At 41.4% G+C, this 288,358-nt stretch overlaps 1 long non-coding RNA gene across 1 annotated transcript in view; it reads left to right on the forward strand.

Moving 5' to 3' along the window:
• Positions 1–21,295, forward strand: part of LOC121829141 (uncharacterized) — a 23,312-nt gene extending 2,017 nt beyond the window's left edge. The window contains exons 2-3 of the long non-coding RNA XR_006071935.2: positions 17,697–17,826; positions 20,815–21,295. This is a non-coding gene — a long non-coding RNA (uncharacterized LOC121829141). The remainder of the gene's footprint in view (positions 1–17,696; positions 17,827–20,814) is intronic.
• The last annotated feature ends 267,063 nt before the right edge of the window (positions 21,296–288,358 follow it).

The raw sequence follows: 288,358 nt of genomic DNA on the forward strand, positions 1-288,358 counted from the left end.
CGCCTGCCTCTGCCTCCCAAGTGCTGGGATTAAAAGTGTGTGCCACCACACCGAACCCTCATTGTCGTGTATCTTTACTTAACTTTTACCCTCATTTTGGTGTATTCCAGAAGCTCCACAGCGTAGGTGAAATGTCTTCTCTTCCACAAAGTCTTCTCTGATTGACCAAGACAAAAGGGATGTTCTACCTGGAAGTCTTTTTCCTACCACCCCTGCCCTCTGAGTTGCTTCTTTATCCTTTCATTATGGTAGACAGCATTTTCTAATTTATATTGCAATTAGAATTGGAATTAGACATATTTTCATTTCAACTTACAGTCATCAGCTTTCTGTCGCTGTGACAACATGTCTGAGATAATCAATTTATAATGAGTGTATAGTCAAGATTCTCTGAAGTAACAGAACTGATAGAATGACTATATATTAAAAGGATATTTATTAGATTGGCTTATAGGATGCTGCCTGGGTTGTCCAACAATGGCTGTCTCACACTGGAGAGGCCTAGAATCTAACAGTTGCTCAGTTCTCAGGGATGGATATCTCAGCAGTCTGAACCTAGAACTAAAAGCCTGAAGGATTCCTGGGAAACTGCTGATCTTCAGTCTAGGTTGTAATCCTAAAAAGTTGATTTTAATATTGATGAAGGAATCCCCCAAAAACAGGATAGATAAACTTGCCAGAAAGAGTGAGGCAGTCAGGCCAAAAGTAAAGTTCCCCTCCTTCAAGTCCTTTTAGCTGGAACCGCCACTACCAGATGACACCCTACGTTCTCCTTTTTCAGATAATCTGATACAGAAAATTCCTCACAGTTTGTGTTTTTGTTGATTCCAGTTGTAATCAAGTTGACAACCCAGATTAGCCACGAAAATCAAGAAATCTTTGTTTTGGTTCATGACTTAAGATGTTTCCATCTATGATTGATTAGCTCTGTTGCTTTCAGGCCAATGGTTGTATCAGGAGCTACTCACCTCATGGCATCTAGGAAGTAAAGAGTAAGAGGAATGGTCCAGGATCCCAATATTCCATCAAGGGCATGACATGACCCTCACTGACAACTTCCTTCCACTAAACTCCATCTTTAAACACTCTACCACTTCCCAATAGTGCTTCAGGCCAGGATCAAGCCTTTGGGGGACTCTTATGCAAGTCCTAGCAAATGAAGCCATAAGAATCATATCAGAAGAAGCCAGGGCTATATTTGACAGCATCTAAGCAGATATAGGCTTGGATATTTGCTCTGGCTTGCATGGTGGGGTCCTAGAAACCTGACTGGAAGCAATGTAAGATTAAGAAAGGCAGACACAAGTAACATAAAGCTGGGATCTGATGGGCCATGAGCTCAGATGGAGATGCACTAGCATCAGCAGCATTTATTATAGACTGGGAAAACAAGGGAATGGCCAGCTAATCACAGAGGGGAATCTCAGCAAGAGGGCTTCTTGGCTGTGTGGTCTTTGGGAGCAAGGAAACTGCAGTAAGAGCCTTTTGTAGGTCATGCTTGCCTGCTCAAGGCCAGAGGTTACACAGACATCTTGTTTGAGCAAGCATCCCATTCTCAACCATGGGGGAGGCCCTGCCTGGAGATTTCTTGGACATGGCTTTGCTCAGGTCCAAGAATGCAGTCACATGGGCACATTCACTCTCTGCAAGTATTGCTTCTGCAACACCTAGTACACTTGGATATCACACAAAGTATCTCATTTCTCTTTTTATTAGACATTAATATGATTATTGAATTCATATAGTTGTAACTAATCTATTAGTTAACTACTGAACCTACTTCCTCCTTTTCCAGCTAGACATGATTCCACAGCCTGTGTTTGTGTGTGTGTGTGTGTGTGTGTGTGTGTGTGTGTGTGTGTGTGTGTGTTAGAGATGGTCACAATGCAAAATCCCAGTTAAAGAGTGTGAACTGGTGTGATACTTGCTGCTTTGGGGGCCTGATTTGTATGAACTGCCCTAATCCTCTACACTCTTCCATTTCTGCAGCAGCCATGGGTGCCCTGTTGTGAGGATGTGGCTTGACTTCCCAATTATAAGAAAAGCCTTGGTGACCCTCCTGTCACTGTCATCCTGGATAATCCTTATGTGTGTGTGTATAACTGTCATGTTTTATTTCTGCTTTTTATTGTGCATTTGTTTATGGTATTTCAGCAGATTCCACATTATTTAATCATATGTTTATAATGCAGCCATGTCTAAAGTTCTAAGGCACATTTTTGGGGGTGCAGGTAGTGGATGGAAGCAGGAGAATGCCTAGGCTCTAAACAGCAGGAAAGCACATGTGTTTTCACAGTGGCTGTGGGAGAAGGAGGAATAAGAGGAGGAAGCTGAGATAGGAGAGAAGCGATCTGGGAAGCAGAGGATGTGAACGCACACATGTGCACGTGTGTGAATATCTTTGTGTATATGTGCCATTGAGTGTGAGCACAGACAGAGTACATGTTACTGTTTTCTCTGAGCACTGAGGACAGGGGCAGGCAGAAAGTGGGAAAGCAATAGGAAAAGGCATCCAAGAGCCAGCAAGGTTCATCCTCACTGCTTGTGGAATGGAGCCAGAGAAGTTTGAAAAGGAAGAAAGCAGTAGAGGATGCGTGGACGAAAGCCCTTCCCAACACAGGGGAAGAATATGATAAATCTGAATTGTGAGTTCTTTTCCAGAAGACAAATAGATCAGGAGAAGCTGAACGTGTTGGATCAGACACTAGAGGTTGACCAGCATGAGACTCAGGCAGGCCAGACAGGCAAAGCCCCTCCAAAATTGTCTTCTTTCACAACAAAAGCCCATATGCTGCTGCTTCTGATGTTCATCCTGAGCCATTGCTATTCTGCCTAGCACACAGGCTAGGGGTACAAGAATCAATTTGTTGACAATGGTGACTAAAGAACTTTCAGGTATCATTTCAGTGTAATCTATACCCTGGTAAAAATCACAAACAGATTTCTTTAGTTCCCAAATGATAGTCCACATGGCACAGAAAAGGAGAATTCAAATCGAATATCCTCTCATTCCATGACAGGAAGACCAGCAACATGCCAGTTTATGAAAACCAGATACGGTGAAATCAAACACCCATGTGTCCAGCCTTTCTCTCCCTCAGTTAGGGCTCTGGAATTTTTTCCAGAGCTAGATGATATATAAAATGTAGTTAATGAATATAATTTTTCAAATATTGGTTTTCTTCCTTCTAAACTGCAGTTCGGTTTGTCATTAGCACTAAGATCTCAGCACATCTCCTTCCAGCTGCAAATGAGATGCAGCTTTGCGGTGTGATCCAAGCTTCCTTCCTCCCTCGTCTGTTTCCTACCTCAATCTACTTTTTGCTGAGGGAGAGAGAGGAGGGTAGGTGCATGGTCCAGTCTTATAAAATATTTTCATAGGAACTATAGTTTAGAATCAAGGAGATGGTATTTAATTTTCTTTGTATCATTTTACCACCTATAAGCCTAATCTAAACATTACTGGCAGAACAGGTGCAGAGACACCTATGTAGTATATAGTGGATAAAAAGCATGAATAATAGTAAGAAAAAGCTGAAGCCAGGCATATAGATCATATAGATGTGCTTTATTTAAATGCTCTTCCCTAGCTAGAAAATGCCAATGACTTTTAAAACTTATTTATTTTGCTATTTTTTTGGTGTGTGTGTGTGTGTGTGTGTGTGTGTGTGTGTGTGTGTGTGTGTGTGTGTTTAGACATTTGTGCAGTACCTTCAGAAGCCAGAAGAGGGCAGTGGAACCACTGGAGCTGGGGTTGCAGGCAGTTGTGTGTTGCCCAATGTGGAATGAAGGAACTGAACTCAGATCTTCTCCAAGAGCATCAAGTGTTCTTAAGTGCTGAGTTACCTCTTCGAACTTCGGATCAAATTATTTGGAGTCACTTTGGAATGCAGGTGGAATTTGGCTCATGGTGACCTAACTGATGACTTCATGATGCTTTGAAAGCACATGAGTTGAGCATGAGCTGTCTCAATGCCCACCTCTGGGCACAAGTGCCAGCCTCTATTTCATTGTTGGGCAGCAATATCCACCCACAGCTCCCAGCCAGCCTTGTGACCATGTGATTACCATGTATAAACAAAACATGTGTCAGAGGATGTTTTCCAACACACAAGTCTTCTAAGCAAGTCTAAGGCAAGTCTGGGCCAAGCTAAGGTGTTTGATAAATTAGGAATGTTAAATGCCTTGCTGATTTATGATATTTTCAACTGACCATGGGCATAACTTCAGTAGATGATGAGGCACACCAGTGCTGTTCAACACTCTGGACTTACCCAGTGGAGCTCATCATCCTGGAGTCTTAGAGTTCCCTCTGTCTCTCTACCTTCTATGAACCTGGCTCAGATTCTCACCTCTCAGCTAATTAGGTTCACCTGTTTGTAGACTCTCTCCTCCCATTTCACGTAGCCATGGGCACTGCCTGCTGGAGCAGTCATTACTGCGGTTCCTTGAGGTCTACAAACAGAATGCAACTTCTAAGTAGCTGGCTAGATTTCTCCAGATATCCTTAACCTCTTAAATTGATTTAATCGTTATTTCCTGAGGGACTTTAGTGTTCTGATGCCTCAGGCCTTTATTTGTCCAATTCCTGAGTCTGGAAAAGTCCTCTCTTCCCCATCTCCTTCCTTTCTCCACTGTCCAAGACCTCCTGTTTGTCAAGAGCTGGTTGCTGCTTCCTGTGCGGGAAGTCTTCCCTGGGTTTGTGAGTGGAGGAGGCCACTTGTGTCCCCACTGCCCCCCTACTTCTCATGTGCATTGCTTTGTAGTGTGTCCTATACAGCTCCTGGTTGCTGTCTTCCCCGGCTAGGTGATATTTTGGCTCTCAGTTCCATTCCTGGCTCAGGGAAGATAGAGAATGAATCTGAGATGGAGAATGTCATTTAAAATTTTTTTTCACTCCATCTCTGGTTCCCTCCTTGTAGGCATGTCCACCTGTTAGTAAAGGGGAGGAAGTAAAGTGGTCTTCCACCTCCAGAGGGGGCCGGGAACACCGAAGGTCCAGGGCCTCAAGATTGTCAACACAAGCTTGGGTTTATGTCTCCCTAGGTCCCTTCTTTGCTGCTGCCCAGGAATCCTGACTGGGGATCCCTGCTCTCCAAGGGGGGCCCCCGCAGATGTCTAATTAGACTTGTGCACATCTCACTTTTTGGAATTGCCATGCCCACCTGATATGAGGAAGGTCTGGGTCTTATGTTACTTTGCTCCACGCCTGAGCAAACCTCCCTTGTTATAGATCCGAGTGTGTCTTGGTTTTCTTATAGTTACAGGCAAATTGTATTGTGACTCTGTAATCAAAATCATATGAAGAACTAGACAATTTTTAGTTTGCCATAAAGACATTAGTAGGTTTAAACTATATTTCAAGAATTGTCTCTTTGAACAGTTTTTACTGAAAAAATTTTATTTTATTTATTCAGTGTGTGTGTGTGTGTGTGTGTGTGTGTGTGTGTGTGTGTGTGTGTGTGTGTGTGTGTGTACACCATGGCATGTGAGTGGAGATCATAAGACAACTCAAGGGAGTCAGTTCTTCCCTTCTGCCATGTATGGGAATCATATACAGGCCATCAGGCTTGCATTCCACATACCAACCACAGATCTCTCCCTCATTCCTCCTCCCACTCTCCCCTCCCCAGCTTTCCCCCGTAGCCCACGCTATCCCCTCCTCCAAAAAGGTAGGGCCTCCCATGGGGAGTCAGCAAAGCCAGGCACATTCAGCTTAGGCAGGTCCGAGACCCTCCCCCTGCATCAAGGCTGTGCAAGGTGTTCCACTATAGGCAATGGGCTCCAAAGCCAGTTCATGCACCAGAAATAGTTCTTATTCCCATTGTCAGGGGCCCCTCAAACAGATCAAGCTACATAATTGTCTGCCCATGAGAGGGCCTAGTCCAGTCCCATGCAGGATCCACAGCTGTCTGTCCAAAGTTCATGAGTTACCACTAGTTTGGTTCAGTTGTAGCTATAAGTTTCCCCATTATGGTCCTGATGCCCCTTGCTCATAGAATTCCTCTTTCCTCTCTTCAACTGGACTTCTGGAGCTTGGCCTGGTGCTTGGCTGTGGCTTTCTGCATCTGCTTCCATCAGTTACTGGATGAAGGTTCTATGATGACAGGGCCTTCACCAATCTGATTACCAGGATAGGCCAGTTCAGGCACTCCCTCCACCATTGCTTAGTAGTGGGGTCCTTCTTGTGGATTCCTGGGAACTTCTCTCTTATCAGGTTTCTCCCTATCCCCAGGATGTCTCCCTCTATCAAGATATCTCCCTCATTGCTCTCCCACTCCATCCTTATTCCAGCTCAACCATCCCATTCCCTTATGCTCCCATCCCCCATCCCCTACCCTCCATTCCCCCCCCACCCCCAGTTTACTCAGGAGATCTCAACTATTTCCCCTTCCCAGGGCATTCCATGCATCCCTCTTAGCATCCTCCTTGTTACCCAGGAAGCTCCATATTCTTACAAGCCAGCTTTTGATAGCTCTGTGTGGATTATGCTAAAGTCAATCTCAGATGTCTTTCATTTTATGCCATGTCTTGACATGTTCCTCTAATGGATGAGAAAAAATAATAACCACAGTGTCTTTTGTTACTTAAATAAATTAATAGATTCTTTCTTTTCTGATGGTGATTGCTAGACAAATTATCACTGAGCTACATCCTCAGCCCCATAAACTTGTTATGTGGTAAGTTCTGGAATGGTGGCACCCTCACAGCCAGTGAACAGGTAGGTATTGAAGTCTTACCCATATAAGTCTCTCAGTTTCCAATTGATCAATTGATTAATCAAATATATGAAGATTATGGTCATTGGCTTTGTGGTTATTATGGACACATGTGGAAGGTGGCCTACTCTCATGCTGAGTTCTAATTCTTAGCTAACTTTGAGCAGATAATTTTATTTATAATAGGTGAGTTTTAAAGGCCAGGACTCTATAATTCTTAGATATTCTTCTAACACAAATGGCTGCTAAGTGAACCAATGTGGCAGCCAATTGACAAGGGTCCTTAACTATCACACAATACCATTTCCAGCGTTTTGGACTTAGCCAAGTTGTTCAGTCTCTAAGACCAATGTTCTTATTGGATAGATGAAGTTTATAACAGTACTTTTTTCTTAGGGTTTTGTTGGCATGTAGTGGGTATTCAATAAGTGTTATCTATACTCAATTTCCATGTCTCTGGAATTTAAATTTTCTCTTTCCCCTGCCACGTCCTTGCAAATTTCCTGGGGATTGGACCCAAGTGAATAAAGAAAACACACACATACACAGAGAAGCTGTAATTGGGTGAGTTAAGCTCTCTGATAGAGAAACTGCAGCACCCTGGAAGCTCAGCATGTTTATTATACAGAGTTGAACAGAGAAGTGGGGTTATTGAACACAACTGCACAAAGTGTCTGGACTATTGCATACAGATAAACAAGGAGGCAGGGTTTATTGTATACAGTTGGATCAAGGAGAGAGGTTTAGCTAGTCTAGGTAGGAGCAGTCTCCAGGGGAACAGTCTTCAGGCTGTAAACATCTGGAGACAGAAAGCTATGGTGGGCATTTGGGCATATATTGTCAACATTTGCACTCAGACTACCAAGAAAGGCTTTGCCAACCCCCTAAATCTCACCCTATTAGCAGTGGGTGGATGGACAGGTGGGGGAGTCTTTGCCATTGTCCCATGAGTCTGAGGCTAGGCCCATTTCAAATGGATACACATATACTCAGGACTTTACTCACTTAGGGCTTCCTCTGTTCTCCACACCCTCCCCTTTTAAAATGGTGGAAGAAGACTGAAAATGGGAGCTAGCATCTCACTTTAGAAAAGTGAGGAGACATTCATATCTTAAATCAGCACTATATAGATATTTGTGTTAGCCAATAATATTGCATACCTTCCAAGTATTTCACAGAAGCAACAGGGCTCCCACTGAAGTTTGATCTTGTCAAATCCCCCAAGTCCCAAAGATGATCTTTTCAAGTCTCCTTTCTCTACTTCCCCAAGCCATGATCTGCCTGTTGTGTTGTGGTTCAGTGGTGAGCATAGCTGCATTTTACAAAACTACATGCAAGAAAAAACCCTTCACCAGGGCACTGAATTCTGTCTCAAAGAAACAGCACATCAAGGTGTCTGTCCATGTGACACACATCCCAAAGCTCCACCGGTGTTCCTGTTCTGCTAAGGAGGCATTTCTGGCATGTGGAGAGGACAGCTCTTCAGAAACCTCAGCACAGTGTAAGAGGCAGGAGGCATCAGGCCCATTTCCAGGATTCTCTCTGACTGTGACTGTTAAGGTTTACATTCAGCCCTTGGGATAGTTCATCCAGAAGTTGCTAAGATGACTTGGGTGTCATACAAGGTTGTAAAATGCAATATAAGCCTGACATCTTTATTTCCCATAAAGCCTTGTAGGGGAAGTGAAGCTGAAGGACCACATGTCAGCATCACATCCACCAAGTCCAGGCAATGGCCAAGGACAATCTTCCCATCCATTTAATTATGAATTGCTTGAACTGTCAATGGCCCATCAGTAAAATCTTGACAAGAAGATATGGGGGAAAATCTCTCCTTAAATCCTGGCAGTGATTTTGTGAACTTCTTTTGATAGTCATTGGTAGTGATCATGAGGGAGGTTATGGAGCTGGGGACCCAATAAGAGCCACTCTGAAGAGACCAGGCAGAGTCACAAAGCAATTCTGAGATCAGCCAGAGTTTCAAAGACAGATATCAGCTATCAGCTATCCATGCAATAAACATTACAACACATTAGTGAAGTAAAGCCATGATTATTGATCATTTTGCTCCATCATGGGGCGGCAGGTCAGCAAGAGTGTCTTGGAGTCGGACTACCCATAGTCTCAGGTTTCTTTCATCTGTCTCCCATCCAGGAACAAGGGATGACCCAGGGCATGGTCTTCTCATGCTTGTTGCAGATGTGTGAGGAGGCTGAGCAGAAACATATGTTGCTGCCAAGGACCTCGGCTCTGAGTTGGCCTGTTGTCACTTCTGCCCACATTTTACTGGCCAGCACATTTCCTATAGAGGAGCTCAACACTCCTCAATTGGGTGGGAAAGTATAATTCATTCACAGTAATCCAAGGCAAATGTGGAAAGAAAACATTCACTCTCCACACAGGAGGGAGACGTTATAGCTTGCCTTCTTAGCATCTGGGCTGGCCTCATACATCCCAGCTCAGTGACCCATGACTAAGCTTACTCATTAGAAGTTCCCATTTGAATGGCCTTAAGTTCTTTCTTTCTTTTGTTTTTTAAAGGGAAAACTTGCTTTATTTATTTTTTTTTCAATTTAAAAAGTTAAAATACGATATCATTTTTTCCCCCCTCTCCTCCCCTCGGTTTCTCCCATGTCCCTTTTCCCCCACTCCTTCTCAAATCCATGGCCTTTTTCTTTAACTATTATTGTTGCATATATACATACATGCAGAAATACAACCTACTCAGTGTACTTGGTGTTGCTTGTGTGTGTATGATTTCAGGGTTGACTACTTTGTATTGGATAACGAATTAGGGGCTCATCTTTGGGGGAGATTAATTCTTCCTCTGTCAGAATTCCTTAGTAGCCTGTAGCTTTTGGTCCGGGGTGGGCTCCATGAGATTTTTCCTCCTTCATGTAAGTGTGTTCGTTGGTGTTGCCATTGTTCAAGCCTTGTTTAAGCAGCCATATTGTTGAGGTAGCAGGGGGGTAGTAGCTTCCCTGCCATTTCTAGGCAATACAATCTTGAAGAAGACTTAGTTTTTAAGTCCTCAAGAAATTAATTGCTCTGTATACCTCTCCATGTCCCGAGGTATAAAGAATAAGCTAGCCAAGTGTCTTTTCTACATGTAGATCTGTTATATTTTGTTGGCTACATGTGGTACATTGAGCCAGAGTGAGAATTTGGGCTTTGCAACGTACCTGGACATTAGAGCTTAATAGTGAAAGGAAGTTATTGTTGGATTGTTTAGAGCAGTGGTTCTCAACATTCCTAATACTGCGACCCTTTGATATAGTTCTTTATGTTGTGGTGATTCTCAACTGCAAAATTATTTTCATTGCTACTTCATAACTGTAATTTTGCCACTGTCAGGAATCATAATGTAAACATCTGATTTACAAGATATCTGATATGTGATCCCTGTGAAAGGGTTGTTCAATCCATAAAGGGGTTGAGACCCACAGGTTGATAACCACTGGTTTAGAGCTTCAGGGCAATCATGATTTGCATTTGAATAGCACATGAGAATTGAAACTTTTTTTTTCCGAGACAGGGTTTCTCTGTGTAGTTTTGGTGCCTATCCTGGATCTCACTCTGTAGACCAAGCTGGCCTTGAACTCACAGAGATCCGCCTGGCTCTGCCTCTCGAGTGCTGAGATTAAAGGCATGTGCCACCACTGCCTGGCTGAGAATTGAAACTTTCTAGGTGCCCAAGGTACACCCAGCAAGATTCCAAATGTCAGGGCCTAGAAGATGGCTTGTGTATGTGTGTGTGTGTGTGTGTGTATGTTGTAGAGACCAGAGAAAAATGTTGAATGTCTTTCCTCAGGCATGCTGTTTACCTTCTTTGTTTAATTAATTAATTTTTGAGCTGTCTCTTCTTGGCCTGGACCTTGCTGATAATGCTTGACTGGCTGGCTGTTGAGCACCAGGTATGCACATATCTCCATCTCCCTAGGACTGGAATTAAGAGCACACTATCATTCCCCTCCCTTTAAAATAAAACATTATTTAATGTGTTTGGGATTGAACTCTTCACACTTGCATGACAAATCTTTTACCAATGAAGCCATCTTCCCAGTCATAAGTAATGTGTGAGGTGACATAGACCTGTAATCTAAGCATCCAAGAAGCAGAGGCAGGAGGTTTTTGATATCCTGAGGTTTAGACTAGCCTCAGCTACAAAATGGGACCCTGCCAGAGGGAGAGAAAGAAAGGGAGTATTGTACCAGGCTTTTTCTTTTGGGCCACCAACTAGCTCCTAAATTATTATACAGAGACTTATTAATAGTTTTGAATACCCGGCCTTAGTTTAGCTCTTTTCTGGCTAGCTCTTTTAACTTAAATTAACCTGCTTCTCTTTATCTATCTTTGGCTTGGGGCTTTTTACCTTTTCTTACTTTTTTGCTGTCTCTATGTCTGGCTGGCTGATGGCTGCCTTGCTTCTGGCCCTGGGTGTCTTCCTTGTTCTCTCCTCTCTTCTCTTGTCCTTCTTTCTTCTCTGTCCTAGATTTTTCCTCCGATTTATTCTCTCTGCCTGCCAGCCCCACCTATCCTTTCTTCTGTCTAGCTATTGGCTGTTCAGCTTTTTATTAGACCAATCAGGTGCCTTAGGCAGGCGAAGTGAAACAAATACAACATATCTTCACATAATTAAACAAATGCAGCATAAACAAATGAAATACATCTTTGCCCATTTAAAATAATATTCCACAATAGAGTGTAGGAAGTATTAAATATGAGTCTTTTCTATCAAATGCCATCAAACTTGTCTTTAGGGCAAGAAATTCAAATCTTATCTTCCTCACCTTGTAAGACCTTGTAAATATTTTAATTCCTCCACTCAGTAAAGCATTTGTTTGCACAAAAGGCCCCCTGTTGCATTCCAGGGATTTGATGGTCTGGAGCAGTGACCCTTTCACCCTTCCTTCTTCCTTTCATTATGTGCCAGTTCTTTACAGACTAACCAACTGAATGAGACTGTGAGGTCTGACCCCAGCCAATAAGGAAAAGATACCACCCGAGTTGGAATGAAAACCAAGGGCATTTCCTGTCTCTGTGTTTGTGCTTTGATCTGAAAGTTACTTCTAAAGGGTGCGGGGAGGGGGGAGAAAGAGGAAGAGAGAGAGAGAGAGAGAGAGAGAGAGAGAGAGAGAGAGAGAGAGAGAGAGAGAGATGTGGTGATATTTTATTTGTACTGAAATGTGATTTTAATTTTATGTTAATAAATAAAGTTGCCCTGGGGTCAGAGCTATTAGAGTCATAGCAAGAGCGTGGTGGTTAGAAGAGCTAGGTAGATTTCTGTGTGTTCAGGGATACAGCCAGTATTGGAGACATACGCCTTTAAGACCTGGAGGGCGGTACTTACAGGCAGTGATGAGGCAGTCATGTGGTTGGGTTTACAACCAATGAGAAGGCAGAACAGAAAGATTATTTAAACAGAGACACAGGAAGTACCTCCCTCTCTCGGGGAAGCTAGGAGCACTGCAGGAGGTAAGATTTTATCTCTGAGCTCTGACCTCTCGGCTTTCTCTTTTACATTGGCTCTGTGTTTCTTATTTTAAAAAGACGATTGGTTACATCTACAGAGAGAGAGAGAGATTATTTCTTTTTTTCTTGTCTCTTTGGAAACAACATTCCAATATATTGTAATACTTAGGGTATAGATATTAATGACATTGGTTTTGATAATAAATGCATTGCCTTTTTAATCTGTTGAACTACAAATCATTTAGCAATTTCTTTCTGTAATACTTTGATAAAGAAAAACACTGGGGAATATTATTTTTAAGGTGTGTTACTCTTGTTTATGTTGCATTAGTTTAACTCTGTGAAAGCTGTGATACTTGGTCTATCTTAAACACTTTATGGTCTAATAAAGAACTGAACGGCCAATAGCAAGGCAGGAGAAAGGATAGATGGGGCTAGCAGGCAGAGAGAATATATAGAAGGAGAAATCTGAGAAGAAGTATCCAGAGAAGGAGGAGGGACCTAGGGGCCAGCCACCCAGCTACACAGCAAGCCACAGAGTAAGAGACAAAGAAAGGTATACAGAAATAGAAAAAGGTAAAAGCCCAGAGGCAAAAGGTATATGGGATAATTTAAAGTTAAGAAATGCTGACTAGAAACAAGCCAAGCTAAGGCCAGGCATTTATAATTAAGAATAAGCCTCCATATGTGATTTATTTGGGAGCTGGGTGGTGGGCCCTCCAAAAGAGTTAAAAATACCAACAACAGAACTGGGTTGTACTTAGTCACTAATCTTTGTTGTCAGCCACCAATCAACTGTTGCTATGCCTATGCAGCTCTGAACGCAATTCATGTCCTCAAGACTTGAGAATGGGATAGTACTATTGTGATTATGAGGTGTTGTTAGTACCACTGGATGAGAACAAGACCACTACTACAAATTTTGAGCCAAATTTGAATTTGAGGCAAGCTTTATTAAATATTGGCCAGGATTGGACAGGTCCATATCCGGGATTTCCAGAGTATGGTGCTAAATTACATTAGTCAGGGACTTATAAAGGTAAAAACCCACAAGGCTCATACTTCCCACCTTCAACCAATCAGGGGCAAGCATACACCCTGACTTACTTCCTGCCTATGTACCTCCTGCCTATACATGATCAAACACACATCTTGCACAGTTGGTGCAACCAAGCTTGTTTAGAGAGGCAAAAACATGTGGTGTGCTATCTTACATGACAAACCCCCACCATTCCAGGAAGTTATCTGTCCTTGGGTATGTTTTACGCTTTAGAGGCATTTTTGTTTTATAGATCTCTTAAGAACAGTAACTTAAATTTAAAACATAAGTTTAACCATCACAATATGTTTATCAGCTTTCTAACACTGTTACCAAATACTGAAGATAAATTAATAAGGGCAGAGGTTCATGGCTCATGGTTTCAAAGGTCACTGTTCATTTGGGCCTGTGGAGCAGAGGACACCATGACAGGAGCATGTGGTGAATTAAGTCGCTCCTATTGTGACAACTGAAAAATAGGGTGGGGGTGGGGGGATGAAGAGAGACCCATCTTGATGTTTTCTTCAAGGGCCCACCCCCAGTCACCTTACTTCCTCCCACTGGGCTCCACCTCCTAAAAGTTCTGCCACTTGTTAATAGAGCCTGAGGCTGGAGATCAAGCCTTTAACAAGAGCACTTCAAATCCAAACAACAGCACTATTGTATTGTATTACTTTTTTTTTAATCTGGGGAAATGGCTCAGCAGGTAAAGATACTTACTGCTAAAGCCTGGTGACCAGCTCACATTGTGGTAGGAGAGAACCAATTCTCACAAGTGACCATGTATGTGTGCAAAGAATAGAGAAGAAAATGTTAATGCTGAGAATTTTGTTTTGTTTTGTTTTGTTTTAACTTAAGGGAAAAACGAATTTTGCACTCAGTTTGAAGATACAGTCCACCATGGCAGGGAAAGTATGACTACAGGAGTGTGAAACATCTGGTTCCATCGCATCTGTAGTCTGGAAGCAAGAGACCAATGTTGCTACTTAGTTCATGTTCTCTTTTTATTCACGTGTGTACCCCAACCCACAGAATCATGCCACTCATACTAAGGGTAAGGCTTTCCATTTCAGTTAACCCAATCTAAAAACTCCCCTTTGGAGGTTTATGTCCTGGGTAATTCTAGATCTTGTCCCAGCCATAGATCATCCATAGGGCTGTCATGGTGGCAAGCCACTCTCCCAGCTTCTCAGAAGAGATGCCAGTAAACCCAAGCATATATTTTGAACACTTACTCAGCCAGACACTGAAAACAGAAAAGCACAGGTTCTATCCTTGTAAAGCTTGGGTCTATTCACAGTTCCTGAATCATTTCTTTATGTCTAACCCAGGATATAAAGAAATAACTGTAAAATAAAGTGAAAGGATATCTGTAGGCATTTCTTAAAAAAAAAACATGCTGTCGTTGATTGGTTTTTCCAGACAACTTTTACATAGGTTATGGCTAAGATCTAAGCTTGTCTCCCCAGGTTTGCAATGGGAATTTAGTCCCCATTGTGATGTTGTTAAGTGGAGTAATACTTAAAAACCAGGCTTAGTACAGGAATATGCAGGTTGGGGGGTACCCTCAGAAGAGAATATGGGCCCCAGACTCCTCTCTGCTTTTATCTAGAAGCTCTCCTATACTCACAGATGTCTCTTGCATGGGGCCTTTCCCCATTAGCTCCTCACAGAAGTTAGAGCCTGAACAACCAGAGTGGGCCTCTTGGCCCTGGCCCATTAGCCTCTAGAACTGTGGATTAATAAGTCTCTTTTCTTCAAACACAACCTGCCTTGGCTATTTCATTTAAATCATCCCAAGGTGACTAAAATGGTGGCATCCCATTTTACAGATGAGAAGACCAAGACATTTCTGTACTAGCAACTTATTCAGAAGCTCAGAGAAATCTGACAAATGAGTTGGGTTCCAATTCAGACCAAGTGAACAGGTCATATTTTTTTTCCATCTCACAACTTAAGGGTAATTGAGGGGTTGTCTTAGGGGAAGGTGGTGTCTCCAAAAATTTGTCCTTAACAGTATCCTCTCACCTAACACCTTTCAAATTTCATGTGTTCTTTGATGAAATTGTGTCTTAGAGGAATTTTAATTCTCTGAGGCAGTTGGCAAGGCACTGGATGACTGTAGATATTAAGACCAGCAAGAGCAACAGTTTACTAGTGAAGACAGGAAAAAGGTTGCCATGGCAACAGAAGGCACATAGCACATGGCAAAGCCCAGCACAGCTGTCTGGATGTGACCTGCTGCTTTGGCTTTGGAAGGCCTCTGGATGACCCTTGCTGTTCTTTCTCTTCTGAAACAGTGACTTTCAACGGATGGCCACTCAAATGAGAACATTAGTGTCAGGATCATATCAGGGGACAGGCAAGTATCTAGTCAGATATTCACTGATTACAAGACCCACACTTGGTTCCCCTCCTCCCCCATGCACACCCTGTTTAAGGGTGTCATTGACCTTGTCTGAAGTTCCAGCTTCCACTTAACAGCAGGCCTGAGCTCCCAACTTTCTCTTGAGCTCTTTGAAGTCATATGCACACCACATACAGGAGGAAGCCATTAGCCAGGGGAACTCCCAGCCTATATGGACAACCATAAATTAGAAGGCTGGGGATGCCTGTCCAGCCACTGCAAACCCACTCAAGATGACTGCTGCCTGTGCCTCCCCTTGATGACAGGTCACTAAAGAATTCTCTCCAGGCAGTTCATTTCTGTTGGCAGCAACATTACTATTTGAACTTCGGAAGTGACTCTGGCAGTGTACAAGGCTGCCAGAGACAGGCATTCTGGAATTGGAGTCTCTGTGAAATATTCTAGGTTGTTGAGTCTCTATTGAGTGGGGGATGGGCAAGTGTATTCTAGCCCTTCTGTGTCTTTGTTTCTTTCTTTTTTCTTTCTTCTTTCTTTCCTTCCTTCCTTCCTCCCTCCCTCCCTTCCTTCCTTCTTTCTTTCTTTCTCTCCCCTTCCTTCCTTCCTTCCTTCCTTCCTTCTTTTTTCTCTTTCTTTACTTTTGTGTGTATTTATGGCATAATGACCATATGTGCACATGCGTGTTTATGGATGTGTGAGCCTGTGTGTGTGTCTGACTGACAGCCAGAGGTGGACTTAGGGTGTCTTTGACTATAGCTTTTTCCCTTTCCCCCTTAAGACAGGATCTTTCTCTAACTGGATGTTTGATTCAGATTTGCAGGCTGAATCTCCAGTGAGCTCTTGGGATCTGCCCGACTCTACTCACCAATTCTGGGGTCACTGGCATCTGTAGCCATGCCTGGTTTTTTATGTGGGTGCTGGGGATTCAAACTTAGTTCTTCATGCTTGCACAGGAAGTGGGCTTACCCACTGAACCAGCTCCTTAGCTTCACATATTTTTTTCTTGAGTCAGAGGGTGCTGTGAAGAATGGCTTTCATTGTTTGCCTTTGGGACACTCACTTCACTCCAGCCAGAGAAATGTCCCCATGAGAATCCATACTCAAGAAACTATTTTTAATTACCTACTGCATGGCAGATAACATTCTCCATACTGATAATACAGCAGTGAATAAAACATAAAGATGCACATTTGTGTCTCAATTTAAGGTGTGGTAACATCACAATAAACCCTTCACATGCTGAAAGTATTTTAAGTTGTAAACTGATTGACTACATCAAGCCTCCCAAACACTGCTTTAGTGACAGAACACACTGTAGAGTCAGCTGATCCCTCTGGTGACACCGAAGTCACTCTTGGGACTGACTACTCTTACTGAAAATCAAAGTAGAACATCCCACGGCTATTGCAATCCTGGGAGAAGACAACAGGAAGATTTTATGTATAACTTCTATTGACTGTGTATCATGTCTCTTCATCTGGGTGTTGCAAAGTCAACCATTCAGGTCAGGGACTGCATATTTGTTAGAAGGAGACATGAATCCTCATGAAAAGGGAAAGAGAGGTGAATGCGGGGACAGCACAGGAAAGGTCATAGCCATGGACTGAGGGTCAGTGTGTGACCACTTAGAGAGGTGACATTTGAATAAAGACACAAGGGAGGGAAAGAGGCAAAGCACCCTAAAAGAGGGGCAGGTAGGGCCTGATCCTGAGGTGCAGGTGTCTTTGGACACGCAGGAGCTAGCTGTGTGGTGATTGGACACCCTAAGGATTCTGCAATTCTCCTAGGGGCATGAATGCCCACTAGCAGGGTCATGAGAAGAGTAGAGTACTCTCATTAAAAAAGAAAAAAGAAAGAGAAAAACCTTAAAAATGTACTTTTAGAATTGAAAAACATCATATTTATATTTATGGGGGCTTATGGCAATGTTTAATCTATATTTAAATTGCGGAACCATTAAATCAAGATAACTATCACAGTTATTACCTTGCTTACTTAGCATTATTTTTGTGGTGAAAATGTTTAAAAGTGACTATGTTAACAATTTGTTCACAGGACACAAGTTTTCAAAGACTCCCTCTGATTTTTCTCTGTTGCACAGAGGCTGGGACCCTCGTTGGGAACTGTCTGCAGCTGTCTGGCCATAAGATGATGGTACTTGGTGGGGGTGATAAGACTAGGAGAAATCATTGTGGTCTGGAAAGAAACAGGTGTTTGCTGACAGACTGAATGTGAGTATGGGGAAAGGGGCCCCAGGAGGTCTCCAAGCCTTTTCACTGAGAAATATGCCAGACTGTGCAGCTTTTGGTTAATGGGAGAGGCTGAAGTAAAGCAGGTATTTGAGGGTGCTGACAGGGACTTCATTCTGTAGAGACATAGGTGGGCTCTGTTAGACCTCCAAATGGAGACAGGAAGCAAGCCAGTGGGGGGCAGGAATTCAGAGAGAGAGGCTTGGGATCAAATACAGACATGGCTGTATCAATCAGACCTTGGAGCTGATGTGATTGGATCCAGGTGAGTGAACATGGGTAAGAGAAGGACAGCAAAGAGAGAGTGCAAAGCAATTCCTTCTGAGTTAAAGGAAAAGAGGCTGTGCTAGCCCACGTGTGCATCTTTTTGATGAAATACCGGACAGAAACAAATTGAGGGCAGAGGGATTTATTTTGGCTCACAGTTTTAGAGGGTTCAGCAACACTTTGCTGCACACATTGGGCAGAACATCATAGCTGTAGGAAAGTGTGATGGAAGCTGTTTACCTCTTGGTGGGCAGGGAGCAGAGAGTGAGAGGGGCCAAGGATAATGTATCAGTAAGGGTTGGTCCTCAGTGATGTATTTCTGAAAGTTCCCACAGCCTCCCTAAATAGTACTTGTAGCTGGGGAATCTATATATAAGCTGCAGGGGACCTTTCATATCAAACCATAACAGGAGAGGAGGTGAGAGGACCAGGGAGGAGAAGAGAGGTGAGGAGAGGAGAGGGGGAGAGGAGGGGATGTGAAGAGGGGAATGGGGAGAGAAGAAAGGAGGAGCCACAGGTTGCAGGAAGGCCAGTAGAGGGCAGTGTTCTGGAAACCAAGGGAAAGAAGGGAGAGGCTTATGATGTCCAATGCTGCTGGGTTGTAGAATGGACAAGAGCTTGGTTATTGGACTGGTCCATATAGTAGCTCTTCAAGGCATAGTTCTGACACAGTGAGAGGAGACCTAAAAAGGAATTAGAGCAAGTGAAACCTCTTGCTATGGACCCTGACTCAGCCAGAAGTCATTTTCAGAGAGTCTCAGCTAAAAACCCTCCAGGAAGAACTGACCTACAGATTCTCGGTTGGACCAGATTGGCTAGAGACACCCAGAAAAGGAAGATGGCTCCTCTGTGGGCTCTTGCAGAGAACTGGGAGGCCTATGGAGAGAGAGACCTAGATTTGAGGAGGTGGTCTGGCGTTTGTGCAGGTGAGGATCCACATATAGAAGTTCCTCAGCCTGTGGCCCATCTTCTATTACATAATTCTGCTCTGAGGACCTACAGCAAAGCTTTGGGCCATAATTATGACTTACAAAGCACTATGAGGACACTTTCAGGAGCAGTGAAGATCAGTGTTTAGAAACATGCACACACATATACATCACACACAAACACAGACACACAGATATGTACACATACACACACACACACACACAGTTCAGATCTCAACTCTGTCATATTTGAGCTGTGCAACATGTGGAGAATACTTAACCTATCTGAACTTTGATTTCTTTGTCTGAAAATTGTGGTATTGCTAACACTCACCTCCTGAGTTCTGAACATGAACTATATTCATAGAGATGGCTCTGGATAGAATGATCTGATGTAGCACTTTTGTATTTATTTATTATTTATTTACACTTCATAGTGGTGAATAAGCAAGACACATGAGTGGAGACTGCATTCTGAAAGTAAATTCCAATATGTTTCCCAGCTGTCAAAATGCAGCTCTGGTTCTTTCCTCTGGCTGGGATGTACAGTGAGCCATGGTGCCCCATCAGGCCACCATTGCAGGCACACAATTTCACTTGGGCTGTTCTGTTGCCTGCAGTTTTGGGTACCAGTAATTCTGTAAGTTATATGTGACGTTCAAAACCTTGTTATAAAATTGGCCCATGTAAATATACTTGGCATGCTCAAGGCAGGTAAGGCCAAGAAATGATGTTCTGTGGGTTGGAGATTGTTGTAGCTCACTTTCTGTTGCTGTGGTAAAACAGCACAATCAAAAGCAATTTGAGGAGGAAACGGTTTATTGGGATTACAGGTTCAGCCCATCATTAGGGACACCAAATCAGAAACTCAAGGCAGGAACTTGGTGGCAGGAGCCGAAGCAGAGATGATGAAGGAATGCTATTTACTGGCTTGTTCCTCATGGCTTTATCAGCCTACGTTCTTATACAACCAGGACCACCTGCCCTGGGCTGGAATCTTCCACATTGATTATTGATCAAGACCATACCCCAGAAGTGTGCCTATAGGCCAATCAGGTTGGGTCATTTTCTCAATTGCATGATTGGTAGGATGTGGGCTGAAATTCCTAGCATCTTGTAAAATAGTGAAGTGAGGCTACTAACATTGTCAGATTGTCCATAAAAGTAAATAAACCAGACATATGCCTAGAATCCCAGCATTTGAGATATGGAGAACTAAATGGCAAACAATGATCCTAGGATCTAGACAATAGATCAGTTGGTAAAGTGCTTGCCTTGTAAGCACAAGGACCTGAGTTTGAAACCCAGAACCCTTAAAACCAACCTCAGGGCAAAAATGAACAGGTTTCAGTGATAGATGGCAAACATTTCCATCTGGTAACAGAGCTTGTCACTCATCCTCCTTGCCTGGAGACTCAGCAGGGTCATCCAGCAGCTCAGGAGAAGATGCACATCCCAACTCTACCTTGACATTTGTCCCCTCATCAAATTTCCTTTGATCAAAGAAAGGAGAGTTGAGGGACCCAAGCCATATCTAATTACATCTTCAGTGTGATTTCCTGGTCTGCGCTGCTTTTCTGGGTTCCACCCATTGCTCCATTAGTCAGAATGGTAACCCTTACAGCAGTGCAGAACATAAACCCAGCTTGGCATCCAACCAAGGTCAGCCAAGCTTTCACCAGCTCACAGTCCTCTGTGTGTGTGTGTGTGTGTTAGAAGTTTTTGTTCTTGTCACAAGTGAAAATCCAGGACTTCTTGTTATGTGTCATTGCAGCAGAGACTGGCTCCTTCCTGGAGATGAGAATAAAGTGGTGAAAGTAAGTTCAGAAGAAGGCTGGAGATTGTGACAGCATGAGGTGAGCTTCTAAGAGTAAGATCCATCTTGAAGACTCTGTGACACCACTGCCAATGGGTGGAATAGTATGCACAGGTCTCTGTGAGTGACCTGTAGAAGCAGTGACTTCAATCATGAGAAATTTTTCCTGTGATCCTGAAGCCCACATGATGCCTTTGGGCATTCATTAAAAGTATGAGTAGAAACTGGGATGGATGGGGGGAGGTATGTATATACACGTGTGTACATATATGTGTATGTTCTATGGGGAGTTAACTTACCTGGGACTAAAGATTTTATTCCCTGATATTTCAGGACAGTCTGCCAAGAACTTATGTAGCATGAATCTTAAAAGTTCTTATTAATAAAATCAAACCCGAGGCCAGTTATTGGGGTCAATGCTGGTAGATCAGAGAGACAGAACAAGCCACAACTACCTCACCTCGTCGGATCCTCAGCTGGTCTTGTTTCCTCAAACTGGAGGCCTCTGAGTCCTCATCCCTGGATATTTCATATTTCTTTACAGATAAGTGAAATTTGATTATGTAGATGACACATTCCATTATCTATTCATCTGTTGATGGACATCTTGGCTGACTCCATGTCCTAGTTGTTGTGAATAATGTAGCAAGAAACATGGATGTCCAAGTTTCTTTCAAACACATTTTCACAGAGACATCTAGACTGATGTTTGACTAAGCAACTGGGTACCCTAGCTCAGCCTAACAAGATCAGTCACCATTGGGTCAGTCAGTCCTTTAAAAACACCCAGCTTTGTATCAGGACTTCAGCATTTTGCTTCTCGGTGGAGAGGATGGCAGAAAATTAAGGTTCTCACATACCTGCTCCAGTATGCATATCATTGACATCCCTGTAAGCCCAGCTGGTATCTATTTACCATCAGGTTGTTGAGGGCACAGAGCTAGGTGTTTTTCTGGCATGCAGACCCATTGGCTACCAGAAGGTGCATCTACAGTGTGGTATTTGTTTGGCTTCCTGGTTCCATATGACTGCATCATCTTTCTGTGTTACTAGAAGGTGAATGTGTCAAGCTGGTACACAAGTGCGTGCATGTGTGTGCCTGGCAGCCATAGATGTGTCATGTCTTGTATTTCAAAAATATCAAGGAAGCAGATGTGTATGTGGTCACACAATCATGTGGTCACATGCTGACTACATTGCCCCTTAAAACATGAGCAGCTACACTTTTATCCTTTGGCTTTATTGAGGATCCTCTGGGTGAATCAAGCCATAAGGGTAAGTATGGGAGAACAGTGAGATGGGGTATAAATACTGTCATCATCATTTTGACAGTACCACAGAATGAAGGGGAGGAAAGGATATTTTGTTGGTGATTCAGAGTCTCGGCTTGGGGCTCTGTGTGCTGCAAGGCTGCCACTATGCCTGGTTCCTCACAGGTGCTCCTTCCACACTCTTTCCACACTAGTCCCAGCTTCAGGACATTTCGCAGCTTTCTATTAGCACCTGGAACCAGTAAGGACATATTGGTGAAGACTACTTCAGAAAGAAGAGTTCCTAAGAGCTCAAGAGGGGGTGTTAGGCAAAAGAGAAGCCCTGTGTTTTGATAGGGAGCTGTAAGGGAGGTGTCTCGACAGGTTCCCCATTTAGTTACCTCTGCATAAGACAGGGATGTGATATAGGACATTTCTGCTGGCTGTGTGCTTGTTTCAAAGCTATCTTCAGAAATGATGGCTATACTGAAGACTGCTCTAATACCGTCTTAAAATGAAGGCTGCTCCAATACCATCTTAAAACTGTGTCTGAGAGGCTTCTAGGATACATGAAAGTGAAAACTACATGTTGCAAACAGCGGTCTGTAGGCAGCCTAGAAGTATGGTCTCTATAGCACGGCCCAGGCTGTGCTAGAGTTTTCTACATCCTTGGTATGGGGCTCTGGCTTAAGGGTGTTTACTGGCATGTTTCCAGAGAATAGCCAGAGCCTGGGCTCTGCTTTCTCAAGCTATTTCTATGGGTTCCTGTCTCATGGTTTGAATGACTGTTCCCAATCTGATGACACTCTTTTGGGAGGCTATGGAACCTACAGGAGATAGGGCTTGGCAGGTAGAAGTAGGTGACTAGGGGCAGGCCTCTGAAGGTTATACCTGACCCCTGGTTCCTGTCACTCTCCCTCTTTTCTGGAACCACCTCCATGTGAACAGCTTGTGCCATATGCTCCCATAGCCATGGATGAGCAACTTACCACGTCTTACCACCCACCAAGCACTGGACTCCTCTCAAACCATGATTCCAAATAAATCCACCATCCTTCAAGTTGTCTCTATCAGGAATTTTAGGTACAATACAAACTTAACTAATGCTCTAACATAAAGCAAGGTTTAGGCAATGCCCTGGGAGGAAGGGTTCTGAGTTTTAGAATAATTATCAGTCATTATTTTCTCCCAAGTAACCAAATGGAATCCTATCTGAAAATCCCCACTCTGTTAATATCAACCCACTCCAAACTGGACCATCACCAAACAGCCACACAATTAGATCCCTGTGGGAGACCCAGCTCCTACTTTTTCCCCAAGGTACTCTTGAGGAGAGAGGGAAAAGAGACTGAGGTAGAAATCTAGCAGTAGAAAGATAGAGGGGAGAGAAACAGGTAGAAACACAGGATAGCCTCGGGAGGGCCTGGATCATTATCCCCTGGCTCCTTTTGTCTCTTCTAAAAGGCTATTTATAGGAGTGCCAAGGAGTGGAGCAAAGACCTCCCCCTAGCTCAGCCAAGTGTAGACCCTTCCAATCACCTAATAACCATGCACATGGTCAAGCAATCCTCTAATGCAGCCCTGCTGGGTAAAGCAAGCTCAGATCTCATTAGGAAAACTTTGTGGGCCTCCACAGATCCCCCACTTGTGTTAGCCACTAGAGAGCTATGTGTACTGGCCTGTATTTTGACCTGTATTTGTTGGGGACAGAGTGTACTGTTGTGCTCTGTGTTCCTGTCTTTGGGTAAAAACAATATGTGCTGTTTTCACAGAATTCTTTTATGGGATACTTCAAGAGAAAAATCCTTGTAGGAATCTCTGGCAGAAAAGAATGTTTTTCTTCTGAGCTGTTAGGTTTCTTTTTTCTTGTTATAAAATTAATTTTGTGGCCACCAGGATTCTAGTTAATACCATCAATCTGTCTATAAAGCTTGTCCCCAGGTTTGTCATGCTCCCAACTAGGCATTTATGCAAAACTTTGGTGAATAGGGGTTGAAGAGAGAGCCTAATCAGTAAAATGCTGGCTACACAAGCATGAGGACCTGAGGGTGGATCTCCAGTATCCGTATAAAAAACTCAGTGTCAGTGCTCGTCAACAACACCAGCGCTGGGGTGGGGTGGTGGTAACAGGTAGACTTCTAAGCTCATTTGCCAGACTATCTCGCTGTAATTGGTGGGATTCAAGTTCAGTGACTGACCTATACGATGGAGAGCAAGTGTAGATATCTGATATCAACCTCTGGCTTCCATGTGCATGTGTACACAGGTGAAAACACACACACACACACACACACACACACACACACACACACACACACACACACACACACACACTGCAAACCAATTTTCTGTCCAGAAGGAAATGTTACCCTGGGATCCTGGGATTTCATTGAACTAGTTTCTCTCTCTCTCTCTCTCTCTCTCTCTCTCTCTCTCTCTCGTTTCTTTCAAGACAAAGTTTCTCTATGTAGTCCACTTTATTCAGCAAGTCCATTGAGTTATTTATGCAAACCATGCCTTATCATTTAAAAAAAATTAAGGGTTGTTTTGGAATGTAGTGAACTCTGACAATTAGAGCCTTTTAAACCTTGCAGATGAAGATTTGGAGCAGGATTTGAATGCAATGCTTTATTTGGGAAGTGGTTCCTGGGTTCACAGGCAGAAGGACAGGGAGGAGAGGAAGCTAAGGCAATTATAACAGCTGGTAAACCCACTGTGGGCAGGTGAGAATCCATCTTGTCAGGGAACTCTGGGAGAGCTGCAGGGATTTGGGGATATTCATCTCCCACCTCTGTTGTTCAGTGGTAGAAGTCTGTTTGTATATACATTAATTGTATAGGACTTCTGGCAAACTTTGCATGTGGACATGCATGCTGCTGTGGTCAAAGAATGCTTTCAGGTCAGTGGTTGCATGTGTTTAAATAGAAAGTAGCAATCCACACGGAAAGGTGTAGGTCAGAGCCATATGAATGAAATGAAAGTACCAATAGTGCTGATTGCTGCCAATTAGTTTTCATTATCAATCTGATACAACTTAGATTCATCTGGGAAGAGAGAAACCTCAATTGAAGCCTTGTCTTGATCAGACTGGCCTATGGACATGTCTGGGAGGTAGTTCCTTGATTGATGATTAATGTGTGAGGGTCCAGCCTGTAGGGCAGAACCATCTGTAGGCAGGTGGGCCTGGGCTATATAGGTAAGCAAGCCAGAGGGTAAGGCAGTACACTGTCTTCCTCTGTGGTATCTGCTCTAAGTTCTTGCCCTGACAGTCAATGATTGACCAAGACCTGGAAGTGCATGCTTTTGGACATGATATTTGTCACAGCAACAGGAAGGCAGACTAGAACAAATGGCTTTTCTGGAAGAATGGAGAGATAAATACTGGTGCTCACACAGTGCTTTTAGTATAACTTCTCAGAATAGAGTGTTTGGAATAAGAAGATTACAAACATTTGGGGACTTCAGGCAAGAAGTGTCTGCTTTGCTTCATTGACAGTACCTGTACACCAAAGCTCTCTTCACCAGACTAGCTCTCACTATCCCAGGTCAGCAGGAGGGCCAGGCATTCCCCTTAGCTTACAACTTTTTAACACAGCTCTCTGTGTCCATGCGGTACCTCTGAGGCCTCTTGCCCCCTTCAATCTGTTGTCTAGCTGGCAACCAGAGTGCATAAAAGTACAGACAGAGCCATGTCACTGTACAAAATCTATCAATGACTGCTTGTTCCTTTCAAGAAAAGCCAAATGTGTCATCTTTAAACAATATTTTATTTTTCTCTGTGATATTTACATAATATATATATACATACACACACATATGTTAGGTACATTGATTGCACTTCAGTTCCTGCACATGTTGATTAGTGATTGCCTTAGCATATGTGACCTATCTATTGATAATTTCTTTATGGTAGATATTAATAATTTCTTCAAGATCCTGTTCTTCTGGTTATTGGCCTACATAATGTATTACTGTCAGTTACAATCACCCTGCTGTGTCATAGAATACTATGACCTATTTCTTCTGTCGGGCTATGATATTGTACCAATGGACTGACCTCTTCCCTGTCCCCTACCCCTTAATCCTTTTTCTGTTTTGAGTTAAGGTCTTGCTAGACTCGAATCCTGCTTTGTCTTTGTATGGTTCGACTATTACACACTAGCCTGGTGGGAGTGGGGGAAGGATCCTGAGCCGTGGGAAAGAACACCCCAAAGACTGTGTCAGAGGACAGCTCATTTGTTAGGAGGAAGCAGGGGACAGTTAAACCCTAGGAAGAATGGCCTGTTGGATCCATGTGGTGGTATGTCATTGGTTGGGGCAAGAACATCAAGGGTGCTTAATTTGCATACCCAGGAGCTGCAGGGCTCAGAGGAAGGAAACATAAGGTCATAGAGAAAAGAATGGAAGTCTAGCCTGGGATAGTTCAGCAGTCAGATAAACAGCAACCAGTCCTTGTAGCCATGAGCTTATCAGTTGCTACATGCACCGGAGCATGTCCATGCCGGCAAGCCTATCTGTGGTGGTCTGTCTGTGTCTGAGTAAGGCAGGGGAACAGCCAAACTCCTGCTGCTCTCAGGATGAGAAAATCCTGGGTTTTAGGCATACTTTGACCCCATCTTAGCTCCAGGCCAGCCCCCAAGGTCTCACTCACTCTATAGTCCAAGCTGGTTTCAAACTCACCATCCTCCTGCTTCAAAGGGTGCTGGGATTACAGGTATGTGCTTGCTAATATACTCAGCAGAAAGTCAACTTTTTTTTTTTTATGATTCTGTGTCTGAGTGAGATTATCTGATGTTTTTCTTGCTTGACTTGTTTCACATAGTGACATCCTGTTCCTTCTACATAGTTGCAAATGATGGTGTTTGAAGTTTTTAAAATCACATCTGGAGCCTGGGGGAGTGGTTCTTGCTCACCCTTCCTGCCTCATCTCATTCCCACTCCTGCTGCTGTTGGTGTCCTCACTCAAGTGCGCTGTACTTCTCACGTATGCGGATCTCACCAAACCCGGCATGTGTGCCACCCTGGGTTGATGCTGTTCCGCTGCTTGGCTGGGTCCACCTCATTCTTCATGCCTTGGCTTGATTGTCAACACCTTTGAATGACTCACTTCCTTTAACACCCCTTCCAAAGTGACCTCCCAGCTTATTTCTATCAGTATTCTATGGTGAGTTCCTCCTGACTCTCAGCACTGGACACACTCTGGTTATATATTTAGCATGAGTCCACCTGCTCTATAGGGTGGGGCACATGCCTATCTGTTCACTGGTGCTCCCTTTACCTTGGAGTACAGCACATAATAGATACTCCTCAGTGCCTGTTAAACAAATCACTTTTGTATAAAATGTTATTGTACAAGAGTCTGTATAGCAAAAACTATTGGGAACCCATATGTAGGAGGAACATTGTCATATATATATTAATTTGACTTTCCCTTTTCCTGTTCCACAAATGAAGCCAGACTTTTTCTCACCCCTTGGGTCACAAGATGCATGTATTTTTGAGCATCAAGCTTGTGGATGAAGATTTATACCCACTACCCATGCCTCATCCTGACAGGTGGCTAAGTTAAATCAAATGTAATTCTGCTTACTAAAAACCATTGTAGAGTTTCAGCCGAGTCTCAAAGCAGCTCTGCAGATTTATGAGCACTGTTTTAATTTATTCTGTGCTATTTTAACCACTACAAAGATAACTGTGCTCTGTATTCACTTAGGAAAATAAGTTGGCTTCAGCATACTTAAAAAGTTTTAATTTCTCTGAGCTATGCCACAAAACCAGCCACTGTTAGCTAATTCATTTCATATTTGTTGGGAAGTACAAGAGATGTTTCCTGAGTCATCACTGAAGTCAGAAATAGATGGCCAGCGATGTGCAGGTGGGGTAGGAGATGATTATTCATTAGCCACTGTCTTCAGGGAGGAAATCATTCCTAAGAATGAAGGTAGGATTTTATGGCAGTAATGCCAAATCTTCACATAATAGGAAACTATTACACAAGTTTATAATTCATGTGTGACATAATTTACATGATTTGGAAATTATTAAGTGGCTCCCTAGAGCACAAGTATTTACTCAACATGCATGGTTTTATCTTACCCCCTCCCTTTATGTTTAATAATCATACTTTTGCATTTAGGAGGGCCTAGTCTCTTTTCTCCATAGAATACAAAGGACTCAGTTCTAGCATTTGTGCACCTTGACATAGTTTATAGAAGCATGCATCAGAGTCCAGAGCTCTCATTCTGTAGTGGCCCAGGTTTCAGAAGCAGTCAATGTGGGATTTAAATCCTATATCCTAAGTTAACTTAGTAATTCCTCCAGTTCAAGGTGAGATTAGAGGAAGATCTACTAAGGGGAAAAGGAGGAAGATGGAGGAGAGGGAGGGAAGGAGGGAGGAAGGGAGAGAGAGAGAGAGAGAGAGAGAGAGAGAGAGAGAGAGAGAGAAAGTCAGAGAAAGAGACAGAGACAGAGATAGAGACAGAAACAGAGGCAATGAGATGGATTACAGAGAAGACATTACTACCAGAAAACAAGTCAGAGGCCCTTGTCTTTAACACCTGATGATTTTGCCTATATGGAGTTATGTTGGTCTTGAAAATGAGAAACTTCTGGAAATTTCTAGTAAACAGTGAGTTAGGTCTTACTGTACATTTCTACGCTGTTGTAAAATTACTATGGTGGTTTGAGAATGGCTCCTATAGGCTCATGTGTTTGAATACTTGGTTCCCAGCTGGTGGAACTGTTTGGGAAGGATTAGGAGGTGTGGCCTTGCTGGAGGAAGTGTGTCACTGGGGGTGGGCTTTGAAGTTTCAAAAGCCCACATCACTCCTAGTTATCTCTCTTGTGACTTATGACTGTGGCTCTCAGCTACTGTTCTTGCATCATGCATGTGTGCATGTGACCATGCTCTCTGCCATGATAGTTATGGACCCTGACCCTATGGAACTGTGAGCACCAAATTAAATGCTGTCTTTTGAATGTTGCCTTGGTCCTGGTACTTTGTCACACACTTTGAAAAGTAACTAAGACACCTATAAAAACATGAATTTCCTTATCATATGATAAAATGCTTTAGAGAGAACAGCTTTATATAATTTTTCTGTTAATTCATAATATTAACCCATTAACCTATATTTTACTTTGAGGAAATATTTATTATATGCTGTACTAACGTCGAGTGACACCATGCTGACAGTTTGAAATCAGCCACAGTATAGCATTTCCAGCACAGGAATGGGTCAATGCTACCAAACAGTCCCTTTCCACCTCATCCAGTAAACAAACACAGTAAAGGGCTACAAAAATGGATGAATTGGTTTTTTGGTCTGTGCTTATTAGTTCGAATTTTTCAAAGAATAATTTCCCCCCATTAACCCTGTAATTACTTTGAATTACACAGAAAGGATAGCTTAATTCTTTCTTATTCTTACTCATTTTCTGATGAATGAGTTGTCCTGGCAGCTACTGTACATAATCCTGTAATAATCTGTCTACTTAAAAAAAATAGTGTTTGTTTTCAATTTACGTACCCATTGATTTGCATGTGTTTAGTGAGATTCTAATTAGTATATTCATTATTTCTTTTGGTGTCCATGTATTCTATCATAAGATACCACAGTCTCTTAAAGTTTTCTTCTTGGTGTTTTGGATACAGGTAATAAAGAGTCTATGTTTGAGTGTATTTTCAAATACTTGGAGAGAGAGAGAGAGAGAGAGAGAGAGAGAGAGAGAGAGAGAGAGAGAGAGAGAGTGTGCCACACATTTGTGTGGAGGCTAGAGGTTAACTGTGGGTGTCATTATTCAGTTGTGGTCCACCTTGCTTTTGGAAACAAAGTCTCTCAATGGATTAGGGCTGGCTGGTTAAGCTTAATGACCAATAGGCCCCAGGAATCCGTTTACTCTACCCCCCCCCCACACCCAGTGTTGGGATTACTAGCGTGTAGCATTGTACTCTGCATTTCCCATGGGCTCTGAGGACAGAACTCACACCCTCACTTTGGTATGGCAAGTACTGCAGACCTTGCTATCTCCACAGCCCTCAAATACTCAATTCTTTTGAAAACAAATTTACTTATTTTTATTTTTAACCAGTTTATAGGGAATCAAGTTTCATTTTTTAGACAAAAATTGTTTTTGCTGTTTCTTTCCCCTCCTCTTCTGTAATTCCGTATCCTGTGTGCTCTCTCAGGCCTCCAGCCTCCTTTCCACTTTCCTGTCACTTGTGACCTTTGTCTTCCTCCCTCTTCTGTCAGCACCTCTTATTCCCCTCCTCTGTGTCAAGATACACATTATTATGAATACATGGACATTTATTCAACAGCGCTCTTCTTTCCTATGACTTGCTATTTTGAACAACGGTGCAATTTCTAGACAAGTAGTCTACTACTGTATTATTTCCAAACCATTTAAAATTCTTAAGATAAGATCTCACTAAGTTACTCAGGATAGCCTTGAAATTACTCTGTAGCCCAGGAAGGTCTTGAACTTGTGATCCTTCTGCCTCAGCCTCCCCAGTCACCAGGATTGCAGGCCTGTTGCCACCAGGTCCAGCCTCCCTGTGTGTGTGTGTGTGTGTGTGTGTGTGTGTGTGTGTGTGCTCGTGTGTGGTTTTTGAGGACTCATTCCCAGAGTTAACCTTTTAGAATCACAACTAAATGACCATCCAGGAGTCTTCACCTGCTTGTGAATTCTGCCCACATTCAGTGGGACTATACATCATCTGAATTTTCTTTGGAACTATATATATGTACTTTTCTATTGATGTATGGGAAATGCTACCCTCCTGCCACTTTGATTTGATGGATTCCCTTTGTCATTATCAAGATGATGACAACAAAGTGAAGGGAGAGCAGAAAGACTGTTGGTAAGAAAACAAGAATTATTCTTTTAATTTTAAAAAGGCAGGGTAGATTTGTGTGAAGTAATACTTTAGTGTATTTAGTAATTTTTCAGTATATACACAATTCTGTGAATTTTGACAAATGAATGATTATGTAACCAGCACTATGAGGACTGTATAGAACCATCTCCTCTCTAAATTCTCTCAGTTTCCTTTGGAGACAATCCCTCCCCACAACCCTCTCCTTGGAAACCATGGATGTGCTGCCTATTTCTTTGACAAATTTGAAAGGGACACGTAAACGTGTAGAATGTAGTTATGTACCACATGACAATGCTTTGGTTAGTAACAGCCCGCATGTGCCCCAGTGGTCCCAGCAGATTAAATGGAATTGAAAATTTCCTATCATCTGGTCCTTTTTTTCTCATTGTTTGCTTGTTTGAGGCAGGGTCTCAACTCTTGATCTTGCTGAGGTTTCCTGAGTGCTGATATTACAGTTGTGAACAACTACATCTAGCTTGTGTGGTATGTTTATTATAATTTCCCCATGTTTAGATAAGTTTAGATTCACAAATACTCACTATTGTGATATAGTTCAAAAGAGCCCACATGTTAAAGGTTGACTGCTTAGAAGAAACCAGCTATTTCATAGACCTTAGGTGTGTAGCAGGTTAGACCATGTAGATTCATCTACTCATACTTTGTGGAGTTCTCATGACAATAAAATTACCTCAGCATACCTACATGTCCCTGCTTTTAGGTGACACATTTCTTTTTTTTTCTTTCTTTTTTTTTTTTTCTTTCTTTTTTTTTTTTTTTTTTTTTTTTTTCGAGACAGGGTTTCTCTGTGTAGCTTTGCTCCTTTCCTGGAACTCGCTTTGGAGACCAAGCTGGCCTCGAACTCACAGAGATCCGCCTGCCTCTGCCTCCCGAGTGCTGGGATTAAAGGCATGTGCCACCACCACCCAGCCTAGGTGACACATTTCTGTAGTTGGTCCTTTCCATCTGACTTTCCCTTAGTACAGGTCACTCAGTGTTGGTCATGGGGCTGTACATAAAGGCAACTCACTTCTGTTCACCGGTGAGCATCACAACTCCTTTTTGTACAGGTCAACTGAGGACATGCCGATTATTTGCAATTTTTGATGATTATGAGTAAAGTTGCTATCAATATTTATAGATTTCTGTGTGTATATATCATCATCTCACTAAATCAAGTGCTCTGGAGTGAGCTGTGTGGTGAGCCTGTGTCTAACTTTAAAGGATGATCATATTTTCAAAGCACTGCCTTAAATTTCTGCTTCCTGTGATCTTTGGATCATACCGTGAGCATTACAGAGTTCTTGGGGGGATTTTCAAAGCTGTAGGGGAATGATGGAGGTGTATCAAGGTAGGGTTGGGCACATAGGGAGATGAGTGGATTGGAGAGAGAATCAACCAAAATCAAGTATGTGTGAAAATGCCATAAGAAAACTGGTTACTTTGTATGCTAATTTTAAAATAAACTAAGATAAGCAAAACAAACAAACAAACAACAAAATAAAACCAGACAAAAGGTGAAAATTCCTTTGGCTATGTTGATGCCACAAATGTACCACTTAAAAAGCCACCAGGAAAGTGTAGAGGTCCACTACAGATCTTGACTTTTCCAAAATTGCCATGCTTGGCTTGCTTTTAAGGGGACCAGTCCAGGATTGAGTGGACATCCAACAAGTTTTAGTCAGAACCAAATAGAGCGGAGAGCTGGGTGAAGTGCCATGAGAGAAACAGGCAACGGCTTGAGGAGTGAGCAGTGTTCCATGCCATATTCTGTTATAGTTCCCTTGGACCAGTGGGGGTGCTGTCTCCATTCACATTGCTAAGTGGATTGTTTGCCTTCCAACAGAGTCTTCTTCTGTCTAAAGCAAGCAGGACTGTGGGCACCCATAGATTCTTGGGGAGGGATGTGTGTTTTAATTCATCTGGGTATCTAAGGACTATCAGGTACCAACAACAGACAAGAATATTGGGTTTATCTAGTGAAAAGAAACTCCTGTGTTCTTCTAAAGGAACAGCTTTGGTTTAATATATCTCAAAAATCTTCATGTGGGGAACCACCCTTCTATCTGGATGGAGAACAGTAATGCAAGTTCCGTTCAGTCAAGCTGGCCTCTGTTGTGACTTCTCTATCTCTTCTAATGGTTTCAGGGAAGGATGGGGAAAGACTGACCCAGGCAGACTTGGTCAAAGTACTGCAAGAAGTCCTGATTCCTTTCATGGGGGTTACTATAGGTGACAGCCACAAACTGCATTTTGGGAAAGTTATGTACATTTAGAAAGTACATTAGAAGTTTTCACCAAAAGAAAGGATGAATGCTGGAGAAGACAAGTATGTTGAATCTGACTCCAAATTGCACAGTATGTATGTGTGTTAAAACATACTGAGGCATCCCATCACCCCTCCTTACTCCCTCCTTCCCTCCTTCCCCCTCCTTCCCACCTCCCACCCTCTCTGACAGTGTTACACTATGTAACCTAGGTTGCACTCTAGCTTGCAATTCTTCTGCCCCAGCCTGGTACAAGCTGGGATTATGGGGATGTGCCACCCTGCCTCTCTCTATTTTTGTGTTTTGATGTATCGGTTAAGAAATAAATTTAATCTAAACAATGTGTGGTGCCACATGCCTGTAATTCCATAGACAAGGAAGCTGAGGGCGGGTCTCGAATTTGAGGCCAGCCTGGACTACATCATGAATTCAAGGCCAGGTGGTCTGCATAGTGAGACTTTGTTTCAAAACCCTAGAAAACAAACAACTAAAAGGAACTATTTAAATGGAAAACAAATGGCTTAATTTCTAAGAACGTCAGAATCTTATACACATTTGCCACAATCAATATGCACATTAAACTTGTGTCAGATTTTCTTGGATAACAGTGTATAGTAAAATAAAAAATGTTATTATAATTGCTAACTAGCCCAGTCCAAGCCAGAGCATTCCATGAAGACTTCCTATTTATGAACTGGTCCTCAGTTGCCTTTGAATAAACCCTCAAGAAAGCCTAAGGACTGCCATGAAATATTTTCCTTTATCTTTTTTTGAATATTTTATTGTTGCTATTATCTTTTGAGTAACCAGAAAATTTGTGAAGTTTAATATTTAGCAGTGGTAGAGAAAGGACACAGAGGCAATCCAGATCTAGTTGGTTTCTAGTTTTGGGTCACTGTCTGAAGCTGTCCGTGTGCTGAGATGGGATGGATGCTCTGTATTGGGGCCCCGGGTTCAGAAATAGAAGCTCTGTGATTGTGTGTCAAGTGATGGGGCTGTGGGAGCAGTGAGGAGGGATCAGTCAGTCTTGTCTGGGCTTGAATGGCCTCCCCAGCAGCGTCTTTTAATGCCTTCTCAAGTTACTAACACACACTTGCTTTCTAGGGGTGAGGAAAGTGATACACAGCTTATTTGAGAAATTTGTCATTTAAGATGAGTCCTCTGGGTGGGATTCAGCAGACCCAGGAGAAGCTCTTTGATAATTTCCAGCCTCATCAGAACACACATGATTGTGCACCCAGGCATTTCTGCCAGCCTGTAGAAACTGTCTGGAGCAGCTAGCTTCTCAGAAATATGGGTTTCCAGGGTCACCTGACACAGCAAGGAGCTCTTCATGGCTGGGCAGGGAATACACAGGCTCAGGTTTCTCCCTTTAGAAAGCAATCAAGAAGATGGTTTTGGAAGTAAACATATTTTTGGTGGGCATGGTGCCACATGCTTGTATATAGCATTTGGAAGTTAGACACAGGAGGATCTCAAGTTCCAGGTCAGCCTGGGCTACCTAGTTCAAAGCCAGACTGAACCTCATAGTGAGACTATGTCTCAAAAACAAATAAACACAAACAAACAACAGGAGCAACAAAAACAAGCTTTTCCACCCCTTTATTTGACACTATAGATTCATATTGTGCTTGAGCTACCTATTAGGGTCCAGGAACTTACCTTTTTTCCTTGGGGATTCAGAAAACAGCAGTGCAGAGGACAGTTCAGTAGCAAGGGATAACCTGCTAAACAAGGCGTCTGTTTCTTTAATTTTTTTAGATGTTTCTGAGTTAAATGAGACTACATTATTTATCATCTCTTTTTTAAATACACACACACACACACACACATGCATACACACTCAGGCATGTACGCATGCACACACATTGTATCCTGACCATGTTTGTATAGGAGAGGTGGCAAATCTTTCCAGCTGAGGCATAGCATCACAGTGTGGTCCCTGTCACATCAGCATATGCATCTCGGGGGAGCTCCATAGACAAGCAAATGCCAGAGCTCACCAGATCCATCCCATCTGAAACTGGGCCAGCCATGGGATTTCACCCTCTAGAAGACTCCAGTATACTCAAGGGTGAGAACAGCTTCCCTTGTTCCTGTAACTTCACAAAGAAGCATACTGAGCTTGAGTATTTTGGGAATTGTAGAAGGCCACTTGGTCACAGTTCTGGACAGGATGGTACCTTGGAAGTGGAAGTGTTGTTGAGCACTCAGTCCATAAATTCACGTTCCGTGTATTTGAAAAGAAATTGGAAAAGAAAATACCTTGACTTACAGTTTTGTTAAACCAGGGGTGGGGTGGAATAAGGAAGAAACTGAGTCTCTGCCACCTCCATCCATAGCTGCTTTACTATCTTAAAATTTGTAGGTGGTCCAAACAGAGTCTAGAACATTTGGATAGAATAGTCAGGACATTGCTAATTGGGAGCTATGTTCTCATTTTCTTGATAATTTTTATTAAAAAAGTAAGGTATTATAGAAATTTACTTATTTATTAATGAAAAGAGACCTAGGGTAGTCACATGGCCAGCCTGGTAGCTGGTACCCACAGTGTCAGGGAGGGGCTCCTTTACACAGATACCCTCCATCCCACCCCCACCCCGGTTTGTTCCGTACACAGCATCTTGACACTGTACTGACCTCAGGATGTTGTTTCCAGTCCTTGGTCTGAGATGGCTGCTGGTGTAACCATCATCTCATCTGTGTTCAGCCAAAAGGAAGGAGAAGGAACCCAGAACTCTACCCCTCCTATTTAAGTTTAGAAAACCGTGTTACATAAACTACGGATTAATGCTGTGAATGAATGGCCATCACCATTTTTGAATTTGTGGTTTAATAGCATGAAGTACAGTGATTGTGCAACAAATCCACAGAGCTTCTCTGTTACTTCTTTTCACAGTGTTTACAAAATGATTACGAAAAAGATGTTCTGAGGTCCAGTCTTAATGGCTGCATGTTCCAGTGACATTGTGGGGACAGGACCTGTATGTTTACAGAAAAAGTTCTTCAACCTTGGAGCTTCTTTTTCACAACTATTTGGTTCTGAATAAATTATGCAGATGAAGTGATTGGGTCATTATTGGTGTAAGTGGGAGCCACTCTCTCAGAGAATCTGGTCTTCTAAATACCCCAGGTTCCTCCTAAATGAAAATTAAGGAATTATTTGGCACTGGGCTCTTTTTCCTGAGAACAATGACATCAATGATGTTTAACTTCAGTATTAGAAATGCTTTTTTGACAAACTTGACATAAAAGTGTCTAATTTATTAAATGTTATCAAGACAGTCCTAAGATTAAAGGCAGCTGCATAAAGGACACCATGTTCGTTAGCTCCCCTTTTAAGGGAGCACCTTAGAGACTGTAAAGTGGGCTAAATTTCCATCTTATGAAAATATCCCCACTTCTGAGGCCCTTTAAATACTTGTAGGACATCATTTAAGAGGAGTTGATCTTAAGCAATCTAATTATTCCCCATTTTGTGGTGATATATTATGTACCCTAATAAAATTTGCCTGCAGATCAGACAACAGAACAAGCCACTAGATTAAACATAGAGGCCAGGCAGGGGTAGCACACACCTTTAATCCCAGCACTTGGGAGACAGAGATCTGGCTGGATCTCTGTGAGTTCAAAGCCTCTGTGGACTACATGAGATTGACTCAAGTCTAGGAGAGAAACAGAGCCGGGCAGTGGTGGCACACACTTTTAATCTCAATACTTGGTAATCACATGCCTTTAATCCTAGCACTTGAGATCTCATGTCTTTACTTGGGAAGCACACACGCCTTTAATCCAGGAAGTGATGGCGAGGCAGAGAAAGGTATATAAGGCGCGAGGAGACAGGACCTAAGGGCTTTTCAGGCTGAGGAGTCCTAGAGGTAAGACATAGCAGTGGTTTATTCCTTTGTCTCTCTGATCTTTCAGCATCCACTCCAATATTAGGCCTGCTTTTTTTTTTTTTATTTAAAGACCATTTAACATTCATGTTACACCATTTTACCCATGTCTTGACTTAGTTTTAAGTGCTGATGAATATCTAAGGGTTCTGTCCAAATAAAGCAGCTGGTTGGTGTGCTAAGGGGGATGGGCCCTCCCAGGACTGGTTTTGTTCCCATGTAGAATGATTCTTCAAGCCCTACCCTGCTCTGGGTCTACTTAAGTCTGGGTACGATGGTGTTTGTATGAGGGAGATTTTGGGGAAAGGTTGGCCAAAAGGAAGCCTTTGCCTAAGTCTGATCTTGTTCCCCTTTCCTGGACAGACAGGTACCTTGGTGAGTTCCTGTTTGGCACAGCACTCCCCATGGACTCTCTTCACATCATTGTCCATCAATGTGTCCCCTTACTTAGTTGTCTTTTGAGAGCCAGTGGGGAGTGATATGATACCTTGCCTAACTAAATGTTGTCTGTACCTCCTCAGAGAAGAACTCGAGCTGTGCCTTCATTTCAGGCAATCCCACATGTTTTATTAACGTTATTTTCTTCACTACAATGGATTCTATGCATTTCCGTCCTAGAAGGCATTATGAACCATTTTGCTCAAAATCCCAAGGTCTCTATCATGCTGAGCTTCATTTCATTCTGGAATCTATAAGATTAAAAAAAAAAACCAAACTTCTAATTGAAATGTACATTGACGATGGGCTGTGGTGACACGTGCCTTTAATCCCAGCACTCAGGAGGCAGAGACCAGCCTGGCGTACAAAGCAAGTTCTAGTACAAAGCCAGGGTACACAGAGAACCTTGTCTCAAAAAAAAAAAAAAAAAAAAAAAAAGAAAGAAAGAAAAGAAAAAGAAATGTACACTGACAATTTAAGAAGTCTCCAATAGGAAACTAGAAACCACGCTAATACTAGGGCCAATCAAATAAAGATTTCAATCAACTGCAGCCATTTTGAGAATACTCTGTGCACCCGCATTGTTGCTATATCCATTTCATTTTGCATCCGAGGAAATTAGTGCCTGTAGTTTCCTGTGGGAGACCAGGCAGATTAGCTATACCGAATTCACTGAGCCACCAAGGCAGGGTCGGGGCCAACACACACTCCGCTGAGCTGAGGCACTCTCCCAGAAGCTGCAGGCAGGATGGGAATGGACTTGGTCCCTGGGGTCTCCCTGCATCAATCACCTTCTGGATGAGAGGGCTTTGGACTATCTACATGTGTTTTTCCTGCTTGTCAGGAAACGCAAGGCAATTGTTAGCGGTGGTTATGTTTAGAGAAAATATTTATTCTATTTAAAAGCATTTCCACCGCCCATCATGGTTGGCTTCTTCCTCATCGTGTGTGGGACTTAACATTCTTTTCCTTGTCAACAAGGATTATGTGGAGGCTGAGATTATGAAGGCTCTTGGCTTTCTTTCCCCTATGGTTTTGTTTCAGAAACATAATAATGATTTTTTAAAAAAAAAATTGTAGGAAATTTTCATCAGTAAAAGGGATCCACACTCTTTTGGGAGCAGTTGAGGTGACTCTGGGTTGGCTACTGAACTGGAGAACAGATTATAAAGCAAAGACAGAGGTCACACTTGGGTCTCCATCATCTGCCTTGTGACGAGTGATGACAGAAACTACAAGATGCCTTTTCCTTTCTTCTTTGGAGTTAAAACCACATTTTTTTCCTCATTTTTAAAAAATTGAAAATTTCAAGTCAAGTCACAAATAAAAAATTTGGGGGTGGGGGTGGGGAACGATAAGGGTTGTCTTAGCCTGAGTCTCTCCGCTTTGCACGCCAATGCAGATGTCCTATGCAGGGCACTGAGACAGGAACTTATTTCTTAGGCAACCTCATCTTCTTGGTCCAGGGCCATCTCGGACTCTCCTACCAACTCGCTAATGGACTTAGAGGTCCCGGAAAAAGAGCTGGGCTCCTTCATGGGAACTGCCAGTTGTGAATGTGAACACACACGGCAATGGGTTATCTCTCTGGGGGTTAAGTTACCTCATTCAGTGTCAGCTTGTGCAGACAATGGGGGGAGGCCAGGGGGCCCCTGCATAATCCTTTTACCTGCCCCGTCTGAAGTGACACTGGAATGAAGGGACACTTTGGGAAGGTATCAATTTCCTAAGCAGGTTCTGCAAACAAGCCCACAGATCCTCTGCCTAGTCACCTCGCCTCCACTGCAGGCAGAAGGGAGCCAACCCCACTCCTCACCCTGCAAACAGATGACTTGCCCTGAGTCCTGTGGAATGCCTTTGTCCCACTGTTTACCCAGGGTCCTGACAGCTCCACAGAATCATGGGCTGGGAAGGGACACTTTTTCGACTTTTTACGCCAGTTACCACATCCCGGAAGCATCAATGGTGTCTAAAATGCGTTATATAAAGTCCCAGAAAAGTAGACAAACGCATTCAGCTCCTGCATGCCAGTACCTTGCAGTGACCCAATACTCTATCTGTCCAGCTATTTTTTCCCTTTCAATGAAGCCCCACCCTCCATTTCTCACCCAAAGAAGCTGTGGTGACAGACACATAAGAATTTTATTTTCGTTTGAAAGAAACTTAGATAACAGCAGGGTTTCCATGAGAAATTTGACACAATGGGAGGGTTGGAACATTTTTTTCCAGTCAGCCCTAATGTAAGGTTGTAGAACTGAATTGGAGCCCAAGGCAGTCCTGGGGGTAAGCTGTGGCCATGTCCCTCTGCTCCAGGGATGTTTCTGCTGCCGTTTGGACTGATTCCTCCCTTTCATCCATGTTTTCAATGGAGTAGAAACTTAGAAGAATTTACACTGAACCAACATGTGTTTACCTGCCACTTAGGCTGGCTTTCAGACGTCTTGGGAACAAATGGAGAGACATGTCCATTTGTCTAGTTCTACAGTCCACACTGACACTCTGTTTTTCTCAGGATGAATGAATCTGATAATGCTGCCTTCTTCTCCTAGGCCGTTAGGAGTAACATAGAATGCAAACCATGGCAGGACTGTGATCCTCCCCTTTCCCCAGAACCTGCTTGAATCCCACCTTTATTTTGCTCTTTCCTTCATAGTGTGCCACCCTGTTTCCTGCTTCAGAAAATCGCTCCCCACTGAGTGCAGAGTACTATCAGTGGCGGTGTTTGTTTGTGGGTTTCTGTCCCTCACAGCTTCAGGGAAGCATTCTTGCTCATCTCCAGTTCCTGGCAATGGACTTGACAATCAACCTGTGTTTACTGAAGTCAAGCATGAAAGATTTTTAGTGCTTCTCATGCCAGGAATTGAGAAAAGAGAGCAAGGTAAAATATACCCCATGGTAGGCATCTCAAGACACAAAGAGGCCTTTTGTTGGCATCCTGGGTCTTTGCAAGAACTACCCAGGATTGTCCACACCTGTGGTACATGCTATTGGCCAACAGACCCAAGGAGACTCCTTTGAAAACTGTCTTAGTTTAATCAATCTCCCCTTCTCTCTACTTTTCCTTCCTCCTTTCCTTCTTCCCCCTCCCTTTCTCTATTCTTTAATTACCCCCTCTCCTTTTCCTCTTCTCTTCCCCTTCTGCTTTCTTTCCCTCCCTACTATTTTCCCTTCACTTCCTCTTCCCTCCCTCCCTCCCTCCCTCCCATTCTCCCTCCCTCCCATTCTCCCTCCCTCCCATTCTCCCTCCCTCCATCCCTCCCTCCCTCCCTCCCATTCTCCCTCCCTCCCTCTCTCTCTTTCTTTCTCTCTCCCTTCCTTCCTTCCTTCCTTCCTTCCTTCCTTCCTTCCTTCCTTCCTTCCTTCCTTCCTTCCTTTCTTTCTTTCTTTCTTTCTTTCTTTCTTTCTTTCTCCCCTTCCTCCTTCCCTCCTTCCCTCCATTCCTTTCAATTCTGATTGTTTCTGGCTTAATGTATTAAGCCGCTTACACAATAGCTATACATTTAAATGTGCAAGAGACCAAGTGTAAGACAAGATGAAGCAGAAGAGGAGGATGTATCCTCAACACCACTACAAATACATGGTCATAGTTTGTCAGGAATCCATTTTGTCAGGATTCTAAGCACATGCACATAAGCAGACACACAAAGCTGCTCTGTTCATGCACTTGTTCATTCTCAAGACATTTACATTTTTACAACGCTCTCAGGTCCCACTTGGGTCTTGGAGATTTGGATTCAGGTCCTCATGGGTATGTGGCAAGCAAGCATTTTACCAAGTGTAATCTCTCCCCAGCCCTTGATAGTTTTATATTAATAGAAAAGTCACAAATTTTATAGACAATTCCGGTATATGCGTGACACCTTCTGCTATTCAATTAAGGTATATTTGCTGAAACCAGTAAATTCATATAAACTAATCCACACAATTACTAAATTCTATGGTGAATGCAACGATACAAACAGATTCCATAACTGCTACATTCCAGGCTTTATCTGCATCACACTCTCTTTTTCTTCACTGTCCCAGGATAATTCACATAGCATGGTTGTTAGTTATTCTGTCCGTAGGCTCCTAGGGGCCACAGCAGTTTCTCAGAGTTCTTGAGCCTTGAGAGAGCTTGAGAGGGGATCCAAACTATAGCACTGGCTCCAATATGTGAGTAACTGTACATAAGGATTTAACACACATGATCTGACCAGGGTTGTGTGGTTCAATTTATGCAAAATAAACCTGACTTTCCCATGGACCTAATTTTTCACATATTTCTCTTATACCCCAATAATAATAAATTTTACTTATTGATAATTAGAATTACTATTTACATATTTAATGAAACAATACAACATTAAAAAGTTATACTTGATTAGGGGCTGTTCTCTAGGAGCTGGTTTAAAGGTGGCTTTGTGTATGCTGAGGGAGGACTTTGAAAGTGACTTCAGGTTCTACTTGGTGAGAGTGGTGACTTGATCAGCTTGGACATTGTTAAAAGGAAAAATGATGAGCTGAGTTTTTACTCTCATCATATGACATCGAGGGCACATGATGTCATTAGGCTTTGTCACTGATGATGCTGGCCTGGACCACTTTGATGAGATAGCATTAGCCAGGGTTTCTCCCTTTTCCACACAGTTGCCAAGAATGGAATAAAAAACATTTGAGCTACAAATTGGCGTCAAAATGAATAGGAAAATTCTAGTAACCTTGGGGAGGCTGCAGAGCACCTTCTGGCACTATGAAGCTTAACTGGACATTTCTATAGAGTACATGTATTCAAACTTCTGATTTTTCAATTATATTTCTCAGTAAGCTTATGAAATAGATTTCTGTATGGTTATCATATATCCCCAGTTTTAGCTCTTCTTTTCTTCACTATACTCACACCCTCTCCTAGTTTAGAACTTTACACTCCCAGTGTGCCCCTTCACTTTCCTGTCCAATGTATTCTAATAGCCTACCCTCTCTACAGGCCTCCCCCTCCCCCATTCCTCTAATGGCTTCTATCTTTCTGACCTTTACTGGCACGCAAAGTTAAACATATTATTCCTATGATACTGTGTGCAGTGTTCAGGAGAGACTAAGAGGTGAGGTTCAGAAGATGTTTTTTCTTGTTTAGATTTTTGTTCAAGGCTCCAGGCCCTCTCTTCAGACCTCCACTGCAAGTTGAGTTCTGCATCAGCTACAGTCGCTGTCCAGCAGTAAACTCACTGTGAAGCAGTGTCGACTGACTTTACATACGTAGAAAGAGGTGGAAGCAGAGAAAACATTGTAGGGAGTGAGGCATGGGAGTTTTGGTTAAAATTAGGATAAAGAGGGAAGGGTAAAAACATGAGACCATATGATGTAGGGTAGCATCCTCTCTCAGGAGGTTGAGTCACAGACACTTTATAAACCAGGGCAGCCTTGTTCTTGGGGAGAGGTAAAAAAATGATGACAGAGTGGGCAGCCAAGAGAAAAATTAAGAGTGGGGGTCAGGTGTGTGTGTGTGACATAGACATGGAAGAGCGATGGAGGGGGGTTGCTTTGTGGAGACTGGTATGAAGTCCCATTTTCTGTGGACTCTCTGACCTCATAGGTCAACCTGGGAACTGATATCTAGCTACACTCTCAAATGGCAACCAGGAGCTGGACCTGAAGAATGCAAGTGTTCTTCAAATGTTGAGCTGGTGTTGGGACCAAAATATGGGGTGGGATATCCAACCTGGAAGGATAAATCAATATTGAAACTAAGTACAAGGATGCTCCTTGCCTCAGTATCCAGGAGGTGGGGCCAAAGTTTGGGGGCACTGCTACAAGAAATGTGAGTCAAAGCTGGGACTGAAGTATGGGCAGAATCTCCACTTCAAATCATGAACTAGAGCTGTGAAGTTGGCTCTTTTCTTATGGTAATGTAGTCAGAAGTTTTCCTGTGTCCCACCCGGTCCTGCAGCGACTCAGACAAGTAAACACACAGAGGCTTACTTACAAACTGTATGGCATAATGGCTCAGTCTTCTCATTAGCTAGTTCCTGTAACTTAACCCATTTATATTAATCTTTAAGTTGCCACATGGCTGTGGCTTACCAGTACCTTTCACATCTTGCATCTCCTGGCAGCAGCTGGCATCTCCTCCACCTCTCCTTTCCTCTTCCTCTCTCTCCATTTGGAATGTACCATCTAACCTTATTCTGCCTTACCGTTGGCCAAACAGCTTTATTTATCAACCAATCAGAGCAACACATATTTACAGCATACAGAAAGATATCCCACATCATAGTAAGTTTAATTAGATTGCTACTTGGCTTTGTTAGATATCTTCCTCATTCAGTCAGTCCTGGATGCCACTAGAATTGATCTTACTTACAGAATCATACTATCTCTGTCATCGTTGCATTGCCAACTATCAAGTATCTCTGATACTGATACCTGATAGGAAACTGATGAATGTGGCTGCTCTGACATGCTTCTACTCTGTGAAGTATGCTTTTCCTTAACTCATTTGCTGGTTGCCCCATAAACCTTTCCTTTAATGTCACCTTCAAACTCATAGAAACCTCTTTCTTAGTCTGCATTTCCCATGAAACAGAGAGTGCACATCATTTATTCAGGAAGCGATCCCAGGATGCAGAGTGAGGTTAAGTGAGACAGGAAGGAGGGGACACAGCATGAGGCTTTAATGAGCAAGAGATCCTGGAGATTGTTGTGGCTCCATGCACAAGCCTGTGCAGAGCACACTTCAGAAGTATCACCAACTGAGGGGCAGGAAAGGTAGGAATCATTTACCCCCAAATCCCATTTCTTGGGGGTTCTTAGTGTGCATTGAGTTACTGAAATATCCAGTCTACCCCAGAAGTCCGATGGCCAGAGAAAGTGCTCGGGTAGAGGGTCATAGAAGCTCTCAGAGATATTCAAGTGGCATATTCAGGATTGGCAGGTGCCCAGAGGATGTGGCAGGCCACCCAAGCATTTGCTGGAGCTGTTCTCACTGGTGTCCCCAGGAACAGAAAGTTCCAGAGAAAGAACAGACTGTCTCAATCACATCAAAGTAAGTTCATGTAGAGAGAAGCCTTTTCAAGAAAGTTGTAGATGAGATGGCACCCATCACCTTCATTACAGGCCAGTGAGAACATCAGCGGAAACCAGCAGTGCTCATTCACTGTGACACTCTCTCCTCTGCTGTCTGAAAAGAGCAGAGTTTCAAAGCATCACATGAGGTGCTCAGAACTGTATGTGTTTCCTTTGAATAAGGATGCCCAGCCACAGTGGTTGCTAAGTGACAAGCAGAGCTGCCTGCCTGGTGTTCCAGCATCCAAACTGGGTGATACAGGTCTCTTTCCACTCACTTGGTGTTACAACTGCAGTGTGATGTTTTCCCCTCATTTCATTGTCATGGAGACGAGCCAGGAGGCAGAGAGCTGCCAATTCTGAGATTAAGTCCAGTTTTTAAATTTCTGGATAGTTTTGAGAAGTCATGTAGAGAGTGAGAAAATGGAATATTGCACGTTTCAGAACAGCCAGGAAAACTCTCTTGCTGATTCAGTTTTGTGTTTCCAAAATGTTAAAACCAAGTCAGAAAGTAGTGCACATTTTAGCTTAAAAGTTGGTAGAATTACAAATTTGGAGGTACCAAAATTAAGATTAATAATATAAAAGACAAGAAATGTGGACAATGTAGGGTTTTTATCCTAAAATATCTCTTACAGATTTTTTATTTATTTAAAAAATGAACCATAAATTGGTAATAGAAAAAAGAAAGAATAGCTTGCATGTTGTCACATTGTGATGGCCAACACGTTGAGTCTATGCACGGCTTTTTATCAGAAATGGAAGGAAACTTGTGGGAGCATAGGCAGAGAAGTTGGCTGGACTCTAGTGAAGGCTGAGGTGTGGAATGGGGATGTTGACAGTCATACTGAGCATGGATCAGGTTAGTTCACCTGCTGTGTATAATCTTGGTCCCCACATTGTGTCTCCAAAATTCAGTTTTTTTCCCCCTAGCAAATCCCTGCATGTGCTTAACATGTGTTAAGCCTGGCTTTGATTCCCAGCATGATCACCACCACCAAAGTACATAAATAAATAAATAAATAAATAAATAAATAAATAAATAAATAAATAAATAAATAAAGTCACTCACAAGAATTCTGACTGTTTAGAGACCTGGGGAAGGGAGCAAGGATTACTCTGGGGCTCCCCAGAGGGTGTCGCTTTAGCATGAAAGGAATCTTCAGTACTAACTGAGCACCAGGGAGATAAATCACCAGGTGGCAGAGGAAGCATGAGTCTAAGCAGCACTGCCTTCTTCCATGGAGGCAGTCACTTGGAAACTGTCAATTACATCTGTGCAAAAGGAACATCACCAGCATACTCTCAGGGTTCTTTCCATGCATCTGTATTTAGTGAAATAGATCCTAAGAAATTAGAACCACTTCCCTGCATGAACACTGTTGCGGCCAGCAGACTAGCCCATCATGAAGAGCTCCCACAACTCTATGTTAGAAGCTGTTGGATTTGAGACCTGGTTATATGCCTCTCTCTTCCTTTTTATTTTTCTGACACGTGACATCAAACACCTCACCTCACTCAGCGGTAGCGTTCTGCCCGGTTAAGCATGGGTAATGGGAGCTTCCTGATCATTGCCACAGGTTGCAGTGATTGTTGACATAGAAATGAATGCATGCATGGCCACGTTGTACTCTGAGAAGTGCTCTCCAAGCCTAAGGGGTTAACTGGGAGCAGCTTGTCCTGAAGGGGAGGTGGGGGATGCCTCCAACCACCCCCTGCCTGGAGTCTTGCCATATGGTGCCTCACCTTGCTCCCTTTCAAGATGAACTCTCATTCCCTAGAAAAAATTTTCAGCCTTAAAGTCACAACTTCAAAAATGTAGCAGGGACCACATTTAAAAGGTCTGGCAAATTTTTGGCTGATTTAATTTTTTTTTAACTGCACTTTTAAGACAAACCCAAATATAGAGATGAAAGACAAGAATTAAAATATACATGCAAAATAGAAAACATTAATATTTTCAAGGACAGTGAAGTGAGGAATAATCATAAGGAAACAATAAAACATGAAGTGACTGAGTCCAGATGATCAGCGCCTGGCTCCATGAAGCCAGAGCATGTGGCTCTGCAGAAGGCCAAGGCTCTCCTCCCACTTCTCCACAGCGGGTGGCTGCACCAGGTAATCATACAAGGTGCAACTCAGGTGGTAGAGAGGAGACTGAAGGGGCCACTGGGGAGGGAGTGTCACCCAAATCACATTGTTTCCGTGCCCACAACTCTTTGTTTTTTCAGTCCGATTGTTAATCTGTTCTAACATGTCTTACACATGGTGTCTCTTACTGTGTAAAAAAAAAACCAAACAGCTGAGGAGCTGAGGTCTCAAGTACCTGTGAGGTTTCATAAGGACACATGGACTGGTTCTATGTGTCACCCTCACTCTTCTTCATGAGTCCAAGATTCTCTCTTCCTACCCTCAATCTTGTTGCTCCCTATGTTACTCATAGAGAAAGAGTCTGCACCAGAAAGAATTTATGAAGAAGCCAGACGCGTGGGCACCAGCTTAGAAGGTGTGGGGATGCTTCTGTCTTGACATGCTACTACAGCCCACATCACTGGACATGATCATCAGAGAGACCACTCCAAGGTGGAGGCCTGAGGGGCCTGGACTTGAGGCTCAGAGGGTTGGGCGGTCATTCTTGGGCTGAGTGCAGGGATGCTGAGGGTCATTCTGGGGCCAAGTGCAGGGATGCTAAGGGAAGTAACTGGGTCGGTTCTCACAGCTGGTGAGAGGAGCATTTGGAAGGAAGTTTTTTTTCTCCACATCTACTGGCACTTAGGTGAGAGCTCCCTAGAAGAAGTGATTTTTTTTTCCTTTATAAAATGAAAATTTGGAACTCCTTGCTCATGAATTTTTAGAGGCAGACTATGTCCGCAGGAAGCAGCAGCGTTTACTTCTTGCTAGCCTCTGCTGAATGCCTTGTTAATAGCAAGACAGTGCCTCATCTGACACAAGAGTTTGAGGGAATATGCTGCAGGGGAGGAGGGTGGTGGGGCTGGGAAGGGAAGGCAGCCGACATGGCATATCTGGCTGTGTCACCCCTCTGTGGGTGACTGGAGCTGTATCTGGGTTAAGCTTTGGAGAACAGTGGCAGTTATCCTCTCAGAAGGAACAATGGAGTCAGGATATCTGTCTGGTAAAAGCAGATGCCCAAATGGAAAGGATGGAGCCTAAGGAGGGCCACTAACAATGTCAGCTGTGGAGACAAACCTGCCTGCCTTCTAGGGAGAGGCGCTGTGGAGGCTTCTAGGTAAGCAGGGGAGCACTGCTGGCATCCATCCCATGCAAGTCTTAAGTGAAATCCTCTCTCTTTCTCCATTTCTTTGCTTTTTTGTACCCTCCCTCTTTCCCTTCCTCCCCTGATCATCTGCCTTCCTTCCTTTCTCCTCTCTCTTTCTCTCCTCCCTCCCTCCTTTTAATTAATTAATTAATTAATTAATTTCCTCTTTATTTTGCTCCCCCTCTCTCCCTCTCCTTTCTTTCTTCTATCCCTCCTTCCTTTCCACAATGTGGAAATTGAACCCAGGGTCTTGCCCATACTACACAAATGCTCTATGACCACCAACTCCCCTTTAGACAGGGTTTTACTATGAAGCCATTGGCTGGCCTAAAACTCGTTATGAGACTAGTTAGGCCTTGAACTCACAGAGTTCAACCTGCTTTTGCCTCCTGAGTGCTGGAATTAAAGGTGTGTGCCACCTTGCCCCATCAAAATATGGTCCTTCTTTTTATTTTTGTTTCAATTGTACCTATTTGAGGGTAATCATGTGGTATTTTGATATGTCTATCTAGCATACATTGATTCAGTTAGGGTGGTTAACATTCTTTTTCTTTAAATATTAAGAAATATCTTTGGCTGGGCAGTAGGGATGCATGCCTTTAATCCCAGCTCTTGGGAGTCAGAGGCAGGGGGATCTCTGAGTTCGAAGCTAGCCTGATCTACATTGCAAGTTCCAGGATAGCCAGGGTTACACAGAGAAACCCTGTCTTCAAATCAAAACAAAACAAAACAAAACTAAACTAAACTAAACTAAACAAAAACCAACATTCTTGGATGAACATAGTAGCCATACATGTTTGTGGGGGGACAGGGTGGTATTCCAGACAAGAACACAGTAGGAGCTGGTCAAATGGAAGCAAGTCATGTTTCCATCCCCTTACCATTTGGAGTCTTGAGTGCCACATTGTTTTTTGGGTCTTCATAAAATGTAGTTTACCCCACTGTAGTCACCCGACTCTGAGGAATACTAGACCTACTCCTCATGTTTGAGGACTCAAACTGCAGCTTCTCCCTCCCCCGATGTCCACTTTATTCATAGTCAAGAAATCACTACTGTACATTCCAGCTGACTTTTTAAAATGACCACATGTATGAGGGTGAACATGCAACATGTGTCTGACTAGTTTTACTGAACGCCCCCAGCTCCAGTCATTCTGCTTCACATGATAAGAGCGGTCTTCTTCTTTAAAAATGTCTTAGTAATATCTTATTTTGTTCTTTTATCTATTATTAAAAATAGATTTTTTGTATAATATATTCTGATTACAATTTCCCTCTCTCAACTCCTCTAAGATTTTCCCTACCTCCTCTCCCATCGGAATCCACATCCTTGCTAATGTCTTTGGTTAGTCACTTACAGAATAATAATAAAATAAGATAAAACAAAACCAAATGAATGGGACAAAACAAATAAACAAACAGGAGAAAAAGAGCCGAAGGAAAAGCATGAGAAACATATAGACACAGAGACTCTTACTTTGTTCTTTTTTGTTAGCAAGCAGCTCCCAGGTGGACAGGGGTTGTTCCCTGTGCCTGCTCCCTCTGAGTCGGGTCCACCAGGCAGGACTATAGCTTAGCCTTCCGCTACTGTGAGTCACACACTGATGCTATTTGCAGATATGGACTGCAGGTGAGAGTGCTGTTCTCTCTCCAAAAGCAACCAACTGATCCAAACTGACAAGAGGAAGCTGGTGTTTCTGTGCTTGAGGCAGATGCTGTACTTGGGAGAGCACATGTCAGAATGCAAGCAGATCATGTCTGTGCCGTCACGCTGCATGGGACAGGGCAAACATGGAAGGCATCAGCCAGGCACCTTCCTTTAAAGAGGAGGAGACTGAAGATGAAAAGCACGGTGGGCTGGTGTGGTAATTCAGGACCGCTTGGGAGAATTTAGTTTTAAATTTTGTTTCTCTTTCATAGTGGTCCCACCGTAGAAAGACCATGTAAAACTCTGATTCATGAGAAGGATGAGGATGCCTTTGACCAAGGAATGGATGACACCTCCAAACCATACTGTGGAAATGTGGGGAGAGAGAATTCTAGTTGGTGACATATAACCTGGCATTGGCAGGAGGCAGGATTGGGCATGGCTTTGAGATTTACTAACTTGTCAAATTTTTGACTGCTGTCTTAGTCATTGTTCTATTGCTATAAGAGACACCATGATCAAGGCAATTCTTATAAAACAAAGCATTTGATTGGGGGCTTGTTTACAGTTTCAGAGGCTTAGTCCATTATCATCATGGCAGGGAGCCTGGCAGCATACATGGTGCAAGAGAAGTAGCTGAGGGATAAATCTTGATCCTCAGGGAGTGGGGAGGTGGGGACTAGGCCTGGCATGGGCTTTGAGACCTCAAAGCCCACCCATAGTGACACACTTCCTCCAACAAGGCCACACCTCCTAATCCTTCCAAAGAGTTTGACTGCAAAATCAAGATGGAGACACTACATAGCAATTACAAAAATACTAACAAGTATTTACAAAAGCATGGATGTGACGAAGGACAGGACTGGTTGAAAGAAATCAAATATGAATGAGACTGTATCCTATAAAGACCTCTATAGAAAGATCTGGAACAGGGAACTGAAGAGATGGCTCAGCAGGTAAAAGCATGTGCTCTTTTTTGTAGAACAACTGAGTTCTGGTCCCAGCACCTATGTCGGGCTGTTCACAATTTCCATAACTCCAGTTGCAAGGGATCCACTACCCTCCTCCGGACCCAGCAGGCACCTGTATTCATGTTTATCTACCCACCCCAAGACATATATATGCACATAGTTAAAAAGAAAAATAAATCTTAAAAAAGAACATTCTACCATAGGCAAAGTAGAACTGGTAGGTTGTTTCATGGCTAGGAAAGGCCATGTGGCACCCTTCCTAAGTTCTGACAATGTATGGAGCTGCACAGGTGTATATTTGAGATCTGGTATTTGATGCTCTTCAAAGAAAATAGGGAGATCAAAGCCATGCACCTAACAGATGATGACACTATAAAGGGAATGGGAGCAGAATAAATAATCTCTCTCATTCGCTCATTTCTTCTTTGAGCACATGCCTAGTAGGGCTGCTGGCTGCTCCATACTCCCTCAGGGTCATCCTTCTGAGATCAGCCACATGATGCTCTTTCTTGGTTCTGGCAGAGCAGTCTGGATATGTCTAAGAGTTGTGCCTTATGGGAAGAGTATGACCAAGTACCCTTCTCAATACTTGGATGACTCAGGCATTTCTGTAGTGGCTACTAGGAGGACTGAGACCCAAGTGTCCCCAGACATAACCTGCTCTTCATCACCTTGGATCAGTTACCTTTTCTCTTTGTCTGTCTTCCTTCCTTTACCCTGTGGCTTCTGTGGCCACCTCTCAAAAAATTCTTCACATTCATGTTCTTGTTTCAAGCTCTGCTTTGGGATAACCTCAGCTGATTTGCTCCTGATATTATGAAGAGTGTGAAACAAAGCCAGAACACCTTACGACATACTGGAATAAAGACACCATTTAGCCAATAATAAAAATGAAGTTGCACTATCGTTAAGTCAGGTAGCACAGCCTGGGAGAGCCCAGAGCTGGTGGAGGACACCCTCATTTCATCTTGCAAGCAGCATGGGCAATGATGGGACTCCCTTCTGTCCTTTCCAAACTTGTACCCTCCTAGAGTTGTTTCCCTCTGTGTAACCAGAAATGAGGGGAAACATCCATTTACTTAGGACGTTTCCTCATGTTCCTATAAATATCAAGGAGAATTGTATTGAATTTACCACCCATGTTGGTTTATTGTGCCTCCTAATTTTATTTCACAGAACCAGGACTTTAGCCTTTGGAATTGGCTCCGGATGTTTGGAAGCCATTTTCAATATTTTCAAGATTGCTTTCCCATCTGCATGACATATATTTCCTAGGAAAACCCGGCACATATTTCTTAGACCATGGGGGGAGATGCCTTTCAGGGATACTCAGAACTACTGGCCCATCAGCAGCTGGCAGAAACATGTAGGAAGTGCTATCATCTGGAAACGGGCAGCAGACTCACGTTGTCGGAGCTGTCATCCCCACCCTAGCAGCCTTTCCGGGTGAAAAATTCTTCAAAGCACATGCGTTCGAGGCCAGGGCATTTCTCTTCTGGTTTTGTTTTTTATATTCCTCACCCAAATGGATGATCGAAGGCATTTTCTAGTCCAGGATCCAGTAGAGCATCAGAGGGAATGCAGGCTGGGGCTTGGGCAGCCCTTTCAGACAGCCCATGGAGTTAAGTGTTAGACACCACACGTTTACAGTTTAGAATGAGTGTGCAGGATGCAGGAGGGTCCCACAGAGTCAGAAGAGCCAGTATTAGGGGCTGGGCAATTTAAGGAACTTCTTACTTTAGACGGTTTTAGGTAATTTTGTAAGAATGTTACCTTTCACTTTGTATTACAAGCCCAGTAAATGATGTGAAATGACAGGGTTTCTTCTTTTGTTTATACATCACTTTGGTTAATTCTTGTCTCCTCTAAAGACCACGGGACTGGACTATGCCGAAAGGAATGCTCATGGTGAGGTCTGTAGGTGGGGCAGCACCCACAGGGGACTGAATCATTTTCCTTCTTCCAGTTTATCTGTACAAACAGCACAGAGGACAGCAATACCAAGCACACGGTAGCCCAGGCATCCCACCAACTCTTCTCATACTGGTTGAGGCAGAGACCTCTACTATGATCTTAATGGGTGCCTGGATATATTGGGAGCCTGAACCTTGGCCTTTGTTCAGCTGAGTTTGAGGCCCTTGGAAATTTGGGCAGGAGTTCACGTCCTAAGTTTGGAGTGCTGGTTGCTGTTGATGGAGGATATGACTTGGCACACTTGGAGATCTGAACTTCATCTCCTTTGGCTTGTTCAGGTCTTGAAGACTTTGGCATGCATAATTTTGGCCTGAATCTTCCTCAGGCTCTTCTTGTGGTGTCCCCCCCCCAAAAAAAAATGCATGCTTGAAGTCAGGCATGATAGTGCATGCCTTTAGTTATCAGCATGTGGGAGGCAGAGGCAGGTAGATTTCTTTGCATTCAAGGCCAACCTGGTCTGGAAAGCAAGTTCCTGGCCAGCTAGGGTTATCTAGTGAAAGTCTGCCTAAAAAAATGGGGATGAAGGCATTTTCCATTATGAAGAACAACTGAACACAGACAGTAATGGAAGATAAGAGGAGCCTCCAAGTTGTGAGGCATATAGAAACCATTGTTACATCATGATAGTGATTAATGCCTCATTGTTATTAGTTACTGTAAATTGAAGTGTTTAAATGCAAATGGAAGCTGTCCAGTAAAATTAGAGTTTGGTAGAATGGCTGAAACCCATGATTCAACTTCATGCTACCCTCAAGAGTCTTGCTTTAAGATCTAAAGATAAGCAGAGAATACAAGGGGATGGAGACTTTTCCATGAGAAAAGTGTGAAGATTTAACAGTAGTAAACACTGGGGATCTAATCAATAGGTCATAAAAGATAGGCAGCTTCTCAGCGGTGGGTGTCTTGGCTATGTTCATGCAAGCAACTCCACCTAAACCTGTAGGGGCAGTCACACAGGCATGCACAGAGGTATTCACACACACACACACACACACACACACACACACACACACACACACACACACACGGGGGGGGGGGGGGGCGCGGCAGGTATTTGTTGAAAGAGGAAGGGAATCAAAAGGAATGGGAAGGGGAAAGAGAGGTGATGAAATGTTGTAATGAATCCATTAGTATGTATAACATTGCATGTGTTAAAATGAGATAACAAGATAAGAAGTAAAATTAACAAAAATTAAAAGGATAAATATTCAGTAAAAATTTGAGAATTTAATACTCAATAATAGAACAATCAAACAGCAGTCAACAGGGAAAGGGAGAACAGGAGCTACAGAATACTTCAATGGGATCTGAGACAGACAGACAGGCAGGCAGGTAGACAGACTGACAGTTTCTCTCTTTCCTATGCTGCAACAGTGGAAAAGACTTTCTTTCCCAGTGTATGGAAATGTTTCCAGGGAGGTTCACATGTCAGGCCATTAATTAAGCCCAACAGATATAAAAAGAGCAGTCAGAAAGCAGGTCTCCAGCCACAAGAAGATGTTATAAATCAACAAAAGGAAAACCAGGACATTCACAGCTTAGTGAGAGCAAGCAGCACACTCCCAGACATTCAGTGCAGAAAGAAGATGTCACAGCTGCATTAGAACATGGGTAGAGACATCCAGTGCAGAAGGAAGATGTCACAGCTGCATTAGAACAGGGATAGAAACAAATGAAAACAAACCTCCAACACACTTGTCATGGAAATAGTGCTCAGGGTGGGAAACACATAGGAAATGTTTCTACAGTTAAAGGAGTGAGAGAAAGAACAAATTTAACTCAAAGGCAGAAGAATGAAAGAAATAAAGGGTTAGAGCAGAGAATAGAAAACAGACAACAGAAGTGACCAACAAAAACTAAATCCCAAATATTTGTCAACAAAAAATTAATAAGATAATTCCATTAATAATAGCATCAAATAAATAAAACAGTTAAGAATTGTATGATGGAAAGTCCAAAGTACTGTAGAAAGAAATGAAAGAATATAAAAAAATAAAGGTATTCCATGCTCTTAGGTTGGAAAAATTAATATTGTTGAGATTTCAATACTACCCAAAGTACCCAATGGAGTTTATGTAATCACTATCAAAGTAAAATGATTATTTTTTTCAGATAGAGAAAAATATATTTTGCAGAGACCACAACAGTCATGAAAAAGAAAAAAACCCAAAAAGTTCACACCTGGACTTCAAAACCTACTACAAAAGCTACAGCAATCAAAGCAGTGTGGTACTGACCAAAAAAACAAAAACAAAACAAAACAAACAAACAAACAAACAAAAAACAACAAACAAACAAACAAACAAAAACCAAGGACTAGTGGAAAATAATGGCAACATTTGTTTTTGTTTCTTTGTATTTTCTGAAGTGGAAGATCAAACTGGGTTCCTTCAGTTAGAAAAATCAGACACCTAAAATAAAGTAAGTTCCTGGCTTTTCTGTCCTGCATTTCCTATAGCTGAGTTGACATTATCTCTGTGATCTTTGATGTGAGAACATCTCTGTGGCTATTGTTATAATTACCACTATTGGTGGGTGCCAATACTAGCAAATCTTCTAGAGGATTTTACTGAACAATCCACAGTTCAAATTGCATTTTATCTAAGTGATATTTTTCACAACTTCCTTGCCATTTCCTTTGTCTTTTGGTAGCCCTTTCCAGGAGGTATGACTTGCAAGAAGACATGTCTGGTGTAGCAGGAGCTGCAGTCAGACTTGACAGCCATTCACAAGCAAGTTGAATTTCTGGTGCATTTACATTAATTTGCAATGAAGAGCATGACTTAAAGCATTTTTCATGTCTACTGCTATGTATCCACTCTGACTTGAAGTAGAAATTATATTTGGTTGTTTTACCATGGAAAGCATTTTCATTTTGGTATTCCACGTTGGGAGAAAATGTGCTCAGTGAGTGTCAGTTTACATAGCTCTTTTCAAATGGTGCTTTGGCTGTTCATTATGAACAGGAGTGAGAGAGTAGAGTAGAAGCCATATGAAAAGGCTTGCAGATTCAACAAATGGTGAAAACCACAGACTTGAGAACAATCAGTATTCAGAATGATTAAATATTATTACGTGGGTATTAAGTGGAAGAGCCCAGTACAGTATTACAAAGCAGAGTTCTACAGAAGGAAAGAGCACGCATCGTAATTCCCCGAGAGTGAAATTAAAGAACCATTTAAAGACAAAACTGCTCTGCTTCAATGGGCAGCAGGATAATGGAGAAGGGCTTGGCTGGACCCCAGGAATGGAAAATGTCCTGTGTCCAACCTTGGTTATAGATATGTGTAAAGCCTCAGTGAACTGGGCATCTCAGATACATCTCCTTGCTGCCTATTCATTATGTCTTCTTAAAACAAAATATATAGCAACACCTAGCAACACTTCCCTGTGATTTGTTATGTCCTTTCCAAGCTCTATTAGACCCTCCCCTCATTCCTCATTATGGCTAACCAGAGCAGATTTTCAACAATCTTTTGACTTTTATGAAGGCCAGATTCATTTGGGACCCCATGGAAGGTTCTTGAACAAAGCTTTTCAGAAAAAGATGGCAGAGTGAAATCTATCCGGCTGCTACTTTTCACCATGTCTATTTATTTAGCTGAGTGTCTGTTCTTATTTCTAGCTCGAAAAGGAGGAATCACAGGGTGTGGTTAGTGTAGTGTCCCATCCCTGTGAAAGAAATGCGATTTTGCTTTTTAAAGCTCAGTTACATTTCTAATAGATCCAGGAACATCTGAATTTATTATAAAATTAGAGGCAGGTTTGCAACACTCTAATGTTCAGTTGAGCATTGCTAAAGAGATTGGATATGAACTTGGTAAGTAAATTCAAGATTCCTTCCCCTTTTTGCTGTTTTTGTCTTTCAAACTGACAGATGCTTCAGTGTACTGCTGCAGGTAGGGGGAGCACAGGGCAGAATCTGGAGGTAGCCTGAAGACTTCTGGCTTTGTTTTTAAGAGCCTCAGAAGGGGCTGGAGAGATGGCTCAGCAGTTAAGAGCACTGGCTACTCTTCCAGGGGTCCTGAGTTCAATTCTCAGCAACCACATGGTGGCTCACAACCATCTGTAATGAGATCTGGTTCCCTCTTCTGGCCTGCAAGGACACATGCAGGCAGAACACTGTATACATAATAAATAAATAAATCTTTTTTTTTTTTTTTTTAAAGAACCTCAGAAGAGATATTGACTGGAGAAAGGCGTTCTTTTTGATTCAAATGTGATCTTGAGTGAAGGGGTGGGGAGAGTGTCTATGCATCTCCAAGAAGGCATTTCTTGTTAGGAGAAATTCCCCAGGGGAGCAGAGTGATCAGCCCTGATGCCGCTGATCCAGACACTAGATTTTGTACAGTGAGGAGCCACAGGCACAGGGTCAATGGGCCCTTAAGCCATATGCTGTGTGGGAAGAAGAGCAAAGACAGGTCCCATCTAATCCTCTCATTTCCCAAAACCTTTTGTAGGTCTTTGAAGCCTGAAGACCACTTTAGATCATTTTGTCCGTCAGATGGGATGGAGACTCATGGTCAGAAGTTAGAGTGAACAGAAATAAATACACCAAGGAAAGATGTCTCTGGCACACCTGAGTTGTGGGTGGAGATTGATACCTGCCATGCCATGGAAAAATGATGCCTCTGGAAACTCTATCATTACAATTTGAATCTCCTAGAACAACATGGTCTTGGACTCCAAGGAAAAGATCTAACCTTGAGTATGACTTTTGAGAATGGTAAGTTGGAGCTGTGGAAAGAGCTTTTGAATTAGACTTGAGTGTGGCTGGCACAGCTTGGGTCTTGAAGTGATGGACATGGGAGAAGCTGTGCAGTTAAGGGCTGTCAGCTTGGAGAGAGTGACCAACAGAGTCTAGGGCTGGACACTCCAAGAAGTAGCTTCAGAGAGCCAGGCAAATCTTAGAGCCTTGTGATCTCTGGGCTTCTGTTGGTTGAGGCACAAAGGCCAGGGTCAGGAAATCACTCAGAAGAAAAAAATAAGTCCATGGTTAAGTTCCACAAATCTTGGTATGAATAGACAGGGAAGGGGAGTTACAGAAAGAAGCCAGGAAGACCAGAAAAACAAATGTAACCAAGCTAAACGGAAGATTATCCAGACAGTCCTTTCTATTCCAGTTTGTGGAGGGAGATGGGGAGAGGACTGAGAGTAGGGAAACTCTGGGCTGCAGGTGCATGCTTGACAGGGGATACATCTGGGCTTAATGCAGAGGCTCCCAGCTGGGCTAACATCCTGGTGGAACCAAGCAGGAGAGCTGAGATCACAGGGAGGCTTTGTAAAGGGTGCAGAAACCCATACCTCAGCCAGGAAACAGAGGGGACTGAGTTAGGGGATCAAGGCAGAGACGTCTATGTATTATTCTCAGTCACAGGACAGTCGCAATAACACAGTTTAGGAAGCAGTTGGAATAGGATCTGTAAGAATAAGAGATGTTGTGATCTTGGTCTTTCTTTCTCTCTGTCTCTGTCTGTCTCTATCTCCGTCTCTGTCTCTGTCTCTGTCTCTGTCTCTCTCTCTCTCTGTGTGTGTGTGTGTGTGTGTGTGTGTGTGTGTGTGTGTGTGTGTGTGTGTGTGTAGTGATGACCATAACTGGTGAGCTAGGCTGGGAAAAGCCAGGCTACAAATCCTTGACTTTACCCACTCACATTCAGGTACTTTGAAAAAGAATGCTGTTTAGTTAGGAGGGAAAAGAACAATGAAACTAGGAATTATTCTTCTTCTTCTTCTTCTTCTTCTTCTTCTTCTTCTTCTTCTTCTTCTTCTTCTTCTTCTTCTTCTTCTTCTTCTTCTTCTTCTTCTTCTTCCTCTTCCCCTTCTCCTTCCCCTTCCTCCTCCTCCTCCTCTTCTTCTTCTTCTCTCCTCCTCCTCCTCTTCCTCCTCCTCTCCCTCCTCCTTTGTCTCCTCCGCTTCTGCCTCCTCCTCCTTTCTTTCTTTTTTCTCCTCCTCCTTCCCCTCCTTCTTCTTCTAACAGGGTCTCTCCCTTTTTCAGTAGCGGAGGCTGGCTTGACCCTCCTGGCACTATTGGTTCATGCCAGCACACCTGGCTGAGACCAGTGTTAATGAGCTGCAGTTCAGCAGAGAGCTGAGAGACCCTTAAAAGTTGAGCCATCAGTGAAGCTGGTGCAGAGAATGATCTGGTCATGGCTCTTCCACTTCCCTACATGTTGACATGTCCTGTCACTGAAGTCAATCGCATTTGATACTAAAGAGCTCATCTCGTGTGCATAAGTGTACACAAGTGCACGCAGGTGGACCTCTCAACACACAGAATTAAGAGAACCCCCTGCATTTACAAATTTTCTTTGTAAGTGAAGTTTTTTTATAGTCTCCACAGCTCCAAAATTCTGTGATTTCCACATTTTACAAGCTATAAAATAGCAACATCAACAGTATGTGTTTGCTGTCCTTGAAGGTCCCACTGGGAAAGGTACACAGAACATTATAGATGTTCTCTAAAAAATGCACAAATGGAGAAGGAACAGAATCAAGCAAAAGAATGGTTTGAATAACAACATATTGATAACAGATAGTATGGACTTGATTAGAATCCAGAAGACTGAACAGAAATGCATTGTTTGGAATGTGTATGCTTTGGTCTCAACGAAAATATCCGGTTGCAGAGACATTTCATGTGGTTTGAACTAACAGGCAAAAAATTAAAAATTCATTGGTCTCTGCTAATTCATGTAATTGTATATTTTGGAGGTAAACACAATGGCATACGTTTGCTGTAATGGAACTGATTGGAAAATGATCTGCAGGAAATTTATTGCTGGTCATAAGATTTCTTTGGTTTAGAAAACTGCTGGGTTTGGTAAAATCTGCAGCACCAAATGAAAGTCTACTTTAATAAAAAATGTGGATCCGAGAATTGTGGTTTTTTCGAAGAGGCCATTTGATCCATTAAAATTGCATTGGTTTATTCTCCATGCTGGCTTTTCCTAAAATCCCTCAGTTTGTTGTGTGTAGTCAGCACTTGACAGGTATTGCTCTAGTAATGCAAAAAGACCTGTCCTAATCCTTAACATGAATCTTACTTGTTCCTACCTAAAGTTCTCCTAACGGAAAAGCCAGCAGCTTCTTTTGCTTTTGTAGAGGCAGAAAAGTAGTCATCTCACTGTTACAGGATCTACTTGGCATCACTGAGCTCTCAGGGTTGGAAAAACAGCTACAGAATTAGATCATGCAGCCTGCTTGGCCTGAGTCTTCCCTTCAGAACTCCACCGTGCTCTGTCTGGGCCAAGTTGAACTGTATTCTCGGTGGGGACTCTGCAACTGTCCCTGGAACAGGATGCCATGGTCTAATTGGCCTTATTGTTAGGAAATTGTTCATAAAATTAGGGAACTCAGAGTCAACAGAGAGCCCTGGCGGAGCTCCTCTTGCACAGGGCATCGTCCATGTGGAACCAGTTACTGAGAAAAGTGACTGAGGTGAAGGCACAGATGCATTCAAGAGACTCCAGGTTCATTTCTGACATGGCAAAAAGAAGGAGGCCAGCAGGAAAGTAGGGTTGTAGTGCATTTGGGGAGGACAGACATGCAAATCATTTTGCCTAGTCAGGCCTTTTTTTTTTTTCCTTTCAATTTTGTCGAGTGTTTCCAATGAACAAACATTTTGCCACTTATCCTTATCTATTTGGGGCCAACCATCACAGCAGGGCCTAAGATCCTAACACTCTCTCTGGGGCACAGAGGCTGAGGGAGGGGGTTATTTTCTGAATCCAAAGAGGAGAAACCAGAGTAGGAGACACTGAGTCAGACTCTAGCACTCCCAGCATGTGTCACTCACTCATCACAAAGACATAGGACTCCAATGCCCTGAGTTTGCTAACTGTGTTTCCAGCTTGCTTTAAATTTGGGTAGGGCATTGAGGACCAGGTTTGCCACAGGCTGGCTTCACCTTTCTTCTTTGTTGCTCCAGTGTTGACAAGTGATAATTTGAGTTATAAATTTGCTTGGACTGCAATGACAAAATACCGCAGATGAGGTGGCTTACAGGAAATCAATTGATAGTTCTCAGACCAGAAGTCCGTGACCAAGGTGACAGGATTGGTTTCTGCAAGAATTTTCTTTTACTTGTTATCTCTTTTTGTCTGCACACAGTATCGCTTTGTCTCTCTTGTGTTTTTAACCAAGAAAAATTTAAGCCAGGCGTGGTGACAAAAGCCTGTAATTCCAGCACCTGGGAGGTGGAAGGGGAGGCAAGTGGATCAGGAGTTCAAGGTCAATCTCAGCCTTATAGTAATTTCAAAACTATCTTGGGATACATGAAACCATAAAACCAAACCAAACCAAACCAAATTAAAAAAAATGAGTGTTTTTGAGAAAAGCTCTAACTATGTAGCCCAGGCTAGCCTTGAAGATAGGATCCTCCAGTCTCAACCTCTTGGGTGCTAGAGTTTCAGTTGAGAACCATTAGCTATTATTTCAGGCTTCTCTCTCTCTCTCTCTCTCTCTCTCTCTCTCTCTCTCTCTCTCTCTCTCTCTCTCTCTCTCTCTGTCTCTCTCTCTCTACTTGTCTGTCTCTCTGTTGTATTTTTTTAAAATCACAATGATATTACTCACATTGGATTTTGCTCAACACATTAGACCTCATTTGACTTTAAAATTAATTTAAAAAAATCCTCATTTCCAAATCCAGTTATATTATGAGGTTCTGGTCTTAGGACTTCAACAGGAATTTGGGGACCAAAATGCAGCCACAACTCAGTGGTTGAGTATGTAAAAGGAAAATTAGAAAGGACTTGCTGCAGTGCCAAGGGAGCAAACAAAAAGCTGTTGGGGTCTAGTCAGGGGCTTTGAAAGAAGGTGGAGCTCCAGGCTCTCATTACACAGTGCCTACAGGTCTGAGAAACCAACTAATAAATCTTAAAGTGGGTCTCTTGGAAGCTGAAGACCCCTTTCCCTGCCTGGGCATCACAGGCTCAGAAAGAAGGAAGGAATGCAGCAAGGGAGAACATTAAATGGTGAGAAAGCTGCCTTGGCTGGGATCTTGAACACCAACTGTTTTAAGTAGGAAACTGTAGGAGCCAGATGCTGCAGTGGACATTAGAGGAGGGAGCCAGGAACTCCGCAGCACTGGCTAATCCTGCAGGACCCAGGATTTATTAGTATAGAAAATGGCTCTAGACATGGGGACCTTTTCACCTCTGACCACTGGGAGGTTCTGGGCACCGTCTTGCTCTGATGACGGTCCACCCCTATACTGGAAGCCAGAAAGTGAAACTCAAATACAAGCTGTGTCTCTGGCCTCTTGCCATGCTGAGGATTCCTGACATGGCTGTCTGTCTCTATTTCACTGATGTCTGCTGTTTGGGGTTTTTCTTCTTAAGCTTACACATTTGTTCAAGCAGGAGTTAAAAGAGAAGTTCAAGGGCAGGTAAGATGGGGGATAGGAGTGCTCTAGACATATGAGGGAAGGTAGGATCTGTGATGTCTGTGTTTTCAGTGGATTGTTGCTTAGTCTCCTCATATTCTTTGGGTCCCTAAAGTGAAATCATTTGTAGGATGAGATGTGGTGGCATCCCCACAAATGGAGTCTGGTCCTAAGATATTGGCCTGTGGGCTTGGGTGGCCTCCAGTAGACTGCTCATCAGGTTGTGCCTTACTCCTGCCAGCCATTAGGCCTATTAGTCCTTGAAGCTATTCAACCAAGGCTGATCTGAACTCATCCAGGAGGTATTTCCATTTTCAGCAGGTTCCATATCCATCCTATGAAAAGTTCAGCTTGGGAACACAGGACTTCAATAGGGCCCTCCAGTTACCTCTAGCTATCTGTGCCCACGTGAGGCTTTTCATGGGTACTTGCCCCCTCAAAATGAGCAAATTCTGTTAGTTGGTAGCATGAGAGATAACAGGAAAAAAAACAAAGAAGCTGGTTAGTTAAAAACTGAAGTTTAGTGGTAGCAGCCAGCTTTGAAGTACATGTACCATCTTACAAGTCAGGTGCAACTTTAACCAGTCTTAGCTATTCTTCCATTTCTTAGAACAGGGTCTGTCTTCACAATCCCATGAAACAGTAGCATTTCATATTGTCAAGTGGATTTTGTGCAGACTTATGGGAGCAGCTTGGGGGCTGGCCTGCAGTAAGTGCTCATGCCTACCTTTTGATTACTATTGGTATCACAGCTGTTATCATTGCTGCTGTACATTAAAATGCTTTCAGGGTTGAGATTTTCCCTCCAGAAAGTAGAGTCTTTGCAAGAAACCCAGAAAGTCAAGGAAGCTCTTCATGTGAGTTTTTCAGCATGAGGGATTCTGAGAAGGGGCAGAAAGGAAGAGACTCTGAGGCTAAGAGGGTGAGACTCTCATTTTTTCATCTGGTGAAATCAGGAAGTAGCCAGAACCCCACAGATTCCTGGTCCCTTGAGATTTTGCTGCCTGTTTTATCAACCACAGTTGAACATAAATTAATCTTGGGAACATACAGATGTTTATTTGTGTCTTGCAGCCATCTTATAGCCTAAATATCTTCTAGAAATGGCTGTGTTGCTGACTTCCACTTTTCTTGGACTCTTGCAGGATCTCTGGTTTCTGAAAGGGACAGAAGGCCTGTCTTAAAACAGTAATCACCCAGAAGAGAACTTTATGGAAGATGAGCTGCAGTTCCTTAGCTTTGAAGGTGTCCCCAATGTGTTTTTATTTATAGCACTGCAGTCAAATACTTGGCAGGTTGGCTCAAAAGAAAATTGCACTGGGACAAGGGAACAGTAAAGATGGTTTGTGAACTCAGTGTGTCTGTCCTCTACCAAATGCATCTTTATGGGTTTGGATCCAGTGTGCCTTCCTTAACATCTCAATGTCTTAATGTTCACCCTAGCACACAAATGTGACTGTGACGTTAACAAATGAGGAAGACAGAAAATAACCCAGGGCAATGTCCATGCTTTGAGGAAACCCGAAGCAGCAGCCGGTTGAGCAGAGTATGGGTGTGTTGCTGCATCCAAGCAGTCCAGAATGATTTATTCACATGCTTTAACTGCTCAATGTCTGTCGTATGGTAAGTACTGGCCATGGGCCTATGCTCTTACGAGAATCCTCTGGTTTGAAGGAACAGAACACCAGTTTTGAACATGCTCATGCATCAGGCTTTGTTTTTGAAGGGGCACAAAGACAGCACAAGGAAAAGAGAGCAGCTGAGGCAGATGGGGAAATCAATCCTAGGAACAGGGAAACCACCAGAAGCTTAATGGCTGTCCTTGCTGTCTGCTTTGCCTTCTTTGAGTGACTTTTAGCTTTCTGCCTCTTTCTAAAGCCACATGGCATATCTTTTCTCCCTATGCCTGTTCTGGCCCTGCTTCCTTCTGTAGAACCTCTATCTGAGCCTATTCTTGCTGCTATAACAGAAAGCAGGCCAAGTACTTTAAAAACAACAGGATCTATTTATCACAGTTATAAAGGCATGCAAGTTAGAGATCAAGGGACCAAGCAAGGTGCACATCTGGAGAGTGTTTGCCTGCATCTTTGCTTGGTGGAAGGGATGGAAAGGCAAAGAGAAAGGCATGAACACAATGTCCTCAAATGGTGGAAAAGCAAAAAGTATTAACCTTTCACCCCTTCAAACTCATTCATAAAGTCTTTAATCCATCAGTGTGGGCTCTGCCCTCATGACTTAATTCCTTTTCCCAAAGGCTCCACCTCATAATACCATCACACATGAGATTAAATTCAACATATATTTTTGGGGGTTGCACATTCAAGTCACAGTATACACCTTCTCTGTGCCCACTAGAGGCTAAACTGACTACCTCAGTCATGCGGTATCTTTCCACTTGGGAGATGGCAATCTTGGCTATGGTCTTGGATATTTCAAGATTTGGCCTCAAGGGTGAGCTACATGTTACTAGGTATTTGGTAATTAGTCCAAAACTTGCCATCTTCTCCTAGGAGCCAATCATGCTCCATTTGAGGAAGTAGGAAGCAAGGCATGTGATACAAATAGAGCTCCTGAGACATGTGTTGCCTGAAGCCACTGAGACTGAAGTTATAGTGTGTTAGGCAATCCTTATGCCTTCTAAATGGCCGTGAGATTCTTGCTATTGTTTGGCACTTAGGTCCTTCCCATGAATCCCATTGCTGAAATAATTTTGAGATCATCTTGGGCCTGAGGACCTAATCAAAAAAGTGGAGTTAAGTGCCCTATAAGTCAGGCAATTTGAGAACTTGTCATACATAGATAGGCTAGGTGAGGAGGCTGAGGGAGGAAGATCTCAAGGTCAAGGCTTGAGTGAGTTGAAGATCAACTTAGGGGACTTTATGAAACTTTGTCTCAAAATAGCAAGTAAGGAGTGCTGGGAATGCTGCTCAGTGGCAGAGTGCTTGCCTAGAATATGCATGCATGGGGCTTTGGTTTTGGTTCACCTTACTGCAAAAAACTAAGCAGAACAACAATAACTTATCATTTTCATTCAAATACACTCTGGTTATCCTCATTTCTGCATAAGGAAACTAAAGTGTGAGGAGGCTGAAAAGAATCACCAAGGGTCTAACGTGAGTGTAGAGCTGTGACCCAAACCATTGCAGCCAGCCTGCAGAGCTCCCCTCCAGCCACTTCATACCCTACTCATGATGGTGTGAGTAGAGATGAGCTGACTTATAACCAGCAATCTCATCTGGCCTTATTCTTTGAGTCCTTGCTCCCTGAGTTCCACAGTGTCTCCACACTTCCCTGAGATACATGGTAAATGGGCAATGAGGATCTGCCTGGACAGAGGTGGGGTCTACATGAGAGGGTTGTCTAGGAGCATTCTGCTCTTTAGATGCAGGGTGTGGTAAAGGCTAGGCAAAGGGCCAGATTGCAAAGGGGATAAGAATTGGAGACAGGGTCAAGGAAACAGCTAGTAAGTAACTCTGAGTGACATAGATTAAGGAGGAGCTATTTTTTCTCCAATGTTGAGAAAGAAAGTCTGACCACATACTCAGCCTAGTGCATCAAATTCTAGTCTTCTTGATCAAGGCCAGGTACCAGTGGTGCCTACCTCCTCCTGTTTCTCCTCCTTTCATTTCTCCCCCTCCCTTCTCCTCCTCCTTCCCACTCCTTTTCCTCCTATTTCACATGCTTCTTGTTCTTCACCATTCTAGGAATCAAACCCAAGACCTGAGAGGTACATTTCTACCAAGCACTGAAGTGGTGGAACTCACATGGTCTGGAGGTGGGCCTGAGTTTCATTCAGCATGAGTGTCCCTGTTCTGTCTTGAATCCACACAGGCACTTTCGCTGGGACTGGGATGCCATAGGCTTCTGAGGAAACTTTTACAGTATGTGCTTGGAAGTTTTCCCAATAAGTTTTTTTTTCTTATTTGATCTTATAGAAGAGATTGTCCTGGAACCTTGTAAAGATACTAATGAACTGGCCAAGAACAAGATCTTAACTCACTTTAGTAGTACCACTGCCACAACCTGTAGAATTTAGTTTAGTGATGACTTTCAGGGTTGTTCTGTCACGATGACATGCAAAATGAGATAAGGAAAAAACAAGCAAATGCATATATGCTCAGGGTTTGATTCACAGCAAGTATGTGTACTCCATATGCCTCTACAACAAATCATAGGAAATCTGATGCTCTTTAAATTCTCAGAGCTCAAATTTACTTGGTTACAGTGCATCTCCAGTGGCCTCTGATCCCTCTTTTGGATGCTCACTCAAATGAGTCTTAGTAGATTGTTTTCCACACTCAGTTAATAATCCTAATGTTCAAGATTACAGAATGTAGAACAGCTTTTGGTTTATACACTGTAATGAGTACAAAGGAATAAAAGCTCCAAGCCCTTGCAGCAGGCAGTTCCCATGGTACTCTGAAAATATCTCTGTACTTATTCTGCATTCCCAGAATGCTGTACATCATTTGGAAGTATCAGACAATGACTGAAACATTCCTTTCAGCAGACCTAGTTCAGTCTAGATGTAATTTTCTTTTTGTAGTCTTATCTAATTATGCCATCAACTTGTAGCTATGAGAGAAAATGTCTTTTCCAGTAGGTATGCAAGTTTAAAGCACTTACTATAGCCACCTTTTCTCTTTGGTGGCATCTGTGTGTTCTAACTCTGCATTAGTGTGGGTGTTAAAGAGAATTATCACAATTGGCTACTTTATACATCATTTATATCCATGAAGAAGACTTTCTCAGTGGTTTGTAAAGGTAAACCTAAATTTTAGAGGAAGAAGGAACTAACCAAATTTCTCATTTTGAGGTGAGGATACTGAGGTCACTCCACTCAGTGACTTGACCAAGTTCACAAAGGTCTGTCTGAACAAAGACCAGGTGAAGAATTCTCTGAAGTAATGGGAGATTTTATAGGATCTGCAAGCTTCTGGCTCTTCATTGCCCTTACTACACCTCTACCCACCCCTACCTGCCAATCCAGCCCTTTTTGGTTTAATTCTTTACTTCATTAATTCATTTTCCCTGGGAATCTTATGAGCTTACCTTATTGTACCCCTTTCTTATATTCATAATTACTCTGGATGAAATGAAATTTTCCTGCAAGTTTCTAATGACTTCATCATATAATTTTTTTAATAGCCAAGAAAAGAAATATTGTCTAGTAAGTATCAAGTTCCAGGGCCAATGGGAAAAAAACTAATTTTGAAAAGGACCTGAACCAGGCAGGGTAGGTCACATTTTGTAACAGTATTTTGGATGCTGACATAGAAAAACTGTTTTCAGTGTGAAGTCAGCCTATGCTTCATAATGAGTTCTAGATTAGAGTGATCTACAGTATGACTCTCTCTCTCTCTTTGCTTATTTTTATCACCAAAATGGAAATACTTGAACAATACTTATTAAGAATAATAAGCTGTGGTTAATACTTATTAAGAATAATCATATAAAATCTCCCACAAGGTTGTTATGGAGCCAAAGTGAGTTAATTCACATGAGGCCTTCACGTTAAGACCAAGCCTGTGCTAAGGGCTTGGCGTTGCTGATTACAACGGTGTCATCCACATCCGTGATTTACACACTCAAATGTGTTTGTATCTTTGTTTATAAAGGGATTTCCCAAACCTTCTCTTGTAGCTGTTTTGAAGAATATGATGACTAGTTCTTAAATGTGGCTGCCATACTGTGCTGTAGAACATTCAACTGATTTTATTTGGTTAAAAATTTTAAGCTGACCACCAACCTTCCTATTCCTATTTTCCTCTCTCTTTCTCACACATCCTGGCCCCTGGTACCTTTGTATTATTCTCTGCTTCCATTTGTCAAGGTTTCAACTTCCACGGAAGAAGTAGCCCATGTGGCATTTGTCTTTCTGTTAATTAATTTAACATAATACTCTCCAAATTCATCTGTGTTGCCTCAAGTGACAGGGCTTCATTCTTTCTTATTTCTGACTATATTTGACTGGGTATGAATGTACAACATTGTTCTTATTCAGTTGTCCATCTTTGGATACCCACGTTGCCTCCATATTGGCTATCATGGCAGTGCTGAGATAAACACAGAGTAGGTGTCTTTTAGACATACTGATTTAATTTCCTTTGGGGTTTTAGCCAGTAGCAGGATTAGATTGGTCTATTTTAAGTATTTCGAGGAGCCTCCCTGCTGTATTTCATAATTGGTGAACAAACTTACATATTCAATAGTGTGTGAGAGTTTCCTTGTTTCCACATCAGAGTCAGCACTCACTATTATTATTTTCTTTTTCATGTAAGGAATCACTAGGCTTTGCTCCCCAGGCTTTAACCCTAGGGCTTGTTGTGAGAATCAGAGACAAGGGAAAACTGCAGCTACAAAGATAGAATAAGAGAAAAAAGGGAGCAGAAGCAAGGAATGGACAGAGGGATAAAGAAGCGATGGGAAGCAGATGGGAGGCAACCATTGCTGCTGGTAATGTTTTCAAATGGAATCGAGCAGCCTCTGCTGGAGCTTCCAGCACCTTCTGCATTATTCTGTGCACTGTGGTTTTTATTTGAAAGATAAATTATGACATTCATTTGTGCAAATTTATCTGGAAAGAGCTACAGACAGTGTTGCACACTTTTTGTTTCCGGCATGAGAAGTTCTCCAGAGTGGGTCACTAATCTCTCCTCTGCTCCCCAGCTCTGTCTTGGACGTTTGGATTTCCGATTAACCAGCAGATGTAGGGGAAGAATGGCTGGCCCGGCCAGAGAGGTCCCGCATGACCACACATGTGCAAATACTGAGGCTCACAAATCATCTTTGTGAACTCAGCTGTGGTTCATGTGAATCCCACTTCTGCTGCCTGCATCAGATGTCTAAGAGAATTTGCAAGCAAGATGGAACTCGGTCAGGAAGGCAAGGGAAGCGCCAGCAGAGTTGACTAGAGGGAAGAATTTGACCGTTTTCCTGCACTGAGCTTCTCCATAAACGTGATAGTCTTGGGGACTGACTGCAGATGGGAGGTGCTGACTGGAAAAGTAGAATAGAAAACACAGCCCTAAGTGGATTAGCGGCAGCTGAATGAATACCAAATGCATGAATCCTCAGACCTAGTAGAAATCTATTTGGCAACAAGGTGGTTTGTCTAGACATAAACATGTCTCTTCCCTTCTTGTGCTATATTCTTTTAAAGTTTCAAGGGAGCAAATAAAAGGTTCATGAGTTTCTCAGACATCAAATAACTCTCAAATATGCCAACAACATTAGAATGAAACATAAGATCACAGCCCAGATTTAGAACCTGTACTGAAGGAAATATAAAGAAGAGAAGGATATGCATGTATGAGGTTTAAACAGGTTGACCCCACATATGAAAAACAGCATGGTTCTGGAGAGAATGCTGGGCTAGGGCAATTGACTTGAATTAGGCAACAGAAATACCCTCCTTTGTCTTCAGTAACACTGAGGTGGAAAACAGGCTTCAGTCACTGTCTTCAGTTGTCCACGCAGGGAAGGGGGCTAGTCCTTAATCTCAGCCTACAGGATGGAGGCGAGGCTGCCTTGGTACAGAGCTCTTACATCTAAGCAGACTGGTTTTCAAAGTCCAGTGGATGTCTGGGATTCTTTGTGGAGGTGTTGTGTTAACATTTCTGGAGAGATGGGAGCAAACATTTATTCACCCTAGATCGGTCACCAATGACACACGAAGTGTGATTTCAACAAATCCAACTTGGTAAACTAAGGACTTACTTATAGAACAGAGGTGAGGGGTTAATTACAGGAGTGCGGTTGACCCCCAAAGTAAATACAGCACTGCAAAGTCCCACACGACCATGGGTGGTGACCTGGTAGAAGCACTATCATAAAGTTGTCCTTTCAGGTACTCTTCCACATTCTATATACTGTAGTATCTCCTGATACCACAAGTAGTGGAGCTGGGACAGAATTTCATGGAGTCTGCATGGGGTGCAGGAGGAAGTGCCTGAATTCAAGTGAAAGAATCTAATGTCCTTCCTCATCTCTTCCTTCTACCAGGGGACATCAACAGACCTGATCTTGAGGGTCCCTTGAGACTAGTAACAACGGCTCTGAGGAAAATGGAAATGGCTTTTATTCTTGGAAGACAACATTGCATGGTAAGGATTGTTGGCCACCTCTGAATCTCAATTTTTACATACTTAATGTGGGGAAATCAACCCTCTTCCACTATGTTTGTGTGGTAATTAGGTGGGAAGGTATATGAGAAATGCCTATAGGTAGTGGCTATCTAGACTAACACTATCCTGAGGAACTCTCTACATTGATCAAAGTGTCAGATGCTCTTATTAGATACACACAGCTACCAAACACTTGAAGTGTAATTAGTGCTTATTAAGGAAACTAAATTTCAATTTTATTTGATTTATGTTAAAAAGGTCCACATGTAACTAGCGGCTGCCATCATGGAAGCACAAGTCTGTTCAATATGACTAGTGCTTGTTTTGATGAGGATCATACTGGTTCTGCTTTCTCAAGTTGAAGTAAAAGGTTATGCTCAGGATGGATGTATCTGCAACTCATACTTCTTGGATGGGATAAGAGAGCAAGCCATTGTATTGGCCAGTCATGTTACCTACCCAGGTATGATTTGAGTTTGGATCTCTTTTGACTCTGGCTTCTCCCAACTAATTAAGAGGGGTAACTAGGGATAAATGGCAGCCTAGACAGAAACACTAAACACCTTGCCTCTCTGTCAGACCAGTTTCTGTGCTCTGTGACTAATGTTTCCACTTGGAATGTTTGTAGGATGACCTAGAATTGGTGGTGATTGAGATGAACCTTCAGAATGGTGTTGAAAGAACCAGAATATACCAGAGAAGAGCACAAATGATAAACAAGAAAGTACCATGTTGAGGTTAAAAGAAAACCAGAATATCCTGGAGAGTGAAAGTTTCTGGGGAAGGCAGTCACTGTACAGTATTCCAAGCTATGTCCAAGTCTTTGCTTGAAGGCTCTCAGGCAAATGCTACATTAGCAGATGAGGCTCTCTGGACTGACTAAGCACTGTTAATGTGGTACACTAATGTCATCCAGGCTGACCTTTAATAATTTTTCTATTTGAATGCATGCATATCTGGAGTTTCCCTCATATATTGGTCAAGGCAACAACCAAATGGGTTGTTGTTCTTGTCTACTCATACAGATTAGTCTTTTAGTACACTCTTCAATAAGTTGTATTACCACATTAGCATCTAACAGATTGGCCAGAATTGCAAAGTTTACACCCACAAGACTCATCTCTTCATTCTTTATCCAGCACCTCTGTTTCATGCAGTCTCGACTCTGCAAATTGCTTCAGAATCCTGCTTCTAGCCTCTTAAGGAAATAAAGAAGAGAAGACCCCTGATTACTGACATTATAGTCCAAGGTCACAGGACACAATGCAATTGGCTATTTAATTAATTAAATGATAGAAATATTCTTGCTGGTAACATTGATATGACAATTAAACCACTTTGGGTGAAAATTACCATTTTGCAAAAGGAGAAAGAAACATGGAGGAGAAGAAAGAAAAAGAAAGATGAGCAATAAATGGCAGCAGGAGTAGAGGCAGTAGTAAGCAACATGTGGGACCCCAGCTTTCCTCAGCCAACAAAGAGGAGCTTCTCAAGGAGAAATGAGCAACAGTCACATGAGAAACAATATTGCTTTCTTTTGGCATGGTCGAAAAAAAATCAAGAAGGGAAGTGAAGAGATTTCTACAGAGCCTTGTAGGGCATGGGTAAGTGGCTAAGGATGGGGATGCCTCTCTTGGGTCCCCTGCATTATACCACAATCGTTTGATTATAGAGAATACTCCCTACCCCTACATACATTTTGTTGTTGTTGAGACAAAGACTTTCTACAAAACCCAGACTTGACTAGAATTTGCTTTATAACCCAGGCTGCTCTGTAACTCAAGAACCTACCTTAGTTCCCTACATGCAGGGATTATAGTCATGTGCCAACATGCTTTACTCCTCAATTAATATTTACATCTATTATGACTTCTTGGGATTGTTTTAATTTGTACAGGCAGAGCTTTTGTCATCTAGTATTCTCCATCTACAAAAATTATTTAATTATTTTATCTCTTATTGGAGATGTTGGTAAATTCTTATAAACTGTCTCCTGCTTTAAAAGTGCAAATCATGAATTTACTCTTTTAATGTATAGAGAGCGGGTCTATAAATTCAGTATGAAAATAAAGGCTAGCTGTATTTAATAGTCTTTGCTTCTGAAATCGGGCCGTTTTATAATATTTTTAAAAGATATCCATGAAAGTTTAACGAGTTAGACTTGAGCTTTAGGAATCATTCAAGTTTACAGGGCATCTAGTTCCCAAGGGTCTATGAAACAGAGAAGCTGTTGAACATGCAAACATTGCATTCTGCTGTGTACATCCCTTCTCTGGAAGTCTAAGAGTGAGAATGGTACTGTCTTAACGTGGGAAGTTTTAATGTAGATGGTTTATCCAAATAAGAATGAAAATCCAGAAATGAGTCTGGTAGAATGAACATCTCTAAGAGAACATATGCATTTTACCTTATTGAATCTTCTATTAGTCCCCCTGGTCTGGTAGTTGTAGTGAGAGTTTTCCTTCCTGGCCCACAGTCAGGACAAATCTTTGTCACCCACCAGTCCCATAGCCTCTCAGACCCAACCAAGTAAACACAGAGACTTATATTGCTTACAAACTGTATGGTCGTGGCAGGCTTCTTGCTAACTGTTCTTATAGCTTAAATTAATCCATTTCCATAAATCTATACCTTGCCATGTGGCTCGTGGCTTACTGGCATCTTCACATGCAACTTGTCATGGTGGCGGCTGGTAGTGACTCCTTCTGCCTTCCTGTTCTTTCTTTTCTCCTCTCTGTTAGTCCCGCCTATACTTCCTGCCTAGCCATGGGACAATCAGTGTTTTATTTATTGACCAGTCAGAGCAACACATTTGCCATACAGAACATCCCACAGCAGGTAGTCTTTGATTTTTTTTTTTTTTTGGCTAGGCAATTGGTGATGTTCTTGGGCTTGTCTGCCTGCTACTCTGAGGACCCCTTCAAGGCCACTATGAAGACATAGCAATTTTCATGTGTGTTGACAAAATGGCACCTGAGTACTACACACTGAGTGTCCTAAACAGCAGAGTTTTTTTCCTGCTTGTGCTGGAGGATGGAAGTCTGAGATAGAATGCCCTTAAGGTGACTGCTTCTGAGGTTTGTCCCCTTGGCCTTCATGTGCTCTTTCCTCTCTGTGTCCTTATCTCTTCCCACAAGACTCTGGTCAAAGTGGATTAGAGCCCAACCATACAGCCTCACTGAACTTAATTATCCCTTTTAAAGATCTACCTGAAGACACAATCACATTCTGAGGTACTGGGAGTTAAGTCTATAGCATATAAATTTGGGGCAAGGAAACATCTATACATTTTTATAGCTTCTTTATTTTTATTTTATGTGTATGGGTGCTTCTTATGCCTCATATTTTTCCATGAAACATGTGTATGCAATACCTGAAGGGACTAGAAGAGGACGTTTGATACTCTGGAACTGAAGTTACAGATGGTTGTGAACTTCAGTTCTGTAAGAGCAACATGTGTTCTTAACCACTGAACCATCTCTCTAGCTAGCCCCCTGCCCCACCACCTCTTTCCCCTCCCAGGTAACTTGTTCCCAGCCTTTAACTTGTTTTGTTTCCTGTATATGTGATCATGGCCATTAGAAGCATACTCCGAGTCTTCACAAGCATTATTGTTTCCACGGCAACAGATCACTGGTTCTCAGTACTTCAGTGCATCTGTCTCCATGATCTCCATATTCAAGCTGTCGTGGCTGAGTAATGTTAATGCTGCTGGTGCCATGAACATTTATATTTCATTTATATCCATGTGGCTCCATTCCAGAATGCCATTTTAATGTCATCCCTAGAAGCACCCTTATACCAAAAGTCCTGACAGGAAACATACATCATACTCAATCTGGGCAACATTTGGAAGGTGCAAGAAAACAACAAAATGGAATGAAGAACCCAATAATGGAAACTATGATCAGCAGTGTGTCTGATCAGGTAAGGGGAGAAAATGGTTAGTGTAATTCAGCATATGTAGTCAAAAAGCTGGGGAGGAAAAATTGCAGGTACCATTGGACTAGGACACATCTGGGCCATGGTGAGCTCTTGGGAAGGGAGGTGGAGCCAAGGAGACTTTATTCTCTTTCCACCCTTGAGACCACTGGCCTCCTAATCAGAAGCAGAGCAAAGAGGCCACAGATGCAGTGCATAAGAGCTAGAGAATCCTGGAGTTCAGAGCATAGGAAAGCTGGGCAGTGAATTATGAGGAGCAGATGAGTGTATCTAGAACATCTCCATGGACCTGAACTAGAAGCTTCAGATGCTGAAAGGGGTGGGGGGCTCAGGAGTGGAATGACAGAGAAGTAGGAATGTCTGTACATTCTGTAAGGATTCGCCATGATCTGAAGCTATGGAAGGACTGTCTCACAAGTAAAGACACAGTATAAGACAAGGGAGGGTATTTGTATTTAGTCTCTACAAGTACAAACGGACACACACACACACAGACACACACACACAGCAAGTAGTTGAGGCAAAGAAGATAGCATCATTTTATAGACAAGAGTGCAAAGTTATAGCTGGCTCAAGGCACTGGCTATTCGAGTTGGCTTGACCCTGGCAATGTCATTTATGTGCCTTCAGTCTTAACCATGAGCCTCCTTGTCTGCTCTCATTTCCTTGCTGATCTCTGGTGAGACTTGAAGTTTATCTTTCTTAAACATCTGCTGTCATCTGGGAGGACTCCTAGGACTCAGAATATCACAAACCCTCCAGTTTTGTGGTCTTGGGAACCCATAAACCCTTCCATGACTCCCATAGGTTCATGGAAGAACTTACCCCTCAAGGGCTCCTCTATGCTGGTTCATGTGACCCAGAACCTAAACTTGTGTCTTATGATGTGAAACTCAACACGTTTTCCCTTTATGAAGGAATCAATGAAAAAGAAAAATGTCTAGAATGCACAGACTGTATAAAATGTCAGTGCCATAAAAATAATGTTTTCAGATCATGTGTATCATGACAAATTACATAAAGACTCAATAGAAGATGTTATTAATCTCTAGTGTTCCTTTTGAGGCATTACAATGGTTCATGCTTCCCAAATGCATATCACAGCTACACGTTCTCAATGGGAGACATCACCAAGTATTTATTTAGCTGTTGTACTTTTGGGTGGAAGGAGGACTTGCTGCTTTTGCAAAAAGCAGTGATTGGAGGCTTTTCTGGCCTTGGTTGGACTTCTTCCCACATCCATGGGGAGTGAACTGACCTTGGCCAGGGTGGCTATTAGATGCCATACTCCTGTTCTTATCTTGGAGTCAAATAGCTGAACCCTGCAAGGTTCTTCCTGTAGCAATGGTAGAAGTTATGCATCCAAGTACATTTCAATCCTGTTACGTGGTGCTTGCTAGTGACTGATTGGATGAAGCAAGTCACATGGCCACACGTCTCTACATTCTGTCATCCTATTTAGGTGTGATTTATTTACTAATTTGTTTAACCAGTTTTTGAGCCCTTTTGTCGAGGGGATGATTGACATGTGACAAGTCAGATTCATTTATTTATCATGTCCAGTTTGATGAGTTTTGAGACACATAAACTTTACCTGTGAGACCATCATCAAAATGATGATACAAATACTCTACTACCTCCCAAAGGGTAGCACTACCTCCTTTAATGTCATTGCATCATTGTTGTTTGTGTGGGGCTTCTTCTCACTTATGAGCACATTTCAATTAGCAAATTCAACCCTGCAATATGGCATTATTTGCTATAGGTACTATTACATATAGTAGGTTTCTAGAATCTACCTTGCAGAAGCAAAAATTTGTGTCCTTTGGCTAGTGTCTCCCCACTACTCCCTCTCCATCCTGACATTGACCATTCTACTCTACACTTCCCTAAGTCTGATTTCTTTGGCTTCACATGTAAATAAAATCAGGTGAAATTTACCTTTATATGTCTGGCTTACCTCATTTAGCATGCTTTCTAGATTTATCCATGTTGGGTCTGAATAATGTTCCATCCACTTCCTTTGTCCACTCACCTGTTGATGGACATTTAAGTTGTTTCCATATCTCAGCTGTTGTGAATGATCCTGCAGTGAACAAGGGGTTGGAGACTTTGATTTCATTTCCTTTAGAGAAAAACCCAGTAGTGGAAAACTGGATCATACATTACTTCTACTTTTAGTTTTTTTTTTTTGGACTCCCCCCCCCGCCACACACATCCCAATAGTGTTTTCTGTAATGGCTGTACTAATTTGTGTTCCTGCCCACAGTGGGCAGATGTTTTATTTTCCCCACCAGTATTTGGTTTCTATTTTTTAAAAATGATAGTTAAACCACTTACATGTGGTTTAAATCTTCCCAATAATAGATCATGCAATTCCTTCTTTGCTGAGTGAAGAAAATTAAATATCAGAAAAAAAATACAATTTGGCTGCACTGGAGTGACTTGTTCTGTAGGTAATTTTCAGACAGTGCAGATTATGTGTCATTCTTCACACCTTGGCATTTCAGGCCTGACGTGAGAGAGTGGAGCATCCTTTGAAAAAGGACATACAACTAAGATGTTCTGTTAAAGTGAGTCACTTGTACTCACAGAAAGAGTATTATCAGAAACAAGATGACAACGTTTAGACATCCTGTTCCTCAGTTACACTCTTCTTTGGACAAGAAGTCCACTTCAGTGTTGATCCAAGAGCCATGAGTTTTCATGTACCCGAGTTTGTTTTTGCTAACACAAAACGGCCATCAGAAAACAGCTTGCTGGTGTGGACAGCCTCCTCTCTGACACCATGTGAATGCTGTAGGCTGGCTGATGTGCTGGGACTGACACCCAAGTTATACCCAGGTGAGCCAGTGACAGGCCCTGCGCTGTAACCAAAAGCCCATTTGTCTTGGTAAAATAGCTATTTTAATTAAATAATTTTTTTTGTTCTCTCTCTCTCTCTCTCTCTCTCTCTCTCTCTCTCTCTCTCTCTCTCTCTCTCTTAGTTTTAGTGGTTGGTTGATTTACTCACACCTTACATATTATCAGAAAGTCATTCAAGGTGATTCATTTCTATTCTTCTCCAACTAACTTAAAAATAACCGTGATGAAAACACTTAGTTCTGGAATTATTTTGTGTCCCAAGGGCAGGCTCTGCTTGTGTTGCCCCATCCGTGGGCATGTATCCCACACTGCTGCTCTGCCTGAGGGTTTTTGTTGGTCAGGAGAGTGTGCATAGTCCCTATGTACAAAGGACTCCTGGGATTTGCTCTTAGCCTGTGACAGAGGGGAAGTCATAGCTGAATAATTGGGCATCTTTGTCCACCAGGGGAGCTGTGCCCCACAGTCTCTCTGTTGTGTCCACAGAGATGGGACCTCACTAGATAATGTGCCTTCTTTGTGACACTTTCACATTTAACTGCCCTTGTGTCCTGGGGTCTCCACTCACAATGAACCATGAAGATGAAACTCATATCTGAGAGTGGTATCCAAGGGAAACTAAACCTACGGAATCCACCTGATTACTTACATTAGAAAGAAGATGCTAAGAAAGCAGAGCTTTGTCATTCAGGGTTTTCTTCTGCTTACATGTGTGAGATTTTGGCTTTTTGTTGTTGTTGTTATTTTTGTTTTTTCAAGACAGAATTTCTCTGTGTAACACCCCTGGCTTTCCTGGAACTTGCTCTGTAGACCAGGCTGTGCTTGATCCCACAGAGATCCATCTGCTTCTGCCTCTGCCTCCTGAGTGCTGGGATTAAAGGCATGTGCCACCACTACATGGCTCAGGTTTTAGCATTCTTAGTATATGGAGTATTTTTAAAATTCAAAAATAACTATTGTCACAAAATTAATCTGTATTCATTGTAGAAATTAAAAATACAAATGAAGTTGATAAAGAAGATGTAAAATGTCTTATGATGCTAAAACTAGAAATGAACACCCTAAAATATCTGTGTTTATTTTTCCATTATTTTTCTTTCAAACAATTCATTCCATTTCGCAGAAATTTCTTTATTGTGACTTTGACACTCCTCTCACTGGGAGATGAGGTCTGATCCCTGAGCAAAATGCTGAGTCTCCTGGAAAAAAAATGGTATAGTGAAGTGGTGTGTGAATTTTCAGATGAAGACATTATGGTGTCACACACTTGTACCTTGTTTTCCTAGATGTTCATTCAGGAAGCCCAGTGGCCATGCCGTGAAGATATTCATGTTAGTGGGCCTAGCCAGACCACAGACTCGGGGGCTTGGGTGGCAGCTCCCAGTAAGGAGAAGCTGTTGACATATCTCCATGATATTCTTGCTCCCAACCCTAGATGCATTCCAGCTTTTGAGTCTTTCTATCAAATCTACTAGATACTGATGAACATTGGGAAATGATTTCTGTGTCTTGATGTAGCAAACATGGGACTCATAGAGTCTATGAACATAATACAGTGATTGTTTTTACAGTGCATTGCCATAAACCAACAGTCACTGAATACTTTTTCATGTTAATTTTTCTCTAGTCTTTGTACTGTTACTTGATTGGCTAATATAATTGCAGTTCACTCTACTGATGGAGCCCTTTAAGCTAAGACAACTCAAATCTTTGTCAGCCTAAGCACAGTTTTAAGAAGCTTTGCCCTATAAAAGAATACTACACATACACGTGTGTGTGTGTATGTGTGTGTGTGTGTGTAAATAAAAAATAAACACATTTTCAAAATATAATAAATCAAGAAATACAGTACATATACGTAGTAACTGGTGTTCTAAATTATATTATGTCACTCAAAGTACATTTTATAGCTCCCATCACAGTATTAAAAACACAATAAGCCTTTCTTATATGGTTGATTTTTTTCTCCCCACTTTTTCAGGAAACTTGAAACTACTTTGAATAACTAATATAACATATGTAGCTATATTTTACCCCTTGTTAATAGGTTATGAGTTTTAAAACATGTGTTGGATTAAAAATGTTTAGTATATGCTGTAGTTTAGATCTTAAGTGTCCCCCAAAGGCCCATGTGTTGAAGGTTTGGTACCCAAGGTGATACTTTTAGGAGATGAGACCTCATGGGAAGTGTTCAGGATGGGGTTTATCTCAAAAGGGATTGTGGGAGCCCAGTCTCTTCCTCTCAGTTCCTTCCAGCCGTGAGGGGAGGAATTTTCCCACCACACACTCCTACAGTAATGTGCTGCTTCCCATAGGACCAGAAGCAACAGGACCCACTGATTGCACTGAAACTAATCCTGGTTTTTATTAATGGATCATCTAAGTGAGTTGTTATAGGCCTAGGAGGCCCAGTATGGTAGTAAGGACATGTTACATTAGAAGAAAATGAGAAAATTACACAGACAATGGAGAGACTTCCCTTTTATCTTCATATTTTTCACAATTTTTACCTTGAAAAAAATTATCACTTAAATTCCTTTAAAGAAACAGTATACCATGAAAGAGCACATGGTCACCTTTGCTTCTTAATCGCTGTCCACGGTGGGACCCCACAGTTTCCTGCTCTCAGAGCCCTGTCCTGCTGGGATAGCCCATCCTCTCACCGAGACTGGGCACAGGCTATGCCAGTTCTGCTGTGGCAGCTAGTCCCATCGAGTGCCCAGATTTGGGAGGGCACCCAGCTCTCCAACCACAGTTAAGAAGAGGCAGTGGTGGGAGGGAGTTAACAGCTTTCTGGCCCTGACGGGGTGGTTTGTGTGGTGACTCAGGCAGGAGACGGACAGAAAGAATCTGCTGTTTTCGTCCAAGTCAAGCTGGACACCGATCCACAACACAAACTGACCACACAATCCAAAAACATTGGCAGACATGGGGGTGAGGGGAGGGGAAGACTCCCAGGAGGGACCTCCAAGCCAGAAATGAGGTGGCCAAGACAGCGGTGTGCAAAAACACTTCTCCCATATGATCCCGGTACACACTGTCACTCCTTGTCTTGTTTTTATGAGTAAAGTGTTTGCAAAAGTGAAACTGCCTGAGACCAGGGCTACATCTCACGCTGCCAGGTAGGACCTGCTCATTAATCTCCAGCTAGCCCCGTGGCTTAGCTAGCAGGTCAGAGCCCATTTAAAACTAACCAGCCTCCCTTCCTTCTCAAAAGTGATGCATTAATTTTCATTACCGACTCTGTGCTTCAAAACTCTCTGGGGGCTGGATAATGCAGTAGGTAAGTGTCAGGACCTAGAAAGTTGTTAAATTCAACTATAAATAAAAGGCTTAGGAGGTTCTTAAAAATTTTAACCACGGCAATCATCTCCAATAGTAAAAATGAACCTTGTTTCCTCTCCTGAGTTAGTAAATTTGGGAAAACTCAAGTCCTTTTGTTGGATATCACACCTACTCATGTTTCTATAGGCTGCTAGCTCCTCAAGTTGGGACTCTGTTTTTGCCATAACTAATCTCTTAAGCCTAATTTGGATAACAGAATCACTTTAGGGCTACTTTAGTAGCACTGTTCCTGAGAGGAAAGATAGCAACCACTTACATATTAGCAAGAATTTCAATCAGCATCCATTTAGCCAAACAAATGCCTATTGAACATTTACTATGTGTTAGACCCAACTTTGGGTATGTTGGCTCTCCTGGCCTCTAACCTCAGACTAGAGAGGAGAGACAACAGTTAATAAACAAGGTGAAAAGAGAGAGAGTTAGGGAAGTATGAATAAAAAGGGGCACTAAGGCTAGACTTCCAGAAAGGAGAAGACTTCTACATGTGTGAGTGAGTGATATAGGTAACAGTCACTTTCTGCAGGAAAACAGTATATATAAGTTAAAGTCTGAGAGTGTGGGAACTTGAGTGATATAGGCAAAGCAGACAGGCTCTTTTGGTAAGACAATAGGATTGGAAAGAAATTTGGGCCACATCGTGGAAACTTCAAATACCATGATAAAAAAGAATATAGGCACCAGGGAGCCACTGCAGGCTTGGGGCAGTAGGCAGACATGGAGACCTCACTGCTTAAAGGTATAGTGTTGGCATTCTGGCTATGAGATAGGAAGAGACTCCAGATAATCGCAGCAGTTGGGATATAAGCTAAGCAGGGAACAGAAAGTTAAAATGAGAACAAACTTTCATTTGCCACTTAGGCTCCCTCTAAACACTCACAGAGGGGAAAGGGCAACAGAGGGAGGTGGAGCTGAGGACCTACAGAGCATACCAAAGTTTTTATGTAGATGCTTTTATTTGCGAGACAATGAAACTAACATGCGATTGAAGAAATTCCACACATCAGGAGACAGTGGGATAGAAAACAGAATTTACCAGGGGTAAAGCCCTAAAAGAAAATTAACTTAGTTTAACAACCCCCTTGGTTTCATCTGATGTTAAGCTGCTAGTTCTTAGTTGTCCTCCAATAGTTAATGAAAAAGTACAGAATCAAATGACAGTGTTTTCTTATGTCTAGCACCATCTCCCAGGCCTCAGAGCAAGCCATTTCTTACTGAGTGAAAGGCAAGCTCATTGCACACTTTCCATCTTAAGATGATTCTTCAGTGTTCTTAGGGAAAGAAGAGTTGCCATCCCTGTGTCTGCTGAGTATCCTGTATTAACTCCGGGGCTGCAGATGTGGGACAGGGAGCTGGCACTTGGACTAGGCTGCCAGGAAAGGGAAGACAGCCGCCACTGGCAACTGAGGCCCAGAAAAAAGCACATACTCAACCTAATTTTTCAAAAGCTTCAGACATTGGTGGGAAAAAAAAAGTAAGTTAGAGGGTTTCAATGATGAGAGGAAATCAGACTGTAATCCTCTTTACTGTAAAACAGACCTCACCAATGCAGCCAGTCACAAGTTAGGTCATTTAGTTTAACTGGGATCTGTGAGGCACTTTGTCACCCAGGGGAGGTACTGGCTATGATGGAAGGCCAGCAGCTTTGGAAAATGTAGAGGTTGGATTTGCACCTGAGCATGACCACTGATTGCTTGGATGACCTTGGATGGGGCAGGCTTCTCTGAACCTGTCTCTTCATCAGTAACATCAGTAAATTCTGGCTGGCATGGGTCATCCTCAAGGCTCACTGTGTGGAGTAGCCAGGCTGACGTGAAGTGGTCAACATCCTGGAACTCAGTCTACCACAGGCAGATATGAGCCAAGCTGGCCTGCTGCTAGGCACTTGTGAGACACACAGTCTTCTTCTCATAGCCTGTGACAAAGGACACTAAAGTGAGAAGCAATCACTGAGTTCCTATAGCAAGACTGGTGACTTGAAAAAAAAATGGCCCCCAAAGGGAATGGCATTATTAGAAGGTGTAGCCTTAGGAGGGGTAGGTGTAGTTTCATTTGAGCAAGGGTGTCACTGTGGAGGTGGTCTGAGACCACTTCTTGCTGCCTTCACAAGATATAGAACTCTTAGCTACCTCTCCAGCACCATATCTACCAGCACGCTACCATGTCCCACTATGATGATAATGGGCTAAACGGCTGAAACTGTAAGCCATTCCATTAAATGTTTTCTTTTATTGTGGTGCTATTTTGTTTGTATTCTAACAAATAAAGCTTGCCTGGAGATCAGAGTACAGAGCTAGCCACTAGAGGCCAGGCAGTGGTGGCACACACCTTTAATCCCAGTACTTGGGATCTCATGCCTTTGATCTCAGTACTTGGGAAGCACAAGCCTTTAATTCCAGCACAGAAAGGAGAAAACAGGAGAAAACTGGGCGCAGAGAGGAAGTGATAAGGCCAGGTGGAGACAGGAGCTCAGCCCTTTCAGTCTGATGATTCCTAGAGGTAAGAAGTCTTTCTAGTGGCTGGCTGCTCTGCCTCTCTGATCTTTTAACTTTCACCCTTATATCCAACTCTGGGTTTTATTATTAAGACCAATTAGAATTCGTGCTATATTTTATGAAAGTTGCTGTGATCATGATGTCTCTTCACAGCAATTGAAACCCTAACTAAGACAAAAGTTGGTACCAGGGGTTGGGGTATTGCTGTGATAGGCCTGACCATGCTTCTGTTTGAAGGAATATGGACCTTGGATTAGAAAAGCAGTTGAACACTTTAAGTGCTGCTTAGTGGGCCATCCCAATAGGAACATAGAAGACTGAGTGTGCTTTCAACTGTGGGGGCCTGAATCAAGAGGGTTCAGAGGAGAGGATTGTTAGTATGTGGTCAAGAGACTGGTTTTGCAATATTTTGGCGAAGAACCTGCTGGATTTTTTTTTTTTTGTCCTAAAAGTCTGCCTGAGGCTAAAGTGAAGAGTTTTAGACTAATTCCATTGGCAAAGGAAATCTCAAAATAGTCAAGTATAGTCTCTGTTGTGTGGTTATTAGTGGTAGCTCTAATGAAGATATATAACGAAAAGGTGCCAGCTGAGCAAATAAAAATACAAAATGTACAGATCGAGAAAAGGGGCACCAGGAAGTGGACTAGAGCTAAATCCTATGTTCAAGGAGATAAATGGATTAAGAAATAGAATAAAGGGAGTGGTGACCTCAGGGCAAGATCCTAACTGAGCTAACTTTCCAATTTGTGAAAAGGAATTAAAGAAAAGCTTACAGCTGGGTGTGGTGGTGCATGCCTTTAATCCCAACACTCAGAAGGTAGAGGCTGGCAGATATCTGAGTTTGAGATCAGCTGGTCTACAGAGCAAGTTCCATAACAGCCAAAAGCTTAGGCAGTGAAGGTAACAGTCAAAAACAGAAAGCTGGTGAAGATGTAATTGAAAGATCTCTGAGTTCAAGGCCAGCTTGGTCTACAGATCCAGTTTCAGGATAGTCAAGCTTAGGCAGTGAAGGAAGCCATCAAAAAAAGAAAGTTGGTGAAGATGTAATTGAATAAGGGGGCCATGTTCCAGGCCCAGTAAGTAGCAGAACTTGGCAGCTTTGCCCACATGGTTCTAGAGTTAAAGATAGAAGAAAGGGGCTACTTTCTTCTTGACTTGCCTTCATGACTAAGGAAAGCTGCTAAAGCCAAGCATGTATCATAGGTGTCCCTGAATGGAGACCTAGAGAGGCCATTGCATGAATCTGTGAAGGTGAAGCTTGGATTGCCTCAGAGACCACAAGATGTTGGAAATGCCAGAGCCGTGGGATACCTGCTGAGGAAAACTGCTAACAAGGAATGAAACCAGGCCAAGAGAGATGTGTGTTACAGTCAACAAAGCTGAAAGCATTGGAGATCTAAGTGTTTTGACATCAGACATGGAAAAGCAGTTTGGAGTTTGCTCAGGTGGATTTAGGTTTTTGCTTTGGTCCAGTATTTCCTCACTATGCTCTCTTTCCTATCTTTTGGAATGGTAATGTATACCCTGTGTCATTATATATGCTGGAAGTATGTGATCTGTCTTTTGATTTTGATTACAATAGGTGATACAACTAGATTGCAACAGTATCAGAAGAGACTTTGAATTTTTTGGACTTTCAAACATTGTTGGGACTGTGATATACTTTGGGAACTTTTAAAGCTGGACTGAGTGCCTTTTTGCATTATAATATGACTATAAGCCTTTTGGGGTCAGAGAGTGCAATGTGGTGGTTTGAAAGAAAATGCCCCCAAAGGGAGTGGCACTGTTAGGAGGTGTAGCCTTGTTGGAGTAGGTGTGGTCTCACTGGAGCAAGTGTGTCACTGTGGATACAGGCTTTGAGGTCTCATATATGCTCAAGGTACCATTCAGTGTCTCAGACTGCCTGCACAAGATGTAGAACTCTTGGCTACCTCTCCAGACCGTGTCTACCTGCATGCCACCATGTTTCTACCATGATGGTAACAGACTAAACCTCTGAAACTGTAAGCCACCCTGTTGGTTTTAACACAGTGCTGCAATGTTATTCATTAAGTGGTGTTGTTACCATGTGAGAAAGGCCACAGGGTAGGACAAAACCCACTATAAGAGTTTTATTAGAAGAGAGGGACAGAAGAGAACGTGACCAGGCTTGTGGAAGACGTGTGTGTGGGGGGTTGGGGGTTGGGGGTTAAACATAAGGCCTCTTGCTTGGCTACTGAACTGTGCATGTGTGGTCATGAAGCTGGGGGTAGTGGCCAGGAATTCCAACACACCCTATTAAATATTTTCCTTTATGAAAGTTGCTATGGTCCTGATATCTCTTCACAGCAACTGAAACCTTAACAAGACAAAGAACCTTCCTGCTGTTAGCACTGGGGCAAGAAACCATGTCCCTAGTTCCTTCTTTGCTGTCTGTCATGCAGGAGTGGAGTGACTCTCTTCCACCATATGCACTGATCTTTTAGCTACCAGGTATGGATTCAAAAGCAATGGAAGAACACAGCCACAGACTAAAACCTCTGAAATGCTGAACTGTAGCAGGAACCTTAAAAGTTCTTATTAATAAAATCAAACCTGAGGCCAGTTATTGGAGTGAATACTGGAGGATCAGAGAGACAGAACAAGCCACAGCTAACCTTACCTGGCCAGCTTCTCAGATGATCTTGTTTTCCTCAGACTGGAAGCCTCTGAGTCCTCATATCCGAATGGCTCTCAGGTGAACTGTGCTGCTCAAAACCCAAAAGCTTAACCAGCCAAATGCTTAACCAGCCAAATGCTTCTAGTTTCTGGTCCTCATGCCTTATATACCTTTCTGCTTTCTACCACCACTCCCTGGGATTAAAGGCTCGCTTTCTGGGATTAAAGGCATGGGTCACCATGTTTGGCTGTATCCTTGAATACATGGATTTCTGCCTAGCTCTGCCTCCCAAGTGTTGGGATTAAAGGCATGTGCTACCACTGCCTATCCTCTATGTTTAATATGGTGGCTATTCTGTCTCTGACCCCAGGTAAGTTTATTAGGGTGCACAATATTTTGGGGAACACAATACCACCACACTGAACCAAAAGAACTCTTACTCTTGAAGACGGTCTGTCTCACGTATTTTTTTTTTTTTTTTTACAGCAATGAAAAGTGACTAACACAGCCACTATAGTTGTCTTTCAGCTGAACACTCTCTCCTCGGGGCAAGGACTCTATGAGCACATGCCACAGCTGCTCACAACTATGATTCTTTTCTAACCTATGCACTAAGAGGAGAACAGGCTGGGCTTGCCCTGACCTCTTCTGTATTATGTGGAATGGCAACTTTCAGCTCTGCCTAGACCCAAGTCATTCCATTTTATAAAGCAATAGCCTTGTTCTGAGTCGTTCCATTTTGAGTGTAAATGCCAAGAAAGACTGATTCTACATCATGCTTACACTAGTAAATCAGCACCCCAGGACCCACACTGATCATCTGTGCACACGTAGACTTATTGGAGGAGTGCCCTGATTAACTTTCTGCTTCTGATAAATAATAGCACAGTCGTGTAAGTTATAAAGAAATGAAATTTATTTTGGCTTGTTGCTCTGATCCAAGGCTACATATTATGAAGAAATTCTTCTTTAAGGGATTCCTGGAGCAGCAAGGGCATCCACGGTGAGTGACAGCAAGTGCGAAAACAGGGAGCCAAGTTAGGTTATCTCAAGATATCTATCAACCTATCAGAGCTCTAAAGCAGCCCTAAAAATATTACCTCTTAACATCTCAAACTGTAGATGAAATCTTAAATGTTGATTTTTGGATGGGTCAGACCATTTTTAGACCTTTGCACTGGCCTCCATCCACACAGGGCAATTGCTAGGCAGAGTATTTCTCAGTAGGTGTCTTTGGCTAATGTGGTTATTTTGAATCAAATCACGTCAATTTCTGCCCCCCCAACTTTGCACAGGTGCATATCTTACCCAGAGCCTACTATTTCCCCCCCCATATGCTTTCTCTGTCCCATTTCCCAAGTCAGAAATCATTTCTCTGCCAATCCTTTTATGTTGGAGTACCCTTTTCTGTGTCTGCTGGTGTGGTCATCACCCTTTGGGGGACTTAACAGTGAATCCCAGCAGAAAACATTTTCTACAGAGTCTGAGACTCAAGAAAATGCATCATTTGAGAAAAGGACTGGATGTTCAGGTTACAGAGCTTCCCAAAGGAAGAAGGGGACAGTGAGCTCTCCAGGAAACTCTCTGCAAGGAGTCCAGGAATGTGCAACAGAAAAACTCCAGTTCCCAACTCTTATGCCAGAACTCACTCACATGTACACCGTGGGCTGTGAAGGATAATGGGAAATGTAGTTTTTATCTAATGTGCTCATTTGGCTTGCTAGACCCTGTGGGAGTTGTATGGAAAAAGAACAAATTTGGTGCCCAAGTTTCCAAGGGGCTAGGATTTCACTATTTAACTATAAAGCCATGAAACAGAAAACAAAGGATTTTAAATGGTAACAACATAATATAGTGAATGATATACCAAGAGATATGGATTATATATTATTCCATATGAATAAATTGATAGTTTTAAAATTAATTTAAACATAATTAGTGTGTGTGTGCTTGTGTGTGCGTGCATGTGGTTGCACATATACCACTGCATATGTGTGGTAGTCAGAGGACACCTTTCTAGAGTTGGTTTCTCTTTTCCTACCTTGTGGGTCCCAGGGATATAAATCAAATTGGCTTTGTGGCAGTCACTTTAATTCACTGAGCCATCTTGCTAGTCTTATAATTTGTAAAATTCAGAAAATAATAATAGTCAGGTGTTAGGCCTGGAGCACAAGCTTCTTTGAATAGAAGTAGAAAGAATACAACAGAAACAGACTGAAAGCATAGGCCACCTTAACCCATCCCTGCTTACTACAGACTAGAGGGTATGGGAGTTAAGTTACTCAAAGGTGCTTAGTGCTCTTTAAATTATTGCTTTTCCAGATATGAGATATTAACACTTATCTAATGAGTAAAAAGTTCTTGTTATTTATTAGGGAGCCAGAGGAGTCAGGCCCATATGTTTGATGGCAGACTGAGGTCTGTTAAGAGTCCACGCCTATGAATACACTGTGCTTTGCCAGAAAGTGGACAGTCCGCTTTCTATCCAAACACAGCACATCAAGGTGGTAAGATGTATGAACTGCCTCTCAACCTGTTGGTATGCAAACTTCCCAAAGTTCCCAAATTTGAGGGCAGGCTAGACATTTTTCTAGCTGAGTTCCTGGACCCAATGTTATTTTTCAAAAGGCTGGTCTGTAAAATTTATGATGTAAGAATACAATCTGCCTTTTTCTTGAGATCCATCCCTTTCACAAGTGTCCATTTAGCTAGTTGGCTAAGGCTGGTGGTAAGGGCTTCTGGGAATTGTCCGGTAATTTGATGAAGTCTTTGCATAATTTATGTAGAGAGTATGCAACCTAATCCTCCTTAGTGGGATGAGAGAGAAGCACTCTTTCATAGGTGCACTGTCCTTACTAACAGGATAGGGTAAAAATAAGATTGTGGGGGCTGAAGAAATGGCTCATTGGTAAAGACTGCTTGCTATTCAATTATAAGAATGAGTTTGATTTCCAGCACCCAGGTTCAGTACTCACAACAAGGAAGCCAGAGAGGGGTCTAGGGTCCCCGGCACTGGAGTTACACGTGGTTATGAGCTTTCTGACGTGAGTGCTAGGAATTGAACTCAGCTCCAGGGAATCTAACACCTTTGGCCTTGGCAGGCACCTGGACTCATGTGAACACACCTACATACACAGGCATACATAATTAAAAAACTGTAACATAAATCTTTAAAAATAAGATTATTAATGAAGAAATCATTTTGAATTTAGTCATTGACTAATCTTCAGAGTGAATTAGTATATTAGATAGCTAACCCCTAATTTTATGAACAGAGACTCTGAATCCTAGAATGAGTGAATTCATCCAAGATAATCCAAATGTGTGCTATTTCCCCAGGCATTCATGTGTAGGGTGACTAAACTTACTGTCCTTTTTTAAATTTATAAAAAGGACAGCACAACACTTTTGCAGTTTGTCTCGTGGAAAGAAACTAACATCTTTAAAAACAAATTTTATGTGTTTGGGTGTTTTGGCTGCATGTATGTCTGTGTACCATGTGTCTGCATTACCCATGAAGGCCAGAAGAGGGCATCAGACACTCTGGACCTGGAGGAACAGATGGTTGTTAGCTGCCATGTGGATGCTGGGAATTGAATCTGTGTCCTTTGTAAGAACAATAGATCCTTCCTTCCTTCCTTCCTTCCTTCCTTCCTTCCTTCCTTCCTTCCTTCCTTCCTTCCTTCCTTCCTTCCTTCCTTCCTTCCTTCCTTCCTTCCTTCCTTCCTTCCTTCCTTCCTTCCTCCCTCCCTCCCTCCCTCCCTCCCTCCCTCCCTCCCTCTCTCTCTCTCTCTTTCTTTCTTTCTTTCTTTCTTTCTTTCTCTCTTTCTCTCTCTCTCTCCCTCTCTCCCTCCCTCCCTTCCTTCCTTCCTTTCTTTCATTCTTCTTTCACACATCATATCCTGACTGCAGTTTTCCCACCCCACCCTCCTCTCAGCCTCCCCCTACATCTCCCCTCTCCCCTAGTTCAACTCCAGCTCCTCCTGTTTCCCTTAAAAAAAAAAAAAAAAAAAGAACAGTCCTCATCCCAGGGATAAACACCGAACATGGCCTAACAAGATACAATAAGACTGTACAAACGCTCATATCACGGCTGGATGTGGTCCGTTCACTTGTGGGACTCTCAACAATGGGAGTGTATGTGTGTGTGGAGGTGTCTCTGATTCTTTTGCAACAGGTGTTCTTAACTGCTGAGCCATCTCTTTGGCCTCAGAAATTGATATTTTAAATTACTATAACAAATTGTGTATTAGTGTACAGTTTGAGAAGCTTTGCCACACTGCATACACCTGTGAAACTGGTGTATACATAAATAATATTATTCAACAGTATACTGTATACACATATTCAACAGTATAAGCATAGTTAAACGGGGAATCTTCTGAGGATGTCTCGTGTCCTGAATAATCTCTTCCTACTTCTCCTGTTTTCTGCCCCCTACCCCCCACATACACATGTTTGTCTATGCAAACCTGTGTAGAGGCCAGGGGTTGACACAGAATGCTTTCTGTAGTTGCTCTCCACCTCATTCATTCATTCATTCATTCATTCATTCATTCATTCATTCATTCATGTATTTATTTGTTTGATTCAGGGTCAGGTCTCTCACCAAACCTCAAGCTTACTGTTTCCATTAACCCCGTCTTTGACCATCAAGTCCCTGGGATCCACCTGTTTGAACCAGTGCTAGGGTTACAGAATTGTGCTGTTCAACCTGGTTTTTATGTGAGTGCTGAACTCAGGTTCTCATTTTGGCAGAACAAGCATTTTATCCACTGAGTCATCGCCACAGCCCATAATTTACATTTTTCTACAGTTTGACATTACAGAATCATAAAGACTGTATTCTTCTCTCCTATGGCTTTTTTTTTTGTTTTGATTGAGTGTAATGATTTTGAGTCTCCATTTCAATAATGACTCTGACCATTCTTGTTACTTTCATTTTTTTTCTAAGGAGGATGTTAAGGATGTACAACATTTCAGTCTGCTCCCATTCATCTGTTAGTGGACATCTGGGTTATGTGAATTTGGAGCTTTAGGGGTAGGGTATTATGATGTTCATACCTAATGTGTGGATGCATGCTTTCATTTCTTTTTGGTGTGTGTCAAGACAGGGATCAGTACATCATCTTGTGTGTGTGCTTTAATGTTGTAAGACAGTAGTGGGTGGGTTGTTCTCTGAGTGGTTTATGATCGACACCAGCTTTCTAGATCTGTGTGGCGAGTCAGTCTTTAAACATTAGCCTCCCAGCAGCATGGACCGATGTATTATTGTAGTTTTAACTTGCATTTTCTCAGTGACTAACAATATCAACACATCTACTCATACCCTCGTTTACCATCCAAATATTTTGTTGAGGAAAAGTATTCAATATTTTTGCTTATTTTCAAATTGTGCAGTTTGTTTTCTTATTATGACTACAAGTCTCTTTAGCTGTGTTCTTGCTAAATATTTGTCTTTCAATTTTCTTGACAGTACACTTAAAATAAAGGTTTATTTTATTTTTATGTATATGTGTTTGTGTATGTCTGTGTGCAAATGTACACCTGGGGTACCCATGGAAGCCAGAGAGGGGTCTAGGGTCCCCGGCACTGGACTTACAGGTGGTTATGAGCTTCCTGATGTGAGTGCTAGGAATTGGACTTCTGTCTTTGATATTGAGCAAAAAGTCCTCTCCACTGCTGAACCATCTTCCCAGACCCTTATCAGTGTACTTCAAAGAGAAGAAAATGTTAAGGAAAATGATTCAATTTCTTCTCTTATGGATCCGGGTTTATGTTCATGTCTAGTAAACCTTTGCCCAATACAACATTATTTAAGTTTCCTCTGTTTTTCTTCTAGATGTTTTTCAGTTTTAAGCCCAGCATCTATACATCTGATCTATATTATCTGTTCTACATTATATGGTGTAAGGTATGAAAAGAAGAGAATTTGCTTTTACATGAGGATGTTTGATATTTTTGTTACAATGGAAAGACTGTTCTTTCTTTACTGAGTTACTTTTTCATATTTGTGGAAAATCAGTTTTCCATAGATATGCAATCCTATTTCTGAATGCTTGATTCTGTTTCAAAGATCTACATGGCTACAATAATACCAATATCACACTGTTTTGATTACCGAGTAAGCTCTGAAATCATGTGGTAAGAGTTATATAAGCATAAATCAATAAATTATGTCAATTGTCTTTTATTCTTGGCACATAGCAGACCTGTAGTTAATGTTATTTCAATTGTCTTCTTTTTTCCCCTGCAACTGAAAAATCTGTCCCCCACAACTCCTTTAAATTCTCCAAGTCAATCATTACCCAACAAGGTTTGATGTGATCAAACATTGGAGCTATTGTAGAGAAAATTGTCACAGAAACAATATTCTCTGCCCTCAAAAATCTCATGGTCTAACAGAGATGCAGAAAACAAGATTTTGTGTGTGTGTGTGTGTGTGTGTGTGTGTGTGTGTGCATAGATTTACATATATGGAGTGCAAGTCCATGTGCATGTGTTTTCCTCACTCTCCACTGCATTATTGCACAAAGTTCTCTCACTGAACCTGGAGCTCATGGACTCAGTTAGAATGGCTAGCCAGCAATTCTCATTTCTGCCTTCTTCAGAGCTGGGATTATATGCTCCAGGTCTTGGCTTTTGGATGCTGAAGGTCCATACTCAGGTTCTCATTCTTACACAGCAAGCATTTTACTGATGGAGCTATCTTCTCTACCTCAGAAAACAAGATTTCTTAAGCAAATTTTTCCCTTACGTTGTGTCTGTGTATAATATGGAATATAATGGGACAGTGGTCTTGAAGGTGGACTTTTTTTTTGCCTCTGTGATTTATCTTAAAAATATATAATGATTTTAACTTCATGTTAAAAGCACAAGTCAGTGTCAACTAAAGAGAGTGGGCCCATGAGTGCTATAGGAGCACCCAACTTGGTTTTTGAATAACAGCTTAGCCAGGAGAAGATGAACACATTTCATCTGGAAACCACCCCATTGCAGTTATCCACATGTGTAAGACAGTTTTGCATGGAGCTCTTCTCAGTTCCATAATAACATAAACCCAGGAATTCAGTTTGTCAAAGACCCAATGTAAAAGCAGTGAGCACATCTGTATGTACATATTTTAGACACTTGATAGCTATGTGTGTTGTGAGAGAGTAGGACCCTCACCACAGTGGTCTAGTTTGCTTTCTGTTTCTGTGCCAATCACTATAACAAAGAGCAGCTTAGCCAAAGTAAAGGCCTATTTCAGCTTTCACTTCCAAGTGAGAGTCCATCACTGAAGAAAGTCAGGGCAGGAACTCAAAGCAGGAACCTGGGGCAGAGACCATAAGGAATATTACTTAGTGACTTGCTCAACATTTTATGCTTGGCTAGCTTTCTTATATAGCCCAGGCTCACCTGCCTAGGATTGGTGCTGTCTACAATGGGCTGGGCCATTCCACATCAATTATCAGACAAGATACTCACTCTGTCCCAGACATGGCCACAGGCCAGTCTGATAAAGCAATTCTTCAGTTGAGGTTTCACTCTTCTCGGGTGACTCTAGGTTGTGTCAAGTCAACAGTAAAAATTAACAGCACAGAATATTTAGGGGAGGAATGGCTTAAACTGCTTAGCACTGCATATGTGGTCATTACTGCCTTTTCCTGGTAGCTCAGGAGCCAGTCTGATGTCCCCTCTCACAGGCCAGCAGGAACTATTAGCCTTTGTGCAGATGCTGACTTGAAGGAGCAGAGGCTCTACTGCCTCCAGAACAATTACAGATCTCCTGTCTTGGCTCTGCTTTCCCCAGTGGTGGGTTCCACCATTCAGCCTTGGTAGGATAGATGGCCCCAGTAGCTTCAAGTGAACCTGAACTTGGTACCTTATGACCTCAACTTCAGAGGAAGATTGACTTTCAGTACTAACACCCAATGCCAGGCCTTTGGTGGTTATGTTTAAAGTTACATGTCCATCCCTGGGGAAGACGGTAGAGACACATGGAATAAAGGAGATGTGGAAAATTCATGCAGATTCATCATACCAGCTCTGAGAAAAGCAGAGAAATAATGACATTTAAAAAGCATGTCTCCTTGTTTGTTTCTTTCAGACTATACCAAGTGTGCTTTACCCCCGCCCCTGCTTGACAAGTGACTTGCAGCCTCCATCTTTTTTTTTTTTTTTTTTTTTTTTTTTTTTGTTTTTTTTTGTTTTTTGTTTTTTTGAGACAGGGTTTCTCTGTGTAGCTTTGCGCCTTTCCTGGAACTCACTTGGTAGCCCAGGCTGGCCTCGAACTCACAGAGATCCGCCTGCCTCTGCCTCCCAAGTGCTGGGATTAAAGGCGTGCGCCACCACCGCCCGGCTCGCAGCCTCCATCTCTTAAGAGGAATGCAAGACCCTTCCTTTGACTTTGGGAACAATTTATGAATTAATCTTGTGCTATTGGGGCCTAAGATCAAGACCAGAGCTGGCACACTGTCTCTGTCATCTTGGAAATGGATAAGTAGAAGTGTCAATTGTGTTCTTAGAGGTCATATCGGAGCGGTGCCCTGGGCTGATGTCCCACATCCTGCCATCTGCAGTTCAGGCTGTCTTGACTGCCCTCACCTGCTTACTACCTGCATCCTTTTACCCAAGGAGCTCTCAGGACATCAGTTGCCTCTGTTTTTCTGCAAAGGTTAAGTATCAGAAAATTAACCCTCCCACCTTGGAAGCAGTCCTGAGCCAATGACTGATGAAAGCTAGTATAAGCACCTAGCTCTCTCTCCTTGGGAATGGAAGAGCTTGAGTTGTGTCTAATTCAGATTCTCAGAATAACCCCCCACCCCAGGAGTAATTCGTCTATTAGCTCAGGCTACCTTCCTTATTACCATTTTTCATACTCTGCCTGTCTTCTTCCCCGTTGCTGTTTCCCAGGCTACTCTGATAAGTGACTGGTGCATGTACAGCTGCCTACACATCTGCTTCTGGGGAACTCCAAAGAAAGGCATGTGAGAACTAAATTTTTTTGTACAATTAATTATGTATGTGCATGTGAATGAATATGAGTGTGCATGTAGATATGGAGGTCAGAGGACAACCTTGGATGACATTTCTCAGATGGCATCTACCTTTTTATTTTGAGACAGGTCTACCATTAGCGCGGAACTTGATGAATAGGTTGTTGAGTTGCAAGTATCTGCTTGTCTCCATTGACCCAGCGCTGAGATTACATGTGTGTGGCAACAAGCTCAGCCTATTTCACTTGAGTTCTGGTCATTATGCTTGCAAGGCAAGCCCTTTATTTTGCTTTTGAACATGCACTCTTATCCATAAACCACTTCTGAGCCTGTGATCTAGTGTGTGTCACTTATCAATAATGTCAAGTTCTCCTGCTGTAAGATTCTATGGATATTGACTACACAGAAATGTAGGGTATATTTTTTAAAATGTTTTGTCTGTTGCAATGTCTCAATATGGAGAGCTAGTAGCTCAAAGGTCACTCTCTCGACAGAGAAGAAGGCTCTAAAAAATTAAGCACTTTTGACCTTGTATTTGCTGCATGTTTATGGTTTTGATTTTGTTCAGGAGGAAGAAGGAAAGTGGCAGCTCTTGGCCCTCTTTACTAGTGCTAACTCTGACCATTAATGCTTTTTAGGGATCTGTGTTTTAAAGCTACCTAGCTATTATTTGAAAGTTAGTGTTCTTAAAACCAGATGATAGAACACATAAATCCACTAAATTGAGTACATGTAAACTGTACTGTCTGTCATAGGACACAGATAACCCCAATGGCTCTGCCTTCCCTGTACTTCTGGATCCTTCCTGTTAAGTGGGTAGCATGTGATTTCCCAGCTATCTAGGTTGCTAAGGCTAGCATCCGTCTGTACATCTCCTTGGACTAAAGCTTGACTTCTTATTCATCTAGAAATGAATCTTATTCATCATTATCCTCTTGAATCCCCTTCCTTTCCCTCTTTCTTCACACACCATCCTGCAATTGCTACATCATTAAAGAAAACAATACCTCTTCTGCCAGCAAGCATTAGTAGTCACTGGTTCCTCAGAAAGGGATGGAGTCTCATGGATGTCCCCTCTAGCCACAATGGAAAAAATCAAAGGACCAAATCTTGTGCAAGCTTCCACAGCTGCTGTGTGTTCATGGTTGCAATGGTAAAGCCATACCTGGATGACAATGACTCATGATACTCTTCCCTATCTTATGACTCTATGACTCTTAAATTACCTCTTCCCACTCTTCTGCCATGTTACCTGGGTCTGGGTAAGGGGAGTAGTTACAACAATTTCTTCCTATTTCATAATTGGTACCCCCTCTATCTTTCTTGGTCTGTCTTGTTCTGCAGATGTAGAAATAAGAGGGCAGGATGTGACTATCTTAAGTGTGAATGAGTCAAGAGCTGGTTGGGTGGAGACAGGAAGTCAAAACAATTTTGATGAAGCCATGAGTGGACAAGGCAAGGGCCACTAGGGATAAAGGCGGATTCATGCAAGGAGCACTGAAGTTGTTTCAATATGAGGCAAGATGGATTGTTGCTCACTTGGCAAGCCCCTAGCCCAGTCTTCTGTTGCATATCAGTAGAGGTGTCTATGCAGTACGAGGAATGGCCTTTTCAAATTTTGTCCCCATAAAGCCAAAAATGAAAATCAGTGTGGTGGATGTAAAAATAACAGAACCAAAGATGTGCTGATCCTTTAAATTGTTGTCACTAGGGTATTTTTATTGTGAAAAACATGGTTTCCTAAAGACATTATCATTACAGTATATCAATGTACTTTGATGGTATTCCTCCTGTTACCTCTCTTCCCCTTCCTGTTCTGTGCACTAGTCCCCTTCTAGGGTCAAATAGTCCCCTTCTGGTTCCATGTCCATGTATATATTAAATCTAGAATCCACATATGAGAGAAAACATATTTTCTTTCTCATCCCCTTTCCCTTTTTGTTCCCTTCCCTAATCTGTTGGCCCTTAATGTGTGGGTGCCGGTTTTTGAATGATTCCATTACAAAATTCTGTAATATGCTGTAATTTTCATTACCCTACCAAGACATCTCAGGCTGTGTTACTTTATGCACAGTCCTGATAAATGTTGGTTTCTGGTCATTGGAGTAACTTTCAAAAATAGAGAAATGAGCATTATGAGTTTACTTGGAAACAGTCACAGAAGTAATAAGAATCCAATTTTTATTGAACCTTAGATGAAAAAGAAAAGCCTTTTTTCCACCAATTTTTGATCAGTAGAGGTCAAAATCCACCATCTGAAGTTAGTTTCTATGCCCCTCCTTTCTCTTGCTTTCTCTCTCTGTTTCTCTCTGTCTCTTTTTTTTTGCTCTATCTCTGCCTGTCCTTCCTTCTCTCCAAAAAAGGCCCCATCATTTAAAAAATGTGTGGGTCATCAGACTCCACTCAAATAAAATTTGCTTCATTGATTCTAAAAAGTGGCATATTAAGAACCCGGTGCTCTATTATGTGATAAACATCCCCTGGCCTTCTATGCGCTACTTTTGCCAATAAAAGATCCACAGAGGAACTAGACAACCTTGAGGTGACCTTCCCTCAGAAGTGGTTTGCCTTGCTGGTACCCCAAGAGTGTTTTATAAAGTTGTCAACCATGAGACTTTATTATAGCACAGATGGAATGACAGACACTGGAATTCCTTTCCCCACAAATCATACTTTGCTGTGGATATTCTGGGTTCATTAGGGGAGTCAAAGGCAGTGGTTGAAGTGTATGCACTCAGGTTTCTTTATGGGTTTCTTGATGAACTGGGGCTGCAGGGTTAAAACACAGGCAAGCAAGCCGGTGAGCTATGTCTAGGTCCTGCATCCAGCCATTCCACTTCTTCGTCTTAGACACTCAGGACAAAATCAAAGAGTTAATAATAATTTATAGATTCTGCCCTGCTTTCATATGTTGGCCCTCGTTTGTGACCCCAGGAAGGGCACTGGGGTGAGCTACAATATGTCATGCTTAGTTCTGGGGTATGCTCTAATTTATAAGCTGCTTAAAATTGCAACACAACATTGCATATTTCTTTTCAGTAATATTAAATGACTCCTTAGCTGTCTAAGTCACCTGGGAAACTTTCAAGGAGAACGTGGCCTTGCTTAGAAGAGAGATTGCAAAGGCCACATTTAAAGATGTCTCAGAGCTCCGAGTTCTGGAATAAACTAATTCCCATTAAAGGCAGTGTGCTGAAGGGGTCTTTGGGACAGTCTCCCCTGGAAAGGTAAGAAGATGACTGTCATACTGAGAAGGGACAGGTGTGTCAATTTGAAAGTTTGCATGAAAGTGAAGGATATTTTAATTTCTTGAAGGCCAGACTAGCACCAGTGTCCCTGAGAAGAGGCCACCCATTCTGTTGCTGGCAGCCATGCTGCCTTACCCTTGGCCTTATGCCACTGGCCCCCACCTGGCAACGCTAGTGTTTCTAAACTCATGGGCAAGTAAGAAGGATGATGTCAGGGCCCAAAGCATTGGATGCCGATCTAAGAGTGCAAATCCAAATCTAATGCTGAGCTTTCTGAGTCGTGTTTACAGTCGACTTGGCAGTTTTCACAGCAGTGGGACAAAGGGTCACTCTGTCCTCCTCAGAGCCACTCTGTACTAAGCACAGAGAAGGGAGACTTTTGTCCTCAAGGCTTCTGCTGCTTTTCTGTAGGTTTCACTTTTCCAAAGAGATCTTCAGGGCAAATTGTCCCTACAGGCCTGCCTCAAGCCCTGCTGCTGGAAAAGGGCAGCAGCAGGACTGGGAATATAGCTTAGATGGCAGAATGCTTGCCTGGTGTGCAGGAAGCCCCAGACTTCATGCTCAGCAAGTATAAAACCTGGCATGGTGGCTCATGGGTGTAAACCCAGCACTTAGGTTTAGAAAAGGCAGGAAGACCAGAAGTTTAGGGTCCTTTTTGGATACAGTGAGTTCCAGACCAGCCTGGGTTACATGAGGCCCTGTCTCAAAACAAAACAACAACAAAATTACTCCACAATGTCTCTATCAGGGAATGACTGACATTGGTCTACTTTACAAAGGTAGAGAATCCTAAGGGCTGGAGGGAGAGATGGATCAGTGGTTAAGAGCACTGGCTGCTCTTCTAGAGGCCCTGAGTTCAATTCTCAGCTACCACATGGTGGCTCACAACCACCCGTAATGAGATCCGGTGTCCTCTTCTGGCCTGCTACCAAACATGCAGACAGAACATGGTATACATTAAAAAAAAAAAAAAAAAAAAAAGAGAGAGTTCGAATGGTGTCTCTTCCCAACAAGTGTAAGGAATTCTAAAGGTGTGTTTGACAAGACTGTATAGCTAGTAAAAATCCCACTAGACCCCAGAACTAGTGACATTTGTCAGTGGTAGCTAAGGATCTCCACCACGAAGTTCTATAGTACCTGAATGCATCTGTGTTCTGGAGAGTTCTCTGGTCTTCATTACTATAGACTCTGTGGTCTAGCTACCATGTGCTGAGAATGACTTAGGACTCAGCCTCAGATACTATGGTCTTAAGGTGCAAGCTCATTTCTTTGAGAGGAGTTTGTACTAGTTATCTGGCTTCCATGGCCTTTGTTACCAGATGTGTGAAACTGGGTGGTAGTTGTGCCTCTTCACAGTTCCTGGCAGTGAGTGATGAGAGTTAAGTTACACTGACGGCTGAGGGCCATGCCTGGGCACAAAGGAGAGGCTTAGCATAGGAACTATTGCTGTTTTCACAAACTTATTTTTATTTTTAACATTGATTTCATATAGGTGCAAGGCTTAGACACTGGTACCTGTGACTTCTCTATATTTGGCTAATCTGTGCCAACTTAATACAGGGAGTCTTAAAGTACAAGAGGCTGGTCACATACACAGCCTACAAACACAGCTGTAAGGCTTCAACTTCTGTCCCTTTGACCTATCTTATTGGTTAAGTCAAATCATGAGGCCAATACCCCTGTTGAGGGAAGAAGAAGCACACGCAGGCCATTAGGTCACTGGGCAGAGAGTGAGAACAAAGGACTGAAAAGCATTGCTTTGCCTTTGCAAACAGCATTACTGTCTTCAAAGAACTCCCAGGAGTCTCCAGTCACAATGGTGCTGGTGAGACACTCTTATCCAGGATGAGGGTAGTTTCCTCAGTGGGAAGCACAAGGTACACGGAAATTCCATGTAGAGTGGGCACTGGGGCCAGCTTCTAAATTCAAGTTTTCCTACTCTGCTCAGATGTTACAGCAAGTTGCATATTAAGGAGAAACTGTGTGTAAAAGCTTTTGTGTTTCTGTAACCTAACAGTCCCCGCTCAGGTTACTACAGCCTGGTCCTGAATCAACACAGGGTTGTCTCACTTACATTCCTCCAACTGGGCCTATTGTACAGATGTGGAACTGAGGCTCCCAGCCCCAGGCAACCCATAGACCTGTGTTAAAGTCATGCCTCCCTGTGGGCTTTGGGTTTTCTAGGTAAGAATTGGGGAAAACATGTTTTCTCACATGGGGACTTCCTTGCATGGGAGATCTCATGATGATAAAGATGGTTTCTTTTAAAGAGCTCTGGCCTCCTTGGGAGAAAGTTCCTGCATAAATTTCAAGTGTTCCAGTGAGATGGGATCCTGGAGATGGCTGTGTGAATAATAAAAATGTCAGCACCTGCTGCAGAGTACCACCAAATGAAAGGGGAAGAAAATACCACACATCAAAGACAGTCAGGGGTTTGTTTAGATTTTAAGCCCCCTGGGGAAAGACCACACCTAGTACATTGTCATATCCGATAAATGTTGAGGAGCAACTGCCTAGCACATGATGTGCAGTTGTGGTGGCATGCGAGACGGGCTCTATCATGGGAGCAAAATAGGGCTGAATGGTAGAAATCCATCTCTGTTGCTGTCCTTCGTGCCTGCTCACTAGCCTGAGGCTGCACTGATGAGTCAGGGGCCAGCAAGAGCTTTCCTGGGAGGACAAAAGGGGCTTCAAGAGACAATTAGGATGGGCACAGAGGCTGAGAAATTAGACAGTACAGAGTCAACTTGTAGCATAAAGTCCACGCTCAAGTTTATAGCATTCATTCCCCAGATAATTTTAGCCTTTGTGGTAGATGGTGTTGGTCTCCTAGGCTTCTTCCTTAAGCACCTATATCTGCTTATCGAGGAGCTTTGCTTAGTCACTGAGGCACAGTTGGTTTGGACAAGGTGGGATGCAGGCAGGTGTTGTGGTGATGAAAGTCCTCAGGAGTGAGTCACAACCAATCTCAGATGGGAAGTGATGGATAAAACATTCGTTTTTCTGGCCCCTCTGTGGGATGGCTCTGTAGGATATTCTGTTTCCAGAGGCCTCCAGTGGGGCTGACCCCATGAGCCTTGCCTACAGAGGAGCCCTGACACTTTCTCATCTCCTCCATCCTCTACTCCTCCCCTGTTTCACTGCTCTGTTCCCTGATGCCCTGTTCCATCCAGCACTGCTTAGAGTCATCTTCCCCCAAATGTCTTTTGTCTCAGGAACTTGACCTGGGGGAATGTAACCTAAGATAGCTGGTAGACCCAGTATAAATCTTTCTTCCCAGGTTCTGTGGAAAGGGTCACAGGCCACACCGAGTCATATAAGACTTACCATCAGATGACCAACACAGAAAGAAGTGGAGAAGCCAACCTATGAGCAGAGTTTAGTGTGACTACATGGCCAGTCTAGACGGTAAGCAGGTGGGAGGCTGCAATGGGCAGAGATTCTCAGGACTTCTTGGAATTGGGCCTTGACACATGGAAATTGGCACTGTGAACTGATATTTATTTCCAGGCAAAAACCCAAGGTTCCCCTAAACAATCCCTAAGGAAACCTTGCCGAAGTCTTGAGGATCTGGTGACCATATTTTCAGAATCAAAAATTGGGAACCCATCTGCCAAAGAATGTTTTGTTTATGAATTGTGAATGCATCTGCTCAGAGACATACATGAGAGAGAATACTGGGAATTGATCCTGCTCCAAAAATGCCAGGATTTGTGGTCACCAGACTCAAGGTCATTTGGTTTAGTGTTTTGCAACAGACTGGGTATGTTACCACAGGGCTGAGAGATGTGGGCAAGATCAAAAGGAAGAATCAGAATAGTCTAAGTTATCAAGATTTGACAATAAGGCTAACTGCCAAAAACAATACTGTAGTTTTATTTACTTTAGCTTTACTGTAAATGAAATAATTAAATGCCTTTAAACATAAATATAATCACTACCTGATTATAGCAAGGCACAGAAACTTAAGTATTTTATTGCTAAGGTGGTGAGAAAATCAGGTTCTCTGAAAAACTGGAAAAGGTTTATTCATTAACTTAAACCAATTTTTATTTGAGGCTCCCATGGGGAAAGGCACAGTGTGAGCCATAAAGGTTGTGATAAGTCAACAGCATCCTTCACCTTCCCTGGGTGAAAAAGATGGCCATCTATTGAAATAAGACAAGACATAATTACAGACTGCAAAGGTGCTGGAAGGTGCAGCAAGAAGGGAGCTAGAGGGTCCTAGTGGCATTTTCATAATGAGACAGTAAATGATTCCTAGGATTCCTGCTTCACACAACATTCTTGATCCTCACAACAAGAAGACACAAATTACCTAGCATGTATGATGCTGCACCATCACAATGGCTCCTTAGCATTCCAGGTTTATGAGTCTTCAGCTAAGTGAACATTGAATAGGATGTTGAGGATAGCACATGGCAGATGCTAACTAATATGATGAAAATGTTAATAACTACTTGTTGACGTTGACGGCTCATTGTTAAAGGCTGGGTGGCTAGTTGATCAACTTTTGGGAAGCAATTGGGTTCTGAAGGCTTTGATTTCCTCAGAGGATTAATCTATTGATGGGTTAGTAGATTCTTGGTACTATAGGGAGCTGGTAGAAACTGACAGCTCATTGGAGGAATTACATCACTGGGGGTGTGCCCTGGGAGTATATTGTACTTGGCTTCCTCCCTCCCTCCCTCCCTCTCTTCCCCTCCCTCCCTCCCACACTCTGTCTCTCTCTCTCTTCTTTCTGGACACCATGAGTTGAGCAGCCTTCTCTGTCACGTTCTCCTGATACAATGATATTCTGTAAACAGATGACCTTTGATCAACATCTAAAACGTAAGCCAAAATAATGGCATTCCCTACCATGACAGACTTTTTCCCCTCAAACTGTGAGCTAAAATAAAACCTTACTCCTGTAAGTTGCTTCTTGTTGGATAATTTTTTTTGGTGACATCTACAGGAAAAGTAACTAATACACAGTCCTATCTGCCAAACCTTCAGATATCCTGTCAGCTACATTGCTAAAACCATATGGCCTCCAGCCTGCTCACAGAAAGTCACTGCACTCAGCTAGAAAGCCTTTCTGACTGATTGGCCTGAGGGAGCACCCAGTCTCCTGGAACTGTAGTTATAGATGGCTGTGAGCCACCACACAGGTGCCATAACTCCTACCTCTCTCCATCTCTCCAGCCTTCCTCCATTACCCACTCTTGGTTCTCCTTTTCTTATCCTCCTTTTAGTCTATTTTCTACTCTGCCCCACCCAGGCACACTTTATTTTATCTCATGCATGTGTATTTGAGGTCCTTAAGAATCTTTCTAATAACCACTATCTTTCCTTCCTACAACATCTCAAAACTTTTCTCCCTTTAATTATTAAGTCAATTTGAGACAGTTTCCCATTTTCACTGATTACCACCCAAGGAGTTCACTGCTTTATCTTGACAGTATTTTGTCTAGAAAAAGATATTCCGAGAGGAAAATAAAAAGAGCTGGCGGAAAAAGTGACACCTGCTTAGCACTTCAGAAAGCATTGTGTACTGGCAAACCTTAGCATTAATGCTTCTTAAAGGGAAATTATCACGGGTTTTTAAGGCATTGAAAGCGAAGATGAGGAAAACAAAGATGGCGGTGGCCTTTGGCACACACTGAGGAGCTCTGTGGAGTCTGAAAGATCCACGGAGGCCCTGAAGGACGACACAATGGCAGAAAAGGAGCCTGCAGTAGCTCTGGGACAACGTAAAAGGGGGGTGATTAATGGGAAAATACTTTTAAAACGTGGACTCATGAAACTGGGAAGAAAGATGGCAAAGCAGAGCTGTTTGCTGCAGAGAATGACAAATCTACACCCTTCCTCTCTGTGTCTCAGCCAGCAGGTTACAAGCACAAAGGTCATGGGCTGTGGCACCGAGGGCAGGGAGATGTGTGGTGGCTTTGGAGCTTCTGCAGGAATGGGTCAGTACTGATTAGGGCCGACCATGGCCTGCCAACCAGCTCCCAGCATGGAGCCATGGTGACTGCAGCCTGTGCTGCTTGCCCTGCTGGGAAATGGACGGTGGGACAGTGGATCTGCCAAAAGGCTACATGCACAAAGGTCAGCCATGCTGAACCTTGGGGTGGCAGGTATCTGGGTTGCAGAGGTGTGATGCAATCAACAGCTAACATGGAAACTGCCTCTGGATGCCCTGACTAGCTGCAACATCACCCTGACCTGGGCAACAGCAGGATATTAGAGACAGGTCTAGGCAATGGTCCAGCATTAATGGTGCTTTAGAAACCAGAAACCTTGAACCAGACCAACAAGTTGTTGCAATGAATATTTGCTTGTAAAGCTGTTAGGGCAAAAAAAAAATATATACTGTGTGACAAACTGCAGTTTCCAATGCCACTATGATGAACAAATATGAAGTGGAGAGGTGGGAAAGATGGAGGAATGGAGTGGTGAGTGTGTGGTGGAGAGAGACAGAACTAGAGACAGAGATAGGCATGAAAGAAGGTTATGGTGGATGAGGAACATGTCATTGCCGAGTAGGGCTGACAGGGTGATGTGCAGCAGACTGGAGCCTGTGCAGACTCAGCCCCAGATCATGCTGCCTACCTGCATGATTGCCCTGGTTCTGAGCAATGAGAGGATGTTGGATATGAATAATGGTTCATTTTCTGGATTGGACCTCCTTGAAAGACCTCTAAACCCATGCTGCCCCTGGAAGCCATGGTGGTATCCATGGTCCAGAGCCCCAGGCTGTGTTGAAACCGAAGATTCATGTGGATGTCCGTGGTCTGGGCTGCCACTGGAAGCGATATGGACTTCTGTAGTAGGTGCTACTGCAGGAGGCCTTGTTAGTATCTGAAGTCCAGGGTACCACTAGAGGCCATGCTGATGTGAATGGCCTGTATTGCCACCCAGGTCCATGTTTGGGTCCACGGTTTTGCTGCAGCAAGGAGTGTTTTCATGTCCATGACCAGTGTTACCACCAAAGGCCATGTGTATGTCCGTGGTCTGTGCCCCTGCCTGAAGCAGTGTTGATGTCTGTGGCCTGTGATGCTGCCAAGGACCATGATGATGTCTGTGGTCTGTGCTGCAGCCAGGAGCTGTTGTTGATGTCTGTGGCCCAGGTCCATCAAAGACCATGTGGATGTTTGTGGCCATGTGCCACCTCCTGAAGCCATGTTAATGTCCATGCACTGGGCTGCCTCTGGGGACCATATTGGTGGTGTCCGTGGCCCATGTTGTCCCAGAGGCCATGTTGATATCCTTGGCCTATACTACAAATGAGGGCTATGATGGTGTCTGTGGCCCATGCAATATCAGAGGGCTATGTTGATGTCCGTGGTGGTTTATACTGCCACTGGGGACCATGCTGAGGTCTGTGGCACATGCTGACTCTGGAGACCATGTGGATGTCTGTGGTCTATGCTATCACCAGAAACCATGTGGAAGTATATGATCCATGATCCTGCTGACTGTAAAGGGCAAGAAAGCTACTTTTGCAATGGTATTGATGACTGAAGACTCACAGCTAAGAAAGAAGGACATAGAAGGCTTCTATGATAACCCTTACCTCCAACCTACCCCCCAAACAAAGTAAGAGCTGAGACAGGAAACCATGAAAAGAATTCTTAAAAACAGTGATAAGGATGCTGAAATTTAGCTCTCCACAATGGAGGGTTTCTGGTGGGGGTGCAGGTGGGGAAGAACTCAGTTTTCTTTAAGGGGCTGGCTACTGGGAATTTGACTATGCTCCAGTGAGTATATGGGCAACACAAATTGAACTCGTGTTTCTCCTTCTTCTTCTTCTTCTTCTTCTTCTTCTTCTTCTTCTTCTTCTTCTTCTTCTTCTTCTTCTTCTTCTTCTTCTTCTTCTTCTTCTTCTCCTTCTCCTCCTCCTTCTTCTTCGTTCTTTTGGAGGGGGTTACAAGGGTGGGGAGTAGACCTGAGAGGACTGGGAAGTGAGTGCAATCCAGGTACATTATGTGAAATTCCCAAATAATCAATAAAAATATTGTTAAAGAAAAAGAAAGTAAAGATAAGTTGTGTTTATGACACAAGGGGTCTTTTTTTACAGCATAGGTGGAGATGTTATGAGGTCATTTTCTTGTTCCCAGGGACACACACAGCATAGTGTCTCTACATTCTTCTTTAACTTTCTCCTTTAAGAGCTGACAGAAAGAGGAGCTGATTTGTGTAAATGTCTTCGGAAATTTTAGTTTTGGCTGCCTTTATTTTATTTAATTCTTTTAGTATAAAATCAGGATGGATATTCCACTTTTAGGTCTTGGTGGACTGCCCAAATATATCCTTCAAAATTAGACCCATTTCTTAAATGTATCTGGAGCAGTGTCAAAAAGGCATCCGAAGCCAAGCCTCGTGTGCTTTTCAAGCCTTACGTAGAGAAGATCTCCGAGGATTTCAGCTATGTTAAGGCAATATTTCTGTGGACAAAATGTGTATCCAGCCTGACATTTTCCATCCTAGATTTTGTACCTGCTGTGATGTGGAACGGCCTTGATATGAAATCTCAGAGGTTGGGGTTAATAACAGAACTTTACTGGCCTCTGAGGGCTGGTTCCTCACAGTCATTGTTCACAGACGCCAGATGACCTAAGAGGATCCTGGAAACCTGGCACCTTGCTGCCTTTTTGGCTAACACCACCAAGGAAAATTAATTGTTATTGGTTTTGGAAACTCTCACCCAACGCACAAAATGGTAATATCAGCAATTATGCTCCCCCCCCTTTTTTGGCAGAGATTGGAATTAGGAAGATGATAAATGCTGTGATTTTTTTTTATTGTAACTACCCCAAATGGCTGGTTTCAGGGCAAGAAAAGGGTGTTACATTCCTGTGGCTGAGGATCTTATGAAGTTTCACTTGACTAATTTGCCTCAGCTGATGAAATGTAGTGACTTGGAGTCTTTTTTCTGACTCAGTGGGATTTAAATTCCTGGTCATTCTATCCCGAGGCCTAGTTTGCATCTTAGCTCAGGGAAAGGACAGCCATGGGTCAAACTGTCGTGCCCTGCCTTTCCATTAACCTTCTCTTTCTGTGTCTTACCTCAAACATCATCTTTGATACTTGGAGTCAAATCATTGTACTCTTTTTTTTTTTTTTTTTTTTTTTTTTTTTTTTTTTTTTTGCTTTGGCTAGTCGTGGACTTAAATCTTTTTTCTGTCATCAAAACTATGGAATCAATGCCATGTCCTCCAAGAAGACTCCTTAGATCACCCCTCCACTTCTTATAGAAAGCCTAAGTCTAGTTTTGTGCTTGCTCTTAATGTTCATTTGACTTGCTTTCTCTGCTTGCCCACTCCCTTCTTACATGTGAGACATAAGCACAAGTTCACATCCAGTCATCCAGAATTATTCATGTGACCCATCCAGTGCTTAGCACCAAGCAGATTCAAAGAAGCTCATAGTAAATGAAAATTTCTGGCCAAGGGACCAGAACATCTTTTATCCCAAGACCTTAGTCATCCGATAACAATACTTCATAAAGCAGAGTCAACCCCCTGACATAACCTCAAGTTCCAGAACACTTGGAAAGCCCAAGTCTAGTATCCATGGACACATGCCATTTTAGGTTATCGCTGCCCATCATCTGCTTCCCTTCCCCGCAACAACACCTTGACTGAGTTCATTATTGAGAGTTGGCTTTACTTCATGGTATGTCTTCTTGGAAGAAGAGGGAAATGCAAGCAGCTCTCTCTTCCCCACAGAAGCAGGTGTGATCCCTGAAGTCCCTTCCCCTAGGGTCTTTTCTCACTGCTTTAGAGCACTTTAGGAAGCTAGCCAAGAATCTGGTCTGAGTCAAGCATTTCCTTCTGGCTTGTTGGTTCTCCAGCTGAGATGAAAATGCTGGCCTTTATTTTCTCTGAAATATGCAAAGGAGATGATCAATTAATTCCTGATGCACTCCTCTGCCTCCTGCCCTGGATCTTGTTTCTTTTCTATTTCATAGTCACATCTTCCATCCAGGCCATGAACTTCTGAAAAAAAAAAAAAACAACAACAACAAAATCCCCAACAACCCTGCTTTCCTGTTGAGCATGAGTTAGTCACGTCTGCCTCCTGTTACTTGCAACCAGAGATCCTTAATAGGTATATTTTTAAATCTGTTACAGAGTTGCTAAATGACAGAAGCCTTTAAATGAGCTGGAGGTTGAACTCTTCTACCCTCAAAACTAGCTCCCTACAGAGTGAGATATTTTTCTTTTCGTTCAACTATCTGATAGAAGCAACTTATTTTGGCTCACAGTTTACAGGGCACACATCATGAAGGGAAGGCATGGCAGTTTGGATACTGGTGGTGGAATCTTATACTGAGGCTCATCATATGTCTGTGGCTGAGAGCTCAGGCTGCAAGTAAGGCTGTGCTATAACCCTCAAAGTCTGCCCTTAGTGACCTGTGTCCTCCAGCCATACCCCATCCAAAGGTTCTATAGCACCCCAAATAGCACCAGGAGATAGAAACTAAGTGTTTAAACACAGGTGCTTGTGGGAGAAATCTCACATTCAGGGACTAGCATAGGAAAAACCCAAGTATGACAAAGGTCAACTTCATTTAAATAATTCCAAACAGTTCTTCAAAGTATTTTAGAGTTCTTTTGTGGAGGTGGGGGGACAATGTCATTTTTCAAAATCAAATTCAAACATAATTATTTGATGTCCTGGCCTTTTGGGAGGAAAGTCAAGAAGCAAAGAGGAATCACAGTTTTGCTTGTTCATTTGATTAGCTGCTTTTTCAGACAGAATAATACTAATGCTTAAACTCAAGATGTGATTAGAATCATTGTTCTGGGGATGGATGGCTGCAGAGGAAGGGGATACATGGCAAGAGTCTGTATGAGAACAAGAAGCCAGTATGCACCCCTTCCCATGGCTGGAAGACCTGAGGAGCTCTAAAGAAACAACACATATCTTTCTAGATGGGAGCTCTCGGTGACTAAAGTCCACATGGGCTTCAGAATTGGGCCAGGTGCCTTTGGGAGGCTGGAGGTAGGGACCCTGAGCTTCTCCTCTGGTTCTCTTGGCAAAGAACATACAAATTGAATGAGGTACCTAACAGTCTCACAGACTTCTGGAAACAAACACTGACCTGCTTACACAGTTTTTGAAAAATCCCACATCTGACAGAGAGCTGGGACAGCTGCCTCCCAGGTGGTCTTGCCAGGACAAACACTGCAGGACTTTAGTGCCAACAGAATCTAGCTGGCATAGACTCACAGAGGCTGTGTGGCAGCCCATGGGACTTGCTCTGGACAAACAGCCCGATGCTGACACATGTATCTAACCTGCAATCAATACATCATCTGTGACAACGAACCAGCTGGGAAAGGCATTGGCTCAGTGGACTGTTTAAACTTATGACTTATAGAAGAGTTTGATGGTTAGGTGACTTTAGTGAAAGAATTAGAATATCTGGGGGAAAATGAAATAGGCACAGTAAAATTTAACATGTGTTTTTCTCCTTTCCAAAACCTATTTTCTACTGTTATCTCCCAAATGAAAATTAGGGACAAGAGTTAATTGATGAATTGGTCATGCTCCTTTTAAATTTTGTACTCTAACATTTTCCTCCTGGTAGGTATTTTGAACAGGGGAAATGCATTCTTTATTTTGCATTGTGAAAATAATTTAGGATAAGTGTTGATGAATCAAAATGGATAAGAAAACATATAGGAATGACTGATACCTTTTGATTGGATTTGTCTGGGTGTCTAACAGCTCATGCCACCACACCTCCATCTAACTAGTCATCTTTGTAGATGCTCCAGCATTTCTTTCAGGAAAGGAAGTAAGAGGAAGTAATGAGCTTTCTAGGTCCTAAGTTATTACTAAGCATTATGGAGGTATGAAGGAAGAGGAGGACTTTGGGGAAATTTGTGGAAAGAAGGCAAAAAGGAGCATTTCATTTTTCTATCAAGTTTCTTTTGTAGATTCCCTTCAATCTGCAGGGGAGGAGTTCCCTGTCCAGGATGGGGACCAGGAAACAAAACACTGGGGAGATATCTGATATGAGAAACCATCCTCTTGTTTGTGAATAGGAAATCCTTCTTGTTCTGAGCTTTTGGTCCAGAATTGAGTAGTGATTGTTTCTAAGAGGTGTCTAGAGTTCTGACTAGATCATCTCCCCTAGTCTTGTTTTTCAGGGTCTTCTGTTGTGGAACACACATACCTTTGCCTCCTGCAGTCTTTTCACACTTTACCCTAGTTTATTGTCCAGGTTTCCTTATGCTTTTTGTAGGGATTGGCCTTGACCTTGGATGAACATGAATTCTTGTTTTGCCTCTAGATTTGAAAAGTCTCCAGTAAGTTTTTTTTCCCAGGGATCCAGGAAAGTTTGGAAAGTTATTGTTGAAGGTTGCCCTAAGCCCAGGAGTGGAGATGGGAGCAAATAGACAAGTAGATGTCACTCTACAGAGAGTGAGGTGGTGGAGAGGTAGTGTACTACTATACTGCCTTTCAAAAGCCTTATCCAGCAATGTCTTGATACGTAGCACTTGCCAATTTCCACAATGTAAACCTCCCCATTGTATCACAGCACAATTCTAGCTGCCATTTGCTTAACATCTACTTACTAGTTTCCAGAATATTTAACAATCACCTTTCCTGAGTAAGGAGAAGCCATCTTCACAGGCTCCACACTCACGAGCCCAAAGCTTTTCAGGGAACCATTTTTAGAAATCAGAAGAATGTTAAGTCCAATGTGTATTGAATGGGAAGACACAATGCAAATTTATTCCTATAATGAAACAAGAGAATAGGTTCTCTGTCTGTGGTGATGAAAATGTGCTATGAAGGATGGGAACTCACTCTGTAGACTAGACTGGCCTCGAACTCACAGAGATCTTCACAGAGATCCGCCTGCCTCTGCCTCCTGAGTGCTGGGATTGAAGGCCTGTGCCACCATGGCCCAGCAGACAGGGGCCATTCTTATTCAAACCATCACACCCACTTGCAAGTGAAAGGTTCATATTGAGGATTTACAGAAATAAATCTTGGTTAGTAAATCAGTTGTTTTTCTTATTATCATGACCAAATATTTGACAAGCAACTTAAGAGAGGAAGTATTTATTTTGCCTCACAGTTTGAGGCTACAGTGCAGCAAGAGGAAGCTATGAAACCAGGAATCAGCATGATGGCAGGAGTGTATGCCTGGGACATCTTGGTGGCACAGGAAGCAGAGAGTGGAAAGGAAGTAGGTCTGGCCTATAAAACCTAATACCCCCTTCCCATAGTCAGTCTTCTACTTTCTTCCACAAGGCTACTTCTCTTCAGTGTTCCACAGCCTTCTAAAACAGTTCCCCCAACTGGAGACCAAGTGTTCAAACACAGAAGTTTACGGGGGACATTTTATGTTCAATCTATGACCTTCTTCTCCTGGTCCCAGTATGCTCATGACCATTTTCTGATAAAAAAAAAATATTTCTGAAATGTCCCAATTTCAAAAGTCCCCATAGTTTTCCACAGCCTCAGCACTATTTAAAATCACCAAATGCCTTCTGAGACTCAAGACAATCACTTAATGGTGAGACCTTGTAAAATAGAAAAATAAGTTAAATACTTCCAATCTATAGAGCACAGAATAAACATTCCCTTTAGGAAAGGAAGGGATGACAAGACACGGAGGAATGACTGTGCCAGTGCAAGACTGAAATCCAGCAAGGAAAAATAACAAATCCTGTAGCTCCTTGACTAGTCTGTGTGGCCTGTAAAGGGTTCATCAGAGATCTAACGACTTTGGGCAGCCTTCCCCCTTTAGCTTGCTTCTCTCTTGGTTCAGGTCCACTTGGTGCCTATGGTTTTCCCTGGCAAACCCACCATGGTCCTCCCATTGTCAGCATCCTTCTATCTTCACCACAACTTAGATTTTACCACTCGGCCATATCGTAACTGGCCTCAGCAACTTCCTGGAATCTTGGTGCAAGTCAATGACCTTGTAACTCTTGCATTTTTTTTTTTTTATGTCTGTAAAATCATTGTTACGAGAACAACATGGCCAAATTCTGCTGCCACTTCAAGATGTAGTGCAGTCCTCTTGTCCCATTGCTGTAGTGGCCTTTGTGTACCTGGGTGGCTGAATCTAAAAGACCGCTTTCCTAAGTGGTTGTTTCCAAGCAAGGAACGTCTTCAGTGGCATTCTCATCTCAGGTTACCCCCTCTCAAATGAATTCATGTTTTCAAAAGTTGGAATCTTTAGGGGTGGGGTCTTGATCTCAGGTGTCTTTCCTATTTTCCCAATGCAGAACTGTTGTTTTTCTCTACAATGGCCCGGATGTCTTCAGCAGTTACAGCTATTGGCTCTGTGCTTAAACCTTCTCATTGTCTCTCCTAGCTGAAATGTACATTTTTTCCCCTTATCCCTGTGCTCTTTCTCAATGTAGAGCTGACTAAGAGCAGTGAGCAGTAACCCTGCCACATCCTAGGTGTTACATTTTCTTGAAAATGCCTTTGCCAAAGAAGTAAGTCCATTAGTTTTTAATTCAGCCTCATTCAAAATTTTAGGACCTTATCAGAATGCAGCCAGACTCTTTCTTTGCCAGAATGTAACGTGGATGCCCTTTAGCCCAGTGTCCCATAGAGTCCTGATGTTGTTTCATGAGTTTGCATCAGTAATGGCTCTGCCTTGGGTGATATTAGTTTCAAGAGTTGTAGAAAAGACAATAGTATTTACATGACTCATAAGATGACAGTCTGGAAGAAGAATGTATGCACGAATATAGCTCAAACAAACAACAAAACAGGTAGCAAGAAGAAAGCACAAATAAAACCCCAACAATCTAACAGCAAAACACGCTAAGACGCGGCACAGACATGGGGGTGGTGCACTTACTTGCTGACCTGTCACTTTGACAGAATGTGCAAATGGTTTAGACAAAAGCACACCTCCCTGACCCCCCTACTTCTAAATGCTTTTGTATAGGGAGAAGCTGCTGGGAGAAGATACATAATAATCTGTCTTTACTGGACAACCTTGTGGAGTGGATGTTAGTGGACGTAACCCCTCCATATACTTTCTTAGTGATTACAAAAAGTGATTCAGTGGAGACATCAGATTTCACACTCAGAGATTCAGCAAGATGGAGCTGCTGTTATGTCTTAATATCTCTGCAAAATACATTCAAAACTAAACACAGATGAGCAATATGCTAAAGGAGAAAGAGGTGTGAATGTAGGGGTATGCATGTGGATTTCTAGGCCAAGGATTTTTTTTTAAACTCTGTTTTGGCTTTTGTTCATGTTCAGCTGTAACTTCTCCATGTTCAGTGTCTCCCAGCTAATTTGTACATGGCAGAGTACAGTTGAGTACAACTCCAGAAATACTTACCTAATATTTTGACCAATGAAAATGAGCCTAGAAAAATTATGTGGGGCTGGGGCAGAAGACACAGGATTGGTTTCTAACCACAATTCAGACTTACCTGCCTTCAAGTCTTCTTGGCCTGACCACTTTCAAATAACTCTCTCTGCCTGCTTCAGCCTATACATCGTTTCCAAAATAGCATGAAAAAATTTTCTCATTGTATTTCAAAACAAAAAATGTTCCATCTACATCTGGAAATACTAAAATATGTGCTTTTCTATAGTATTTTTTTTAAAACTAGGTATGGACAAGGTTCTGACCCTTATTATTGGAACTTAAATCCAGATGGGGTCTGGTAAGGTTCTAATCATTTGATGGTATTCTTTTGTGAAGATTTGTACATCTTTAGGGCAATTTCTACTTTAAAGAAGTTATCATTTGTGGGAGGTCCCTTATGAAGATTTTTAAATAGTTTGGGGAAATTTTCTCTTTCTTTGAAGATTTTTATAATTCAGTGCAAACATTTGCCAACTGAGATGGTCACATTTCCCCACTGTAAAACCTCCTCATCAAAAATAAATCCAATCTCTCTTTTAATGTATTGGCTGTAACTATGCTGAAGGTTTTTTTCTTCTTCCTTTCTTTCTTTTTTTAATGTTGGAAACACTGAAAAGAACATACTGTGTTTGAGTGAAAGTAAGGTTTTCAGTTGTGCAGGGCAACAACCAAAATAGCAAACTAGAGGATGCATATGTTAATACCATTGAGTAGAAGATTAAAATAACAATGATCAAAGGAAAGGATGGTTGGATGTGTGACATTTTTTTCTTGCAACTTACTGCATTTTTATGGAAGCCTTATTGTTGGCACACACATCCAAGGTTCAAAGGCAGATTCTATCAATAAAAGGCTTAGTGAGAGGCTAAAGTCTGCCTAATTTAAAAGGTAACACATCTATAGATGAGCTAATAACTGCCAACTGCATCCCAAGTTTTTTTCAGCCTACAGTTGACAGATTCTTCCTTTCTTCCCCAAGTCTGAGATCTCTTGATGTCTTATGGTCTGCTTGAAGGCAGCCATCAGGCCAATTCAGCCCTGGAGTACCTCAGTCACCACACCCTTGGATCTCTGGTAAAGGAGCATTCTTAATTCTTTGCATTTGCATCATTCCAAGGGCATCTGTCTCTGGTAACCCTCAATATTTTCCTTATGATTAAAAAAAAAGTTGGGGATTTGTCTATTTTTGTGTTATTGTTGTTGCTCCAACAAAAATACCTGTCAACAGGTAATTTATAAATTGCCTTTGGCTCCCAGAACTGGAGACAGAGATGTCCAGGGATATGGCACTGGCATCTGGCAAGGGACAATGTTGCCATGCGGCAGAGGGCATCACTAGGAGAGTCCAAGTAAAGCTGTGGGCTGCCATTGCATTTGGGAACCCTATTTTCAATGAGCTATCAAATCCTAAGTACCCCTCAAATGTGTCACCCTGGTATACCATCAATCTATGAATTTGGGAGTTAGTTTTCTAACAGTGAACTTAGGGGACATGGTCAAAGCAGAGCAGGACTCTGGTTACAGGCATTGTTACAAGGACCTGGAGTTCACTCAGCAGGCAGAGAGGTAGATTCAAGACCTTCTATGTGGCAGGTACTTCCAGGTATGGGAGCTACCCGAGGGAAGAAAACAGTATTTGTCCATCCTAGACTGTCCGGCCTGCAAATGGGTGAACATCTCTGGCCTGCATCTCCACTGCTGTCACCTTTAATTTGTTGCAGCTGCAGATATGAAGGACAATCTGAGCAGGTGCAGATACTCCTCCACCAGGAAGGGTTCTTAGTGAGGGCTTGGGGGATGAGAGATCTGTTTTCTTCCTGAAAAGAGGGTGTAGAGCTAGAAGGGACAACAGTTACCAGTTGGGGTTGGGAGGCAGGGTTGTATACAGCAGCCTGTCTGCCTGCCTTCAGGGACATCTGTGTCCTGTACTCTGATCACAGAAGTTTTTGCATCTCTAACACCTCCTGTGGCCAGGGATGACTTGACCATTCTATGGATGCTGGTGGTCCCTTCTGCCCTGCCTTATTCTTGATACCTGAAATCATCATCTAGGCCAATGACCTGTCCTAAATGCTTTGTCATTGGTCTGCTTTGGAAAAAAAACAAGAAACCTCTAAAATGTGGCAACATAGAAACTATTTAATATATATTGTGTGAAATAACAGCAAGGCAGTGAAACTAAGGAGGAGGTGGCAGACTAGAATACGACTGATTTCAATTTTGGTTGAGTGATCAGAAGAGACCCCATGCTCACAATGATATTTGAACCCAAAGGGGAAAGAAGTGATTGAGGTTGTTCCCAGAATGTATGAAGAGTGTTTGGGAAATGGCCAGGCAGTGCAGAATCTCTGGGGTAGGATTCTGCTGGGCTATGACTGCAGGAGTGAGACCCACAGAGAGGAGAGGAGAGCTAAGTTGCAACATGCAGCCTGACCATTTGAGAGCCTGTGAGGTGGGAGCCAAGACTTAGGAGTGTCCCATATAGATACTGGGCAAGTTAAGCTTAATTTCATCTTAATTTTTCTATCACAGAAAGTGGACTGAACAATTATCATTCTTTCTCTCTGTCTCTGACTCTGACTCTGTCTCTCCCTCCTTCCCTCCCCCTCCCTCCCTCTCTGTTTTTCTTTCTTTCTTTTTTCTGATTCCATTCTTTTGTAAAGATGGAATTTGTAATTCTTGTCATTAAAACTTGTGAGGTGTTCAGGTCAGCATTGCTGGGGAAAGGCTGATTTTAGAAACTTTATCCCTTGATTCGTAATGATTTCCAAGCCCCTTGTCTGCATGTCTAAGAAAGTCACCAGATGGGAAGCAGAGACCCCTTGTTCTGAAGGCCATCTGTGAACTTCTGTGCCAAGGGCATCTGTGATGATACTGGACAGAGGTCTCCTGTGGAAGGAGATGGGTGTGTCCATGTACATACTATCCTGGAGATGTCAGGTGAGTTCCATCTTTCCCTACGTTGTTCCATCTATGGAGTCCTAGAGCATGGGTGTGTTCTAGCATTCTCTTTCCCACAGACTGATTGTTCCTACTTAGAATATGCACTGCAGTGTTATATGGTGGTTTGAATAGGAATGGCCTCCAGAGGCTCAAGATTTGAATTCTTAGTCACTAGGGAGTGGCACTGTCAGGAGGTGTGGCTATAACACAAATTGCTAAACGGCCTTAAACTCGGGGCCAGATATTGAGGTAAATGCTGAAAGATTAGAGCGACAAAGGAACTATTCACAGCCACCACCTCTTACCTCACCAACTCCTCAGCCTGAAAAAGCCTTAACCGATAGGCCTCTAGTTGAATAAGCTTCCTCAGCTGAAAAGCCTTCAGCTGAAAAAGCCTCCAGCTGAAAGGTACACTTCTGTTGAAAAGCCTTTAATTCCTGTCTCCTTACAATTTATATACCTTTCTCCACCCAGCCATCACTTCCTGGGATAAAAGGTGTGTGTGCTTCCCAAGTACTAGGGTTAAAGGTGTGTGCCACCACTACCTGACTTTGTTTTCTCTCCTAGACTGAGTCAACCTCATGTAGTCCAGGGTGGCTTTGAACTCACAGAGATCTAGATGGATATCTGCCTCCAGAGTGCTAGGATTGTGTGTACCACCACTGGCTGGCCTCTATGTTTAATCTAGTGGCTTGTTCTGTTCTCTGATGTTCAGGCAAATTTTATTAGGGCACACAATATATCACCACATTTGTCTTGTTGGAGTAGGTGTGCCCTTGTTGGAGGAAATATGTCATTGGGAGTGGGCTTTGAGGTTTTAAATGCTCAATCAAGCTAGGCCCAGTGTCTCTTTTCCTGTTGTCTGTCCATCTAGATGTAGAACTCTTGGCTCCTTCTTCAGCAAAATGTCTGACTGCATGCCTCCATGATGATAATTAACTACACCTCTGAACCTGTAAGCTAGCCCCAATTAACTATTTTCCTTTATAAGAGTTGCCATGGTCATGGTGTCTCTTTACAGAATAATAACACTAACATCGACTACAACACTACACAAATCCACTCAAGGCTAGATTGTTGCTCCTTTTGTTGTGACCTTGGAGATGACATGGTCTGATAGAGGCCTTTAAACAAGTGCAACATCTAATGTTGAGAATCTGGAATTCTTCCTCTCCATTTTTTCCTAGGGATCCATTGCTCTTTGTCGAATGAAATGTGCAGAATGTGCCAAGATCATCCTTGCTCCTCTGCTTTTCTTCAGAGTCCATTATGATGGAAGAGGACATTGAATTGTGTGTGTGTTTCAATACAATTTCAGTTATAAAGATGATTCTTATAGATTATTTATTTAAATATTCAGGTTTTATATTATTGAAAAGAGGTACTTGTCCATAGGGCACCCATGCTCTCAGGGATCCAAAGGTTTCTAAGTTGCTTGATTATTCTTCAGAACTAAAAGAGCTATAACAAAAAAGAGCTGACTTTTTAAAGCAGGGTGCACCTTCTGATTTTCTTTCCTCTGTCTTTAAAGCACAAAATAATGATAATGAGAACAAAAAAAATTGAAAAAGTGGATTTGTAAGTTCAGCAGTTGCTGGGAAAACATCCCTTTTGTATTTTAGAAAAGCCTTGAGTCTTCTCCTTTTAACTTGGTCAGGTTTGAGAAAGGCCTTCTTGTTTACTTTGCAGGTATTCAGACCTTTGGATTTAAGGCAATTGATGTTTCTAATTCCTGCTCGAGATTTTTCTATCCACAGCTCCACCCTGCAGTTCTTTTTGCATTTCCTCTGCTGGTCTTTTCCCTGCCTTTGTGCTTGACTTATTAACTTCATTTATGTTCAACCTGCTATGGCTTCTTCTAAATGTACGTAATAGCATTGGCATCACACTTGCTGGTTTTTTTTTTTGACACCCTTCCAGTGATTATAAATACTATGTTTATTATTACTAGTTTTGACTTTCCATTTTGCATTTATATTTGAATTTCCATTATGTAGCATAAAAATTTCACACAGAATGAAACTCACAGTTGTAAAGCATGTAACAATGTAGAATACTTTAATGTATACAGTAGTAAGTTTTTAGTGTTTTCTCAAATATTATACAGCCACCAACTAATGCTAACTAGAATGTTTCTATTAACTTAAAAGGAAATACCGTACCCATTACCCATTTTTCCCTTATCCCCACCATGGCAGTTATAAATCTGCTTTCCATCTTGTATCCTCTGCTCTTTGAACATTTCAAAAGAATGAAATCATGTAAAAGGGGCTTTCTGATAGGTTTCTTCAATTAGTGTACATTTAAATTTTAAAAATCACATTTCATTTATTTACTATCATTATTAGCACACACACACACACACATGTGTATGCGCACACGTGTGCGCACACACACGCACGTGCATGTGTGCATGCACATGGGCTCCTGTGTCACAGCACAGGCATGGAGGTCAGAGGACAACTTTCATGAGTCAGTTTTCTCCTTCCACCGTGTGAGTCATGGAGATTTAACTTACAAATTTGGTATCAGTCACCTTTACACTCCTAGCCATCTCACATTTTCAAAGGTACAATATTTTATGCTCTTTGAGAATTTCATACATGTATACAACATACTTTGCTCATATACACCCCATGCAACTAACTCCTCCAGACAGTATAACGTTCTTAAGACTAGTCAGGCCATAGCGTGTGATATTCCTCTTCATGCCGCGTAGATGGCAAGGTGTCTCTGCCGTGTTCATGGCCAGGATGCATCGCATTTGTTTATCCGTTTATAGGCTGACCGCCATCTGTGCTGTTTCCTCTTTTTGACTGTTCCTTATTAGGCTGCAGTGAGTGCTTGTGTACGAGTTTTGGTACGAACATGTGCTTTCACTTCTCTTGCGTATGTATCTAGGACTGAAGTTGCCAGGTCACATGGCCACATTTACTAGCTGGAGGGACCGTCAGCCCCATTTTTGTTTCGGCTTACTTTTCTACTCTGTACCGATACTGACACCTTTCTGTGTGGTCTTCATCCATCTTCTTTGAAGAACAGTAGATTGAAATTCTCTGTCCAATTTTAATTGATGACTTGTAAGGATTTGGGATAGTTTGTGCCCTTGGCCTTCAGCAGAGATACACTTCATAAATGTTCCCCCCCCCCCATTCTGTGGTTACATCTTCATGTGATACCACATCATAACATTTTAAATTTCAATACAGTACTATCTCTTGCTTATTTTGGTGTTATAACTAAGAAACTTGCCAGCAATGAGATCATAAAGATTTACAGCCGAGTCTCCTGTAAGTTTAGTATACTGAGATTTCTTATGAACTAAAACTTGGGTTTTGTACTTAGTGTGAAGTGGGGGTTCATAGTCATTCTTAGCATGCGGACCTCCAATTATCCTAGGATTATGTGTTGAAAGATGATTCTTTCCCCCTTGGAATTGTCTTGACTCTGCTGTTGATAATTAAATAACCAGTTTCCGGAATTTCAGTTCTGTTCCATTGATCTTTATGTTCGTGTAAATGCCAGAGCCACATTGTTTTGATTATTAAGATTTTATGTGAATTTTGAAATCAGAAAATGCCAGCCCTCTAAATTTTCTCATTATTTTAAAGAACACACCAGTTTTTTATTGTATTTTTTCCATGAGATTTTGAATCAGAGTCTACATTTCTGAATAAAAGGTAGGTGGAATTTTCACAGGCATTGCATTGAATCAGTAGAGCAATTTGGGGGAATATTATGATCCTAGTAATGTTATCATTCTGTGAGTATAGATGTCTCTTGTTATTTATGCTTTCTGTTTCAATGTTATTTTATACTTCCAGTATATCTGTCTTGTACTTTTATGGATTCACTTAGTTTAAAATATTTTCTTTTAATAATTATTGTAGTATTGTATGATATTATTTTCTTTATTATGTTTTCTGATTACTCATTAGTATTGTATAGAAATTTAACTATTTTTTACACATTGATCTTGTTGCTTACAAATTTTCTGAAATTATTAGCTAGTAAGTGGGTTTTTACGGATTCTTCATGGCTTTATATATATATAGTGATATATAATTTGCAAGTTGAGATCATTTTAAACTATTGTCTAATTAGGTTGAGCATAATATGATGATGGATAGAAGTGGTGAGAGTGATATATTAACTCTGTTCTTCATCTTAGGTAAAAGCTTTCACCATTAGTTATGACACTAACTGTGAGTTTTGAAGATTCTGTTTATTTGCTAGTAGGAGTTACCGCTAACTTCTAATTTCTATATTGAGTATTGGGTTTTTTCAAATGTTTATTGCTCTGATTTAGATAAGCAGGATGATTATCTTATTTTTTTCTATTAAAATGGGGTGTTATATCAACCATTTGTTGTATGTTAAATAGATATTGCCTTTGTGGCACACAACTTTGTTATAGTGAATTATCGTTTTCCAGGTTGCTAAGATTTTGTTGAGTATTATTTGTGCATATATTTACAAGCTATTTGGTCTATAGTTTTTTATGATGTGTGTCTATGCCTTTGATATTTGGACTTTCATAGAATGAGTAAAAAACATATTTCTTTCTTTTACATACTTTGAAATTATTTATAGAAGGCTAGTGTCTATTTTTAAATGTTTTCTAGAATTTGTCATGGAAACTATCTTATCTTAGACATGTCTTTATTTAAAACTCAATAACCTTAGACATTTTCAAAGAAAAATTTAAATCATTTATTATTTTTAAGAATTTCATATGTGAATGCTGTATTAGTATCACTTCCACCCCACACTCTCTTCCTTTCAATTCTTTCTGTCTCTCCACTCCCTCTCAACCATATGACCTCTTCTTTAATTTTTATTGTTAAGTATATGTATAGCCACATATATGTATAGATAAGTATAACCTATTGAGTCCATATGTATGTGTGTTTAAGGGATGACCACTTGGGATGGGATACCCGTCCTTGGAGAAGACTTAATCTCCCTCTCTCAGCAGCTCTTCATCTAGGAGTGGGGCCTTGAAAGATTTCCCCCATCCATGTTGGGATGTCGGTTGGTGATGTCACTATGCGGCTCTTCTTTAGGCCGCCATATTGTTGGGTATTATCTGCATGTCTAATGGTGTTAGTTGGTTTACCGTGCTTCTCAAGCCTTCCATCTTCTTTGGTCTCGTTGTTTATATCCATTATTGATAAAGCAGTCTTGGAACCTCCAACTAATATTGTTAAATTGTCTTCATCTCTTGATTCTGTCATTTTTGTTTCATATGTTTGACTGTTCTGTTGTTAGGTGTGTGTATGTTGTAATAGTTGTATCTATCTTCTTGATAGAGTAATATTTTTATCATATTTTATCATATAGAAACTATTTCTTTGTCTTTAATAAGTTTTGTCTTAGATTCTATTTTATCTGGTAGTCGAGTCACTTCAGAATTCTTTTTTTTTTTTTGATTTCTGTTGACATGAAATGTCTTTTTCTGTCATTTGACTTCACTCTGTTTTGTTGTTGAATCTAAATGAGTTGATTATAGATGCCTATCTCTTATTCATCGGAGTGCTTTGTCCATTTACATTTATATAAATTATATACCATAGCTATTAATAATGAAAGATTCAGTTCTTTCTTTTCCCTTTGTTAATATGTTTTATATCTTTAATTCATGTAGGGTCTATCTTCACACAGAAGGAGTATTTGTAGAGTTCTCTGAGGTGGTAGATTTGTCAGTTTTCTTCTAATTTATATAAGCTTCATTATACATTTTAGAAATATATTACAATATAACTAATTATTATAGTCTTCTATCAGTATATGAAATTCTAAATTAAACCTTTCATAGAATTCTATTTTCTAAGTAATATCAATATACTTCCTCTCTCCACACAAACATGAATTTAAATCATATCTGTATTGGTATAAGCATATATAAATTTAAATTTTCACCTTAGTCATTTTATAACAAGTATATCTCTCTGTAAATAAATACCATGTTGTGTGAACTCTGACCCTGTCATCTCACTGTGAGAATTTCTGGCTTAGCATGATTTTAGCCAGTTCATACCTGACATTGTAAAATGTTAATATTCTTGGTATTTACCCCATTCGCACTTAAACTTCATTTTTATTAGATGGCTTCTGGAGTCTCTGATTCAGTTAAAAATACTTTTTACCTTTTCTATAATGTTTTCAATGTTCCAGCTGTTCATTGTAAGCTCATTTGCATAGCCTGATTTTTACATGCCAGCTCAACAATTATTTCTAGCTGTATCTTTTTTCACATGTTTGCTGTGGTAACATATACATAATAGAATAACCCCTAAGAATAGCTCCTTTATTTTTCAGCCTATTATCCAGTGGTAATAAATACAGTCAAATTGTAAAACCATTGCCATCAACCTCAATGGTTTTCTCCATCCTGAAGAGACCTGTATACCTGTGAAGCAGCAACTCTCCACTCTCTTCTCCACCACCTGCCCTGTCTGCTAGAAATGTCTGTTTTACTTTATGACTATGAATTTGTTTGTTTCAGGTACTAACATCAACAAAATCCTACAATGTTTTGTCTTTTTGTGTCTACGTTATTTCATTTGGCATAACTTTTAGAATTTAGTTATTTTCACGATGTATCTGAATGTTGTTTACTTTTAAGTTTGAATAATATTGCAATGTAATATCATTTCATCTTTTGTTTATTCATGTGCTGATGGACACTTGAGCCTGGAACATTGTTATGAATACTGTGGTACAAGTATCTCTTTGAGTCCTCGCTTTCAATTCATTAGGGAACATGCTTAGCAGCAGAGTTTCTATATCATATGGTAATTGTATGTTGGGTTCTTTTGGAGGGGGGACACCCTCACTGTTTTCCACAGTGACTGTATTATTTTGCACTCCCACCAGCAGTGCACAAGGGTTCTATTTTCTGCACACTTTCACCAATGCTTGTTATTTTCCAGGTTTTAACTTTTAAACATTAATGAAAATCATAGTAAAACTAGGTGCTTTAGTTTACTCTTCTTTAAAGGATAGTAGAGCTGATCCTCTTTCTGTACATTTCCTGGACAGATGTCCATCCAAATACTTACTTATATCTTTGCCTGTGTTAGTTCAGGGTTATTTTGTCTTTCTTCTGCCACGCTGCAATTCTTTATGTATTCTCAATATTAATGCCATAGCAGAGATGTGACTTGCAAATGCATTATTCCATTCTGTGGGTTGTCTTTTCTACTTACTCAGTAGTGCACTTTGATGCACAGAAGTTTTAAATTTTGATATAGCCAAATTTATGTATTTCATAGTTTATGTTTTTGGTGTCATACCTAATAAATCTTTCAAAATCTTATATCTGAAGCTTTTCTCTTGCATTTTCTTCTAGGATTTTTGTAGCTCTAGTCCTTACATTTAGGACTTCAATCCAGTTTAGTTAATGTTCAAATAAGGTGTTGGATAAGCATACAACTCCTCCCCATTCTCTCTCTCTCTCTATACACACACACACACACACACACACACACACACACACACACACACACACATATATGTGTATATATATCTTTATATAGGACATGTAGTTTTCTCAGCTCCATTTGTTGGGAAGATTGTCCATTATTCATCGAATGCTCTTGGCTCCCTTGTCTAAAACAACTCATATGTGTGGGAATTTATTTTTTGGTTCCCTATTTTTTCCATAGGTCCATATGTCTTCTCTTATAGTGTTGCTACAGTGTTTTGATTATTACAGATGTGAGGTAAATACTGAGATGAAGAAACATGAATCCTCAAACTTTTTTTTTTTTTTTTTTGGTCTCAAGGTTGTTTTGGCTGTTTGGGATCCCTTGAGATTTCATATAGATTTTAGGATGAGTTATTCCTTTCCTTCAAAAAATGCTATTGAACTTTTGATAATAATTGTACTGAAATGTGGATTTCTGGGTATTATTATTATCTTTACAATCTTAAGCTTCCCAGAGCATTAAAGAGACATTGCTCCATTTATTCATGTCTTAATTAACTAGTGATATAACTAATCAATATATAACAAATACAATTTGTTACAAGGTTTTGCAGTTTCTTCCACTTCATTAATTCCTAAATTTTTATTCTTTAATTTTTTATTTTATTTATTTATTTATTTATTTATTTATTTATTTATTTATTTATTTATTTATTTTTTTAGTGAACACATGCAGGGAAATTGACTTGTGTGTGATGATTTTGCGTCCAATTACTTTGTTGAATTTGTTTACTGATTTTAGGTTTTTGTATGTGGGAACTTTAAGATTTTCTATATGTAAAATCATAACATCTTTCTATGGAGATTATATTACTTCTCTCTTAATTTGAATAACTTTTTATTTCATTTCTTTGCCTAGTTGCTCCAGCTAGGATTCTATTTCTGTGCTGAAGAAGCAGTGAAACTTTTAGATCTTTACTGGGGAAAGCCTTTGGTGCTTTTTATTCAGTAAAGATGATGCTAGTTATGAGGTTTGAACAACACATGGCCTTAGGCTGGGTGTGGTGATGCGGTGATGCAAGCCTTTAATTCCAGCACTCAGGAGGCAGAGGCAGGCAGATCTTTGTGAGTTGGAGGTCAGCCTGGTCTACAGAGCAAGTTCCAGGAAAGACAGGGCTACACAGAGAAACCCTGCCTCAAACAACAACAACGAGAGAGAGAGAGAGAGAGAGAGAGAGAGAGAGAGAGAGAGAGAGAGAGAGAGAGAGAGAGAGAGAGAACTATACATGGCGTTTATCATGTTGAGAAGTTTTATATCAACATTTGAATGTCAAATGCCTTTCTTGCATCAACAAAATGGTCATGTGTATTTTTACTTTCATTTTATTAATGAAATTAATGTATTAGATGGATTGGTGTTCATATGCTGAGCTATCCTGACCATGGCGTATAATCTTTTTAATGTGCTTCTCAATTTGGTTTACTAATATTTTGTTAAGGATTTCGACATCAGTACCATATGGAATAGTTATCTGCAATTTTCCTTTCCAGGCTTCATTTGGCTTTGCAATCCAGGTAATGTTGACTTTTTTTTTTAAAAAAATTTCCTCAGAAAGACTAGTATCAGGTCATCTTTGCATGTCTTGTTGCATTCATTCAAGAAACTGTCCAGTCCTGGCCTTCTCTTTGTTGGTTGCTTTTCTGATGATTGGATTCAAAGTCCTTGTCAACAACACACCTGCTCATTGTTTCTGTTTCTTTACACATGTTGTGTGCTCAGATGCCATTTTGATCTAACCTAGCTGCTTGAATGGAAATTACTTGTATTGTTCATTTTCTGTTTTCACACTTTAGGATAGGGCCCTACAAATCCCCGCCTGTCAATCAAATTAGGCCCCACGTGCTTTTATAACTAAAGGTTTGTAAGACACTGAAGCTTATCTGTGCAAATGAATCATATAGCAACAGAAGAACTGAGTCTTTGTGGCATGGACCCCATGACCTCACCCCACAAAGTCTCAAGTACTTATTGACTTGTTATTACAGAGAACATTTTCTGACTTCTATATTAGAAAGCTTTTAAATAGTTTGTTTTACCTAAGATGCAGTGGCATTCAAGTATATAGTGACACTCCTGCTAAGAGAAGTGTTACATTATGAAACAGTTGCAGATTTTAGTGCACCCGACTTGTCATACATTGTGGAGTATGGAGAGGCATCACTTAGTATGTAGAGAAGCAAGAGCTGTGGGTTTATTTCCAAGACTAGACAGCATGTTCCTTCATTTTAGGGGAACATATAATTCAGTTAAAGGGAGAGCAGCTTAGTTAATAAAACCAGACAGTGCAGAATGCTATATGAAGCTACTTGAAGTGCTGCTGTCTCAATATACCATGAGAATTCTGAGAAGGAAGATGCCCTTCAGCCTGACAATCCAGGAAAGTTGGATTCTTCATTGAAAAACAGCAGCCTTCCCTTTCATTCTTAAAATATATCTAAAGGACCCACTGCAGATATTATACTCCAGGACTAAGAGGTGTTCTTTAGTTAGCTCATTTCAAAAGTATACTTCAAAGTTTTTGTTCAATTTTTTATAAAGAAGGATCATTTATAGAGGGTTACATAAATAACTTTTAAAACCCAACACATACTTTTCACATTTCTTTTTCCATTCAGCTTAAATGTCTGACTCTCCAGGCCCTGAAGCTATCGTGGTCAGACAGTCCAAATATAGAGAAATCACTGGTAGCCAGGAGTTGCTGTGCTCTGGTTCCATGATGACATGATGATAGCTTCATGGAAGCAGTAATAGACTCCTGGGTGAAGGTTGGGGAGGAATTAGCTGCATAAACAGGCTGTTGAATCTGCTTCTTTTTCTATAGTATAAAGATTGTGAAGAGACCATCTTAATGTTCAGAGTGGCGTCTTTTGGCCAGCATCCCTGAACATAGCATGGAGAGTTGTCAACTATAAAATGTCCTAGAAAGCTTGCAATTTACGAGTTTAACGGCACACCTGAGGATTACAGGGGTTTTTCCATCTACTCATAATGGCCCAATGACTGATTTAGCGGAGAGGAAGCAAGATGACTATTCCTGATCTCTTCCTAATATTTTCCCCGTCTTGCTGACTTCAGATGTTGGGGGTGCAGCAGGTGTAGGATTTGTATGTTGTTTTGGCTGTATTTTAGAATCAAGCACAAAGGATGAAGAGGAAGCATGGTTCTTAACGAGATATAAATACTTCATTATCTGCAAATGGGATTATTTTACAGTTCTCACACATTATTCATTGCTCATCTGTGCTTTAGTTCAAGAACTTCTAAAAAATGAAGGCTCAAGAGCTTCTTAGCATTGTATTCTTCTCTGTTAGCACCATTGATCTGAGGACCAAGGACTGTAGGGCAGCTACTTGGATGACCAAGTTATGGATCTAATTTTTTTCTTATGTAGCACCTTTGTAATATGTCTTTTAATTTTTTAATTAAAGGTGTGAATATACAGATTTAATTATTCTTACCCAATTAATGAACTATTTATACTTTCCACTTCATCCTGACCCAATTATGGCAATTTTTATTTTCCCAGGAAGTCATCCCTTCCTTTTATATTCTCAAATAGTACCTCTGGTGATTTCTTTATAATTCAACATTTTATGTGCTTGTCTTTCTCCTTATTTTTTTATTAAAAATTTTTTCTTTCCTTTTCCATACCAATCCGTGTTTCCCCTCCCTCCCCTTCTCCCACTCCTCCCCACATCCCATCATCCCACCCCCATCCCCTCCTCATAGAGGGTAAGGCCTCCCTTAGGTAGTCAACAGAGGCTGGCATACCAAGTTGGGGCCAGATCTAGTCCCTTCCCCCTGCATCAAGGCTGAGTAAGGTATGGCACCATAGGGAATGGGGTCTAAAAAGCCAGTTTGTGTGCCCAGGATAAGTCCTGGTCCCATTGCCAGGGGACCCACAAACACATCAAGCCACACATCTGTCACCCACATTCAAAGGGTCTAGTGCGGTCCCATGCAGGCTTCCCAGCTGTCAGTCCAGAGTCCGTGAGTTCCCACTAGGTTAGGTCAGCTATCTCTGTGGTTTTTCCCATCATGATCCTGACCTCCCTTGCTTCTATAATCCTTCCTCCCTTTCTTCAACTGAACTCCAGGATCTTGGCCAAGTGCTTGCCTGTGGGTCTCTGCATCTGTTTCCATCAGTTACTGAATGTAGGTTCTATGATGACAACGGATCTAAATCATCTCTAAAATACAATCATTAATGTATATTGATTATGGAATTTAATGTATAAGTTAATAAGCACCCATGAAATATGTTTGTATATCATACACCAATCATATTCACCCTCACTTCTACCTTCTCTCCCGATCTACTTAATTTTTTTCCAATCCTTAATTTTGTTTGATAATTTAAAAAAATCTATATATGACAAAAATAACAAACCTATTTTTCTAGAGCATTTCTAGAAATGCTAGGTGTGTATTTAGCCCTTGGTTGTGCTGTTTTATTTAGGAGAAGGCAGCCACCTTTATAGGATAAACTCACCTGAATAAAACTGACTTCAGATCCATCTGAGAGCTGAGGATGAACAAAATGTTCTGACTGTGGAGCTCACATTGCAAACCGTGTGATCCTAATGATGTTAAAGCCATTTCTTCAAAATTTCCAGATAGTACTGGGCCTTATTTTCTTAATTTAACTCTCCTACATGTGCACACACGGTTATTTATCTAGTGGGTAAAATCAGAAGCCATGAATTCTCTAGGAATACATTTGTGTGTAAGGTATGATTATTCATCAGTAGCGGAAGCTCAGACACTGTAGGAATGGGAGTCCCTTTCTCCCTCATTCCAGGTGCCTTTCCAGAGCACTTCAGGGTTTTTAACCTGAAATATAAGTATAGAACACTGGCTCTGTCATGTAAATTCTCTGAGACAATTACTGAGAAGACACAAAGAACAAAAAGCATAGCTTACAATTCTATAGCATCTTTTTTTTTTCTGCCTGTGGATTTTATGGATGTGCTGGTTGGTTTTTGTGTCAACTTGACACAAACTTCGTCATATTTGGGGAAAGAGGATCTTAATTGGGAAAATGACTCCATAAGACTGGCGTATAGACAGGCCTGTGGAGTATTTTCTTGGTTGATGGTCGGTGTGGAAGCTCTCAGCTCCCTATTGGAGGTTCCAATCCTGGAAAGGTGGTCCCATGGGGAGCAAGCTAGAAGGCAGCATTTTTCCAAGGTCTCTGCTTCAGTGCCTGCCAACTTCCCTTCATAATGGACTACAGCTGTAATCTAATGCAAATCTTTTCCTTCCTAAGTTGCTTTTCTTCACAGTGTTTTATCACATCAATAAAGCCCAGCGAGGACAGTAAGTGTGAGGATGTGTATGTGCTTTGGGTTGTATGCACACATCCTTCCAAAATTCACATGCCAGAGCATGAATCCCTAGGTGAGGATGATCAGACTTGGCTTTTGGGGGTAATTGGACTGGGAGGACTCCTCTCTTATTGGATGGGATTCATGCTCTCATAAGAGGCTTCAGGGCACTGCTTAACTTTCATTTCTCCTGTCATGTGAGGACACTGACCTTGTCCCTTTTGTCCTTCACACTATGGGAAACACAGCAAGGAGCTGGTATCCTGGAAACGGAGAGGATCCCTCAGCAGACACTCAGACACTTTCTGGCACCTTGATGCTGGCCTTCCAGCCTCTGAATCTGTGACTAATGTATCTGCTCCTTATAAAAACAATCCAGTACAGAGCATTTTCCTATAGTGATAGAGACTAAGACTAAGGCACCAACTAAGGTTGTCGAAGTCCAAGGACTGGGGACCTCCTGCTACTTCCCATGTGCTAAATTCACACAGTGTTTCGGGAGTTTATTTACGAACAAATTCCGTTTTCAAAAGGCCTACATTGCTTTGGCATCCAATTCTTTCGTGTCTTTTTGGGAGTTGCCTTGTGAGAAAAAATAGGAAGTTTTTAAAGAGAAATCCTGCTCACAATTTGTAGACAGCCTTAAGCTGGGCCTGTTGAGGCCAGTCTGTCATCTCAGCTGCTTGGGTGCCTGAAGCAAGAAGATCACAAGTTCAAGGCCAATTTGGCTGCATAATGAGTTCAAAGCCAGCCTGGGCAACTTAGTGAGAAGTTGTTTAAAAAAAAATACTAAGGATGTAGCTCAGTGATGGAGTGTCACTTAGCATGCACAAGGCTCTGAATTCAGTTCCTAGTGCTACAAACAAACAAATAAACTTACCACCAGTGTTATCTTTATTCCTGTCAACTCAGGGACTTTGCCTCAGTGAATATGGGAATACATTTTGAGGGAAAAACTTGGGTTTCCATAATCTTATTTCAGGAGAAATACTGAGAGGTAAGCAAGTGTTCAAAAGTTTTGGCAAGAATACATCACTGAGCCCTGGAGCAGGATAATATGTTCTCACAGGAATTCTGAAAAAAAAAATAGTCCAGCTAAATATCCATAGCTTATTAATATTGGTGAATCCTTTCAGTTTGAGGGGCTTATGTTCATCCCCGAGGACATTGAACAGTATTAGAGAATTTCCACAGTTCCAGCCTGTGGCCATCCTCTTCAGCAAGTCATGGTGCCATCTCAAGGCAGATAGAAAACTGTCATGAGAAATTCACCATTTGGAGGGAGTGGGGCAAGAAGTACAGTAGAGAAGAAAAAAGCTTCATTTCTTTAAAAGACTCTATTTTAATGTGTATATGGTGCACATGCATGTGTGTGTGCAAGTGTGTGTGGGAGTGTGTGTGTGTGTGTGTGTGTGTGTGTGTGTGTGTGTGTTTGCACCATACAGGTGACATTCCACATGTATGCACGTGGAGATGAATGTCAGGAATCTTCCTCAAATGCTCTCCACTATTTTTACTGAGGCACAGTCCCTGAGTTGAGCTCAGAGTCTGGAATCTGACTAAGCAGCTTGCTGTGGGGATCCCCCCTCTCTGTCTTCTGAGCACTGGACTTACAGGTGGGCTGGTGATGCCCATCAGGCATTTACATGGCTTTCTGGCATCTGAACCCAGACCTTCCAGCTTGCATGGCAAGTGCTTCAACAATTGAGTAATTTTCCAGTCCCAGTCCTCCCCCCCCCCGCTTTTTTTTGAAGAAAGACTTGGAGTGTTTGAGTCCAAGCTGAGAATGTTCCTTGTTTCCTATCTTGTGATGGCCAGGATTCAAATTCTCTTCCTCAGCCTTCTTGTCTTTGTAAATAAAAATTTCCCAATATTTTTATTGGCCACAACTTTATTAACTTTCTTTTGGTGTGTGTGTGTGTGTGTATGAATGCATGCATGTCTGTCTGTCTGTCTTTATGCTCTGCCATATGTCATTTCTCAGAATAGAAAGCATTTCTAACTCTAGGTAATAAATAACAAATTTTCAAGACCTAAACTAGAAACGCCATCTCTGACTTATCCATCGTTTCTGGCTCATGCTTCTATAAAACACAAAGCACATACTTTCTGACCACAATTGAAACCATTTTCAAATAGTGTTTTTGGAGGAATGAATGTGTATAAGACTTCTGCAAACCATTTGTTGAGACAGCCATGAAAATCTTCACCGTTCTGTGTGTTGGATTTTTCTTTATTTCTTCCTTCTTCTTAAGGATCATTTCAAGGTTAATGTAACAATAAAGTGGGGGCAATTTTCTCTCTGAGAAATAGAAAAATAGATAAAGTATATACCACATGCTAGGTCCAACCCACACCATGTGACCTGAAGAAGGAAGAAACTTTGATACAAGTCTGACATTTCTCTCATTGATGACCCCCACAGCAGATCCTCAAATGACCCAGCCAGGCTCTTCCCTTAGAGAAGGACTGTCTGATGGCCAGATCTGCCCTGGAGCCCCCTTCTCCTGTGATCCACCAAGGCTGACACTCCCTCCTGTGGATTTTGCTCAGTGGCTGAGAATCTAAGCATGTGCTAATACCCAGGCCTTTGTCCTCATTCTCCTGAGATTTCTGGGTGACTCACTGTGAATGGCCAGGTGTGGAAGGGAGAGACACATGGAAGAAACAGCCAGGCTCAGGATTTATATTTGTCTAATGCCACATGTTCCCAAATGCTTTCTGGGCTGTTTCAAAACTGGTCTGCACAGATATTAATCTCTGTGACCATATGTCTGAAACTTTTCATCACCAGGGAACAGCTGAAAGTAGTTGGTGGTACTCTGTGAGATCCCTGGTAGGTGTTGTAAGTCCAGCCAGAAGAAGAACATGTGTCTGGGGCTTTGGGGCCATGATGAGAAATGCCTGCTCCTCCTTGTTCTTCTTTTTTGAGCTTGACTGCAGTTCTGCAATTGTTAAGCCTCAGGTAAATTTACTTCCTACCAACAAGGATTGTAGTGTGTGTGGGTTCCCTCAGTCAAGGCAGGAGGTCAGGTGATGTTTTCCTGGGTATCTCCTACCTTCTTTTTAATAGATGGCATCATACTTTCTAAGTTGTACCTTCTCAATTTTAACACTGCAAACGCACCCCAAACCAGAGAAATGTGCTATGCCTAGGCAAGACACAATCTCTTATTTCATGTTTTTTAGGTGGCTAATCTATGTATTAGAATGCTTGGGGTGGGGGCATCGCAAAGACAGCTTACAACCCTCTTTAAGTGTTTTGTTCTACCGAAAAGGGTGTTGCTGTCCACTCAGTTCCTGACCACGGGCCGCACAGCCAAGCCTTGCCTATGAATGTGCAGTTGTGGTTGGTGAGTGTCCACTCAGCCTTTCTTACAAGACTCATATCAAGAATATCACTGCTGCAATTTCCCTTACATCAGAGCATGAACATAATGATATGGACAACTCCCCCAATCTCCCCAAACAAAAACAAACAAGCAAGCAAGCAAAAATCAGAGTGTGGTGTCATTTTATGTTTGGAACAATAAATGCCCACCCAACTTTAAGTGGCTCTAGCATGCCTAATTCATGGCATTTTACCATTTCAGGTTCCTCAGTCTGGATAATAATCAGTTATTTGTAGATACAGCCTACTCTTCCTTTTCCCACCCAACTTTCACCACGATGTTGAATTAAAGTTTGTGATGATTACAGTTGGCATTCGTTTTGGGGGATGAAATGTAATTGATGCTTAGAGGGAGGGGTAAAGAGGGCTACAGGTACTAGACTCACCAGTTAGATAGAAGTGTCTCGTGTCTGTGGGTCATCCTGGATGTTTACAGCAAATTGGAGAAAACAGTTGCCTTGGTAATTCTCCCAAGCAAGCAGGATGGAGATGGTACATGACCAGAGAGCTGATAAATAATTTACAGTAAGAGATTCTTCCCAAAACCTGCCAGAAAGGGGCAAGGAGCAGAAATAGGGAATTATTTTGTGAGGAGTTAGATGATTCCTATGAGCGGCTTTTCTTTTTCTGAATATTTTTCTTTCAATTTACTTATAATCAGCATTCAATTACTTTACAGTGTAACCTTAGATAGCCCTCTGAACAATTCTATGAAGTTGGGGCCACTGTGTCTGTTTCACAGATGAGGAAACACAGAGGGCAAATGGCTGCTAAATCTGCCCTGCAGGAACCAGATGCCAACATCCACACTCAGGTACCTCTTCCACAGCTGCCTCTCAGCAAGGTGGTGGGTGATGTATGGAGTCAAATAGGTAGACAGGAGAGCAGTGATAATGGAGTCAGCTATAATGGTGGGCTCAGAATTTATTAGAATTTTCAGTGCAAAACAATACTAATATTGTTTTGTTCTACCCCTTGTCCTATGGATGGCTTTAGAAGTCATTGTTTTGAATTTATACTTCATCTTAAATCCTAAACCTGTGCTGTTCTACATAGCAGCCATAAGCCATTTTGGATTTGAATATGCTGCAAGTCAAAATTGAGATGTGCTCTACAATGCACTCAGGGGATTTCAAAGATTTAATCGGGAAGAAAATGTAGCAAAGCTCATCAATAGTTCCTCAGATAGCTTATGTAAGTGATGATAGTTTAGATATATTGGATTACATAATCCCAGCACTCGGGAGGCAGAGGCAGGAGGATTTCTGTGAGTCAGAGGCCAGCCTGGTCTACAAAGTGAGTTCCAGGAAAGGCACAAAACTACACAGAGAAACCCTGTTTCAAAAAACCAATAAATAAATAAATAAATAAATAAATAAATAAATAAATAGTTTTACTTGTCTGAAAAAGCATTTGAATGTGTACAACATCTCAAGTTTTTATTTATTTTTACTTGATGTGTATGAATGTTTTGCCTGATGTATGTATGTGTATCACCTGTGTGTCTGGTACACACAGAAACCAGAACAGGGTGCTGGATGGATCTCCTGGAATTGGAATTACAGATGGTTGTGAGCCATCGTGTTGGGAACCAAAGCCAGGTCCTCTGCAAGAGCAGAAAATGCTAAGCCACCTCTTTAGCCTTGAATAACATTTTAACTTTGCATCTGTAGCCCATATTATATTTCTGTTGGAGGGTAATGCTTCAGAATCTCAAGCACAAAGAGAGATAGATTGGGTTGACCTAAGCCCAGTAACTTATATTTGTTACCCAGAGCTTGTAAAATTTAAACAACTCAGTAGACAGGTTATAAACTTTCATTAAAGTGCTCAAGAGAAAAATAGAAATTAAATAGGAACAGCCCTTCTAAAAAGCCAAGTCTATTGAATGATCAATGTTGTAAATTTCTATAGCAGGGCGATTTATACCAGGTAATTTTTTAAACCTGTTTTAGATGAATTCATAAACTCTGGGGGCGGGGGAGATGTAGTTCACTCAGTAATCAATTGGTTTGTCAAATATTTGCTGAGGGTTTGTGTGCTCCTGTGTGTTTCTGACAGGGCCTATAGTAATATCCTAGTGAATGAGAATATGAAATGATTGACTATCGCAGGAAAAAAATTAAGGTCTCAGACTCTCACCACATGTGTGATAAAGAGTTGTCCTATTTAACTTCAAACCTATTTCACACCTGAGTTCTGAAAGCCCTGTGGGGTGTATATGTGCATAAGTCCCTTGTCTGCCCCAGATCCATGAATCATAACCAGCCTAGGGCCTGGCTGGTTCTCTCACATGAGTCCTGAGCCACTTACAGAAATGCTGCTTTTATCTTTGCCATTTCTCTTTCATAAGAATGATAATTTATTGGCAAATCAAGTCTAGAGAATTTTTTAAGTGAAGTATATGTTTCAATGCTTCTTGTCAACAATATGCCTATTGATGCTGACAGTACTTCCTACCTGCTCCCACTTCAGATATCCCAATGAATGAAGAGCAAAACCAGATGAGGGATCAGGGGTCTCCCACTACCTTGCTCTGGAGAACTCACATGATCTTACTGGTGAGCTAGATAGTAACTATCCCATCTCTCAGACTAGGAATTTTTTGGAGGGAACTTCAAGGTTCTACCTCTGGACAAATGAATCAGGGTTAGGGGTTAGATCTTGAAAAAGATGCATTTTCTGAGTATCTTGAGGAGGTTCTGGATTCCTCTTATACCCTGCTATAGAATTAAAACAAGACAAAACCCTTCACAGTAAGTTAAGGGTCTTTATTTTTTGTTCATAAGCCACAGTAAGAAATACTATTTGCACTGAGAACTAGCCCACAGATATATGACAGAGGCCAAAGCCTCTGTATTGTGTCATGTTCTCAGGTAAGCTGGATACCTTTGTTTTCTGTATTGTGTAAAACATTGTCTCTTGTCCCCACAATTTAGTAATAGTTTGTAACTTGCCACTTGAGAAGACTGGGGAACATGGCCCTTTCCAGCTCCCAGGGGTCAAGGCAGACCTAGAAACCAGAGAGAACCAACAGGTCCACCCGGCCTAGCAATGGTCCCTGGTCCACCCTCTGCTGGGTTTGCTTTTCATTTCAGAATTCTTCCTTAGTGGTATGAGGGTCAGTAACCACACTCTAACTTCTCTGCTGTAGTGGCAATCATCACTCATGCAATGTCCACATCAGAGTGTTTGGGGTAATAGAAAAGCTTCAAAGAATTCAGCAAAACCCTGCACACTGAGCCAGGAGGCACAAGGATATCCCCCTCCCTGACTCTTCACCTCCTGTCCCATTATTCAGAGCCTTTCTTCTTTATGCCCAGACACTGGCCTTAAACTGACTTTTTTGTTAATTTAATTTTTCAGAAACTCAATTAATATTATAGAACTAAAGTGGTAGAATCAGGATTAAGGCCCATGGGACCAAGTTTTTATTTTCATTTTCTTTGTTTGTGGCCCCGGGGTTGAATTTAGGTCTCATGCATATTGGGCCAGTGGTGGACCACTGAGTTATCTTAGTCCTCTTTTAACTTTTTAGTTTGAGAGAGGGCCTCACTGAGTTGCTCAGGCTAGCCTTGAACTTTTGATGGCCCTGCCTTACTTTCCCAAGTGGCTGGAATTTCAGGTCTGCAATATCAGGCCCAGTATTTTTTCTTTTGGATAAAGAGCCTGGGGGCAACCTTTCTAATCTGTTTGATACTGTGCATGATGGGAGTTAAATATGGGATTGCTGCCTAGGCCCCTGTTCTACTTTTCCTCTCCACAGTAGCAAATTGGGGGCTCTTTTGCCCCCCAGTTGGTAACAGAGGCCCCCTTCCTTGATCCTGATGGCATGCTGTGTTGCACAAGCCTCTTGGGACTTCTGGTGCTGATGGTGCACAATGGGGAAAATGTAGGTTTTTGAAGCAAGACATCCTCTCCTCCACAAAGCCAGAGGGCAGCCCTGGCTCTTGTGTTTAGATTTTTGTATTTTGAGCTAAGTTGAATTCACCAGCTGCTTCTTCAGCTCCGCTCTCACTGCCCATCTTCTGGAGGAAATCTGCTAGTTGTTCAGACCACACAAGTGAAAGGGTCCTTGCAAATAGCTGCCATGCCCTCTGACTTCACTTTAACAGCCCTCCTAGGAAGTAAGGTCGTAAGTTCACTGATGGCAGGAAAAGCCCACCGGTGTCCTGAGCGATCCCACACATTTACTGGGCCTTCCTAATTCATAAAGAAGCCACAGTGCCTCTGGAGCCCAACGACTTTTCCATGTGTTTGGTATTTTTAGTTCTAGGCACCGTCTTCAGCGCGTCTCCAACATGTGTTTGAGAATGGCCCAGTGGCCTCATATTAAGATAATTATTTTAACTGCTGTTTTGAAACACACCACAGCCCTGTACCCAGAAACTTCCTACCCAGCAACCCACACAGTTGGTTAAGCAAAAATTGATCCCTAGTCAATCAAATGAATCTAATAAGTTGTAGATAAATACACGATTTCATCACCTGCTGTACTGCACCCAAAGGGAGGCGAGTGACCTCACTGGAGGTGTTGATTCCCCTGTAATAAATGGATCAGCGGGCGCTTGTGCTAAGCAACTGGTGTTCTGACAAGGCCTGCTGCTGCAGTAAACTGCAGTAAACTGCAGCAGCGTGAGTGTGCAGGAGGGACCCGCGGCCAGGCTCGAGCATGACTACCCGGAATTTGTCCTCACAGATTCAATCATAAATTAACCTCTATAAATCTCATTGCTTGTTGCTTTACTGACATGCGTGCCCTGCCAAAATACTACATTCTTGAAAGGACTGTGTAAGTAGATTAAATGGTTTCTGTCCTTGGGAATGTGGAAACCTTTATTTGTTTTTTTAAGAGACTTTTAAATATCCTCAGGTTATGCGTCAAACAGATGTCCAGGGTAAATGGTCCTGACCCATTTAGACATTTCTTAGTTTAGATGAAGGTCTGGTTTCTCCAGCTCGTGTGTAGCTTGACTTGCTGGGAAAGCACCTGACAAAACTGTGGGACTGGTAATGCTAGGCTTGCCGGCTCGGTGGTGTGACTTTTAATGGCAGGCTCGAGGAAACTAAGATAAATTAAAACCTAATTGGGTCCGTTAACAGTTTTAGCAGCCTGTGCATATGGGTCCCATGAGAACACTTTAAAAGATGTTACAGTTTAGCTCCCGTTGCAGACTCAGCTGTGGAATGAGGCCAAAGCAGTTGTCTCTCCAATCCATTTCTCAAGGCTGATTTTTTTTTTCTTCTTCTTAATGTTCACACAGTACAAATGTCGCATTTACTCTTCACCCCATCTACTTCAGAACAGGCAGAGAGGCCCTGGATGTGAATGCCCCAACATGAAATCTGAGCACTTATCAGAGCGAGAGACTCTCCAAGAGCCATCCCTGCGTGATAGGAAGAACACTTCAGGCAGGAATCACAGGACTCCCCATTGCCTTCCAAATTCTTCCTAGCCATTCTGGGGTCCTACCTGCCATCCTACCTTGCTTTCTTGTTGTTGTTGTTGTTGTTGTTTTGTAGCTTGTTTGTTTTGTCACTTGACAGTGCTTGTCAGAGAGAAAAAAACTCTTTCAATGAAAACAGAACTAACGTTCCTCAAGTCTTCTCTCACCATCTTTCTGCTGTTGTCCCCATTTTTTGGGTACTGGTTTAAAGCAGATGGAAAAGGTTGATGCTTGAATACAGTTTATTTAGGGACTTCACAACGGACCCCTTCCACATTTGAGGAAGAGCTCCAAAGCTGCCCGATACTGATTTGTACCAAGGGAGTATGAAATGTGAAGCGGCCATTTGTGTTTCTTGTAAGAGCAGGAAGAAGCTGTGATGTTACTGACTGGGCCAGCTTACTAACTTAGTGGTAGATCTCAAGTGTAGATCATCCATTCAGAGTTAACTTACAATTTTTTTTTCTGATAATTCAATAGTACCGACCCCCTGAGTCTCCTTAGTGGGCATGTACTAATGGTTTGACTAAATGTGCCTCTTCTGATGCTTTCCAAACTAAGTGGACAGGTTGATCAGGACATAAAGGTATTACAATTTCTGTTTCTGAATAAAAACAACAGTTAGATTCCCTTACAAAAATAATCCTACAAAGTAAAAAGGCTTAGACTTAGTTCTCATGAAATAAAGGAAACTATGTATGGCTTTGGGAGGAACCTGTTGTTTCTCTGTTTTAATTGATCAGGAGTAATTAGAGACGATCTAAAAGCCTCCAAAAGAGAAAGACAGAAATGCCAGTGTCAGTCCTCTTGGTTCCCCTGGCTAACTAGCTGGATCGTTAATTCTCATTCTGATTAAATTAATGGCAGGGCCCTGCATCTTAAACTATATGGCCAATTCAGTAAAATTAATGGTCCTTAGGACCAACCACACCTCTTCAGAGCAGGATGAGTTCAGGATTTGACTCATTCACTTAGACCAGTGGGGATGTAACAGGCCCCAGACCTTAGTAGGATCACAGATCTCTCCACAACTGACTCCATGATGAAAGTACCATTCAGCTGTAAAACTCAGCACATAGCACCACCTGCCAAAACCAAAACAAAGGCCCAAGCCATTAAAATCCACAGTTCTGGGAATGTCTCTAAATGTACTCACTTTACTTTTTGACTTCTGTAGTTCAGCTGCTGGCTAACAGTTCTTGTTAACTGTAGTATGTCAACCCAGAACATGTTTTTGTTTTTGTGCTACGATGCTCACCCTGAGGAAGGGATCCCAAACACCCATTGTAATCACTAGCCAGCTAAAAAAGACTTTCTATTGGCTTAAACCCACATCTGAGCAGTTTTCTCTGGTGGGTACTTCACTATATTTCTGTTTCATCAATTTTCGTATGCACTCATTGTAAACAGAAGATTTCCTGTGTCCCACCTGGCCTGCAGCAGCTTATAAAACAATCACTCAGAGGCTTAATATTAATTACAAACTGTTTGGTCTGTGGCTCAGGCTTCTTGCTAGCTAGCTCTTTCATCTTAAATTAACCCATTTCTATTCATCTATGTATTGCCATGTGGCTGTGGTGTTACTGGTCTGCTGGCATGTTGCTCCTTGGGTGGCGGGCTGGCATCTCCCTCACTCTGCCTTTCTACTCCCTGTATCTTTGCTTGGATTTCATGCCTGGCTATAACCAGTCTTGCCGTAGACCAAAGTAGCTTCTTCATTAACCAATGGTAGCAACATATTTCACAGCATACAGAAAGACCATCCATCCCACAGCAACTCATGAAAGCTCCCATTCCTAAGTATCTCCTCTTTCTGCTTACCCTAAACATGTGAAATAAAATGAGTCTTAAAAGGTCTGAAATCACAAGTACTGATCATAGAACCACCCTCCAGTCCCTTGTTCCTTGACAAATTGAACTCTACTGGTTGGGTAGCTGAGTGTCCAGCTATATATTTGATTTGTAGAATCAGCTAACATGTTTGCCTTAAAACATATTTGTGCTGACTAGTTTTATGTCCACGTGACACAAGCTGGAGTCATCTGAAAGGAGGAAATCTCAATTGAGGAAATGCCTCCATAAGATACTGTTATGGGGCATTTTCTTAATTAGTGATTAATGAGGAGGGCCCAGCCCATTGTGGGTGGTGTCATCTTTGGGCTGGTGGTCTTGCGTTCTATAAGAAAACAGGCTGAGTAAAGCCATGAAGAGCAAACCAGTAAACTGTAGTCAGTAGCTGTTCCAGTTTTGACTTGGAAGTACTAACCCCATTGAGGCTTCCGGTAACTGTCACACCTACGAGGCAGGGCAAAGACAGGAGCCCTTAAGACCTGAGATCTGGATGTGCCAGCTCTCTTGGTTCCTGGATCCTGGACGCTGGAGGCAGACCGAGCAGAGTTCTCCAGAGAACACCGCTGGATGGCATTACACCTTTCCCGGACCCTGTAACCTTTTTCTTTACTTGTAAGTTACCCCACAAAATAAACCTCCCTTCTAACAGCACCCCTCCCATGGCTTCTGTATCCCCTCCTGCCTTCAAGATCCTGCCTTGTTTGAGTTTCTGTCCTTCAAGTGATATGGAAGAGTAAGCTAAATAAACCCTTTCTTCCCCAAGTTTCTTTGGTTGTGCTTTTTCATTCTAGCAATAGAAACCCTAAGTAAAACAATATTTAATGAAATAATGACAGTAGGGGTTTTATTTCAAATAGGAGTGCTTTACGTAGATTTATTGTACGTGGCTGTATTAAATGTTAATTCAGACATTCCTAAAAATGTCCCTATTTCTCCCTTCTAGAGTACATTCTTAACAACTGTGCATTAAAAATATAAGAGGAAGTAGGATGTACAAGTGCAAGAATTGTGTAATTCACACAACATTGTTTATTTTGGGCCTATGTACACACACCTGCGTGGATGAGTGATTGCTGTTGGATGTTGGCAGAGCATAGGAGGCAGATATCTTTTTGCATGTCACCAGAGGCTTTCTGAAATGTGGATTCCTGAATCAGCAGCCCTGAGAAATCGTCCATGGAAGCCCAGTAGGCCTGTCTGCTTTGCCTTTTCTTGCTGCACAGAAAAGGGAGCTTTCTGTCTTCAGTAACGTATAGCCCGGTCTTCCAAGTCTGACTGGACATCTTAGTAGATGAATGAAATTAAAAATAGCTGCCTCAAGCCTCCACTGGTGTTCTTTGGTATGCCTGTGTGTGTGTGTGTGTGTGTGTGTGTGTGTGTGTGTGTGTGTGTGCATTCTATGTGGCATGCATGTGCAATGTGAGTTTATGCATGTGGGTGCAGTGTGTATGTGTGTTGTGTGGTCTATGAACATTTAATGTGCATACATGTTTGCATGTGGATGCTTGTAGTATGTAGTGGGTGGTATATGTATGTGTGTCTGTGCATATGTGCACATACACTGAGGAAGGAAGTGGGTAGAAGAGGGTCTTCTGACTTCTCAGGTGCACTTTGCTGTTACACACCCCCTCACTAATCTGTTCCTCTACACCTTACTTGGTTGAGACTTACTGCTAAAATGAGGCAGTTTGTCATGCTTTATTAATACTCATGCCCTTCCCTGGATGGAGATGGAAGAGGAGGAAATTGCTGAGGGGTGGGGGGATGTGGGGGAAGGCTGCAACCAGAGTGTAAAATAAATAGATGAATTTAAAAAAATGAGGAAGTTTCTAATGGGACAATGTTGTCTAAGTTGTGGAGAGGGGAGTAAAGTGTTTAGTAAATGCTGAGTGAATTATCTTGAGGAAAACCTGGGACCAATGACCTCCAAGGTCACATAGCTCATCCAGGTCTGGCCAGACTCCCAGCTCCTGCCTCCAATTTCTTTCTACTCCATCTCAGCTGCTTGGGCTGTGGGGATACCACTTGTTCTACGTGAATCTCAGCTCATATGTAGATGGGAATTCTCACTGTAAAACATGAACTTGCATTTTCCTTGATACAAAGACAATTTTGTAATTAAAACAGCGAGTTTCTGAAATGTGTTCTTTTCCTAAACACACTCTCCCTACAATTTCAGTGAGCACCGCATGGGTGACAACTCTGAACTCAATTCCTTTCCACCTGCTCTAGTGGAGCCGCCTAGAAGCGGGACAGATCATCGGTCCCTGGCTGGGGGAGCTGTTCATTCTGTTTGTGAATGTGTTTGATACAGAGGACTCTTCACACTAGCTCTTATCTAAACTGTGGCAGGTGGTTTGGATGCTGCCAATCCAGCTTTTGTGAGAGAGTATAATAAATTAGATGACACTAAAAAGAATGCTTATAGCATTTTCCATAGAGTACAAGGAGACAAAGAATTCATGGGAAATGTTAACAGTTAAAGTTCTGCTCACACGGGCTTGGAAAGGTTAGCATCCATTAACTGTTTTTTCTTGTATTTGGGCACTGATGTAACAGTTCATTGCTTGCAAGCTTGGCAACTTCTTGTATTAATAGCTTCCTCTTGCCTTGTTTTGGAGTTCACAGGATATCCACCTGGTACTGGGCTGGGTGGGCTCACTATAAATCAAAGCACAGCTTATTTCCTCCTACCTTGTATCATGGGCTGGGATGTTGGCATCCTCACCTTCTCACTGGAATCATCACCTTCTCACTGGCATCTTCACCTTCTCACTGGCATCTTCACCTCACTGGCATCCTCACCTTCTCACTGGCATCCTCACCTTCTCACTAGTATCCTCACCTTCTCACTGGCATCCTCACCTTCTCACTGGAATCCTCACCTTCTCACTGGCATCCTCACCTTCTCACTGGCATCCTCACCTTCTCACTGGAATCCTCACCTTCTCACTGGAATCCTCACCTTCTCACTGGAATCCTCACCTTCTCACTGGAATCCTCACCTTCTCACTGGCATCCTCACCTTCTCCCTGGAATCTTGTGTTCTCCAGCCCACTCTTTCCCTGAGGCTACAGACATCTTTCTAAAGTAAGAGCATTATTTACTTTTGCTCTTTCTTTCACTGTCATGGTCCCTACTGGTTTGGGGCTCAGGCCCAAGTACGGTCCCTACATCTAGTTTGATCTGCTTTTCTGTGTAGCATGAATCTTAAAAGTTCTTATTAATAAAAACAAACCTGGGGCAGGTATTGGGGTGAATGCTGGATCAGAGAATCAGAACAAGCCACAGCTTCCTCACCTTGACAGTTCCTCAGCTGATCCTGTTCCCTCAGACTGGAGGCCTCTGAGTCCTCATCCAGACTGGGTCTCAGCTGAACTGCTGCCCGAAAGCCTGAAGCTTAACCAGCCAAATGCTTCTAGTTTCTGGTCCTCACGCCTGATATACCTTTCTGCTTTCTACCATCACTCCCTGGGATTAAAGGCGTGAGTCACCATGCTTGGCTGTATCCTTGAACACATGGATTTCTGCCTCTGGAATGCTAGGATTAAAGGCGTGTGCTACCACTGCCTATCCTAAGTATCTAGTGGCTTTTCTGTTCTCTGAGCCCAGATAAGTTTATTAGGGTACACAATATTTTGGGGAACATAATACCACCACACTTCTGTGGATTCCTCTGTGAGCCAGCCAGTATTTCAAATAGCCCTGTTCCTTAGACATGCCACCTTCTGTCTGGCCCTTTGCCTGTGACACTCTTCCACTTCTTGGGCCATGGCAGGTTGTGTGGCCCATTTTCATCCCCCTCTTCAATCACAGGCTTGCAATGATCTCATCACCAGCAATGTAAATTTCCTGCCTCTTGACTTTGACATTGACAAGGTTGTTTGGTTTGAACTGTATTCATGTGGAAATAATGGTGCTAAGGTTAAGTTTGAAAACTCACCTGCAGCCCTGTGCTTTCACCATTCTGCCATCACAAGGAGTTGAATTTATCCTAGGATGTGGCCCTCCCTTCAACTTTGGAGCAAAAAAGAGCCATGTGGATAAGATCCATGCCTCAAACATGACAAGGGGACATGGCCAGCTGGATTTGTAACTTATTTTTATTTTATCATTTATCTGTTTGTTCGTTCATATTTTTATTTATTCACCTGTTTGTGCATTTATCTGAAGGTGCATGTGAAAGCCAGAGGTTTATGTGGAATGCCAACGTCAATTTCTCTCCACTGCATCTTTTGAGACAGGATCTCTCACCCATGGGCTTGTGAGTTTCAACATGCCATCAGATAAGACTGATAATGCCTTTACATCTCTTTTTATGAAGTTTCCTTTGGATGTCTATCAGGGGAATATCTGCCCTAAGTCTATCAGACTGCCACCTCTGTGGCTATGCTGTTGGGTGTCTTAGTCTAAAGGAGGGAGAGAAGTACTGCTTGACTTCATTCTGTCTGTTCTTTTGAAGGTTGTAATGTTTGGTGAGTTATTGCAATAAGCTATTGCAAAGCAGGGAGAGGAGTACTTTCAGCCTATGGAATCTTCCATCCTGGGGCTACAGGTGGGAAAGTTAGATCTCAGATTGGTGCCATATCTACTGGAAATCATATCTCCCCACAGACTCGGTGCTTAAGTTCTCACAGATGTCATGAAATGGGGAAATCATAATTTTACATTAAGGTAAATTTTACTTTAGGTTCATTTATTTATATTGAAGCCACCATGGTTCACACCCATAATTCCCTTATTCAAGGATGAGGACAGAGGATTTCCAGACCAAGAGCAACCTGGACTTCATAGTGAGACCCTTTTTTTCCTTTTAAAACATTTATTCACTCATTTATTTGTATGTATACACTCACAAGACCTAAGTGATTTTGTCCCGCTCCGCCCCCCCCCCAAAAAAAAAACAACCCAAAGCAAAGCAAACAAAAAATGGGACTGGCAAGATGGCTCAGAAGGTAAAGACACTTATGGCAAAGACTGAGGACTTGAGTTCTATCCCTGGAAGCCACATGATAGAAGAAGGGAGCCAATGACTTCTGCAAGTTGTCCTCTAATCATCATGTGTGTCTATGTCATGCATGCGTGTGCACACACACATAAATAAACAAACAAATAAATAGATGTTAAAAATGTCAGCCATGTTTTATTTGTATGCCAGTGATGTTTATAAAGTGACTGGCTGAAAACTGTTTAAAGTTTCTTTCCAGTGATGACCTTAAATAAGAACAGGCAGGAGCCATGGCTGATCCAGTTACCATCAGTCTTCACTTTCTTTAGTTTTGGGGAAGTCTTTCCAGGTCACGAGTACAGTGAAATAGAATGGGATTTCCATTCCACTGTTTTATATTCAAATGTTTCACGTGATCACTGTCAAGGGCCTGGTTTTCTTTTTTTTTTTTTTTTTTTTTTTGGTTTTTTGAGACAGGGTTTCTCTGCGTAGTTTTGCGCCTTTCCTGGAGCTCACTTGGTAGCCCAGGCTGGCCTCGAACTCACAGCGATCCGCCTGGCTCTGCCTCCCGAGTGCTGGGATTAAAGGCGTGCGCCACCACCGCCCGGCTAAGGGCCTGGTTTTCTTAGAGCGTCAGTAAACAGGGCAAACAGCTCCAACCAGGATTGCTATGGGAAGTAAATGAATGGACGCACAAGGCCTACAGAGGTTTTGTAAACCAGAAGTACAGCTTACAAGATACATTATTCCATGAGGCAGACATACTTCAAGAGCAGGATACAGCTGTACTTTCTGTAAAAATTTTACACATGTATGAATAAATCAGAATCCACAGAACAAAAATGTCAGCATTACTGTGATGAATAATTAGCTGAAGTTCTTATTTTCCATATTTGAGAAATACTTCTAGTAACTTAAAATAATCCTTCTGATTGAGGGCAAATAGTTTTTAGCCCTAACTTTTCTGTGTTCGAAAGCAAAATTTCTCTTTTCTATTTGTGCTGGAAGATAGGGAGTTCCTGGGGAAAGAAAAAAAGTTACCCACCTTGACAATGAATTTTAATTCCAGTCCATAGATGTCTGATTGATGGACAGGAGGTTTCCAAATCCAAATTTTAGGGAATGGTAAGAGCTTGGAGTAGATGTAATCCCAGAAAGGGGTTTACAACATTGGTCAGACTCAGATATCATCTGACCCTGACAGGAAAGGTGTGTGTGTGTGTGTGTGTGTGTGTGTGTGTGTGTGTGTGTACACTTAGTGTACATGTGGAGATCAGAGAACACATTGCAGAGATTGGTCCTCTCCTGCTATCCTACAGGTCTTGGTGATCTAACGTGGGTTATTAAGCATGGCTACAAGCACCATCAACTGCTGACCTATCTCATCAATCTACCTTTATCTTTAAAGCAGATATTCTAACACTGAGGTTTTACTGCATGAATAGATATATTACATATGATACTGTAGAAATTATGAGTTTCTTGTACTCTATAAAAAATAGTGTAGTGTAAACTACAGTAAACAGTGATAGTGTTTATACTCTAATACCTAGAATAATCACCAAATAATAATGCAAAGTATAGCATACAAATAGACAGATTAAGTGCCTGAACAAAATGTGCACATATGTACCACTCAGCACTAGTCAACCATCAAAAAGAACAAAATCCTGCCATTTACAATAACCTGGGAATTGGGATATTTGGTATTAGTATGTTAAGTGAAATAAGCCAGGCACAGAAAGGTAAGGAAGTATGGGCAGATCTCGCTCATTCCTGGGATGTAAAAATGGTGATCTCAGGGAGGTTGAGAGTAAGGTGGTAGCAGTTGGAGGGCTGAGAGGGTCCAAAGGAGGGAGCGGCAGGAAGGAGTTGAATGGTGGGTACTCAGTTGCAGACAGAAGCAGTTCTGCCTTCTCCCAGTAGGAAGACTATATATGACAAGGTGCTATGCATTTCAAAAACTAGAATAAAGGAGCTAGAAATTTCTAACATGAAGAAATGATACCTGAGATAAATGTTTGCTTGACCAGATTTAAGCATTATACAATTATACAAGTATTGAAATATAACCTGATAGCTCAATAATAGGACCAATTTTATTTTCTAATGTATCAGTTTAAGTAGTCAATGTAACAAGAACAAACAAAAGGAGCCTCCAGGGCCATTTTCTTCACCCAGTGGCCTCATGCCAGTGGCCCACCATCTTCCTAAACTGGATGCAGCTTCTCTCCGAAACGTCAGTGAGCGCTGGGCCTGAGATGGTTGGATTTAAAAGGAGTGTGCTCAGTTATTAGTGTTAAATGCTTTAATAGACATTCGACTCACTTGGACGACAGAGCCCCCGATGTGCAAGTGGCTGTCTTCGTCCTTACTGACATTTGGCAGATCTGATAAAGACATCCAGGGCCTGCTGGGATAACTTACTGCTTGCATGTTTGTTTTGGGTTCAGGCCTCACTGACCCATGAAGCATTGTGACTCTCCTGGGAGGATGGGATAATAGCACACAGACCATCCTGAAGGCTTTTCCTCATTTTTTCAGACGTGCTTCGGGTATTTGTGATTAAAAGACGTGTCCTTATTCTCAGCAAGTTGGAAAACAGACTTCTTTCTCATTTTGTAAGAATAAGCTAAGGTTTATGTTGCTTATAACTGGTTTCTTCATCCTTTTTTTAGTCAATCAAACGACACTCAGAATATCTTGTAAATTCAAAAGTAAATGCTTCCAGCAATCTTAGTGCCCTTTTCCAAAGAATTCTTACTAGGATGCATAAAATAAATCAGTAGGACATTTCACAGACTTGTCTATGATAGAAAACTTGTACAGTATTTTGAGGTCTCTTATGAAAAGGACTATGAGAAGGAATCATGAATTATTTTAAAGTTAGTCTCCACTCTGGTCAGATGGCATTCAAGTGACATTCTGGATAGACTCACTGCACTGGACAGATTTCCCTTTATTGTTTAAAGTCATGGTTCGATTTCTTCCCCATTATAAAGTGAGCTTTTAAGCAGGATGTCCTGTGTGCACCTGTTATACCAGCAGTCTCAAGGCTGAGGCAGGAGGATGGTGAGTTCTAACCCCACCTGGATTATACAGTGAGACTTACCTAAAAACAAACCAAAACAACAACAACAACAAAAAAGTGGATTTCTAATAACAATATTGTATCTAATTACTGTTTTTAGTCAGCTGAAGCTGCATTCCATCTGCAGACAGGTAAGGGGATGTTCTGTGTGGTCTGCAGAATGGTCTACGATCACTGGACTTTGAGTTTCAACTGTGTGGATTTACCAAGTGTATAGCAAGTAAAAATAAAAGAACAAACAGCAAGCAGCAGATAGGAGCAGCAGATAGGGAAACATCCTCAAATTAGGGGCTTACAGCATGCAGCAGGGACAGCTGGAGCAGCCTGGTTCAGCATCATCCAATTGGGGGCTTCCAGATATCCAGCAGAAACTGACTGAGGAAATTAAGGCAATCAGCTGTCGTTCCTGCTTGAGCTTGCTTTCTGAAGATGTGCTTCCTATGGCTGAAACTCTGGCTTCCTGTCCCTGCTGCCTACATTATTATAACACGGGATAAACAGCAGTAACCTTCTGGAAATGGTTTGCCCTCTGCCCGGTTTTTAGGATGTAATATTTTTAATATACTTAATTACTTCTGTTTTTCTCTTTCCTTGCTGCAGAGCCAGGTGGCCAGCCTGACTCAAGACAGTCAGTTTTCAAGGACATTTGGGTCTAAAGTGAGGAGAAGGTGGAAGGCAAATCTGCTTCCACAGCCAGCATCTCAGGGAGCGCAGACAGCACGTGGAAATTTACTGATGAGCACTTCAGGAAAATGCCTTTAGCTTTCACTGAAGAGACCTAGGGAGCTCCAGCCCTGTGAGTTGCTACTCTCCACTGCGTCCCTGCAAGGCTCACAACTATAGCCTTACCAGACAGACCTTATTTTGTGGTCTTCATGAGTCATACTGGGCCACAAAATGAGCAAAAGAGTTCCAACTTCCCACCATTTAGAAAATCACATACTTTCCTAAAGCATAGGATATTTCTTTGTCTTGCTTCCTGACAAAGGCAAACAGTCCACAGGGTGGAGAGAGTTAAGTTAGTCACATCTTATACCATTAGAGTGACTGACATGGAAGTACTGTACTGTATGATTGACACTGGTGTCGGAACTCCCATTGGTTTGCTTTTTGATTATAATTTAGTCATTTGGTGTTTGGCAGTATGAGCATCAGTCAGGCAAAGCTGAGATGGACACCCAAGAGGAAATACCCTCCTTACTTATTAACCTTGACCTACAGTAACCAATTGAACTTTTCCACTGTGTCATGTGAGGACGAAGATGCCTGGCAGAAGGAACCCAGTGCCAACACTGCCAATAAATGTAGTCTTTCAGCAAAATGCGGGGTATGGGAGGCTTGTGTTGCTGTTATATGGAATTTAGGCAAAAAAAAAAAATTGCAAACATTCATCTGTGCCTCTGAAATGAAACCAGACCTGCTGGTGTTAAGCAGTGCCAGTGCATGGGCAGTTGTAGATTCCTTGCTTAAAGTCTGAAGAAGGTCCAAAGGTTTTCCTCAACTTCTAACAGGTTCATGTCCATGTGACAAAATTGCTTCTGCTTAGTTAGCCTCTTTGCTTCCTTCCTTCACTTTCCATTTCTCCTCTCCTCCCCCCCTCTCCGCGCCCCCCCCGTGTGTGTGTGTGTGTGTGTGTGTGTGTGTGTGTGTGTGTGTGTGTGTGTGTGTGTCTTTCCTTTCACTGGGGATGGAACCCAAGGTTTTTCCAAATGCTGAGCAAGTGCTCTACCAACTGAGCCATACCCCCAACCGATTCCCCGGCCTGTTTATTGCTTTTTATTTTGAGACAGAATCTTCCTAAATTGTTCAGGATAACTTTGAACTTTCAATCTCCTGCCTGAGTCTCCTCAGGATCTGGGATTGCAGACAGGCTTGTGGCACCAGGTTGGGTTTTGCCACATATTTCTAAGCTTAAAAGATGTGTGTCATATGTCTATAATCTCCAAAATTGGAAGAAAGAGGCACTGAGATTACAAGTTCAAAGCTAGCCTGGAACACATAGCAAGACACTGTCACCAAAAAAAAAAAAAAGTAGTATGATTGTTAGCATATAAGCTAAATGCTTTATAGGAGTTGTCTAATTTTATCCTTACCTTTCTACAATGGGGTTACAATGGTCCCTGTTTTTAAAACTGAGGCATAGAGTAATTACAAACTTGCCCAGGGTCATAGCAGTACTGGGTTTTGAATTTAAAGCCTGCTGTCTGAGCTTGTCTCCACATTTATCATGGAACCAACTTCAGTCATGAATCTCTGCTTGAGCTGATACACCCTGCAAACACCCCATGATGCCTGGTTGGTTGTGATGCAACTCCTAGAGCTATAATTAGCATGGAGTTTCTCTTTGGTATGCTGATTTCATTTCCTTTGAGTAGAAACCCAGTGGTAGGATTTCTGCATCACATGGTAATTTTACTTTTAGTTTTGGAGGCTCCTTTGTACTGTTCCCCCGCCCCCAATGGCCCAGCTCACTCACAGTTCCGTCAACAGTGGAGAAGTTTTCTTTTATCTTCATGTCCTCACTGACACTTGTTCTCTTTCATCTTACCATACAAGCTGTTCTAACGAGAATAAGGTGATTTTTCATTGAGGTTGTGATTTGAATTTCTCTAATGACATCATGTTGAATGGTGTTCATTTACCTTGTGGCTATTTCATGTTTTCTGAGAAACTTCTACTAGCATTTTTGCCCATTTTAAAATCAGATTCAGGCAACTCTCCCTTGAGGAGCCCAAACCAACTTGGTATATTTTTCTTTCTGTGACTCATTTTTGAGAAGCCCATAGATCCATATTCTCTGGTGTGTCTTGTCTTTCCCATAGAGAATCTCTCTTTCTCTTACTTCTCACACTTAAGCCTACATTAAAATATATTTATTAAACCCCATTGTGCTTCACAAAAAACCCAAATACATAGAATAAAACCAGATTATGATGATTAATATCAATAAAACATTAATGTTTCATTAATATTATAGATAAAATATTAATATCTCATTAATATTTTAACAATTAATATTAATAACATTTTGTTTTATTATATATTGATAATAAAATTGATAAAGTATTATTATTATTTTGACATGGAACTATGTGAATTCAGTATATATTATGAATGTCAAATGCAATATACAAATATTTTCTCATTCTTTGTCTATTCACTGTTGATTTTTTTCTGTGACTAAGTTTATAAGCTTAACTGGGGCCTATTTCTCTAACTTGTTTTTGTTGTCTGTGCTTTTGAGCATTTGGTCACTTTGGGATTCATCCTTGTTTATCTAGGATGGTTCATAATATCTACAGGCATCTGTCTCCTCAGCTGTAAGATGATGTCATGGTAGAACATGATCTTGAAGGTGTTCTTGATCAATGCCATTCTTTGCTTAAAGTCCAAGGTTAGCATGGCACAAGTAACCAAGTAGGTTTAGTATGACCTCGATTCTTCCTTGTGAGAGTCATAAGCTGTAAAGTATTTGTTCCAGTCCAATACCAAATGATGGCTTGACCTTTACTTCAACAAAACATCAATATGTATGCATATGTATATTCTTGGAAAATTTCATATAATATAATTTGATCATATTTACCCTCCACTCCTCCTTTGAACTCCTCCCAGATCCACCTCCCACCTCCCTATGATACCCAAATTCATGTGCTTAAAAAAAAATAACCCATTGGTTCCACTTGGTATTGCCCATATACCAAGGTATGGAGCCATTCACTGGAGTGTGTTCAACCCACAAGTGGCCACAACCTTAAAGAAAATGACTTTCCTATCCCCAGAGGTCATCAACTGTCATTAGCTCCTCAGTTAGGGGTGGGGGCTTGTGAGACTTTCCCTCCTCTGTTCTAGAATGTTGACTGACTTGATTTTCTGCAGGCAATCACAGCTGCTGTGAGTTCATGAAGACAGTAATACTGTTATATCCCAGCAAGGCTGTATCTATCACTCAAGTCCTCTTAGCCTATGATTCTTACAGTTTTTTCACATCCTCTTCCTCAGTGGCTCCTGACCATTGGTGGGGTGGAGTATGATATGGATGTCTCATTTATGGCTGAGCACTCTGGTAACAACCTATTCTCTGCATTTTGACCAGTTGTCAGTTTCTCTGTTAATCATTATCTACTGCACAAAGAAATGTCTCTAATGAGGTCTGAAAGTTGTACTAATCTATGGGTAGAGAGATATGAATTTAGAAGACAGTTTGATGCTCTGTCCATTTAGCAAAATAGCAGTAGTAGGCTCACTCTTGGGGCCTGTGAGATCCTTAATCATGGGTTTTTAGCCAGATTTGTAGTACCAGGCATGTGTTCCCTCTGGTGGAGCTGGCCTTAAATCTAATTAGAAAGTGGTTGGTTATTACTATAACATTTGTGCTACTCTTACACCCATGGTTATATCAACCCACACCAGTCATTATTATAGTTCACAGTTGGGTGAGACGTTGATGACTGTCTTCCTCCACCCACCCAACCCCCTACATAGCTCCTTCTAATACTATGAAAGATATCCAGCAGAGAGGAAAGTTACTGGTCACAACCAACTTGATTTCTACATATCCTGTGACCCAAGTGTGTGGTGTTTTTCAGCAATAGGATCTTATACTCAAGTTCTGCTGGGCAACAAAGAGCAATAGCTTGTATTGTTTGAGGATTGTCCTTAAGGTTATTCTGGCCAACGACATGAGAAGTATCCCATACTTCCTGGCACTTGGCTTTTTAGTTGTTTAGTTGGCAATTTATGGTTTTATCCCATAAATTATCCCAGGAGTATCCCATCCTACAAGCATCCTTAATGCTATTATCCCTCCCTCCCTCACTCTCCTCTCTGTCCCTAACTCACATCCCTCTCCTTACTTAAACCTTCCTCTTTCCCCCTTCATATCACCTGCGAGAATGGTGTAGACTTGGCTGGCTTGAACCTGATGATCCTCTTGCTTCTGCGTCTTCAGCATTCCCTGCCAGCCTGCACTATTACAGCTGGCTCCACTGGATTCTTTGGGCATGCTGCAGCCCTCTTGTCTCTATAGTGCAAGATTTGTACTTACTTATTTACATCACAAAGCTTATAAGAATCCTTCACAATAGACAGTACTTGTCTTTGCATTGAATGGCAATCTGACAGATCTGGCACAAAGTGCTTCATAAAACCTGGAATCTTTCAAATAAGCAGGATTGATTGTGGACAGCTGAATCACTAGAAATGACCTTCACTCTGTACCATGGCTCTGGACAGACATAACATCTGAAATGTGCATCCTGGGTGCATCTTTTGAAGTGTGAATTCCCTCCTGTGTTTTGCTTACTGCGTAATGTGATGTGTCCTGCACTCCCTGCTGATTCAGGCGTCGCATGTGCCAAGTTCTGTTCAGCACAGTCCTCAGTTGCAAACTTTATTTTTTACTCTGAAGATTCCACCTCTCTCTTTTTCATGTTCTAATTGTGGCTCCCCAAGCTAAGTGCCTCTGTGAGCCACTCACTTACACACACAGACTCTTATCATCTTCAAACACCGTGGCTGGCTTCCTGCCTAAAGTGATATCACGTTAACATGTAATAGACAGCCAGAGAGGATTTCTCCTTATCCCTGCTGCTGCTGCCACTTTGTCCTCTCTACCCCTGATGAAGTCTGCAGAGGAACCAGGTGTCTAGCAGATAGGTGTTCAAGAGGGTGGTGCTTTGGGTGACCACTGCGATACTAAGACCAATGGCATTTCCAGCATTGTGACATTTAAAGAGCATATGAAAGGAAGCTGCAACTTCAGAGTGACATTAGCACAAGGAACTGATGGACAGTGTTTCTAGCTTTCCCATGCCCTCTGTGAGGAGAAAACAACAAGAGAAATTAATAATAAATAACAAAACAACAGAGGAAAAAATAACAAGTCACCCTCCCAAATCCTTCCAGTTAACTTCTGGGTTGCAAAACAAACAAAGAGAAAAAGACTTCTAATACCACACACTGACAGAAATTTGACAAATAAGATTAAAGTTAACCTAAAGCAGCTGAGCCTTCTGGGTTTACAGGGGATTAATAATGTATTGATATTTGCTTCTTTTGTTTCCCAGCACGGAGGATGTCCTGGGATTGAAGTGGCACATTGTCTGCCATCAAACTCCATGACTTTGCACTCACAGCCACTGCTGTAGAAGCAGCAGGTAAAATATGTCAGAAAAATCACACAAAAAGAGGAAACTATCATTACCAAGCAAATGCCATTTTAAATAATGAGACATTATATCATAGTCTCAGCAAATGGACATTCACATTTGTTACATGAGGACTAAAGTCCTGCTTTTATTCTTGCTCATGTAAAGTTCTGCAATTCTCTCAAAATGTTTCCTTTAAAATGTAAGTCATAGAGTGTATTTCTTGGAGATGAAAATAGCTTCTTCACAGAAAATTTTCCAACTATGCCAGTGTCAACAATAAAGGATAAATATGTGCATATCTCTGTGACCAGCCATTCTAGCTATCACATATGATCACACTGAACTATGATTGCTGTCACATTTTTCAGTGCATATGTAACATAACTATAAGAGTAAATGGCCTCTTGGCTGGAAAAGCAGTACGTATTCCCCAAACATGCTCTATTTACTTATCCCATCTGCGTGTTTGGCTCACAAGGAGACATCATCAGAGTAGGGATATTAGTGTATTTAGGGTACAATTGAATTTATGTGGTAATTCTAAAGTGTTTGCCTTAGCTTCTATTGCCCACATGCCTTACTCTACTTGCAGAGGGAGCTGGCCCTTAACACAAGTTTTCCCACAACCCCTGTCCTTTGCATGGGTAGGTTGGTAGAACTGGTTTCATCATTTTTCTCATGAAGCAGTCATCACAGGTTGATAGTCTCCATGGAGTCATCAGTACTATTCAGAGTAAAACTCCTTGTCTCCAACACATGCAGCATCCATTCCCTGCCAAGCAGGGCAGCCTGGGTAGGTGGGATGTCACAGACTCAACACTGGTTTGGGAATAATAAGGTAATTGGCCATTCCTGTTGGCAGTGGTCAGGGGTGTTGGCTAAAATCTTATAAACAACTTTCATAACATTTCCTCTATGGACTGTCAAGGACATCCATTTATCACTCCTCTGTGTGAATTTCAAAATCAGATGCATGAACTCAAAGCAGCCTTATCACTTTGGTAAGTTGTTGCTGTGGTACAGCCAGGGCTGCCCTTTGGATGCTCCGATGGGGAGAAGTTAGGGGATGCCCCACTTGACTCTCGCAGCTCAGTCTGCAGCAGTTCTGCCAGGAGGCCTGGGCTGTGGTGTTCTCTGGCAGGCAAGACGAATGGGGAGGAGTGTCACAGCAGTTAAATCATTACTCATGGCAACAACAAAAAATCCACTTGTTTTCTAGAAATGGAAAAAGGCCCGCTGAAGCCCCACAAATGGTTTTGATGCTAGTTACAAAACACTTGAGGAATTTTAAGAAACCCAAAGACATGATCTTCACAAATCACCAGGCAAGGTCTTCAGGTACCATGACAAATGGGGCTGAGGATTTAAGGGGCATATTGAATGTGAAGGAGAAATGTGTCATTTGGAAGAGTTCTACAAGGAAGATTATTTGGGATCATGGTGGCTTAAAAGATGACATGGGACAAAATTACTTTCAATAATGCTCTTTATCCAAGTCATGTCCTAATTACATCTCATCCCATGTTTGCTGACTGCACATTATGTTCATGTATTCTGACTTATGTTCAATTAGGCATCTCATTCCTTGTTGAGTATTTGCTATTCTGGAGCTTCTCTTAAGTGATAGACTAGGTGGTCTTGAAATTAGCAGTTTTTCATGAGTCAGAGTGTGTTCTCATTGCATATGACTGGCCTCCAGCTCACTTATGTCAATCTCCAGGTAAGTTTCACAGGATCCCAACTAGTCTGGATTCATCTCAATGAAGACTTAGAAGTTACCACATTTGATGCTGTAACTAGATTGCTATGGCAATTTCTAAAGGTATCTATCTAGGGAACAAGAGTTTGTCTAATCTCAGCTATAGGATTAACTGAGGCAGGAGGAATGCTTGAACCCAGGATTTTGAGACCAGCATGGTGAACATAAAGAGATATGCCCCCAAAGACAGGCCTAAAGGCATTTTACTCTTAGTAGCCTCCTTTGCTTAAGCCCTTGGCAGCCAGTTGCTAAGTGGCAGCAGTCTGCAGATGATGGCTAGTGACTGTGTGCAACTCGCCACTCAGAAAACCTGGGAGAGGTGGTGGGGAAGCCTTTGGGCAGGGTTCTACTACCTTCCATATGTTAATTGATTATTAAATATCTAAGTGCCAAAAGTGATGCAAATTGGGGATTATAATCCCAGTGGGTAACCTGCAAAGCAAGTAACTTTACAATGTAAAGGAATGAGCACTTACTCAGTTCTAGATAAGTTTGATTTTTTTTTAAACAAATAATCCAAAAAGACAAAGGAAAAATTTGCCCAGAAATTCTTTGGACATGGAGACTCCTAATTGCACAGATATTATTAGTAATCAACTAACTCAAATCTTGAAAAAATTCTGGCACAACCTCAAACAAATGGCCACGGAATGGCTGCTTTAGACGTAAACTCGCAGTAGCTATAAGTTCAGAGGAAGAACCACCTTTCTTTGGGATTGTGGCCTTTGATCGGTTGTCTGTGTTCCAGTGGACAGCTACACACTCAAGTTCATACAGGCATCACTAACTGGACTCAGTAGGTTTTTTGAAAAAAAATTAGAAATAAGAAGCAGAAACATGAAGTTGGAAAGGAGATGTGTTGGGGGAGGGCCCTGGGGGAATTACAGGGAGAGAGTTGGGGGGGTATATACATAATCATGATATATTATGTACATGTATGACATTTTCAAAAGGCAAATAAAATACTATTTAAAACAGTTTTCTAAGAGCGGGAGAGATGCTCAGCAGTTAAGAGCATGTTCTTTTCTTGCAGAAGACCTGGGTTCATTTCTTAGCACCCACATGTCAATTCACAGTTGTCTGTAATTTCATTTACAGGAGAGCTGAGGCTCCTTTATGACCTCCATTGGCACCAGGCATAACATGGCATAGATATATGCAGGCAAAACACTCACATGTTAAAAAAAATGTAGGATTTTGATTGTTTGGTACCCCAGGAACATTTTTAGTCTGCCTCTTGTAAAGTTAGTTTCTCTTTCTCTTTTGTTTGCTTTTTGAGAGAGGTCAAAGGTGGCCTGAAACTTGTGATCCTCCTATCCCAGCCCTCCAAGTGCTGGGATTAGAGGTATGTCTTATGATAATCACCTTAGCTGATCACTTTTAAAGGACATTTCAAAAATGACAACAGTGAAGATCCACGCTGGAGAGCAATGCAGTCATTTCCCGAGCTGGGCTCTGAAACCATGTGACAGACTGACAGAGTCATCCCAGAGGTGACACACTCTGTGCCATGACACTCCATGAACTCTTCTAGTTGTCCTAGTAACGACTGTTTTACTTTTGGAGACTCAGACCCTACATCACTGGAGCACATTAGCCTGTGGCAAAGACAAATGGCGATAATAACTGCCAATATGTTTATTGAGCACTTCTGAGTGCCAGGTTCTGGTCTGAGCATTCTGTGTTTTAACTCATTTCTCTCCATACAGTACCTTCCCTAGCAGGACCTTTATTTTATTACGGAGGACAACTCATTTCCTTCCACAACAGTAATTTACCTAGTAGGACCTTTATTTTGTTGCTGAGGATAACTCTTTTCCCTCTATATAGTACTTTATAGTAGGGCTTTTATTTTGCTGCTGAGGAAATAGAGGTTGAGTGACTTGCTTAAGCTGCCTGTAACTAAGACATGCCAGCATCCGGATTTGAACCCCCTTGGAGGCCTCTCTCCCAGTCACTGCACCATCCTGCTACAAGCCGCCTACAGATCAGCTGATTCTCTAGCTGGTGAGGAGAGAAACTGAAAATGTGATTTTGCTGGCCAGGAGTCACTGAGGATCTCCTGGCAACATGAACCCGCTGATGTCACCGCCAGCTCCCCACTTAATATCAGACAGGACATCCCGCTTGCAGACATATTCTCTACAGGCAATTTGCCCAGAAAATAGGGAATGTATTTCTAGATTTGAGAGTTGGAAGGGGAAAACGCTGCTTTGCTTTGGAAGGTGAGAGGCTCAGGGAACTTGTCCAGAGTCTCTCGAAACCCAACACCTCCTAACCCTGTGATGTGTGTGGCATCCTGGGAGGGATGGAGGGCCGAGAGGGGAAGGCAAGGGCTCTCAGCATAATTTCTTTACTTTTTTCTTTCCTGTGAAGAGTGGCCTAGCCATAGGCATATGGATGCGGAGTAGATTGCAGGATCTGGGCAGCATGTCGGTGAAAGGTTGTGTCAAGCCCCAGAGGACAGTGGTTCTGGGCCTAAAATGGTAAGAGCTGCCTTCAACTGTGCTGACCTCCAAATGCACCTGCACATCTTTGCCAGCAAAACCTAAAGACTAGTTTTATGGGAAGGAAGTGCAGTCTTCCCAGTGTCAACGCATAGTTCACAGTGTACACAGATGCAAACTCTCCCTTCCAGGGAACGCTTTACAAGCAAGATCGTGGCTATCCTTCAGTAACCTTCCCTTCCAAGTTCCTAAGCACAGGGGTTTCATATCCTGCCTCCTTCTCATTTCCCAACTTGCCGCTAGCCTTTGCTTGGCTCTAGCATTGTTTCCCAGCAGGCTCCTGGCCACTAGACATAGGAGGGCCCTTCCATTCCTTCTCCTTTGACTGACCTCAGGCAGAATGTTTGCTTTGGAACACATAATACAAAAAAAGAATTTATTTAAAATTTCCAGAAAAGTCATACCTCTCAGATTTTGTGTGAAGAAAGAACTTCTAAGTGTACTGGTGACCATTTCAAAGCTTACCCCAGTCTCATAATTACCACAGAGTAACAGTGCCTCTGATAAGGCCTCCAGACAGGGGAACACAGAGTTCAACGCTACCCAAGCTTGTAGGATTTTGATGTATTTCGCTTTCACAGAATACGTGGTGTTCTCTAAGAATCATTGCTTCCACACACCAAGAAAAAAACAAAATAAAAGGAAATACAACCCAAACCCATGTTCTGAAGCCTTCCTGGGGAACTCGCTGGCTGATTGGTTTGTATGAATGTTCATGATACCGTTTCTTTGGATAGGAGCATTTCAGGTTCAAATATTTTACCTAATGCTCTACAGAGGTCACGTTTGAGCAATCTGTCCTGAATTCATTATCATTAGCACACAAGGCAGCTGCCTGAGTTTATACAATTCTAGAATGTTCTGGGCCCATATCTATGAGATTCAACTAGAAGCCGGAAAATCATGATCATTTGGCTACAGCCTTCCTAACAAAAATGGTTACTTGTCTTAATAATCATTTTAAGTCTATTTTTATTCCAGTTACACTGGTGTTTGCCAGTGATTTGGGGCTGCTAATGAAAACCAGGTTCACAGTCTGGAAGCACAGGGCCAGTAGATTACATAACTGAATCCCTTCAAGTGTAGGATGGCAGCTGAGAAGGAGAAGGTGGAGAAAGTGAGGCTGCGAATACGATAGAAAGGGAAAACCTCCACATCTCTATAATGCCCTAAGCAGTGAAAGAAGAGCGCACGGAATGAAGTGGGATGCCTGATTCCCCAAAACTGGGCTCCCATGGTCTTTGATGCAGAACAATACCAAGAGCTCTGGGCTCCATCTCAGAGTATTTGGTGAAGTCAAGTGACCTCTGAAGGAATGTGCATTATGTGAGTCAGAACTCAGTCCAACTTCATAGGTTTGAAGTTTTTGAACCAAATTAAAACCTTGCCGAGTGCCAACTTTGGGTTGATCTGAGTGTTTCAAAAGTTCCTGATGAAAGGACATTGGTTTCTGGGAAAAACAGCAACAGAAGATCTGATAACATGGGACCACCAGGATTCTTGACTTTTCAGAAGGGACCATTTCTCCCCCTCTATTCCTCCACTTTATCTCCATGTTCCCCAAATGTACACCAGATGTTAACTCCAGTGTGCAAGATCTGTGCTTGCTTGGCAATTTTGCTCATTTATCTCTATCTTCCAGTGGAAAGGTACCCAAAGACCTGGGGACCAGGTGAACAGCCCATCTCAAAGAGCTACATCAGAGAGCTACACAAGTTTGGAGAAGCAACACCTTGAAGTCTGAATTCCCTCCACTCCTTCCTTCCTTCCTTGGTTCTGAAAGAATAAGAGTGTCAGAATTAAAGGTGGTCATGGATGGTGATCTTAGTAGGTAGTATAGAAAGAAAACATGTCTCACTCATTGAGGAGCATATAACACACCCAGAGAGCCAAAGATCCTATGAGATATGGGGATGGGGCATGGGGGATCTGGAGAACAGGTGATTGGGAATATGCAGAACATCAGTCTGGAATTCATTTCACTTATGAGACAACAGAGAAACAGAGAACAGAAGAGAGGTTACCAGAGGCTGGGTAGGGTAGATAGTAAGTACAAGTCACAATTAGGTGGGAGAAATGAGTTTGGGTGTTCAGTAGCATAGAAGAGTGTATAGAGTTAACTGTAGCACCTTATATTTCAAAATAACTAGAAGAGGAAGATTGTGAATGTTTTCACCACAAAGAAATAATAAATATTTGAGGTTATATCTATGTTAATTAGCCCAATTTGGTTATTCCATAATGCATATATGGATTAACACACCAATTTGTGCCATATAAATATATAAAAGTATTATGCATCAATCAAAAAGTGAAGTTTTGTTAAGAATGTCTATACATACCTTAACCCAAGCACTTGCCAGATTAAAAAAAAAAAAAGAAAGAACATTTTAGGTTTGAGTACAGCCCGGGCTACATAGCAAGTTTAAGGATAGTCTGAGGTATATGGCAACCAATGATTGGGGTTGTAGATCAAAGGCTAGGGATGTAGACCCTGTAGGTCAAGACTGAGGATGGAAACCCTATAGCCCAAGGCTGATGATGTTGATCCTGTACTGATGGTTGAGGACCTATCTTAGTGGTGAGCACCTACCTAGTATGTATATATTTCTGGTGTCCGTATCCACCACCACAAAACATGTTTTTAATTAATGAGATAAGGAATCATTGAAATTTAGCAAGTAATTGGAAGCTAAGCAGGGAGGACGTTCTATGCACACAATGTTTAAAAGCAGTGACTAAAACTGTTGAGCTGTCCAATAAAAGAGATACTGTTCTACATGGACAAGGAGGGCTACATAATACTAAACCAGAAACTATGGTTTTTAATGTGACAGAAAGCCAGTAAAATATCAAAGATGATGGGACTTACTGTGAATACACCAGTGATATTTAGGTGAATTATTAAATGTGAACTCATGAATTGCAATTTTTTTTACCCTTAAATTTTCCTTGCTTTTAATTTGATAGTACCTATCATTTAGTCAAATCTTTTAGTCAAGATTTTTTTTTTTATTATTTGTGTTCACAGAAAACAATGCTAAATGTGTGGACCTTCTCTAGTCATTGTTTATCTTCAATAGACTACCAAAGTAGTTTCAATTTTCAGAGGTATACCTCGGCTAAGGCCACAGAAATGGATTTTTAACACAATCCAAGTGCTACCACCATAAATGACATATATGACATAATTCAAGTGATACCACCATATATGGCAGGCAAGAAATTATTAAACATTTTTTACATTGTTTTCACTGTTGTTATTCTTTTTTTGTTTTGTTTTGTTTATTTTTTCCTTTTATTTTATTTTACAATACCATTCAGTTCTCCATCAGCCATGGATTCCCTTGTTCTCCCCCCTCCTGCACCCCTCCTCTTTCCCCCAGCCCACCCCCATTCCCACCTCCTCCAGGGCAAAGCCTCTGCCAAGGACTGAGATCAACCTGGTAGACTCAGTCCAGGCAGGTCCAGTCCCCTCCTCCCAGACTGAGCCAAGCGTCCCTGCATAAGCTCCAGGTTTCAAACAGCCAACTCATGCAATGAGCACAGGACCCGGTACCACTGCCTAGATGCCTCCCAAACAGATCAAGCCAATCAACTGTCTCACCTATCCAGTTGGGGGCCCCTCAGCCTTTGGTTCATAGTTCATGTGTTTCCATTCTTTTGGCTATTTGTCCCTGTGCTTTATTCAACCTTGGTTTCAACAATTCTCGCTCGTATAAACCCTCCTGGAGAGATGGCTCAGCCGTTAAAGGCTAGGCTCACAGCCAAAAAAATATGAGGGTTTATTATACATTTTAATTTTAATGTATAAACTGTTGATGCAATTGAGATCTGTCACTTCTTTTAGAGCATTGTCTGAATTATGGAGCAGGGACTAGAAAGGAGCTTGGTGGTAGGGTGTGTGTTTTAGCATTCACAGAGCTCTTGGTTTTACCCCTGGTACCAAAACAAAATAAAACACAACAAAATCCATGCATTTGAGATCTGTAGTCACTTTAATCTTTATTCTGAATTTCCAGTGTTAGAATATTATAAAAGAACCCCCACCACCTACTATTCAGTTTAAACCATCTCCTTTTCTTCTCATATGTATGTATATGCAAGGTGTGTACTCATGTGTGTGCTAGCACATGTGTGTGTGTGTGTGTGTGTGTGTGTGTGTGTGTGTGTGTATGTGTGTGTGAGTGTACTTACACATGTGTATGTATATACACATGTGGCTCCACAGGATTGATACTGAGAATCTTTCTTGATCATTCCCCCACTTTATTCTTTTTACTTTAAGGCAGATCTCTCAATCAAACCCAGGGTTTGCAGTACAGCTAGTGTGGCTTGACAGTTTACTCTGGGAATTCCCTCTATCTTCTTTCCAAGGCTAGAATTCCAGGTGGGTCACCATGCCCACCTGGCATTGACATGAGTTCTGGACATCTGAACTCCAGTCCTCTGGCTTTAGCTACTATGCCGTCTCCCCAGTTCCCTAGTAGCAGCAGCATCCGTTCCGTGAACTATTCTCTGTAGAAAGTTAATTTAGTGTTTTTTTTTTTTTGTTTTGTTTTGTTTTTTTGGTACTGGAGTGTTCCCCCTTTAGAGTTGTAAATGTTTTGTTTCCTTATTGTAATTTATTTATTCTTTTCTTTTTTCCTTGAGAGGTTGCTTTCTTCCACAGTTCACACACACTTTTAAATTAGGAACAAAGCCCACATTTTTACCTATAATTAAAAAATTCCCTTTAAAAATAAAGTGGCCAAAATTGGATCTGTTTTTATAAGTTATTGTTAATACAGTAGCAACCTCAGCTCCTGCCAAATGACTCTGGCTAGTGCAAACTCAAAGTTAATTTTTCTTTCTAAGACTAAGCTCTCCTCTTCATTTGAGTAACTTTCCCATTCACTTAAGTCTTCTGGTGCATTTGTGTCTTGTTTGAATTAAATCTCATTTCTTTATCAGCATTCTGGCAGCATATGTCATGTGACTGAGAGAACTCCTAAAGTAAAAAAAAAAATGATAGTGTTTGATCAAGATGTTCCATTTTGGGGCAAGTCCAGAAAATGTCATATACAATTTTGAGTCATCCTAAGGACTGTCATTGCTATTGGCCCAGCTGGGGCCATGTCTCATAGTAACAAATTTAAAACATGTGCCTCGCATGGCACAAAGAATGCTTCTGGTTTTCAGCCAAATTTACAGTCTTACATCTTTTTCTTTACTCACCATGTCAGCACCATTATCATAGATTTGCCCTATTCGAACCTTCAAATTGTTTAAATAAAGCTGACATTTAAATTTTAATTTTGTAAAATTCAGTCAAATCCTTTGAAAATTTTTAAATGAACTGTAACTAGTCACAATTCTAGCACTGAACACATGCCTAGATAGCAGTGTTTCTTTTAAATGTACAGCTTTTAGAATCTTGATTTTTTTTTTAACATTGTAAAAATCTCCTTGGCCACCATAGGCAGGAAGTCTGTATTAATTCTCCTACACCTCTGGAACCAGTGATGGGAACCAAAGGAAATGAGGGAATGGATCCTTCAGTCCAAGGAAGGATTCTACAGATCAAATAACTGACTATTTCTCCAGCCAAGAGCTCTCTACTTATATTCTCTCCATTCATGAGCTGTCTGTGTAACTCTAGCATCTCTAGGACCCCCAAACCTTCTTGGCCTTTGGGTGAAACACCCTTTTGTTTCCAGTGCTTTGGGCAAGTAACACAGAATTATCTGCGCTCTCTGGCTCCAGTCCAATTGCCAGACTTGTGCTTGGACCAGCTGGAAAGGCTGACGATCCCCAAGTTTCCTCCTTGTCTTAAATTGTAGCCCCAAATATTGACTTCCAAGGAAGGGGTCATCATCTTCCTGTAGTCCATGTGTTGAAAACTCATGGTGATGCTTTGTTGATGTTCTTGTTGCATTTACAAGGAAAAACATGTCCCAGGGACTTCATAAACACATGTGAAAAATACCATCAGAAAATAAATTGTTATAAAGTACTTTGTTGGACTTTTAGAAAACATTGCGGTAAGTGCTAATGGAATACAAACGTATTTATTGTGTTGAGCAATGGTTTGTAGGGGGATTGTGGTCCTGTCACCTCCCAGCAGTATCTTTTCTTGGTTCCTAAATAAAACAGGTGAAACGTTTATCATTACGGCAGTTATTCTAGGATACACACACACATAAATTCATATGCAGATCACATCAGCTTTCTTTGTTCCTATTACCACATCTGACTATCTACTGCAGGGCAGCAAGAGACTCAGAAGATAAATGGAAATGAAACAAGGAGCTATGAGAGAAGCTGGAAACTCATGGCAAGTAACAGAGCAGGACTTTGCTGACTCAGATAAGACAAGCTGTCGCCTGCATCTCTGAACAACGTGGCAATATACTCAGAGAACAAAGTGTAAGAAAACATGCACTTGGATGAGGGAGCCATGTTGCTGCTTATGAAGGTTGTGTTTGTTAGTTTTGCTGAAGATCTTGCTAAAGGGATGAAGGGAACCTTGTGTTTCTGTCTTACTTGTGTTTGGGTAGCAGCAAGAACATTTAAAACACCAGCAACAAGCCGGGCGGTGGTGGCGCACGCCTTTAATCCCAGCACTCGGGAGGCAGAGGCAGGCGGATCTCTGTGAGTTCGAGGCCAGCCTGGGCTACCAAGTGAGTCCCAGGAAAGGCGCAAAGCTACACAGAGAAACCCTGTCTCGAAAAAACCAAAAAAAAAAAAAACAAAACACCAGCAACAAAAATTATATGGTATAGAGTGAGTTTTTGGGGAAATGTTGCTTTTTAAATCAGGTAGGATGCCCATTTCCCCCACCAAACAGCATTTGACACCTGTGAAGAAGGCTGAGCAAGGCTACATGGCTGAATTAGTAGAAGAGAAGCAGCAAGGTATAAAAACCGGGGTGATGCTGAGGTCATGAGGCAGGATAGGCACCAGCAGTAAATTTTATAAATAGAAGTTTTTAAGGAAAAGTACATAAATCACTAGTTGCAGCTCAAGGGATTCCCACAAATTGAATAGTCTTGCATGACAAACACCCAATCAAGAACCAAGATATCACCAGCTCCCAGAAGCATTTTTGCCTTGATACCTTCCAGATAGACCTATCAAAGAGTTAACACCATCGTGTATTAGACTTCCTGTTTTTACAATACATATTCTTGTGTACTGTGTTCTCTAAAAATATTCATTCATCCATCCATTATCTATCTATCTATCTATCTATCTATCTATCTATCTATCTATCTATCTATCTATCTATCTATCTGTGTGTGCCTGAGTTTATGTATGTGCACCATGTTCAAGCAGGACCATGAAGGCCAGAAGAGGGTATCAGATTCCTCTAGAACTGGAGTTACAGGCATACTGTCAGTGCCATGTGGGTATTGAGCCCAGGTTCCCTGGAAGATTAACTAGTGCTCTTAACCACTAAGTGTTAAAATATTGAATAGACAACATGTATGTTTTGCATAATAAACAATAGCGACAGAATTTCCACAATGTTTCAGATTAGATTTTATTCCCATAGTTTGAACAAATTATGCATTCATGAAAAATTTAAAAGAAAATTTTTGTTGAGTTGTGGTAAAATCATTATATTTTATAATGAGGGGAAGACAATGCAAATAACTACCTTACAACAGTGAGCACATCTTGTGTTGGCCTCATTCTGCTCTTCTTTTTTTTTTTTCTTCTTTTTTTCTGGTTTATTTCTATCTATTACAAATGTATAAGAAATCCTCCATCAACGCTGCTGATAGCAGCAGAACCTTGAGAAATATACCTTTGGTTTGCCTCAGAAATGGAACACATATTGTACTGTAAAGTTTATAAAATTGGTGCAAAACATTGTAATAATGTTACAATACCAGTTTTAAGAGTTCAGTGACTAATGGGGAGCCGATGGGATACATGCAGAACTGTGAAAGCGATCTCACTTAGCCAGCTGTACACGTAGACTGTAAATCTACATTCAGATCATTTCTGAACTAAGACTATTATCTCAGTTTATCTGTTGAGGTCAACCAGGAAACCCTAGAATATACCTTGATTTTTGCAAAAAAACAAAATGGGGGGGGGGTTTCTTCAGCATTTCAGTCCACGAGTAACAGTATCCTAACAGGCAAAGTGTTCTCTCACTGTCAACATAGAATGAACTGCTGCTGGAGGTCAACTTGGGCTTTAATTTGCATTAGCACTTAGATGCATAGTAGTCCAAGTTGTTGACCTCATGACTTTAAAAAGTAACTCTAAAAAAGTAAAATGGCCCTTCTTGGAAGACTAAAGAAAGACATCCAGCCACAGTTGTAAAAAGTCTCATCAAAACAATATACCCTTTTATGAATTACGCCTCAATTTAAAAAAAAAAAAGTAGCCCCAAATAAGAAGCAGCTCTGAAAAAGAAAATATAACTTAAGATATTTGAAAAAAAAAAACAAGGTGAATACAGGTTCAAAAGTAATTAAGATATATTTTCTTAAGGCTATCTAGAATTAGGCTTTAAAGAATTCTACCATTTCAAGTTTACCACTAGTTACTAGATACCTATTTACAAACAAGATGTTCACCTTTTTTGTTTCTTTATCAAGAGAAAAATCTACCTTCAGACTATGAGGGTGGTGATGGGGAGGGACTAGAAAACAAGATTCAAACAATCCCATGAAAGTATCACATTTTTCAAATGGAAGAACTCCAAACTGCACTAGAAGTTCCAATCACTAAGACACTTTCCATTGAAATGATTTAAGTACAACTACATGGCACCAAGGTTTAGGTCTAATATAGGCCTGACAACCAAGTCCTTGTTTTCTGGAAGAAAGGCCTCAAAAGTCCCACTCAATTCCATATAACAATACTTCAAAGATCAATTAGGTTTTCCTTTCTTTAATATTTTTGTTTTTGACTTCTAATCCTAAAGACTAGATTAAAACTTAACTCATTTCCCAGAAGGCATTGCTTCCCTTTGCTCTATGAAAGAGTCCACCAAGACCTCTTCCTCAAAACCATCTAGCCCCCAGCCTCCAGCCTTTGCTTGTGATGCATCTTTCTCAACATCCTGAAAAGGTAATGTAGGTAAAATATGCTCATAAACATTAAAACTAGTTGTTAGAAAGACGTAACTAGCTTTATAATTTAAGTTTTAAAGCATAAATACTTGCAGCTTAATCTGCACTGACAATGATTGTCGAAGCCTAGAATTCAACATTTACAAATTCTCATTCACACACACAAAACACACTATTATCACACAACTTGTGTCTTGAGAGAATCTTCTGCTTTTTAAATCTTTGGCCTCCCAGTCAATCCCAAGTTCAACCAACTTTTCCGAGTTCTGGTAGTTACCTGGACCACTGAGGCATTGCCACAAGACTTCTTCTCTTTTGAAACATCCTTTTTCTCTAGATATTAGGATAGCTACACCAGCTTGTTTCTTCTGTGGTGTATGTTGGTGTGGGATTATCTATTGCTTGATTTTTCATGGATGTGTTTAGCTTCTTTGGGTTGAATTTTCCCTTCTAGTGCTTTCTGTAGGGCTGGGTTTGTAGACAGGTATTGATTAAATCTGGTTTTATCCTGGAATATTTTGTTTACTCCGCCTATGGTGATTAAGAGTTTTGCTGGGTATAATAGTCTGGGTTGGCATCCGTGGTCTCTTAGTGTCTGCATGAGATTTGTCCATGATCTTCTAGCTTTCATAGTCTCTATTGAGTAGTCTGGTGTTATTCTGATGGGTTTACCTTTATATGTTACTTGGTCTTTTTCCTTTGCGGCTCTTAATATTTTTTCTTTGTTCTGTGTGTTTAGTGTTTTGATTATTATGTGGCGAGGGGACTTTTTTTTTGGATCCAGCCTATTCGGTGTTCTGTAAGCTTCTTTTATCTTCATATGTATTTCTTTCTTTAGGTTAGGAAAGTTTTCTTCTATGATTTTGTTGAATATATTTTCTGTGCCTTTGAGTTGGTATTCGTCTCCTTCTTCTATCCCGATTATTCTTAGGTTTGGTCTTTTCATGGTGTCCCAAATTTCCTGGACGTTTTGTGTTATGACTTTTTTGTCTTTAGTGTTTTCTATGACTGACGAATCTATTTTCTCTATCGTGTCTTCAGTGTCAGAGATTCTCTGTTCCATCTCTTGCAATTGGTTGGTTATGCTTGTTTCTGTAGTTCCTGTTCGTTTTGTCAGGATTTCTATTTCCAGCATTCCCTCAGCATGTGTTTTCTTTATTGTTTCAAATTCATTTTTCAGATCTTGGAATGTTTCTTTCATCTGTTTAATTGCTTTTTCTTGGCTTGATTTGATTTCTTCCCATTTTTTGTTCGTTTTTTCTTCCATTTCTTTAAGGGAGTTTTTAATTTCCTCTCTAATGGAGTTTTTCATTTCCTCTTTAAGGGAAGTTTTTATTTCCTCTTTAAGAGAGTTTTTCATTTCCTCTTTAAGGAAAGTTTTTATTTCCTCTTTAAGGTAGTTTTTCATTTCCTCTTTAAGGAAAGTTTTTATTTCCTCATTGAGGGAATGTTTTATTTCTTCTTTAAGGGCCTCTATCATCTTCTTAAAGTCATTTTTAGGATTGATCTCTTCTGTTTCTTCTGTCATGGTATGTTTAGGTCTTGCAGGTGTAGAATCACTAGGTTCTGATGTTGCCATATAGGTCTTAATGTTGTTGCCTGTATTTTTGCACTGGCGTCTACTCATCTTTTCCTCTGTGCGGTGCAGGTGGTGTCTGTGTCTGAGAGTGCCTGTCTTGTTCTAATTTTTAGTCTTGGTTTAGTAGGGGTTCTTGGTTAAATTGGTGCTATTGGGCTGTTTCTTCAGGGACAGCTGATTTCAGTCGGTGAATTATATACTTATGATTCTCGTGATCTGGTTTGGTGACTGGGTAGCGCCTTCTTCTGTGTCCCCAGGTCACGTTTTGTTCATTTGTCAACTCCTCAGCTGATCTTGTTTCTTCAGACTTCAAACTGTAGGCATCTGAATCCTCTCCCAGATGGGTTTCAGCTGAGCAGGGTAGTCTCACCAACACCTCCAAGTTGTTGGGTTTCACAGGATCAGCAGTTGGGCCCTGGGTTGTCCCCAGACGGAGTGTCCAGACTCGCCCTGGTTCCGACCCACGGAGATAGCCTCTTCCCCAGGTGTTGGGGCTAGGGGCGTCCCCGTTCCAAGCTGTGTCCGCCCCTCTCTGTCCCCGAGCCTGTCCACCCCTGTGGCCCACCGCCACAGGCCCACCTGCGTCCACTTGTCTCCACCGCTGGGCCTGTATGTCCCTGTCAGCTGCCGCTGGGTCTGTCTGCCTCTACGGGCGGCCAATGGGCCTGTATGTCTCTGCCGGCTGCCACCGCGGGCCTACCTACCTCTGCTCGTCACTGCTGCCGGGCCCATCCACCTCTGTGAACTGCCACGGGGCCTGTATGTCTCTGCTGGTTGCCGCTGGGCCTGTACGTCCCTGTCGGCCACTGCCACCGGCCCTTCCACCTCCGCAAGTCGCCAACCTGCGTCTGCCTGTCTCCGCTGCGTGGCCTGTCCACCTCTGTGGACCACCGCCAGGCCTGAATGTCTCTGTCGGCTGCCGCCGCCGCCAGTCCTGTCCACCTCCGTCTGCTTCTCATTCTGCTCTTCTTGATCTAGTGTCAAGCTCTCACAGCATCAAGCTGATCTTACAGTTTCAGATTTAGTCAACTGAGTTTTAAAAAGAACTACAGGCAACCAAGGGATGCTGAGAGTTGGAAATAGACTTCCCCAGGGAAGAGCAAACCAACTGGTTATCCAAAGCAGAATGATGATCCCTGAAAACATACATACAAGTGTGATTATACATCATGAGCAGGTTGTATACTATGTATTTAACAATACACACACACACATTTGTAACAACAACAATGAAAAAGATACCATTTGAAAGTGAGCAAGGAGGGTTATATGGGAGGATTTGGAGGGAGAAAATGGAAAGGAGAAATGATTTAATAATGCTCTTAACAATAAAAATGAAAAATTTATTCAAGGTCTAGCATATGTATATATATATATATATATATATATATATATATATATATATATATATATATATATATGTGTGTGAGAATGTGTGTGTATAAAAGGCCATGACAGAATTAAATAAAAGGTCATGAATTTGAGAGAGAATGGAAGGGGATAGGAGAAACTGGAAGGGGAAGAGGAAGGGGTGGAAGTGATGTAAATACAATACCCATGTGTGAAAATTGTCAAAAAATTAAATAAATCAACATATTTGATTGGAAAATATAGTTATTGCTCACCATTTTTCCCTTTTTATTTTCTACCAAACTGTGAGCCACACAGAAAGGTGATGCCCACATTCTGAAGTTTGCTTGGAATGGTATGAGTACACAAGCTTCATGTGTGCCAACCTAGCTTTCTAGTTGGGGATTATAAGATTGGATAAGAATAATCATGACAAATTGCTGCAAGTAAGAGAAATAAGCATTTTAACTGTTGCAGTCAATTGAGATATAATGAGCTAGAATCCTAGCTGTAGGCAATAACATTCATAACAAACCTGGTCCTGCCTCCACACGTATGCTCACATCATTCTACATTTCTCTCACACTTTGGTTGGTGGTTAAGTGAACTCAAGCTGGTGAATCCTGAGCTAATTTTGTGATTTGTTAGCTTAGCAGCCTCAAAAAATTAACAGGAGGAAGGATGAACAACTCTGTGCTGTGCTAAAATGACTTGCACTATGCCAAGGAGGCATTTCATGGGGCAGTTGCATGTCCACTCTCTGGGCAAGATGAAGACAGAAGCAATCTCCTCCAGTAATTGTCATTCTTATGTTTCAAACAGTGTTTGATCACTGTGGCAGACAATGCATTGGGTGCTTACTAGGTGTGACTGTTCTAGGTTGTCAACTTGACTACATCTGAAACTAAAACCCCAAAATTGGAGGGCACACCTGTGAGACATTTTTCTTTAATTTGAAAAGGAAAATTCAGTTCTAATCTGGATCTTTGAGTTACAAAGATACAAACCTTTAATCTAGATCCAGAGTGGGGAAGACACAGGTCTTTAATCTGTGCCGTGCCTTCTGCTGGAAGCCTATATAAGGACAAGGAAGAAGGAAGTTTTTGCTCTTTGCTTGCTTGCCCTCACCTTGCTATCCAGTCCATTCCTCCATTAGAGCCTACTTCTTCAAGATTCCAGTTTATGCTGAAGATAAGCTATGCCATTCTGCCTTATGGACTGAGCAACTACTGGATTCTTGGACTTTCTATTCATGTGCAGCCATTGTAGGATTAGCTGGACTGCAGCTTGTAAGTCATTCCAACAGAACACACACACACACACACACACACACACACACACACACACACACACACACACACTGAATTCTAGCCCTCTTTAATCCTTCCCTATACCAACTGCTGCTGTAATGAGGGGCAAAGGTTATTGCCTACAGCTAGGATTCTAGCTCACTATATCTCAAAGGGCTCTGGGGATTGAGGTCACCAGCTTTCAGTTTGTAGTTACATATTTCTCTGGTGCTTACGTGGAACAGCTCCTTTTAGTTTCTCAGAGGTCGGTTGAAAAAGAAAAAGAGAAGAGAAAAAGAAGGAAATTACTGACATTCATGAGTAGATAGGGGTATTATTTGTGTGTCTTTTCTTGTCACATGGTGCACCCTTGTGAGTAACTGCAAGAAGCTTCAGGAACTATAGTAAGGAACACATTTGTGTGCATATAATGAAGACACCTTCCAGTGTCCAGAAGGACCCATGTTCTTTTGCTCTGTAATTTATGTGTGTGTGTGTAACAGATTTTACAGAATGAATCTCTATATATGTATGTATATATGATACATATATTTATTCTATACATTCTGTTATTCTAGAGAGCCTTGACTAATACACTAGGCATCAGCTGGGACCCCTTGCTTTACATATGTGTTTGTGTTAAGCAGGAACCTCAAGACTGGAAGCTACCATTATGTTTTATTTTTTTTAAGATTAGCATATTTAATGTTAAAAAATTCAACAAATTTCAGGCTACATATCATCCATTGCTAGAAGCCTTAGCTGGGAGAATTGTTCTAGAAAACCAAAGAATATCTAACAGTCTAAGGACAAATTTTGATTAATTGTATTATACAAAGAAAAAAATATTTTGTGGTTCTTGAATTCTTTAATAATAACAAACTAGAAGTGTTTTTTATGGAGAGGGAGTTGGGGGGTAAATTTGATAAAAAACATATTATATGCATGTATAAAACCATCAAACAATATGTTTTACAAAATTAATTTCTCATTTCCCCCAAATAAAATTATAGAATATTTTAAGTATTGAAAATATTTGAATCTTAATGTCATATAAATATACTGTTCACAAACTAGTAAAAGCAAGAAAAATATGAGTTAGAATTAAATGTTTCATTATTGGTTTATGCAAAAGATAATTGAAGAATCACCTTTTCCACTCCTTTAAAAAATAGATTTATTTATTTTATATATAGGAATGTTTAGCCTGCATGTATATTCACCACATGCATGAAGGTCCACAGAGGCCAGAAGATTCCTCGAACTGAAGTTGCATATGGTTGTAAGCTGCCTGATGTGAGTGGTGAGAACCAAACCCATGTTCTCTGGAAGGACAGCCTCCCTGGTCCATCTCTCCAGACCCTTCTTTCCTCCTCTTAACCTACCTCAATACATTAAAATTTTCCAATTTTCCTCAATGAACTTCATGTATCCAGACATATTTTCACTAATGAGCTTCTCAGTTACCTATTTTATCATACTTGTTTTCAAGAATGGAGGCTCAAATTTGGGTCATCTCAACACTTCTCCTAGATCCTAGGTTCTCAGAGTGTAGTCTGTGGACCAGCATCGTGGGCATCTCTAGGGACTCCCGATGAATACAGATCCTGGGGATTAACCTTCACCCAAAACCAGACTCTGAATTTGCACAATATATCCAGGAGATTCATATGCAATGTCTTCTTCTTCTTTTTTTTTTTTTATTAAGAGATTTTCTATAAATTTTACATAACAACTGCAGATGCCACATCCTCCTTCTTCCCACCCCCTAGCCTTCCCCCCAACCCACCTCCATTCCCACCTCCTCCAAGGCAAAGTCTCCCATGAGGAGTCAGCAGAGCCTGGTACATTCAGCTGAGGCAGGTCAAAGCTCCTCCTCCCTGCACCAAGGCTGCACAAAGTGTCTCACCACAGGCACTAGGCTCCAAAAAGCTGGCTCATGCACTAGGGACTTGTCCTGATCCCACTGTCTGGGAGCCCCCTAAACAGTTCAAGCTACAAGGATTACTCCACCATAGACTATTGACAATAGTCGAGAGAGTGCCTGAGCTGGCCTACTCTGGTGATCAGATGGCTGAATACCTTAACTGTCATCATGGAACCCTCATCCAGTAACAGATGGAAGCAGATGCAGAGATCCATGGCTGGGTCCCAGGCAGAGCTCCAAGAATCCAATTGATGAGAGAGAGGAGGGATGCTATGAGGAAGAGATATCAAGACCATGTTGGAAAAAGTACAGAGACAACTAGCCAAACTAGTGGAAACACATGAACTGTGTGGACCAATAGCTGAGGAGCCCCCATGGTACTGGACTAGTCCCTCTGGATAAGCGAGGCAGTTGTTTACATTTAAGGAATTGCTCAACATCCTTAGTCAATGGGGAAATGGAAATCAAAACAATTCTGAGATACCATCTTACACCTGTCAGAATGGCTAAGATCAAAAACACTGAAGACAGCTTATGTTGGAGAAGACGTGAAGCAAGGGGAACACCCCTACACTGTTGGTAGGAATGCAAACTTGTACAGCCATTTTGAAAATCAGTATGGCAGTTTCTCAGAAAATTGGGAATCAATCTTCCTCAAGACCCAGCTATACCACTCTTGGGCATATACCCAAGGAATGCTCAATCGTACCACAAGGACACATGCTCAACTATGTTCATAGAATCATTATTTGTAATAGCCAGAACCTGGAAACAACCTAGATGACCCTCAACTGAGGAATGGATAAAGAAAATATGGTACATATACACATGGAGTACTACTCAGCAGAGAAAAACAATGACATTATGAGGTTTGCAGGCAAATGGAAGGAACTAGAAAATATCATCCTGAGTGAGGTAACCCAGACTCAGAAGGACAAACATAGTATGTATTACTCATGAGTGGATTCTAGATATAAAGCAAAGGATAACCATATTGCAACCCATAGCTCCAGGGAGGCTAGCTAGTAAGGAGGACCCTAGGAAGGACGCATGGATCGCCCAGTGATGGAGAAATGGATGAGACCTACATGAGCAAGCTGGGGATGAAGGGGGCAGGGTAATGGAGGGCAAGAGACGGGGGAATAAGAGCTTAGGGGAGTGGGAGGTTTGAGCTGGAATGAGAACAGAGTGGGAGAGCAAGGAAATAGATAACCATGATAAATGAAGACACCATGGGAATAGGGAGAAGCAGAGTGCTAGAGAGATTCCCAGGAATCTGCAATGTCCTTTTTAAACAATGATTACAATTTAAAAGACTTTTAAGTGTAATTTTAGGTTCACAACAAAGCTGAGAGGAAGGGACAGAGATTTCCCACATATCCATTGATGCCATACCCATGCAGCATCCCTATGATCAGCATTTTCACCAGGGCTGAACATTTGTTCCAAAATATGAACTGACATTGATATCATAATTACCCAAAGGTACTCATAAAGGAAGCGATTGTTGACTAATTTGCAACAAGATGGGGAATTAATTTTGAGAAACAAATCATGCATATTTTTTTAGAAACTTTGACTGAAATAGGTATTGATCCTTGTACAAATTAATACTGTCTCTGGTCAAGTCTCATTCACTCATGGGGCAAGTTCTCTCTGGGACTCAGACTTCTACTCCAAAAGTACAGGAGGACACTGTGTATAACCCTGAACTGGAGAACACCGCTATTCAGGTCCAGTGATGGCATGATAAAGGGGAAGAGGAAGCTGGGCAGACCCCACACAGATAACCCTGCCCAAGCTTCCAAGAAATTCATTCATCTGGATTAAGCCACATCTGGTTTGTATTAGCTTAATGCTACTCAGATCTTTTGAAATGAAGGGATTAATAGAGCAGTACCTAGAAGCATCATTGTGATAATGCAGATGAACTTCACTTGTTGGGTATTTATTGAGTACTTATGTGAGTAATTATAATAGATAGTTATGACTTTGTTTTACTACTTCCCTGTTTTCATTAGAGCAGTGACTCTCAAGCCTGAGCAAGCACACAATTGCCTTGGGAATTTGTAAAGAAACAGGTGTCTGGGCTCCACACCCATCGTTTCTAGCTTGGTAGGTATGGGCTGATGCTCAGTAATACACATTTCTCATAATCTAGGTATGGGATAAGAAGATGGTTCTGGTTCAACTGTGGAGACCCCATTGCCCTAAAGAATTATCAGATTAGCAGCTAAGCATGGCATCTTTGTACAATTGTCTGTGGTGGTATTGTGTTCCCCAAAATATTGTGTACTCTAATAAATTTATCTGGGGTCAGAGAACAGACAGCCATTAGATACAAAGGCTAGAAAATGGTGGCACTCACACCTTTAACCCTAGCATTCCAGAGATAGAAATCCCCCTGGATCTCTGTGAGTTCAAGGCCACATTGGAAATAGCCAAGCATGGTGACACACGCCTTTAATCCCAGAAAGCCAGCCTTTAATCCCAGGGAGTGGTGGTAGAAAGCAGAAAGATATATAAGGCGTGAGGATCAGAAACTAGAAGATTTTGGCTGGTTAAGCATTCAGGCTTTTGAGCAGTAATTCAGCTGAGACCCATTCCGGATGAGGACTCAGAGGCTTCCAGTCTGAGGAAACAGGACCAGCTGAGGAACTGGTGAGGTGAGATAGCTGTGGCTTGTTCTGTCTCTCTGATCTACCAGCATGGACCCCAATAACTGGCCTCGGGTTTGATTTTATTAATAAGAACTTTTAAGATTCCTGCTACAATTGTCATTAATTGCTCAAGGCTTCTTCTCTACTTGTCAAGCTTCTGGAAGCTGATACGGAGAGAAACAGGCTTCCTCAGGCTTTTGCAGCTATTAACTTAGGTTTCAAATGTATAAGACCTTCTTGGCATATGTGAGCCTGCACAGTCAAACTGAGGTATGTTCCAGGGAAGACCAAGTCTCTGGCAATATTTGCAGGTCACACCCATTTTCATGGATTAATAGACAGGAGACTGACATAGGACTCAGAGATGGAAAAACATTCAGAGGCTTTGCTTCTTTCCTGGTTCACTCAATAAAATGTTCTGCTGTGGGAGCCCGGGCTCTTTGGGTTTATTCTTGTTGATTCATGACACCCCGTTGTATAGTAGTTTCCTCTAAATTGAAACATTCTAATCCTTGTTTCTGTTGGTAAACGCTCACCTATACTCTTGTAAGTAGTTTCAATAAATTCATTGGTTCAAGTCAGACTTCACTGTAATTTTTACTTTGATCTGTTGTGGGTTGTCTATCTTGGGTGAGTTATGTGTGTCATCCCCCCCAGTAAAAGTCTCACACAGTATGTCTCCAGATAAACTGCCTTTGGGATTTAGTTCTCAGTGTGGGATAGTAAAATGTAGAAACAGGTAGAATCTTTAAGATGCTCATGAGGGCTCTGCTCTCAAAATGGATTAATGTTTCCACGGATTAAATAATTTTCTCCAGTGTGGGTATATACAAGCCAGTTTAGTTCTATTTTTGTGCCCCTTTCCTTAAATGACGCCCTGTGCCTTCTTGGGTCTCTCCTAGAGACCCCACTAGCAAGAAGGTTTTTCTCAGATGCAGCCCCTTTCCCTTAGGTGTTCCAGGCTGTGGAACTAAGTCCCGAATACATCTTTGTTCTTCATAAATTACTTACACTGCAGTATTCAGTTATAGAAGCAGACTCCAAAATTTCTGCAGAAGCCAAGAACATGGAATATGTAAGATGCAGTTACCTTGAAACACATGGGGTTTTCCAATGAAGCATCTAGTCCAGGGCTCTGGGTTAAGCTGTGACATGCTGAGGGGTGATTGGTTACATCTCCAAACATCAACCTGACATGCAGGATCATATGATAAACTACTGTTTCTGCAACATATTAAGCAAATGCAAATTGGGATAAAGGGGCACTAGATTAAGATTCTTATAGCATTGTAACAATGAGAAAAATAACTAATACATTCACAGTAGTGCACCATCTCAAAGAATTCCTGGGTACCTTACTTAGGCTTATATTTTCTTATGTGGAGGCTTGGGTAGGAAAGGAGTTTATATCCATATAGTAAACCCAGTAAGAAATGGAGTGGAAAAATGATCAGAAAATTTCAGTTTCAATTTGTCAATAAATTTCACCTCAAATTAAGTTTCTGTTCTTTCTAATATCCTTTTATGAGGATGGTAGTCATTTATCAAAGATAGAAACTGCCAAATATCTTCAGAGGTTCCATGACATCATCATTTGCTTTGGACTGTTGTATCACCCAGTACTGGGTAAAAGTCAGAGAGTCATTGTCTAGGCAAGGAGCTCACTTCAAATAATATTTATGGCACAATTTAGGCCCCACCTATCTGATTAGTCATATTGTTAATGTATCAGAACTAAGGATTGATGCAAATAAAATGTTTTCCCAGGTAGAGCCTTGGCAAGGATGCACAAAATGGGCATGAGGCCAACTGTCTCAAACCATGCATCAAACTTCTGAGGTTAGGGAAAATTGAAAACATTTGGAGAAGTTAATTCCCCTTAATTTTGAAACCCATGTGTATTTAGAGGGAAATTTAATCCGTGTGTTTCTAATTCATTTACACTCAACTCATCAAAATGTTATTTTGAAAGAACTGTTTCAGTTTTTTATGCAGAAAATATGATGAATTCTTGTAATAAGATTTGTGAAAACTTTAATAAAATGTCATTGGGTTAAGAAATTGTATTTGGCCCCTAACAGAGTTTGGAGAAAACAGTATGGTTCTAAAATAGCCCCCTCCCACCCTGAATTTGGCTCAATGGTTTATGCATTTTGCTGTGTTATACACAAATGATGGAGGGTTTGCCACTTGTCTCTGGTTTTACCCCTCCCTCCTCCTATCAGTGTATCAAAAGGATTCCAAGTGGACTATAATACTCAGTCTAGAATGAAGTAGCCTCTAGCTTTAGTTATCTTTAGCTAATGTATATAAACATAAATGCAAACATATTTATATACATTTATAAATGAATACATAGATCCCAAGTATTTAAGTGAAGGAATTGGTACTAAGGGTTGGGATCAATGGGGAAAGTGATAGAGTCCATAAAAAACAAACAAAACAAAAACAAAAAAAGACCAAAGCCCTGAAGCTGCTAAGGCTTGCTAAGCAGGAGAAACCCTGCAAAGGAAATATAAGAGGAAGTGGGCATTTTTACATAACCAAAATAATTTGTAAAGAAACACAGTGGATGGAATCAGTTATAATTTTACATAGAATTTTGGGGATACAAAATAAAGGAATTTTTATTAGATGAAATATTATGTTGAAAAATGAAGAAAAACAGCTTTTTTCAATGTTTGTGTTTCTGAAACATGACAATTATTATAAGACTCAAAGTTGAAATGTATTTGTAGCTTTGAGGTCAGTGTGGTAGGAGATGTTGCTTCAGCCTTGAAAGTAAAGGAATAAAGCCTTGATCCAGAGTTTGGTTTATAACCAAAAGGGAGAAATGAATTTGCTGAGCTTCCCTATGGGGGCCACTTGGGGCAAGAGATGGACACTGCCAAACAATAGCAGCCAGGCTAATGGTCATGTGCCATTGCCTATGGCAGGCCAGCCACGAGGCAGCACCTCCTGCCGTGGTTTAAAAGGAAGGTGGGGGCTGGTCCTTGAAGTTATTCAATGATGTGATATAGTAAGACTCTGTCTTTTAAATGTTTTTCTTTGAATTCTTTGAGAATTCCATATATTATATTTTGATCATATTCCTTCTTCTTCAACTCCCACCAGAACCACCTACTTGCTTCCATAGTCACTGAACTTTGTTTTTTGTTTGTTTCCTCCCATCGAGTCCAGTTTATGTGGTTCATATACTCTTCCACGTGTGGGTGTCTGTTGGAATGCTACCTTCCCAAGTAACTATCAGTTCCTAAGAGTTCCTCAGTTAGGAGTGGGACTTGGTGCCCAATGTCCACACTCTACTGGGATTTCGCTTGGCGTGAGCTTGCACAGATCTTGTGCAACCTGTCACACTGCTGTGAGTTTGTATGTGCATCAGGCCTGTTGTGTGTAGCAGAAATCTTAGATGGTCTTATTAATAAAATAAAACCTGATGCCAGTTATTGGAGTGAATGCTGGAAGATCAGAGAGACAGAACAGGCCACAGCTAACCTCACCTGGCTAACTTCTCAGCTGATCCTGTTTCCTCAGACTGGAAGCCTCTGAATCCTCATCTGAATGGCTCTCAGCTGAACTGCTGCTTGAAAGCCTGTAAGCTTAACCAGCCAAATGCTTAACCAGCCAAATGCTTCTAGTTTCTGGTTCTCATGCCTTATATACCTTTCTGCTTTTTATCATCACTTCCTGGGATTAAAGGCTCGCTTTCTGGGATTAAAGGCATGAGTCACCATGCTTGGCTGTATCCTTGAACACATGGATTTCTGCCTCTGGAATGCTAGGATTAAAGGCATGTGCTACCATGTGCTATCCTAAGTATCTAGTGGCTTTTCTATTCTCTGACCCCAGATAAGTTTATTAGGGTACACAATATTTTGGGGAACACAATACCACCACAGTTGTGTCTAGAAAACATTGTTTTGTAGGAGTTATCTACCACCTCTGGCTCTTGTGATCTTTCCACCCCCTCTTCTACAAGGGTCCTGAGCCTTAGGAGGGCAGGGTGTGGCATAGATGTTCTATTTAGGGCTGAGTGCTCCAGTCTCTTATTCTCTGCTCTTTGACCATGAGTGAGTCTCTGTGAAAACTGATATTGACCACACACACACAAAAGATTCTTCTCTGGTGAGGAGTTATAGAGATACACTAATGTGTGGATATAGGGATAACTCATCAAGAATTGCTTTAATACTATGTCCCCTTTGCAGAGTAGTGGTAATGTACTATCCCCTAGGGCCCAGCCCCCCCCTTTTTTTTAACCTGTAGCAAGATCTAAGATGTAGAGTTTTGCAAAATCACAGTGTTGTTTGATTACTTAGGTAACAGCCAGGTTCCTATCACAGGCCAGTTGAGATTGGTAAAATGACCATCCTTTGTGAACATGATTTCTTCACCCCACCCCCCACGAATGAAATTAAAGTTCTCATAAATGCTAACTATTCTGCTGAATTGTTGTTGTTGGTAAGGTCTGAAAAGCATTCTTTTGAAGATGCACAGTATCAATTTTGTATTCTACATGTGTGTTAAGTCAGGCAAACTCTCCAGTCAAAATGATGGCCATATCAACTGTAAAGATCTTAGCTATTAGATTCTAGGACAAGCCTGGGTTGAGGAAAGCTGACATTGGATCAGACCTTGAACATGCACACACTGGGTTGCCTGGACAACTAACTGTCTACTCAGGAAAACTGACAACAACCTAGAAATCACAATCTGAACCTTTCTCCATTCACCTCTAATGCTCTTCTGAATAGAACATGAGAAGAGTCACTTAAACATCCCATGGCAATAAGATTTAATGATCTCTGGAAATTTGTGAAGATGAGAGTTACTAGTACGTTAATGTAACTTGTGAATTTGAAAAAGAAATCCAGTGAAGATCTGTAGTAATTGCCACATAAATAAATATGAAAAAAAACTGATCTTAAAGGTTTAGAGTGAATTTATCCACAGAAATATCTTTGCATCCTTGTCTTGGTCCTGCTTATTTGCTTGCTTGGTTTTTTTTAACGTGTATGAGTGTTTATATGCATTCACTTATGTGTACCACATGTATTCAGTGCCCTTGCAAGTTGGGAGAGGTGTCGAATCCCCAAGAACTTGAGTTACAGACAGCTGTGAGTTGCCATATGGGTGCTGGAAACTGAGCCCTGGTCCTCTGCAGGAGCAGAAGTGTTTTAAATGCTGAGCCATCTCTCTAGGCACTGCCCTGCTATGTCAAAGTGTAGAAGAGTTACGAATTACAACTGCCCCTCTTTCCATGTGACTTTGATTTTCATATATAGGCAATAATTATAATTGGAAGTGATCATACCAATATACACTTTCGGAAATGAAGAAATATGAAAGTTAGCCTTGGCAGTATCTGTGAAGAGAAGCCTTCAGTCTGGAGCCTAGCAGGTACTCAATAAATGTGGATTGCATCTCACCTTCATCAATGCACTACTTGGGGAAGCATGTGGTTGGGCTAATATCATGTTTCATGATATTATATGATGGTTTTCAGAAGTAATTCTGTGTTAATGATTTGCTACTCAATTCAGTCTCTGAAATGCCTTAATTCCCAATTCAAGCTTAATCATAAACATATGCCCCGCTTCTTATTTAACATTATAAAGGAATGAGTGTATGATCATACGTTTATATTTTTGGAACGTGCTCTGGTGGTCATTACAATCAGAATAATTTCTGAATCTCTCTTCCTCTCTCTCTGTGTGTATGTGTACATCTGCTTCTGAAGAATTGATTGGAGGTAATATATCTTTGTTTTATTTAGATGTGATTACCTTATTAAAATTGGGAATGTCATTTTTGGCCTCTTCATGATCAGCTCCACAAGTATGCTTCATGAAATGCGGATTTGATCCTTCACTGGGTCCTGTAGCCATGTGGCTCCCACAAGCACAGGGTTCCTACTGAGACCTGGGGATGCTGTATGCCTTATGGAAGAGTACAGGTTCTGATTTGTTAGAGTACCCGGGCTGAAAATTCATCTCTGAGATGGATGGTGTGGTATGATGTGTTTAAAGGCACTGACTAATTAATTCTTCATGCAGCAAAGGCAAGCAGCCCTGTGGGGTCTTTGTTCTGCTTGAAGCATACTGCTCTGAGTGTAGGCCACCTTTGTCCTATTCCCACTGAACCTCCCCCACAACCCCTGCATTTTGGGGAACTCTGGCTCTTTGAGATTGTCTTGTCTTAAAAGCATCATGCTGGGAACTCTTAATTTCTACCTGTGGATGAATGGTGCTCAAACCAAATCTTCCCTTACCGCTACCCACTACCTCTTTTTTAACTTCAAATCGACTTCTTTGCATCTCATCTCTTTGTAGATATCATTGTATTTGTTTTTATGGTCATAACTCAGCACCAGTGATGGCTATGGTTCCCTCTCTTTATTCACAAGAATAGCTCCCAGGGAGTCATAAGTGTTTATCATTTGACCCTTTGTGGAAATACTTGCTGGCTGCTACTGTATAGCCCAAACACTGGCTTCTGTGCCTGTCTGTACACCATTGTGGTTCTCATGATCAGTTCACACCTGCTTTCTGCTCCTTTCTGAGTTATTTTCTTGCCATTATCCAGCTTTGGTAGTTGTTTCTGAGCATAGATTCTCTGCTGTTTCTCCAAATGATGGCTGGCATTCTGTCTCAGCCTTCAAATTTAACTTCTTGATGAGTCTACTGTGAAGCAAACATAGCATGTAATCTGTGTTCCAATCTCATCCATTCCTATATCTATATTATCCTCTTGCCTAACAAGTGTAAATGTGTGTGCATGCATGCGCATGCATGTGTGTGTGCATATGCTAACCTGTGCAGGAGGTTGATGTCTTTTCTCGATCTCTTCTTGATGTAACTTTTTGCAGATAGGGTCTCTTTACTGAATCTAAAGCATACATTTTGGCTAGACATTCTGCCCAGGAAGCCCTGGGATGTGCCCATCTCAGCCCTCACCCCTAGCAGTGGGGATACAGGGATGCACATCAGCACTCAGATTTTATGCACGTTATGGGGAAGCTGAATTAGGATCTCCATGTTTGCACCAAACACTATCCAATGAGCCATCATTCCAGCACCAAAGCATCAGGTTATTTGTTTGTTTGCTTGTGTGGTATACATGTTCACATATTTCTGTGTTGGAATATCTTCTTCAGATCAACTTCTTTGATTGTCTCTTAACTTTCATTTTTCATCTTGCTGTGGGGAAAAGACCTTGCTAGAGCTGTGCACTCTGAGCATAGTTTATTCTCCAATGACACAGCAAGACTCTGAAGTCACATGATGAAGGCCACTCTGGAGATGACAGCTGAGGTCCAGAGAAATGAGGCAATTTCCTCAAGTTTGTGAAACTTGTGAGCAACAGAGCTAAAATTTAAAGTCAGTTCACCCTTGCTCCCAATCGCCTACAAAAGGATTCCATTTACAGTGTATACTAATGACATATTTTTGAAATCTTTGTATACTACTCTGCCATCTCAGGTAGGTCATTCTGAGCAGTTAACCTCTTTAGGACTGCTAATATAAGTTTTATGGTGGTTTAGAAGAAATCAGTCTTCAATACAACATTAAATTGTCCCTCACTGTGTTTGACATCCCTAGTTGACTCTGGAGGAGTCCAAAGGAATGAGTCTTAGCCTTTTGGCTGTGATTTTGTTCTCTGCTTCCATTTCCCCAGCCAGGTGGACAACTTTATTCGCAAAGTGGAAATGAGTTGACTGAATATTTATTAGCTAAGAAGACAGATTTGAAAGACTAGGGATGTAGCTTATGATAGATCATTTACTTGGGACTCTTAACTCTCTAGGTTACACACACACACACACACACACACACACACACACACACACACACACCAGATTTGAGGGACAATTAGCCCTATTTTCTAGTCTTGGTTCTACACTACCTGTGTAAACTTGAACAAGTAGCCTAGCCCCTCTGGGTCTTGGATACCCCTTATCTACAGAGTAGATTTTTATTATATACTTACTCTAGACAAATGAAGCACTGTGAGTGCCTTAGACACATGGAAAATCCACTGAGAGGTATTTCTTAGTCATTATATTAGGAAGGAGACTTTGAACTTGCTTTATAGAGACACTAATTCTCAGATATTACTGTTCTATAGCTAGCTGGCTGAAAATAAACACTCATCCTCTATTACAATGATTTTCAACCTTCCTAATGCCATGACCCTTAAATATAGTTCCTCATGTTGTAGTGACTCTCAACCATAAAATTATTATTGTTGCTACTTTATAACTGTAATTTTGCTACTGTTGTGAATCATAATGTCAATATCTGATATGTGACCCTTATGGAGTTGCGACCCACAGGTTGAGAACCACTGCTCTAATACTGCATTGTCTGAAACATCTATTGACAGTTTGAATCCTCCCCCAGTATGCAGAGCCTGTGAAGACCTAGAGTCTTTCTGCCATGCTTTCCCAGGCCCCTAGGATAACAATTATATCCAACTCACTCCTCCTGCTCAGGAGGCTTGGGTTAGCACAAACACCCCATCTTAGGGACAAGCCTGGGGCTAGCCTGACAATAATCAGCAAAGTCTCTATGACTCATTCCTCTAGAAAATGCTGTGGGATTCCTAGCCCTGAAATTCTCTCTGATTTCTGCCCAATGATCCAGATGGTGTCTGGAATGTTCTGCTGGCAGTTGTCTCCTCTTAGCTGATTTTTCAGTAAGCAAGAAATTCTTAATTTTGCAAAAATATGATCAGTACTTGCACGCTAATTAAATGTTTGCTGAATGAAATAATGAATGAATGAATAAATGAGAGAAAGAATGTAATTGTTCTCCAGCTAAGGATCATCAGTAGTTTGTGTATTACTTTATCCGTGTTGACTTCCAGAGTTAGAAACAAAGCAAGGTGTGTTTCTCCACAAGCTTCTGTATCATGGGGGTGGGGCACCAATTCGAGGACTGATGTGAAACCCCCAAAATCAAAGCCGCAGCAGCTCGCTTCAAATCAAAGATGAGGTTCACTCGTTCAGTCGTTGTCTGTGGAGAACCTGTCTGCACCAGCCATAGTTGTCTCTCTTCCTGAGCCAGCCCTGTGTTTTCACACACTTCCTTTCTGTGAAAGGTTGCTTAGCTTTTTTACCCTTCTCCTCCTCACCCTGGCTCTCTCTGCATTTGCTGTTCTTTTAATAAAAATAGCAAATTGGATGGTAAAAAAAAAAAAAAAATTTTCTACAACCCTGACAGTGCTGAGTTTACCCTCAGGCTTCTCTACTTTTCTCTACCCTGTTATACAGATTGCTGCTCCTTTGTAATAATAGAGTTCAGTGTGTGTGTGTGTGTGTGTGTGTGTGTGTGTGTGTGTGTGAGAGAGAGAGAGAGAGAGAGAGAGAGAGAGGGGGGGGGGTTATCAGGTTTGTAGGCTTTTCCTTTTTTCCTTCACCCTGTGAAAGTTCCCTGATAGGAAGCCCTGCAGGCACCTGGCCAGCCTTCCCCATGTCCTGAGTCCTAAGGCCACTGATGTTTCTCACCTCTGGTGGAAGATTGAATGCTGACTAGGCACCATTGGCTGTAGACTCAGGGCAGGACTCAGGGTGAAGAGCTGCAGTGTCTGCAGTTAGGGGCTTCCCCCAAGATGTTCCTATTTTGGAGGACCTTCTAAAACAGTGGTTCTCATCCTTCCTAAAGCTGTGATCCTTTACCAGTTTATGTTGTGGTAATCCCCAACCATAAAATTATTTTTGTTGCTACTTCATAACAGTAACTTTGCTACTGTTGTGAATTGCAATGTAAACATTTCTAGAGATAGGGATTTGCCAAAAGGTCACAACCCACAGGTTGAGAAACACTGTTCTAAAAGTATGATGCTGTAGATGCTGCAGATACATACCATCACGGTACCTGTTTCAATCCTGTTTCTCTCCCATGCAGGGTTGGTATCTTGTCCTTTAGAAAGGCACTCCAGATGTACTATCTGTCCCATGCTGTGCATGGGGTAGCTTGCAGAAATCATTGCGTGAATGAGTAATAAATCATGGAGTCATTGGTATAATAGACCATTTAAGTGAATGGTGGAGGACCATTGTGTTAGGTAAGAAGGGTCTTTAACCATGGTTCTAGTTCCATCATTGGGAAATGAAGGTGGCATTGCACTTTCCGTCACACTTGGATGCTCACAGACTCATGGGAAGGTCCATGGAATTCACATGCAATGTCTCGAGGCCCCTGGGAGTCTCTGTGTTTACAGCAGGATCACTTTGTTCACCAGATTCTCAGTCATGTGATGCTGAGCACTGGGAAAGTAACTTACAACTGAGGCACTAACTCTAGTTATTTAATTTATTTATTCTTAAATTTAAATCTAAGAACCAAATTCAGTCAATGAAGACTTATGAGGACATTTTGAAAAGGTCACTGTGTGAGGTACCTAGGCAAATACCAGTTTTATGAAATCCATGAAAGGATGATTTCTGATAACACATTGTCATCTTAACTGAGAAATGCTGGAACTGTGGCAGTCAGTAGGTTTTAGAGGCTTGGTGTGAAAGAAAAGCATGTGAGATTTTTAACATGTGTCATTGATAATTCTGAAAGTTGATCCCATGTGGAAATGATAAGAGATTGGGTATGCTAGGCTATATATCATTTACCAAGAATTAATTTCACCTGCTTTCCTTTACTTCCTAATGTGGCCACTGGAATACTGAAGCAGCCTCTGGGGCCTGGGCTGTGTCTCTGTTAAAAGATGCTGTTCCAAAACCAGAACACTATAGGAAAACTTGAGGAGTGAGTGGTCCTGTCCCCAACCCAAGGTATTTTTACTCAAAAGTTCTCTCTGGGCTAATGCAGGTTTCCTCCATGGACCATATTTACCTCCCATTTCTCCATGTGATGAATGAGACTTGTGTGTTGCCAAATCCAAGCATGAGCTGTAAGGCAGGTAAGATTGGCGCTGTTGTGATGGTCTCCTTAGATTCAGTGTTTACAGGGGCCGAAGTGCTGGAACTTTCTATACATCATCACATCCTCTTAGCAATCAACTCTATGGGATAGGCCCACCTGAGAGAAAGGGAAACAGGATGAAGTAACTTGACCAGAAAGTGTAAGTTGAATTCAAGCTCTTCAAGAATATTCTTTCATATAAGCACAATACAGTTATGAAACCAGCAAATTTACCATAGATACAATATTATATTCTTTAAACTTTGCCCGTTTCCATGTAGTATTATTTATTGCTATGCTCTTCTACTTTGTTCTTCCTTGATGCTTTTTGTCTGACTCATCCTCGGCATTTCTGAGGTTTCTATGCCCCTTGGCTTCAGGAAGATTCACCCCTGTTGTTCCTAGTCTTGTGATCACTGAGTTGTGAGAAGGCCTGGCCAGTTTGGTGGAGGGAGATGTATGATTAGGGTTGCTTGTCTCTCCTCCCTCCTCTTCCCTGGCCATGTCCAGGCAGCCCAGAGAAGCTCTGTGGATCCGAGGAGTCAGAGGAGAGCCCACAATTTACAGTGCTCCTGAGCTTGTAGACAATATTCCTCTGTTGTCTCTTCCTTGTGTCTGTTCTGCTCTGTCTGTAGGTCCAGTTGCAGAAACACATGTCAGACGGGGAAACCAAGGTCCTACCTTTGCTGTGAGAAAATCTACAGGGACTCCAGGAAACCAGAACATCTCGAAGAATCCTAGAATATAGATGTGCCCAGGAGAGTGATGGGTGGTAGATATGGGGCTGATACAAAATGCTCAGAGGACATTGAGAGTGGAGCAGGAGACAGGTGTCTGCCCAGGCCTGGGACAGCTGCTAGGCACAGAGCTGGGAGAGAGCCAACGGGAACTGCTAACTGAGGTTGTTTCTTTGCAGTGTAAAAAGCTAATGGAAGGTATAGATGTAACCAACCGTCTTATTAAATAAGAAACACAGAAACAATGCAAAAGAGAAAGCCGAGAGGTCAGAGCTCAGAGCTGAAATCTCACCCTTCCGCCTGCGGTGTCCCAGCTTCCCGAATCAGGGCTCTATTTCCTGTCTGTTAGTCTATTTAAAGAGACAGAACAAACCACAGCTATCTCACCTCACCAGTTCCTCAGCTGGTCCTGTTTCCTCAGACTGGAAGCTTCTGTGTCCTCATCCCAATAGCTCTCAGCTGAACTGTGTTGCTCCAAAGCCTGAAAGCTTAACCAGCCAAATGCTTCTAGTTTCTGGTCCTCACGCCTTATATATCTTTTTGCTTTCTACCACCACTCCCTGGGATTAAAGGCTGGCTTTCTGGGATTAAAGGCGTGTGCCACCACCGCCACACTCTTGCTATGGCTCTAATAGCTCTGATCCCCGGGCAACTTTATTTATTAACATACAATCAAAATCACATTTCAGTATAATTAGATTACCACCACAGGAAGGCATCTTACAGATGCCTTCAGGAAATTGCTCAGAAGACATAGGGGTAGCACCCACCCCTTATCCCCGTTTACCTATCATTAACATTCTTCATAATGTGGTGCTTAGGTTAGACCTGATAAGGCTGTGATGGTTCAGTTATTAAGTGATATCTGTAGCTCATATTAGATTCTCGTGCTGTAATTCTATAAATTTTGACAGATGTCTAATGACTTGTACCCACCATATAGTACAATTCCATGGCACCCCATCCTTACCATTCCTATGTGCTCCAATTTATCCCTTTCTGAATCTCCAACCCTTGGCCACCATCAATGTCTTTACTATATCTATTTTTAACTCTGGAATGTCATATAATTGGGATCTTATAGTATATCACCTATTCATATTTGATATTTTTCCCACTGAGCAATATTCTTTAAAGGTTTTTAGAGCCTTTTGTGGCTTGTAGCTTATTTCTTTTAAAATAATTGAATAATACTCCATTATATGGATATATCACAGTTAGTTAAACCGCTCACTGTTTGAAGGACATCTTAGTTGATCTAAGAACTTGACAATAATGAGTAAAACTTCTATAAACATTTATGTGCAGGATATTTTTGACTATACATTAGTAATTCATTTAACTAGACACACAGGAGTAAAATTGCTGGACAGTATGCTAAGAATATGTCTAGTTCCATAAGAACTCTTGTCTTCCAAAGTACCAGTATCATTTTGTATCCCCACTCTCACCACATCCTCAGCAGCATTAGGAGTTGTCACTATACATATATTTCCTTTCTAACAGGTGTATAATGGTATGCCATTGATATTTAATCTCCAATTCCTAAATGACTTATGATGAGATTCTTTTCACCTCTTGATTTGCCCGATAGCCAGTTGTCTCTTCTATGGTGAGATATCTATTCAGATTGTTCATTAAAATATTGACTAATGTTCTCTTAGTGTTGAATTTTAAAATCTATTTGTGTATTTTGTATAAAATTCCCTTGTCAGATTGGTATTTTGCAAAAATATTTCCCTCTAATCTGTGTTTTATTTTTAATTTTCTTAGTAGCATCTTTTTCAGGGTGGACTTTTAAAACCGACATGCTACTACTGTTTTTTCATTGGCTGGGCTTTGGGTGTCAGAGTTAGGAGGTCATCAACAAATCTAAGGCCACCTAAAGCTTTATCCTATGTTATCCTCTAGAAACTTTACAGCATTGCACTTTACTTTTAAGTCTGTGGTCCATTTTGAACTGATTTTGTAAAAGTTGTAATCACTATTTATAGATATTTTAATGTAGATGTCTAGTTGTCCCAGTAGTAATTATTAAAAAGCTATCATTTCTTCACTGTATTGCACAATAAAAACTTTGAAAATTGAACTGACATTAGAATTACCATCCACAGGAAGTGAATCAGAATGTATAATTTAACTTAACTGGGGCAACTGCTGATAAAATATGGTGGGACACCTCGCACAGCCTTGAGGCAGGGGGAGGGGCCTGGTCCTGCCTATATTGAATGTACCAGGCTCTGCTGACTCCCCATGGGAGGCCTTACCTTCTTGTAGGAGGGAGCGGGGGGGGGGAGGGGGGGAAGGCTGGAGGGGTAGGAGGAGGGAAGAGGGGGATCCATGATAGTTATGTAAAATGAATAAAAAATTTCTTAATAAAAAGTAAATAAAAAATAAAAATCTCAAATTTGTCTGAAATGAAAACAAAACAAGATTTTGAAAGAAAATGAACAAACTATTTAGAATATACTCCAAAATGATTCATCATGTGAAGAATTAGGAAAATATGTACTCATTTGTTACTATTCTTTGTCCTCATGAAAACTGAGTTGAGACTTAAGTCCCCACTATAACAGAGTGACACATGTCAGGGTCTTGAGAGATGATTAGTTCCTCAAGAAGTCTGGTGATTCTCTTGCGGGAGCAAGTTTGGGCTAGATTGTTTCCTGGTAGAATGAACAGTTACACAGCTAACCTGGTACCCCCTTTTCCTTTTGCTCACCTGTCACTCTCTCTCATATGTGCCTGTTTGCCCACCCATTTTCACAGTGAGATCATTACTGGAAGCCAAGTAGCTGCAGGTGCCACAAACTTCTGGAATATTAGCAAAATGAACCTATTTTCTTTATAATGTAGCTAGTCTAGGTGCTCTGTTGAACAAATGGATAAAGACACATGCTAGAGTTTTCTGACAAATGTTGCAAAGCAGCCATCATAAAAAAAAAGGCTCCAAGAATCAACTGCAAACACTCTCTAGATGAACAAGAACATAGAAAACCTAAACAAGCAAAGAGAAGTTACTCCAGATCACAAGCCTAACTGATGGATTTAACAGTAGTAAAGAAATGAGAGGGACCAGAAAAATTAGAGATAACTCAGAAGATGTTCATTTCATTTAAATATCAGAGAAACAAAGTGGGAGATGAAGAAGATAATCAAATATACTATAAGAGAATAAAACCATGTCATCAGAGTCCAGACAAGGAGGAGAGACATATGTGGTGAAAATAAAACACTTGAAAAAACAATGGATGAAAATCTTTTTGGTTTTTCCGAGACAGGGTTTCTCTGTGTAGCTTTGGAGCCTGTCCTGGAGCTCACTCACCAGGCTGGCCTTGAACTCACAGAGATTCACTTGCCTCTGCCTCTCGAGTGCTGGGATTAAAGGCATGCGCCACCACCACCTGGCAGATGAAAATCGTTTACATTTGAGAAAAGAAATGAAAGAGTAAAGACTCTGAACCCAAAAAGCTTGATACTCAAATACACCAACAGCTAATAAACTACAGTGATGCACTAGAACCTGTATTACTTGAGAAACTGTGGGATCCAGGAGCAATGAATCAAGCTTCCAAATACAGAAGGACCAATGCTAGGGAAACGTTGTATACCCAGTGAAACTGTCCTCTAGGAACCAAAGAATAGTAAGAAGCCAAGTGTGAATAAAGTCCCATCAAAGGCTAACCAAAGGGAAATGGGATGGCTATAGTATCTGAAAATGTGTGTTTCACACTCAATTGCCAAAGATAGAGCATTGTATAAAGATAAAGCAGTCACTTCACAATGTAAAGCTTCAGAATGTGTGAAGAAAAACCAATATAACTAATACACTTGAAGAATTAGACAAATCCTTGTCAGACATTTCCTTTCCTCTTCTCAATAACGTATATAACACAGAAGGAAAAAATAGCAATACTTACCATACTAGCCAAGTTATAGAATATCCCCACCAATGGATGAATGCATATGAAAATGTAATATATATATATACATATATATGTAGATGTATATATATATGCATATATATATATATATTCCCAATGATGTTGTATTCAGCCATAAAGGACAAAAATCATCCTCTTGCAATAAAACAGACAGAGCTAGTGAGCATGTCAAGTGGAATAAGCCAGACTCAGAAAGGCTTGTACTTACACTCAGAAAGGTAAAACTTATCACCTAGCCTATTTTCTCTCTTATGTGGAATCTAGATATCTAGATTATATATATACACACACATATACACACACTCATATGTATGGCATGAAAGAAGAAAGGGGAACTATTAGAAGGCTAATGGAGAAGAAGAGGCTATGCATGGCATTTAAAAGGGGGAATTGGGGTAAATACAATGGTAGTCATTTTACTATCATATCAGACTACATACTCTGTTCAAATGTGCAGTGACTAGTCACCAAGCTAGATCACATCATGGGGTCAGAAAACATGTCTCAGTAAATCCAGACAGATTTAATTGTACAAAGTAATGTTCTGTGACCACAAATGGAAGTAAACTAGAAACCAATAACATGAGTATAGGAGGAATTAATCTGTCCCTTGGAAATTAAACAACACATAACCAACGTGTGAAAGACAAAGTTTCAGGAGAGACACAAAAATACTCCTTGAACTGAACAAAAACAGAATAAAGCATATCACATTTTGGAGGAACAGGCAAATCAGTTTTCAGAGTAAAATTTATAGCATTCTCAAAAAAGAAAAACAAATTCTCTCGAACAAATAGACAGGAAAAAAGAGTTTAAGACCGGGATTTAATGAAATTGAGAAGGAAAATCAATGCAGAAAAGTAATGAAAACAGAAGTTGGTGCTTCGAAAAATTCTAGCAAAACCGACAAAACCAAAATCAAAACCACACAGATTGTCACCCTGGAGATGGACAGAGGGAAAGTTCTAGGCAGAGGAATAGCAAAAAGGGGGCGGGGACTTCAGAGGCTGGAAATAGCTCTGACCCTTCAAGTAGTGGAAGGGAGTGATGTTGTGTTGGCTAAAAGATTCCGTTCTTGCCTTCTGCCCCTGCAACACAGACTTCTTCTGGGCAGCTCACCCTCCACCTTCCTGCAGCGGTTTCCAGAGAGGTGCACCCTGCTGCACCTGCACCGTTCCGGTGGCCAGTCTGAGCGTGTTTAGAAAGGAGGGGAGTGACAAATCTCTTGTTGCAACTGATGGTGCAATCCAGTTTCTGCCCTGTGGGATGCTGATGCAGATGGGGAGAACCACTCAGCATCCCCCAATGGAGGCCAGGCAGAAATCCAGGTGGAGAACCTCACACTCATGACAGCTGGGGACATGCAGGGCCTGTCCCCCTTCCAGTCGGTCAGCACAGTGTCTCCTGTCATCCTCTACCCTGCCCCACTCACTGTGTTTTTCTTTACACCAATTTAAGTGGGAGTTTCACTTCACAGCAACAGCAAGAGTTGCGAATGGTGGGACAGCTGAGCTTTGTTAGGTTTTGTTGAGTGCTTAAGTCTCTTAATGTTGGTGTTAGAGTCCATTATTCTCCACACTCAATGGCAGGTTGAATAGTTGGTAAGCCCCACCCACCCCCACAGTAGCTTCTGCTATATTTTTAGATAAAAGGTTTTCCAACCTTTTAGAAGAGTCACATCCATTTTCCATCTTGTTTCAAAACAGAACAGAGATCTGGAGGCGGATAGCAGCCCAGACTGGGCAGAAGAGCTATTAAGTGTTCCTGTGTCTGTTCGGTCCCTTTCTCCCTTTGCTCTTCCCAGCCTTCATGTGGATCCAGGATGGATCTTAAGAGTCTGAGAGATGCAGTGCATCAAACAGTTTGGATGTCATTTGGCATCCAAGCTGGGTCAGTTTGGGAAATAAGAGAAGATGACCTTAACAAATTTGTTCTAGAGAAAAGGCTTACTTAGGGACATTCCTAGGCAAATTGGGACACATGGTCACTCTGGTTCCATAGTAAAAGAGCTGAAATGAGAGGAAAGTCAGAGAAAGGGATTTGGGCCTCAGTTCTGTCACCTGCCAACTGTGCATCTTAATAAGCTGTTTAACTTCTCCAAGCATCTGCTTTCTTCCTTAGTGTGTGTCGGATGGAGAACATTTAACTGCTTGACTGGAGACTTTGCAGAATCAGTTAGGAAAGTGCTTTGTCAACCAGAAGACACAATGAAACTTGTGGTTTTTATTATATGAAATAACTGATATAATTATGTTGACTCTAACAATATGGTTATATTTAATTTTACACAATAGATGAATTCTCGGGAAAAAAAAGAGTATGAATAGGCGTTGTGTAAATCGCCTCTTGCTTAGAAAGACCCAATTCTCTGAGAAATTCTTCTTTAGTGGTCAGACTTTTTAGAGAATAAATAAAAATAAAATCGTTCTTTGCTTACATCTTACATATCAGGATTTGTTTTTAAGCAGAACCTATTCCCAGTGGCTCCTTAGCTGAGCTGGGGATGATGAGGCCTCCCCCTGAGTGAGGGTTACCTGGTTAAGATGCAGCCTGAGGCTAGAGCAGGGAGAAGGGAGGCTGGTGCAAACCTTCTGGGGGCCCAACGTGGCCACGAAGAAAAGAATCTTAAAAAGAAAACATAAATTCTTGGAAAGCAGGGCTTGTTGGTTTAATGCATTTCACATTGTGCCTCCGAAGCACTGGGCCCGGCAGGCTAATGAATACGAGTTGCAGCTGCAGAGGAGCAAAGCCTTGGCAGTGCCCCGATGCACAAGTGGCACCCAAATAAGCCCTCTCCATTGGCTCACTGCGAGGCTTCCGGCACCTTCTGTGAGTCTGCAGCTCCTGTCTGGCCAGCCTGCTTCACCACCCTCCCGGTGGACACGGGAAACTCATCCTGCTCACTGTAGCTGGGTCATGTGTGGCTCTTCCTTTCCCCTGCGTCTGGGCCACCATCTGGGATGACTTAGCCATTGTCTGTTAGAGCCTTTGAAGCTTGATTATAGGAGAAGGGAAAACATCGGTCTCAATGGAGCAGGCAGTCCTGTTCGGGACATCAGTGCAATCTTTTTCTCTCTTCTTTTTTCAATTCACATAGTTTTGATCATCTTCACATAGGGTGGATGCTGGAAATAGAATACATTCTAGAATCCTTCCTCTGGAAAGGAATGAACCCTCTGTTTTTCCAGCCCCCACAAAACCAAGTTTGCAAACATGACCAAGTCGATTAGTGATGGAGTCCAGTCTGCTAGGCCTATTTTACCGCACTGGCTGCCCAGATAATCAAAATCACCATGCCCCAAATCAAAGCACAAAGGCCCACAACCTGTTTTCTGCATTTCTTCACCTCTCTGTTTCACCCCAACACTTCATTCTGTGCATAAGTGGTCAGGAATGGGGACAAGACTCACTGTTTTCCAAAGCAAAACTTGTATCTTCAACAATGGACTCATTAAAAAAAAGCCCACCAAAGTGGTATATTTGAATGAATATTAGCAAAGTTACTGTGCAAATATTTTACTTCAATTGAACCAAATCTATATTTGTTTCTATTATGTATGGAGAGGGTGGCTAAATTACAAAGCTATTTTTTGTATGATTTCTGTTTTTTTTTTAAATTGTATGTGAATAAAATTATATCCTTAAATACCTGAGTCACCACTGCTGTGGGGTAGATTCCCTGAATTTTTGTCCTTTCTTCTCACTCTATTCTCTTTCTCTTGGTTTATTAGAATATTTAAATTCTTTTACTGGCAACTTGAACCAGATTTTTAACAAAAGCCACAGAATAAAGGGTTTTTTTGTTTTGTTTTGTTTTTTTGTTTTTGAGACAGGGTTTCTCTGTGTCGTTTGGTGCCTGTCTTGGATCTCTCTCTGTACACCAGGCTGGCCTTGAACACACAGAGATCTACCTGGCTTTGCCTCCTGAGTGCTGGGATTAAAGGTGTGCACCACCACTGCCTGGTAAATAAACAAAAATTTAAAACGTGAATTCTAGTAGGTTTGATAGAGTTTACATCCAGATATAAAGTGACAGATAGGGAACAGTCAAGGTGATGGTGACAGTTTGGCATGACAGAAAGCGAAATGGAACACAAGCACCCTGAGACAAATCCCGAACAACGAACACCAACGTATAATGAGTTAGAGAGGGGAATTTTGTGAATACGGTCAAAGACCTTTCAAACTTTAGGACTTCTACAGGACAAAGTAGGAAAGCCAGTGCAGCAGGGATCGTAGCTCTACAAGTGGCCTCTTCTCCTCCTGTTATTCATCCCCATTTTTCACCCTGTTCCTTGTACTCTACAGATGGTGGAGAGAGCCGACACAGCCCCCGCGCGGGCCCCCCCCCCCCCCGCCTGCCCCCACCTTGAGGATGCTGTTTGGCTCCCAGGACCTCCCCAGGATTACCTGTGCCCCAGCCATGAAGCAATAGAGACAGTCTTTCATCCCACGTAAGTCGCCATTTGTGGAAGTTGGGTGTTATGATGGTTAACTAGTATCCTAGTTAATAGTACGTAGATGCTTCCTGACCTACAAAAGAGCTATGTCTGTGGTGATATTTTGTTTGTGTCCTCATAAGCTCATTGTGTGTTGAAAGCAGCCTAGGCCTCAAATGCATTTAGTATATTTACCAAACATCTAAATTTAGCAACATGGCATCTATGGAGTGCCTGCACATGGTGACTTCACAGCTGATGGGGAGATGGGACTGGCTGCTATTGTCCAGTCTCAGAGAGTAAGAACCACACATTGATAATCAGGGAAAAAAAACAAAAACAAAATTCAGCATTTGAATTAGGGTTTCTACAGAAAGTTTACGGCTTTTTTGTGTGTGCTGTTGTGAAGTTGAACCGTACAAGCTCACAATCATCTGCATTATCTCAATACAATTTCATAATGTATTGTAACAGCATAATTTTGTAATCTGTAGATAAATGGATGGATAGGCAAACAGGCACAGTGGGCCCCACACCGCAGCCCTTCTCTTCCTCCCTCTGCTCCCTCCGCCAGCCTTCAGGACACTCCCATCTCATTTTTCAGTCTGTGTTAGTGGCCCACATTGCTGGGGTCCTGGCATCCCTGTGCTCTCTCAGTTGTCCTGAAACTCTTATTTGAGCTCCTTATCTAGCAGATACATAAAGGAACAAAATTTTATAACAACATTGTAAGAAGATATGTCCTTTATTTTAGCTATTTAGTTTGATAAAATTCAGAAAATAAAGTGTTGAGTACCTAGGTGGCTTCTAGGGACTGTAAGAAGTTTGTTACCCTTACAGGTCCAAGTGGAGAACACAGGGTGACAGTGGACACCCACAAGACAGGGAGAGTCCATGGCAAGGGAACAGAGCTGCAAAGATGTAGGGAAGCAAGGGACCAGGAAAAGGTCTGAGAAGAGGCACCGTGCTCGGAGCCATTGTTCGCTGTGACTTAGAGACAGGGGACATGTAACCTTTGGGGAACATGACAAGGTGGGTGACTCAGCCAGCTGAGCAGAGAATTCATGTAGAAATAAATTGAAGTGGGGTGCTGGACCTCCAAAGATAGACAAAAGATGCTACCCTGATATTTTTCAATTCATAGTGTCTGTAGCTTATTTATAAATGCAATTATTTATGTATCTACGTACTTTCTTACTTAATTTAGTGGCACTGAAGGTTGAACATAGGGCCTTATACATGCCAGGCATGCATTCTGTCATTGAACCATAGCTCTAGAACAGTGGTTCTCAAAATGTGGGTCCTGACCCCTCTGGGTAAGTCAAATGACCCTTTCACAGGGGTTGTCCAAAACCATCAGAAATATCAGATATTTCCATTATGATTCTTAACAGTAGCAATTTTACAGTTATAAAGTAGCAGTGAAATAATTTCATGGTTGGGGGTCACCACAACACGAGGAACTGTACTAAAATGTCACAGCCTTAGGAAGGTTGAGAACCACTGTGCTAGAACCTCTTCTCTAATTTTAAGAAAAAAAGAGACAAAGTTTCACTAAGTTATCCAAGCTAGCCTTGAATTTACTCTGTAGCTCAGGTACAATTGATTCTGCTTCAGTCTCCAGAGTACTGGGCAGGCTGTGTTTCTGTGCTCACCTTATTAGAACTCTTTTCAATAAATTCAAACTCTTTTATTCCCTGATGAACTTATCTTCAGAACTGTGATGGAATACTAGGCTATACAATCCTTCATTTATGCACAGTTCCCAAATTGTAGATGGGCTTAGCTTTGTTTTGCATGGTGTCAAAACAGGAAGGCTAGGTTATTGCTTGCACTACAGACCCCTCCCAAGGCAAAAAATAAACATCACAATTCTCTGGTTTTTGGACACTTTTTTAAAACAAGATGGTGGCTCAATATCTATCTCCTGCTCAAAGATGGAACTCCAATAATTATACAATCATATCTGTCACCATCCTCCATGCTTGTCACATGGATGCTGAGAGGGTATCATCATTTTAGAGACTGGGGGTCCCAGACCTGCTGGGGGCTCCAAACCATGCTCAATCTGGCCCCATGCAACCTGTCACACTGGCTCTTTTCTCTCTTCAAGATGAATGTATCTTTCCATCTCTTTATTCATCTGGGTCTCCAAAGAAACCACTTTGTGATCACTAAATGGCTGTGTTGAGTCAAGGGTTAGGACATGCACTTTGGAATTGCCAGACTCTGAAGCAGTTAATGTCTTCTTTTTTCTCAATCCTTGTGATGGAAGGCTGTGTCTCAGTGTTCTACCATTGTATTATGCTTCTGCCACCATTTTGTCTGTTTCCAGTCATTTGAGGAGGATCTATGGCTTGTGTCCTGTAGGGTTCCACTCTACAATTAGATTTGTGTAACTTTACACTTGTCTCTTGTGATCAGGTTTCAACTTATGTACCCTAGAACAATGATTCCACAGGGAGTGGGCATCAGCATTGTGCGGTGGGCTTGACAATGCACAAATGACTGGTTCTTACCCCAGGAGTTCTGATTTCAACACGTCAGAGGTGGGACTGAGAATCCAAATATCAAGCAGATTTCTGAAAGCAGGCTTACATGCTGCTCTAGAACACTCTTGCTCTGACACAGTCTTCATCCTTTTTGTGGTGTTGGTGCAATGGGGATTTTCTGGCAAGCCTTGGTACCTTTTAGTTCCTCTTTGCTCTGTTGGGTTTTGCATATTATATGAAGGAAAGCTACTGTCCCAAAAGAGTAGAGAGAAGAAGCAAGGACCAGATCCATAGTTGGCTTGTGTGATATGACCACAGTTTCCTCTTCTCAGAGCAAGCTAGGCAGCAGAGCCACTAAGTAAATATTCTTCAGATACATTTACCTAGGAGCACAATGTGTATTCTAAAAACTTGGTATATATTCTCTGTCCAGAACCCTCAAAGTGATCTCAACATTAATCCCTGTGGAAAGTGGCAACGCCTAACAGAAAGATACTGTCTTACCGTAGGCTGAGGAAATGCAAAAAATTAACATGCAACCAACACTCAGTCTGCAAGCTGACGAATGCCCTATCTCCCACTGGTGCTCTCTCTGGTATCCTGCCTTCTGGGCCTTTCAGAGCAGGTCACAAGTCTTCTGTAGTGCTATGGTGCTGTGATGCTGTGGATATCACCAGGAGAATGGAAAAGAGGGAGAGATAAAAGGAAATTCAACTTCTTGCAGAAGATCATGAAAACACTGTAGTACACTCTGCTTTTCATTCAAGGGAACATGTGGCATGGACCATGTGTTGGCAGCTGTGCTTGCTGTCTATGCCAAGTGAGTCAGATCGGATGGTAATAGTCATTTGTTGCTGTGGATGTATGTCAGTGACACTGTGACAGAAACCGCTGGTGACTTATGGCAGTGGGAATTACAGCAGATAATCCAGGAGCTGGCCTCAGCATTGACCCCTCCTGGGTCTGAACTGCCTTACACTGGTATGACATAGAAAACTTGCTTCTCTAGTGCTACCACATGCCACCAGGGGCTTTGAAGGACTGGAAATACTTCCAATGTGTGCATTTTCCCTATCAGATCAATGTGGCTTCTTACACAGGAGTGCCCATAAAAACTCCTTAGGTCTTTGTTTTGCTCTAGGATACCAGATGGGGCACTGTTTGCATTTGTGTTTAAGATGTATGTATCCCTATCTGCAAGTGTGTACAAATGTGCATGCACATGTGCACATACTCTGATTGTGAAAGCTTGTAGCTTTCACATTAAAAGTTGTTTGTTTGTTTGAATGTTTTTGGTAGCTCTCCATCTTATTCATTGAGGTATGATCTCTCAGTTGAACCCAGCGTTTGAATACAAGGGTAGTTTGGCTAGCTAGCTAGCTCTGTGGATCTCCTGTGTCTGTATTCCAGAGTGCTGGAATTACAGTCAGGCTGCCATGCCCACCTAACATTTATGTAGGTGTTAAGGGTCTGATCTCAGGTCCTCAGTCTTGCTTGTCAATCACTTTATCCACTGAACTATCTCCTTACTCCTAAAACTGGAACAATTTTAATGAGGGTTAGTAGTGTTGCCTTGAGTCTTTTCTATAGCTGAAAGCTTTTCCATGTCTGCTCTTCAGGATGCTCTTCTTAGTGTTTAAAGGTAGTGGCAGGTGTTGCAGTAACAGTCCTTGTAACTATTATGAGGATGGACATTACTGGTAGATGTAAGATCAAACATCATCTCGCTGGTTCATTGTTTTTTTTTTCCTTCAAATCAATCTAATAAAGATAGTGAGTTTCGTTTATTTGTATTTTGGAGACTGTGTCTGGCTGTGTAGCCCAGGCTCAGATAGGGTCCGAACACATGATCTTCTTGCTTCAACCTCTGAGTTCTGGGATTAAGGGCATGAGTCCCAATGCCAGGTTTAGCCAGTGCCATTTTGGTCACAGTTTTACAGATAAGAAAACTAGGACATGACTTGCTATGTGCTCAGGGTCATACTAGGTCAAGAGCCCAGTCAGTCAGAGGAGACCTGTGCTGACTACTTCATGAGCATGCTACTTCCATCCTGGTGAGAGGTGACTAGCTTTCACTTGCTACTGAACCTATTAAGGTAAAAACCCCTTGTGAGTTTCTGACCGGAGGGATGGAATGAACCTCCCCACCCCATTTAAAGCCTGCCATTGTTTTCTTGATATTGTTTCAGAATCAATGATAAACTCTTAATAAACATAATTACCCAAGATTTTGGCCAGTATTTTCTAGGTTCCCAGGTCCCCCTCCCATTTCCTAGATATAGAATTCCTAGAATATTCTAAATCCCACAGGACCTGTATGTATTCTACACCTTTTCTCAAAGCTTTCTTCATCCTGGAACAATCCTCCTTCCTGTTCCCATTTCTATTTCTTTAATTCAGCAGAATTATACTTCATCAATTCCCAATATGAGGGTCAAGTTCTGGTTATAGATACACTGCTCAGGACCATGATTTCTGAACCCTCGGAATAACCAGATGAGATTTGGGCCACAGAACCTTTACTCTGGTCACTTCTAACGTTATGCATCTTACTTTCTATTTGCCAGGGAACTGGCCTAACAGTGAGTATTACAACACACCCAGCTGCTCTGAATGAGGCCAACAAGCAGGAGAGGATGGCAGAGTCCCCTCTTTCCTCCTCGCCAGACTTGCTGCCACAGCTTCAGCAGTGTCTGACTTCTCTCCTGAACAGGAGCTAGGCTCTGGAGTCACAATAGTTACCAACAGCTCTTAGGCTTCTCCAGCCTGTATTGGTTCCCCTGTCTTCAGGGCCACTGTTGTCACTGCCTTGTGAATATTGGAATCATATAGATGAATTCTTAACTTTTCTGGGACCCTGACCAATGAAAACCTTCCTCCCAAATCATGTCTTCTAACTACAAGTGGTCACTGGCAGCCTTTCCTATTCACATAGCCTGGCCCGCACAAGACAGCGCCTGTAGGATTGAGATTACAATGAAGACTTAGTGCTGGTCAAATTCTCATAAAGGTTCATTGCATTCTCCATTTCTTACACACTACACCATCTCCGTGGCAGGTGGCAGGGAGCAGGTGGCAGGTGCTCATGCATCACAACACTGGGTCACCCAGGATACCACATGGGGGCACAGGGTTATTTTCCTTCCCCTCATATCATGTGATTATTGATGGACTTGCTTCACTGGAAATCTATCTGGTTCCTAATAGAAAGCATGGGCTCCTCAGGACTAAACCAAAACAGATGCTTCTCGAGTAAGCGAGTGAATAAATGCATAAAAAAATGAAAGAAAATTGGCAAGAGTCGGGGGTCACAGAACAAGCAAGTGGAAATGGTTCTCCATCCTGATGCTCAGAAATTTAAAAGAGAACCTTCTGCCTTCTGGGGCTAGGAGAAATTTGGAGGGCGGGTTCCTACCTGGGCACGCTTCCCTCTGTGCCATGGTACAGCCTGGAAGACAAGGAGGCATTGAGCACTTCACCCCAGCTGGGCAAGCAGCTGAACAGAGAAGTTGGGGTTCCCGACATCCCACCCGCTGCTCTCTTGACTAAACCACATGAGCTGTTTACCTCTGCCCCTGCCTGGACCACTTGGCTCTTCTTAACTCAGACACCACTGATTTCTCTCCTAGGATACACACCCACTTGTTCCCCAAGGGCCAAGTTTCTTAAGACATGTGGCTTTTTCTGGAATTTCCAGGTACCTCAGAGCTCTAGCTCTTCACCCCAAGGCAGAAGGATTTACGTAGATAAATTCCCACCTCGAGGGGCCAGTGGGAGTCTCCAACCTCTCAACATGGTCCAGAGACAGTGGTTTTTCTGCAACTAGTTTAAGAAGCGCACAGTGGACGTGATGCAGAAAGCCAAATGTGCAGAACATAACTCTTCTCCATAGTAAACTTAATTTGAGATAAGCACAAAAAGCAGGGAGCTGATTTAATGCTGCTAAGTGCACACATCGCAAGGAGAACAAATGCCATCTGCACTCCTGCTCCCTCATCTCTCCCTCCTCACCATCCTCTCCCCTGCCCCATCCTGCTACTCTTCTTTTTCATTTTCAATAAGCCAGTGATTTGCTGGTGCATACAAAAGTAAACAGAAAATGAATAAGCCGTGGAATTTGGAGGGAAATTTTTAAGCTCAAAAACTGAAGGGGGAGGGGGAAGAAAGGGCACAGAATCAGAGTAAACAGTTAAGGCAAACATTTTAGACCAAAATAACCAGAATCTTTCAGCTGGGATCCAACCTCACTGCTGGTAAAGAGGCTAAAGTGGATTAAATGGACCAAAACTGGGTTGGGAACTATTAAGGAATTTCAGTTGTTGTTATTTCTTTTCACAAAGGTGTGATAGTTTTTTTACTGAGAGAATATTTGAAGCTTTTCTACCTGTTGCCACTGTTTCTCTTCTTTGCATTTGAAGTTGGTGTGTTTAGTGTGTGCTTCTCAATGTATATGTGTATTTGTATACATGCATATGTATTACGAGAGAGAGAGAGAGAGAGAGAGAGAGAGAGAGAGAGAGAGAGAGAGAGAGAGAAAGAGAGAGAGAGAAATTTCTTTTCTTGCTGAGCCATGATAGTAAAAATGATTAGTGGAGTTGAAATCGGTATAAATGCACACAGCATTTGCTGCAGTGTTTAGGAGAGCTGAAATATGCAATAATTGATTTTAACATGCGTTGTAATTGGTTCCACATGTATCGCTGTCAACTGTGATACATCATAATTAAACTGACATGTTCAAAAACTGGCCACTGAAATGAGCGCTCACCGAATTCTCCAACTGTGCACAGCTTGCGGCTTCTCCACTCCCTTCGTTTTCCAATCAGGTCCTGGGTTGCTGAGCTTGACTTTGCTGCTGGTCCTCTCCATGTTTTTTTTTTTTCCTGTCCACTCTCTCAAATTTTAAATGAATGTCTGTAATGGATTCCGGCTCTTTCCTCACCTTCATTTTCAGATGGTCACATATCTTAGTAGTGATAGTCTATGCAATTTCCTAAGTCATCATAAATCAGATCTAAAATCATAAAACACAGTCAAGAATTTGACATAAAATAAGACACAGCAGTAGTTCCAAAAGAGTTCCATATTTTAGACCCTCAACCCCCAACTAAATCATGCTTGAACTTTAATTAGGCTATTCTCTTGGATGAAGAAAATTTAGCATATGGAATATCTGTATTTGGTCTCTCATTATGTGCTTTATGATGTTTTGTATTCTTTCTGCTTTCTCATGTGGCCACCACAATACTTATGCACATGCAGGATGTCCTCACCTTAATAGTTTGATTATGTGGAGGAAAGGAAGTAGAACTAGGGTGTAGGGTGCTGGTGTTAGGTGCCAGCTGTCTCATATTTGATGGTATCTGTCTGCTGTTAGCCTTCTCTTAGTAAAATGGAATGACACTGAGATTTGATGGCTGTGTCATAGCTTGTCACAGTAGTATGGCATGTAGGGACAGTTGGCTAGAGATTCCCACTCTGAGTCCTCACGAGCCATGCCTGTCTTTGGAATTTTTGGTACTATTGTTTTGTGTTACAGCTAAATGAATAACTGCACTCCACACTCCCTGCCCTGCTCTCTGCATCTCACCCAGGGCCTTAGATAGTGAACTGTCCATTAACAAGAGTCAGTTTTTTATCTGTGCATGATAATGGACTTCCACTGACTGTGAGGCTCCATAAAACCAATTCCATGAGAAGTAACATGGCAGCCATCACTTTCTTTTTACCATTAGGGTACATTCTCTTACTTGTTTCAATCACATGTCACTGATAGGGATTCCTAATTTCAATAGCCTAGCTTAGAGCCTTAAGATGCAGAGCTGGTCAATTATGATATCTCTTCTTTTTGTTCACAGAATATAGTCAAGTTGTGGAGAATGGCCATACTGGACCAATGAAGGGTAATTTTCTATGTGTTTCAATAGTCAACAGTTCAGAGACAAACATCTCTCCTCTCCTACAAATGTCTTATATATGTACATCTCTTATGAGTGTCTATAAGCAGTGAGGACATATTCCTGGCGAGTGACACTCGACCACAAGAAGAAAACCACACTTCCCACCATGTGATGGAGGGAGATATTGAGGCCCATGCCTGGAAGGAGAAGAGTTAGAAGAGTTGACAAATGTACTATACAAACCAGAATACCTATTAGAGTCTTATACCTGAGTAAAATCCCACAAGGGGCCAATTATCTGAAGATACAAAGTAACTGGGAGGAAGGTGTCCTGCATTGCCCTCTGTCTTCTTTTTCTTCCCCTGGGAAAAAGTCTTGATTTCATGGCCAGGATCCAAGCAAGAACCCAACATCTGCCCCAGTGGCCATCCCATCAAGGATCTGGATTCTGTTCTCTTTTCCTCTGATTTTTACATCATTATTCTTTCTTGGCTCATACCTCCCTTGACAAATGCTTCTTTCCACCTGATTCTCTGGCCACCACAGCCTTAGGGTGGCAAGCCTTGTCTGTTCTCTTTGAACAGCTTTCAGATGATATGTGGTATGTATGCAGAAGGGCTCAAACTCACACTGCCTCTGAGTCCTAAAAACACAGCTTGCCAGGTCTGCTGGTTAGTAGTTGTGAGCCAGTAGATTTGATTGGGATAGAGACCTTGCATTTCTCATGAACTTGTTGGTTATGCTTGCATTTAACCTGCTGCTGGTGTTTGGATCAAACTTTGAGCAGCAAAGTTTGTGGTTAAGGATATGAAATTACAGAACAGCCATGCCACTCAAGTCCTGGCCTGTAAGCTGTTCACCACTATGGACCTCTTTTCACCCACCCATACACTGCAGGCTTTGATCTAGGTAATTGTTAAGTGCAGCCCTTTCTCCTTTTTATCCTAGCTCCCATTTTTCTCTTCTCTCTATGTCATGTTCTTTGGCCATTATTTTGCTTCCTAGGCCTAGTCCTTTACCTCCATCCTCAAGCCCTCTTTGCCTTGACATTAACCTCCTTGCTCTAGCTATAAGTGAATTTTCTAAATATATTCAATAAGTATGGCAAATATTTATGGTGTGTAAAGAAAAGTGGTAGAGGAAATCAGAATTTTCTACAGGTGGGAGAACTTTTTCTTTTTTTATTTTAGAAGTATCTGTCTCCTCTTATGAAACAATAATTGATGGATTGTTAAATAAAATGCCAAGTCCTCCAACTCTCTCCTATCATAGGGGTAGACACTGGGCATCGGAGGACCTACCCACTCCTGTAGGAACCAAGAGCCTTTTTGGTAAACTTTCTAACCAAGCTTAGCCCTTTCTGGAAAACAACAACTACTGAGAAAACTGCATTCTAGAAGAATTAAACTGGTCTTGGGAAGTCAAGGCCTCTGCCACTTTGCTCACTGGCCTGAATCCTTCGGAATGAAACCATTACTTTGCTGAACACTGGACAGTGCAGGGCCCTGGGAAGACAGACAAATGGCCACTCAAGCCATATTGTTGGAAGGCTGACTGACACCCACATACAGAGATCCATAATCATGAAAAGCAACTTTAAGAAAGGCTTTGTCCGAATGGAAACACATGAACTATGAACCAAAGGCTGAGGGGCCCCCAGCTGGATCAGGCCCTCTGAATAGGTGAGACAGTTAATTGGCTTGGTCTGTTTGGGAGGCAACTAGGCAGTGGGACCGAGTCCTGTGCTCATTGCATGAGTTAGCTGTTTGAAACCTGGAGCTTATGCAGGGACGCTTGGCTCAGTCTGGGAGGAGGGGACTGGACCTGCCTGGACTAAGTCTTCCAAGTTGATCTCAGTCCTCAGGGGAGGATTTGCTCTGGAGGAGGTGGGGAGCGGGGGAGAACAGGGGAACCCGTGGCTGATATGTAGAACTGAATGGTATTGTAAAATAAAATAAAAGGAAAAAAAAACTCAAAAAAAAAAACTAAAAAAAAAAAAAAAAAAAAAAGGCTTTGTTCACATTTTAATGGCTGGTAAGGCTCTGGCACATCCATGCATGTTTCTTCAGGTTTCAGAAACCTGAATCAGGCATTGCTGTGTCACGGTTTAGATATCGCTAACCAGAGATGGGAAACTTCTGTTTTAAATCTCTTGAACATTTTACTCTCAGCCTCATAGTTCTCAAAGGAACAATCAGATTTGGACCAAATTTGATGTATAACTAGAGACTTATCAAGTTACAAGAAGGTTTAACATATTACTTAGACTAATATTTTGTGAAAACTACTCTAGAATTAAGCTGAGTGTGGGCTCCAGGATGGGCATTTACTTAACTTGTGAGCCTCTGATCATAAAGGGCACACCCCAAAAAAAAATTCCTTAAAATAATTTCAGAGGAAGGCAATTTGAGAAACAGCTAACCAAAAGTCAGGCACAAGATGTGCTGAGGACCTTCTAGACCCATTCTGAACTATGGAGCATTTCAGGGTGTATGAAGGCTCTTCTCTCTAAGGTATGTGGTAGTTTTATATATATATACATCAATGCTTTTTGAACTTCAGTACATATGAATTGGGCAAGAATTTTTGGAATTCTTCAGCTTCTTTGGATTCAGGAAGGGCTTGAGTTTCTGCACAAGTGGCAAAAGCCCAGTATATTCAGAAGTCTGTAGAGTAAGAGTTGGAATATGGTGGCTGTATGGAAGGGATAGTGTGGAAGCAAGAGCCCCTCTGTCTAAGAAATAGAAAATTGGGTGTTCTCATGTTAAGATACCTAGATGGGGATGATAGAGAAGCTCCTCCATGAACAAAGAAGGCTGCTGCTTCCACAGGACTGCCTTCAATGTTGAACCTGGTTGGCTAGATGCCTCTGTCTGCATGTCTTAGAGTTTCTATTGCTGTGATAAAACACTATGACCAAAACCAGTTGGGGAGCCTACAGTTTATTTCATCTTACAGCTTGTATTCTGTCACCCAGGGAAATCTTGGTAGGAACTCAAGGACAGGAACCTGGAGGCAAGGACTGAAGCAGAAGCCACAGAGGAGGCCTTCTTACTGGCTTGCACCTCATGGCTTGTTCAGTCTGCTTTCTCACAGTCTCCAGAACCACAACCTACAGTGAGGTGGGCTTTCTCACATCAATCACCAATGAAGAAAATTCTTGCACAGGCTTCCTCACAGGCCAATCTTATGGAGAGAGTTTCTTAACTGAGGTTCTTTCTTCCCAAATGGCTCTAGCTTGTGTCAACTTGATGTGAAACTAGTCAGCACACTGCCAAGTCAGGTTTCCGCTAGGTGTCATGGTGGTGGTGATGGAGTGAGCCTGAAGTTCTGGCTCCCTGATATTCTCCAATGACCTATATTTGTTCTGATGGGCATATGGTACTTGGTGCATGAGGTCCAGGAGAGAAGCCCAACTTCCCTGGAGACCAAAACGCCATTATCTGGGTATCTCTTAACAGCAATTTAACATGTCCATGACTAAATCCATAACGAAGAAAGAAGCAGCAGGAGCTACCTCAGATTAACCCTCCTACACAGAGAGAATCCAGAGAAAGGTCCAGATCTTTTTAGGAGGCCACTGTTCATCATGCTGAGGCCTCTCAGTCTCCACAAAGTCCAGACTACCTAAACTAGACAGATGGATACTATTTTTTCTCCGAAAAATGAGAGGAAAGGGAAACTCTAAGTGATATTTTCCAAAATCCAATGTGCACACAAAGCACCTGTATCCTTGTTCATAAGCAGCAATTGATTTGGTTGCTCTGCTTGGACCAGACCCTAGAATCTGGATTCCTCAGGCTTCCCATGTGACACTGGCACTCTTACCTACTTCGGAGTTCAGTAGCAAGAGCAAGAAGGCTGGGGGACCCTCTCAGTCACCCTCAGAATTAAAAATGATGTATCATCTGGGGCCACTCTGACTCCCAGAGCTGAAGGCTTTTAGAGAGCTCATAGCTGTTCAAGATTAGATATCTGTGCATTAAACATGAAGGTTTGGGGGTCTAGTGAGTGGCTTTATTTCACCCTAGTGACCACAGCAAAGCAGAGACAACCATGGGCTGTTGGGAGGTTTTTCATTGTTTGCTGATTTGTGAGCTATAGTAAATTTGCTAAAAGAAGAGGAGCTGCTAATTATGGAGGAAGTGTTACAAAGGGAGAAGGAAGGTAAACTCAACTCCTCCATCACCCTCCCCAGATCTCATCCCAGCCCTTTGCCAGTAAGTTATGAGCACTTGGGCTGACTTCCAAGTTCCCAAAGTTCAAATGTGGAAAAATCCAGCTAATCTCCTGGAAAATCTCCTGACATGTACTTTTCTTTAAGAGTCTGGACTGCAAGCCTCTCCCCTCTCCCCTCTCCCCTCTCCCCTCTCCAGCACTCGGCGGGCTTCTCACTGAGGATGGGATCCCCTCCCTGGCCGGGTATTGATACCAGATACACAATGGAATTTGTCAGGGCAAGGCATGTCTTACTGCTGACCCATTAACTGAGTTAGTGCATTAGAAGGGGGAGTGCTGATTCTGCACATTCGATTTGGGCTGTCAGGCCTGATTTGAGCTTATTTCTCATTGAGTATTCCATATCAAAGGCTGGGATAATAGAATTACAGGACATTAGGACTTTCAATCTGGAAGGGACCCTGGAGATCATTTAGTGCCGCTTGCTCGTTTTACAGATGAGGAAGCTCTTATTTTTTACTTTCAGGAACTCAAGTAACTACTCAGTCTTTGATACGTGCATGAAATCACCAGCTCCCACGTATGGGAGCTCTGTGTGCAAGTGAGGTGAGCCAAGAACAGAACCTTCCTACTGAGTTATTCTTAATGCTGGCTTCAGCTTCATCAAAGTCTTCCATGCACACCCTTCTGGGTAGCACACGCTCTCCAGGAATATGCAGATGCCTTGGTTCTGACAATGGCTGGGAAAAAACGCGTAGTGTTTTTACTTACAGGGTACTTTATACAGTTTAATAGCAAAGGCATCCCTGGCGTCTGCAGCAGATGGTACCCAGGGCAGGCAGCTTTTTCTAAGGAATCTAGCTGGATTTTAGCTGATGAAATTTTCTGTATCATTTGGTGATCATATTTCATTTCAGACTTTTGAACAGGACAGATTGTCCACCTGGATCTCATTTTGCCACATTTTATTGTTGGTCTGAATCAGATCTTTCGCGTTTGTGCTAACTGACCTTGAAGGAGTAGCTTGTTGCTTCACTTTTATGACATAGACAAGCAAACTGCTTGCAAATTATGCAACACAATGGGAACGAAAAACGAATTAGAACTCTTTGTTAATATTTATTGCCTGTACTTAAAGAATTTGTGAGGACTGTAGATCATAGTCATCTATTGAACAAAGAACCCAAATTCATTTTGATACAAGCACATATATATATATATAGTAAATCTTGTGTTTTCATTGGAGAATCCTTGGTCTATGCAATGATACCACATAGTCACCTTCCTATTGCTGCTCTAATTCTGTGAATATCAGCCACTTTCACCTTTCTAGTTTTGTTGTTCTGAATAATTTGCAGGAGCCACTCTGCAAATCAACAGGAGCTCATCATCTGAAACATAACATCCATTGGTGACAGCTACAGAAGCTAGACAAAGTTCCTACTCAAAACCCAATCCAACCATGAGAAATACATCCAACCAACTCTCAAACTGACCGACAGCCCGATGATAAAATTCCTAACCCTCATTCCTCAAGCTGGTCATAAGAACAGAAGAGAGTCTGAGGTGTGGTCAGTCTACAGAAGGCTTGGTATACAAGATGGCCAACATGCAAAGTGAGGTCTTCAATTGGATTCTGGAGTAGAGAAAAGATATCAGAGGGGAGCTCAGGCAACTCAAAGTGTGGATATTAGAATGATGTATCCACATCAGTTCCTAAATGGTAACAAAAGCTTCCATGGGTGTAAGATATTATCAGTGGAGGACACTGGCTTCAGTGTGGGTGGACTAGTCTCTGCAATATTTCTAAAGGCCTAAAATTTAAAGGATATTTAAAATAATACCTGTCACATCCACTTAGCTTTCTGATGTTGTCTATTTTTGGAAATATAATTATGGGAGCCCTATAAACTGAGTATGATCTCATACTCATCATTTTGTCAAGTGCTCAAAACAATTCTCAGAGGTACTTACTTAGATTTAGCACCTTTGGAAATAGAGAGACCGAGGTCAGCGGGAATGGTTTCTTCTATGTTCACTGAGAGATCCTCTGGCTTAAAAGTGGCAATTACATTCCTTCCATTCATGGCTTGACTGATTCTAAAGCACAAGTTCCTTTCCCTTCCTCACTTGGTCCTCTGAATCTGGCTTCCAGAGATGAGCAGAAGCTAGGAAAAAAATCAGACATGGAGGGAGCAGGTGTGAGGAATTCAGAGTGACATATCTGATTCCTGGGGTCATGGAAGTTCACCGAAGAACCTCCATTTGTCTCTGTCTCCTCATGGACTGGGTTCTGAGCTTTGGATGGATCACCCTATTTCCTTGTATTTGACTGACGTATACTTGACATGAGAATTCCCTCTGCTGTGGGGTGATGGGTGTGGCCTCAACTAGGCAGAGGAGCAGCTGCAGAGCTGGGGCAGTACGAACTGGCCTAGAATAGTAGAGGATGTCACCACTTCAAATCCGGCCATGCTGAGTCCTCCTCCTCACCCTCTGCATAGCTGGGTCTCAGGGAGCCTACAAACGTGGAGTCTAGGCCCCTTGAAAACTGGACTCCATAGCTGAGAGGAGAGCCTGAAAACCTATATTCCAAATCATCCACTGGTCCTTGGGATCTCTTTTCTGATTCCAAAAATCAGAAGATTGAGTTTTTGCTCTTATTTGTAGAAAATGTATAACCCATGCTCAATGGTGCTGCCTCTTGTATGTGACGTTAATCCACCAAGGAGACCAGGAATCCACCAACTGCCCTTGTAGTCAAATAGCCCTCAACCTGCCTGACTGCTTTGATAAAAACTAAACTTACTAAAACACAGCTACCCCGTTTGTTTGTGCTTATCTCCTTCCCACTACTGTGATGGAATAGAGAACTTCTGGGAGAAAGGCCACAAGTTCAAAAGCATAATCTGGCCCTTGATAGAAAAGTGTTGTTAACCCATATGGTCTGTGTATTATATTTAATCAAAGTAGTGAAGGAAGTCACAGTAAAAGATGCTGAAATTTTAATGTAGCCAAGAATCTTCTGTGAATCTGCGTGTGTGTGAGTGTGTGTGTGTAGATGCCTGTGTGTAAGTGTGCATATACCTGTGTGTGTGTGTGTGAGTGTGAGTGTGTGTGTGTGTGTAGATGCCTGTGTGTAGGTGTGCATACACGTGTGTGTGTGTGTGTGTGTGTGTGTGTATTCAAGAGCCAGAAAGAGGGCATCAAATTTCTTCCTGTATCATTCTCTACCTTATTCCTTTGAGACAGGAACTCTCACTGAACTTAAAGGTTGCAGTTTCACCTAGGTTGGCTAGTTAATAAACTAGAGTCCACCTATCATTTCTCTCCAAATGCTGTATGGCCCTGCCTGGCTTGTAGGTGCTAGGGATTGGAACTCAGGTCCTCATATTTATGCAGCAGTGTCCTCATCCAGAGCCATCTTCTCAGCCCCTGATACTTATTTTTAAATGCTACTCTTGGTCTGACTTAACATTCCAGGCTGGAACCTAGGAATATGCTGTTTAGCAGTGCTTTGAACCATACATAGTCTAATTTACAAAGAATATTGGCCTTGACAACAACTAGACCTGGTTCTGATCACCTCAGAGGAGGCCTGCATATGTTTAATTGTTGCTGGATGTTATGTTGGGATCAAAGCTTATAAATCAAAACAAATATCACTGTTTTTGCCGAATTGTGCCCCTCTCAAATTCATATGTTGAAGCCCTAACCCTTAGTATGACTGAATTCCAAAATAGTGTCTTTAAGGTCTTAAAATTAAATGATGTCGCACGGGTGGGTCCCTAATACATCTTGTATTCTACTGAAATTAAAATAAAGCAGAGACCACCCACTCTGTGAGTGCAGAGGAGAGAGGCTCCGTGACATGGCGAGAAGCTGCCGTTGGCAGTCCAACCAGAGAGTCCTCACCAGAAACCACCCCTGCTGCCACCTTCGTTTCTACCTTCCACCACCCTGGAAAAATTAGGTCACCCAGTTTGTTAGCCAATCTGAAGCAATTAGTATCATCACTAAATTATATATATATAAAAAAGAGGAATTAAAACGAAATTTACTCCAGCTTTGAATACAAGCAGGACTGCACAGGGGTCAGGTGGAAGTTGAGTAAACCTGAAAAACAAGACCAGACATTTTGCTTTCTGATGGGGTTAAAAAGACTTCATTGGGGGGATTATTGACATACACTAAAACCCTTCGAAATGCAGCTGATGTGGTCTGACACCTGAAACTCTTGTCATAAACCAAACAATGAACACATCTATGGTTCTCCACCCCCCACGCCCCCACCCCACCCACCCCGCCCGCAAATTCTCCATATTCCTCTGTCAACCTTCCTTTAGTCCCTTCCTGCGACTTCTCTGTTATTCAATAAGACACAACTACTGATACTGTTTCTGGCGCTCTAGATCTGTGAACTAATATACTTTTTCTGGAATTTTGTATATATGTACATATATGTACACACATGATTCGTTCCAGGTATAGTCATTTTTTTCATTGATTAATCATTCTGCCATTCATCTGTGCCATTGTTTATATCACTATTTCACTGTATTTAATTGCCAAGTAATTTTCTGAACTGTATACTGTACTGTTGATGGCTAGTTATTTGTTCCTAGTTTTTAGAAATTAAATAAAGCAGCTAGAACATTCACTCACAAAGTTTCATGTCAATATAAGGACTCAGTTTTACTCCATCTAATGGAAAACACATGTTTAATTTTTTTAGGAGGCTGTCAGGCTGTTTTCCAAGTGACATGCCATTCACATCATTGCTGGCCATGCACAACAACAGCCCTTGTTTCACAGCCTTGCCAACTCCTGACATGGTCAGTTTTCTGTATTTTTGCCCTTATTGTAAGTGTTTTGTGCAATGGCATTTCGCTGTAGTTTTTATTTGTGTTTCCCCATTGAATGTTGGCACTGATGATCTTCTAATGTGTTTAGTTGTCATATAGTTGTATTCTTTGTATGTATGTGTTTGTGTATGCATGTGCATGTTTGTGTATGTGCAGAAGCCAGAGGACAATTTCCAGTGTGTGGTTTCATAGGAGCTGTCCATCTTGCCTTTTGAGGCAGGGTTTCTCCCTGGCCTGGAAGTCACCAAGTTGGTTACTTTGGATAGTTAGTGAGCCCCGGGGATTTGCCTGTCTCTTAGTTGTTGTTTAAATAGTAATTATTCTTTTCCATCTTAGTTTTAATTGTCTCATTTTGTTTATGGTTGATGAGGACTCAGTTTCCCACAATGTCTCCAATTAGGCATTTAATTACATGTATTATGCACTATGAAAATTATTCAAAAATTTAAATATTCTGTCCAACAGTATATCAGAGAGGAGAATGCAGCTCATGGCATATCCTTACTTATTTTATTTTAGTTTTTGGTTTTTCAAACAAGACAGGGTTTTTCTGTGTAATAGCCCTGGCTGTCCTGGAACTCATTTTGTATACCAGGCTGGCCTCAAACCCACTGAGATCCACTTGCCTCTGCCTCCTGAGTGCTGGGATTAAAGGCATACACCACCACTGCCCAGCTATTATACTCTTATTAATGTGCTGCTGCATATGACTTCCCAAAATGTCCCCTGAAGTTGACAGCTTAAAGCATCATTTGTTATTTCCAGTTTTTGTAACTAAGAATTTCAGTGTGCCTTAGCTGAGGATTGAGTCACTGTCAGTGACCAAGTGATCTAAGAGGCTGGACATCATATTCATGTCACAAAAAATTAACAGCAATTTGTACTTAACCCATTTTCTTCTCTTAAGTCCTGGGAGAGACTGTGTGTTCAAGAACTAAAACTCTTGCTTTCTAGGAGACAAAATGTTAATGCTTCAGATGATTTTTGTTTATAACAAATTAAAAACACAAAGTAGATAGATCATATAAAAAGATCTATCTACTTTGCAACGTAGTTTTCTTACTGTTGAAAATTAAAACCTGGAGCTGGAGATATGGCTCAGTGGTTAAGAGAACTTGCTCGGGGTTGAGTCCCCAACACCCACATGATGGCTCACAACCACCTGTAACTCCAATTCCAAGGGATCCAGTGCCCTTTTTGGCACCTGAAAACAAGTGATGCACATAAAAATTATTAAAAACTAAATGTAAACTAAACTGAAATATATGCTTTGTGTGAATTTAGATTAGGAATGTACTAGTTACAAGGCAATTACTGTAAGTCCCAGGAGTAACAACTAGATTAGGGGTGTCCAGAGATGTGTTTATAAGACCCCTTCTCTCTCCCTTCATCCTATTCTTTCCTTCATCTTTCCCCTCCTCTTCTTTCCCCCTCCCATTCCCCTTCTTCCCCTCTTCATCCCTCTTTCTCCTTTCCCACTCCCCCTCTCTTTTTCTCTCTCCTTTCTTTCTTCTATGTCAGAGTATCACATTGTATCTCAGGCTGGCTTGAAACTTATGACATAGCTCAAGACGACCAAAAAATCACACTACGGCTCCTGACCCATTTCCCAAGACCTAGGATTACAGGCACCAGCTCCTGTATGTATCAGGACTACTTTTGTATCAATGCAACAATGTGTAATTAATCCAAAGATAATTATACTTGCTGATAAATTACTTTTTTCTATTAGTGGTCCACTTTTAAAAGATCTTTTGCACATCACTACTTAACTAGAACAACCCATGAAGACTTTGAAGATGCTCTTCCAGAGCCATTTCACTCAAGTGGCTACATTTCCACACAGCTGCCCAGAGCAGGGACAAGGGGTTTGTAGGGTCAGTCTGCTTTTCTGATTCCATTGTAGCCTAAAATTTATTTGGGAAGCAAACAAAGAGAGAAAGAAAAGCAGTACAAAGTCTACCTGACAAGGTTCAGACTCCATGAGCAGCTCAGAGTGTCACCAAGCTAGTCTACAAGGAACAGGACATTTCAGGGCATTCATGGGATGCAACTGTTCTCATATTGTTTTGGAGGACCAGAATCCTTCAGCAGAGAAATTTCTTAGGATTCAGAGAAAGTCCTGAATATGATAGAAACTGGATCTTCATAGACAATTATCCTTAGGAAAATGGAGGCCCCCACCACTTCACAGCCCCACATCCATTCCACTTTAGCATCACCCTCAGGTATGCCTGTGGTGGATGGGTTCTTAGGACACTAGCTCCACATAGGACATTGCCACTCATAGGGTTTTATTTGTGGCCTCAGGCAAGGCCGACTACATTAATCATGAGCATTTTTTCAAAGTAGTGCAAGAGACAAAAAGCTGAAATTTGGTTTAACAAATTGAGGAATTCTTTTGATGGTCTTCCAGAGTTTCATTCAACCAGAGGCTTTCTCAGTGAATGGCAGAGGATCAGGGGGATTTGGGGACAAGAATTGTCATAGAGGAAGCAATGTGGTTATAAGGGAATGCAACCACTTATTCCTTTTGTCCTTCCTTCCTTCTTTCCTTTTTCCTTATTCTTTCCTTCCCTGCCCCCTCTTCCCCCTCTATTCATTTTCCTCCCCTAGGGATTCAACCTAGGGCTCTGTGCATGCTAGTCAGGTCCCCAACTCCTGAGTTACACTCCTGCCCACAACTTCTCCATCTTTCCCTCTATGTGCCATGTCTATGTGCTTAAGTCAGAATGGCTAGTGTCAGATTTTAACACGATCTGGGAACTAGCAAATTTTTGTAAGAATTCTATTTAATGCAGCTTATTTTCATGTGTACTTCAGCTTAAAACTTCTGGCATATGTTCATTAATCTTGTTCAGTAAGGTGTTACCTGATATGCATTAATGCTTTCTTGTAAAAGAAATGGTTGCAAAATATCAGCTAAAGCTCCCTATAGCCACTTTGACACAGATAGATTTGTGTAAATGAGATTTCAAGTTCAGTGGATGAATCGGACTCTGTCGTTGTATATGTATATATAAACATAAATATACATGCATTTGTTGAATAGTTTCCTTCAAAATAGCACAAAAGGTTTACACATATGTTGGTAGGAATCACCCGGAGAACCAAATCGCACATAAAAGCCTCCATACAAAGGAGGACGGTTATGCTATAAATAGTTCAAGATGAGCTTCCCTTTGAACGACTCTGTTTTGTTATCTGGTATTAAGCAGTTTTTATTCAGCAACTTCACTTCTGTTCCTTATTACCAAAGAGTTATTGTGTTTTCACTTAAAGTAAACTTGACTTTTAAAAGGAATAGCAAGAAGGAAGTTTTGTTGCTGTTGGTTTCCTTTTGTAAATAAATATTTACTCAAGGCATGAAATTTCTCTTTGAACAACGGAGGCCTCCAATGGGAAAGATTCTCCAAGCTGCAGCATATTCTTGTGGTACGGTATGATTACACGCTCAAATGTCATCATGAAACATGTGTATTGTAATAATAATTCCAAAATCAATCTGTAAATAAAACAACATCTATAAATGCAGGCACATGCAACTCATGTGTTGAGATTTTGTTTAAGTATGTGGGACATCTCTTTTAAAATATTGAAAGTTTACCAAGAATGGCCACATTAGAAGCACTAATGATGTAGGCCTGCTCTGTGATACAGTTTGATTGTTGGATATTCATAATTTTTTCTGGGATTAATTAAATTTGGTTATTTATCTGAAAAAATACAACGGAATGCTATACATAAGGTACTATAATTAGGACAAAATTACGCAAGTGTTTAATAAACTGAAAGAATTACTAATTGCTATGATGTAGTCCATGTTAAAATTTGCATTTATTTAATACAGAGAGTAATGTGCATAAGGTTATCTATCCTCCAAGTGTTTGTAAAATTTCAGTTATAATGCTATTTATCTGGATCCTAAAATAGGAGAAAAATTGGAAGCACAAGCATTCAAATTAGGGGTTTATTTAGACTTTGTAGAAGATAATGGTCATCATAAGTAAGCCACAGACAAAAGAAGAGATTATATAGCTCTCCCACCAAGTATGGTTTTTATCTGAAACTTCGAGTGTTGCATTAGATGTCTGTCTGTTTTTTAAATTGAAAGAATCACACATGTAAATCAATGCACAGATGTACACATGTGTTGTGTGTTTGTACTTTATAGGTATATCTGATACAGTTTATACATGTGTGTTAAAAAGTGATATAAATTGTTTAATATTGGACACATTCCTCAATAAAATGAGGACATTTTGAAGTGATGTGAAAATTTGTGTTTCTAGGGGCACAAAGAGAAAAATTCATTAGACTATCCCCTCATAGATGTGTTGTGCTGCTGGGCAATGGAGTTTTGCTGGCTAAGTATTTGGGGTCACCATGCATTCTGAGAAGTTTGTTAATTTGCTTAGTTATTTTCCTGACTGCATCTGCTAGTTAAAAACTCTGTACTTGGCAGCTCTCCCTTTTTGTATTGCTGATGTCGCCATGGTCCGCAGGGCTCTGAGGTTCTACCTGAGGTCCTCCGTGCTTGGGGACTGGAGAGAAAGACGGGGACATGTTTTCTGGGCTTGAGCTGATAGAGCTTCCAGATGGAGCTTAGGGTGGTTTTGTGACAGACAGTGCCGTCATAATTGTTCATTTAAGGGTTGTTTGTGATATCTGGGGCCCATGTCATGCATCTGTCACTCTTGACCAAGTAGAAACACTGGTTTTTTATTTTATTGTTGTTGTTTGTTTTGTCTTTTTCCGCATATTTTTGATGTATTTCTCCATCCTTTTATTTTAAGTTATTTTTATCTTTGCACTTACAGAGCACTTTCTGTTGATGGTATATAGGTAGATTATTTCATCTTGTTTGATAAAAAATCTAGGTTTTGACTGGATTATTCAAACAATTCATTAATATAACTCCATTATTGATATAGGTAGACCTATAATTGGCATATAATTTTTTAAATTATTTGTGTATGTGTGTGTAACACATCTTCAGGAATATATATTGATGGTAGAGGGCCTGCCACCGTGTATCTAGTGACTGAACTCAGGTTGTTCAGGTTGAACTCAATTTTAATCTTTATTTCCTGTGTTTCATGCCATGTCATGTTTCTCATCACTGCCGCCTTCTGCATTTTTCTTTAGTATTATTTTAGTTCCTCTAATGACTTTTATTGCACTTGTTTGACCCAATGCTATAGCATACTTTACTTCTTACATCATGCTTTTGTTGTCCTTTTTTGAACATAGTAACATGGATATTTTGAAGGTTTTGTTCTTTTTGTATGCATGTATGTATTTATTTGTTTGTTTGTTTTTACATCCCAAAGTTTCCCTTCCCTCTTCTCCTCCCAGTTCCCCCCAATCATCTCCCCTCTCACCCTTATCCTCTCCCCTCCTCTGTTTCTCTTCAGATACCGGCCTTCCATGGATATCAGCCAGCCATGGTTATATTAAGTTGTTGTGAGACTAGGCACCCCCTCTTCTATTAAGGATGAATGAGGGATTTCAGGAGGAGGAATGGTCCCCAAAGCAGGAAACAGAGTCAGAAACAGCTCCTGCTCCCCCCTGTTAGGAGTCTCACAAGAAAACCAAGCTTTGCAATTTTAACATATATACAGAGGGCCTAAGTCAGTCCCATGCAGGCTCCCTGATTGTGGGTTCAGTCTCTGTGAGCCTCTATGAGCCCAGGTTAGTTGGTTATGTGTGTTTTTTTGTGGTGCCCTTGACTCCATTGGAAGCCTTTGCTCTTAAACTTGACCTCTGGGTACTCTCGCAGGCACTTCCTCTCCTGCTATGAAGCACGTGATTTCTCCATCTGCCTTGAGTCTTTCCCCTGGAAACTGGGACAGTTTCAATTATGTGTTATAACCGCTGTGAGTAATACAGCCCTGGGCTTGTATCACTGTTTATTTACTGTTTAGTGACTGGTTGGATCATTTCAGTAAACTCTATATACCCCAGTGCTAGCCCCCTGCTGGGCGAGGCTGCTTGGTGGGGGTAGTCTTCTGTTACTTAGATCATATAATCTCATGCTCTGTCTTCATGTCTCTGATTCATTTTTTTTGTTTTTACCATGATAGTTTGATTCTACTTTTGAACCTTCCTAGTGTTTTCTTTTTCATATCAGAATTCTACTTTTCAACGGCAGAATTTTCACTTGTTTGTAAAAGGTACTATCGCTTTACTGATATTCTGCATTAAGGAATCATTTCCATCCCCTGTCCCTTGGTTTTCTAAACTTCTGCTGACTCATTTGCGATAACTCCTTTGGCATTTCTGGACCCTGCACACAACATCTGGGCTCTCCCAGAGGCAGTTTCTCTTGCCCCCTCTTCTCGTTTCTCTACATGCCCCGTGTTTTGATGTGGGAAACCGAACATTTTAGATCTTGTGCTGCAGCAATTCCAGGTTCTGATTAGTTTTCCCTTCTTGGAAGCCTTTAGCTGTCACCGGGCTTTGTTATTTCATCTGTTTTGCAGTGTGCACACCAGACTGACTGTGTGACTCCTACTTCCTCCACTGAGTGCTACCTTTGACTCCCTGCCCAGGTTTTCATCTTTCATTTTGGATTCCTAGCAGCTGCCACTAACTCAGCATTGACTTACTCTTCAGCCAGTGACTGAGTAGTCTGTAAAATTAAATCTGTAAGTATTTTGCAGGCAGATCTACGAGCATCCTGGGATACTTTTGAGTCTACACCACTCTTTGGGTACTGGCAGTTCTCAGCCAGGTGTCCCTCCCCAGCTGCAACCTCATCCATGTGCACAGCCTTCATAATCTTCAGAAAGAAATCTAACATGGCCTGGCCCTTCAGCAAATCTCTCTCTCTCTCCTGATTCTCCGGAGTCAGCTTCTGGCTGGTTGTTGTAACTAAAGTGCAGAGTTATTAGCCTTCTCTCAAATGTGTAGCACTAAGATCACTATTGTTTTCACCAATGCTCCAAGACTTAACTTCTTCAAATCTTATTCTAAATAAAGGTAGACCCTCAACAAGTGCATAGAACTTTCAGCATCTTGGTCTTATCTCTCACCCTGGGAAGACAGTCGATTGCTGTCTTCTACCAGGGCAAGTGAGCTAGTAGAAACCGGGAGGAATATCAGTCTGTTACATATTGCTTTCTTTTCTGAACAGTGCTAGAATTCAGTATCTTTTTTCAGCAATTTCTTTTTCTCTTTTTAACACTATAACAGTCCCAGTTTGAGTTCTGTTGCTGTGATAAACACCATGACCAAAAGCAACTTGGAGAGGAGAGGGTTTATTTGCCTTATACCTTATAGTACATCACTGAAGAAAGGCCGGGCAGGAGCTCAGGCAAGACCCTGGAAGGAGAAACTGAAGCAGAGGCCCTGGAGGAATGCTGCTTACTGACTTGCATCCTTGGCTTTCTCAACTACCTTTCTTGTATAACTCAGGCCCACCTGTCTAGAGACCCACCACCTGCAGTGGGCTGGGCTCTCTATCATCAACTAGCTATCAAGAAAATGCCCCACAGACATGCCCATGAGCCAATCTGATGGGGGCAATGTTTCAACTGAGGTTCTCTCTTCCTAGATGTATCAAGTTGACAACCATAGTTAGCCTTCACCACAACCTAGAAAGCATTCTATGGTAACATGTAGAAATACTTCCAATCCTTTGTAGCTCATTTGCTGGTACTTTAACATTTTGCCTCTGTGTTCACAAATGTGTGTGGAACTGACTTGTGAGCTGGTGTATGTTCAAACGTGCAGCTGTGAGTTCCTCATCCACTCTAGTCTCTGGGATCTTGCCTATTAGAGTTTGGATCTTGACTGAACTCTCAAAGACCCAAGTGCTGAAGGCTTGTTCCATGGCCTGCGACACTACGGCAAGTGACAGAACATTTGGGATATGAAGCATAGTGAGAGGAAATTAGATCATTGAAGATGCCTCTCTTCTGCTCTCCTTCCCCCAAAGGTGAGCAGCCATGATAAGAACACCTCATCACAGACTCCAAAGCAATGGGGCCACCGACCATGGGCTGAAATCTCTGAAACTGTGGAGCTAAAACAAATGTTTCCTTCTCTGTGTGCTCACGTCTATGAGTGTGTGTGCAGGTGCCTGGGGCAGAGGACAACCTCAGGTGTTATCTTCAGGTTGCTGTTGTCCCTCATTTCTCATTGGCCTAGAAATTGACTGGGCTGGCTGTCCAGAGAGCTCTGGGAATCTGTTTGTTTCCATCTTTCCAGATTTGGGATTATGAGAGTATGTCATCATATTGGGTTTTTTTTTTTAAAAAAAAAATGTATTTATTTATTTTACATCCCAACCACAGTTTTCCCTCCTTCTTCTCCTCCCATTTTCTTCCCTCCCCTTCCCTCCACCCACCCCCCACTCAATCCACTCCTCCTGTTTCTGTTCAGAAAGGGCAGGCCTCCCATGAGTATCAACCAAGCATGGCATATCAAGTTGCAGTAAGACTAAGCACCTCCCTTGTATTTAGGCCTGGGCAAGGCAATCCGGTATGAGGAATAGGTTGCCAAGAGCTAGCCAAAGCATTAGGGACAGCACCTGCTCCCATTGTTAGGAGTCCCACAAATAGATCAAGCTACGCAACTGTCACATATATGTAGAGGGCTTAGGTTAGTCCCCTGTAGGCTCCCTGGTTGTTGGTTTAGACTCTGTGAGTTCCTATGAGTCAGGTTAGTTGTTTCTGTGGGTTTTCTTGAGATGTCCTTGACCCCTCTGGTTCCTACAACCCTTCCTCCTTCTCTTCAGCAAGATTTCCTGAGTTTGGCCTAATGTTGTGCTGTGGGTCTCTGCGTCTGTTTCCATCAGTCACTGGGTGAAGGCTCTCTGAGGACAATTGGGATAGTCACCAATCTGATCACAGTGGTGACCCCAGCCAAGACTCTGAGCAATAGTGGATATGCAGCCTGAACTCGCCATCTCCTGTGATCAGATTGGTTTGGTTTTGTTTTCAATTGGGATTCTGGGAGATCAAACTTAGGTCCTTATTCCTGCAAGGCAAGCACTTTACTGTCTGATATCACCTAGCTTGCCACTTCCTTCTTACAAGTTTTGCGTGTGTTAGGTATTGCGTCAAAGTGACAGAAAGTTGACTAAATCACTGTTCAGCCATAGAGACTTTACAGTGACTCTTTGTGTGCAGGCACCATGCAATGTCCCAGTCAAAGAAGGCACTAAAAATCTGGCAGTGTCACAGTCTAAGAATGGACTTTGTCCTCAGACAGGAAAGTTTTGTAATTAAAAGCTTTCTTTGGAATTTTTTTACCCCCATGACAACCAATTTGTTGTTACTTTATTTTAGAAGTTGGCATAAATGAGCCTTTGTTGGGGACACTGAAGCAGCCCTAAGAGCTATGTATGCCTGTGATGCTTTAAAAATGACTTGAAGATCAGACTCTTACATTTACCTATGAGCCTGAGTACAAGACAGGGTTGAGTTCAGCATGTCTTTGCATCTGGGCAAAACTTCTGGAAAATTCCCTAGATCCTCTTCCTAGTCCCTGGACAGGGTTTCTTTGTTCTACATTCTTCTCTCTGTTTCAGTTCAAATGACAAGCTAATGCTTGTTCAACAGGCATCTTATCCACCGAGCCATCTCTCCAGCCAGTTGGTGTTTTAAACACTCTACAGAAGGAGGATTTCCCTTACTTTAGACATGCCAGCTGGCAGAGAAGGTTTGCATGGGGGTGGGGGAGTGACCTCTGTGGCACTGTTTGGAAGAACCCAGGTCCTTGTGTCTAATACTGACGCTTAGGACAAAACAAAAAACAAACAAACAAACAAAAAAAAAAAAAACAAAAAAAAACCTACACTCACTATTCCCAGTAAATTGCCATCGAGTTCTAAGCTCTATCTACTTGGGGCAGAACATTTGCAAAAGTGTGTGCTGAAGCTATGGGTTGGGGTGTTGCTCAATAACACAGTACTTACCTAGTATGTGCAAGGCCCTGGCTTCCATCCCCAGCTAGGCAAAAGAAAAAGGGGAAAAATAAAGGCTGATGCTGTCCTGGAACAGTGTCACGGTTCTGGATCTGCTCTTGGTGTCAAAGCTTTTCCCCAACCCTTCCACCTGTAGGTACTGGCTTGTCAGTGTCTTGGCTTCTTGGGCATATTCTGTTGCTGTGACAGTGTTTTTATTATTATTATTATTATTATTATTATTATTATTATTATTATTATTATTATTTTTAATCTCCGGTCACCTTTATTTTTATCTGAGAGCTGTTTTCATGTAAAACAGTGAGAAAGTCTCCTTGGCATTTGATAGCAGTTGAATTCGCTGGGAGATCTTTCAGCCTGTCTGCCAACACTGGGGGTCCTGCCTGCTGGCTGAGACGAAAACTGTGAAATGCCTTCACAGCCTATGCAAGAACGGGAAATGAGTGTTACTGGCCCCAGGAGGCCCTCGCTTCCCTAGCCTCTAAATTTTCCTCTAACTCTGGCTTTAGCTTTCAACAAACCTTAGCTGGTAGCCAAGAAAAATACTTTTAAGAACACCCCTTCAAAACCAGGAGGGGAAGATTTATAAATTTAAAAATAATTACAACAAAGCAGGAAATTGAGTTGCATGATGAATCTTCCCTGTCACCTGTAAAGAGGCTTTGTAAGTAAAAGGTGACTGCTCCTGTCCAAAGATGTTCTGCCTCCATCAGACCTTGAAGTCATTCTCCATCTTAACCAGAGGCACGTTCCTGGACATCAGGCAAGTGGCATATTTCAGAGAAGGAATAAAAGGAAAAAAAAAAAAAAACTGGCTTGCACTCCAGAACTCTCACTCCAAATGGAGAGGAAACTCTGTACATAAGCGTTGGTTCCCCAAAGGAGAGAAAACGAGAAGGCACTTCCTATCCATTAAAGTATCCAAAACATTGCCGAGGGAATATTGAGCCGCTCCAGATGCTAAGCACGTTAAGTCCAAAGAAGCCAAAAAACATGTCAGGGGTGTTCCTCAAGCACACCATTTCCTTGAGGAAGCTCAGGGTTCTCCAGTCGGATCCTCGAGCAGGCAACACACTTATTTAGGGACATTACGAGCTAAGCTTAGGGTTCTGAGAAGGCAGCCCTTTCCTATTCTTCTGGCTCACACACTGCCCTTAAGTGGAGGTGGAAGATTGACCCAGAGGAAGCAGTTGACAGACCTGGACCACAGCAATTCCTTGGAGCTCTAGATACTGTCATCAAAGATGGGACTGTGAAGAGGAGAAAAATCCAAGGATGCAATACATCAGCATAGTGTTTGCTATTATAATAAACAAGGGATTTTCTATAAAAGTAAATACACAAATAACAGCAGAAACATTTCTGGAGCTTATTAACACAGTGAATGAATTCCAGGCCAAAGGCTTGGCCGGTGTCATTGGCAAAGCAACACAATACATAGTTTTGTTTTTTTTTTCATTTTTATGATACAGTTTGATAGTTGTACTGCTAGTCCCATGACTGAAGAGCAAGAAACATGTGACAGGTGTGTGGATGTGGAAAAGGTTGTGGGCACAGAATAGTGGGATTCTGTCAAACAAAGTCTGCACCAGAAGCAGGCTTATTGCTAGGTCTATGTATCTCAAGGGCATTTCATAGGTCAACCTGCCATGTGAGTGCTGTTGTGCAATGCTTTTCAATGGCTGCTAGTGTGCCCACATGAATATAGATAATATTCTAGATAATATAGTCTAGATAATATACAGTCATTTCCTTTCAAAAGTGGAGTCCTTTAAATGATACTGTTTTGTTGAACACAGAAGAAAGTAGGTGTTGATAAGAACATTAATTTTCAGCTTCCATTTTAAGATGAATACTCAGAGCGTATTTCTTTTTCTGAAAATTTAAATCTTGTACAAGTTCTTGGAGAATATGTCTCTGTGCTCATGTCTCTACCTCCTCTTGGATCTCCTTTCGGTCTCTTGTTTCCCATTACACTCTCTCTGCTTCGTTTCTTCCCTTCCCTCCCCCCTCCATTTCACTGCCTTTCTCCTCCTTTTCCTTTCTCCCCCCTTCTCTTTTCCTCTCCCCTCCTCTCTTGCCTACTCCCCATTTCCTTCTCTTCTCCCTTCCTTTCCTTTTTTCTTCTCCTCCCCTCCCTTTCTTTCCTTCCCCTTCCACTTTCCCCTCTTCCATCCTCTCATCTCTTCTCCTCCTTCCCTTTCTTCTCTTCTTCTCTCCCCTCTCTCTTTCTCTACTCTTTCCCTCCCCCTCCCTCATCTCTCCAGTAGATACAAGAGTTTTGTCTGAATTAGCTTGCTCTGGGTTGATGATGTCTATGGAAAGACAATCCTAGAAAGATATGGCAAGATCCAGGCCCCCATGGAAAGTATTCATTTTCAGCTCCTGGTGCATTCTCAGCTTCTCAATTATTGCTTTTTGTCAGAAAAAAACCAACAGCTTTGATTCCCTGCTTAATTGAATTGGTGCTGATGGTGGACTATATCATGTTCAAAGACAAAAAGATCTGATATTTGTGCCTGGTTTTTAAAAATAGAACCTCTGAGCTCTCTCTGTACAGTATTCACTACAGTCAAGCTGATTCTTTTGGGGGAAAATCTGTATTGTATTTGTGTAAAATTACAAAATATCATTAGTTTAGATCTGATGTTCTACTTATATGTTCTTCCTAATTTTCTTTTATTACCCTCTGCATAATTGTAAGGCAATACAGCCTCCTAGTTACAGGGACCATTAACAAACATAAACAGCCACCAAACTCCAGTGGGCACACATTGCCTCCTGCGCCTTGGTCATTGCACTGCTCATTGGAAATGCGCCCCAGTTTACTCCCAATGTAGAAGCACAGGAAAAGGGCAAACAGAGCCCAAGGGAGAGCAGTGGTGGCCAAGTCTACTGACCCATCTGGGAAAGTGAGCCCCTGTAGTGAAAGTAAGAAAACAAAAGACATTCATGGTTGGATCCATTGGCCACATGGTCAAGGTCAAAAATCTAGGGCCAGATTCAATAAAGACGCGTCTGGCTTTCATGCCAAGCCACGGAGGCCTGGAAAAATCAATTTTCTGGAACTTGTAAAGTCTCCCATAGTCAAAGCACAGTCAACATTCCTCTCTGTTCTCACTGCCGCTGAGACAATGCAGAGATTTTGGTCAGCCATGACCTTGGCTGCCTTCAACAAGTTGTAGTGAAACCATGCAGAAGGAAGAAAGGGGCAGTCCTTGGTGCTGAGCACTGGCACACTGCAGGCCGCCATGCCTAGCATTAACCTATGTCCTTCACGTATTTGCTTGTTTTCCATCAAACAATTTGGGAGACCTGGTTGGGTGCTGGGTGCTGGGTGCTGGTTGTTGGGCTTGAGGCTAGGAGAAGGAAGGTAAGAATATATGGTATTTGTCCTCAGTGAGACCTCAAAAGGAGACAATTCCAGTGCAGGAGTGCAGAGGAGTCCACAGGGGCATGAAAAATTAGCATTCAACTTAGTCTAGGAGACTAAAGCTCTGTTATTGAGGGGTAACAGTAGATGTCAGCCTTGAAGAGATGGCAATCAAAGGATAAGGGTGGGGAATATGAAGGAAGTGGAAGAGAGACAGGAGACAAAGAGAAAAAAGAAATACAGAGACAAAGATGAAACAGATGAAACTGCAGAAAAGAAAACAATAAATGATGGAAAGGAGGAGAGGAAGAACGAACATACAGGAACAAGAGAAAGAGGGGGTTGCTGCATCCTGCATGCTTTGGTCCTGGAAACCTGACTGGGTAATGTGGGAATGAAGACACAACAGACACCCAGGAGATGGCACACATGCACACAGAAAAGCTGGGATCAGGTGGGATGTACTGCTTCATCTGATGGAGGGTGCATACTATCCAATGCAGAAGAAACTCAGCACCTTGGTTATATATGCACAAGGAGGAGGGGCTGGTTAGTCTCAGTGGGAGGTCTCTGTAGGGGAGTAGTCTCTGACTGTAAACATCCAGAAGAGAAAGCTGTGGGAGATGCTTTTTTTCCCCCACACACTGTCAACATTAGTAGTTGAACCAGAGAGAGGCTTTGCTATTTCCCTGGGCTTGATCAGGGGAAAGACCTTGAGCTCCTTGACATGTCAACAACACACATTCATTCAGGACTTCATCTGCCCTCCATGGGGTGGGTAAAGGAAGAAATACAAAGCAGAAAAGAAAAAAAAAATGGGAAAGGGGAAAATGAGGTATGTGAAAGCGCCCAGTCCTAGACATTAGACCCCTGGAGAGCAGAAAAGAGATGCGAATTTAAATTAATTTTCAAGGCTTTGGAAAGCCAAAGCCACCAGTTTTGTTTGTTTGTTTGTTTGCTTGCTTGCTTGTTTGTTTTTTCTGAGCAAAAGGGACTAATGTTGGCATCTTATTTTTGACAGGGTCTGCAAGTGCATGGAAGATACACTAGTACAGAGCTGGAAGAGAGACATGGTATAGTATAAGAGGTTGCTTCACCAGTCACAGTTGAACTGGGAGAAGGTGTGGGAAAATCGTACAGTAGGAAGCTGATAGGACATGGGATCAGGCGATCAAGTAAAGAGGTGGAGGTATGTAGGATCATGACCTACCCTTTGGCTTTGCTGACTGGACCAGAGGCAGGGATATGCAAAGGCTACAGACTAGAGCAGAGGAGAGTACAGAGTGGAGGTCATTGTGAAGGGTGAGATGATTTGTATGCAGGATCTCAGGTTAGAGGGGCTCAGTGATAAGCATGGAATATGATTCCAGATCAAAAGCAAAGTGAGGATCATCAGCCTGTGGGTTATGGTTGCAATTATTGATGAAATGAGAAAAAACTGACCAAGTGAAAAATCAAGTCAAAAGTTCAGGAGACCAGCTCAAGGAGTAAGACTCAAAGAGTCACTGAGTGGCCAGAGAGAATAGCGGCACTCACCATGAGGGTTTTCATGACCTGCAGAATGGTCAGGTGAGGCAAGCACAGTGCAGTGGTCCTCAAGAAAACTGCGTCTGGGACTCAGTGTGAGGCACCCCTGTGAAATGTGAAACAGGGAAGTCATGTGATACCAGCACAAAAGAGGAGTGACCCGGAAAGGGTGTCTGAAGATGCTGGGTAAGTTCAGAGAGGACGGCCTCTCTGTTTGGGTGCAGTGATGGCTGCCTGTTGAAGAGAGGTTCCCTAAATCAAAGGAATTGGGAGGTGGAGGATTCTTTATTTTGAATAAGTCATTATTCTGTAAATGTAAAGGCGATGTTTGTGGGCCACTTCAGTGATGTTCCAGGTACTATTTCTGCCTTTTGAAATGATTTTGTTGTTGTTGTTTTGTTCTTTTCCAGACAGGGTTTCTCTGTGTAGCTTTGTGCCTTTCCTGGAACCCACTCTATAGCCCACGCTGGCTTCGAACTCAGAGATCCGCCTGCTTCTGCCTACCAAGTGCTGGGATTAAAGGCATGCACCACCACCACCTGGCTTTTTAAATTTTTTTTTTTTGGTTGAAATGATTTTATTTTTGATGAACATATTTAATTTGATGAACATATTTAACCCATAACACATTTATGGGTTTCTGTGAGGTACTTTGATAAAATCTAACCAATATCCCCTTATCTATCTCCCTTCCCACCATTTCTAACCTCTAGTTACTACTGACCTGTGTTCAATTTCTTTTTTAAATGCATTTATTTATTTTTATTTAATGTGTATGGGTGTTTGTCTGCACCCATGTATGTGCACCATATGCATGCCCAGCACTAGAGGAGGCCAGAAAAGGGTACGGGGTCCCCTGAAACTGGAATTGCAGGTGGTTGGTATTGGGAACTGAACCTAAGTCTTCGGCAAGAACAATAAGTATTCTTAACCACTGATCCATATCTCCAGCCCTATATTTCATTTCTTACTGGCAACTTCCAGTAATTTATTGCTGTTGTTCAAATCTGTTCTTGTTTCCTGCCTTAGGCCAATATCATGTTCCTATCTACATTCCTGTCTGTGAATCTTTGGCCTTTATCTTATCAGGACTCCTGGGACCTTTCTCTAACCCATTCATGGCCTTTAGGCCATTTGCAGACATTTAAAATTTTTCTAATTAATGCCATGCCAATGGACTTGAGAAAACGCTGCATTTTGCTAGCTCTCACTTGGAAATCAGGGAGTTTGACTCTTCTTCCTAGCTCCCAGGAAGTTCTATAGTGGAATGTGAGCAGAAAAAGCAGTGTCATCCACATTCCCTGAGCAACACTGAACTATTCTCAGATGTACAATACTAGATAAAATCCTCAACATCCTTGATGATGCTTGGTAGAAAAACTGAACTGTGTTCTGCACAAATGAGGTGTATTTTATCTCTGAAGTTTGATCATCATGCTGAATTTGTGCTTGTTTAAGCAAAATGTGGCAGGCGATAGTCACAAAACTGCTTAGCAGATCATCAAAAGAGACGTTGCTAAGAATTCGGAGATAGACATTCTACAAGTTGGTTTGAGTGGGGCAAGTGGGAAGCCAACCTTGAAGCTAACAGTGTAACAGGTGTGGGTGTAGTGTAGTATGTGTACATACACATGTAGCAGTTAGGGTGGGGAATACTTCAGGTAGAAAAGTATGAGGAACTTCCAACCATGGAGCTGAATCACACTCGGTGAGGTTCTTCAGCTCAACAGCCTGTCTGACCCAAGCAAGTCATCCATTGCTGTGTTTGGGGTGCATCTCCAGAGTTCCTATATTGTAAACTGGGTCCTCAGTGAAGTGGGGCTGAAAGATAGGATGTCTAAGAGGTGATCAGTCATGAAAGCTCTGCCCTCATGAATGGGTTAGCCCATGGGATGCTAGATTAATGATCAGCATCAATATGGCTTTGCTATAAAATAAATTCTGTCTACTATGCTTACTCTCTTTGCCTTGGTATGCCTCGTCTTAGGTTATGACGCAGCAATATGGCTCTCATTAGATATGATTTCAAGGATATATATATCCTTTATAAATGACCCTACCTGTACTTAGTCATTTATATCAAAGGAATCAGACAGGCAGAATCAAGATCAAGAGTTACACTGGAATCACTTGGGCAATAGTAAATGCTTGTTTATTCTAACTGCAACTTAGGAATCAGCGGGCAATGGTCAAGAATGTCATGTGTGAGCACCACCATTCCCCAGCCTGTGAATGGAAAACATCAACCCTACATGGTAGCCTGTCCTTTCCCTGACATCCTTGGTTAGACTACCTCCAAGGTAACAGGGGTGCTTTGTCACTTACCACATGGCAAATTGATGCTGGAGGAGGTGGTCAGGGCACAGCCATTATAAAGTAGGAAGCCTCCTGCTCAAGACAGCACACAGGATTTTGCCTCCCACATGGACTTGCTTCAATTTGCTGCAGAGGTACAAGGCTCACTGCAAAATTCAAAAGAATCAAGAAAACTCTTGTGTAGCTAGAGTTTTCCTGCCTTGCCCACAGTCAGGACAAATCTCTGTCACTCTCCAGTCCCACAGCCACTCAGACCCAACCAAGTAAACACAGAGACTTATATTGCTTACAAACTGTATGGCCATGGCAGGCTTCTTGCTAACTGTTCTTATAGCTTAAATTAATCCATTTCCATAAATCTATACCTTGCCACGTGGCTCGTGGCTTACTGGCATCTTCACATGCTGCTTGTCATGGCAGTGGCTGGCAGTGTCTCCTTTTCCCTTCCTGTTCCCTTAATTCTCCTCTCTGTTAGTCCCGCCTATACTTCCTGCCTAGCCACTGGCCAATCAGTGTTTTATTTATTGACCAATCAGAGCAATTTGACATACAGACCATCCCACAGCACTTTTGTTCAAATGTTAGCAGGAGATGCCTTCTTCTGGATTTCTAACATATAGGGTCTGAAAAGCTCCAGGCTTCCAAACACCTTGAGCCAGAAATAGGCGAATACAGATCAGGGAATATAGCTCAGGCGATGTGAGGGTTGGTATAGGGAGTCGGGGCTGCCATTTCCTATGCAAAGCTGCTTGTCTTGGAAGATCCTTTCCTCTCTTTAGTACAGAGCAGCTGAGGGGGTCAGATGGGTAAAAGCTCCAATTGTTGACCGCTTTGGATTTGTTCATAGTGTGACCCACTCTTTGTTACTGCAGGGAGTTCCCAGTTGGCCTGTCTAGCACAGCTGTATGGAAGAGCTGTGCAGACTCAATGAATGACCTACCTACTGTGGGCCTCAGAAGAATTTCTAACTGAGAAACCTTACCACCTGGGTAACTGTATTAATGTGGTTCCATTAATACACAACAAGTGTGAATTGTCTTTGTTTAAAAAATTAGGTAAATACTGCATGTACTTATTTTTAGGTATGTAATATTTTATGATATTTCAGATGTGTTTTGGTCATGAAACGTTTGCATTCTGTTGTTCTATGACTTCACAGCACCTGGCCTCATATCTTATGTATTTACTCTGTAAAAAGCAAAACAAAATGGGTAGAATATTGCACTGAGGGCAGGAATTAGGGTGATTTTCTTGGTTTGTCAGCCAAATGTCCAGGTAAACACAGAGATGTTATTAGAGTTCTTTGGTTTTTTGTTTCATTACCCCCAAAGTGAGAAGAGATTGTATGTAGGTCCTCGGTTCTCACTTCCTAAACATGCTCTGCTGTTTAAGTAAGCACGTGCATGCTGGTTACTGGGAATGAATCATAACATACTTGAGAGCAAGAGATGATAGAGTGGATGACATCAGCACACCAAACCACACTGAGTTAGAACTGGTCCTGTAGACAGCGCTGACCTAGAGAGGGAAAACATAGTGGGAAACAGGAAATAACAGGGAAACAGGAAGTAGCTAGGAGCAATTCATGAACTGTTGAACCATTGACTCAATGGAGTTGGCTAAGGGAAGGCATGTTTTATAGCTGAGAGAGGTGAATGGGGGTGGAGAAAATATAACCACTTTGGTAACTCCTATTTTTACATGATTCAATATAAAGAAAACTTGTGTATGTACAAAGACAAAATGTATCTCAATATTTGAGAATAATTTGATGACATGTCTTCATCACCCATGTTATCTCTGAGTCCTTTGGGGTGCATTTCATAAAACCAGCAATATTCTCTTATAATCACAGGGCTATTATTGATGGGGGCACATTCATATCCTGTATTATATGTTGTAACAAGGAGTCAGAACATACATATTACTAGCTTATCGTATACACACTGCTAATGGTTTGTCTGTTCTAGGCTAATCCCACTTTTACATGTTCCTGAAAGAGTACAAGGTTGATAATGGGGGAAAGTAACTTGACTCTATGGTTCAAGAAATGCCTGAGCCCAGACACCCACAAGATGAGGGACGAGAGAAAAAAGTGATCACAAGAGAACAGACATCACAAGTTCAGAAAGATGGTTGACCACCTGATGAGAGGCACTAGACTCCTGAGTAACTGGCTTTGTTTACCCCCTTCTATGACTGGAGAAGCAACAAAGCGATGCTTTTAGGGTATCAATCTACTGTCTTCTCAGACTGTCAGATCTTTGAATCTGACAAAGGCAGTTTTAAAGATTCAACCCCTGTCTCTTCTCATTGGCATCTGCAAGTGACAGGTAGCAAGGAGTTCTGTATTCAGTTACATTATGAGAGTCAGGAAATCAGACATTGTCTAACGTACAATCCACATGTGGATTTTGTGGTAGGCTCCAATAGTGTTCTGTGTTGCAGAGTTGTTTTCCTAGTCCAGTATCCAATTAAAGATGGGGCTCAAACATTTAGTAGTCATGAACCTTCAGTGCCATTTACTCTGATTAGTCCTCAACCACAATTCATCTTCTCAGATTTGAAGTTTCTGAGTAATGTCAGCCAGTTCTAGTAAGATATCCTCCCTTTAAGTTTGTCTGATGCTTCCCTGGGAGTTATCTTTAGGCCAACCATTTTTTATAACAATAGCACATGAGGTAGGGTGCATCCTGAGCATCAGCCTAGAAAGTCGGTTTGTCCCAGTCAGGGTGAAAATCATTTTCCACTTGGTTAAGGGTTTTGGTTGTTTTGTTTTTCTGTTTTAAACACCTTGTCCTTCCTTGAATTCGGTCTGCTTTATGCTTAGAGTTGCTGACTGCTCCTGGTTCTGACTTCACTGTAAAGACAGCCCCACTCCAACAGTGCCACCTACTGAAACAGAATGATTTTCTCTTACTGAGACAGTATCTTGATGTTTCCCAACACCTTATAAAGAGAGAACTAAAGTTCTCAGACACTCGGCTGGTAAAAGGGTGAAGGCTGGAGTCAAGTCTTCACTGAAGAGCACTAGGGAAAGACAAAGTGAAAATCAAACATGGAAAAGCAGCTTCTAGCACAGTCCTGGGGCCCCACCCTCTTTGGAGTACCTTGGGAAGAGTTACTGATCAGGAGATTCTCTCCTTCCAGTCTCAAACTTGGCGTGCTGATGGGATGAGTAAGGATGAGGGTGCACTTGACACTGAGCCCTTCCAGCACTGTGCACCCAAGACCCTACTGCTTCCCTACCTTCCATCTTTGAAATGTGGCTCCTTATAAAGTTGAACTTGTCTCAGCATTTGCTTCCTTGTTTGTCTGGAAATAATAAGAGCAGTTGGTCTCGCTCTCTAATTTGAGAGAAAATCTGGCATTCCCCTCCCACCATGGAGAATGCTGGGATGATCTCTATCATCATCCCATCACACTGATCAGCTGACTCCACTGCTCCTTCAAACAGCTGTTTGATCTTCTTGTTACTAATCAAGAAGTTTGAACCTGAAACTCACAGAAAAGAAATGGACCAGCTCTAGCCTGATGGCTTTGTTTGTCTATTTGTTTCTGTAAATGCAGTATTTCTTGAGGCCAAAAAGGATGGTGGTCAACTGTAGATGGAGTGGTTATGATTTGAAAATGGCGGGCGAGAGTAGACACACAATGAGACAGTGCTCACATGGAGTGGAGGCTTTATTGGGGGAAGGGAAAGGAAGAGTGCCACCTCTGAAGATAAGAGCTGAGGAGAGAAGAAGAGAGGGAAGGTGGGTGGGGGCCGGCCTTTTATGAGGGGACATAGTGCATGTGCACAGACTACGTAGTGACGCATCAGCCGTAGGACCCTGCCTGGTCTGGCCAATGTATCTGCTTGAATACTGGCAAGTGCATGCATGCAGGGATATTGCATCCTTCCAGGTCCCCAAGGGTCAGGCCAGGTAATGCCTGAATGCTAACACAAGTTACTTTCCTTTTGGTATTGACTATGAAGAAGCCAACAAAATAGCTCATCAGATAGTCACTTGCTGCAGAGATCTCGTGAACTGAGTTTAATCTGAAGAACTCATGCTAGAAGGAAAGAACCTATTCCAAAAAAAATGTCCTTTGACTTCTACATGCTTGGTGTAACACATGAATGCTGGTGCATGTGTGCATGTGCATAAGCATCCCCCCACACACACTCATATCTCAATAATGAATGAAAATTTTAGAAAAAAATCCAGTTGGTGAAGTAGAGAAGAGGAGAAAATGATTTTGGAGATGAGTGGCATCAATGACAAATAAGAAGACATGTCTTCATCATCTTGGTATTTGTTATTTATAACTGGGCGAATGGCAGGTATAGTTGGCTTCTGAGATCACAGCTGAGATTCCAGGTACCAATATTAACTGTGAAGACACACAAACAGGCACCCATCACAAGAGTGAACAAGATGAACAAGAACTGGAGCCTGTGAAAGCAAGGCTTTCTACAAGGTAGAAGGCAATGACAAATACCCAAGGTAGTCCTCTGGTTTCTGTATCTGTACTGTAGCATGTATGTAAACATACTTACACATAGGAACATGGACACATGCATGCGCGCGTGCGCGCGCGCACACACACACACACACACACACACACACATGGGGGGGGGTGTAGCTGCTCACAAGTGTGATGGGAAATAACCCACACAGGCCCCCGCCCCAGCCAAAGGAAGAACTAACACAAGTGAATTAAATCTGCAGGTGACAACCATTACCTTAGTATGATTAATAAAGCTCATTTCTACTAATGTGAGTCAGAGGATAGACTAGGATGATCTGGGGTGTGGAGTTGTAGGAAAGATGTGTGGTTGGATTATATAACCTCAATCAATACCTCTTTAGATTTCCAAGAGTCAGTGACATGAAGATGAATTTAGTATCTAACCTATGGCTTGATCTAATCTTTGAACATCTTTTTAAACTAGAAAATTTAAAGAGTGGTCCAGTGAGATGGCTCAGTGGCTAAAGGAGCCTGCAGCTAATCTAATAACATGAGTTAGACCCCTGAGGCCCAGGTGATTGTGAAAGGAGAGAAGTGACTCCCACTAGTTGTCCCCTAGCCTCCACACACATGTTGTGGCACACATATTCTCACAAATATATGAAACAAATACACAAAATATTTTAAATCATAAAATAATTTATTTAAAAATAATAGTTTTTAAAAGTAAGTAAAAGGGAGTGGGTTAAGTTCTTTCATTCAGATCTAAACTTAAGGTCAAATGTTGGGATTTGATTTGTTAATTCTAAAAATCATGGAGCACTCAAAAGAAACTCATTTATCAAAAGAAGGGGTGACCTTGGGGTAGAAGAATTTAGTACTAAGTCCATGGTGTGTGTCTACTAAATGCTTATGCATAATCCCTGTGTGCTGTAGTTCTCAGTGTCCAGAATTACATGAACTCTGTGAAGCTGGGTGTTTGCATTAGCACTTTGTGACTCATGAAGAAATCTGCAGTGAGAAGAAAAGTAACCTGTTTCTGAATAGGTTGGGGTACTGTGAGGTTGCATCATGTGAAATCATTATCTGTTTCTTAATTGAAATGTGTATTGAAAAATTCAGCTTTGTTGACAGTGCTGAGAAATAACACAGAAGGAAATGAGGCACCATTTATGCATTTTCCCCTAGTGCTAACATCTCACAATACTACCACACAGTTTTTGACCTACAAAATAACAGTTTTAAGTGGTCCAACCTAATATATTAGATATGTTTGGCAGAACCACAAGTTTGGCTGCGTTGAGCTATGTGGATAATCCTAAACTCATAAAGCAGAGTAAGGCTGATGACATTGAGACATGGTCCATTACCATATGCGTGTGGGTTTGTGCTGTGAGAGAGGAGGGGAATCAAGGGCCAGCCAGGCCATAAGAGAATTGGGATGGTGGCTAGAATTTTAAGAAATGCCATAGGAGGGGTGGTCAGGAGGGTGAACCATGGGAAGGGCACTGTGAACCTCAGTGGGGATGCAGAGTGTTGACACAGGCACAACTTCAAGATCAGAGAGAGCAACAGAGGATTAGCTAAGTGAGTACAGGCAGTCAAGTTAGTGTGAACCATTCTGCCCCTTCGTTGAGGAGAAGCTGCTCCCAGGAGGGAGGAATTATAGATGTCCGTAAAGTTGGAGGGCATGAAGCTAGGAGAATGGATGGGAGAGTCTCTTTTAAAAGTAGAAGAAAAACCTTTCTTTCATGAAAAGAAAAGAAGGAAGGATGTATGAGACCATGCAGGCAGGCATAGACAGAAGGGAGCACTTTGCAGATTCCACCAGGGGCACAGATGTGTTAGAGCCGTGCCGTTCTTACACTTTTGTGTGCTCCGTCTCATGCAGAATGCTGGCATTTAAAAAAAAATGAAATCAAGGTTGGTCTTGTCGGAATTGAGGGTAAATCCATCACAATAGATTAGAAAACAAGAAAAACTCATCATGGAATAAAATGGGCAAAATAAATATTCCAATTGTTTAAGTTTTGAATGGACTAGGCCACAAAATTTATTTCTCACATCATTCTTTTCTTTGACAAATATAAAATGAGACTGGAAACAGGCTTCATGAAGTCCAAAGACACAATGGACTATAATGGAGATAAACAGTTCCTCAGAGCACAAGAACTGCAATGGTTGATCCAGCATGGTGTTGACCTTCTTCCAGTAAACAGCAGAGGGGGCTGAGATGCTCATGAGCACATCCTGAGGGACCAGTGCATGCACTGTCCCATAAAGAATGAACTTGTAAGCTGGATAAATAATGATGCTCTGATAGGACCAAAAAGACGATTGCTCCTTGCACTGGCTGGCTGACTGTATGTGGAGCAGAGCCTTTCTTCTGTGTCCCATATTTCAGAAGAGCAGAGACAAAGGAAAGAATATACAATTGAAGGACAACAAACAGGGATGAGCACTGAACTAATTGGCTATGGATATATATTTAAAGAAAGGAGACAGAGGCAGAATTAGAAGAGAGAAAGAGTCACAGAAGTAGCAAGAAGAAAAGTTTGTGCCATGAGGACATACTGCTATGGTTTATGGAAATGGACATGAATAGGCTTTAAGAAGGAGCGGACATGTGCAGAATAGAATGTGGCTGTTGAGACAGCATCAGATCTGGCTGTGATCACCCTCACTACTATGAGTGTTATCAGGGGTGGTTTATAGCTGTTCAGGTTGAAAGCTTTAACTTCTACCACCACCCATGTTGCTTAAGCAATAATTCCAATACTCTGAACTCCAGTTCCCAACTCCATCCGAAGACACTTGAGTGTTCAACATGTGATAGTCCCAACAAAAGTGTTCATATAATAAGGGAACATAGAAGCACAGTCTATGTTCCTCAAATTATTATAGTGTATACAGCATGGTTTTATAGACAGTAAAGATGAAGTTTCTGGATCAACATTGAAACAGTTTTGCATTAATAAGGGTGTTTAACTCATTCTGTCCTACTGTAGAAATTAAGAATTTGATCACTTGTGGTGATATTGTGTTCCCCAAAATATTGTGCACCCTAATAAACTTCTCTGGGGTCAGAGAACAGAACAGCCACTAGATATAGAAGCCAAAAAATGGTGGCACACACACCTTTAATCCTAGCATTCCAGAGGCAGAGATCCCTCTGGATCTCTGTGAGTTCAAAGCCACACTGGAAACAGCTAGGTGTGGTTAACAAGAGCCTTTAATCCCAGGAAGTGATGGCTGGAAGCAGAAAGGTATTTAAGGTGTGAGGATGAGGAACTAGATCCTGGTTAAGCTTTTAGGCTTTGAGCAGCACAATTCAGCTGAGATACATTTGGATGAGGACACAGAAGCTTCCAGTCTGAGGAAATAAGATCAGCTGAGGAATTGGTGAGGTGAGGTAGCTGTGGCTTGTTCTGCTTCTCTGATCTTTCAGCATTCATGCCAATACCTGGCTTCAGGTTTCTTCTTGTTAATAAGACCTTTTAAGATTTGTACTACAATCACTGTTATTTAATTTGTAACTTTTATATTCCTTGAATGAATGCAGATGGAATCAATTGTTTTTATTTCTTTTTCTTACTTAGTCTTATATTGTCAAATCTTTCAGTGGTCATACAACATACAATTGCATCCATAGGCTCTATTCTCTGCCTTGTGAGCTGTACCTTTTGCCAACCAACATCTTAATCATAAAAACACAACATCCCAGATACTGCATTCCTCTGCCTTCTTCCCAGGCTATTGTAACATCTCTGATTCAACATTTCTTCCTTTCTTCCAGACACCGATCAGTAGTAGTCTCTTCTCCAATGCTTGAGAGAAAAAGCATAAGCAAAACTTAGGATGAGCATCACTGGTCTTCATCTTGCAGAAGCCAATGGCCACTTTCAGTCCCTCGTGTTAGTGATTTCTCTGCTGAATCTGAGGCTGCTGACTGCTTTCTGCTTCACATACCTTCACAAAGCCCTTGGTGTTATTTCCAAGCAGGCCTTCACTCCCACTGGAAAGATTTTACCTTCTAATTTTCTCTGCAGTTTGTCTCTCCCTTCCTTTCAGGCTTGAGCTTTCGTACTTGGTCCTCTGCTATTTTGTGGTCTGTCCCTTGGTGATCTTACAGTTTATCTTTAAAGACTATCTGCTCATCGTTACTGGCGCCACTGTTTCTAGCTCCAGTCTTGTCTAAGTCCAAACTCATACTGAATATCAAGGTTTGGATGTACAAGAAACATCTGAGAACCAATATTTCAAACATTTTTTCTGCATTTTCTGTACTCAGACACCTGCATGAAGTCTTTCTTGATTCATTAAATGGGGTTCCCTTTATCACATTTGTGAGAATCACCTTTCCAGTCACTTTTTTTTCTCAAAAATCCTGCTCTTAATTCATCACTAATTCCCATTTCTGTAACAATCAAAATATATCCAAAAAGTGGCTAGTTTGTCTCATCTTCCCTGCTATATAAAATTTTTGTTGGGATCTTGATTAGTTTTACTCAATAAACATTCGTTGAATTATGACTTTGTGATTGATGTTTTTAGGTATTTGGGACAAATTAGTGAATAAAACATGAAGACATCTCCATTCTGAAATGTGATTAGATTCTAATGAATAGAGACAGATAACAAAGAAAATCAGTAACATATGTGTATGTGTGTAAGATGAGCTGATAAGTGTTATAGAAGGAAAAAAGAAAGGGAACAGAGAATAAAGAGGAGTCTTGGAGAAGTTATACTTTTAAGCAAAATGATCATATTTTGCATCACTCTAAAGAAAATATTTATTTGATAAGCTATGAAGTGGGCAGGAGCATATGATACACTGTCATTGGAAGCAATATATGTAAATACCTTCCTGAGTGATCCTGGTTGATCTCTGAAGGACCTACAGAAAACTACCCTGGGTGGAGTAAGAGAAACAGGCAAAGGGTGAGCAGTGTGTAAGGGCTGAGGAGAGCAGAGCTGGCAGATCATGCCTGCTGGTGGGAACATAACACGGTGTGTGCTGAATGGGGAGGCAGGGAACACACACACACACACACACACACACACACACACACACACACCACTATTTTATTTTTTGTTTGGGTTAGTGCTCTTAAAATTCAAATTATCTTTCCAAAGAATGCTTTTATGTTTCTAGACGTCTTTTGAAAAGTCTGGAGTGCTCCTATGAAAAGTTCTTTGGTTTCTCTTGTTATTGATGTCTTCTGTGACCATGGCACCTTCGTCGTGACTAAGGAAAGAACACTGGGATGTTGCCACCAACTGAACTCTGTACTGAATTCACTTTTCCTGGTTTCCTCTAATACCCTCTTGCTGCTCCAAGAGTCTGTCCGAGATGATCCATCAGATTTAGTTGTCATGTACCCTTAATCTCTTCAGACTTTCATTGTTTTTGGTGATTTTGACAGTTCTGACATACAGTGGCCAGCATTTCATTTAATATCATTCAATTCATATTTGTCTACTTTTTTATCATTATATTAAACTGGAGTCACCACTCATGGTTAGCCTGGAGGTTTAGGAAGAAAAAACTGACAGCAAAATACATAAACTTAGAATAAGGGGGGAACCATAGTAGATGCACCCCTGAGAAATCCAAAGTACATTTAAAAAGAGATTAAAGAGAAAATCTAGGATATAAATATCATATCATAAAATATTTAAGATAAAGCAGACTGAATTAAAAGCAACAACATAAACACACCTAAGCTGTACTTACAAGGTGGACACAAGACTAAATTATCTAGTGTTTAAAACTGAAGAGGTGGGAAAAACTGAATCAAATAAGAGAAGAAAAAAATTTTAAATGAGGAGTAACATTGAAATTTATTTATAAGTATAGACACTTTTTTTGGTTTTTTGAGACAGGGTTTCTCTGTGTAGTTTTTGGTGCCTGTCCTGGAGCTCACTCTGTAGACCAGGCTGGCCTCAAACTCACAGAGATCCACCTGGGTGCTGGGATTAAAAGTGTGTGCCACCACTGCCTGGGAGGATAGATACTATTTTAAGAGAACAATAAAATAAAGAAAACCTTGGAGGAGAGGAAGGGGGAATACAAATAATACTAGGAGCAAATAATGAAATAAAACATAATATTTTTTTGTTTTAAAAATACCAAGTGTTGATGATGGTATGAACAACTTTATACATTTTGAAGATCCACAAATGGTAGTTTCCTATGCCAGTGAAAATGTTAAACTAAGGACAAGGCTCACAGCACATGCAGTCAATGAAAATGAAAATGGCAATTGAGGATACCTCACTCCCAAAAGCATCAGGCTTAGAGATTTTTCCACGAAACATTCACAAAACATTTCTTCTTATGTCTTAACTATTTCTGAAAAACAGTAAATAAACACAAGAAACCCTGGAAGGCTTAAAGAATACTCTTGGGCAGTGAGGAGAAGGGGTCATATAAAAATACATGGGTTTGTTTGAAAACTACAAGTATAACAAGAAAAATTATTTCTTTGTTGACTTCACTTTGGAGAAATATGAGTTTATTTTTGTGGTTCGTATGTATCCATCTTTGTGACTAATAATATTCAAGAGGCTTCTGACTTCAGATGCATCATTAGCCAATATAATACATTTCATGGACTCCCGATGCTTCACTTGAAGTTCACTGTTAAGATAGATCCATCAATGCGGGGACTGCCTTCCAGCACCAGAGGAGTGATACAGGAGAAGGTGACCTGATAATTTGATTTGGCAGAATATTAGATTCATACTTCAGATGATATTTTGCATTACGAAGCAAAGTGTAAGAATTGGTTTTTGTTATTTTCTTTGATTTGAGTGACCATTGACTTGCTCCAATGTGCTACCACTTACTTAACACAGCGTTATAATAAATTGTTTCTGTGCAAACAATTAACTCTATGAAATGCTGTGGCTGAAATAACTTACTCTTGGAAGGTAAGAATGCTTTCAGAAAGCTGAAACCTTTGCTTTTCCTCATAAAATAAGAGATTATGATGTGATTAGTTGCTATTTCTTTACATTTTAAACTATATTTATTTATATATTTATATATCTATTATTTATTTATTTATTATTTATTTATGGTGTGTATAAATGTGTGTACCCATGAATGCATCATGGGGTGTGTGTGTAGGTCAGAGGGCAACTTTCTGCAGAAGTCATTTCTGTCCTCATACCAGGTCAGTCTTGGGGATTGAACTCTGGTCCTTAGTCTTAGTGACAAGCCCCTTTAGCAGTTGAGGCATCTCACCAGAACTGCAGTTTATTTTTCTTTACTTCAGTTCTGTAGTGGATGAATTCTCGATGGTTCTCTTAGTCCTTTGACATGACAACTTTGTGGTCGTTTGTCCTTCCTTCTTCAGAACCAAAAGAGGGGGAAGAAGAACAAGGTACCCAGAGCATGCTCCCGGAGCTGCCCCAGCAAGCTCAGGCCTGCCTCATCCTGAAGCCCAGTGCTGTTACATGAGAACCTGGATTGGCATTTTGTTGTTGGCCCCGCCATGACACTTGGATCAGCACCTGGCTCCTATAACTATGACTATGCATACTGCCAATATTGGCCTTCACGCGTGTGTTCATATGTAGCTCCCAGACTATCACTATTTCCTCCAGTACTACACACGCCTACCTCAGGTACCCGTAATAAATCTGTACACACTGTCATCCCTGGTTCCCATCACTACCTACTATATTCCACTCCCTTGCTTCTGGACCCAGAAGTGCAGCTGAAGAGCATAACATCTCCAACAGCCAGAGCAGATATCCCACAGTTTGTTTTTGACAATAAGCACTGCATAGTTACCAAAGTCCAGATCCCAGATAACTACAAAACAGTGACCCTTTATTGCTAAGCTAAAGTCATTACAGTCTCCTATACCTGGTACCTGAGACCCTACACCTGATGCTACAGTGTGTCTCGTGTGCCTCCCTGAATCAAACAAATGAAGAATTTTCCTCACTAAATCCAGTCCTTAAATATGTAGGGCGAGACTCTAATTTTGCCAGGTGGCACTAAACAAGGACCTATAGTAAATTTCTAGTTACTGGACTGAAAGAACAAGAGCTACATGGACTTCCTGATGAAAAACTTAAAAATAGAATTGTTTCAAAGAAAGTGAGATATAAAAGAACATAAGCAAACAGATTAACAACCATCAGAAAAATAAGAAACAAATAGCCTAAATGATGAGAAAGTTTTTTAAAGGCAAATTTTAAAACAGAAAGAATGAAATAAAAGAAGTAAAAATGCACTAGGAAGCTTCGATAGCAGATATGGACTTCAAGATGGATGATGTGTAGTCATCCAGTCAGAGGAGAAGAAAGAGGGAGGAGAAGGGATGGAGGAGGCTACAGGGCATATTCAAGAGTGACAACACATTCAGGAGGAAAGAAAGAGAGCCAGTCAGAAAGTGCATTGAAATAAATATTGGCTGAAAATGTCACAAACCTAGAATAAGACATGAATGTCTAAGTAGATGAATTAAAAAACCTTCAAGAATAATTAACAACAACAAAAGACTTTAACAAGAGGCATTACAATAAAAGAGGTTCAAAACTCAAAGACAAAGAAAACTTTGAAAGCAGTCAGAGAGGAAAAGTATATTCCATACATGGAAAGTTGGTGGAGTCTGTGAACAGTTTCCAGCTGAAGCTTTGCAGGTCATCAAAGAGTGGGTGATAGAGTCAAAATGCCCAGAGAAAGAAAATACATCTTCTGGGAGTACTCCACCTGACCACACTGTCCTTCACAAACAAGTTAAAGACTTCCACAGACAGGTGAAATTTAAAAGAATCCATTACCTCTAGACCAGCCTTACACGAAATATAAAGGAATTATTCAAGCTGAAACAAAGGATATATATGTAAGTACAAAATTCCATGGAACTGCATAATCAAAATCAGAATACTCTATTATTGTAATAATGGTTTTTGAGTCATTCATAACTTTAGTATGAAAGTTAAAAGGCAAGGAAGTACATTAAGCATGCTATAAAATGAAAATACTTCACAAAACATTATATAAAACTATAAAATGTATGATAGTATATAATACCATAAAATACTATAACTACAATTACTTACAATGGATAAGTAATATTAAAAGATCTAAGTACTAATTTCAAAAGCATAATATACGAATGTGGGAAAATAAAAGTATAGAGCCCTGGTGTGCACCAGAACTAAAGGTTTTTATCAACTTAGATTAGTTGGGATGGGGAGGGTATGGTTTTGAAGGCTGAGCAGCTCAGGTTCAAATCTCGATGCTGTCATGTGGGCAGGATGACCTTTGAGCGAGTCACTCTTACTGACATTATCTCACAAGTGACCTAAGTCTTTCCTCTTTCTCCTTTTTTTTGCTTCCCCTCTCTCTTTCCCCTTCTCCTCTTTTACATTTTTGTCTTCTAGCTCTTCCTACAATTTCTCTCTTCTCCCTTCCTGCTCCTCCCTTCCCTCCTCCTTCTTCTCTCACTCAGACTTGACCATTAGCTTCCATATGGTTTTACTACTGTTGTAAGTTATCCTAGGAAACCCAGCCCACTTGTAGTGAAATTGGTCATATGAAAAGTGCTAATGATCTTCACACACACACACACACACACACACACACACACACACACTCAAATGGACATTTTTTTCAGCAGAGAAATCATGAACTAAGTAAAAAAGATGTAAGCAACACTCAAATGTGACTTCAAATTTGATGAGAAAACACACGTATTCCAAAAATAACCTATACTATTACTACAATGATTACTTCCAAAGCACTGTATAAAACTTGGACAACAGTGGTCTTCCATTAAGAAAAATTTAAAACGTGAACTGTGATTCACAGTGAATTGAGAGCAGCTGGCAGCAACCTATCTGAAATTAATTTAATAAAAATAGCATGGATCTGTAGGTATACATTGGCATGCACTTCTGCTATTATTTTATCTTCATTTGTTTAACAGATATTTCTTGTCTTAATGCCTTGCAGAGCTGTAACCCCAAGGAGAGCAGGCAGACACTTTTCCTCTGGGATCTGATTGCTAGGGCGCAGGGTGATGGGGCAGGGAAGACAGAGCCAGCGGGGAGTTCCTGAGTGCTTGAGTCCTGCAGCAGCTGTGGTGTGGATACCTTTCTGGAGAAGCTGCAGTGACAGTGCCCTATGATTCAGGTCTTGGAGAATAAACTCCCAAGTCAGGAAGAGTTGCCTGTGAAGGTCTTGGGTGTCTAGAATAGGGAGATCAGCAAGGATCCATGTAGCTAGCAAACACAGTGGTTGGGGAGAAGGGCTAGTTCAGACCTTGGTCCATTGTCCTAACTCCTTCTCTGGGGGCAGACTGTGTGCTTTACAGCTTTTCTTTCTATCCCCAGACAGTTTAATTTTTTAGAATATTTTCCCCTTGATACACATTCAGATATTGTACTTGTATACAGCCATATCATAATCATGTTTTTGATTCAAGTCAAAGCAAGCCTTCTAGAATCAGAAGAACTATTGTGAAAAGGTCATACTATAACAACAACAACTATAATAATAATAATGATAATAAAATTATCATTTCTGAGATGGGCTTCTTTCCTGAAAACCACTGATCTCTCATGGAGATAAAAGGTTTAAAATGTGAATTGCAAATCAGTAAATTGTGAGCTGCATGCCTTCTGTAACTTACTAAAATGATTGTATGATGAAAACACCAGACAAACACACAAACATACACATGTTTGTATTTCTTCAACCCATTTTGTCCAAGACCAACATAAATCTCACCTAGCTACTTCACAGATCAAAGCAGTGTCAGAACTCTTCAATATAAACAACCACTATGATAAAACTTGAGAAAATAAAGTTATTAAGCTTGAAAAGCCAGCAACAGGAAACAAAGTCTTTGGAAGAAAATGAGGTGGGATTTTTAAAAATTTTTTTTCTTTTTTCCTCAGGGACAAGAGGAGCATGCGCAGGCATTACTACACACTAAGTGGTGAATTCTAGATTCTCCACTCTATGGAGCCTTCCAATGGTTTTAACTGCCAAACTACAGACTGTGCACTTAAAACTCCTGTTTGGTTTTCATTGAGTTAGGAAGGCAGAGACTTTATCAGCCACGTTGCAGAGTTTTCCATCCTGAGCTGAGTGGAAGTGACTAAGTGCTCTTTCTGTTGCTTGATGGATGTCAAGCAAGGGGACCATGGAATCAAAGTTCTTATCCATGGCATTCTCTATAATTGGAAATCCTATGCAAAAAAATAAACTATGTCAACAGTTCCTGCCGCCTGCCTCGCAATCCAGAGAGTCGTGGACACGTAAATTTTCCCTTTGACTTAAAAGAATTATAAGCATGGAGATTGTGAGGGGAGCAGCTGGCTTGTAAAGCTGCTTGGGGTAAACCTGTCAAAACTCATGAGTAAACAGAATCTGAACACAGAGGCTGTGCGTAAGGGAAATCAATTGCTTCTTCTGTACAATAAAAGGAAGAGTTTTGCTCAGGGCAATGTGAGGATGGTTTGTGAATGTTCTGCATTAGCTTTAACTTTCTTCTTGCCTTCTCGCTGCCCAGTTTTCCTTTCTTCTAGAGTGAGCCGTTGAGGTTGTGTATTGCACACTGGGAATATCTAAACTGGAAATAATTAAAATATATATTTCTTTTATAGTGGGCCTTATGTGAGGAGAAGTCACGATTGCCACAGCTTCCTGAGCATATGAGTTAATGATGTGTTCTGCATTTTCTTAATTTTCCACATTTTAACTGCCTCTGTTCCTTATTTGGACATAGGGAGCTCTGAGAGGCATGGGATACAGGCTCACCAGAGCAGTAACACACCATTATTCTCCAGATCATGAGAAGAAAAAGTCAGGGGTGGGGAGTTAGTTATGAGGCTACTTGATTATTTGTTTTCCTCCTACTCTTCCATTCAATGTGAACACTAGGATGCTAGCTTATCATCAAGGGCACAATTCAAACTAGAGATTGACTTGGGGGTATTATAGTATAGGATATGATAGAAAAATGGATTTTCAAACTAGAGTTCTGAAGTTATTATTGGGAAATTGAAGTACAAGCTCACCATAGAAGAAAAACTCTCTCTCTCTCTCTCTCTCTCTCTCTCTCTCTCTCTCTCTCTCTCTCTCTCTCTCTCTCTCTCTCTCACACACACACACACACACACACACACACACAGAGGGGGGGGTAGTGGTGGTGGTGCAAGTGTAGTAGATCCGTAGCTGTGGTGGAATGATGTCATAGGTAGAGCAGAGGCCAGTACCCATTTTTGAGATTTAATTAGGACATCATTTTGATGGAGACTAAGCTAGCACAAGTACAACCAGAAACGGGGTACAAAGGCTAAATTGACTATAAATCTCAGAGCTTGCTTATATGACTACATTGGCTGACTGAGGCTTAAAGAGAAAAATAGTGTCTTACTGAGATTTACTAGTGTGTTTTTGGTCATGGCTTGCTATAAAGGGAAGAAATATGAAAGCCATTTTCAAAATGATTTGGGACAGGAGCTCTGTGGGGGAAATGTAAGCGGTCAGAGGCATTCTTATTTACTGTGTGACTTTTTCAACTGCACAGATTCATTATTTCTAGAGAGAGCTGATTCAACGTTAACTCAAACTGGTAAGTAAAGGCTCTGAGCCAAGAAATAGATAGTGACGGACATGAAGCATTTAGCCAAGATAATGGCCATATCATCAATCGCAGGCTAAAAATGCATTGTCCCCAACAGCCGTCCTCAACCTCAGGATCAGGGTTGATCACAAAGAAGGGCTACTGCCTTGCTTTTCTGATATGCTTGGCCTCCGTGTTAGCAGATAATAGACTTCGCTGAAATTATCTTCTAACATTGCAATTATCTAAAAACAGGTACACAGGATGGTCTGTCCATCTTACTGAATGGAATACAAATTAGCTAAGACTGGTTAGAAACATGAGACAGTTTCTGATGGTGGGGAAAAGGTTAGGTAGAGAAAAGAGTGGATTGTATTCTATCTGAGATTGGAACTCATAGGAATAGATTTGAGTACAAGTAGTTTATTGATGTGTCGCCCAGCTTTCCATTAAGGTCACAAAATACTTGAGACAATTAATATACAAATATGGTGGTATTTTATTTGTACTGAAATGTGATTTTAATTGTATGTTAATAAATAAAGTTGCCCGGGGGTCAGAGCTATTAGCAAGCCATAGGAAAGCAGGGCAGTGGTGGCGTAGGCTTGTAATCCCAGCACTTGGTAGGCAGAGCTAGGTAAGTCTCTGTGTGTTCAGGGATATAGCCAGCATTGGAGACACATGCCTTTAATCTCAATACCATAGAAGACCTGGAGGGCTGTACTTACAGACAGTGACGAGGCAGCCATGTGGTTGGGTTTACAACCAATGAGAAGGCAGAACAGAAAGTCTATATAAAGACAAACAGACAGGAAGTAGGTCCCTTTTTCAGAGAGGTCTCTTGGCTTAAGAGGCTAACTGCAGCAGGTGGTAAGGCTCTTAGCTATGATCTCTTGGCTTTCTTCTTTGCATTGGTTCTGTGTTTCTTATTTAATAAGATGGTTGGTTTCATCTACATACAAAAGCAAATGTTTCATTAATCTCAGTCCCTAGCTAGCTATCCCCATTGCTTTGGAACCTGTGATGAAGCATTGTACCACAATGTGGGCATGTGACACAGCAATCATTGACCTCATGGCAACCAGAAAGCAAAAATCGGGGTGAAAGGATCCAGTATCTCCCTCAAGGACAAGTCTCCAATAAGCCAAGATCTCTCACTATGCTCAATCACTTAAAAGCTCCACCACTTCCTAATAGTTCCAAACTGGGGACCAAGCCTTTAACACACAGCTTTTTTCAGGACATTTAAGACCCAAAGTGTAACAAGAGGTGGTCTCTGAATGCTCTGAGGGCAAGAGGAGATGTGCAGGACCAGAGAGGAAGTTAATAGAGAAATCTGAGGCTCAATCATTCAGGGCACCTTTAGGAAACTGTGTGACAAACATCCCAGAGGTGTCCCACATAAGGGCCAAGGAAACTGGAATATATTCTGTATGATCTCTTTTCCCCTGATGCTTAAGGTCTTCTCCAAAGAGCATCACCCTTGGATGTTTTAGACTTATTGGGAGAGCAGGTCATCTCTGGCCAGAGACAATTCACAAGCAGCAGTCTCAGTGGTTCGCATTAAGGCCATGATTCTGTGCACAGTCCAGGGATGTTGAGGGATAAGAGTGGGGCATGGGTCATGTCTCCTGTGAGAACCTTCCTGGTATTTCTGTGACACTCCCCCCAGAGAAGCCATAAACCATAGGAAACAAATGCTACTATAATCAGGTATTATGGCTAATTGTGATACTCAGATTGACTGGATTAAGAAACTGATAAAGCACACATGGGGGGGTGTTCATGATGGCTTAATGGCTTATTTAACCCCCAATAGATTCATAATGTGGTGGCAGTATTGAAGATAGCAAAAAGTAGGAGATGGGGCTCACTAGGAAAGTGAGTTATGGGATGCATCTGAAGGAGCCATATTGTCCTGGCTGCATCTTATTTTCTCTTTCTCTGATTCTTTGCTACAATGATGTGAACTGTCATGCTTTGCCACACCCTCACTGCTGTGATGGATTGAGACCCCTGAAACCATGAGCCTAAATAAATAATTCCTCCCTAAAGTTCTTTCTACCTGGTATTTACACACAGCACCACAGATAGTTCATAAAGTTCTCCTCTCATCTGTTGCCCTGTACTTTTAACAGGCTGTTTGGGGTGAGTGTGTATATGATATTTTACTCTGTTTAATCAGCAATGGGAGTAGCCCTCATAATATGAGTGGCATGACAAGGGATTACCCTGATTGGTTGCTGGATTTGAGGGAAGTGTTTAGAAAGATAGGATACAGGTGGGATTTTCAGGCAAATCAATCATGACTCTACAGTTCCCAGGACAGAGTGATTCATCCTACACCTGCCCCCTCCATCCTGCAGGCAAATGCCATTTATTGCTTTTAAGACATGCCAGACAATGCTGTAGAATATCTGTTTGAAAACATCATTGTATCTAGTAAAGTAGTTCAAAATAACATCATGCACAATTCATTCCTCATTAATGCGAATCAAACATCAAATTTGCTCACAGACAACTCATTTTTATCCTTCTAGACACTATTGTTTTTTCTTTAAAAGATTATTTTATTTATTTTTTATGTGTGTCAGTGTTTGCCTGGATGAATGTATGTCTGTTCACAACATGTATGCAGTGCCCCCAGATGCTAGAAAAGGGCATCTTATTCCCTGGGACTGGAGTAACAGACAGTTGTGAGCTTCCCTGTGGGTGCTGGGTTTTGAATTGTGTCCTCTGGAAGGGCAGCCAATGCTCTTAACTGCTGGTTCATCTCTCCAACCCTAGCCATTATTCTTTGCAACATGCTTTGACTATGCTGTATGGGCTTAGAGGTACCACAGCCACTTTGGTCTACTGTCCACCAGCAGGTAGAACCTAATAGCCTTCCTCCTTGAACCTGAGCTTGGCCAGGAGAATCCAGTGGTAGTGATGCTCCACAACTTTTTTTAAAGCAATATATAGCTGCCAAATTAAAAAAAAAAGTCTGCCTTGCTTGCACCCTACCACATACCAAAGGCACCAAAGCTACATAAGCAAGTTGAAAGTGATGTTTTCCTGATGTTTAATCTTCTTCTTTAGACAACACGTGTGATATTGAACTCTCGTTCCTATGTCCTGACATCAAAGCTTCTATGAAATCACTAAGAAGGTGATTTCTATTAGCAGAATGGCCCATTGTGATCCTCAGTAGTGAGCAGTGAAAAGGGGAGGTATAATCTGCCTTCATGATTGAGCCAACAGGTGACTTTGATTTATGCCTGTCTCAAAGATTTTACTATGACAATGAGTACATACCATTGCCATGAGAGTGAGGAGCTATTGTTTGATTTAATTCTTAATACTATTTATAATTCACTAGTATAGCTGGCCACACTGTTTATTGGTTTCAGATTTCTTTGGCTTTTCACATTCAATGTGACTTTGCTGGTCTGCATTCTCATGATGGCTTTCATCAGATTCTGTCCTTTTGGGAGCTAGAAGTGGGATTACATGAACTTCATTTTATTTCCTTTGCTATTGTGGCATCTTCTCTGAGAATGCTTTGATAGCTTTGATAAACACTAGAGATCAGATTTGATAGTTTTTTATTTTAAAGACCATTTGAGGAGCAAGATCTGTGTCTTGTGTTGTGATGGTTCTTTTCTGCTTGAGCATGTCCTGGGTCCCTGATGATATCACGAGCTTCGGCCTTTGGCTGAGGAATGAGCTGATATCAACGGTAAGGGCATGCACTGGACACTTCAGAGCTGACCCCTGGTCTGGATCGAGACTTATAGATGTTTGAAGTACCATCTCTTCTTCTTGAGGTTGCCTTCATCCCACTGAACTGAGCCCATAAAAATCTATAGCTGTGGTTCTCAACTGTAGGCCGTGACCCCTTTGGCAAACCTCTATCTTCAAAAGCATTTATATTATGATTCATAACAGTAGCAAAATTATAGTTATGAAGTAGCAACAGAAATAATTTTATGGTTAGGGTTCACTAACAACACAAGGAGCTGTTTTAAAAGGATACAGCATTAGGAAGGCCAAGAACCACTGGCATAGTATAGAGATGCTTCTGATAAGGATGGAGACTTAGAAATGTTTGAAGCACTGTCACTTCCTTTGGAGATTACCTTAATTGCACTGAACTGAGCCCATGCAGTTTACAGGAAGAGGGCAATCAATCAAAAAGCCCTGCTGAGGCACCGTCCACTTTTATTTTTGAGATGCATTAGGTCCAGACCACTCAATCATGAAGTGATTGAACCAAATATACCCCCAGATACTCTCTGTGATTTGCTCCATCAAGAGTGGCACCAGTAGTTAGAAGACTAGTTAACTGGCATGGTGCTATGAAGCTAGAGACTATCAGCTATTTGCTACTACTAGCTGTTAAGTGATCATTAAACATGTAACAACTGTAGTCACGGGGCAACAGCCCCTATTAGTGAGGAAAATGGTACTTATACACTCAGCTGAATTTCACGGACCTTATAACAAGGAGTAGAATCAAAACTTGGGATTTAATTCTAGTGATTTGGATATTTACAATGGTCTTACTAAACTCAGCAATTAGCACATTCTTTTTTTTTTACAATGCTATAGGGTACTAGAGCAGTCAAGCTTCTGAAGAAAAATGGAAGATTGGGATAACATAGATATATATGAGGAGGCTTATTATGGAGATTGGATCACATAAGTACTGAGAAGTTCCATGATAATTCAGCGATAAGTGAGGAAATAGGTAAACCAATGATGTAGTTTGAGCCAATAGCTCTGAACCAAGGCATTCTGAACTCCAAGGATAGGAGATGATGTTCCAGGTTAAGACCACAGTTCACCTTTGTGCCAGTCTTTCATTCTACTGATGTCCTCTGCAAACTTAGGTGCTGTGGAATAATCCTTTTGTACACTGTGAAGATGGGTTACTCTCATTGATAATAGAGAGCTGACTGACCAATAGCTAGGCAGGAAGAGGTAAGGCTGGAGAGCTAAACTAAGAGAATGCTGGGAAAAAGCAGGGCAGTCACCAGCCAGACATAGAGGAAGCAGGAGATGAATATGCCATGCTGAAAAAAGGTACCACCATGTGGTAGAGCATAAATCAGAAATATCTCTAAGTTAAGAGAGTTAATTAGTAGCCAATTAACTATCAGCCAACCATTTATAATTAATAACAAGTCTCTGTGTGGTTATTTGGCGAGCCAGCAGTCCCATAATAAACTAAGGTCCATCATATTAGTGAAGATGGATCTTTACTTGATCTATCAATTCAACTCTTGGGAATACCTTTACAGATAAACTGAGAAGTAATGTTTCATGAGCTATCTGGACATCCCTTAGCCTAGTCAAACTGGTATACAAAATTAGCTATCAGAGGCAGACATGCCACTTAGACTATAAAACTTGCTAACTAGCTGTTGGGAGCAGACGCTACACAGCTTCCTGCTGGAGCACTTTTCGACCTTCCCTCATGTTTGCATAGAAGCTTCATATTTCTATACCACTCTGAAGTCTGAGGTTTCTCCCTTCCTTCCCTTATTCCTTCCATGGCTGTGACTCTTGTGTTATGATCTGAAGATCCTTTTTGTCTGTTTCTCCTGCAAGAGACCCTATCTTCTTGTGGAATGTGAAATACCCAAGGTTATGAATTCTTGTTCATACAGTGGGATATATGTGCTGACACCCACATTCACAAATGTGACACACATATGAATTGAATCATCTACACACAAAGATAAGAAAATATGCATAATAATGGTATACAATCTTTCATATTTGTGTACACTTAAGTGTTTAAATCAGGATAAACATCATCTGCTCGAACACTGATGACTTATGGTAAAAACTTCCAGTGTCCTTTCTTACAGTTTGCTGAGATGCGCAGAGCATTATTTTTATCTGTAGTCAGCGCACCACACCCATTTATTCCTATCAAACTCTGACTTAGTGCCTGAAAATCCTGCTTAAATACAGTGCCTCAGCAAGCACTCCTGGGAACTCACAGGCAATGTGTTTTGTTGGATAGATCATTAAAAGGAAGGAATTGGAGTCGTTTTTTTTTTGTTTTGGAGTCTGAAAGTATCTGGATTCTGACTTTTAAGAAGCAGTTGGGATGTGTTGTTGTAGTCCTGTAAGGACCCAGAAAGCCCCACAGTCTGCAAAGTAGGTCAAAAAATAAAGACAGTGATACAAAATAAATAAAATAACTAAATAAATAAAGGGCAGTGTACAAAGTGTTATACTTATAAAAATATGACAATTAAGAAAACACATGCACACACTAATAGCCAAGACACCTGACCAGATGAATCACCATCTTCTTGGCAGTATTGTGAGAAGATTTTGAATTTATATTACAGATACTAATATAGTTTGATTTCTAAAGTTTTGACATAGTAAAAAAAGTTAGTATCTAGTAAATTTCTCAAAGATTAGATGGAAATAAAATCCCTACAGTGAAAATTCTGCTCTGTATACCTGTGTAGTCTTCAACAGGCTAATGAGCATCTCCAGGCTCCTCTCCTCTGGAAGCAGAATGACCCTCTTACTCCAGACACAATGGTGATGTTAATGGCTAGTAGAATGACTATATACATATACCAGGGGGTTCAAAACATTTGTGAGTATTTTTCCCAGTACTGATTTATTTATTGAAACCATTTTTTAAAACTAAGAATTTAGAAGAATCTAACCCAGCCAACTCCTAATTATTGTCATAAATTCTGAGCCAGTGAGATTCATTTAATAAGGTGAAGGGGGCACACTGAGAACCTACAAGCTGATCATTAAACTCATTTGAAGTATTTACTGTTGCTTTAGTTGCATAGTAGTGGTTAATGATATGTTACTTAGATATTTGTGAAGTAAACATAGTTCCATTCCCCTAATACTCCAGTGTATTCATAAATCCATTTGCAACTATTTTTCTTCTATTTTTCAATTCAAAGATAAAATTTGAAGATCACTGAAACAGAACCAGATGGTTAGATATGACTTTTCATGTAGATGAACCCCTGAAACTTACTTTATACTAAAACAATCAAGAAAATGAGATATCAGGGAGAATGGCTTCCAAGAAAGCCATGTCCACATCATCTCAGGGCTTTCAATTTTGTCAAACATTTGGCCAAATGACACAGTAAATATATTTTTCCTGTTCTTTTGATTTTTTAAAACAACCATCTCTGTTCCATTAGGAGAAAGTACTTTTGTTATGTGCCTTAAATTATTACCTGGAATACCATTCTCTCAAAATGCATCTTCCTTTGTTTAAGGCAATGCAAAGACTTTTTTTTGTTAACATCAGCACAGTTTCAATCTTTCAGGTAAAACTTTTAAACTCTGAAATAACTTCTACCTTTCATAACAATGGAGGAGTTTTCATTTCAAACATACAAGATGTTTTTGGTCTTTTCTATTTTAAGGAACATTTTTTTAAAAAAATGATAAATGGGGAACATATAGTAGTCAAGAGATAACTAATCTGATTTCATAAAAGAAATGTAGACTGGAGTAGTAGGAGAATTGGGAAATGTGTTATCTAAATATGTCACAGGATATATTGACTCTAATCTGTAACATATGTGAAGTTTAATCATTAAGCCATGAATTCCTTTCTTTAGGTCCGTATGGTAAATATCAATGAATATAATATTTTGGGGGCTGAACGATACGCCCAAGACCAATATCTCAAGGCTTAATTACCCACTTAAAAGTCCCCAGAGTCCTTAGAGGAAGGCCCGAGACCCATAGATCATGACCGTTGATGGAAGCTGTGCACTGGAAGAAGGACAGCTGGTGAGACCCATACCTTTTGGGCAGCCCTGTTTGGAATATTAAAGGGGGTGATCAGAGATCAGAGACCTCACTCTACCACTACATACTGGAGCCCACTATATGCCACAGACCTCACCTCCTGCCAACAATAATAAAAACCATAATTGCATGATACAATACTAGCAGCTTCCAGTTGGTGACTGTTTGCTGTGTATTAGATGCTATGTATGTTAGACCCTGTGTAATAGGCACAAAGTTAACTAACTTGAATTTCCACACCACTTGTTCATGCATTTAATAAGTTGTTATTACACATTTTTTTTATAAGCCAGGACACAGGCAATGGTAGAACTAGTATTACGATGATTTGAGACCAACAGTAGACATAAGTGGAAACCAGCAGCGATCATACTGTGAGGCCATCTCTTGGTCACATAGCAGAGAGAAATGGAAGATGGGTGGAGTCCACATTAGAAGTCACAAGATGTCATTGGAGATAAAGGACACAGGGGAACTTCCCTGAGGAAGCAGTAAGTGCCATTTCAAAGTGGAATAGAGAATGACTGGTAGAAGAGAAAGAAGGTCAATATGGCCAGGTATGTTATGTGGAAGCAAGGTTATGACAAAGCTGGTATTTGGGTAGTGAGTTGTGGCTGGGCCTAGGAATCTTCACCTGGGACTTTAGATGTGATTGAAGAGCTGTTGGAAACTTGGCAGTAACAGAAATCACTTCATGATTTTTAAAGATTCCTCCATCTGCATTGCAAGATGGATTTGAGAAAGGTATTAAAATAATAGTGGATGAGTTTGCTATTAAGATTTTCTTGGTGCTCAGGCAAGAAGGACAGTGGCATATGGATCGTGGGATGTCAATGTAGAGCAAGAGTAAGGTATGGTTTAGAAGCTGAACTAACATGGTCACTGAAGTCAACATAAGGGAGGAGAGGATGAGGGGGATGGTCCTTGGCCAACTGGATGGTGGTAAGAACAAGTGATGGGATGGGGTCTTCAATGATTATACTCAGGAGATTTATTTTTCTAAGATAGCATTTGGGCATCATGCTGGGGTTTGGGGCAGGAAGATTATATACAGGTCTATAATTTCTTATAAACAATTCAAGAATGTATAAATCTCCAAGAAATGAGATTTTTTTCATTGTGTCTCCTTACCCTGCTACAAGATTTTGCATCTAGAGCTATAGAAGGCTATAGAGTCCGGAGATCAGTGGTAAAGGCAAGAGTGGAGATGGACAATTGAGAAATGGGCTTTTGTGGGGAGGAAGAACTAGCAGATCATTTGAGAAAGTCATAGCTGCTCTCTGGTCTTCATGGGGTGGTCAACAAGAAAACCCCTTTCTTGGAAACTACAGTATACACTGAAGAGCTAGGTGAAGGGCCAAGCTTTTTACCTTACGTATTTTCACAGGGCAATAGCCCAGCTGTAGGTAGTAGGCCACTGTATGTAAGTGCCAATCTAGCAAGATAGTACTGTGGTCCTGGTTTTAATGGGTCAGCCTGACCTTTGTCTGGAGGTTTCAGAGACTGCCTTTTTTGAATTATGGCTATTAATTATAGCCTAGAAATAATTTTATTTTATTGATGCTTTTTAAATTTATTATGACAGGCATAAATTTTTCCATGACATTCAGGGTATAAAAGTGTCATAGTTCTTTACTTGTAAGAAATATCAAATTAAATACAGCTTGAGCTCCCCTTTGCAAGCCTAGATAAGAACTCCAGAATCTGTCTATTGGCAGGGTACCCCTTCTTCCACACTCTCCTCCCATCTTAGAACTCCTAGCTCAGATCTCAGAGTTCCATGAAAGATGGTCAGCTTCCCCTTTATCAAGGACTGCCGCTATTACAGCTGAGGGGCTGAATTGTCCGTGGTCATATATGCTTAGGAATTGAGTCTGGCCTGATGTTCTTCACCAACAGGACACCACTCTTCTCTCTCTCCAGCCCACCTTCCCTGGTGATTAGCCTACCAATCTTTATTAAATTCCTCATCTCCCTCCATGGTCTTTCTAGGACTTGCAGACAAGGGAAGGAAGTCCACAGAAGGAACACAAATACAAGACAATAGTAAGTTCCTTGCGATGCCTGATACAGACTAGCAAAGAAGCAAGATGAGGATTCTGTAGGTGTCTTGATATACTCTAAAAGCCTGCTGGAAGAATTAGGATGCACAGAGAAAGATAGAACAAACACAAACAAAGGAGAAAATATGAAACAAATACCATCACAGAAACATTCCCCAAGTTGAAACATTGCCATTTAGGAATGCAAGGAGGTGCCAGGTTGCTGTCAAAGTATCTTTATTCCCTGTGTGAGGTGTGCTTTTAGGGTAGGTCACAAATATACTCCTCTTCCTCAGAATCTTTCCCTTCTGGCAGGACAGCCTTGCCAAGCACGCCAGTAGGCAAGCAGAGTGCAGTCAAGATTTGTGGGCCCACATTCTTGGCCAAGGGCTTTTGTTGCAGCAGACAACTTGTCTAATCTTATATAGGTATGAGGGCAGAGGTGACATTTTGCACAAGGTCACAAAGCTGGTAAATGGTAGGGTTAATTGGACACCAGAATCTGGTTAACTCCAAACCTACTCTCATTTTAACTACCTCAAACCACTCTCTTGGCTATGCCTAAGTTTAGCTGTCTGGGTCCTCACACTCTAGATTGTGCGTGTGTGTGTGTGTGTGTGTGTGTGTGTGTATGTGTGTGTGTGTGTGTGTGTGTGTCTATGTGTGTCTGTGTACATGCTTGCCTATGAATGTTGAGGTCACATGACCATCTTAAGTATTATTCATTATTTTTCAGTCAATGTTTATTCAATTTTTTTAAGATAGGATACCTCACTAACCTGGAACTCACCGAGTAGTCTAGGATGCCTGGCCAGGAAGCTTAAGGGCTCCTTCTATCTCTGCCTCTCTAACATTGGGATTACAAGTGGGTGCCACTAACCAGGCATCATTATGTATATGTTTGTATATTGGATCATGCTCAGGTCCTGGCACTGGCACCAACTGAGCCACCTCCCCAGGCTGCCACAGTTCATTATACCCAATATTAAAAGCATGACACCAATCACAGTACATTTCATTTTTTAAAAATGCAGTCACCACAGGATTATCTAAACATTCCATTCAGCAACTGCATTTATTGTCTGGCTTCCTAATTTACCCAAACTTTGTGACGTCCAAAAGCCCAAAGTTATGAACTGTGATTGAAACAAAAATAAAAACACACCAGAAACCATGTTCTTTGGGGTTCTCAGAAAATGTCCCCTCAGCCAATTCAACTGGGCAGAATGTTAAAAACAACAAACGTTTGAGCAAGACTTTAACATTCTTAACATGTTAACCTGAACAGCGAAGTCAGTTCCTTTGGGATCACTGCTGTTTTCAACATCCTGCCAGAGAACTTGGGGATTTGGTCCTGACTTAGTTGTAGATGTCCTTTCAAAATCTAGAAAGCAGCTCCCTCCTCAAAGTCCACAGAGGATCGAAAAATGGCAGCAAAGCAAGGATTGGAGAGTCATGAGTATCCTCTTCGTGCTGCACAAGCCAATCCTGTTGTGTATTTTGGCCCTTGGCTTGAAGATATATTTTATTCAGTCTCTGCAAAAGCTGAAAGTTGATTAGAAGCCAAAAGTTCAGAAATAGACTGAGAAGGCAATTACAGTTCTCATTCCACTTTTTGGACATCATGAAAATCATTCGAGACTGATGGACGTCCCATTGAACACTGGGTCAAAACCCATGGTTCTGACAGAAAGTCCCTTGTATTATAAAAGCAAAGCCTACAGGGACAAATTCAGAAGAGATGGGAGCAGTGGTTAAATCTAGCACTAGGATCCAGTGTATTGCTGGCATAATTATTTTTAGATTTTTATGTCGAAATCATCTCTGACTAAGCAGAAAGTTATTGAAAATTGATTTGTTTGTTTGCTTTTAATGCCCATATACTTTCTATGTATCCTTCCAATGGATATGCTATAACAATGCTGTGACAGCATTTTAACTCACTTTTACCAACCTCCCTCCAGGTTAGAAATCAAGATTGCTACAGTTTAGATGTAGCTGAAGTGTGCATTGTCCCATTTGTGTGTTGGGAGTGTAGCCTTAGTGTGATGGTGTTGAAGAGATGGACCTTTCAGAGGCAGAGCCCCTGCAGAGTGTTTTGCTCAAGATCACTGCCTCAGGAAGGGATTAATGAAGCTGCCTTGGGACTGGGAAAGTTCTCACAGGTCAGGTTGTCAGGAAGTGAGGCCGTCCATTATGCTGAGCCTCTTCTGCTTTGCGATGTTGTGTCACATCCAGGGAAAACTTCATCTTACAGGATTGTGTTATCTGGGCTTCTGGACAAGAGGATAATGAAGCAATCAATATGCTTTCTTTCTAAAGTACTCAGACCCAAGCATTTTGTTGTAACAACACAAATCAGAATAAGGTAAGAATGTTCTCTTAGATAACTGTTATATGGTATTAAAATAAAGAAACAAGTTCCCAGGCAACATAATGATGTAATTCATGGCTGTTACTGTAACTTTGCCAGGTAAGTATTATCCTTCCCAAACTTGGTGGTCAAAGTAGCTACTGTCTCCAATGACAGGACAAATGACCCCCATGTGATTCTCTGATGTTCTTCGATACATGACTCAACCCCTAATCTCTACAGTGTGCCTGTGACTGGCTAGCTTTGTACTTACTATGTGGATCAGGTTTGTCTTCAATTCACAGAAATCTCCTGTTTATGAAGATTTTGTAATATTCCTGCCCCAACACATAAACTACATGTACTCATGATGAAACAGAGCATAGAACATTGTCACAGAGCATAGAACATTGACTAACAAGTAGACAGTACTTGTCCAAAAAGCCAGGGTCTGAAAACTAAACAAAGAAATAAGAATCTTAATGGAAACAAATGGGAGGATTAATCATTCCAACTCAACAAAGACAGGCTGCTCCCTCAGCCTGTGTAGATGATGATTAATTATAGTTTAGCATCAGCTGGTTTTGGGGTGCACTGACGAGAAATTTCCTAAGTGGTAATGATACTGGTAAATCCTTTTTCTTAAAATCTGTTGACATCGTCAGATCAATACTGAGTGACATGAACTTCAGGAAATGACACATGAAGTTTAACTTTGTGGCTTACCAAGTGGGTGGGATCCCAGGAAAGCAAACCCAGCTAACACTTGAGAAACCTGCCATTCATGAACATATCCACACTTTGCTTCTGGTGTGACAGTGAAGACAGCTCTGGGTAGCATAACCTGTCCTATGTGATCTGCTGGGCAGTTTGGATGTCCAAGTAGTTCAGCACATATGTCCTTGAGGGTCTATACGAAGCATGAGATACCTGGGGGTTGCCGGTCCAGACATGAGAACAAACTGTTCTAGATGTAGTGTGAGTGACAGGAAACACAAGCATGCCTTTTCACAGCAGGGCACCTTGCAAATGGCCATAGTTGTGCAGCGCCACCAGTACAGTTAGAGACATGTACACAACACTTAGTCATGGTTTCGAGACCTGTTCGCCATTGGATTTAGTTTGAATAAAAAATAAATAACGATCCATTTGGAGGTGGTCATGTGTAAGTCTTTCACATGAAACACTCCCAACGTCCTTTAGTGAGAAGCTTAAATATCTGACTTTGGTAAAATTTATATTTACTGTGACTTCAAGAAATTCTTCATGGATTCAAATCTTATACAATTTGAGATGGAGGGGAGACCTTAAGACAAAGGCCAGAGGTCTGGAGAGATGGCTCTGTAGTTAAGGTTGTGTAGAGCCCTTACAGAGAACAGGAGTTGGTTTCCAGAACCCACATCAGGTGACTCCCAAATTCCTGTAACTTCAAGGGATGGATTCTCTCTTCTAGCCTCTGAAGGCACTTGTACACACATGAACAAACTCACATACATAAACTTAAATTAAGTTTAAAAAATATAAAAATCCAAATATAAAGTTGAGCGCAAAGTTAGTATTTATTTAAAGAGTTAAGATGTCATAATAAATGGCTGAATATTGGAGGTACGTTACCCTGTCCATTTCTCTCTTCTGTCTCCCCCTCCACCACCTCTCTTTTCTGAGAGAGGCTCTCACTATGTAACTCTGACTGTCCTGAAACTCACTGTGTAGACCAGGCTGGCCTCGAACTCACAAAGATCCACCTGCCTCTGCCTCAGGAGTGCTGGGATTAATGGTGTGCTCCATTGGGCTCAGTTGCATTTCAGTCTCTTTAGGCCTCCATCAGAACTTAATGGAGATCTGCTCATGGAGAAAGCGCCCTGTTTAAAGTATGCTTTCCATCCCATGCTGTGGAACTTTTTTTTTTTTTAAAACTCTGAGCTACAGTATAGGCACACAAATTAGGCTAGTATTACTGAGCCCTTCTTCCCCTGGACAGCCATATCAAGAACGCCAACCAAACTGCCTTCAGGTCACACCCAACCTGCAGCTGAGGAGACAGAACTGCCACCTGTTCCATCACCCGTGGGCATGATCTTGCCCTTCCAGCATGTTTAGCCAAAAGCCATAAATTGGGGCTGGAGAGATGGCTCAGTGGTTAGGAGCACTGGTGGCTCTTCAATCACACTGGAGTTTTATTCTAGGTGGCAACCAACAGTTAGTAACTCTAGTGCCAGGGGATCTGATGCCCTCTTCTGGCCTCCATAGGTATTGCACACACATGGTGCACTGATACACATACAGGCAAAATACCGTACATGCAAGATAAAAATAAATAAATCTTTAAAAAAAAAGCCATAGATGTCCATCAAATGATGGAGCAAAGGGCGGGCATTTTTACAGTGAAAATTCTAAAACTAAAAAAAATATAGTCAGAAAATTGGGAGCAGAATTAAGTTCATTAATTAAATGAACTTAAGTCTGCTATATAACAGATGGCCAAACCCTGTCCCTGAGACAGGAAGGCTGTTAGTTTCTAATAGTTCATTTCACTGCTCTCTGTAAAGGATGGCATGTGGCTCAGGGCAAACACAGGGAGCTTGGACAAATCAGCTCGGTAAGCCCGTTCCATCGTGTGTACAACCAGCTTCACAAGAATTCCTGTCTCCCAGTTGCTATGAGATCAAATGGAAGAAGTTCTTTGTGACGGGCTGGGGAAGGTTCTTGTTTATTTTTTCTTTTCATGTGGCTGTAGAAATGCCCGGTGTTTCAAGTTCACCTATAATGGGCCATCGATTAAGTGCCACACGTTTTTATTATTACAAGTCAGTTAATTCCAGAAACAAACATCTGATCCAGCTTAGCCCCTTGAAGAACTGGCGTTGGGGGAGTTGTAACACCAACTCTCCCCCTTCTTCTGTCAGAGTGTTTCTCACACAGATTTACCCCAATATCCAGGACTGCTTTAAAGAAAGATATCAAGTCATACAGTTGTAGCCTAAAACAACATGTAAAGGCAAGAAGTTTTTGTCTAGACAGTGGTTGAGTTCTTCACAGATCAATGGCACATACTATGCTCGGGGTTATGTTTGCATTATTATATCAGTATATCATTCATCTCTGAGAGGACACTCCTCTTTTATTTCCCTTCCTGGATGTCCAATGTGGCACTGCCCCCCCCACACACAAAGATCCATTTGTACTTCCTGGGGGTACCACAAGGGCTCAGAGGTTCCCCCCCCCTCCTGCCGCCTTAGCTACTGTTTTCTCTAACTCTTCACAACTTAACAGCCAAACCTACGAAAAGAGGAATTCTAATAACAGCTCACTGAGATGCTGTGGCCTTCTTAGCCTTTATTTGCAGACATGTCGAAGTCACATGGGCTATTGGCAGCTTAGTTCAGGAGCAGAGTATTTTTCCCTAGCAAGGTCTAGAACAGCTGCCTGTTAGAGATTCTGCCACCAAAGAGGCCATCAGGGATTGTGCTAAAAATATGCCTCTATAGTGCCCCCTTCGGGAGCAAAGGTCAGACAGAAGCTCCAGAGCTGAGTGCCCTGGGAGACCCTCTCTGTTCACGGGTGTTTACTGGCCCTCCTGGAGGAAGGCAGGAAAAATAGTATTCTCCCTCATTAGGCTTTCAAGAACCTTCTGGTAATACAGCCAGAGTTTCAATGGACATATCAGAAGAAAGCAGATGGTAGAGGACAGGAAGTGGGTAACCATGGGAATTTTTTAAAAAGTATAACTTGAAGAAAAATATACTTTATTAACACACACACATACATATAGAGATTGAAAAAGAAAGAAGGTAAATTACAAATAAAACACAAATTTCTTCTCTATAGGCTTATTTCCCCTGTTGGTATATTTTCCTGTGATAACCGTTCTAGTTATTAGTTGAGGAGAGTGTGTCTGTGTAAGGGTATATATGAACTGTTCAAGCTGGGAAAAAAAGATCATATTCCGAAGTTACACAGAATGAAATGGTTTTTCTTCATCGAGTCATTTTCTTCCCAGAAACTCTCTTGAAATAATTTCCATCTGTGACTTTACCTTTAGAAGTTTTAATTATTTTAATTTCTCCTGTTGATATTGATGAGTGCTGCAGCGATGGATTCAGATGGCGAGGGGCCAGGTTTAATCAACTGCATGCGGCTCCTGTAACCTTTGGTTTGAGAAGTAAACAGGAGGAGAGCAGCAACTCAGTGGCACGTTCTCCTCTCTTTCCAACATATGTTCTTATTTAATACGTTCTCGCTCAAATAAAACAAACCCACAGTTATTGGTGGTCAGTGTCATGGAATATGAGCTACTACAGTTTTCCCATTAAAAAAATAATATAAGGCTGCAATAAAGCAAACAGTGAGTCACTTTATTGGGTATGAAGTAATAAACCAGTGGTTAGAATGATAACTTCCATGATGTGCCTTAGAAGAAAACAACCTTGGTCGCTAACTTGGGTTTGGAGATTCAGGCTTAGTGGTCCAGAAAGCCAGTGTATGATCTGATCCTGCTGTTCTGTTCTGGGCTCTCTCAGCAGCTAGAGATGTCTTTCTCAGCAGTGATTGCAAGCACAATGAATTAATAATAAAATGTGGAAGATGTGGTGCTATGCCATACCTGTCCATCCTCTCCATTCAGACCCTTCATCCACATCTGTAAGTCCTCTGCATGCATATTATTCATTGTTAGCTGTCCATCCTTTGCATTCAAACTCTCCAAATGGGCAGGAACTGTTCAGTTTGTACAGTTGGATTCTGTTCTGATGCATGAACATCTGGCTTCTGGAGGGGAATGAGAAAGGAAAATTAAGAGAAAAAAGAACAAGAAAAAAATGAATAAACCAGTAAAGAAAGAAAGAAGAGAATGTAGTAAGAACAGAGAGGAAGAAAACAATGACTGAAAGGCAACATGTCTTTTTTGGAACCCAACTATCTCTACCACGTATGTTATTTACTCTTGATATTGCCTACATTGGGTGAGTATTTTTAACTCTGCTTATCTTTGTAAGTTAAGTGTATGCCAGCACTAATAAAGTGCTTCCCAAACACAGTTCTCTCTGCTGTGCTGTGCCCCAGCATGAAACACAATATTCTTCCACGGCTCCCCAGTATGCGGAGACAGTAAACGAAAGCAAAGGTATTTCAACCGTGAAGGGCTGCTGAGTGCTGGGTGTTGAGGAGCTCCCTACCCCTAGATTTTGGCACAGTCACACTGCTGCTGGGAACACACTGTGGGACGTAGCTTGAGTATCAGAGACCAAGACTGAACTTCATTACTCCCGGCAGGAGCAAGGTTTTGCAGATATCAGACAGCTGTTGTTGGATGCGGGTTCTAGTCCCCTGGAAGTGATATTGAACACCCAGGGAATTTCTCTTAAAGATGTCATAATTCACAGCATGATATTAACCAGATCTATGACATGCAGCCTTGCCAAATCATCTTCTCATTCGACTGGCTTTTAACTGCCCAGCCTTTCTAATACAGCAGGGGTGTTCAGTGAAATACAACTTTCTGATTGAATGAACGTCTGCAGGACTCCGTGATAAACAGCAGTTTAAGCTTACTGTAGCTTACAGTGAGAGATATGGGCAAAACCCACCAGATGTGTGCACACACACACACATACACACACACACACACACACACACACACACACACACACACACACACATTCTCCATCTACTTATCACATCCAACTCTGACCAATCATTTTTATGTGGTGAACATCACAGTTTTTCCTTCTGCTTTGTATGAATCTCTCTCTTTTTCTCTTTGCTCTCGGATGCCAAGCTATATATGACTTCAGGCTTCTTTTTATGGAAGAGAAGTTTTAAAGAAATATTCACAGTGCCATAGAATTGGTATAAATCCATTGGCCCAGAATGAAATCAATAGACATTATCACTTTGGCTGCCCATCCTTGTATTACCTTTTTGGGTACCTATGACTGTCCATCGTTTTGTTACTACTTGGGTACCTACTGCTAACACATTTCATTTTCTACCAATGTATTTTTCCAGTCCTAAATCTGTGCTTTTTTTAGGTCTACCTAGAAAAATTTGAGTTACATCATTTGCACAAATATGTTGATGTTAACATTGAAAAACTTCTTTGCCTGCAGTTGTATATTTTATTTGGCTAAAAATGGCTCGTGTCTAATACATTACATGTCCTCTGGTGATACTATTTAAGCCAGGAATTCCAAAACCCACAAATACCGAATAGCCAAAAGTTCCAAAGTTGTGCATGAACACTAAACACGCAATATATCTCTTTCTTTTCCAAACAGAAATAGATTTCTCTCTGATTCGTTTGATAAATTTGACCCAAGATTTCCATTTGGAGTGACTGGAGTTCCTACTGTTTTTCTGCGTGTTGGTGGGCCAAGGCCTAATCACCTCGAGGCCCCACGGAGGCCATAAATTACCACGATGAGGTGAGCTCTGTACTCTTGCGCCTGCAGAAGAAGGCCATTTCCCTGCAGCCTATTTTGACAGGCATGAATTTAATTCATTGTTTTATGACAGATGGGGAAAGTGTACACGCTCGTAGTCTTGATTTATGGTCATTTGGGTCTGGAGGATTCTATAATTTGCAGCTAATGTGACAACAGATGGATAGGCAGACACCAAAGGTTAGGCTGACCGCGCGTCCTATGCTGGTTACAAATGGCGTCCATATGCGACAAGTCGCTGGGTGAGGTCTACGCTGGGACGCCAGACTGCCGAGTCTGTACCTTCTCTCCAGAGTAAGTCAGAGCAAATAAGATGAGGGGCATTTCTAAGCCTAGGTGTTTTGGAGAGTCTCTGAGCCTGTGCGTTCTACTTTTCTTTTTCTTTTTGTTTTTTTTTTTAAACCGAAACTGCTTTTTAAAGGTATATGCATGTTCATGATGAGACAAACATGTAATTCCACCTCAAGGCATTGGTGGCTGTTTACATTTCAATTGACAAATTTATTTTAATAGAATGATTAATTGAAAATCATCAATTGGGGAGTTTCAAAGGAAACACCTCCACTGGAGATGACTTTTTTTTTTTTTTAAGAAATATGTTTGTGCTTAAATAAATGAGTTTCTACTTTTCAAATCATTTTGCTTTTGGGGGAAGATAAGTGGATTATCAGGTAAAATTACTTAGCTCATGTTAAAAGTATTCAATACACTTTTGACTATTAAATGACCTAGCTGGAATAATCAGCAACAGTCTCATCCCCTTTTTTGAAAAAAGAACCTCAGGCCTTTACAGCTAGGCAAACTAGCTGATTTCTTTGGAAGTGTTACTTGTAGCCCATTTTAAAACATGTGAGAGACACTGTGTGCCTTGTTATCATGTGTCAACAAGCCCATGCTGATCATAACTTGGTTCATGTCTTTTAAATCTTAAAAGCAAACTTGTTAATCTCAGTATTGGTACTGGCAGAAGTTGTACCTTATTTCATTTTGAAAATTTGGAGTGTGGATTGCTGTTCCCTAAATTAAGCAAAATACAGAGTAATGAAGAAACAGGTTACTCTTGGTAAAGTCAGTATTTTAGCAGTAAAAGTCAGAAAACAATGCTGTGCAAATAAGAACTATTTTATTAGATAGAGCTTGATGTTTCACTTTTACCATCTAGTAGCCTCTCCCGAAGGCTAATCAATTCAGAGCTGTCTGTATCGGTCTGACCAGCAGGACATTTCCTTTTTACACAGTGCTGTGCAGACAATAATATTTGGTTTCATTTGGTGCTTCACCCTTTGTGCATTTATCTTGAGAGGGGAAAAATTAAAGCACCGATAACCAATTGTAATCAGCATCTAGAGAAAAATAAACCACAGGAAATGCATGTTTTTCTTGTAGCTGTGGTGTCCTTAACCAGGAACCCCTTTTAATGAGAGAAAAATCACAGAATGCATTTTCCTACACAGCACTTCCTGCAGATGCTGCAGACCGGCGATGCCATGTGTTTGCTGGTCACATGGGCATGATCTCATCTCAAGGCACCAGTGGAAGCCAGTGAAAGGAGATGTGTCAGCACCTAACCAGAGACTTCTCTTGGCCCCTGAGTTTAGTTTTTTGTTAATCTTCACACCATTGATTGCAGAGCAGTACACAGATTAACAGGCTGTTTCCAGATGTTGGGCTTATTTGGTTCCAGCATATGATGCCCTGACCCTGGCCAGGAAGAAAGACCCTGCAAGAAGCCAGTACTCTCAGACTCCAGGACTATCAGTAAAATAGAATGCTTTTCTTTCTAACCAACACAGTCTCTGCTGATTGGTTGTAGCACAAGGAAAGGGAGCCAAGACACAATGATATTTGACAAAGAAATAAGCACCAAGGACTTTTTGGTTTTTGACTTGGCTGTGGTGGGTATCATATATTCAGATCCATTGTGAATGTAGGGTCATAGTTCAATGTTATGAACATTGGAAACCCAAAGGGCAGCCTCTGGATCATTTGACATCCCCTGTTCTGTTCACAACCATCCTGTACCTTCCCTGTCTCTGCCTCCCTTCCATTCCTACCTAGAGATCTGCTTCCTCCTCAATCTCTCATATAGCTGGCCTTGTCTGGTGCTAGGACTCGGTGAGGAATCAAGAGTTTCAGACTCCTGCTTCCCCAACCCCATAGGCTCCTTGGTGAAATGAACTTCTTGCATCTCCCAGCTTCCCTTTGTATATATTCTTTCACTCTGTGGCATTGCCAAGTAATTTGTTATTGGTGAATTGTTTTTATTTTGTTTTTCCCCTTATGAGGAGGCCGGCTTGACTCTATTAACTTTTAAAATTCCATTACCTACATTAATATCTAGGGTATAACAACTGATAAATAAAAATTAATTTAAATTCCAGGGCCTGGGATGAAACTTAGTGAAGGAGAGCTCATCTAGCCTGGGCAAGGTCCTGTGTTCAATCCCTAGCATTAATTTAAAGTATGAAGAAAATTGATCCTCAAGTCTATATAATGATGAAATTAGTCTTACATTAGAATATGAAAAAACTAAAGGCAAATTTCTAACTATATATAGAAATAAAATTGCTTCGTGGAGACAATCACTGTATCAAGGGACCAATTTCATAAACTTATATTTTATACTTCTGAAGTAGTTTGCCTTTTATATTTGCACAAATATTCAGAAGCACAAATATGACAGCATTTCTGGAAAATCACACAAAGTCAAAATCTACCTCCCTGGTTATCTGCTCTGTCAACTTTTTTGTTCTGAAGGTATCCAGTGTTGGCAGTTGATGAATAGCCTTGAATCTTTTCTTCTTTCTGCTTACCAAACCTATGCTGCATGCAGATAAAGCAATTTTCCTAGTTTGTGTTTGTGTGTGTTTAAGTTTAAATAGTGGTAGTCCTAAGATTTTTTTTGAAGCACCCTTTTTCCTAAGTTAATTTAATTGCTTATATGGTGGGTACTCTTGGTACACCAGTCACTGACAAGGGAACACTAAAACCAAGGAATCTAAAGGATTCACTATAGGTAGTGAGCAGTACTCCAGGCAGGGCCCCAGCCAGATCCAGATGCACACTCAACCTTGTTAGACTTGGAGGGACTAGATATCAAATGGATGAGTTTCAGTAGTGTATATGCTAATACTAGAACAGATCAGAGAAGACTAGTGAGGGCTCTGAGCCCACATGAACTACAATTTTCTCCTTCTTGTTGATACATTTGAGATTGTTCCCTTTGTCTTTTCTTAAATTACATTTATTTGTTGGTTTGTTCATTTGTTTGTTTGTGTAGGGTGGGAGGATGTACCATGGTGTAATGTGGAGGTCAGAGGACAGGAGTTGGCTTTCTTCTTCCACTGCGTGGGTTCCCAGGTTCAAGAACAGGACATCAGACTTGGAAGTTATCACTCTTGACCATGAACCCATTTCACCAGCCCTCCATGTCTTTGAGAAACAAACTCATTATCTGCTTAATTTATTCTGTCATTGTCGTATCTATGAAAAAATTTAGGTTGATCTCACTCTTTATTATTGTAAACCATAACAAATGCCCTGACATACATTCATGACTCAGTGCAATGATAAGTAGCTACAATATATTAAGCTGTTTTGTACTGTTTAGATCATTCTTCTCACCCGCAGGATTATTTTGTATGGTTTATATTTAGCCAGCCTCTTCCAACAATATAACAAGCATTTTAATTTATTAACTGCTTCAGTAACAACACTAAGATGCTATGTATAATATCAAATTAGTTTAAGCTTCTCAAATGAACCTATGCCTGGGTTGTGATTGAGATGTGCTCATATTATTCCTTGTGTTAATCAACATTTGCTTGTGAACAATAAGATGAAATACTCTAAGAATATCATAGTATCTAGATGCTTCAATCTTGTAGTTTCTTTTTACATATGTATGCAAAAGAAAAAATCAGAAGCAGAATCAAAGACAATGAATGGATGTTGCAGATATGTTTTATAATTCTCAAAGCAGTAGAACACCAGAATGCCTAACAACTAAGGATGACTGAATACATTAATGTCCAGTCCTGGGCTGGACTATGTATTATTTCATGCCATGGTGCTCACTCTGTAGTCTTGTTGCAGAACCCACCTATGCTCTTTGTTGAGTGTGGATGGTTCCCTACCTCCTGAGGTGTGGGAGGCTCACTCTTTCTGGGCACCTTGTGCTTGGGGGGCACTGAGAGACATGCCTACCAGTGAGTCATGTCCACAAGTTTAATGTTTCATCTCAGGCCAGACCATGCAATAGCAAGCAGGGAGACCAACAGCATTCCGAAAAATATGGCTCACTGCAAATATAAGCTGAACACTTCTGCTGACTAGAGCTAGAAATGCAGAGTAAGAGAAACAGTCTCATATTTTGTGAAGCTGATACACACAGTGGCTTGATTGATTAATATAAATAAGAAAAAATTCACAATGTAAAAAGCAGGTAGAAAAACATAGTAGAGCAATGTGGAGTTATGAAATCAGTTTTTCACAGGGGAAAATAATATACCAAGCAATGTAAAAAATACTAGAAACAAAAGAAAAAATCACCCCAGTGTTGTTTTTATCTCAGGATGTTGGGATTATAAAGATATTTTTTCTATTTTCTCCTTAGTTTTCTAAAATAAATGCATATTGCTATATAAAGTGTACCTTAAAATCATAAACATAATTTATAGAAGCCATGTGATGTTTCAGCTACATAAAAATTGATCTTTATTTCTATGAATTTAAGTAGGATACAGCTTTTCACTAGTTTCAGGAAACAAGGAGTGTCATTATGTATAACTGCTAGAGGTCCTGGGATTGAACTTCATGCCAGGCAAGTGCTCTCTATTATCTAGCAACATTCCCAGTTTCCTGTTGTGTGGGGTTCCTGTGTAGCCATTCAGTCATTCAGGATCAAGTACAGTTATTAACTCCACCATTGCTCTGGGTAGTTTAGTACTATATAAATCCTATTAAACTTCTTTCATTAATAGTACTTATCAGTTATACCATTATTAGCAAGAGTGTTCTTCTACAAAAAAAAAGTTAGTATTGGGTGCTTTATTTCTTTTGTAATTTAATAACTTGATAAGAAAAATCTTCCAAGAATATTTTCTGAATTCAGTATGTCTTCACCCATCTATGGTAAAATGGCTGTATTATATTGTTTTCCTTCCTTTTGTGGCTGGCTTTGTGGGACCTATTCCATGTGAAGAACACCTCTGAAAGCCACTTTGCATGAGTCAAGAGTGTGATTTCATCTAAACTCAGCACACCTTCAGCAAGACATGCTCACCCATGATGTCCAATTCCAAGGCAATGACAAACTATTCCTAAAGTGGTGTTTAGATTCAGCTTGTAAGAACACTAAAAGCATTATCTACTTTTTGATGGTCAGATGACTTATTGCATTTGTGGATCATCTTAGTATGGAGAGCATCTGAGAACCACGGTTGTGATGTTGGAAGTAAACTTATAGGAAGTATGTATCATACAAGCAGAAAACAAAGAGACCAACAGTGGTAATACTGATACCACACAAAACATTGTAAAATTCAATGCATCATGAAGATATAATAATCATAAATATATGTGCACCAAACAAAAGATTCCTAAAATACCTAAGGCAAAACTTCAATAACCAGATGTGAGTAGACCCTAGACACATAGAGGGATCTATATGAAAAGTGACTGAAGGCCCCAAGAAATCCCCAATCTGAATTTTCAAGTGGCATACCTGACTTTTAAATAATGACCAATTCTAACTTTTAAATATTTCACGTGGAGTTACATAAAACATCTTCTTACCATTTTCACTCTCCTGCTAACAATATAACTCAGCACCTCAAAAATGCAATCATACTTGAAGATAATTTCATTTTCAAGATAACCTCCAAATCTGAATAAATCAATCCAGAGACTCCAAGGCAATAAGAAGTACAGTTATGAAGTCAGCTCAGTGTGCCTCCTTTCTCCTACACACCACGCTTGGGGCTTACCGTGGATGATAGATTATTCCGTGCTTCATTTAACCTTCCTGTTTCTGCCTTATTTATAAGTAGCTTCAAGATGATTTTTCTTCTAGCAGTTCTCTGTTCTGTCCTTGCTGTACTCTTTCTCATACTTTTCTCTTAAGCTCCCCACCTCCAGCTTTATTTATTTTCTTAGATTCCATAACAGAAAATAACTAAATGAAAGCCATTAGCCAAGATTCTTTCCCAGCATTGCTGTAACACACACAGTGCAAGCAAATCAGAGGGATGTGTGACCCCACCAGTTCACGGGGGTGGGGGGGGGTTGAGAGTTTTCATTCCTTCTTCAACATTGCCTCTTTTCAGCTTGATTTCTTTTCTTACTTATTCTTTGTAAATAAACTCTGTTTCCTCAGAGCCTCTTTGCTACAAACCTCAGTGAGAACAAGACCCACAGAATTAAAATTTAGAAATCTGCACATTTTTTGGCCATAGGTGGAAACATAAAAATGCTTTTGTGTCCATTATGAATGAGGAAATAGAAACAGTCACCAGTATTTCTTTAGTGACTGTAAACTTTTGGAAATAAAAGCTGAGTGTCATTGTTTGGACAGCAGCTGATCCTGGGGACAAATACAACAGGATTTCTTTGCCCCTCATACAAGCTGAGCCTTACTAATCTGAAAATACCAAATTCAGAATATACCAAAGTCTGAAAGTTTTTGAGCACTGATGGTATGCAAATGAAAAATTGCACCTCATGTGATAGGTTTAATTCAGACATACACATATTACAGTACTGTATGCAAAATTATCTGTAGGCTATTCAAATAAGGTGTATGTGACACATAAGTGGATTTTGTGCCTGGACTTGGTACCAGTACCAAGATACCTCATTATGTGTCTGTAAATATTCTGAAATCTGGAACTTTTCAAGTAAGATTGACTCAAATAGTATGGTATGATAATTGTTTTCAAAGTAACAGACTTCATATTAGCAACCACTCAACTATCTCTGTCTTTTCCTTGCTAAGACCTATGTCTACTTAGTATAGATTTGAGGAGTTTCAATATAAAATCCTGGACATGGATGGCTTTGTGCATTTTAAACTGACTAAAAGTGCAGCTGATTTCACGATGGTGAAATTGTGTGCACATGACTGTGAGTCCTGGTTTCCTGAAGTGGCAGGGAGATGGAACTAGGGCTTTGAACTCGCATCTCCCGCTCTAACATGGAAAACATTACCAAATAGTATCTATGAAATTCAGATTTCAGTCTGTAACACCTGAGTTTCAAAAGCTGATCCAAAGGTTATTTTGCAAATAGATATAAAAGTAGATTCAAAAAGATGAAAATGTTAGCTAATAATTCAACATTTTTTCAAAGAGCCTTTTTGAACTCAATATCATTGAATTTTTACTATATTTCCTGGAAAAGGCACATTAGAAGTTATTATACTTTTCTATTAATTAAATCATAGTCACTATTTTACAAATAGAAGATTGTATTACGTCATCTAGGCAAACCCATCTCTAATTATGTTCAGGGAACTATTTGCATACTGAACAGTAAGAGGTTTGGAGAAAACAAATTAATCTTTTGAATGTAGAAGGGCATTGTAGAGTTGAGTAAATAGGTGAAGTATCTGAGCATGCACCATTGCTATTGAATGTAAATATCTAATCTTTTGTCTCCCTGAGTAAGAGAAGCCATTTCCCAACCTTAGTGTGAGGTTTGGTCATGTGTCTTACTGTGCCCAATGGGATGAGTGGACACACACACAGAGGGCGTAGATCCAAGTCTGACATGTAGTTTGTTGAGCCTCATGCACTTTTCCCCACCATTGTAAGAAGAGCCTTCCATGGGGAAGCATGGGCCCTTGCACATCGGTCCCAGAAAAGACAAACACACCCATGAGATCTAAGTATCCCTGTGGTTTCCAGGTGAACCAGTGCAGCTGGCTTGTGACAAATCCATGATAGTCACAGTCCTCCGACACCAAGATCTGGGTGAGGGCAGGAACAGTACAGCAGTATTATCATAGCAAAAGCTTATTTATTCATACATGACACACCCTCTCAGCCACAAGATTTCTCAAGACATTTAATATACTAATGGCCACTGTAAAGCCCCAGGTTAACTGGCTCTAGACTTAGGTGTTTTTTGAAACACTGTCTCTAAAGTGAAATGTTTATACTGATTTTTGTTTAAACCCCATCTTGTCTCTTTAAAGCCAGAGAGTGTTAATGTTACAAATATAAGTCTTCATAACATGTAACAGCTGTGAATTTATATTACATTATCATACATGAATATTAACTGATGATAGAACTTGTTGATCAGAAAAATGCTTTGGGAATCTGACAAGCTTGGATCTAAATCTTAGTCCTCCACCTAAGAGATAGGAGACTCTAGAAAATTCTTGTACATTCTTCAGCACTTAACCTCCTTGTTGATAGCTCTGCATCTTATTTATAGCTTCATTATAGAGTTGTTATAGAGATTGATTGAAATACAAAATGGGCTTAACACAAAACCTGACCCAGAACGTCAGCTAGCTAAGGATAACAGATGTCACTGGTTTTTAAAACGTCGTTTCCATAAGCTCTTTTTGGTGAAGCTGGAAGTCGGACAACAGGGCTAAGGAAGAGAAGATAAGTTGATTTTAGTCAATGAACAGATTTCAGGAGAAACTGCCATTCCCTCCGTTTTGGTTGAATGCAGCTGTCTAGTTTCTAAATAACTGTTTGTATTACTGAATTAAAATTTTCCTAATCCCCACCCTTCTCCAAAAACCTGCCTCTCCCCATAGCAGAAACCCAGAAAAACTGACAGCTGGTGTTCCATCTGTGTTTACTCGTGTGAGCTGGAGCCACCCTGCGTCAGCGCCCCCTGCATTGCCAGGATTTCACCGTGTGTCAGAGCACCTGCTCATGCTCAGCCTAATCCAGCTTTTTTTCTTTTTTCTTTTTGCCTATAAAAGTCCAAAGGACATGGTTGGACTTTCGTATTCCACGGGAAGTTTCTGTATTTCAAAGCATGAAGTGGAGTTTCTGAAGCCCCGACTAGGACCCCTCTGCTTTTCATGATGAGAAGAAAGTGGTGTTTTATAAGGTGGGGTGAGGGGAAAGTCTCTTTTGGTCCTTTCTGGGGGTAGAGGTGGGGAAAGGGCATTTCCCTAAAGAGCCCTGCTAGCTCTGACCCTCCAAGATTCCTCTGCTATGCCAGAGAAGGAAATGGAACTGCAATTGCTCATTGGGGTAAAATTTAAGTCAAGTCTGGATTTCAAGTTCAACTTAAGCACCCCATTTTAATGTTTTCAGAAGAAAAATGTGCCTGTGAAAATACTGCTTTTCTTACAAAGAGAACCATCAACATGTTTTTGACAACTTTGAAATGGATTAAAAGTTGGGGGGGAGTGTTCCTAAATGGGTATGCCTTGAGTCAGGGTGAGCAAGCTAGGCAGCTCCATTCATCTGCGCTGTATTTATTTACACTCTCCTTAAAGTGTAACAAGAGTCCCTGTAATTTCTAGTTATTCCTTGTTTGTATTTGGGCGTATTTTTCTCCCACCTTCTCACCCTCCAAAATACAAAACTCCAAAGGCAGAGTTTGAGCACGTGGTCCAAGCAGGTTATAAATGTTACCCACATTGCCCATGACTTACAAAGCAAACGGTTCTGAGGGCAGATCTATTAATCCACAAAGTCCTGACACATCAAGGGAAAATTGTGCATGATTTCAACTCTCATGGAGCCCTCCTCCGTTAAAGCATTTCTCAGCATCGCCATCCAGCTCCTCATATTTTTCTCTCCAACAGGAAATTTGTCATATCAAGGCCCACAGGGAGACAGGGGGACATTTACCAGAAAGTCAGCCAGGCAGGTGGCAGCTGGGATGTGTCAGAATACAGAACATATTTTCTTAGTATACCTAACACAGATTTAAGGACATCCCCCGTGTTCGATTGTGCAGTTCGGTAGGGTTAAGCACAGTCGTATTTTTGTGCCACCACCACCCACACTCAGACCTTCTTCTTTATCTTCTTAAGTTGAAGGCCAGGTTAGGAGGCAACAGCTCTCCAGTCCTCCATCCATCCTCACTGACAACCAACATCTTACTTTCTGTTTCTCTGAGTTTGGCTGGGCAAGGTACCTCACGTTAGCAGAATCATTCGGTATTTGTTCTTTTGCAATGGGCTTATTTCACTTGGCATATGTTCCCAGTGTCCAGCCATGCTGCTCCACTTGTCAGAGTCCCGTTCCTTCTTGAGGCTGAACAATATCCCATTGTTTTCTCTCCATTTAATCATTCATCTGTCAATAGAAACTTGGATTGCTTCCACCTTTGGGCCATAATGAATAAGGCTGTTATTAACATGGCTATAGAAGTATGGTCTGTCTGGTCCTTGCTTTTGATTGTCTTAGGCATATACCAAAAGTAGAACTGCCAGCTTAGATGATGAATTCTTTTGAGGAACCACTATAGTTCACACAGAAGCCTCACCATTTTACATTCATATCAATAATACAAGGAGGTTCCAGTTTTTCCGCATCCTTATTCATCACTCATTATTTCTTCTGAGTTAAAAAAATTATTTATTTTGTAGGTACAAATGTTTTGCCTACGTGTATGATTTTGCACCATGTATGTGTCTGGTTCCCACAGCGGCCAGAAGAGGGTGGGTGATCACCTGGAACTGGATTTTGGACAGTTGTAAGCAACCATTTGGGTACTGGGAATTGAATCCAGGTCCTCTAGTAGAGCAGACACAGAGCCATCTTTCTAGCATTTTTTTTAAAGAAAAAATAGTGGCCATCTTAATGGACAATCTCATGGTGGCTTTGAGTTGTGTCATCTTAATGACTAGTGATGTTGACTACTGATGCGCTTGTGACCATTTAGGCATCTTTCTGTAGGCATAGCTTTTCAAGTCCTTGACTGGCTTTTAAATTTGGATTGTTTTTGTTGTACTTGCTACCGAGTTAGTTAAATTTAGATTCGTAGTTTAATTGTGATGGATATAATTGCCACCTCAAAATTTGGGAAAAAGGAGTCAGACATGTATTTTTAAAGGCCACTTCATGGTTGAAATAGTTATTGAAGGAAGAATATATTTTTTTAAGTAAAGGGAGATTTATTTTATGTAGGACACTTTATACCAATCACATATTTGCAAATTTAATGATACTCATCCCATTCCCAAATATTTCTTTTGGAATTTCACAATTATCAAAGAAAAGCAAAGAAAACTAGGCTTCAAAGTACTGCAAAAATTCATTACACAAGGTGATGGCCCCATTGTGACACCTCCTTACAAGTGTATCATATACCTTGACTACCTTCACTCCCATTGCCCTGTCCTGTCCCCCAGGGTAGTCCTCTTCCTTTATCTAACAGTCCCTCTACTTCTCTGCCATTTGTGTATTTCCCTTAACATGATGACCCCAGTTCTGTCCATTTTCCTGTAGATGACATAAGTTTTCCTAGATGGCTGAACAAAACTCCAGTGTGTTTATATGCCACATTTCCTTTTACCATTCTGTTTGTGAACACCTAGGCTGAGACCATGATTTGGGTGCTATGAATAGTGCCACAACAAACATAGATGGGCAGGTATCTAAGAAAAGGTGTTTTCTATGTGTTTATCTCTTTCCTACTTTGTCCATTCATTTCTCCTTGTTGTGAAAAAACAGTACTCTTAGAAGTGAGGATGTTGTCTGTTTGGAGCATATACCTGCTAGCATAATTTGGTTAAGACAGAGGATTATATAAGCGTCTTTCTCTTCTACTTTTGCCACTCTGACCTGCCACCATGCCCCCTCAGTATTCAGTGACATTTCTAGAATGTTTAAGCTGAACTTCCATGGTTATGATGCTGTTCTAAGAACTATTCCCAGGATTTTATACAAAATAACTCCTTTAACTCTTGCAACAGATCCTATGAAACCTATGAGTGTTCCCATTTTACAAAGGTAGATGCAGAAGTGTGCAGGTGCATATGTGTGTGAGGGCACACACACACACACACACACACACACACACACACACACACACACACACACACATCTTTCCAGGAATCATTCAGCTAATATAAGTGGAAGCATGGGAGTTCAACTGTCCCTGCTTCCCAGCTGCTATGGGGAGTGTCTTTGGGATAATGACCAGATTCCCCTATCTGACCCTGGGAATCTATAGCTCCTTCTCCCTCTGCAGCCTCAATATTTGCCAACTACCTCTAAGTTTAAAACAAGTCATCTGGAGTTCTTGCTGTCCCCTAGCAAGAAATATAAGATGGTATGTCTTATGTAGAACATGATATAATTATTCTTCAGAAAATTAGACACAGAATTACCATGTGATACAGCAATCCCCCTTCTTGGCATATACCTCAGAGAACTGAAAATAAGACTCAAACAGATACTTATGTATGTACTCACGACAGCATTATCCCTAGTAGTGAGAACACTGCATCTTTTCATTTAAGAATGTATTTCTAGTCTCAAACATAAAATTTGATCCTAAGGGTATTGTTAGATCTGTCTCCCAGCTTCACTCAATTAGCTGTCATTTCTATCTTAAATTCTTGATGGATGGACTGACACCCTGTCGATAACTGCCGAGAGAGATCTGAGTACAGTTAGTCTCTCTGCAGACTGCTGAATAATTCTTTTCTCCCATGAAATGAGGGTATTAGTAGCAGACCATGAAGATGCCTGTATGTGTCCTCAAACCAAGACCACAGAGCTCAAATCCATTTTGCTCATCTTGTTTCCAGAGAGAATTAGTAGAAAGGAAGAGGAGAACTCTCTAAATAGCACAGTAGTCAGCCAGTGGCATTGTCTAGATTTTAGACTCTAGAATATTAAGCTGTGGTCATGCTATGAATGCAAGTCCCTTGCCAACCAATTCATTACAGCTTATACATGAGGCTCCTTAAAATTTCTGTGTTCAAATATTTCTTCCTTAGATTTCTTGCATTGAGTACCTTTGAAAAATGACAAAATTCTCAATTTCACAAACTACAACAGAATCTCAAGTCTTTCTTTCAACCCTCAACTTTGACCTGAATGCTCAGAAGAGAATTTCTGGCTCCAATATGTAGACAGGCAACTACTTAATCTTCTAGAAGATAGAAGAAAAGCCAGCAGCCATTCAGAAATGCCATAGAACAATGGACCAAATGAGGGACAGAGAAGAAACTCCTAACACAGAGAAGATGCCAAGTGAGTAAAAGAGAGAAGGGAGGATGGTGGCTGCAGGTGCAATGGTAAATTTCAGGAAGACTTGCTCAGTGACAGAGAGAGAAACTGAGGCACTGGGGGCAGAAGATGGAGATTAGTCAGCATGTGGTAGAAAGGGAATGTGAAGAAAGGATTAGATCAACACCCACTGTCCAGGATGGCTTCCAACACTTGCCCTTCTGCTGCAAGTCTTTATCTTATAGCTGATCTGTAAAAGGCTGCAGTCATTGCCATCTGTGGGGGAGAGAAGTGAGTTAGCAGGAAAACCAGCTAAAACTTCAGAATTGATGCTAAAATCAAGTAGCTTTTCAAACACAAGTAATAAATTATTGAAAAACATGAGAAATTAGTGAATAAAATTTAAAAAAAAGAAAAGATAAAAACCTCCCAACCACTCCAAGCCCCTCATCCGACAATGGAATACCTTCAAGGATAGGTATGCAAAACCAAAGCATTAAAGCACAAAATTCTCCTGACTATTATAAAATCTTAGTCATTGGAAAAATACACCAAATGGTAATGGAAAAATGGGATATGGTCAGTTTTTCTGAAACAAATGCAGCAATTTAACACCTGTCATCAGAATCTTGAAGAAATTTTGTTTTAAAGTATCAAAGAGAATCTTCTGGAAGCTACTGGTAAAAATAGTCAGGGATTTAAAAACACACTGAGTGTGTGTGGCTCTTGGTGGATATGAAATGGAATGGGAGTGGTGGTGGGAACAAGAGCCACTGCTTGTAACCGATCTGCAGCAACAAGTGTCTTTGGTGACAAGTATTCCATTTTTTTTCCTGACAATCTTGTATGGGCCCTCTGTGTATCTGCCCTCCTTAGGCAAAAGCCAGAGAGTCTCTCACCTTGTCACACAGTCATCCCACTCAAAGGCGCTGCACTAACTCCAGACCTCATCTGTTTATGTATTGTGCCAAAAGCTACAGAAAGAAAACAGGCTTGTGTGGGTGGATGATCAGTGCTGGGTAAATAGGCCAGGAGTGGTGGCCTGCACTGTATACATTGAAAGAGCCACTGCTGGCAAGACACATAATACTGCTTAAAAATACTCACTGACTTTTGGAAACAAACAAGAAAAAAAGTCCTTACGGTGTAGATTTTAGTATATTAGATTTTATCTGGGCTGTATTAAGGAGTTAAATGGAGAGAGTTAAAACTATTTTTTAAATTAAAATATAGACACATCCCTGAAATAGTAACTGCTCACATGTTGGATGAAGGCTTTCTCACCGTGAAGGAGTTTCAGGAACAAAGTCATGTGGAGATCAGTCACTTGAGATGTCTGAAAGGTCTCAAGCTAACCAAAGAATCACTGAACCGTTGGCATGGAAGTAAAGTATATGGGATCAATCTAGAAGGTATTTGTATTCTGTATTAGGATACTTATCCAGCTGATGAAAAATGTGTGTCTTAACTTTCCTTCAAGAATTGTTTCAAGAAAAATCACCAATGATGTGAGAGATGAGGGAATCCTTCCAGAAACGAGCTTTGGAACAGAAATAGAACAGAAGAGAAAATAAAATGACCTAACAATAAAAACAACTCAACAGGAGAGGGGCTTTACAGCTCTCATGGCTCTTTGATTAATCATGCCACCATTAACCTAGTGTTTCCAAACAACACTCGCTGCCATTGAGAGCTTCGGAGTCTAACGCTCTAGAGTGTAGGGGTGTCTGAGGCAGAGAATAATAACTGTCAGACTGTGCACCAAACCTCCACCAAAGGTTACGGGGGAATTGAATCAAGGGGCATGACTTCATGTGTTTGATCCCTACAGTGTTTAAGCTCCTCTACAATCAAGATAAATCACATTTATAATTAGAACAAAGGATAAAACGAAACCAAAACTAGGTTCAAAATGCCCTGTATAGTGTTAGTATGTGTGTGTCTCTCTCTGTAGAGAGCTGAGTATATCAAAAATCACAGTAGTGATTTGAGGGGAAATTGTCAGCAATTCCCCATTCCTTTGTTTTAACTACTTTTCATACTTTCCAGACTCTAACTTGTCATTTCAGTTTTCTAATAAAAAAGAAAATAAACAGCGTGCTAATGTAAATACAGAAGTTTAAAATAGTTCAACTTCTCGGCTGCCTGCGAGCGTGTTTTCTGTTTGATTTTACTGCACGTGTAGACAGCTTTTCACATACTCGCATCTCTGGTTTAAATTATACAGAAGCTGTTTCACTTCCCTTTGTAAGTGTCTCATTTAAATTCCCAGGTGTAGGTAGGTGCAGTGTGAATTGGGAGGAGGGGACTCTTTTCATCTCCTGGTGCCCTTGCCATGGTGAGAGGTTAGTAAGCCCCGACAGTAGGGACAGCCCCAGCCTGGCCAGGGCTACTGGGTTCTCTTTATTTTCTGGTTCTGAACCATCCCAGAGGAGTGAACATCTGTTTGGGTTTGGATGTTTTGACCTTGATCCAGCATTGATATTTATTTTTTCAAAGTTTATAATTTTTTATAAAAAGCAAACAAATAGAAAAAAAGCAGCGAAAAGGCTATAGAATTTTGCACCCATTTTCCTCAAGCCAGTGATTAGAAAACTGTTATATCTTACACAAAATTTTGAACACGGACTGATTTCTCTCTCAGGCATACACATTCTAATGATTTTTTTAAAAAATTATCTTATAATAACTTTTTAATGCTCCATTCATTTTCTTGAGAATCTATTTGGTTTGTCATCAAAGTAAACAATAATAATTGAATACAAATTATGCTCAGATCAGTATATACAATATTAATATATATATATATTTGTTTTGACATTCCTGTTAAAACCAAAATCTGCTCTGTGTTATTCCAATGTTCATCAAAGGAAAACTAGTATGTCATTTTCTTCTTTACGGATACAATACAGAAAGCAAGAAGGCAAAACTAAGAGAAATGATGCTCCCCCCGAGACTGCCGTGCCATTTGGTAATTCTCTCCTCCTGTGCTAGAGACAGGTGAAGTTTGTTCCTGGTGCCTGGGTTGGGCAGTAAGAAAGGATGTGGGCACAGATGCATTGGAACGCTTTGCTGAAATTTCTAATGCTGATGTTTGCATTTGAAAACATAATCTGTCGGCACTTTCTGTTGTCATTTCTCGGTCTGGGCTGAAGACGGCTGGAGGAAAAACAGGTCCATGGAGTTCTGTGAATAGCAAACTGAGGACAAAAATTTTCTTCTCTGTTTCCCTAGCACTTGTCTCTCAGCATAGCAAAAATTCTTCCCCTGGTTTTTTTTCCAGGCCATATTTTTTTCTGCCCTCATAGCCTGCTCTTTTTATGGGCATTTCTACTCATGTCCTGCTAACTCATGCCTTACGTGCCTTTTTTTATCCGGCTGTGTAGCTGAAAATCCTGAGTCAGTAGGTGGTCATGGACCTGTGCCCTGAATCCTGTAAGGCAAGTCGATGTGGAGCTGACAGGTCTCAGGACAAGATCTTTCAGCACCAGACACAGGAGCTTCCAGCTTGCAGAATATATGTCACATCTTCCTCCTGGAGCCCTCCTAGGGCAGACAGCACCTGTGAACCATAAGGTAGGCTTCCTCCTGTGCCCTGCTGGACTGAGCCATGTTCTCCTGCTTGGCAGGCAACTTGGCAGAATATTTCCAAACGCAACCTTCCATTGAACAGATCGGTTATTTTCTGTCTACACAGTGGTGGGATTGGCAGCCTGTCTTTCTAGACCTCACTGATATACCACTGTGGCCGGCAGCCAGGCCTGGTTCAGCTAAATCACAAGTCTGGCTGAGGTTTCCAACATCTGTGTATGCTCACCCTGCGCTTGGTGAGCACCGTGAGGAAGGGGCTTCTCATTCGGGGCTGCTCATTAGTTGACAAAGCAAATGTTTTGTTTTCTACTGTGAGCTGGGTGCCAGTTCAAAGCTAAAGATTTATATTATTTCTATTTTGACACTCACTTACACACATCTGCATTTTCTTTTTGTGAGTGATCCGAAGAATGGTTAGAAATGATGTTTACCAACCAGGCCACCAGAGGAGAGAGGCCAGGGTTCCAGTCTGGGAAGATAAAAGATTATATAGTAAATAATTTGAGCAGAATGCTTTTTCTAATACAGGGAGCATTTAAGCACTTTAAACCTTGGTAAATCCTTTGAGTATACCTATAAAAAGCACATAAAGTTGATAATACCCCCACTCCTACCTCTCTCCCTCTCCCCCCCCCCCATAGAAAAGTACAAGAAAAAATGAAGTAGAAATGAATAATTGATTTTGGCACTGCTAATAGTAGCTTTCTCCTAAGGTGTTTCTCAAATCTTTCTGTATGTTAGGATTAGAGATTGCTATCAAATATCCTTATGTTCAGGCCATACCAAAGATCCTAACCATGGTCATTGGAAGCTCCACAGAGAGCACCAGAGAGAAGGGACCCAGTTTAAGTTGCAGGGTTCTATTAACCTTTTAGGTGACCTCGACTTTAAAATCAGGAGCCTATGCCCCACCTTATGTAGCCATCCTCTGTGTCCCAGCAAGCACACAACACTCCCTGTCCATCTTCCTGTAGGAGTCCCTAGGCTCACCTCTCACTGCCTTCAGCAGAAATCGAGGCTGCTCTGAGTACTCCAGCATGGTCCTGTATTTGCTCATTCTCCTCTTTTCTTCCACCCACTCTCACCTTCTAATCTAGAGGTTTCCTTTGGGGACAAAGACTATATATTTCATTTCCACATTCTGCTATATACTGCCATGTTTTTAAGGAGTACATCTGGGCCCAAGTTTTACTCTTCAGTAAATGGGTAAGTGAATTCACAAACCCACACCAATGTAAACCTGGCTATGGAACAGCAGGGTGACTATAATTATTAATAATGTTGTATATCTTTAAAAGCTAGAAGAAAGGATTCTGGGTATTCTCACCACAAAGAAATGATAAATATTTGAGGGGATGAATATGCTTTCACTGATTTGAGCAAAGCATACCATACATATGTATGGCCCAGTTGGGACCCTTTACGTTTTCAGGTATCTGCTTAAAAGAAATTTGAATTTAAAAAGTATTCAATTGCCATCACCAAGTCATTTCAGTCCAGTGACTATTTATGATATGCCTGCTTGAGACCTACCTGTCCACTGGTTTGGTTCTGAGGACTCAATTCTGAACCTGCAGACAGGTGGTGCTGTTTTCCCTGTGGGTCCCTTCTTGGTGGACTCCTCATCTGTCTCAGAACAAACCCACCTCCTGCTTTCCCCTTTTTTCTGTTTTTCTAACACACTGTGTCATTGCCCTCTACTACCTGCACTGAAGGCCTCAGCCACAGGCACAAAAGTGTGTCTGAGACTGCACCAGTTCCAGCAAACTCAGGCCTGGAAGGGCTGCGTACTTTCAGCACGTTGTACTGTGGACCAGGCTACCGTCAGGAGTCTCCCTCCAACTGCGCTGGCCTCTGAGCGGAGAGCATATAGCTACTCAGAGGGGGCTCAAACTTAATAAACATTCCTTGATCTCCAGAAAATGTTTAACTGACACCGGGGCAAAAACCTGGTCTCCGACTGACTATAAAACCGGTGATTGCAATTTCTGAATTCAGAATCCTCTCCCTCTTCCCAGCCCCTTATTAATTTAGAGCTAGGGTTGGAAACATGTTCAAACTTTTGCCCTAAATCAGTCAGCAGGCAGGTATTTCCTTGCCTAGTACCATATATTTAAATTGTATTTTCCTGGAAGGAAAAATAAAAAAAGCTGTATGTATGGAGCAGATAGGGGGTTATAAACACTCGGGCTAGTGTTGAGCTCCTTCCTGATCCCTTGTTTTCCTCAGGATCTCCAGGACTTTGCTACACTACCAATGGTACTTTGTTTGACAATACATTCTTGTCTGAATGGAGACATTAAAATAAGATGTTGATTTAGAGAAAAATTTTTTCAAAGTTTTTGACATGAAGGAGAGATGTGGAGCCCAAAAGAAAATAAAGGTCTGCTTGAGAATGACTTTGAAAGAAATACCTGTATTTCTAATTCTAGAATGTTCTCTCTGAGCTGACCTCATGCCAGCAGGGATTTCCCAAAAGCAGACGGATATTGGTTTTAAGATACAAGGAGAAGAATTCTGTCAGCAAAGGCTTCTGTTTCTTTAATTTTGTTTTGATTATTTACTCTTCATTTGTCCATCTGTGGTAATGGGGGGAGGTGAACCTGGCACATGCCAGACTAGAGTCCCACCCTACATTAATCTGCCAGAGAGCTTCAGTTAAATTGTGTCTTAACCCTCAAGTAAGAAAGTCACTCAGTATCATGTTATTCCAGCTCCTAGACCCTTCCTAAAAACATCCGAGAAAATTGCAAGTCTGGGTAGTCTGAGTCTTTGGTCTCGCAGTATTGTAGAGACGTGGATGCTGTGGTCCACTGCTCAGTCTTTGTTCAGCTCCTGCTATTTGAACATGGGCTGCCAACCCCCTGAGTCTTTCTCTACCTCCTGGTGCCCTTGCAGTCTTGACTAGGGAAGGTGCTTCATCAAATCCTGCAGGAAAAAAGGTGGTAGAACCGAATTGTGGTGAAATGGTAAATGAAAAGTGTTTAATGTCTAAGAAAAAATCTGTGAATTAAAACTGTAGTTAGGTCAATTTAAAATGAACAATATTAAGGCTGGAGAGATGACTAAGAAAAAAAAACCCAAGTTCTCTTCTCAGCAACCATATCTGGTGGCTCACAACCTTCTGTAATTCCAGTTTCAGGGGGATGCCTCTGGCCTCCAAGGATACCTGCAATCCAGTGCATGAACCTACACAGAGACATACATGCATGACTATAAATGAAACAAAAAGACCTAAAAGCTATGATAGCACTTGAAGATTAAATTACTTTTGGCAACATATGTGGAAATGCAGTACATGTACAATTTATAACGATTATCTGTGCTCCATGATACATGTAATTTTCACAAATTTTATGTGAGAAAGTTGGCTGATCAAATGGGCTTCAGAATCAACCTATGAACCATAATCTCATTCATAATTCCAGGGCTCCAAAGGCAGAGGGATACTCTCAATAATTTTGCCTTAATGAATATCTGATAATGACAATTTAATCTAAAAATGGCATAAGACTCAGTTTAGGGCATAGTGATCTTAAACAGATGATTGGGTTACTGCTTTTCTTTCTATTTTCTTTCTTGTCTTTCTCTTCCTTTCTTGCTGTTCTGTGACCAGAATCTAGAGCTTTGAGTATGGCAGGCAAATGCTATACCATTGAGCTGCATGCCCAGCACCAGGGCTTTGGTTGTTTTTGTGTTGGTCTCATAAGAACCATCACAACATGATACAGTACACAGAATACTGTTTGGATAGTTGGTTTAATTTTCAGTAGTCCTTCTCAGAAAGTGGAGTGTGATTAAAGCCAACTCTGTGCCACTTCCATGGCAACATTGAACCCTGCCTCAGTGTGTAAGAATTAGGAAGCACATTATCACATACCCAATAGTGCTGAATTGAAATTTCCTCCTAAAACTATACATATTTATGTGTGTGTGTGTGTGCTATAATAAATGTAATTAGCTTGTAGCTACCTAGCAAATTTTCCTTTAAAAATACTGTTAGATACTCTTTAAATTGAAAGATTATGTTTTTCCTTTTCTTGAAAGAAGGAAAAATATTTAATGTCTTTAAAAAATCTCTCTAGGAATATATATTTCTGAAAAATCAACTTCTAGATTTTTATACTTATACAGCTACCAAAATATGCTATACCTAAAGAGACATATATATTAAAATATACATGTACACATATATGATGTTTACATATATTTGATACTTAAAGAATTTTAAGATTCTAGGTGATTACACATTTTATAGGCAATGCAAGTTTTTGAAAACTTCCACACACTATGAGGGAAATACTTTTAAAAATTAATAGTGTTTATCCGTTTGACAAATGAATTTTAAAATATGAACAGAAAAGAAGAAAAATGGGATGTCTTCAACATGCATTGGATCTAAGGTTAACATAATTTCGAAACCAAGCAATTGCAGATTTGGCTCCTAAAACCATATTTTAATCCTGCTTCCCCCCCCTCCGGGCCCCAAGTCTGCCTTTGTACTCTGCTGAAATCCACCCTAGGGAGGTAGGCACCCCTGCCTGAGAGTAAAGGTTGAAAAGCCAGCCTCTAAGAACCTGGAAAATGCAGTGTCTCCCGAGTTTCGCTCTCCTCAGCGACAGCCCTCTAACAGGAGAATGCTAAAAAGAGAAAGTGGATAGAAGATTTTGAATCCTGAGTGCTTCATTTGAAATCTAGATGACTTGGTACTTGAGGCTTTCCTTTTCCTCTCCTCTCCCAGAAATGCTCTTGACAGTTAGAGATGTTGTTTTAAAATGTTCTAGAAAGGTGGAATGATTGTTGTTACAGAAGTCATACAAAATATACCTCTCTTTCTTCCCAAAAGAAAAGTCAGAATTGAACATATAATTTAGTGTCGATAGTGTTTACAAACAAGAATTTTAAAGTAAAATGAGCCCTTTGGTGTGGGGAGTGTGTGTGCATATGTGTGTGCATATGTGTATGTGTGCATGCATGTCAGGGGAGGCGGAGGGGGAAGGTTCTGAGGGGTCTCAGTTCACACTGCCCACTGCCAATAAGCTAGGGTAGAGCAGAGGCTGGGTGGAGGAGGCACACCTCCCACAGAGACCTCTGAACAGGCCTCATGTGTCCTACTGCCAGACAGATAGCATCATCCAGAAACACAAGGATCAGAAAAACAGACAGGAGGCCTGCCCTGCTCCTGGTGGTAGGTAATGTTTGAGATATCTGAAGAAATTCAGGGGCACACCCATTCTTCTGCTTTCGTTATTTTGTTTCCTTTGCTTCTAAGGAAATGGTGACCCAACTTAAAATTTTACTTGTTTTTTTTTTTTTTTTTTTGTTTCTTTTTTTTTTTTATTATTATTATTATTATTATTATTTTACAACACCATTCAGTTCAACATAATAGCCACAGAATCCCCTGTTCTCCCCCTCTCGCCCACCCCTCCCCCCAGCCCACCCCCCATTCCCACCTCCTCCAGATCAAGGTCTCCCCCGAGGACCGGGGTTGACCTGGTAGACTCAGTCCAGGCAGGTCCATTCCCCCCTCCCAGACCGAGCCAAGTGTCCCTGCATAAGTCCCAGGATTCAAACAGCCAACTCATGCAACGAGCCCAGGACCTGGCACCAATGCACAGCTGCC

The sequence above is a fragment of the Peromyscus maniculatus genome, chromosome 4, assembly GCF_049852395.1.
Source record: "Peromyscus maniculatus bairdii isolate BWxNUB_F1_BW_parent chromosome 4, HU_Pman_BW_mat_3.1, whole genome shotgun sequence".
Taxonomy (NCBI): Eukaryota; Metazoa; Chordata; class Mammalia; order Rodentia; family Cricetidae; genus Peromyscus; species Peromyscus maniculatus.